At 39.6% G+C, this 288358-nt stretch overlaps 6 protein-coding genes, 1 long non-coding RNA gene and 2 pseudogenes across 8 annotated transcripts; 5 read left to right on the forward strand and 4 right to left on the reverse strand.

Annotated features, from left to right (window-relative positions):
* Positions 1-662: 662 nt before the first annotated feature.
* On the forward strand, positions 663-51610 carry LOC137284624 (phospholipid-transporting ATPase ABCA3-like). The gene is made up of 20 exons (XM_067816513.1): positions 663-736; positions 20217-20603; positions 21668-21976; positions 22647-22906; positions 24618-24858; positions 25213-25386; positions 25887-26068; positions 26869-27006; positions 27575-27704; positions 28209-28363; positions 29113-29268; positions 30390-30600; positions 31887-32136; positions 32789-32925; positions 35269-36297; positions 36885-37100; positions 41174-41694; positions 43752-43939; positions 44734-44904; positions 45487-51610. Exons 2-20 carry the CDS (start codon positions 20264-20266, stop codon positions 45908-45910), a joined length of 5232 nt encoding a protein of 1743 aa, XP_067672614.1. The 5' UTR covers positions 663-736; positions 20217-20263; the 3' UTR covers positions 45911-51610.
* Positions 51611-54568: 2958 nt separating this feature from the next.
* On the forward strand, positions 54569-85432 carry LOC137283508 (uncharacterized). Of its 2 annotated transcripts, none has more exons than XM_067815047.1 (25): positions 54569-54626; positions 61990-62211; positions 62698-62882; positions 63326-63490; positions 63847-64004; positions 64937-65129; positions 66598-66731; positions 67925-68060; positions 68194-68373; positions 68804-68845; positions 69019-69198; positions 69714-69872; positions 70539-70748; positions 71469-71584; positions 72459-72594; positions 72711-72910; positions 73829-73907; positions 74194-74410; positions 75882-76051; positions 76746-76898; positions 78064-78206; positions 81031-81173; positions 81824-81924; positions 84044-84206; positions 84771-85432. In XM_067815047.1, exons 1-25 carry the CDS (start codon positions 54581-54583, stop codon positions 84842-84844), a joined length of 3705 nt encoding a protein of 1234 aa, XP_067671148.1. In that variant the 5' UTR covers positions 54569-54580; the 3' UTR covers positions 84845-85432. The 2 variants fall into 2 exon arrangements, with proteins under 2 accessions (XP_067671148.1, XP_067671149.1); XM_067815048.1 differs by lacking the exon at positions 54569-54626 and adding an exon at positions 56528-56609.
* An 8299-nt stretch (positions 85433-93731) lies between these two features.
* On the reverse strand, positions 93732-103305 carry LOC137283882 (uncharacterized; annotated as a pseudogene).
* An 11138-nt stretch (positions 103306-114443) lies between these two features.
* Positions 114444-144717, forward strand: LOC137283883 (uncharacterized). Its single transcript, XM_067815558.1, has 26 exons — positions 114444-114480; positions 115802-116026; positions 116470-116654; positions 117231-117395; positions 120066-120229; positions 121594-121792; positions 125076-125209; positions 125352-125478; positions 125805-125984; positions 126495-126542; positions 127573-127758; positions 129493-129636; positions 130153-130261; positions 131178-131278; positions 131952-132070; positions 132789-132924; positions 133953-134155; positions 134853-134952; positions 135059-135254; positions 136002-136177; positions 137141-137290; positions 137743-137888; positions 138511-138653; positions 139867-139967; positions 141321-141483; positions 144296-144717. The coding sequence occupies exons 1-26, from the start codon at positions 114444-114446 to the stop codon at positions 144367-144369; spliced, it is 3711 nt and encodes a 1236-aa protein (XP_067671659.1). The 3' UTR covers positions 144370-144717.
* An 11390-nt stretch (positions 144718-156107) lies between these two features.
* On the forward strand, positions 156108-191528 carry LOC137284702 (otoancorin-like). Its single transcript, XM_067816615.1, has 25 exons — positions 156108-156246; positions 162773-163090; positions 164089-164285; positions 165380-165562; positions 166462-166625; positions 167081-167264; positions 167667-167800; positions 168090-168198; positions 168765-168956; positions 169403-169438; positions 169567-169731; positions 170120-170275; positions 170942-171130; positions 171662-171771; positions 172658-172814; positions 173339-173532; positions 173904-173991; positions 174431-174626; positions 175369-175544; positions 176214-176369; positions 176894-177039; positions 186927-187069; positions 187634-187731; positions 188646-188787; positions 189471-191528. The coding sequence occupies exons 1-25, from the start codon at positions 156195-156197 to the stop codon at positions 189545-189547; spliced, it is 3762 nt and encodes a 1253-aa protein (XP_067672716.1). The 5' UTR covers positions 156108-156194; the 3' UTR covers positions 189548-191528.
* A 950-nt stretch (positions 191529-192478) lies between these two features.
* On the reverse strand, positions 192479-197990 carry LOC137284195 (galactoside alpha-(1,2)-fucosyltransferase 1-like). Its single transcript, XM_067815919.1, has 3 exons — positions 197926-197990; positions 195800-195903; positions 192479-194515 (listed from the first exon to the last, which is right to left on the reverse strand). Exons 2-3 carry the CDS (start codon positions 195867-195869, stop codon positions 193566-193568), a joined length of 1020 nt encoding a protein of 339 aa, XP_067672020.1. The 5' UTR covers positions 195870-195903; positions 197926-197990; the 3' UTR covers positions 192479-193565.
* Positions 197991-204946: 6956 nt separating this feature from the next.
* On the reverse strand, positions 204947-210553 carry LOC137284548 (galactoside alpha-(1,2)-fucosyltransferase 2-like). Its single transcript, XM_067816391.1, has 3 exons — positions 210348-210553; positions 207008-207095; positions 204947-206190 (listed from the first exon to the last, which is right to left on the reverse strand). The coding sequence occupies exons 2-3, from the start codon at positions 207048-207050 to the stop codon at positions 205160-205162; spliced, it is 1074 nt and encodes a 357-aa protein (XP_067672492.1). The 5' UTR covers positions 207051-207095; positions 210348-210553; the 3' UTR covers positions 204947-205159.
* Positions 210554-225444: 14891 nt separating this feature from the next.
* LOC137283884 (uncharacterized) lies at positions 225445-229054 on the forward strand (annotated as a pseudogene).
* A 23751-nt stretch (positions 229055-252805) lies between these two features.
* LOC137284317 (uncharacterized) lies at positions 252806-260620 on the reverse strand. Its single transcript, XR_010956891.1, has 3 exons — positions 260375-260620; positions 260080-260184; positions 252806-253523 (listed from the first exon to the last, which is right to left on the reverse strand). It is a non-coding gene; the product is annotated as an uncharacterized lncRNA (long non-coding RNA).
* Positions 260621-288358: the final 27738 nt, after the last annotated feature.

Raw genomic sequence — 288358 nt, forward strand, 5'->3', positions numbered from 1 at the left:
GCATCTGCGCATGGTCAGGGTTTTCAGGGTCAAATCACACACTACTGACTAAAGATTGTACACCAGAAATTTCCATGTCATACTCAAGTCAGTCAGGGGGGATAACTGAACGAACAGCTTTGCTTCGAATGAAATCCATGTGGTGATGCATTCTCAAAACATCCATTATTATTGTATCAACATTGATTCAATCTCACATATCTCCCAATTTCGACAATCTTACATTGAAACTATACAGTACCCCTACTTTTTATGAAGAGTATAGTTTAATCATGTTGCCCAGCTTATGATATACATAAATGTCTCCACGCCGATTGTCATGTAATGGAATGTCGGAAGAAAATTGTATTATCTCCATCATTTCTATAACCAGCGGCCATATGTCACTCTATATGCCTTATGTAAGCAGTCTGTCATGTAGATCCTGAAGCAAATATGTCCAAGAAAGCCCACGCAAGTCTAGATAATGTGGCAAGTCTAGATTTCCACATGAAGAAAGTCTCAGAGCTACTTTTCAGTACATATTATTTTTTCACTATGAACTTTTTTATCTATAAAATATGATTGTTTCAGAGACTCGTTGTGTGCCTACTTACATAAGGTACAATGTTCGGAGCTCTTGCGTGGGGGTCATTGTGTCACGTGATCTGATCATGTGACGAAGATTCCGTACGCAATGTCATAAACACATGATCATCCCCTAATCTGAAGGAAAGTATACTTTCAGCGTTTCTCGGTATGTAGACAGACTGATAAACTATGATTACTCTTTAACATTGCAGTAATGTGTATGGTATTTATCATTCCTGTATTGGTGAGCTGTTGATCAATTTACTTGAAATGTCAGTGCATGTGTACTCGTAGTCGTAAAGGTGTTTGTGTTCTTGCTCGGAGTTTCCGGTGTTAGGTCTCACAAATACAGTGTATTATCTACCTGATCTGTACAAAACCTATATACACTTTGTTTCCATTAATTTCCTTTGTAGAATCATTGTAATCAGTGCACAAGGGCACGGACAATGTTTCCCCAATAATAAAGTAACTAGATATACGTTGGTAGGTAGATCATCTTTACATTAAGCATTGTATGATGTTTGGCCTGTGATGCATCACGAGACTGCCTAAATTATTAATGTAGTTATCCAGACTCTATGACAGTGAGCATTTCTTTATCAGATTATTTTAGGGATTTAATTCTGCATATGTTACTGTTAATCTAACGATCGCATCACACATCACATGCACTTTGTACCCAGAGGTAGTCATACTACAGTATTATAGTATGTTAATCAAAAGGAGTAATGGGTGGGTGGGTGACCTGAAAATTTAAAGGGATTTAACTGGTTCTACCCGACTAGGTCTATATATTTGAAATATGCCACTATTTACTAAGGGGTGGTGGGTTAAAGCATTTGCTTGTCATCATGAAGGCTTGGGTTCGATTCAGATGGGTACAATGTGTGAAGCCTGTTACAGGTGTCCCCGGCCGTGATGCTGCTCTAATATTGCTAAAGGCTGCTTCAAACCATACTCACTGTACACTAAGGTTGCTTGGGTTGTACACTCCCTGGGGAGCTGAGAATGTGACGTGTCTATTTAGTGGAGGTGACAAATATGTAGTGCTGTGAGTATATGTCAGCAGAGTGTCAACCCACTAGAGAGAATAAGTCTTGAGATGCTGGTGTCTAGCTGTCACAGGTCTTGGAGGGTCCTGGCTGTGAAACCAGATGGGGGATTGAGGCCAAAGTTTATTTGCAAGATCCTTTACTGAAAACAATATAATGAGACCTATTTGTGCTATTTTATGTTATTTCTCCTAGATTTATCAGTTTTGTCATGAGAGTGTGACATGAGTGTTAAAAGATGTGAGAGTTGGCAGGTAGGCATCAGTTGTAGGACTGAGCACATCACTAATGTAATCACTGTTGTTGGTACGCTACTGCTTTACAAGTATTAAATGTGCCAGCGTAGTGAATGTGTTTGTGACAAGCAGGTGGGGCAAGTTATCTGGATCCATACACTTGGTTGCTACAGGTAGAGTTTCAGTGAAGCACATGCAATACACGCTGACCGTGGCATGAAATCAATACCGCTACTGTTTAAAGGTCACGTGCAACTAAAAAATCAAACGATTAAAACACAATTATCACTTATTCATGACATATAATATGCTGTTTATGAAAAAACATATAAACAAAAATATAAGCGTACAATCGCAATTCAAAAGTGCAATATGGTTCAACTTGCTGATACACTGAGGGTTCATTGTGTGTCCAGAAAGATGATGTGTTGGGTGACCATTTTAGAAGTAAGGCGAGTCACAACAAAGTAAGATTCTTTATGGATAACAACTTTTTTTATCGTGCTTGATCTGTCGTTTCAGTAAGGATTCATATACCGTTGTCAAACAAAATCATATCTACTAGAAGAAGTAATTATCCATAAATAATGTCAATAGAGATGATGGGTTTTGTAAATACTTATTCTCAGAATTTACGTTCAATCCATTCAAAAATCATCTCAACAGAGATGGTGAACTACTGCGTGGCTGTCATTCGTCCAAGTACAAGGCAGGACTTGAAACTGACAAGAGTTTGCATCAGTTTCCGTCAGATCCAGTCATCCCAGAAAAACGCATGTAGTTTGTTTGCAACCCAGAGAGATAAAAACGTGTCATGTGTACAAGTATCACAGCTGCTTAATTACATAATGTGGCAGAGACAGGACTCTGCAGGAGTCATAAATCAATTTGTTTTATTTATGGCATATACCCTGAGAGGTGTTAAAGGGGCACTGATGCGGAGCGAATAATGTTTCTTGCCAACGGTCTAATTACGAAACCAAACCGCAATTTGGTCAGCGCCCGCTCCTTCGACCGTGACGGACAAAGGAACTGGGCTCCTGTCCATATTAGCAGATTTTTTTCACATAAACAGTCAGGAGGCCGGATGCCCATTATATGCCATTTGTTTAAAAATATCCATGGTATTCCTTGTCCGATCGTAACCAAATATCCCAGCAGTGTAGTACTTTTAGGATGCTTGGATGGTATAGTTACTGATCCAATTTGATCCTATTTCTGCGTTTTTAACCTCGATATTTAATCATGTTACATCAAAATATGATGTCTACGGGCACGCAGCAAGCCATTTGTTTCAGTACGGAAGATTGCAAAGTTTTATATTTCGGTAGTTTTGAGTGTTGGTTGAGCTGTGATAGCAAATATCATACGTAAATTTTGGTAGCTATGGTAGCTACAATGGTTTCTTATTTATGATAATAAAAACACACAGTTGATTTATTTGAATTCGTAAACAAAAAACGATGGCTTTGCCTTTGGTAGAGAAATCTGAAAATTTTCTTACGTAAAAAAACCCTTATTTCACCTATTTATCAAAGTACACAGCAAATGCCAGTGTGTATTCCTTATGTAACGAAATTCCGTTGGTATCCTCAAAACAGTTTCGGACATAAGTGTTTTCAGGCTGCATGCGACACAGAGATTACACCTTCCTTGCTGTAACCCGCGCTTGATGGTGTAAATACACATGTTATTTGTCATCATTCCCTGGATGGTCAATTAATGATTTTTTATCAGGTATAATTAGTAGTAACACCACTTCGGTTACTCAACAAAGGTTCCCATTTGGCATTTCTCCTGTCTGGAGTAAATACTCAACATTATAAATTAAGGTCTGTAATGGCAAATGTATTGTATGTTATGTAATGTGGGCATGTAAGTGATGCAAGAGGTTTTATCAGCTGAGTTACAAAAGCAAACATCGATCAAAGGATTAACCGATAACACACTGATTGATTAATTACTTTTATCTTCTAGCTGATTTGTCAAAAGGCAGAGTGTGTAGATGACTACACCCTGTCGTAAAGTGTGAGTGCAAAAACAACATCCTCCCTTCAAAGAATTAACCACCCTTGCGTTGATTGATTGATTGCTCATTATTGGTTAACTAAATTACTTAGAATAGTGGACATCATACAATTAGTTGCCAGGTGTTCTATCTTGGGAGACCAATGAGAGGTTTATCTGGTTTTCACCAACGAAAGACGTGATACGATGTGTTACTTTTACGCAAATGAGACAGTTGTAAGACACGCGACACAGAGCAGGATGATTTACCAGCTGCAGATGAATGGAATACGATTTCTTTTACGTGAATATTGATGGATGCACCCCAGAATAAGGTAGTAGCCTGACATTGTTGCTATAAAATTAGTCTTTTTTACATTCATTATTTGCATTTTGTTTTAATTTATTTATTGTAGCATTCAGCAGAAAATGTATGACAGAAAACACACACTAGATCGCGTATGTGTGTGAAATAGGATCCACCTTGGCAATCTATACAATGTATAAATGTTGCTGTTATGTTAGATATTTACTATGAGTATAAGCAGATCGTGTGTTCTTTTGTTAATTTTCAGAATCATACAAATATGACAATAAACTAATTAGGGTAATGAGGCAAAATATAGAGACGTACATTGGCTTCGTTATTTTTCCGTCCTAATAGTTTTTTACCATTTCTACCACTGGCAGATGATTAACCTTCAAAGTGTTTCATTTGTTTTCATAATACATTTGTAATGAAGTAAAAAATGACTTCACCTCAGTTGATCTGTCTATAATTAAACTATCAGTTGCTCCTACGGACTGCGCAGCAGAGGTCACGAACCAGTCACGAATTCTGGGATATCATCCGGGTACTCGCGGGAGAAAAACAATAACAAAAGTTTACACCAGTCCACGGAAATTGCTCCGCATTAGTGCCCCTTTAAGTTCAAATTGCATGTGGTCAATGATTGAAGCTGTGTATTGCATATTGTCTTTAGCAGACAGGCAGGCAGGCAGACATATAGGTGTCAATAAACCAGACATTGAGATTTCTCTGTGACAGAGGCTGCTTACCACAATCAACAAGTAGATTATTTACTTGTTTGTATACACAACCAAGATTAGACTACTGCTCACGACCTCATAATCTGGGCATGCATACTGTTCAAGCCTTGCAAACCTATTCATTGCGCTTTTTTTTTTCACATGCTTTTGTTTTCATAGCATTTTTATTTGTCAACTTTATAGGTTGAATTGGCATTTTGGATGATTTGTTTCGGTAAGTGCATACCAATAGGTATCAGAATCTGCAAAGTTGTGTTTTATGTTGCATGTGACCTTTAATGCGTGTCTCTTAGAACAATTTAGTTCAGCAAGACACCATCATGACATGATTCATATGAGGAAACTGAACTTTTCAGTTTTATCTGACAACCTGTTTCCCTTTTGTTTCAAATGGAATGTTCTGGAGGACATTCCCATATATGCAAATTAAGGTCATTTGATTGGCAGATGTTACTTGTCCTCATCCCCAGGTTGCTGACATCTTTGTCAACATTGCTCATGGTTCTGAGTCGTAGACCTTCCAATCAATGTTTGAAAAAACACACTTGACCGCTAGCCCATGGCATGTAAAAATCCATTTGGATCAGTAAATCTCCAGCACCTGAAACTATTCCTCACACTGCTTTCAAATTGTTTTGCATTCTTGTGTGTTTTGGTGACATATTTAAAGCTGTTTTTTGGTTTAGTCAAGTGTAGTATCTTCTACAAATCTGTTCTTTCAGTTTTGCAGTTAACTGATGCGGAATATCAATATTGAGGCACATGGTAGGCATTTGGCTTGTAAACACATAGAAGACACAACATTCCTTATACTTCAGTGGTGATATCAACAAAAACAACCCTCTTAATGTAATTGTGCAGGTATGGGGTGGGTTATCTAAAAAGTTGACATCCCACTGGCAGTGGGATACCTCTCACACCTATCTCTCAAGTGTTGAATTTTTGGATATGTGGAAAAATACTAGACTAACAGCTAGTCTCTGTAATGAACATATTTTACTGAAAAAAACGTTCATAGTGAAAAAAAATAATATAATGAAATGGAGCCCAGGGAATTTCTTCATTTTCCTGAAGCTATGGAAATCTAGACTTGCCACAGTTTCTAGACTTGCTTGGGCTATCTTGGATATATGTACTTCAGGGTCTGTACGACAGACTAGGAAAATACCAGCTTAACCAAGTAATAACAGTGTTTCCTCTGATAAGGGCAGAGTTCTTGGCTAAAGTTTGCACATAGGTCAGCAGGTTTGAGGACCTCAGCTATGTTTGGTCAATGATTGTTTTCTGTTATTTACCAGTAATGCTTCAGCTGTATTCATTCTGTCTGCTTACAGCCTGTAAATAATCAAAGCTGGACCAGACAAACCTGATCGATGTAATGAGCAGTATTCCCTGTTGTTTTTAGCAAGTATGAGTGTGATAGGGTTATATCATTGTCCTGCTGTTGTTAGACCATCAGCACTGCATGATGCTATCAATGCAGTGACATGTTAGTGCTGCGTATGTGAATGAGTGAGTGAGTTGAGTTTTATGCCACATTCAGCAATATTCCAGCTATATAGTTGGGGTCTGCAAATAGTTGAGTCAGGACCAGACATCAATCCAGTGACCATCACCATCATCATCATCATCATCATCATCATCAGCAGCAGCAGCAGCAGCAGCAGCAGCAGCAGCAGCATCATCACCATCATCATCACCATCATCATCAATAATATGCATACCACTGAATTCATTTTTTGTAACTAGAAGGTTTTTCATGTCAACTGACCCTTCTTTGAAAAACTTAAATACTCTGAATACAGATAAGTGGTCAGATTAAGAGGAAATATGGTACATGAGATTTGTGTGATGAGCATCTCAAGGGACTACGGTCACCCTGGACTTTTACTGAAAGAGGCATACAGGAATTTCCGATGGATGACTTTATGTAGTATTGAACTGAAATCTTAAAACATTGGAACAATTAGTTCATAGCTTATAACTGAGTGCTGAATATATATTTATGTACACATGCACTCATGCACACACACATGCACTCATTAAATTCCTTATGCACATAGGCCATGCTCTCAAGAAAATATTGATGTACAATTTAAACAGTCGAGAACCTACTGCATAATGTCTGTCAACGTCTGTTATACAAGCTTTTGTGCTGTGTGACCAATGAACATCTGGGCCTAAGATCAAAGAGATTTTCAAAGCTCTCTTAGAACTAAGATGGTCGTAAGTGCCATGCATAAACATTAATTTACAACTATCTTAGCGCTAAGAGAGCTTCGAAAATCTAGGCCCAGGATTAGAATTGGTCCATAGTAACCCACACTTGTAAGAGGCAACTAATGGGATTAGAGGATATGGCTAGTTGACTTGGTTGACACAAGTTATCGTACATCCTGTATCTCTGTGAGTTAGCATTCACCGCTCAAAGGGGCAAGGGAAAGCCCAGAAACAATGGGTATAGAATAAAGGAGTTGACATCCATGATATTTTGTCTTAAACAAGAAATTGTCATCCATAAAATGGAATGCCAGTCTAACAGTTAGACATAAACACTGTAAGCAAAGGCACATGGCCATCGTCTTGCATCTATGGCGTGTCAGTCCAACTACATCTGGAACTAGGATTACAATCTGCCAGCTATCAAATTTGTTGTTACATTTACAAGCACAACATTTTTTGTGTGGGAACATCTACCCAGCCCTTACTTGAGACTTGGGTTGCTTTTGGTTATGGGAGGGAATCTAACATTTTCAAATGTTAAGTGGGATTTCCAGAGTAAGTTTTAACCTCCAGTTCTTTATTGCTTGTCACAAGAAATGTCGGAATAGGTTTGTTCAGATCAGGCTTAGATGAGTTTGTATCATTATCTCTCAAGAGATATTGCTGGAATGTGGCTATAAGCAATATTAAATTATGGTCACTTACTCACTCCCTCACTCAGTTGTGGGTAATGATCCTGATGGACCAGTTTTATCAATCATTTCTCTGTCTGAGACTGGAATATAATAACTCACTCTGTTTTCACAAAGGCATGCACGCATCCAGTATCTTCGTCTGATGAGTACACTCTGTACGAAACGCATAACATGGATACACTTCAGCCGATCAGGGACAGTGTAGTGACACATTTTGTTTTAACTTCTCTACACATGAAGCCCATTTCTAGTATCCCTCTCTGTGATATTGCTGGCATATTGCCAAACTAAACTCACTCACATTCGAAGCTAATTAGAAAAACCCCAATCTTATAGTCCAGAATTTTCATGCTGAATGTAGAAATCATGTGTTTGCTATGGATGCTTTTTCAATTATCTTTATTTTTGCAATTTTTGCATATCAGGCGATGTATGTTGTAAAAGGTGATGTTAATATTTTAAGTATGTACATATATGTAGATGTTATGATCAGTCATATGAGAATCTACGTAAGTATTTATTAATATTAAATATGAAAACAAACTGGTGTTAAATTGACTATTCATGTTTCAATTTTGTTATGGCCATTCTCAGTTATTATGAAGTCAGCTGTTTCACTTCACAGTGTGAGTGCATCAATTAAGAATCAGAATAACTTTTCTCCTAGCACTTGCACCTCCTATGTTACAGTATAAGAGGTACGAATGCTACGAGAAAAGTTACGAGATCTTAGGCCTATGAGAGTTTTGTGAAACAGGGCCCAGTTCAATGAATGTCAGTTGCATACAGTAGTCGTGACGGTCAGCCTTGTTTTTAAATTTTTTAAACAAAAAGATTCATTCTATTTTAGTGAAACAATAAAATTGAGTTTAGTAAAATAGATATACAGTCAAGTCTCAATAATCTGACATTGTGCGTTGCACAGATTAACCAGAGTGTCAGACTATGTAAATGAGACTAAATTATGTTTATTCAGTCATTACCAACAAAAGCGTTGGATAAAGCTGATTGTCAGATAAATGGAGGTAGGATTAACAAGACTTGACTGTATAGAAAGAAAGGCTAACATTTTTGGATATTATATCCTTTGCTTTGCATGTTTAAGGAATCCAATTTCTTAATACAGTACAAATTCTGGTCGTTTAAACAGTGATGGAGTCTCATCTGGGATTCGAACCCACTCTGACTGAGTGAGACACCTCATCAGGAGCATACAGTCAGCAACCTTATCCATCCAGCCACGATGTCTTACATTCAGCCACTTTCTATAAAGCATAGTCTATTCATACTTTAACCATGTTCTCTATATACTTTCCATCCAGCTTTAGACTCACAAGCATAAATATACCCACTTACATCAGGCAACTAAATTTTGTTAAAATAGTGTTCAAAGGTACTGTTTACACATGAACTGATGTATTGTAAAACAAATTCGGACAGTTGAAATTATTATTATAAAATTATTGTCATGATTACAAGAAATGATAGAACTCAGTGAAAATTGATGTATTCTCAACAAAACTTTACACAAAAATGCTGCTGTTCACATGCACAATGTTTGCACTTGCTTTTCAGTCAGCAATTTGATGTATGATCCTCATGCAATTTATCTGAATAAGGTTTACAGTTGGTTACCTCAAGTCATTAGAAAAATCAATCTTCGATGTAACACAAGATATAGTGACTGTTTTTGTGAGTTTTAACTTTTCAGGGTAAAGAAGGCCTTAAGCAACCTATGCTTGCCATAAAAGGCTACTATGCTTGTCGTAAGAGGCGACTAATGGGATTGGATGGTCAGGCTCATGACTTGGTCAGCACATGTCAGAATGTCAACTGGGACATGTGTAAGCTTAGTAACAGACGGTGAGCGTCGTGTAAAATTAAAAGTCTTGCTGCGTTGCCTGTTGCGATGTCAACCATCAGCTGTTCGTGCTAATGAATGTCATGCAGTTGTCATGACTGGTTACTTATTATTTGGGGAAAGAAGAGAATAAACACACCCCTGCTCATAACTTGTATCATTCTCAGTTCAGTTATGAAAGCGTAGACACCTTTGGTCATGTGTCATTGGTGATGTGGGTGAGCATTGAGGAGAAGAGTAACAAAGGAACCTGTACATGTGATAATGAGGTACCAGTAACAAAGGAACCTGTAGGATCATTCTCAATTCAGTGCGGACAAGATACTGTAACCCAATAGAAGTTGTGAAAGCGTAGACACCTTGGTCATGTGTCACTGGTATTGTGGGTGAGCATTGAGGAGAAGCATGTTTCTCTTACCTGTATTTGATCAACTTCATCAACATACCAGCTGTTTTTGGAATGGAAGGTGTCTTCATTAATAAGATCACACTGTACATTTTGTAAAGATGCCTTGACCAGCACCTTCATGTACAAAATCATTTGTCTGAGTGGCATTCTGGAAGTTGCTGGTATAGAGATGACTCAACTTTATGGATGATCAACTTATTTATTTTAACAATGGTGACGTTTTGGTATAGGTTCTTATACTGTTTTCAAGCATATGGGAGTATGATGGGGTACACTAATTTATATACAAGATACTTGTATATGTGAAAATGAGGTACCAGTAACAAAGGAGTGAGTGGGTGAGTTAATATTTAACGTCACATTGGCAATATTTCAGCCATATCGGGACGGGAACATAACATTAAAATGGGATATATGAGTATTATAAAAACCTGTCGACGAAAGACAGTAAAACAACTAGAACATCACAGAAAAGAATGTAAAACTAGTAGCTATGCCTAAAACAATTTATCTCTAGAGGACAATACAATATAAAACTGGGCTATAGATTGCTAACAACTGAAGGTAGATCACCATACTAGGGACCATGGGGACTTATAGTACTTTTGCAACCTGCATGGACCCTAGCTGGATTTACATCATCCCCTCAGCCGTCAGCAATTTGGGAAATCTAGCCATACAATAAAACGACTTATTCTACAATTAAAAACCTGGAAATTTAGAATTTACTTTGAATGTTCGTGGACTTACGTACCCTATCAGGAGGACAATAATTTTACAATACTTCAACCCCCTTTGAGGGTACAGCCACTAACAAGTCCTAAGTCCTAAAATACATCTATTTATAGAAGATATTATTCAAAATACAATAAAAAATCAATTTCTTATAAAAAAACAATAATTAAATGAGAATTAACGTTTGTAAAAAGATCCTTAACAGTTTTCACATTGAAATATTTATCCCTTGTGATGGAGAATTCAACACAGTCAAGCAGAATATGCTTGACCATGGTTCTCTCATCACAAGGGATACAAAATGGAGGATCCCCACCTTTTAACAGGTACCCATGGGTTTATCTTGTGTGGCCAATACGGCATCAATGATGACCTCCTCAAATCTGGACTGACAACCCAAGTGGGTGTAACCAATATTCGGTTTTATTTCATGTAATTTATTGATACCTACTTGGGTGTCCCACTTCTTCTGCATCAGATCACGGATATACGTTCTAATGCAAGCGTTGTAATCTGAATATGGAAGAAGAAGTGGTGTCACAGATTTGTTGAGTGCTGCTTTTGCAGCAAGATCTCCCATCACATTCCCAGAAATATCTATGTGACTGGGTAACCAACAAAAGACGATGTCATATTGGCCAGAAGCAAGAGTATTATACAGTTCAATAATTTCAATTAAAAGTGGATGTTTACTAGAAATATTTTTAATAGCCTGAAGGCAAGAAAAGGGGTCAGAATATATTATATACTGTTTACGTTTAGAGTGTCATTGAATATATTTAAGAGCTGTTAATATGGCGTTAGCTTCTTTTGTAAAAATAGAACTATTGTCTGGTAATCTAGAAGATATTGTTCTGGATCCAATGACAGTAGCACAAGCAACTGCACCACCGTCCTTGCACCCATCTGTAAATAAGGATTTGTAATTATGATATGTATGTTTCAATTGATTATGTTCTTGTTTATACTGTAATTCATTCGTTTCTGAATTTTTAAATGTAGTAAATGTTAGGTCAACCTGTCGGTTAGGTCTAACCAACTCCCAAGGGGGTGAGGAAAGAAGACTGAAAGGAGCCAGATTGTCCAGCTCAATACCAGCAGCAGCAGTAAAGGGCTTTATCCTGAGCCCAAGAGGTGGAACAAGAGAGGACTTTTTGATATACAAATCCTCATAAAGAGGATTCAAGACACAGTTATATGCAGGGTTAGATTCGTTAGAGTATAGTTTTGTGATATATTGTAAAGATAATTTGATACAGCGCTGTGCAAAGAGATGGTTCATTGGCTTCAACGTAAAGACTGTCAATAGGTGAAGTTCGGAAAGACCCAAGACAAAGTCTTAAACCTTGGTGGTGGACAGAATCAAGAAGTCTAAGATTGCTTTTGCAGGCTCCACCATATACGATGGAGCCATAATCAAGTTTAGAACGTACGAGTGATCGATATAGATGGAGAATGGTAGCTTGATCCCCTCCCCATTTAGAATTTGACATCACTTTCAATAAGTCAAGTGCTTTCAGGAATTTAGTTTTAAGTGATTTAATATGCGGTAAAAACGTTAAGTGTGAATCAAAGATTAGACCCATGAACTTAGCTTCCTTCACAACTTTAATGGGCCCCATCTAGAGACAGTTCAGGGTCTTTATGTGGTTTGTATTTACGACAAAAATGTATGTAGTTAGTTTTTGATTTAGAAAATTTAAAGCTGTTTTCAAGACACCATTTATTTATCTTGTTTAAACACAACTGCAATTGCCGTTCAATGGTATTACCACGACAAGAAATATTAAAAGCATCCACAAATAACGATCCATCAATTGAATCGTTTAAAACTATTGATAAACTGTTGATCTTTGATGCTAAAAAGAGTGACAGACAAAATACTGCCTTGTGGAACACCCTGATCCTGATTGTAATGATCAGACAGGGTAGAACCCACATGGACCTGGAATTGTCTGTTATTTAAAAACTTGACTATAAATTCAGGCAAACGACCTCGCAATCCGAAGTCATATAAATCTCTTAAAATGCCATATTTGCAAGTAGTGTCATATGCTTTTTCAAGATCAAAAAAGATAGACACAGAGTGTTGTTTGTTAATTAGTGTGTTTTTAACAAATGATTCCAGTGGCACTAAGTGGTCGACAGTACTTCTGTTTTTACGGAAACCACATTGTATATCTGTTATGAGATTATTTGTTTCCAAGTACCAAACAAGTTGATTATTCATCATGCATTCCATGGTCTTGCAAACACAGCTAGTTAATGAAATCAGACGATAATTGGATGGATCCGTATGATCACGTCCAGGCTTAGGTATTGGTACTACTATGGCGTCATGCCATGAAGGACGAAAGTTACACGATGTCCAAATATCATCAAAAATATTTAGGAGAGTTTCTAGGCAGGATTCTGGTAAATGTTTCAGGAGTTGATAATGTATGTTATCAGCTCCTGTAGCAGTGTCATGAGCTTGATCAAGAGCAGTATGGAGTTCATGAATAGAAAACGTTTCATTATAATCTTCCCCATTATCAGAATTGAAATTAATAGTTTTCTTTTCTTGTTGTTTTTGATATTGCTGGAATTTTGGTACATAATTTGAAGAGGAAGAGAGTTTAGCAAGGGTTTCACCCAGTTTGTTAGCAATATCTGATTTATCAGTAAGCAATTTATCTCCATGTTTAAGATGATGGACAGTAGATTTAGTACCTTTACCTTTAATTTTCTGGACCATGTTCCATACCTTGGACATGGGTGTCCGAGAATTTATTTTGGATACATAATTTTGCCAAGATTGGCATTTGTTCTGTTTAAAAGTACGCCGTGCTTTAGCATTTAAATCTTAAATTTATTGAAATTATGCACCATGGGATGGCGACACAAATAATGTTCTGCTTTTTTCCTTGCCTTCCTAGCTTGTTTGCACTCATCGTTGAACCATGGTTTTCTTATGTGTGGAACTACAGAGGACTTTGGTATACACTCATCAGCTATGGAATTCAGTTCATCAGAAAAGCATTTAATAGCATCAGGAACGTCAATAAAACGTTCAGGTTTAAGTTTTTCAGCACACAGTGTCTCATATAAAGCCCAGTTAGCCTTTTTAAAATTTCATCTTGATGATGGAGGAACATCGGATGGAGTTACAGCTTTTAACATAGTAGGAAAATGGTCACTTCCACAGAGGTCATCATGGACTGACCATTTGAATTCATTTAGTAGTTCTGAAGTTGTCAATGACAAGTCGAGAACAGAATACGTCTCTGTACCAGGGTGTAAATATGTGTTGGAACCATCATTATAAATACATAAATCATTGTCAGAACAAAAGTCTTCCAACAATTTACCTTTAGTGTTTGTAGTTACACTACCCCAGAGTGGGTTGTGCCCATTTGAATCTCCCATTATAATACAGGGCTTTGGGAGTTGGTCATATAGAGCCTGAAGATCAGTTTTGGCAAACGTCGAAGATGGCGAAATACAGAGTGAGCATAGTGTAAACGCTACATGTAAAGTAATTCTCACAGTAACAGCCTGCATATTAGTACTAAGTGAAACAGGGCTTTGAATAACATTTTGTCTGACTAGAATGGATGATCCGCCAGTGGCTGTATCACCCGGAGGTGAAAAACAATGATATGCATTAAAATGACGAAGGTCAAATGTATCTGTTTGTTTTAAATATGTCTCTTGGAGACATAACACTGAAGGTGTAAAATCTTGGACTAATAGCTGTAATTCATGTAAATTAGTCCTTAATCCTCTGCAGTTCCACTGTACAATATTATTGGAATAAACTATCTTTTAGGGGGATTTATTGGGGATCTACCCCACACTCTTTTGGAGGGCGACAAGCTATGTGCCCTAGAATGGACGTTTTCAGAAACGTCCATGTCTTCAAGAGACCCATATTTATTAAACAATTGAATTTTGTTTTGTGACCCTTTAGGAGCTCTGCCACTTTGTCGTTTTGAAGCATCAGGCCTCGGCTTCAGTTTACTTTTATCAGGTGGCTGACTATCAGCTGTCGATTGAGACTTTGAGTGTGACTGAGATGGTGATGATGATGATTTGTGATCGGAAGAAGACTTTGATGAAGGAGATACAGTCTTTTGTGTAGACTGAGCTGTATCTGTCTGAGTAGACTGTTCTGAGATAGACTGTGGAAGATCAGGAGAGACAGACTGAGGAGTATCTGAATTTACCCATGTCAGGTCAGTCTGGCATGAGCTTGACGAAGTTAGTACTGGTGTAGTTGTTCCTTTTGGTAAGGTTTCAGATGTTTTTGTGACAGAGGCGTAAGTTTCAGTGTGCTCGGTAGATTGTACAATCTTTCTTGCTTCAGCAAAACTGACGTTCCTGGAAAATTTGATTTTGTTAATTTCCATTTGCCTTTTCCAAATGGGACATTCTTTCGAAAAGGATGAATGATTTCCTGAACAGTTTCCACATTTTTTTTGAATACTGTCACAATCTTCAGTTACATGTGTATTCTCAGCACAGTGAGCACATGTAACAGACAATGTGCAAGTATTAACACCATGCCCATACTTTTGACACTTAAAGCAGCGCAGAAGATTTGGAATATATAAGTCAACATTCAGATTGCAGTAACCTGCTTTGATTGACTTTGGAGGTGTTGGAGCTGAAAATGAAAACAGATATGTGTTGGTTTGGACAGTTTCATTATTTTTTCATGTTGTGAAACGTTTGACGAAAGATACTCCTTGATCTTTCATCTTGGACATAATATCAATCTCAGTCATGTCTGCTAGAAGACGTTCACGGTCTCGAACTATGCCGTTGCTTGTATTCAGTGTTCTGTGGGAAGAAACTAATACTGGGACTCCGACAAACATATCAGTTGATAACAGGTTGGTATCTTGTTGTTTTCTGCTACATTCAATCAGCAGTGAACCTGATCGCAAGCGTTTGATATCTTTTACCTCCCTGCAGTGCCAGAGATACCTTTTGAAATTGCAGAGGGATTTAATTTCAAAGGAGTCTTGTCAAGGGTCTCAATAATCAAAAACGTGGCCAGTGTTCAATTTGTATAGAGGGTGGATGTTGATCATCATTTTCCAGTTGACGTTTGGGTTTTTTGTTAGGGGTTTGGTAATGCATGATTATTGGTATCTTGGTTCGTCATCCGAGCTCCCCACCCACCACGGAGTATCACAAGGACAATGCTAAAGCAAGCGGGCCTCCAGCTTACAGCACCAAGGATACTCGGACTGATATACTCCAGCAGAAACATTAAAAATATTAACAGTTCCACCAGATTGGCCCATGAGCCACCGCCTTCTGGGCATAAGACTCAAGGCAAAGTAAATGTAATCAAAAATCAAGTCAAATAATATTCTATGAACAAAGGGAGCCAAGACTAAAGTGTAAACAATTCCAAATCAAATTCTGTGCAATGACATAAAATCCATGCACAGGGCTTGGCATGACCAGCCGATTGGTTGAACTGGACCCATTCAACCACCCATCTAGGTGAAGTCAGGGCCGAAGTGGTGTGTTGAGCAATAGGAACACTGGTCCTGCTCCCATTGCCCTCAACCACCAGGATCCCCTCCTCCACCGACACAGGGCCGCAACCCACGGCAAACGGGTTGGTGGACCAAATATCCCCTTGGGTCCACTACGGGGATGTCGGCGAGCTCTTAGCGTTACCCACCACCCACCATGAGGAGGAGGCTCGCCACGGGTGCCAGTAACAAAGGAACCTGTACATGTGATAATGAGGTACCAATAACAAAGGAACCTGTAATCCATCTTGGATTGAAAAGCAGTCCGTGGACTCTCAGGGCTATCATCAGTGATAATCATTCGTGTGTTCTCTACGCTCATGCTGATCATCGAACCACCAAAAAGCATTTAAGTTCATGTCATTTAAATTATTGATAAGTTTTCTGAGTTTCAAAAGAGCATGCTGTATTAAGACAGAGCCAGTGTTAGGCATGGATTTTTATAGTAAATTTGATCCAATGATTTCACAGAGAAATATATTTACATTCTAATAAATTTATAGATATAATAAATATTTTATGATTAGTTCAATGTATAGAGACTAAGGTCAACACATGCCTATATACATTATCAAAGTTTGTCCACAGCCTTTCTAGTCAAAGGTGATGGAGTAGTCTAGTGGTTAAGGTGTTTGCTCATCGAAGACCTTGGTTTGACTCCCAATATAGGTACTATGTCTGAAGCCCATTGCTAGTGTCCCTTACTGTTGTATTGTGTTAGGGAGCAGGGTATAGCCATGTGGTCAAAGAGTTCGCTCCTCATGCCGAAGATCCGGTTCGACTCCCAGTATGGGAACTATATGTGAAGCCCATTTCTACATGGTGTTCCCTACATGGTAATGCTGGAATATTGCTAACATGATGTAAAACCTCACTCACTCACTGATCAACTCACCCACACACACACTCATTCACTTACCAACCCACCCACCCACCCACTCACTCATCAACCCACTCACTCACTCGCTCATCAACCCACCCACCCACCCACTCAGGCACTCACGCACTCACCTTTCCAGTCAAGTCACATTCAGTACTCGCAGATGACTTATATGTTGTATATATACGCTTATCTTCCTGTGGTATTTTTGGTGGACTTTGTCCAACTGTGAGTCAATAGGGACACATAGCTGCGTGAACTGCTGATAGATATCTCATGTTGCCAGTAATTCAGCTGTCCTTGCCATTTTATTTCTTATACTGATCTGTAATGGATTTTTGTTCATGTTACTCCCATTGAAGAGAAATGTCTGTATAAGCAATTTCTGTTCTGTATGTTTTAATTTTCACTCATTTCTATGTGTCTATTCTATCAGATTTTACTATTTACAAATTTGTTGTGTTCATGATACTGTTGTCTTTTTCATTGTGATAGATTCTTACTAGCTCAACTGGGTCAATACATCACAAGGCATGATTGGGTGAAGGACAGTTTTTTCCGTTATTGAACATGATAGTAGAGAACTTTTGTTACTCAAAAACCATTTGGAATATCATGATTAATTTTTCAAGCAATTATTTAATCAACTGTTCTATGGCAGTGAAAATGTTTACATCAGTCTAACTAAGTGTCCCAATCACCCAGATAACTGTAATATAAGCTGCTCACCTTTCAGTGTGGTATTGTCTGAAAAAAATCTGAATAATTTTCTCAAGGCTCCCTACAACATTTTCTACCCATTCCTTTTTGCTGTGTACTATTTCCCTAACCCATGCACTAGACACCCATTATTATATGACCAATCTATATGTTGTTTAAACAGGGACAAGATTGATATACCATCTAATGCTAGTTATTTCACTGCATCGGTAACAAGATGTTTATTTAAAGTTTCAATGATGTGGTGTTACAGGTGTCCATTTAGATTGTGTTATGCAGTCTGTATCCATATAGCCAGAATCATGCAGTGTCCTTTTATCCAGAGTCATGCATTCAGTGTCCATTTAGCTTCAACCATGCATTCAGTGTCCATTTAGCCTGAAACAGTGAAAATAACTTATTTCAGCAGCTATCCACCTTGTTGTGGCAGGATAAAAGCTGTTTATTAGGCTCACTGCCTAGCTTTCCATACGTCCATATGTACATTCAAATTGTAATATCTTAAGAACCGTTTACTAGACTCATTTTATGTTTAGTACCTAGGTTCATCACATTTTAAGAAAGGGCCCTGTAGATTTTGGTGACCTTCACATAATTTTCAAGGTCACAGAGACGCTTCGAAGATTTCAGCTTGTTAAATTGCATGTTAGATTTTCAGTGAGATATCTCAAAATGGTTCAGTGAATTCCCTTCATAGTCTTTCAAGTCTTTTCTTGAATGTATTTTTGATAAGCACTTTCTTTATTACTATTTTGGCATATTTCCCATACCATGATGTTCAGTCATGTCAAAGTCAAAGTGTATCTTGAAAATATTTGTGTGTTTGAACACAAGAGCAAGATATCAAGAGAGGTTGACTGGTCATGTTTTTGTTGACACTTAACTACATCTTTAACTACGACCTTCACTTTCATTACTTTTAAATTTGCTTTGATAATTTGCAATAGGGGATTATGTCACCCTAGTGACAATGCTTGCTTACTTTTATTATTCAGTGTGTTGGGGATTTTTTCATAAAGATATTTCGGTATTGATAAAGCTTACACTGAAACAGTGACTAATACCACAGTGCTCAGTGCTTGTCCTTAGACTCCACCACTGAGTCTGACAAAACCTAGAGGGAAGTCGTGTCAGGTAACCTTGAGCGATCTATGATCAAATGTGAAAAGACAATGTGCTACCTAGTAGTGATCATATGGAAAATAGCATTCAGAATCGTTCAGGTGCAAATCTTTCTGAGGTGAAAGTTCAAAAGGTATGTGCGAATGTCCACTTTCGCAATTTGGTAAGCTGTGTTCTGATTTCTTCAATCTCGAAGGTTACCTGATGCGACCTCCTACTAGATTTTGTTAGACTCAGTAGTGGAATGTAACGGAAAATACTGAGACTAACTTTACTTAGACTGCCTATGATAATATGTTCAAACTTCAGATTCTAACTAATTACCACTGATCATTAACCTGTTATGCCATTATTCATGTTTTTTAACAAAGTGGTAAATACCTTGACAAGCATAAATAGCTGATTCTTTGATATGAACTAAGTTCAAAGCTGTCTTTAGCACATATATGATATAACTTTCACCCAGAACCTTCTGGCATTGTTGAGACAGTTTATGATTGTTAGTGTCAGTGTTTGTATTGAAACAAGAATTGCCAGTATTGTCATGTTTCATGCAACATATCTTTTGTTATTCTGTTTTCAAATATGTTTGTTTCTAGTAACCAGAACTTTTTCTGATGTCCTTCAATAATTTGATCTGTTCGATGACTTTGCCTTTGAATTCCTTTATCACAATTTTGTTGTGTCTATCAAAGTTTCTTTTGTGATTGTATGAAAAGATATCTTGCTAGTTTCAGTACTTATCGGTGATTATGAAAACAATTTAATTGATTTGATTTGGATGATGTTTAGGGTATGTGGATAAGGCTGACAGTGATTTTAGTGTAGGTGATGATGGTGACATAGATGATGATCATGATGATGATGATGATGATGAATTGTGGTGATGCTGATGATAGTAAATATGATGCTGCTAAATGATGTTGTTAATGTAGTGATGATGGTGATGCAGGCGATGATATTGTGACATTGATGATAATGCAGTTGTTGATATTTATGTTAATTTAGGTGATGATGGTGACACAGATGATGATGGTGATACGGATAATGATGATAGTATTTGGGAGATGATGATGATGATGATGATGATGATGATGATGATGATGTCTTTTCTTTCAGAATGTAAGCAGTCTTTAATGGTTTTACCTTGAACGTCAAAACTGACAATGCCTGCCATTGGTGAATATGAGCTAAAACCTGAAGAGCACAGGTCATCAGGAAAAGCATTACAGTTCCAACTGTTGCTGTGGAAGAACTACTTAATCCAAAAGCGATCTGTGATACGAACTTCACTGGAAATTGGACTTCCAACACTGTTTGCTATGATCCTGATTGGTATTCGACAAATAACAAATGGAACCCCTATCACAAACACCACAGCATGGCCGGATTGTGAGTTTGAGCGATTACCTGGCAATCTGACAAAGAGAATTGCATATAGTCCTAACAACACGATCATGGAGAGAATTATGACGTCGGTTGAACAGAGAATTGGAGTTCATGCAGGTGGGTATTCTTTCTCCAGATTAGCGGTGAGTGCGGAGACAAATGTTTTGAAGTTCTCAGTTAATGTACACATTGCCAAATGACTGCAAGTGTCAATGCAAACAAATTTGTTTATTGTAGTTTTGCTATTTTTGTTGTAAATACATAAGAAAACTCCTTCTTTGATTTGGATTTGTATGGTATCATTGAGTTACCTGACTGCTTTGTGCCTCATGATGAATAATTCCATGTATTAATTTGAGCAAACACATATGGATGTAGTGTAGCAGAGTGTGGAGTCATCACACAGATGACATTCTTGGCTTGTCAACTTGCTGATGAGGTTAACCTCTTTGATCATATGGACAAGGTGTCCAACTTCAGATCAGAATGTCTGTGATGCGAATCCCAGCACAGGAACTTGTACATTTTATGGTCTCTAAAGTAATACACTTACTCATCAAATGATGAAAGGAAACGTTGAATGTTTCATAAAATGTATTGAACAGCCCAAAAAACACATCCCTGTTTTTTGTCAAGTTTTTAATAGGAGACATAAACATGAATGCTTACTTTAATGCAATTTCATTGTACCGTTCAGTATATTTCTCAAGGAGTGTCAGTAGTACCACAGTCACAGGATGGTCAGACTGCGTAGTTTAGTTGATAGTGTGTCTTCATTCCTCAATTTTTATGAATTTATGTGTTCGTTTTGTTCTGAATCAGTTGTAGTCTTTAATTCATCAGTTAAAGAAAGATTTAGATGATAGTCTTCAAATCGTTAATTGTTCCATCTGGATTCCTAGTCCTGTTTTTAAATTGAAATTGAAGCTAATGAGAAATCATGGCAGCAAACAGGTATGCGGTTGTTTGTCAGGTAAACTGTAACTAAGGTTAAATAATTGCCATGCAGATTGTGTCCCTTTTTCTGCGAAGGATCCTATGATATTTGGTTCTTTGTACTCTGATTGGGATCTGCATCTTTTTACAACACTATACTAATGGATTCCACCAAAAACATTAATGCTTTGGAACAAACCTGATGTTAAGACTGCAATACTGTTTCATTTTGCCTAATGTTTCAGATGCAGCTTTTGCTACTGAAAGTGAGATGGTCACCTTCCTCATGTTTGAAAATGTGACTGTCAACAACACAAGAGATTATCTTGGCGGTGTTGTGTTCAGTAGGTTTCTTGATAACTCCGGAGTTCTGGAGCTCCCAAACAAGATAGAGTATACAATTCGTCTCAGTTCCTCCCCAAGGAATGCTGGGGAGCAGAAGTTCTCTTTTAACCCTGACAAGACTGACACGCGATGGAATACTCGGGCTAATTATCCGATGTTCCAGAGAGTTGGCCCACGTGAAAAAAAGGATGCGTGTGGTGGCTCCCCAGGTAGGCTCCGTCTTCAGAATTAAAGTTATTTCTGATTTGAAATACTGTAGGTAAGTACTTAAAGTAGTTTCTTCTTTAGGCTGTATTTTAAGCAAATATGTTGATGTTATCCAGTAAATCCTACTTGCAAATGTATTAGTTTATCTGTGGTAGACAGAATGCGAATGGAAGAATAAGATCATTTCAACAATGTAGCTTCAGCAAACAGTAACAGATGAAAACATATAAAGTAAGAAATTGAAATCTAGCATCCTAATTCACAAGGCGCTTCTAGTGGTATGGTATTCGTAAGACTTTGCTAAACTATGGTCATGACAGGTTGTAACAATACAAGTGTTTTGTGGATCGGGGACCCAGACTCTGATGTTATGTGTTAGAAGTCCCTAACTGTAACATCATTTTTATTCTTTCCGAGGGTTACCCGTGAAGATCCAGGTTAGAACTATCTTCAGTAACATATGCTTGTCGTGAGAGGTGACTAATGGGATTAGGTGGTCTGGTTCGCTGACTGGGTTGATGCATGTGATTGTATCCCTGCTGCATAGATCAGTGTTCATGCTGTCGACCCAGTGATGGTCTGATCCAGACTCGATTATTTGTGGACTGCCGTCATATAGCCAGAATGTTGCTGAGTGCGGTGTTTAAATTTACTCACTTACTCTTTTCCAAGGTTACCAAAGAGAGGGATTCCTGACACTGCAGAATGCCATTAACTATGCTGTGTTTGAGGAACTGGCTCCAAATGAAACTGCAGAGCTCACCCAGAAGACCAAAATGAGCATGCGTCGGTACCCCTACCCACCGTACAATGATGACCCCTTCGTCCTGGTGATACAGAAACAGTTCCCACTTGTCATCATGTTGAGCTTCATCATCATAGCTCTTAGTATTGTCAAGGACATCGTACACGAGAAAGAGAAAAAACTCAAGGCAAAGTTCATATATATATTTGTGGACTAAGATCTGTAAGAATGTGCTTAAGGCAACAGATGTATACTGTAAGTCATTAAGTTTTAGTGAGCATGATATATTTGTGAAAATTGCGAATGACTTGAGCTAGCAAAAATATCTTGACGCAATTTGCTGGTAGAATGCAGTGAATAATCAGCAAACAACCTGTCCTATCTTCTCTTTATTATTCACCAGTTCATATAATTAACAATAGATCTAGACAATACATATATTAAGCAGTGACAACATCATGAAGAATGACTAATTACTAGCATTACTCGTACTCACGTGTCACATATCAAACAATGGATACCTGAACAAACGTCACTCAGTCAGTACGTCCGATAGTCCAGACAGGCACCAACCATGCAACACACATTTCTTAGAGACTGTTTGAAAGGCCAAGACCATCCAGTGGGCATGGATAGCTTTCATGACACTTATCTGGAGATCAACAGCTTCGCCGACAATGACTAAACTGGTCCTTCATCAGTGCCAATTTATCAAAGTCATTCCATTTAATTTAATCCCTTTGAACTGTTTTAAGCTTATCTGGCCTAGGAAAACATCACTGATTGCATACATGCGGAAGTACTCCACTAATTTTTGAGAATTAGGCAAGTCGCTCATTGGTGCAGGATGCAGTTTGACCATTATAGTTTACATTCTGAGTTTGCTGCCTTTATGCAAACCTTCATTCAATGCCTGGGTTAGTGTTTTTATTAACAGGTACACTAATGCTTACTGTTATATAACACCTGTTCAGACTATCCACATTACATTGTTGGACTTGCACAGACTCTTACATAACACCTGTTCAGACCATCCAGACTACTATGTTGGACCTGCTAAAACTGTTTTATAACACCTGTTCAGACCATACAGACTACTTCATTGGACCAGCTCAAATGGTTATATAACACCTGTTCAGACCATCCACTACTTTGTTGTACCTGTAAAAAGCGTTGAAGAACACCTGTTCAGACCATGTAGACTACTTTGTTTGACCTGCTCTAACTGTTCTATAACACCTGTTCAGACCATCCAGACTATTGTTTTTGACCTGCTTGGACTGCTATATAACACCTGTTCAGACCATCCACTACTTTGTTGTACCTGTAAAAAGCGTTGAAGAACACCTGTTCAGACCATGTAGACTACTTTGTTTGACCTGCTCTAACTGTTCTATAACACCTGTTCAGACCATCCAGACTATTTTTTTTGACCTGCTTGGACTGCTATATAACACCTGTTCAGACCATCCACTACTTTGTTGTACCTGTAAAAAGCGTTGAAGAACACCTGTTCAGACCATGTAGACTACTTTGTTTGACCTGCTCTAACTGTTCTATAACACCTGTTCAGACCATCCAGACTATTTTGTTAGACCTGCTTGGACTGCTATATAACACCTGTTCAGACCACTCAGACTATTTTGTTAGACCTGCTTGGACTGCTATATAACACCTGTTCAGACCACTCAGACTATTTTGTTAGACCTGCTTGGACTGCTATATAACACCTGTTCAGACCACTCAGACTATTTTGTTAGACCTGCTGAGACTGCTATATGATACTTGGTCAGATCATCCAGTCTACTTTATTGGGCCTGCTTAGACACCTGTTCAGACCATCTAGATGACTTGCCAAGACATGTTCAGACTGTAATGTTTTCCTTTCGTGTGTTCAGGAGTCCATGAAGATGATGGGTTTGAGCAACTGGCTGCACTGGATGGCGTGGTTCATCAAATATTTCCTCTTCTCCCTTATCTCCATCATACTGATGACCATCTTCTTCTCTGTGCGTGTTGGACCCAAGCATGAAAATGTCATCGGCAACACAGACCCAATCATCCTTTTCCTCTTCCTCACAATTTACTGCATCTCAGCCATCTGCTTCTGTTTTGCAGTCAGTGTATTCTTCAAGAAAGGTGATATGACAGTGTTTAATCAGAAGCCCAGGGTTATATTGGTTTTTCTTCTTGTTACTCCTTTCTGACTGTTTGTTGAAAACCACAAGCCCTACAAATCTGAAAGTTTGAATGAATAATGACAGTTATCGTGTTTCTGATATTCCTAATGTTTCTGATGTTCCTGACCATAACCTTGTTTAATGTTTTTGATAGTTGCCATGTTCCCTGTTCCTGACATCAGCCTTGTTCCGTCTTCCTGACATCAGCCTTCTTCCATGCTCCTGAAATAAGCTTTATTCCATGTTCTTGTTTCATGCTTCTGCCCATGGCTATGTTCCATGTTCCTGACTGTAACCTTGTTCTGTATTCCAGCTAACTCAGGTGCGGCAGCAGGGGGAATCCTGTTCTTTTGCTCCTACATACCATACTTCTTCATCCAGAACCGGTACGACACCATGACTTGGGGGGAGAAGATAGCAGCCTGTATTGACTTCCAAGTCGCCATGGCGTTTGGCGGTCAGGTCATTGGCATGTTTGAAGGCATAGGTCAGTGTGATCTACGCTGCCGTTCCAGAGTATCATCTCGAGATGAACATGCATGATTTCTTTATTCTTCTTATTCTACAGAATCTTTATATCAGATTATTTATGCAGGGTTAGACACCACCATGAATCCATTTAATTTAGCACCAGAGAATACTTGTTTTATCCTCAAAAACAGCTAATGTTTCTGAACTATGAATCTGAATGGATTTGTATTTGTGAATATCTGTAACATTTGCCGTTCAATTATGGTACAAAGTGCATGATGAAATATCACCAATTATCAATGAAACTGAACACATTTACTTCAGGACTTCTGTATATCCCTTCCAATACTGCCACATGTTGGTAAAGTGTTTCTCCTGTTATATGAATGATAAATAACATGTTTCAAACCTTTACTAAAATTTTACTAAATTGAAATCAAAGACGTGAACAAATGAAGTGAGGGTAGGTTGACAAAAGAGTATTCTAAGAAGTTCCCACTAAATATTTCATGACAGGTTCAGGGGTCCAGTGGAGCAATCTGCCTCAGGGTGTGTCAGTAGATGACAACTTTGCGCTACTCCACATATTTCTGATGATGTTGTTCGACTCTGTCTTGTACTGTGCCATTGCCTGGTACGTGGAAGCCGTCTTCCCTGGAGAATTTGGTGTGCCACAGAAGTGGTATTTCTTCCTGACGGTGGGTGAACTTCTCAAACATAAACAGGGGTTCATTGTTAGTGTTTGCCATCCTCTTGTGTCTATGTTACTGCAGCTCAGTAAAACATGTAGATGTGTATGAGAGTGACATTCCACTAACTGGTCTTGTCAGCACGCCAGTCCTAAATGCATAAAGTCCTATTCTTAGCTTGATGTTACAATCAGCATACTGTCCCACAAATCAATTGCAGGTCAATCATAAAGTTAAGATCCAAAGTCTAAGTTGCTCATGACCACCATAGGATCACTAAAATCAGTCAGAGAAAAAACAAAATGGCGGCTTTCAGCATGAAAAAGAAGAGTGAGCATTACATTATTGGAACAGGGTAAGATGAATTATTACAACTCTTGAAACCTTGGATTGTGGTTTCGTAAGGTTTGCATAAGACTGATTTGTACTACCTATGAAACCTTTAGATATGTTTTCATATGCAATGGCTATTAACCAATCAAAAGTCTTCTAATTTATCAAAAGGGTAATCCAAGATATATCTGTATTGTATACGAAGTTATGCAGGCCCTGAAATAAATATATACCGGTAATTTTTTAATTATCTGATGTCACAGTGTGTTGAAAGTTTTGTCGTTTTCTGCTTTTTTTCTTTACGTGCGTAAGTAAACATGCTAAATCTTACAGATTTCCCATACAACAGACTCATCAGCTGGCATAAAGTCAACATCTCATGTGTGTTTGATTATGTGCATATGTCTACAGCAGTTGACATTTTTAAAGTTGATTCCCTAATGGAATTAATGGTGTGTTGAAATATCATTCCCCAGCGGTCTTACTGGTGTGGAACGAAACAGCGAGATGATGTTGATGACAGCAAAGATTTGAACCCTGAACAGGATGATGAATACTTCGAGAAGGACCCAGTGGGAATGAGGCCAGGCATCAGTATAAGGAACCTGAGCAAGGTCAGTGGAGACACACTTGTGTGTGGACAAAATTATAGCCAAAGTGAGGATGTCCAAATCAGGCACACATGAGTGACTTACAAAGACCTTCAAACTGATGTCTCTAGAGTCTTTAGCAGTGATACAAGAATTTGTGGATGTCAACTAGGAGTGTATTCTTTCTTCGTCATCAAATGAATGATGAAAGAGTAGGAATATGCCCTTAAACTTTGTTTCCACCAAACTGAGAAGTTCATATCTGTTAGTTCTTGGCTATTTTGGTGTTTCTAGTTTTGTGTGAACTACTGGATTGTCAAAAAGGGATGAAATGTATAAGGGAACAGAAAGGTTAGAAGAACTTATCATGATTAAACCTGAATAGAGAAGATAGAATCAGTATAGAGAAAACACATCAGTATTCAGAAGGATACAATTGTTATCATCAGGATGTGTTTTTTATGTCATGCATCGTACATATTCACTTTACACACGTTCCCATATTTCTTTTCCATCAATGCATTGTGTGGTTTGTAAAATTTTAACATTTCACACTACCCCATGTTTAAAACAACTCATGTTTCTGTCACAGGAGTTCGGCACAGGGGAAACTTGTAAGAAGGCTGTGTCTGGGATGACTCTTGACATGTATGAAGGGCAGATAACTGCACTTCTTGGCCATAATGGTGCGGGAAAGACAACTACAATGTCAATGCTGACAGGTAAGATGTCAACTGTATTCACCAAGTAGATTGTAGCAATCGTTCATATGAACCGCAGGTCAGACTGTGGTTGGGAGTCTGTAGTACACTGAACAGAGTTACCTTACTTTGTCATGCAGGATCCTATTATGCTTTGGGCTGTCCTCTCACACTGAAGTGAGATGGCATAAAATCCAGCTCATTCTCATAATAATGTGTTTTGTGTGTTTTTACATCCTACAGATTTGGATAGGAAATATATTTTTTCCACAAGAATGCTCTTTCTTTCACAGTGTGCTCCCTTATGACATGGTTTGTTGAGGTGATTTTGGTAGAAAGTATATTATGTTTAAATATACATGTTTTACTGAGGAGGTGATTTGATCTCTGAATCAAACTTGATTCTTAAAATTACAAGCTAACACAATCTCCAAATGAGCTCTTGCTCCATCCCTGACAACTAACATCATGACAAATCCATGTTTGACACAACTCCCTCATTGTGATCACATTCTTTCTGTGCAGGGTTCATCCCACCAACAGGTGGCACTGCACGTGTCAATGGCTACGACATCCGAGAGGACATTGTCAGTGTGAGAAGCAGTCTAGGTCTCTGTCCTCAACACGACATCCTGTTTGACAGTCTCACGGTGGAGGAACATCTTATCTTCTTTGCCAAGGTCACTGATCATTCTAAAGTTGAGCAACTACTGTGTCAATTATTTTTATCCTCTGTGCCATTTTCTTCAAATGCTTACATAATTCAAAGACATGTAGCAAACAGATAACAAACTCATCTCAGTGACAAAGCCTCTTTGCACTTTTTGAGGAGAAACTAGCATTTTGTATACTCCCACTAGATTAAAGAATTGAGTACTTTTCCACAGAGTTTCTTAACCTTATTGGTTAATTAGCACGCTTAAGTGCAAGTATATGAATATAAATGGTTCTCAATAGGCCTAAGTTTCTAGTAATTCTTATGTTGCCAAATAGTTGGCAGCCATTTTCAAATACTCAACATTGAAGTCATGTGACTACTATGGTAATCTCCGGACAGTGTCTGTGACTGTAACAGCATTTGTATAATTATATAGCTATGGCTTAACATTTGCTAACGCTTTTGTGGAGTTCAGGAGCCTGGATGAATTATCATGCACAAGTCAATTTAGTTAACTGAGTACAGTAAGCAAGGTATTATAGACCCATTGGGTTTTAAGTGATTCTTATATGTTTTTTGTACTCCCAGATTTGAAATTAACTGAGTTAATGTGATTTTTATTGAGTAATATCTGGAGCCCTGTTCATGTGTTTCTGTTGTGATAAGTGAACTTTTGCACTTCTTTTACCTCTACCAGAACATTGAATTTACACAGAATGTTTACATTATTGTGACAGTTTCCAAATGTCAGTACTTTCCGTGTTATCACAGCTTAAAGGTGTACCTTCAGCCGAGGTGGCATCTGAGGTGGACCAGATGTTGGACAGTGTTGGACTCCAGCCCAAGAGGAATGCCCAGTCACGAACTTTGTCTGGTGGCATGAAGAGGAAGCTGTCTGTTGGCATAGCACTCATAGGTGGATCTAAGGTAGCTCATATCATCTCTGTGTATAGAAGGTGGTTTTAGGTGCAGCTCATCTCATCTCTGAGCATAGCACTCATAGCTGGAACTCCGATATCTCAACTCATCTGTGGGCATAGCTCTCATAGCTGGAACTCCGATGTCTCAACTCATCTGTGGGCATAGCGCTCATAGGTGAACCTCAGATATCTCAACTCAACTGTGGGCAAAACACCCATAGATGGAACTCAGATTATCTCAACTCATCTGTTGGCATAGTGCTCATAGATGGAGCTCTGATATCTCAACTCATCTGTGGGCATAGCGCTCATAGATGGACCTCAGGTAGCTCGACGCATCTGTGGGCATAGCACTCATAGATGGACCTCAGGTAGCTCAACTCATTTGTGGGCATAGCGCTCATAGATGGACATCAGGTAGCACAACTCATCTGTGGGCATAGCGCTCATAGATGGAACTCCGATGTATCAACTCATCTGTGCTCATAGGCTGTCATAGGTGAACCTCAGATATCTCAACTCATCTGCAGGTATAACGCTCTGGATATAACTCCAGTATCTCAACTCATCTGTTGGCATAGATGGAACTCTGATATCTCAACTCTTTTGTGGGATTGTGGGATTGTCTCAGTTTATCAGTGGGCATAGCGCTCATAGATGGAGCTCTGATATTTCAACTCATCTGTGGGCATAGGTGGTCATAGCTCTCAATGGTGAATCTAGTGTATATCGTATGACTAGGAAACCCATCTGCTGATTTGTAGTGTTGATTCTATCAATGTGAAAACCTGGTGGTCACAGAAAGATGTTGGAATTACTCTATGTAGCTAAGCACTCATAGATGGAGCTCTGATTATCTCAACTCATCAGTGGTCATAGCGGTCATAGATGGAGCTCTACGGTAGCTCATCTCATCTCTGCTATAGCTCTCGATTGTGAATCTAGTGTATATCGTATGACTGGGAAACCCATCTGCTGATACAGTGATGATTCTATCAATGGGAAAACTTGGTGGTCACAGAAAGATGTTATATGTAATGCTGAGAAATATGAAAAAGTAATAGCCCAAACGTCTATTAAGTGAAAGAGCCATCAAGGTGAAAGCTGGATTATTTTACTGCTCTACAGGTGGTGATCTTGGATGAACCTTCTTCTGGCATGGACCCAGACGCTCGTCGGCACATCTGGACCGTGCTGCAGAACAACAGGGCAGGCAGGACAATGGTGCTGACCACCCACTTCATGGATGAGGCAGATCTCCTAGGTGACAGGATTGCTATCATGGCAGAAGGGGTTGTCAAATGTTGTGGTAGCTCCCTCTTCTTGAAGAATAAATACGGTAAGATGGAATTGGTGCATTATGTACACTTTTACTGAAATACTGTTTGCCTTGTGTCAAGGATGCATTCAATATGCTAGCATTGGTGATGATATAGACTGCCAAGAGCACATTGGAATGTGCATTTAGAGTTGTCTGCCCCTGTGTGCTGTGTGTTGTCTGCCCCTTTCATCTCAGGTGTTTGTGACCAGAGGCTCTTTTAACAAAGCAACATTGCACTAAGATTACCTTAGTGCCATTATATTGAGGTTACCTTAGTGCTTTCTGAAAGGAAGGCATGGCTACCACATAGAAGAGTGTACATCATTCCCTGTACTTGTCTACTTTCATAACATGTGTATAAGAGTTATTGGCCTTGTCCGTTCCAGCCTTCTCTCTTCCTGAAGGTGCTGGCTACCATGGTACAGTGTGTTTAGAGTTAACTGCCCTTGTCTGCCCCCTCTTGAAGGTGCTTGGTACCACAGTATAGGGTGTTTAGGGTGAACTACCCTTGCCTGCTTCCTCCTGAAGGTGCTTGCTACCTCAGTTTAGAGTTAGTTGCCCTTGTCTGCACCTTCTTGAAGGTGTCCTTGTCTGCCCCCTCTACTGGCTACCACAGTATAGGATGTTTAGAGTGAACTGCATTTGTCTACTTCCTTCTGAAGGTGCTGGCTACCACAGTATAGGATGTTTAGAGTTAACTGCCCTTGACTGCTTCCTCCTGAAGGTGCTGGCTACCACAGTGCAGAGTGTTCCTAGTTATCTGTCCTTGACTGTTTCCTCCACCTCATTTGTAACCACTTGTGCCATTCTGGCAAGCTGGATGGTGACTTGCACTCTTCTTATGGCCATGTTCATATCTTGTCTTAGCACAAACTGACTCAGAGATGAACAAAGTTAAGGACTATTTCCAAGAAAAGATAATTTCCAAATATGGCTACTCCAAGAAAACAACAGCAAATATATAATGCAACACAGAAGTCACTTTAAGTGCATTCTTTTGTCATTTACAAAATCAATAACAAGATAATTTTATAATCCAGGAAACAAATGATGGAAAAGAATAATCTCAAAGAAACTGTGACCTCATTTCACATTTTGATGAGTTTGATTTGATTGGTTTGCTATTATTTTTGGCAGTAGTGGCATACTATACAGGTATGAGTCTTCCTGTAGGTCACAGAAAGAGGTGAATAGTAACAATTGGCTACTATAACCAGAGACCATATAAATTATGGTCTCTGCTACAACACGGTGTGTTTAGAGTTATCTGCCCTTGTCTACACCGCCATCTCTTCCTCCTGTAGGCGCTGGTTACCACATGGTCATAGTGAAGGAACCTCAGTGTGTGGTGGAGAAAATCACGGCTCTTGTTGTTAAATATATCCCTGAAGCTGAGCTGGAGAGCAACATTGGAGCAGAGCTGTCTTACATCCTGCCTCAGGAGAGTGCCCACAACTTTGAAGAGCTGTTCAGCCAGCTGCAGAAGGAACAGAAACAACTGGGTATCTCCAGCTTTGGGGCTTCAGTCACCACCATGGAGGAGGTCTTCCTCAGGTAGGGACCATTACCAGACCAAAGAAAGCTCTCCCACTGTGCAGAAAAATGCAGTCCACATTAGTCATGGAAATAGCAAACATATTACCTCGCTACTGAAACAGTATAAAGGGCAACGAAAGACTATGAAACTGCAACTTTGACCTCTACTGCACATGCTTTACGATTTGGGCTTCTTTCAAGTTTCCAAGCAACTGTGAATTTGTTGGGAAATCAGTAGAATAAACTGATGTGAAATTTTGGTAGTTTCATATGCCACTAGGTCCTGATCATCTGATTATCTAGTTATTATGAAAGTAGGTTCCATTATGTGACAATACAATTTTTTGGCTCTCCACGTGATAGAAAAATTGATCTACCCCTCCCACAGATCTACCCTTGACTGAATTATAGTAATCAATGCCTTGCCATTAAGAGGGACTGAATTCAAATTGTTTCCAGTGTGGAGGGGTAGCTAAGTGGGTAAAGTGTTCACTTGTCACACCAAAAGCCCAGGTCTGATTCCCCTCATGGATACACGGTGTGAAGCCCATTTCTGGTGTCCCCTGCCATGATATTGCTGGAATGTTGCCAAAAGTAGTGTAGAACCCAAGTCCCTCACTCACTCAAATTGTTTCCAGCTTATTTTATTACTGTCTGTTTCACCTTACAGAGTTGGAGAGAGCAGTGACATCAATCTAAGAGGGAGGTTGCAGAAAGGAACAGTCATGAACAACTTTGAATTTGCAAACAGAGAAGATAACATTGTATTTGACATGTCTTCAAACAACTCTATCAACACACACCTAGGTACTTCATTAATTAGATTTACAAAGACTGTCTTTATTAGGAGAGTAGTATATGTTTTATGCTTGCTTATTCAACCAAAGAGGCTGAGCAATTACATCCTGATCTTACGTGTTGGTTTCAAGTTCCAGTTGTGCTTGAACATTAATAGAGTTTCTGAAAAAAGGTCACTATGCTTATTGTAAGAGACGACTAGCGGGAGCGGGTGGCCAGGCTCGCTGTCTTGGCTGACACATGTCATTGGTTCCCTCAGTTCAGCTGATTGATGCTCATGCTGTTTGTCACGGGATTGTCTGGTCCAGACTTGATTATTTACAGACCGCAGCTATATAGTTGGAATATTGCTGAGTGTGGCGTAAAACTAAACTCACTCACTCACTCTGATATTTTGTGTTTTTGCAGACATTTACCTCATTTTGTGATTTTTTTAATTTTAATTTTGAATATGTGGAATGAATTTGAAATGGATAACTTGACATTGATGTTTGTGACAATTAGATACAGTTACAAAAGTATGCTGTGTAAAAAGAAAGTATGTATGTAATGATATGGAGTAGTTATGACTGACTTATGCTATCACAGTCATTATAAAAACGCAGTATTTGTCTTCAGTGTTCTCGCTCAAGTGTCCCTGATATGAATGCTATGGGCTAGTAGAATTTAAATAGTATCTCGACTGGTCTTATAATGTTGTTATTATTCATACAAGGAGAGTTTCCAGGATATTTTGTATTGTTGTTGGGGGTACAGGGTAGCTTGATGGTCATGTAAAAATTGTGGGTTCCATACATTACATAGGTACAATGTGTGAAGCCCATTTCTGTGTTCACTTGGGCAATGTTAACAAAAAGATAGCCATGAAACAGAATAGCTGAACTAAAAGAATTATAAAACTGTTTCTGATAGATGGCTTGCAGGGTGTGGGACCTGCTTTTTTAATTCTAAGTAAGATTTTTTTGTTTGGTCAACATTGAACTTTAACAGTTTAAGTTATTGCTTAAGTGAAACATTGTTTATGGAAGTTGCTTCATTCCATGCACTGACACCTTGTGTAAATGTCTGCCTTCTTCCTATGTTGGGTAGGTCATAGAGGAACAATGATATCCATGGAAGTTGCTTCATTCCATGCACTGACACCTTGTGTAAATGTCTGCCTTCTTCCCATGTTGGGTAGGTCATAGAGGAACAATGATATCCATGGAAGTTGCTTCATTCCATGCACTGACACCTTGTGTAAATGTCTGCCTTCTTCCCATGTTGGGTAGGTCATAGAGGAACAATGATATCCATGGAAGTTGCTTCATTCCATGCACTGACACCTTGTGTAAATGTCTGCCTTCTTCCCATGTTGGGTAGGTCATAGAGGAACAATGATATCCATGGAAGTTACTTCATTCCATGCACTGACACCTTGTGTAAATGTCTGCCTTTTTCCCATGTTGGGTAGGTCATAGAGGAACAATGATATCCATGGAAGTTGCTTCATTCCATGCACTGACACCTTGTGTAAATGTCTACCTTCTTCCCATGTTGGGTAGGTCATAGAGGAACAATGATATCCATGGAAGTTGCTTCATTCCATGCACTGACACCTTGTGTAAATGTCTGCCTTCTTCCCATGTTGGGTAGGTCATAGAGGAACAATGATATCCATGGAAGTTGCTTCATTCCATGCACTGACACCTTGTGTAAATGTCTGCCTTCTTCCCATGTTGGGTAGGTCATAGAGGAACAATGATATCCATGGAAGTTGCTTCATTCCATGCACTGACACCTTGTGTAAATGTCTGCCTTCTTCCCATGTTGGGTAGGTCATAGAGGAACAATGATATCCATGGAAGTTACTTCATTCCATGCACTGACACCTTGTGTAAATGTCTGCCTTCTTCCCATGTTGGGTAGATCATGGAGGAACAATGATATCCATGGAAGTTACTTCATTCCACGCACTGACACCTTGTGTAAATGTCTGCCTTCTTCCCAATGATATCCATGGAAGTAATTACAACTTGACCTGGTCACACATCTGATTCAGTGAAAATGTATGAACACATAACTGGCTTGTGATGTTTTCTTTCTGTGCAGGACCCATGAGGGTAGAATAGGCCTTCTGCAACCCATGCTTGCCATAAAAGGCGACTGTGCTTGTCGTAAGAGGCGACTAACGGGAACGGGTGGTCCCGTTGACTAGTTTGACTTGGTTCCCAGTTAAGCAGATCGATGCTCATGCTGTTGATCACTGGATTGTCTGGTCCAGACTTAATTATTTCAGACCACCGCCATATAACTGGAATAGTGCAGAGTGTGGCATAAAACTGAACTTGCTGTCTCACTTTTTCTTTGCAGATCTAAGTAAGGAGTTGACACGCAACACTGGGATCTCACTCTACATCCAACAGTTCTGGGCCATGTTTGTCAAGCGCTCACTACACACATTCAGAAACAAACTTGTTACATCGTCACAGCTGATTGTGCCGTTATTTTTCACGGTTATGGCGCTCATCGTCATTAAAACCTTCCCAGGACCCACTGACTCACCAGCTCTCAAACTCTCCATTGACCAGTTCAAGAAAAACTATGTGCCCTACTCCACTGCACTGAATCCAAATGAATCTTTGAGTGAACTGGCTGAAGCTTATGTGAATCAGTTTGGAAATTCATCATCGATCTTGACCTACATAAACAACCTTCCAGGATTTAAAAATGACCCGGACATGATAAAATATCTGAGCAAGAAGGGGGGAGAAGGAATTGGGACTTATAACATTAAATATTTGATTGCTGCATCATTTGAAGAAGGTGCACAGACTGGCACCAGCAATGCAAGAGCATACTTCCAAAACCAAGCCTACCACAGCCCAGCCATTGCTCTGGCAACTGTTGCAAGTGCAATGCTCCAGTACATCACCAACAACTCCTCCTACTCCATGGAGGTGACGAACCATCCTCTCCCAAGAACAGACATGAATAGGATCAATGATGATCTCACCCAGGGTATGGAAGGATTTACCATTGCATTCAACGTCTGCTTCGGGATGGCATTTTTGGCCAGCAGTTTTGTCCTGTTCCTTGTCAAAGAGCGGAATGTCAAGGCCAAACACATACAGTTTGTTAGTGGGGTCCATGCCTTCAACTTCTGGGCTGCCACGTTCTGCTGGGACATGTTCAACTATCTAGTACCTTGTATTCTCCTCCTCATCAGTTTTGCAGCCTTCCAGGTTGATGCATACATTGTGGACTTCCACTGGGCCAGCATACTGCTCCTGTTTGTGATGTATGGATGGGCCATGCTGCCATTCATGTACCTTATTTCATTCATATTCTCGGTGCCAGCATCAGCCTATGTATGGATCAGCATGTTCAATATACTGTCAGGTAAGAATTGATGCATGTAGGTGACAGTAGAAAGTTAGCAAAACTAACAAAATCACCCTTCACAGCACATCTGTTTCTAAGACGTGTGTGGCTTTGTTAATAAAAACTTTCAGACCCCCATAAATATTAGATAATCATTCATTGTTTTCACTTCTTTGTTTAATTAATAGATTGGGTGTTTTCAAAGTTGTCTGCTTGAAATTCAACATGAACGATTATATTTCCCTCTTAATCATATGGTGTACTTTATTTGAATGAACCAAGTATGTTAAGAAAATTTACAAATGAGTGATGAAATTGAAATCAAGTTAATTTCCAAAGTTAAGGTCAAGCAGTAGAGATGGGGGAGTCTCTTTTACAGTCTTTTTAATGAATTTTTTTTTCTTCATCTTCTAAAATTTGGCAACATTAGTTTGTTGTAACACAGGGTGAATATGAAGATCATTTGCAAATTAGTCAGTAGACTTTAGTCTGGCACATCTGGTAAGTTCATATCAAGTTTAGAGGAGAGAAAGTGGATGATTCCTTGTAGTTTATTCTGAAAGTGTTGTCCTGATTAGAAGTGTTTATTATGTGTTCACCTTCAGGAGTTGCTACAGTTCTGACAGTGGGTATTCTGGCAATCCCCCAACTGGGGCTCGAGAACACGTCCCGGATACTTGAGTGGATCTTCATGTCTGTGCTGCCCAACTTTTGCCTCGGGCAGGGTCTGGAGGACTTTTACAACAACTACGAGTTCCTCAAAATATGCGAGAAGTTTAAGCCTCTTTGCACCATTATGCCTACGTTCTCATGTTGCTCAGGTACATACACACGCAGCTGTAGATTCTGTGAAGTCAGTCAGTGACCTGTGACATCAGTTCCCAAGAGATTCAGTCACACAATGTTCAGTCAATCATTTATACATCTAATAAATCTGATAAATCTGTCAGCTGCTGGGATTAAGTCAGTTATCAGCCTTAAAGACACTGAGCTGATAAGGCATTACCACACCTAGTGAATAACTCAGGTGTTAAGGCATTAAGACACTCAATATATCAGTCAGGTGTTAAGGCATGAAGACACTCAGTATATAACTCAGGTGTTAAGGCTTTAAGACACTCAATAGATAACTGAGCTGTTAAGGCATTAAGACAATATATAAGTCAGGTGTTAAGGCATTAACAGACAGACAGACAGACACAACATAATAAAGAGTGTTTGTGTTGGAATCTTTTAAAATGTTAGCAACAGACATAAGGTTGTGTGGTTTCTTTAGAGTATTATGAAGGTATTTCTTTCTAATAACTGCATATTGTGTGCAGTCCAGCAAAATACGATATTCATCCTCAATGGCATGTACATTATACTTTTTGCAGTAGCTACACAGCCTTAGATGTCTATCAGTATTAGTGTATCTTCCAGTTTCTATGGCAGTTTTAAAGTTTGAACATCTAAATCTGGAAATAGCAGTTCTTACATGAAGAGGTAAATCACATCATAAGTACTTTTAAACATCCAACAAAGATTTTGTATGATCAGTAGAGATAACATTTAGGTGTATACTCCAGAGAGGAGTACCATGCCTGCTGTAAATTATCACATAACCGCTGTTTGAACATAGATATAAAAGCCTTTGAATCTCCAACACTGGGTTAGCCAGGCGTAACCAAAACCAAAGTTAAACAGTAAGTGTTTAACCTTATTAGCCCATGTAATTCTCCCACACTCATCAAGTGCCTTAAGCATCATGTGGGACTGATATGGTAATCTATCTTTGGGTAGCTGCAATAAGTGACACCAGTACTTAATAACCTTTGTTATGTACACACACTGTAATGGATACCTACCACAATCTTCTAAAACCATATTTGAATGTAAATTTGTTATCCCCCTGGCATGTAATGCGGGGGGATATAGTCGACGCCTCGTCCATCCGTCCATATTAATTTTGTTTCCGGAGTATACTAGTAACTCAGAAATCGTGCAATAATTTTAGACAGTCGACTGTATCCCCCCGTATTACATGCTGGGGGGATATAGTTGATGCTTCATCCGTCCATCCGTACTCATTTTGTTTCCAGAGCATAACTCAGAAACTGTTCGTTATTTTCAGACCAAACTTTATACATATAATAATCTCAACGTATGGTTGCGCATTTTGCTATTTACAGATTTTTGGCTTGTTAATTTTTTTTTTTTGTCCACGGAACATTTTGGTGTTAGTCTACTGGAGGGGTGGGCTTTTTTTCTGGAACAGAACTGAAAAAATGTTCAGTATTTTTCAGCAAAACTTGGTAGATATTTCAATCAGAACCTAAATTGGTACCTTTTGCTATTTACAGGTTTTTGTGATTTATTTTTTTCTCAGTTTCCATGGAAATGTTTTGGACATAGTCTCAAAAGTGAGAGGTTGGTTTCGTTTCCGGAGCAGAATTCAAAAACTGTTTAACATTTTTCTGCAAAACTTGATAGATATTTCAATCAGAATCTGAAGCCCTTTGGTATTTACAGGTTTTTGTGATTTATTATTTTCTCGGTTTTCATGGAAACATTTCAGTCTTAGTCTCAAAATGGAGGGATTGACTTCATTTCTCGGGCATAAATCGAAAACTGTATTTTTCTGCATAGCTTGGTAGATATATCAATCAGAAACTAAAGTGGTGCATTTTGTTGTGTACAGGTGAAAGGTTTGTTTCGTTTCCGGAGCACATCTCAAAAACTTAATATCTAAATATCTGTCAGCAGAATTTGATTGATATGTGTGGCATATCCCAATGTGGTGCCTTTTGTTCTTTACAGGTTTTTGCGATTTATTATTTTCTCGGTTTCCATAAAAACATTTCGGACCTAATTTTAAACAAGAGGGATGGGCTTCGTTTCCAGAGCAGAATTTAAAAACCGTTCAATATTTTTCTGCAGAACTTGTTACATACATCAGTCAGAACCTAAAGCGGTGCCCTTTGGTATTTACAGGTTTTTGTGATATATTGTTTTCTTGGTTTCCATGGAAACTTTCGGACTTAGTCTCAAAATGGATTGATGGGCTTGTTTATGGAGCAGAGCTCAAAAGTCTTTATTTTTCTGCAAGACTTAATAGATAGATCAGTCAGAAGCTAAAATGGTGCCTTTTGCTGTTTACAGGTTTTTATGATTTCTTAGTTTCTCAGTTTCCATGGAAACAATTCGGACTTTGTCTCAAATGTGAAAGGTGTGTTTTGTTTCTGGAGAACATCTCAAAAAGTTCCTAATATCTGTCCGCAAAACTTCTTAGATATATGTGGCAGACCCCAATGTGGTGCCTTTTGCTATTTACAGGTTTTTGTGATTTATTATTTTCTGGGTTTCCATGGAAAAGTTTTGGATTTCATTTCCAGAGCACAACTCAAAAACTCCTAGATATCTTTCTGCAAAACTTGACAGATATGTAGGGGAGAGTGGTGTCTTTTGCTGTTTACAGATTTTTGTAATTTATCATTTTGCCACTTTCTATGGAAACGATTCTGATTTAGTCTCAAAGTGGATGGGTTCCATTTCCAGAGCACAACTCGAAAACTATTTAATATCTTACAACAGAACTTTGCAGATATTTAAGGCAGACCACAAAGTGGTGCCTTTTACTGTTTACAATGTTTTATTTTTCCCAGTTTCTTTTGAAACAATTCAGACTTAGTCTCAAGACGGAGGGATAGGCTTCATTTCCAGAGCACAACCCAAAAACCATTTCATATCTTGCAACAGATCTTGGCAGATATATTAGACAGATATTGAAGTGGTGCCTTTTGCTGTTTCCAGATATACGGCCTTTATATTTTTCATAACTTCCATGGAAACGATTCAAACTTAATCTAAGAAAACATCAAGTAACTGTCAGATGATTTGTCCTTTAAGATATGTGGGGGCCAGGGGGATATGTCATCTTCTGATGACTTTTGTTGACTTTAAGAAATACTTTACAGAAATCAAGATTAACAGATTCGATAGTTTTACAATAAGATATTCCCCAGACTTCTGAACCATAACATAGAATAGGAGTAACCATTGAATCAAATATCTGAACAGGAAATATTACCATTAATTGCTAGTATTGCCTTGTTTGCCTGAGATGAGTAATGTTTGCACCTTACTCCAGGCAAGTTTTGGAGTAAATGATAAACCTAAGTAACGATAGGACGAAACTACTTGAATAGGATCTCCCTTGTAGTAGTTAAGACATTAAGACACTCAATAGATAACTATGGTGTTAAGGCATCAGTTCCCAAGAGATTCAGTCACACAATGTTCAGTCAATCATTTATACATCTAATAAATCTGATAAATCTGTCAGCTGCTGGGATTAAGTCAGTTATCAGCCTTAAAGACACTGAGCTGATAAGGCATTACCACACCTAGTGAATAACTCAGGTGTTAAGGCATTAAGACACTCAATATATCAGTCAGGTGTTAAGGCATGAAGACACTCAGTATATAACTCAGGTGTAAGGCATTAAGACACTCAATAGATAGCTCAGCTGTTAAGGCATTAAACACTCAATACATAAGTCAGGTGTTAAGGCATTAAGACACTCAGTTGCTAACTCAGGTGTTAAGGCTTTAAGACACTCAACAGATAATTGAGCTGTTATGGCATTACGTCACTCAGTAGACTACTCCCTTGGTAAGGAAATATGTCAATCAGTAGTTAACTCACTCAGTTGTTAATTAAATAATTAAGTTGGTCAGTAGTTATTTGCATAGTTTGTCAGTTGTTTTGTCACATTGTTTATGTTATATGTAACATTGGTCCAGATCAATAATTACTTTTGATTTTTTTTACTATTTGTTTATGATGTGTCTGGTGTCATTAAAATAAAATGTTAATCTTGTTAGAGTATATTTCAACTTCTTGCCTCCCTAGGATGTGTGGACTCGTGCTTGTACAACAATGAGAACTACTTTGGCTGGGAACAGAATGGCATTGGACGAATGTTAGTCTTCCTCAGTATCCAAGGAGTGGTTTATTTCTCCCTTCTGTTTGCAATCGAGCTCAACCTATTCCAACAAATCTTCTATGCCATTAGTTCTATCGGCTCCGAAAGCAGACGCTCTTCAGTGCTTATGAGACAACTTAGCAACACTGACAGTCGTATACAGGAAGACTCGGATGTGGCTACAGAGCGTGCACGATTGGCTAATAATTCTCTGTATCAGCTGTTCCAGTCGGACAAGTTGCTCCTGAAGGAGGTCGTCAAGGACTATGACCACCTTTGTGCCGTGGATCACATCTCTGTTGGGATTCCTCAAGGCGAGTGTTTTGGCCTTCTTGGAGTGAATGGTGCTGGGAAGACCACAACGTTCAAGATGATGACAGGGGATGAGCTCATCACTAGTGGCAATGCTTTCCTTGATGGCTTCAGTGTCAAGACACATACCCAAGAGGTTTGTTTCTGATAGGCCAGAGTATGAATATGGTTATTAGCATCCTTGAATACACAGTGCCATTTAGAAAGTGGTCAGATGTAACGTACACTGACCAGCAAAAGAAAAACAACTCTAGCTTTTTGTCAAGGTTTTGAATAGAAGACATAAACATAAAATACTTACTTTCATGAAATTTCATTTTTTGAAACTTGCGTTTCTTTTGCTGTTGAGTATATTTGGGATAACACTTTCTTAGTAAAGTACAGATTCCATTACTTTTCGTTGGGTTGAGTCCCATCTGGTATTTTGAACCCTCTCCCGCAGAGTTTGCTGGCAGTTAGGTGCATGACGGTGTGGGTTCAAATCCGAAATGGGACTCAATCCAATGAAAGTACTAGAATCTGTACTTAATTAAGACAGAGTTTGTCCACCCATCTCTGGGACACATTTGTTGAAACTTTCTCAACTTAGTTTCTGGACTGAACTTTATTCACAGTGGATGGTATTAACCATGGCTATCTGAGTCATGTAATTAAACTGGATGGTATTAAACATGGCTATCTAACCCATCATTAAATTGGCCCTATTCAACTTGGCCATCTGACGCGTCATTAAATTGACACTGACCATTGTCATTAAAATGACAGGTATTAAACATTGTTATCTGACCCATGTCATTAAATTGGCTAGTATTAAATATTGCTATCTGATTCCATATTGGATATCTCCAGGGTATACATCCCGATAAATATCCACTATACCCTGGATGCATCTGTGACTCGACCCAACAATTTTATTACCTCCCTTTGCTGGCTCTGCATTCTTGCAGTAGCCATTCAGCTGAGCCATCATTACAACCAAGCTTGCCAGTTTTAACAAAGAGAGCAGTCGCAATCACAGGGGTTTGTTTGATTGAAGTGCAACTCAGATTTGAGGGGAAATCATACTGACAAATTGACAGGTTTGAAACTTTAATAAATATATTCAAGAACTCCTTCTACCTTTTTCAGAGTACCTCTATGTTTGTGTTGCCAAGTTTAATTGGTTAGACAATTTAAGACACAAAGAAAGAGTTGTGATTGTGTTACGGTTAATAATTTGCCATGACAAAAGGTATAAGAAATCCCCTATGAATCAGTAAGATATAACACGGACAAGTCTAAAATATTCAATATTATGTCCTGACCAAAGAGCAAGATACAAAGATTCACAACAGAAGTTTCTAGTACAATGCAAATGAGTCAAACCTAAACTAAAGGGTTACAAATATAATATCAGCTCACCAAAGCCTTGGCTTGAGAGTGAGAAACAGTTATACTGAATGTTAAACAGGAAGTGGTCAGTCTTGGATGTAGGTTGATGTTGACAATCAGACGAAGAGGCAGGCAGATGTAGATAGGCTGAATGATGACTCAGCTCCAAAATTACTCCGTAGGTCTGTGCATGTGTGTGGTCAACACTACGACCATCATCATTCTTATTTTGTCATCTTTTGTTAACACAACAACCAGCCTTATATATACCAGTCACTCATTCTTGAGCATTCAAGTGAACCTTTGCGATCAGCGTCATTTTGTCATCTTTTGTTAACACAACAACCAGCCTTATATATACCAGTCACTCATTCTTGAGCATTCAAGTGAACCTTCGCGATCGGCATCGTTTACCAACAGTCAAAACACACCAAAGGGTGGCAACTCTAAAGCTCTAACGTAAGGCGTGCCGCTAAAACGCTATTACCGATGATACGAAAAGTGAACCATTATAACTATCACTCAATCAATAACAATACAAATTACAGAAAATACACTCTCATAACAGTTGGTACACTCAACTTCCCAACGTAGACACTTGATTGGATAAAAATCCAGCCAAGAGAGGTAATAATGTTATCAGGTCGTAGATGCATCAAGGATATAGTGGACATGTATCGAGGGAGGACATGTATCGAGGATGACCTGATTCATGTTAGTGAATGGTCTAGCATTTGAATCATGTTTTCAGTTTGGCTGTTATACGAAGCTGTTGGCTGACTGGTCATTACATCCTCTAGAATCTGACTTCATCACTTTCAGGTGCAGCAACGACTGGGATACTGTCCACAGTTCGATGCACTGATTGGCCAACTAACTGGGAGAGAGACCTTGACCCTGTATGCTCGCCTCCGTGGTGTTGTTGAGAGAGAGATTCCTGGCTCTGTCAACAACCTCATCAGCTCTCTGCTTCTGACAGACCATGCTGATAAACAAGCTCGCACATACAGGTACTGCAGGATAGGAACATGATTGGTCTACTTGACAGCCAGGTTTTTTCTTGTATCATTGTGCATCAACCTAATTCTGGAGATTCCAAAATGATGCAGATTTTGAACATTTGCATTTGTGCACAAGTGCATTACTGTACTGACAAGGTACTATCTTTTAATGTATTGATATATGAATTGCACACAAAATCCTGATATGGTTGAATGAGGGTGTAGCTAATCATGACGACACAAATAAACTGAATGTCACACAGAAAATCCAGTAGGTTGCATCCATACCCAGTGACCACTGGCTGGTCAGTGTGTACCTGTCAGACATCGTCACTCACGTGGTGGGAACGAAGCGTGGGATGATGTTGAAAACATCCAATTTGTAGCCTCCATTGGTCGAATCAAGATACCCGTTTCTGCTGGAGTCTTGGTTATCCAGTTATAGGTTTCAAAGCTTTGTAGATGACAAAATCACATAAAGACACAGTGCCCATCAACATCAATCACAACCTTTCTGATAAGTTACTCAATAAAATAAGGCGAATTGTAGGGCAGATCTTTCATGATCAGCCCAGGCAGAATGAAAAAAAAAGGCTTGAGATGCGATGCTTCTGTAGTGTTTCTGAAGAATACACAAAGTCACCCCATACATTGAATCTATAAATTTGAAAATTTGAACTTATGTTAAATATGTAGTTAACTTAATCTTAAACACTAACATCACAAAATACATATGTGAGTTAAGTATCATGACGTTAATCAGTTTGAAGTAATTAAGTGATGTACTCATACTGTTATTTCAGCGGAGGGAACAAACGGAAGCTAAGCACTGCTATTGCTCTAGTGGGCAACCCACCAATCATATTTCTTGACGAGCCAACGACAGGTATGGACCCTGTTGCTAGGAGACTGTTGTGGGATGCCTTGGCAACAGTAAGGGACAGTGGCAGGACATTGGTTCTAACATCTCATAGGTAAGTTCTGAATGCCAAGAGCGACCTGCTAGATTGTGTTTTGTCACAGGGGTGATTACTCAGAATGTAAGCAAGTGCTTTCCCTTGGACCATAATGGAGTTGTTTTTTGCTTTTTCTCAAAATATGAGTTGCACATACGATGCTCTACGTGCCAGTACAAGCAACAAGTTTTTGACGGTAATATTTCTGGTTTTTACTGTAGACATGTACAAATTATTTAGGCTGTCACTACACATGTCATTGAAGTCAGTTTCTCTCAGTCACATCTTCAACTCAACTGAATGTGGAAATACAGTTACATTTAAAGACAACACTTTTTCTTTCTTATTAAGTTAGTTAGCAAAGTACAAGAAATTTGAACTTAAAAGGGAAGTAAGCTGTTGCTTGTCATCTAATGATGATTCCGAGGATAATGTTTCTGCTCTAACATTTCTTTAAAAGCACTTTTCAAAACATCCTTTTTATGATGTTGCATATATTTGTTGAATTTTGTGCCAGTTTTTATATTGACAATAGTTTAAAAGAGAAAAAGGAATCATTAATGCAAGAAATACAAACTTCTACATTTATTTTCATGGCAGCATGGAAGAATGTGAAGCCTTGTGTACCAGAATTGCCATCATGGTTAATGGCCAGTTCAAATGTCTGGGGAGCACACAGCATCTCAAGAACAAATTTGGTGAAGGTTATACCTTGATGGTCAAGGTCGCCTATCCTGAAGGTGACCTTGAACCTGACCTTGAGCCTTTAAGGGCTTTCATCGAGGGTCAATTCCCTGGAAGCATCCTCAAGGACATTCATCAGTGCATGTTGCATTATCACATAACTGACACGCGTTTCACGTGGTCCCAGCTCTTCGGGACAATGGAACGAGCCAAGGACACATACAACATTGAAGACTACCTGGTTGGGCAGACAACACTTGAACAAGTGTTTATCAACTTTGCCAGGTCACAAAGAGCACCAAACGATGAAGTGATAGGATGTTTGTCATGGTGTTGTTGATAACATGGACATAGATATCAGTAAAATATGTCACAAACTATTTTTCATTTTGAAACAAAGAATTGTTCAGGTTACCATGACTGCACAATTATTAATGTTTATGTCTGTTCTTCAGTCTGTGAGTAATGTGTATCAGGTAAGACAGTTGTTACTAATATATTTTAGATATAGATTTACATAGTTGTTTTCAATTGTTTGAAGAAGAAATGCATTGTAATAACTATTTTGTGGATGGTTTCTTAACATTCCAAGGCAAGATATGTTATATTTTTATATCTCAAAACCTTCAGTTACGAAAACAGTCTATTTGTCTTAGCTGTGTTGAGGATTTTTATATTTTATTGACTGAAAGTATAAAAACAAATTCTCAAAATTTTGTTTTTCAATTGGACCCTTCTGATTGGCACACACAAAGGAGAGCATAGTGCTTAAATCGGTGCAGTTCCACTTGGAGTTGCTTCCCTTCACTCCTGAAAATGTCTGCACTGTGCTGTTCTTTTCAGTTGTTGTAAATACTTGTCAGACATGGCCTTGTGTTCATTGTTGTTTTGAGGTTGATGATATTTGCAGTTATTCAAGATTTATCATGACTGCAAAATGATGAAAAATTCAGATTTATTCAGGGACCAAGCTTTTATTTTGAGACAATCACAAGTTCAACACCTCAAAGCGTAGACAACAGTTTTTCACTACATGTATATTGTGTTGTGTGATAGAATTGATAGCTGTGATATGGTCTTTTGTTACATTTTTAGAGCATAGGACATTTCCTCATCACAACATTTCCCCAAACCTGTTTTGTAACCAGTAGGACAATTCCCCACACCCAGTTTTTCATTCACCTGGAAAGACGAATCTTTTTCGCCAGTGACAACAGGAGGTTCTAACAGGAGCTTGTCAGTGCAAGCTAGACACAGGTTTTTCAACTGAGCTTGATGATAAGTCTCGTCTTATCTTGGCAAAAGTTAATTTTGGAGAATGTTAGTGTTTGTAGTGTGACCTTTGATGCATTGGCTGATGGACACAGGAAATCATTATTTCCAGTGAAATCTGCCACTTCCTCTGGAGTCACATTGAAAACCACAGGAAATCATCATAGAAATATTAAATGACCTTACTGACCAACATACCCCTAATGCACAGATTAGTTAATCTCATTGCCCCTGACAGGTGAATACACATATAATGGGCATAGGGAATTGCCCTACTGGTGACGGGGTCTTACCGAAACATCAACCACTAGGGCAGAGGGTGAAAATATTTTAATGTGAGATTGTTTGTTTTCAAGGGATCAAAGTCTTGGAGTCACCCAAAGTTGAATGCAGGTGCGAAAAGTGATAACGTATTTTAGTAGGAGATCTATTCACCTACTGGAATATGATTTAGTGAGTTGACTCAACGTGACTTATTTAGTGTGTTCAATCAATGCCACTAGGTAATCCAACCACATCACACATACCGCAGCATGACGTATATCTCCATCATAGTGAATGCACAGCTTAATCACTTTCTACCTTTTTGAGATGGCAAAGTTTCTTCTTGAAGAGCAGAAACTAAACGAAATATGGATGGTGCAGTACAAGGCAGGTCAGAGGCTCCCACTGAAAAAGACCATGTACCACAACATTGAGTCTCATCTCCAGCAGCTGAAGCACCGTCCGGCTACTGGTGACCTCCCTTGCATGCAGTTTACTAATGCGACATCGCGTTTATTAAAGTTAAATTAAAGTTAAAATAAAGTGTCCATGATGATCCTGTGCAAATCCGGTATTATTTATATTATCTTATTATCAGAGTTAAAATACAGTTTAGTGCTTTGTTATTCATAAATGACAAATGATGTTGATAATCTCGCTAAAATATGTACCTGAAGCTTATGGATACTGTTTGAATGTTTTAAGTCCATTTAAAATTTAGTGCTTTACCGTTAATATATGTTTGTATAATCAATCCGCTTTTTTGTCGTTTCTGGTTCCTTTTTTACACCGCATGACTGTAACAACCATTTATTTCCGTTGTAACCAGTCGGTGGTGCATGGGGACTGTCGGCACTTTCCTTGCCATTTTGTTTTGACACGCTGTACAAGGTTGACGGTAATGAACCCTGGTTACAAAACAGGTTTGGAGAAATGTCAAGATGGGGAAATGTCCTGATAGGGGAATGACTGGACTCCACCTTTTTAATAGCTGTGTAGGTGTGTTATTTCCTTGACTCTTTATATCATTGTAGGTATGTGATGTCTTACATTTTGTAATATCTGCGATGGTGTATGTACTATTGAACATTCACAGGATCAAGTGATCAGTTCACCCACCTCCTTCTTGTCAAAGTTCCAGGATTCTGCTTCACAAAGTGATTGTACGGCAAAAGTGATCACAACTCCCATACTTTAACATTGACTCACTACAGTCGTGACACGATGATCTTTTTGTGAAACTGGCCCCAGGTCCCCGTTTCACAAAACTCTCGTAAGCCTGAGGCCTCTTAACTTTTCTCATAACATTCCTACTTACAATACGAATGCTATGGGATCATAGATTTACAAGAGTTTTGTGAAACAAGGCCCAGGTTTGTGTGCAACGGGTATTCCATCAACCTGAGTTAATGCTTGTCATTGTAACCTGGTTGTGTAGATCAATTCTCATGATCACTGGATTGCCCAATCCATACTGTCATATAGCTGGAATATTGCTGAGGTCGGTGTTAAACAACAAACAAGCATATCAGTCATCAACCATGACAACATGCTGATGAACTGTCATTAAATATTGATGCAGTTTATTGTTTGTAAGCTTCTGAAAGACCATTTATAACTCAGGGATATCCTACTCCATACATGAATATGCATGAAAATGCATGAATATCCTATCACTGACTGATTTGAGTGCATAGAGCAGATTGATTTTATCACACTGCAGAGGTTCCATTAGTAATACCTGTGGTACATTGTAATCTGTACAATCTTTGGTGTGTATACACTCTGGCTTGATTCTCATTGGAAGCAATCCTTTGCTGGTTTCATTGATTGAATATGCCTCGTGAAATCACTAGTGATGGATAACAATGATGTGAATACTCTTGCCAGCCATTTAGGTCCATTTTTACTCTGCTGTAGGTGTTACTGTTTGTTACTGTTGGTGTTACTAGGTGAGACATGATATCAGTATTAGGGATGGTTAACATAATCAATAACTGGAAATATTTTTGATTGGGAAAATTATAAATGGTTACTGAGGTATTGTGATATGTATTGCAATATATTGCAAGAAGTTTTTTAAACAAAAAAAACCTACTCATAATTAATATATGGCTTTACCTATAAAGCATAAACACAACAAAATCATAATGCTTGATTGAGCTTTAATAAAAGAGCATCTTAACCATGACAAAGTAAAAAACATGAACATTTTCAACTCAAAATTCTGCCATACTAAAGCCTGTGCCATAGTATTGACAGGCACCACATTAAAGTTGCACTGATGCAGAACGATTAATATTTCTCTAATTATGAAACCAAGCTTCAAGTTGGTCAGCAACTGCTCCCTCGACCATGACAGACATAGGGGAGGGGCTACTGACCACATTGGCAGAATTTCTTCACCCAGATTGAGGGTGGATGCCCATCACATGCCATTATTTGAAAATATCCCTGGTATTCCTTGTCTGATTGTAATTAAGTATCCCAGCAGTGTAGGTTTTGTCTATTGTGTGGATGGTATAGTGACTGATCCAGTTTGATCCTAATTCTGTGTTTTTCTCTTTGATATTTAACCATTTCATGTAAAAATTATGTCTACAGGCACGTAGCATGCCATTTGTTTCGTATAAGTCTGACATTGCAAATCTGTACATTTAGATAGTATTGAGGGTTGGCTCAACTTTCATAGTGAAGATCCTGTGTAATTTTTGGTAGCTCCGCCCTTGGTCTATTACCTATGATAATAAAACACACACATTTGATTTATTTTATTCCATAAACTAATAACAATGACTTTGCCATTGGTAGAAAAAAACTGAAAATTTTCTTAGATAAAAAACTGATTGTACCTATTACCTATGTACACAGCAAATGGTTATATGTATTTCTTATGTAACAACAAAGTTCTGTTGGTATCCTCAAAGCAGTTACGGCCCATAAGTGTTTTCAGGCTGCTTGCAATACAGAGATTGCTTCTCCCTTGCTGTAACCTGTGTTTTGTAGTATAAGTCTACACAGGGTATTTGCTACCATTCACTTGATGGCCAGTTAATGAATTTATTACGGATATAATTAGTGGTAACACCCCTCAGATTTCTTGACAAAGGTTCCCACATTATAAATTAAGGTCTGAAGTGGCAAATGTTTTTTAAGCTATGTCATATGTGCATGTAGGTGATGCAAGAGGGTTTATCAACTGAGTTACAAAAACAAACATTGATCGAAGGATTAACTGATAGCAACTGATTGAGTATTTACTTTTATCTTTCACAGTCCAAAAGGCAGTGTTTATTAGTGTAGATTTACTAATCCACCCTGACTACGCCCTGTCGGAAAGTGCCAGTGTAGAAACAACATCCTTCCTTCAAGGAATTAACCGCCAATATGTTGATTAATTGATGGCTTATTATTGGCTAACTAAATAACTTAGAATGGCGGACATCACTGAGACTATACACCAATGTGAAAAACCTAAAACAGTGTTTCACTATCACATATTAGACTGCTCAAAGACACATGACACAGAGCAGGATTATTTACCAGCTGCAGATGAATGGTATATCCTTCTTTTATGTGGATACTGATGGATACATTCCTGAACAAGGTAATAGCCTGAAATTGTTGATATAACTTTAGTTTTTTTATATTTGATATTTGCGTTTTGTTTTAATTTATATGTTGTAGCATGCAGCAGAATCTGTATTACAGACAGCATAAACTAGGTATGGGTGTGTGAAATATCAGTCATGTTGGCAATCTATACAGTGGTTAGATACTAGTATTACAGTCATGTTATAAATTCACAAAAGTATGAGCAGACCGTGCACTTTTTTTTTATTAAAGGTCATATGCAACCAAAAATTCAAACATAACTAGAACATGGTAATCACTTGTTCATGATACATGAAATGCATGGGTGATTGTGAAAAATCAAATGAACAAAGGTATAAGCGTATAGTCACAAATCAAAGTGCAATATTTTGTACTCAGGTTTAAATCCTGAAAACGAAGCAGCTGCGATACCGAACCCAGTCAGGGCCGGTGGGTGTGCACTCATGTGTAACGCCGCCTTGTCATTGGTTCATTTGCTGATACGCTTAGCTGGCACTTTGTTTATAGCTTATAGTCAAGCCCGTTAGGTGTTAATTTCAAATTGCAAACGTTCAGTAACTGAAGTTGTTTCCTTGCATATTGTCATCAGCAGACAGGCAGGCAGACATATAGGCAGACATATAGGTATCAATAAACCACACATTTTGTTTTCTCTTTGACAGAGTCTGCTTATCACAATCAACATGTTTCATTTTTTGGTTGCATGTGACTTTTAGCTTTCAAAATGCATACTAACATGATAATAAACTAGTTAGGGTTATAAGGCAAAATATAAAGACATACATTGATTACCTTATTTTTCAGTACTAACAGTTTTTCAGCACTGGCAGATGATCAAACTTCAAAGTGTTTCATTTGTTTTCAAAATAATAAAGTAAAAATGACGTCATCTTTGTTGATTATTCTTTACGTAAACTATCATTTGCGCATATGGGTGGCGCAGCAGAGGTCATAATTCTGGGGTATCATCCGGGTACTCACGGGAGAAAAACAATAACAAAAGGAGCAACCAGTCCACGGAAATTGCTCTGCACTAGTGCCCCTTTAATGTGTTCATTATTTGGGGTTGAGATTTCTAAACAAACGCATACCTTACGGTGTGAAAAACGGAAGTAATTTAGTTAACAATTATCGATATCTGTGGCATCTATGCAAAGTCAGCCCTATTCAGCATAACCTTTAGAACTATGACAAATATCAGGATGCAGTGCTAATGCTTTTCTGGGAGGGCGAAATACTCGAATATGCGACACCATATCGTTACAAAGCCCGATGTATTGCCCAATGTTGCAGTTGCATACATACCATTTCACCTTCACATTCCATCCAAACTTGTTTATAGTTACGTGAGTGATTGTATCCATGTACGGAATTGAACCCTTGTCTTCAGCGCAACGACCACTAGACTCCCGCATTGCCCTTATAGTTAAGTAAAGACTGGATATTTTATCGCCATGAAGGGTCCGAAACTTCATGTTATTCACACTAAAGAAGTTGACATCCACGAATCTTGCTCTTCTTGGGAAGAATCAGTGATAATCTACAACATGGGTAGGCCACCAGCTTTCTTTCTTTACCATTTGTGACCCGTGAAGGTCCCTTGGTAGAATAGGCCTTCAGCAACCCATGCTTGCGATTAAAGGAAACTGTGCTTGTAAGAGGCGACTAACAGGATCGGCTGGTCAGACTCGCTGACTTGGTTGACACATGTCATCTGTTCCCAATTGCGCAGATCGATGCTCGTGTTGTTAAGCACTGGATTGTCTGTTGTCTGTTATTTACATACCACCGCCATATAGCTGGAATATTGCTGAGTGCGACGTAAAACTAAACTCGCTCACTCACTCACTCAGTCACTGAGGGATCGAAGTGACGAGGGCCTAGAATTTCGAAGTTCACAGTCGTAGGTTAATGTTAATGTATGGCACTTACGACTATCTAAGGCCTAAAATGTAGGTGCAGGTATACTCTGTTTATGCAAATGGACACACATGGTAACCGTCATGTTGTCAGGTGTCGCCAAGTGAAGGATCTACATGGGATAATGCTCCCACCTTTACAATAGTTTAAAGGCGAGAGTTTGAGAGAGAAAGGAGAGAAATGAAGGTGGTCGATCAGAAATAGCTTCAAAGGCCAATACTAAGGGAAATGGTGATTATAGAAGATCGCCACAAAGGCACATAGCCTGTCGAGTACTGAAACATCCTTTATAATCTCCCGAGCATGTACTGAAGGTATGTCATGAGAAAGTTGAGAAAATTCCAAAGAACGAATTGGGCATGGTATACCCATGTGTTAAGAGGGTAACCTTTAACTGATAATGGCTAATCAAGCCAGACAGGAAAAAACTATATTACGTTTAATTGAACCAATATTCAATACATATATAGAAACCATATCTAGAGTCATTGTAATATCAGCTTTCATTTTGTCACTGCACATAATGACGTGAGCTGTTAATAGCGTGGACCCCCACCTGCTTCTGTGACGTCGCCATTGTTTATATACTGAACAGCAGAAAAAATGCAACTGGGTGTTTTTGGTCTAGTTTCACTTTTTCTATAACTTGCCTTTATTTTGCTGTCCAGTTAGGTGCATTAACATCTTTAAAGTCATTTTTATATTTGTATGTAAATTTCATTTATATGTTCAAGTTTATCCCTTTTGTGCTTAATTTACTACTATTTACTAAATAACATTAAAGAACAGTTGTGTTTTCTCCATGTGCATAATCATTTTATGTCTCCCGTAAGTCTATCACGACTGACTTATTACATGTAAACGTATTGTCATTGTTTTGTGTATATATACCTTTAATAATTTCAAGTAATGTATTCAGTACTTTGGCCACATGAACCATTGTACAACAACATGACAGAATACAGTACTTTTTATTATGTAATGAAGTGAACTTTTTAAACAATCAGTATGTCTGTCTTTCTTCAAAAACAAACAAACAAACAAACACGACACACACACACAAACAAAAGGTCCCCAAACAAAGAAACAGATTCATGATATTGGCGCAGGATAAGCGCCTTATCGTAATGAGTATACTGTGGTGCATACCCAATTTGAGTGTGCTTGTTTTGCAAGATCACATTTGTCTAAATACTAATATTTCCAATCCTCAGGTAAAGATTTTTCATTTGGGGGCTGGGGTGACCCACTCATCCGAGACGCCGTACTTCACCTGCCGACCAGGGTCTTGATTTACGAAGCGCTCGTCAGCGCTAAGATAGTCTAACTTCCATACTTTAACATTAACTTAAGACTATCTTAGCGCCAAGAGACCTTCGAAAATCAAGCCCCAGGTGTTCCAGAAAACATGAATCATATGTTTCCAGCATTCGTTGTACTGTTTTCCTTGGTTTGTTGGTACCGCAGTATTGGTTTCGCAATCCTGTTTACCATCTAGCTGTGTGTGCGTCACTAGAAACGTTTTGAGTCCCTCTTACTTATTATAACCATGTACGTCCCCGCGTCCACCTAGCTCACTACAGGCATAACTATCCTCGTTGTTCAGTTTAAGCTACCATTCAGTCAATGAACCATAGCAATATAGCGTCAGTGGGCATCAAATAGCGTCTTTGTGTATTGAGCCGCTTAAATTCAGCTCAATATTCAGTTATGAAAGGTATATGTTTCGACTGAGTGGAAACAGAGCAGGGTCTTCACGCATTCCACGCTTGTCGTACACAACCACTGTGTCTTTTGTATTTCATTGTATATAAAACACCTATAAAACCCTCGTTGCGGACCCCTTCCGTTGTCAGCGTACAACTGCACTGTGACAATCGAAATTGTCTACCCTACCCTCTACCCTGTCTCTTGAGTCAGGAGTCACAAGTCAGGAGACATGGCGACCAGAAGGTTGATTCTGATGTCAGCGACTCTGTTGCAAGGTATGTCCATTAATTCCATCGTCTTCATGTTGATGATTCGACTAGTCAGTGGTGTGTTTATTTCGTTCAGCCATAGCAAGGGGTCGTTTGCGGCCATGAAGTTTACCAAATCGATCGTCAACCAGAGTTCATCGAGATGAGCACGTAGCACTGTTTCTAGGTCACCTATTCCGATCTACAAGCACTTATCTGTGTCCGAGAAAATTGACGGAAGAAGTGTGGATTGGCTACAAGTGAATAGACGAATATTGGGTTTAACACCATGGTACCATTTCACAAAGCTATCGTAGCGACTGTCGTAAGTCTGTGTTATGTTACGTACCTCCTATACAGGGCGTAGATTTTCGAAGCTCTCATTAAGTGCCATACATTAATATTAACTTACGACTATCTTAGCTGTAAGAGAGCTTCGAAAATCTACGCGCGCGTGTGTATCTGCTTCTCCGGATTACTGCCGGTGCTATAGTGCTAGCCCACTGAGAACATATGTACTCTGGCACATGATACGGACTCCGTGCCGACAGTCATTCACTTAGCCTGCCAGGGAAACAACAAGTTTCACAATATAACGCAGTTTGGTGTGATGCAGTCGGAGATCGAACCACCGACCTTCTGATATCCAGGTTAACGTTAAACTTCCTGGAATGTTAAAAACAGTATTCGCAAGTGGTGTAATTGTCAACGATATTTTAAGGGTTTCAACACATGTTTTCTGAACATACCTTTAATAAAATTTCCCGCATGATATCACAAATTGCTATCCCCCAGAATCTGTGTGTCCTACAGTCTGACACAGTATGATATCCCTCCGATGACAATCATGATAATGCGTGTGTGTGTGTGTGTGTGTGTGTGTGTGTGTGTGTGTGTGTGTGCAAGTGTGCGCAAGTGTGCGCAAGTGTGCAACCTAAGCCTCATTATGAAGCACAAGACGTTTAACTGTCACATTACAATCTGATCTGACTCTGCCCCATGGATCACTCTTGTGTCAGCATTACCTGATAACTCCTTCACCGTTTACCCTAAAACGATCACGAATCCTGAAAATGCCGCTTGATAGTTTGCATAGGGAATCCACAACAGCTGCACCGTGTGATATATACTGAACAGCAAAGGAAACGCTGTTTTGTGTGTGTCACCTTTATAAAAAGGAAACATAAACATGAACGCATACTTTTATAAGATTTCCCTTTTTTGATAATCGCGTTTCTTTTGCTGATCAGTGTATATTGGGATGTAAGTCGAGACATTATTATAGTTTAAGATCACTCAGCACTGTGTCCTCTTGATTGTCACTAACTGCCCCACAATAACATCACATTTAGACTCACCCTCGTTCTCCAAATATATATAATTGTGACAGAAACGAACAAATCCATTTAAACTGGAAAGGTGAGAAGGGAGAACCCCAAGAAATGTAGACTTGCTTCATTGCGGAAACGGTTAGACGAAAGGAAACTTCAAGAATTAGCTGCACACTCACCCACGAAGGATAGCGAACCGGATATTGGATTTTCGACTCCTTTGCCATTGAACCTCCTCTGATAAATTATTTGTTCTGACGTATATGCATGCGGCACATCGAGGTTTATATCGTTTAATAAAATTTGGTTAACTGATGTCGGGTGAAGAGCACTCACATATCTGCTACCACTACAGACCATTTAGACCTACTGTACAAGACGTTGTTAGACACTGGCGACATCCTATCCTGCTGTGGAAGTGTGCGAACCAATGCATATGTCATTATAGGTGATGGAGTAGACACGTATCCTGTAGAACACAGCTATTAGGCCTTTGTGTCCTTTGTATAATACTTATATAAACGTCCTTGAGGCCCCCACCCTCGTTAAGCGTACAGCTACAGTGTTACAACTGAAACCATCTCAGCTCTACCAAATCTCTGGATTACACGCTCAAGTCACAAGTCAGGAGACATGGCGACCAGAGGGTTGGTTCTGCTGTTAGTGACTCTGTTGCAAGGTATGTCCGTTAATTCCATCGTCTTCATGTTAATGATTCGACTAGTCAGTGGTGTATTTATTTCATTCAGCCATAGCACGGGTCGTTTGCGGCCATGAAGTTTACGAAATCGATTGTCAGCGAGAGTTCATCGAGATGAGGACGTATCATTGTTTCTTGGGTACTGCTATTCCGATCTATAAATAACCGTGTGTGTTGTAGAGATTTGACGGAAGACGTGTGGCTGTAGGTGAGAAGTGGTAAATTGGAGTGTAATCTCGCGTATGACGTTGTACAAAGCGAACTATAAGGCGATAACTCCCGTATCATAGTACAGACTTACGGCCGACGTTTTGTACAACATCACCCTGTTCGAGATCATTGCACTTAAATGGAGACGTGAAATAACGTTTAAACATGCGCGCGCGCGTGTGTGTTTGTGCGGATTTGTGTCGGTATGATTATTTCGTTAGCATATTGATACCGTCCCGGTTGACATGGAACTCAATTCAGACATGTGATACTCCGTGCCGACAGTCCTTGATTTAGCTCCTAAACGCCGAGTGCAAGACAGGGAAATAACAAGTGTGACAATATAACGCCATTTGATGTGATGCAGTCGGAGATCGAACCACCGACCTGCAGTTATCCGGGTTAAAATTATATTTGCCAATATATACTACAAACATAAAATATGAGAACACCCTAAAATGTGATAATCATATATCAACTAAAACGTGGTGTGGTCGTTTAATCTCTGAGGTAAATAATTTTGTGTGCTTAATGGGTCCGCTGTTTGGGACGTCGTTCTTCAAATACTTCTTGAAGTATACAGGCCACAGGCCACGTTGCACTGTTCTTATAATGCATGTGTTACAGACGTCATTTGCGTAACTGTATAGTTTTAGCATTACATTTTGATAGCTGCTTAAAGGCATTGTTACAAGAAGGAAACATCTGTTTCTGGTTTTGAATTGGAAATATTTCTTGACAATTTTAGGTTCTCATTCTTAGCTTCCCCGGAATTATAAGCTTCGTTATGAAGCACAAGACCATCTGATCGCGCCTGGAGAGCGGAAGGCCCCGGGTTCGATCTCCGTTGGCGTCATAACAAAAGACGTTAAGACATGGTACTTGTTGTACCCTGCCTGTCGCTGGGCATTATGGGTAAAACAAGGACTGGTCGTGTCATAATCAGTAATGTCTGAGTAGGGTATTCACGCTTGACTGTGGCATGGTATCTCAGTCATATGAGCGAAATGTTCTTAAATACTAAGGTATACCCCATTTCACCTCACCTCACCATAAGATCTGACTTAGCTTCAGTGGATCATTCACATGACAGCTGCATCTAATAACCTTTTCACCGTTTACCCTTATACAAAATTGTCGCTTCATGAATTATATATTCTGCACTGTTAATTCGAAGCAGTTGTGTGGTAACATGTATGATAGACATATATCGACATGGTATATGTGTAACGCATCATGCGGCTTGGTGTACGTTAGATCTGACCGAGTCAGTTCCACAATGTCACAGTTCAACTCGCACCTGGTTTCTTAATAGATGCAATGTGGTATAGAAACAAAATTGACAATTCCTTATAAACTGAGAAGGAGCGCCATAGAATGAGATGGGATGTTTGGAATCCTGAGGAAAAGTACACTTACTCCATTTAGACGTGCAGAAAGGGGAAGGCAAAAGGTAAAAAACTGCAGTGCAGGACTGTGAGACAAACTGTATATAGAACAGTGGGCACCAAGAATTGGATGCACGCTAAACCGTGAGGGATAGTGGAGTTCGGATATTCGACTCCTTTACCATTGAACCACCTCGGATAAATTATTGGTTCTGACGGATATTTTTGCGGTATATCGAGATAGATTTATATACCATTTAATACTACTAGTAGTCATTTATTATTTTGTCTCCAAAACACGCACATGCGTTTTGCCATTACACAGTATTTACCCCGCTGTACAAAACATTATTGGACACTGGCAACATCCTTTCAATACAATATATGGCAGTGCGAATCAATGCAAATCCCGTTATAGCAACCCTGTTGATTTGGAATATTGCGAAATACGGCCTCGGTGCCTTGACCTAGAATAAAAGACAAATACCCCACCAAGCTTTTAAGGCAGGGATTATTATCAACGAAGGTGGCTTGTTGTGATATGGACCGTGTATACACGCTCTGTGCTCTCTGTCCACGGATCGATTAGGACGCATTACGAAAATGTTAGACTGTTGCTTAGCGACAGAGTACAACAAGCACTTGAACTGTTGTTCTGACAGAAATAGTTCCTTGCACTTATATATATTACAAAACATAAACAACCAACCTAGGTTACTATGGACGTATGTGCTTTAATTATGACGAACTACAGAAGCGACTAGTGTGTATTACATTGACAACATTGCATTAACATTAAATCTGAGCTCAATTCGTGCTTGAAAACAAAAGCTTTTCACAACCCCGTAGGATGTGTTTGCTCTTGGGAAATAAAAGATCCATGCCCTTGTCACAGAATCCGTGAGGATTACGGCTAAATAAAAATACAGGTTTCCGACAACTAATGCTTGTTGTAAGAGGTGAGTATACTGATCGGATGGTTAAAGATCGATGAGTCGGATGATAACGGATATCGTGTCTCAGCTGGGTGCACTGATCCTCATTATTTGAATCTCAAGATTGTCTGGACAAGACTCGATTAGTTACAGGCCGCTATAATATAACGGGAATACTAAACTATACACATGCAATAAAGTGTCGCAACACAATAATTTTCAAAGCACTAATGTGTTACAATTAAGTTAGCATTAACTGTACCCATGTAACCTGTCCAAGCTATTAACTTATTATCTTGATACACTGACTCTCAAGGAATAATTTATTGACAAACTTTAAAGCAAAAAGAACAAAAAAAAACCCCAGTTTATTCAGAGAGACGCAAACATGTCAAAATTAAGCCATTTTATAGTGCTGATAACTATTGCTCTTTGGCGTCAACCAGTGCGATCATTTTCAAGATTCTGCCATCTGTCTTCAAGAAATCGCGTAAGTATCAAGAACTAAGCACAATGTCAGAATCGAGTGTGACCTCCGCCAACTACAACCGCCAACCGCTATCTCCTGATTACCCATATGAGACATTGTAATTGACGTTGAGGTATAGCGTTCTGTTCTTGGTGGAAGGCTTGTTCCAATACATCAAGATTTTGTACTGGAGGTTCTCTCTGGCGTTTTCTGCATATTTCCAGTAATGTCCCGCACATGCTCTACTTCATCGAGGCTGCTGGCGGGCCGAGGTAGAGTTGATAGCGCGTGATGTCGTCTAGCACTGTCGTCCATGAATGAAGGCCTTGTGTTCAGAGGATGGCCTTCAGAATGTGGTACAACAACCCTGTCTGAGCCTGATCTACTGTCATCCATTCAGGTTATGTCTGATTGCCACATGGTCATGTTTAACGTCATGAGAGAAGCTTAACGTCACGAGAGAAGCTTAACGTCTTGAAAGAAGTACCCCCACGCATCATTGAATCCCCTCCAAACGGTACGTCCTCAAAGACATACTGCTGAATGTTCATGTGCAGCGTTTTTGCGGTGTCAAACACTTGCTTGACCACCAGTCATGAACAAAAGAAATCGACGTTCGTCCGACAACTTTCCCATAGCGTCAAATTCCAGTGACGGGATGTGGGGATAGCACAGATAGGTAGTCTGTCTCTACAACCGAAGTGATTTTGGGCCGTTCTGCTTGACAAACAACTCGGTGAAACCGCTGTTAAAGCGTTAAACGCCAATTAACACGAACGGCTGAAGTTATGTGATTTTGAGAAGGGCTGTGACCTTCCTGGGAGCTGTCACTCGGATCAGTATGAACGCTAGCGACAATTGACATCATTTTCAAGCCAGTTTCGTGATGACAACTAGCATCTCTTAAAAGAGCCCTCAGAGGCATGCCGGGGGTAGCCTAGTGGTTAAGGAATTCGCTCGTAATGGAGCAGACCTGGGTTCGATTCCTTACATAGGCAAAATGTGTCAAGCCCATTTCTGGTGTCCCCTAACGTGATAATGCTAGAATATTGCTAAAGAGGTGTATAACCTTTCACACTCACTCACTCACTCAATGACGTGCATGGCAGTAATTTAAATTTTCTACAAGGTATCTGTTGAAAGTTACCATATGTACATATCCACGACCAAATCAATTGACTTTTCAAGGTATGGCGCTGTAAGAACAGTTCAGTGAATTTTGATAATAGATGGGTGCACGTAATGCACGTGATGCTTACCTGTGACCTTAGCATGTTCATATCTAAAATCAGTGGGTAAACATGTGTACTTTTGCCATGTATATAGCATAATTTACGACTTCACATTGTTCGAATGCCTTGAACGCACACAAAAAGAATGCCTGTAATACTATACGCTCAGATAGTTTAAAAGAGATATTCAGTTGTCACCACGTATAATCAATGTGTGTGTTTTATGTTACAAAACATACTGGTCCATATCAATCAACCGAACTGAACCAAACATGAAGATAATGATTGAACAGACAAGCATGTGTGAAACGCCCTTTAACACACAAAAGGTGAGCGATCAAAAGGTGTTGTGTATGGACGGTAAATAGAAAGAGTGTGGCTTCCAACCGTAACAAAGGTTTCCACAACAAATAAAGATGGTACAAACAAGGATTGTTTTGTGAGGTGAATCACAATCAACGCCCCAGACGTCGAACATCCTCAACTGGAACCAAAATCAATACCTGTTCATATCAATAATCCCGCTCTACCTTGATAATCACAGCAGGAAACATCAGGATCATATTTGGTGTAACGTTCAGTTGTCTTTGGACAGAATCGAGCCAGGGTGTTGAACCTCTGTGGTATTTGTAAGCCTGTGGTAAACTATAGAGTTCGGATCCCAGGACCGATAGTTGGAAATTAATGCACACTTTCAAAATGAATGAATGAATGAATGAATGAATGAATGAATTGGGCTCATAAGCCTGTTGTAACAATTTATTGCGCTAGTTTAGGAACAATTAATTCATGCAATGAAAAGGTGAAACTGAACACACACGTCCATAGACAAGGAGTTTGTTAACACAATAGTTTCCTTTATTCATCTATTTCTGTTTACTTGAAGTCGTACAAGTCACACCTGTGGAATTCTTCCCAACTCTTCCTGCAATGTGTGAAACCCATTTCTGGTGTGGTATTGCTGGAACATTGCATACTTTGATTCACTCACTCATGAACAAAAAATGGAGGAGGTTTCGATCTTTAGTAATTTAAATTCAGCAATCTATTAGTGTTATGACGGTGTGTTTTATATACAATAATTCGCCCCTTCTGTATGCTTATGAATATCATGTCACATTTCAGCATGCCAGGTGTACACTCAAAGGGATCAACAAGGCGTCGCAATAAGCACGCTGAGCGATTTCAGGGCGTTCCGGAACTTGCCATCCCTCCGCTGTCATGCGCAGATCGGCACCGGAGGCCGTCAGTCAGACCTTCTGAATACCGCCACAAAGCTGGATGAATTTGAACTGACTCTCGATGAATCTGAAAGACCATTCTTCCGGCAGATAAGGCAGAGCACCAGTGAGTTCCAATTCCCAAATATGTAATTAGATTCTGGAGGAATATTTGTTTGATATTTTCTTTAAAGAATGACAAGGGGAATAAAACGATTGTCACTAAATCAACCATATATGGTCATTATATGTGGGGAAGTGGGATAGCTTAGTGGTCAAAGCGCTCGCTCGTCACACCGAGGTCCCGGTTCGATTTCTCACATGGGTACAACTGTGAAGCCCATTTCTGTTATCATCCGTGGATATTGCTGAAAAGTTGCGTAAACCTCACTCACACATTACACGCGTAAACACTAAAAGCGAGCAATAAGATAAAACATAGATCATAATACACGACTGTGTATTAGATATGATACCAGTGCGGATAGTTCATACTTGCAGGTGTAAAAGTAGATACCAGCCTTTAGTATGCCACAGAGGAGGGGGGCAGAAAATCGCCAGTTATTAACAGAACATAACGACAGTAAACCAGTGTTGCTAATACCACTTACAGATCATGACTGGTCTCTTTTTACCGCTGATGAGGCCAGGGAGACGTTTATGTTCCTCAACTCCACCCTGGATTCAACCTATCAAAGCTTGTACATAAACATCGTGCAGCAGTGGGACCAGATTAGCTACGTTGACGTGCTTTCCGCTCTCCAAACATGGAACCCGTCTGTACATCTGGTGTTGACGGTAGGTGGCGCAGTGATAAGAATGTTTGGGGGTTGCAACATTGTGAAGTAGATCTAGCACATATTTTAGATACTTAATGACTGCTACAATGAACCAACAGTGGGTTATGTCCGCATATGAGGTTGGGGTCTAGCCTAGTGGGTAAAGCGTTCGGTCGTCACCTCGAAAGCACAGGTTCGATTCCTCACAAGGGTACAATGTGTGAAGCCCTTTCTGGTATCCCCTGCCGTGACATGGCGGGAATATTGTTGTTACGGCATAAAACCATACTCACTCACTCACTCACTCAGTCAACCTGACCAGGAACATGTTCATATCTCGATCTGTTGCCTTTGTCCGACATTTACAAGTGATACTCAAAAAGGGAGAACATCCTTGAATGAAGAAGTTTATATGCATATTAAGTACTGACGTTTGGTTATTTTCCCCTTTATTCGTTCCAGAAAGCCGCTCACTGTTTTGTGCTTGGCAAACTCAACGAGACGGCGCTGGGTACATACTGCGAAAGGTTTTTGGAAGATGAAGTGTCGACAGCCACGATGCTGGCCACTGTCAATCGGTGTGGAGACTGTGTTGCCCTCGGAATAAAGAACCGATTTGACGACGGGGTATGTCTGCATGTTTCTTGTTGTATTCATGCATGTTTCGTGAAAGTTGCGTTTTCTTAATGGGTTAGATGGCTTACCTTGTGTGCAGATGACTGGGGGTGACTTTTGCTATTGCTATATTGCTACAAACAGGTGCGACAAACCATTGAACTACTATTGCTTTATATTACCCTCTCTTCATGAATCGTCGCATTTGAAGTCACATCGTTGCATCAAAATGAAAAGTATTCTTGCGAGAGTTAATGAACACATGAACACAATGTGTGAAGTCCATTTCTGGTGTCCCTCCGCCGTGATATTGCTAGAATATTGCTAAAACCCGACTCACCCACTCTCTCATATGCTGCTGTTCCCAGTTCATCGGCAGGCTGTCGGACTCCAAGTGTCGGGCATACATGCAGAAGGTAGTGCAGTACCAACCCAGCGGCTGGGACGTCTACTACATGACGTGGTGTCCTCACGTCATAACTGTCAGGGACATCGACAGAATCTCCAACGACAACTTCTGTAATGTGTAAGTCCCGATAAGGAACAGTGGTACCTTTTTTCACATGACTCATTGTATTCAATAACTGAATTGGGTTTTCGCCTTAATATCATTTGGTACTTTATAGGACTTGTCGGACGGCCATCTTGTTTTCTACATCTGATTAGTCTGATACGTTTTCTTCTACAAGTGTAAATTTTAAAATTGAACATTTTATTGTCACCTAATTATGAATTTGACAAACTGATTCGGCCCCTTGGTACGATATACAAGGAGTGTTCACTAAAGTTCCATGCCTATTCGATATATCCAACTGTATTTTACTCAGGTAGCTTGAAGTATCTGTAGTGAAAAATGTATTACTCTCTGGTTTCCTTATATTCAACGTTACATATATCGTGAATTAGATTGCAATACTCGTTCCACTTTATTTCGATAAATCCGGAGTGAAATGTATTTTACTTTGTGACCGCAGTTCGATATCTGTATATAATGTCCGAGTAACTCTCCATTCCTTAAAAAATAATGGAACCGAGGAACCGGAGGCTCCGAGGCACATTATGTTTTAGGAATGGAGAATTTTGAGGATATTACCCTTCTTGAATTACATTCAAAGCATTGGAAATATTTTTGTTATCAAAAGTAAATGTCGAAATGACAAAATGAAGTCTTTATATTGAAACTGTTACACATAGCTCCATTTCGGAAAAGACATTGAGATGACGTCACAATTATAATTTAATAAAAGTTAACAATGCCTTTAAGTCAACTGCAGTTCAATAAACCCCGGAGTGAATGGTGTATTATTTCAACTTATGTATTTATTTCCTTTAAATACATGTATTTAGGTCAACTGCAGTCAGATATCACCGGTATGTTACTTTGTTCACTGCAGATCGATACATCCGAAGTTACAGGTGTTTTACTGTTTCACGCTATATGTTATGTCACGAATGCAGCACACAGCAGATGCGTCTAAAGGACATGAGGCTGTACAGTAAGCTGATGCCTGGGGTCCGGAGGAAGATAGGTCAGAGGCTCAAGACATGTTTCGGTCAACTGTCCGGGTGGACAAGTCAGCAGCTGACAGATTTCGCCAACTATGTGGTCAACATGCCCCGGGACGATATTGACACGATGACAGTTGCTCAGGTAGAAATTCTGAATTAGGAAATGTACCTCAGGCATGGATTATTTAAATATATTCTTTTTTTCCGAGAAACTTCTTTTGAAACAATATTTCAATCGTCATTTTAAATGTGAATAACAATGTATCATTTTCAGTCCTAGCTTACTCTGTCCTAAATACCCCACAGTTGACACAGTCCTAGTTCACCGTGTCCTAAATACACCACACTTGACACAGTCCTAGTTCACCCTGTCATATATACACCACAGTTGACACAGTCCTAGTTCACCCTGTTCTAGATACACCACAGTTGACAGTCCTAGTTCACCTTGTCACATATACACCACAGTTGACACAGTCCTAGTTCACATTGTCACATATACACCACAGTTGACACAGTCCTAGTTCACATTGTCACATATACACCACAGTTGACAGTCCTAGTTCACCTTGTCACATATACACCACAGTTGACACAGTCCTAGTTCACATTGTCACATATACACCACAGTTGACACAGTCCTAGTTCACATTGTCACATATACACCACAGTTGACAGTCCTAGTTCACCTTGTCACATATACACCACAGTTGACACAGTCCTAGTTCACATTGTCACATATACACCACAGTTGACACAGTCCTAGTTCACCCTGTTCTAGATACACCACAGTTGACAGTCCTAGTTCACCTTGTCACATATACACCACAGTTGACACAGTCCTAGTTCACATTGTCATATATACACCACAGTTGACACAGTCCTAGTTCACCCTGTTCTAGATACACCACAGGTGACACAGTCCTAGTTCACCCTGTTCTAGATACACCACAGTTGACAGTCCTAGTTCACCCTGTCACATATACACCACAGTTGACACAGTCCTAGTTCACCCTGTTCTAGATACACCACAGCTGACAGTCCTAGTTCACCCTGTTCTAGATACCCCACAGTTGGCACATTCCCAGTTCACCCTGTTCTAGATACCCCACAGGTGACATTCAGTCAAAGTTCACCTTGTCCTAAATACCCCACAGTTGACAGTCCTAGTTCACCCTGTCATATATACACCACAGTTGACACAGTCCTAGTTCACCCTGTTCTAGATACACCACAGTTGACAGTCCTAGTTCACCCTGTCACATATACACCACAGCTGACAGTCCTAGTTCACCCTGTCATATATACACCACAGTTGACACAGTCCTAGTTCACCCTGTTCTAGATACACCACAGTTGACAGTCCTAGTTCACCCTGTCACATATACACCACAGTTGACACAGTCCTAGTTCACCCTGTTCTAGATACACCACAGGTGACATTCAGTCAAAGTTCACCTTGTCCTAAATACCCCACAGTTGACACAGTCCTAATTCATCCTGTTCTAGATACACCACAGTTGACACAGTCCTAGTTCATCCTGTCCTACATACCCACAATGACCACGGTCAGCTACTTTCGCCATTCACACCAAATGGTCATCTTTCAGCTGTTGGCGAACCTTGACACGTTTATCGATGTCGACGATGTGAAAGAAACCAGGTTCCTGCGTCTCCTTGGTTTCAAGATCGGCGACTGGTGGGCGGCCAATTCGGGATCTCTGACACCAACACAGAAATCTAAGTAAGAAAAAAATATCAAGTGACGGGGTAAGAAAAAAATACGAGAAGGAAATCGATGCATGACACAACCATCGCTTTTCACCAAAGACCACCTTCTTGGGTCATCCGATCTCTATCTGATCTGGGAACGATAAGTTCCGCTCCTCGCTATTGCTCAGACTCTGATTGGATAATGGGGTCGGGATCCCAGAAGTCCTATGACGTTCTCGTCAGAGAAGGAGGACATAGTTCTTATTCACTCCATGTGTTTTCAATTGACTTTTTCGTATAAAAGGCGATGAGTGAGTATAGGTTCATGCTGAATTTATCATTATTCCACCAGTATGAGTTTGTATTGTATATAAATTCCGACTACTTGCGAAAATACTGAACGCCTCACCCACTGTCCTATCTGTGCCCGTTACGTCATCATCTGTGACCTGGGTTGCACCTTCAAAATATAATTGCATGTGTTTCTCAAGGTTTGTTGGTGTGATTCCATGTCAGTTCCATCAGTCATTTGTGTGTGTATTGAGTCAATCACTGGAATTGGTCTACAACAAGCCATGCTTGTCGTAAGAGGCGACTTACATGAACGGGTTGTCAGGCTCGCTGACTTGGTTGACACGTGAACAATTTATGCTTTTTCACATAATGGTTCGTATGTCAGCTGACCAATATGACCTTTCTACTACAGTCCATCATAGGATAACATACCACAACGAACCATTTCATCATTGTAATACGGTCGTGCCATTTCAAACATTTTCGTCAGCCAAGTTCTTACATATGGCTAATACTATCATTTTTACACCTAATAATGTATTGGCGTGTTGTACACCCGGGTTCGATTCCATACATGGGTACAATATATGAAGCCCATTTCTGGCGTTTGTCACGTGATATTGCAGGAATGGTTGTCAAAGTAGCATAAAACCAAACCCGCGTACTCATTTAACGGTATTTCAGTTACGGTTCGTGTATCTTGGTGTGCAAGGGAGAACTTGATGCAAAGGATCTCCTAGCTGGCTTGATGACATCTACCCACTCTGGTAATGTGCTGGCACCCCAAGAACCTTTACTGGGTGTCACGCGCATTCTTTGCAACCTGACCCACTGAAGGGACGCAACTCCGCACTGCGAATTGCCACGACAGGTGCTATATACTCCATGCTTTTCAGTCGTTAGTGACATATCGGTGTCCTCTCTCCCCAGGTTGATCTGTGTAGTAGTGAAGTTTGCCCCGTTCAGGAAACTGATCGACAAGACCTTGAGCGAAGCTGACATCAAGACCTTTGTGAAGAATAGCCAAACCAACTGTCCGTCAGATTTCGAGATTTCCCCCAAAGATGTAAGAAAATGCCATCATGTAACCACATTGAGTTGATTGTCGTGAACGTAATGATCTCTACATTCAACATGAAACTAACCTAACAATAAGATTACTCGAGTGCACTCATTTTTAAAGCAAATCTTACCAATAGGTCAAACGACTTCTAAAGCGCATCGTTAACGCTGTCGGCTTTACGTGGGATCAGCAAGCTATTATCGACTATGGGGGCTTCATTGGCGGTTTCCCCATCAGTGTCCTCAAGAACATTCCAAACAACACCCTCTGTAACAACTGGCAGACGATTAACAGAGCAGACGTACAAAGGGGAAAGGTAATGCACTGGCGATGTTAAAGAGTGACATCCCTCACCACGTTCCTTTCTTTAGCCAGTTATCATCGATCTGATCACCCGTGACGACCTAGGATATAAGTGATCTTCAGTGACCCATGCTTAAAAGAGGCGACTAACGGGATCGTGTGGTCAGACTCAGTGGCTTTGTTGTCAGCGTATCCCAATTCCGTTGATCGATGCTTATGCTATTGCTTTCTGGACTGTCTGGTCCAGACTTGGTTATTTAAAAGTATAGCTGGAATATTGCTGAATGTGGCGTTACACAAAACACTAACATTGTTTCAGTTATACAAAGAAGTGTCAGCCTGTCACCTGTCCGCTTCTTTAATGTTTTCTTATAATTTGAAAGTTATACGTTTATCCATCTCGAATAAGTTACAACTAATCCTTACATCTAATTATCTTTCAGCTGGCTTATATATGGGACAAGTGCAAATCAACATTCGTGAGCGTAAGTATTCTAAGATGAAAGCAACAGTTTAACATAAGAGCAAATTACGTCATAATGTCATAACGTCATAACGTCCTCTCACGTCATCGAATATAACCTTTTATGTCCATACTCGATCTACCTAATAGACCAATGAGACATGTTTTCAATGACATCACTTCCTCTTCCGGCAGCCCACCACCTACACTTGCCCTCAAATCGTAGAAGCCGGAGTCCTCGTTAAGGTCATTCCTAAATCCTACGTGGAACAAATACCAAACGCCGTCGTAGCAGAATGCATTCAGAACATGACAACTTACTTGGAGCCTGTTTGTGTCCGACGTCGAGGCCTCTGCCGACTGATCATGAAGAAGGTAGTTTTGTAGTTGAAATACATCAGCTGAGAGTGAGTGAGCAGGGTATGACGGAACGTTATTCTGGAAACGCCTCGATGTGTCAGCTAATTGTGGGGAGAAAATGAAGCATTTCGTAGATGTTTACGGGTAACTTACAAACACAGGCATGATGCTGAAGAAACCTAGACATATAATCTGATCGAACTGTGATTCGAACCTACATTCAGGGGTTTCCGGCGTGCCAAAAGGAAAAAAAAGCAAAAGATATGGCTGTCTCAGAGTTTGTATAAGTAACTGACAGTATTTTCCAGCTGTGGTGATGCAGGCACAGTACTTATACATTTCAAATATGTTTGGTAGCTCGATGACGTGGATCGCCAATGGAGCATAAATTATATAATCTTGTTGCTCTCTGCGAATGTTTGTGCATGAAATTTTGGGAACGATGTCTGTGTAGTTCTTGAACATTTGTTCCATTTTGAGCGGAAACACAATCTTATAATATATACGTCAGTCACTGTATGCTGTTGAAGGTGGTTGCCCACGCTGTTGCAAACAACGAGTCGATTGGAACGTACATCCGGCAGGTCGGACCGAACCTTGGAAGGAGCATAAGTGACCGTTCCAGTGTTGACATCACGTCTCTCGGTGGCGTTGGCAATCTTCAATCCCTCCAGTTCTCCAAAGAAACGGTAGGTACTGTGGTCTTGAGAGCTATATTTTCCCCTATTTCCTAGATATACGGCAATTACTCTGACCTTGGAAAAAAATCAGTCCACTCAAGTCTCTGCAGAAATGTACTGTGGCCTTGAATCTCCGAAGAAACGGTAAGTAGTGTGGTCGAGAGAACCTGAATCGCCGCTGTGGGCATAGTGTCATGGTTAACGCCTTGGTCACCTATACACAACTTTAAATATACACTGCATGACATTGTCGACCCAGAACATCTGATAGTTCTTTTGAAGACCTAAAAATGGTGAACCAGAAACAGGAGGATGAAAATTCGAATAACTTATTGAAAAAATACGTATTTCTCGAACATGTCTAAATAATCATGTAATGACAAATATAATCCCACCCAGCTTAATATACCGAACAGCAAAAGAAACGCAAGTTTCGAAAAAATGAAATCTCATAAAAGCAAGCGTTCATGTTTATGTCTTCTATTTAAAAACGGAGTTGCGTTTCTTTTGCTTTTCCGTATACAAGTTTTTGTTATGTCTTATTCGCTCTAAGCTAGAGTATGTATGACGCTTATATTTCCACCCCATTTCGTTCTCATGAACGCTGTTCCAGCAGCCACGGTTAATACCATTTCATGGTCTTAGGACTTGAGTGTTCTGTAACGACTCTTTCAGGCTAATGCTGTTTTGGAGAAGGTCAAGGATAGACTCGGAAACGTGAGTCGCACCAACATGAACTTTTGCGGAACGCAGTTTCAGAAGATTGCTGACCTGTTCGTCTCTGCAGCCAAGGATAAGGATTGGGAGAACCTTTGTGAGGATGAGAATCTCTTGGAGAATATCGCGTTGACAGTTAAACACATCAAGACGATGTCTGGTAGAGTGGTGAGTACAACTGGGAGAGAGCCGAAAACAAAAGTTAGACTGGTGAGGGCAACGGGCCCCTGTTTGAGTGGTGGGTAAAATAGAGAGAGAGAGAGCTATGTGTCCATCAGTTGGAGGTCAAGTACAAAAAGAGATAGAGAGGCGAGTACAACAGTTAGAGGTCAAGTACAACAGGATGAGTGGTGTGTACAACAGGGAGCGCCGTGTGTCCATCAGGTGGAATTTAAGTACAACAAGACGTAGAGTACAACATTTGAGTGGTGAGTAAAGCTGTGTGACCATTAAGTAGAGCTAAAGTACAACAAGTAGAGTGGTGAGTACAACAGAATGAGTGACGTGTACAACAAGTTGAGCTGTGTGTCCATAAGGGAGAGAGTGAGTAGAACAAGAGGTAGAGCGCTAGTACAAGAACACGTAGAGAGCTAGTGCGACGAGAGGTAGAGAGACAGTAAAACAACAGGTAGAGAGCCTGTACAACAAAAGGTAGACAGCCAGTACAAGAACAGGTAGAGAACAAGTACAAGGACAGGTAGAGAGCCAGCACAACGAGATGTAGAGAGCCAGTACAACAACAGGTAGAGAGTGCGTACAACAATAGGTAGAAAGCCTGTACAACAACAGGTAGAGAGGCAAATCAGAGCGTCCCGGTGCTAGGACTACAGTTGCCAGATTTTTTACCCGTTACCATTAAGGCATGTGATTGTGGAGCCTGTCTTCCAGATCCGGGCTATCGTGAAGAAGTTGCTCCGAGTCTTTGGCGTCACTGGGAATGTGAAGGACGTATGTATCGACGGCCCTCTTATCGACCAGGTCGGCATGTTCCTCGCACATGCAAGGTGAGTTAGACACCACCTGATGTAATAATTGATAATAAACCATTAATCAGATAGTACTGTCTTTGTTTCATTAAGTAAATTTAGTAAACCAAGGCATACTGGAACGGATACTAAGGCTCGACTTGGTCGACATATATCATTGTATCCCAGTTGCGTAGATCGATGCTCATACTGTTTGTCACTGGATTGCTTTGGTCTGGACTGGATTATTTACAGACCGCCGTGGCTGGAACAATGCTGGCGTTAAACAACAGACAGGCGTGTCCAAACCACAATATTGTACTGAGGTGCTGTTTTGTTTGCTGGCTTGTTATCTGCACTCCGGAACTTCAAACTGAGTGCCACCAGAGGGGCAGGAAACATTGCTGCTTCGCGAACACCCAGTGCCACTATTTCTTGTCTTAAATAACAGGTGTGGGTGATTTTTACACCTCTTTTAGCAATATGCCAGCGATATCACACCGGTGACACCGGTTCAACCAATTAGTCTTTCTTCATATTTGAAGGGACCGTGAAGGTCTTGGTTAGAATAGACCTTCTACAACCCATACTTGCTATAAAGGGCGACTGTGCTCGTCGCGACTAACAACATCAGGTGGTCAGGCTCGCTGACATGGTTTGCATATGTTATTTGTTCCCAGTTGTGCAGATCGATAAGCATGCTTCTGATCACAGGATTGTCTGGTCCAGACCCGTTTTTTTACAGACCGCCGCCATATAGCTGGAATATCGCTGTGTAAAATAAAAATCACTCATACCTGGCCACAGGCCCATAGTTACAGACATCAGTTATGGTACGGTATGAAGCACGCAACGCCGTGCTAATTCTTATGGCTTTGTCGCCTCTAGTTTGGTATTTGTATCTTTATCCCAGTGGAAAGGACTTAGTCAAGTTCAGCCGCAGGACTTTGCGATCTGTGATGCGGGTGGTTGGGATGAAGAAAGAATATATCGAGAAGTTCACCCGATCTCGGATGCAACTGTTGACCAAGATTGCACTCACTGTTCAGGTAAATATGCCAGACCAGTTCAGAAACGACCGAGCATCCCATGACATGTTAAAACCTTAACGTTCCTTCATTTAGACTTCTTTCGTTAAACCTAAGCTCTAAATTCCTTACCGCAGGAAATACAGAAGACTTCGTTTGCCCCCGACGACATCGACCTCATTGGCCCCTTCGCCATGTGCGGCATGAGCGCTAACGACGCCAACAAGATGACCACCCCAACGTTCAAGAAGTATGGAATGTACTTCCTTCAGTGCCCCCAGCTAGACGTCACCACGAAGAAGGCCATTGTAAAGAAGCTCCTGGCTGCAGTCTCGAGGTAAAGACCAGTGTGAATCCACAAGGAACCTACCACACACATGTGATAACTTGGAATAGTTGGCAGGATATGGGAACTACTTCATGGCGATGTCAGATATTGGCCAGTGATCTTTCACAAGGTTCCATGAAAATCCGGGATCTTCAGTAACCAATGCTAGTTATGATGGACGACTTACGGGATCGGGTGGTCGGACACCCTGAATTGGTTGGCAATGGTCACCGTATCGTAACTGCGTAGATCGATGCTGATGGTGTTGATCACTGGATTCTCTTGTCCAGACTCGATTATTTACAGACCGCAGCCATTTAGCTGGAATAGTGCTGAGTGCTGAAACTAAACTCAATCACTCTTTACCGAGGTTAATCATCCTTCACCTACATGTCTCAACAAGCCCGAAAGGGTCGTTGTTGGCACGGGTACTTCAGAAGTAAAGAATGTACGCCAGGCACGTTTTTACATTCAGAAACGTACCCGCAGTCAAAATATATAAACGCACGCGGTACCTTAAAAGTCAGACGAGTATTACCCAACCCCAAATCAAAGCTGGTACATGTTATAGTTCATTTTCGCCTGATAACGATTCTTTGCATCGAGAAATATTCGTCATTTTGAAAGCTCGTTTTCCTATATAACGAAACCGATTGTATGTCACACAACGTGACAGTTCGGACTTAGAATACGGTGCGGAATGGATTCGTTTTGCTCTAGGTTCTGTAGTCTGAGTTTGGCTTGGCTACGTTTCTGCGACAGAAAAATATGGCTGTGGTACCCCATCCCTTTTTGCAAAACATGAGATAACGCACACAAATTTAGAGAATGTGTTTACCGTATTTTGACAGAAAAGTGTGAAGATGCTCGGAGATGTTAATCTGGGAGGGTAAGCTGTTGTAGCATCATTCTGTCGTTTCTTTGCAGGATTGAAGCAAGTGACTTGAAAGACCTTGGGGCAGCTATAGTATTCGCTCTTGATGAGATTCCAGCGAGTGATCTGCCAGTAGGTGTACATTACTGAAAGATAACCAGCGTGCGAGGTATTATGTATCTGGAGATAGCCGCCATACCTAACCCTACTTAATCGAAACATGGATAACTGGCGATTAGATTACAGGAAATAGACAGTACATAAATGAACACATGTTTTAGCAGTTACATTTTGAGTTCCAATCCATGGGGACAATGTGTAAATCCATTTCTGGTGTCCTCCATCGCGATAGTGCTGGAATAGTGCTAAAGGCGGCGTAAAACCATACTAACTCGCTAACGTATTCCTCCCCCCCCAGGCTCTGAAGGAGGAATTGGTCTCCATCCTGCAAGTTGTGATGGAGAAGGTGTCTGAGTTCCGGGAGGAATTGGAGGGGAGAGACGTTAGGGACATCAGTGCGGGGGAAAAGGCAACGTATTTGGAAGCAGTGAAAAAGGCCTCCGGGCAACTGTGGAGCTTCGCCATCGAGGTGACTGCAGCCAACCAGCCTGCCACCAGGAGGAAGAGGTCTACAGGTGGGTGTCAGGTCAACATCACTTACTTAAGGCCTAGATCGAAGATCAGTAAAAGGGGAAAAGGAGGAATTGTGGGTGTTGGTGTGGATGTGGGTGTTGATGTGAGTGTGGGTGTTGATGTGGGTGTGGTGTCAGGTCAACCTCATTTACTGTAGGCCTAGATCGAACCTCAATAAGAGGGGAAAAGGAGGAACTGGTTGGTGTTGGTGTGCATGTGGATGGTGATGTGGGTGTGGTGTCAGGTCAACATCACTTACTTAGGGCCTAGATCGAAGATCAGTAAGAGGGGAAAAGGAGGAATTGGTTGGTTGTTGGTGTGGATGTGGGTGTTGATGTGGGTGTGGTGTCAGGTCAACCTCACTTCCTGTAGGCCTAGATCGAACCTTAGTAAGAGGGGAAAAGGAGGAATTGGTTGGTGTTGGTGTGCATGTGGGTGTTGATGTGAGTGTGGTGTCAGGTCAACCTCACTTCCTGTAGGCCTCGATTGAACCTCAGTAAGAGGGGAAAAGGAGGAATTGGTTGGTGTTGATGTGGGTGTTGATGTGCATGTGGGTGTTGATGTGGGTGTGATGTCAGGTCAACATCACTTACTTAGGGCCTAGATCGAAGATCAATAAGAAGGGAAAAGGAGGAATTGGTTGGTGTTGGTGTGGATGTGGGTGTTGATGTGGGTGTGGTGTCAGGTCAACATCACTTCCTGTAGGCCTAGATCGAACCTCAGTAAGAGGGGAAAAGGAGGAATTGGTTGGTGTTGGTGTGGATGTGGGTGTTGATGTGGGTGTGATGTCAGGTCAACCTCACTTTCTGTAGGCCTAGATCGAACCTTTGTAAGAGGGGAAAAGGAGGAATTGGTTGGTTGTTGGTGTGGATGTGGGTGTTGATGTGCATGTGGGTGTTGATGTGGGTGTGATGCCAGGTCAGCCTTAGTTATTATTGGCCCTGGGACAGTGGTCAATACAGAATCACGAAAACAGACAGTATAACCTTAACAGCAGATAACGACAGTTTCTTGAACTCTGCATCGCATACAGTCAGATTAGTTATATCTGACTCTATTTATTATTGGCATACAGGCATAAAGTTTACTTTATTTGCCAAGCATTGTGCTATTCATGAACTCGTTTGAACTTGAACTCCAATCAGATAAATTAAATATGATATTATAGAGTATTGGCTCGGTGCAAAAGCTACTCACTTTGCAAACATTATGCCTGGACCTTTATATTTCAAAGCAACATGCTCAGCATTAATCAGATATATTACATCTGGTTTTTTATTTCGGCAAGCCTTGGTGCTGCCATAGAGTTACTTCCCTTTGCTTTCATTGTACACCTCGTACAGGCTTCTTTAAACAACAAAGTTCACCATACCTGTTCATGCCAATGTGAATGTACCTATTGTGCTGGTGTAAAAACAGATGTTGAACCATTTTACCGCCACATACCTGGTACAAAATGAAACTGTGTTTCAGGTTCTGGCGACTGCTCGACTATTTCTGATTTCGGTAGCAACTTGGACTTCCTGACAGACACCCAGATCACCGGTGTGCCTCCAGCTGAGGTTGGAAATTGTCTTTCTCAGTTGTCTACGACGGCCTGGAACACGATTCAGTGTGCAGCACTCCGTGATCAACTACTACACGTCAGTATAACATTGCCTAACATCTGAGCATCACAGATGTTATCTTGCTAACGTACAGATAATGTGAGCTTGTGAATGAAGATTGATAGAATACGTAAAATGTACTATCAACGTTAAAGGAAGTTATGTCCGTTAAAAAGTATTGTGTCAAAACATTGCTTGCAATGCATTCAGACATATCTCAAGCGCAAGATACAAATATCAAATAGGTATCATTCATATTGAAATAGCTTCAAACACGCCTCATTCACAGTGGTAGAACATTCAATACCGCTCATTCAGCGGTAGTTCAAATATAGATCGTGCACATCGATAGAACACCAAATATAGCTCATGCACATCGATAGGTCATCACATATAGTTCATGCACATTGGGAGAAAATCAAATATAACTCATGCACATCGGTAAAACATCACATATAACTCATGCACATCGGGAGAAAATCAAATATAACTCATGCAGGTTGGGAGAACATCAAATATAACTCATGCAGATCGGTAGAACGTCAAATATAGCTCATGCACATCTGTAGAACGTCAAAGATAGCTCATGCACATCGGTAGAACCTCAAAGATAGCTCATGTAACAAAGTAAATCATCCAACACCCTTCGTGCACTTCTCTAGAAATAAGAAACGATGTTTTTCTGATCTGACTGAGTCAGGTTACCTTCAGGCACTGCTTTATCCTACAGGCGGACGCTCTCGGCGGCTCCGTCGACGCATGGGGCAAGTCAGACGTGCAGGCTCTTGGTACGATGGTGGACTGTCTGACGTCACAGGAGGTCCAGTCCCTGGACGTGGACGATGAGGTCATCCAAGCGTTGGGTGCCGTGGAACTTGCTAAGGTATGTCACGAGTCACTGGCTTGCCTGGTCATGGCTAATATAGTTACACGCCACCATGTAATCAGAATTACTATAACTTCGCTTTGGCTAATATTCAGGCATACACTGCTAGGAGAGTGGACACTCATACACTGCTAGGAGAGTGGACACTCATACACTGCTAGGAGAGTGGACACTCATACACTGCCAGGAGAGTGGACACTCATACACTGCTAGGAGAGTGGACACTCATACACTGCTAGGAGAGTGGACACTCATACACTGCCAGGAGAGTGGACACTCATACACTGCCAGGAGAGTGGACACTCATACACTGCTAGGAGAGTGGACACTCATACACTGCTAGGAGAGTGGACACTCATACACTGCTAGGAGAGTGGACACTCATACACTGCCAGGAGAGTGGACACTCATACACTGCCAGGAGAGTGGACACTCATACACTGCTAGGAGAGTGGACACTCATACACTGCTAGGAGAGTGGACACTCATACACTGCTAGGAGAGTGGACACTCATACACTGCTAGGAGAGTGGACACTCATACACTGCCAGGTTCGTTGGCACTGACATACTACCAGGAGTGTTGGAAAACACATGCAGGCTGTGTCGTCACCTGTAACACCAGTGCCACCTGGCATCTCCCAACATTTGTCAGCTTTCAACACAAAGTACTACCCATTAATCATTGCAGTCACAGTAACGACACCAGGTGCTGACCTACTTAAAGTCCGTGGTCAGTATCGTGGAGTTTTCAACCGTATTTATCACAGCGTGCGAGCTTTAATGATGGAGACACCAAGTTTACCACACAAAAACTACCGACATGTTACTATGTTACTAATAAACCCAGAACAACGACCAGAACAAAGCTGGGATTCGAACCCACGTTTGTAAATTTCTCGCATGCCGAACAGACATCACTCCACAGGAAACTGCAGCACTATATCGAGAGCCATCATTGTATGTCCCAATGTCCCCAAACTCTTTTATACTTAATTGATCTTACCTTTTTCTTTGAGTGGATGAGGATATATTCTGAAATACATGGTTGCGTTGGATCCTAGGAGTGTACAGTATTAGAATAAAATGTTTGTCCCGAATGGAATCTTTATGTATAATAATGTCAGGATAATTCGAATGAATCGTTGGTGTCTGTGTCTCAGTCAGCCGATGTGATGGTGGCTTACCTCAACAGGACGGCAGCGGATATTACAACGCTGAGTGATGAAACTCTGGGCGACATGGGCAGCATGATCTGTGGCTTCTCATCGTCTCAGATTGGGGAGATGCAACAGACAGCTGTGCAGTAAGTTTACGACATATACCTCAGCCAGTAAGGGAAGATCCACATTGCTACAATTGTCCTAAGCAGCATATATTTGCCAGAATGGGCGACTCAGGACTCAGGAGCGTGTGCTGCAATATGCGACTTGCTTAATCCGTGATTACTCAGGAGTGTTTGTTACACTAGGTAGCTTAATAGCTAGGGTGGTCAGGAGCGTCTTGCTACAGTAGGCAACATACCAATCGGATGTTCAGGAGTTCCTGACACAATAGTGAGTGAGTGAGTGAGTGAGCTTTACGCCGCTTTTAACAATATATATGCCAGCCACGTCAGGGCGGGGGACACCAGAAATTGGCTTTACACACTATGCTGATGTAGGGAATCGAATCCGGGTCTTCATTGTGACGAGCTGACGCTTTGACCACTAGGTTACCCCAACTCCCGGCATCTTAATACGAGGGGATGTAAAAAAGTAGTGAGCATTACTATATTCTCTATGTCCAGTGTTTGTAAAGTTGCCATGTTATTGTGAAGTATTCCTTAGCGCCCTTTCCAAATTTACACACATGTGGGTAATTTGGTTCCCGAGATATGAGTCATCACAGCACACTGGGGTATATTTGTAAAATAAGTGCAGAAAATGAAGCTGGCGCTTGTCTACAAAACATTGGGAGCTGACACTTGTGTGACCATTCAGTATGTAGCTTACACCCTTGGCATCATGTATGAATAGTGAAGACATTAGAATCAGTAATGTCCTAATGTGGGGGTGGTTAGTATTTCCAAAACTATATGTGATGGGAGCTGGAGGGCTGGCGGGGCGTACCAAGATATAATGTCATAACTACAGCTGCATTTATATCATTGTCGTGGTGAGGCTCAGTACTTTTTGACATCCCTTGTATAGCGGGCGTTTGAGAGTACCTGTCATATTAAACGAAATATCAAGCGTGTGAACTGACCAGGAGCGTTTGTGACAACAGGCGACTTAATAAATCAGGCAATCTGGAGTGCTAGCGGCAATATGCGAGATCATAAATTGGGTGATCACATGGCTAGAATATTACTTAAAAAGAAACTCAAAGAAAATGAATACAATCTGTCAGTGACACATGCCACATATGGTAGATCTGTGAAACGAATTCTGGACCAGATGCACAAATAATGGCGTACTGTTAATAACTCTTTACTATATCCATCAATGTGCCCCATTTGTGAATACTGAGTGAGTGGGTCAGTTTAGTTATGCGCTAAACTCAGAAACATTCATGCTATATGGCGGCGGTCTGCAAATAATCGAGTCTGGACCAGACACTCCAGTGATCAAGAGCATCAGTATCGATCAGCCCAGTTGGGATAAGTCAGCAAGCCTGACCACCCGATCCCGTTAGTCGCCTCTTACGACAAGCATAGGTTACTGAAGATCAGTTCTAACCCAGATCATCACGGGTCTTATGGCTATTGTGTCACGTACACTCAGGTGCCAAAATAAAGTTCACAAGATGGCCGCCACACCATTTCTAACCTGTATCTTGCACAACATTTTGAATCATTTTTTGTGAAAAAAATACAAACTGGCTTACCTTATATTGTCTCAGTATTTGGTAATGCATCCATTAGCTTGCATAACATGCCTCATTCTCTTTGGTAGACTGTTATACAGTGACTGTATGTAGGCTGGTGTCAGGGAGGTCCAAATGTTCAACACACAGTCAATTAAATCTTGCTTTGTTTTGATGAGATGCAAGTCTTTCTGAAGTTTGACTTTGATTGTTCTCCAAACGTTTTCTATAATATTACAGTCTGGTGATTGTGGTGGCCAACTCATGGTATTGATACCATTTCCCTGCTTCCAGTTTGTTGTCTGCTTTGACACATGGACTGGGCAATTGTCCTCTTGAAAAATATAACCTCTCTCTTGTGGTACTTTTGCAATAACTGGCCAAAGATTACTGTCTAATATTTCTATATATTTTGTAGAGTTTATGTGACCATCAACTGGCACCAGTGTCCCTACACCGTCAAAACAAATGCACCCCCAAAACATCACACTAATCTGAGGGGGTTTCCTGTCATTGTAGATTCCAAGACACCTAGGTTTCCATTTTTCCTGATTAGTGCGCCAGACAAAAACCTTTCGGTCCTTACCTATAATGACTTGTGTTTCATCTGAAAAAATTACTTTCCACCAGTCTTGATTCACTTTCCAGTGCAGATGAGAACGTGCAAAAGCTCGTCTTTTAAACCTGTTTACTGCAGACACTGTTGTTTTCTTCTTTACAACCCTCCTAAAATATCCATTTTCATGTAAACGACGCTGTATTGTTCTCTTGGATAGCTGAACAGTGGCATTTTCATTAAAAATTGCTGAAATGTCACTTAAAGATTTCCTTCTGTTAATTTTCACAATCCTCATCAGTGAGCGCACATGCCTTTCTGTTGACTTTCTCTTCCTTCCTCTTCTTTTAGGATTTTCCTTATCTTCTTGTCTCACTTTCCTCAAATATTTACAGATGGTGAACCTGTTTATCCCTGTTATCTGTCCTATTTTGCAGCCACTTTTTCCTTCTTTGGATAGTCTTGATATCAATTCTTTCTGATACTCTGTCAAACATTTGCCTCTGGCCCCCATCTTGTTCTGAGCAGACGACTTCCTGTGACAGTGAGAGTTATTCCCCTTTGTTTACATTTCCTGACAGGTGAACACCAAGACATGCACCCTGTGAAATTTGATCCCCCACTTTTGCCTATGAGTTAAGAAATCTTATTTTGAATCAAGAGGTATACTCCATGACGCAATACAGCAACCATTTTGTGAACTCTATTATGGCACGTATGTTACCAGCGCAGCAGCTAAGGACCTCAGCACGGTGAAGTGCATGGATACTGCTCAACTGACGGCCGTGGGAAACAAGATCGTGGCCGTGGAGGGGACAGACTGGAGCGGAAAGGATACTGCATTGGTTGGGGAGTTCGGTGTGTTTGCAGGTGAGTCTGTGAGGGAGGTCGACAGTGCGAACCAACATAGGGAGTCATGCTCTCTTGGAACTTGCCATGGAGGCTCTTGGGACCAGCATGGTTATTCCTGTGTTCTGTAGGCGAGTGTTTGGGAGGTCAATAGTGGTGTCTACTGGTGCACCAACATAGGAAGTTGTTCTTTCCAGCAACACGTCATGGAGGTTCTTGGGACCAGCATCGTTATCCCTGTGTTCTGTAGGCGAGTTTTTCGGAGGTCAATAGTGGTGTCTACTGGATCACCAACATAGGGAGTTGTTCTTTCCAGCAACACGTCATGGAGGTTCTGGGGACAAGCATGATAACCCCTAAAGTGCTGGAGGTGAGTGAGTGTGTGAGAGTGGTTTTTCGTCGCTTTTAGCAATATTCCTGCAATATCACGCCGGGGGACATCAGAAATGCTCTTCGAATACTAGGCTACCTCTACCCCTCTGTTCCATAGGTGAGTGTTTGGGAGGTCAGCAGTAGGGTCTGTTGGGAAAAATATCTAATGTTCTCTGAGTTTTGTCGGTTGATTAGTAAGCTGTGACGGTAAGAAGAGCCTTGAGTGGTCCTGGACATGTCTTCTTTCAGAAAGTAGCGAGAAGAAGCTCCCAGTTCTAGGTATCATGTTTGTATTGTAGGTGGACTTCCCCAGAACACTCTCGGCACATTCACCAATGAGCACATCCAGGAGATAGACCCACTGGCCATCGCTGCCATACCTCCAGCTACACTTGCCAACGTGAGTATACGAACACCGTTAGAAGAATCGATATTGTATTGCTCTCATCAATACTAACAGCCCCTAGCGACAGTGTTATATAATATCCGGAAGAAATTCCGTATTAAAATTACAGCATGAAGTTAAAAAGTTGAAATGAATTAATGCAACGTTGCATTAATTCTACTCCCGTGCCTTTTACCGACTGAACTTTATTTCTATCGAACCCCATAGAGGTATGTCCCGTGGAAGGCCCTGTACGAATATCCTGTAAAACAACAAAAGTCATGTGATTGGGGCCAGTTCAGCAAACACCCACAACACCGCGTGCGACAGTTTTCGATTTATCCATCGTTTACATTCCTTAGATAAGTGTTATCAGTTTGAAGCTGTTCTCATGGAAGTTTCAATCATCGATTTCAGGGATAACATGTATTTTATTGTATCAATAGAAAGGTAGAGTGAGTGCATATCTCCCAATGTATTCATTATAGACCAAAATATTGTCGAAAAAGCGTGACATTGTGCCTTTAAAATGTAAACAAGAAGACACAGTCATCAATATCCCCTGCAACGGTAAATTACTCCTCCTTATGAATATGTCTCCATAGTTATGATTATGCCAATGTTTTTGCAAAGTGGAAAGAGAGTATTGAACATATTTTATTCAGAATTGCAAAACTACCAAAAGGCACCAGTAAACCATCTGACCAATCTATGTGCAGGTTTGGTGAAGAAATATTGAAAGGTTTTACAGTTCTGCTTGAGATAAGACTGCTTCCACCAAATTCAGTCAATTCAGTCAAAGTCGAACTTGTTACTTGTTGCCATGGAAACACACACACACACATATATATATATAAAATATATATATGTATGTATGTATATATATACATATGTGTGTGTGTGTGTGTGTGTGTGTGTGTGTGTGTGTGTGTGTGTGTGTGTGTGTGTGTGTGTGTATAAAGGCACCAAGGTGCCAAGATTGGTGAAGAAATAGTGAACAGTTTTAAAGTTGACCTTAGGAAAAGGGCACACCCACCAATTTCAAGTCCAAGTCGAACTTGTTACCATGGAAACGCAAAAAAATATTTTATTAACAATTCCGAAACTACCAAAAGGCACCTACGTGTGTGCCAAGATTGGTGGAGAAATAGTGAGCGATTTTAAAGTTCTGGTCCGGAGAAGAGCACACCCACCAATTTCAGAGTCAAACTTGTTGCCATGGAAACGCCAAAAATATTTGATTAAGAATACCCAAACTACCAAAAGGCACTAATACACCACCAGATCTATCTATGTGCCAAGTTTGGTTAAGAAAATTATTGAATGGTTTTAAAGTTTTGCTCCGGAAAAAATAAATGTGCACGGACGGACGGGGTGCATTTTACGAGTACCCCAGCAAAACGCGTTGCGGAGGGAAAAAATATATTATGTCACCAAAATATTTAGAATGGTTAGAATTTTCTGTATGCTATACTTCGACGGCAGTGTACAAATGGCCAAGCCAGGGCCAGGCAAATCACTGACCGAAGCACTGAATTTGCCTTTTAATGCCTATGTGTTGGAGAATAAGCATTTTATATATCGCGCGAGGCTGTCGGTAACCCAAAATCTAGATGTAAGTTGAGTTACCGACATCCTCGCGCGATTTCAAGAATGCTTATTCTTAGACACATATACATTAATAAGCCAATTCAGTGCACAGAAATTTATTGGCACCATTAACGTTATTCAGAAGACTGCTTATTGAGGAAAATGATCGTCAAGCGACCTTCCTGCCTCCATGCATGTTTGGACGCTGGTAACGTACGTTGCTAGTATCACCTAAGGTGCAGCGAAGATATCATCTGTTATGTCCCCTTCACGTACATCATGTGTTGCTCTGAGCCATTTTTTGCGTCAAATCTGTATGGCCCAGCAAGAACACAAATTCCCTGTTTGTCAAGAACTAGCACAGGGCATGAATAGATATTACCTTAAATTTGCCTCCCCTGGAGAAGGGTTCTGTTATGTGACCTTTGTCGCGTATTTCACCTCGCCCAGTGAGATACTTGCTACGCTTTAGAGATGCTCTTCCTCCTCCCTTCAAAGGATGGATTGATGCGATGTATCTGTACAATGTTCCTGTGTGCTGTAGGCGTTCACGGCCGACGGGTTGGCGCAGTTGACGACCGAGCAGAGCAACGCTGTCTCGGATCTCCAAAAGCAGCAGCTGAGTGCCGCTCAGAAATCGTCCATCGACGCTTCCGCCTCCTTCAACGAGGTCCTCAGCATTGTGGACTCATTAAACCCAAATAACGGTAAGGCCATGTGATAGCTTCTTGGTGATAAACATAATGTAAGAGTATCCTCGGAACTCCAGTGAGTAAGTGAGTTTAGTTTTACGCCGCACTCAGCAATATTCCAGCTATATGGTGGCGGTCTGTTAATAATCGAGTCTGGACCAGACAATCTAGTGATCGACATCCTGAGCATCGATCTGCGCAAATGGGAACTGATGACATGAAAATCTTCATCACAATTCAGTCCTATGAAACAGCTATTTGGTGGATGATGATCTCGAGATTTATCTTTTAAAGTGGGACATTTTCGAGTTGAGAAGTGTGTTAAATCGGACTCAATTCCAAACCTTTATAGTTTGAAAGGGATATGAGTGACAAGTCTATGACGTAACACTATGATGAGTTGCATCACTTAAGTTCAGCTTGAGCGGCCATTATTAGGCCAGGATACATAGTAATGTGTTAATGTGCTGCATCAGCCATCCCGGGACATCTATCAGATTTCATTTTCTCTTTATGTTACAATCTAAACAAACCTACAGACATAACTGTATGATTATTGTTGCTTTTGCTTCTTTTCAGGGGCCAGTGTCCGCCATCTTAGCCTCGTTTTGGCTACGATCATGTCCGCAGGCGTGATTGCCTTCACATGGTAAACAGTTAGCTTCACATTGACGTCGTTGCTTTTAAGTGTCAACTGTTGGCCTCACCGAGGACGCACATCGTTATTAGTAGATAAACAATACAATATCCTGTGTCTAGTTTTTCATCTTTTTTGGCTAAGTTTTGTACGGCGTTTTTATCAACACTTTTTTTTCAAAACACAGATATTTTATTACCAAACCACGTGAAATACGTTATAATGTTCCGGTATATCGATTACCGACATTGTATGGGAATTGATGTCTGTAAATATGTTCAGGTAATTCCGTCCTATCAACATTCACATCTTCTGTGGTTGAGTATAGTATGAATTTTATTCTTCTCAACACAATGCAAAGGTATATCGAACCTCTCAGTAAGATGGTATTGACAATCACACAATTCTGAACTATATCCCAATTTTATTTAAAAGATATTTGTTTACATTGTTCACGATGTCCGTTCGTATTGTTGTATATATGAATACAGTAGAAATGGTTTCGGTGGATATGCCTTGCTCTGAGCAGCTTACGTTACATTTTCCCCCTGATCCGGTATTACATTTGACTATTTTGGTCTAATAAATGTTTATAACTCATTAATCTCTTGGTTTGTTTTTTGTCGTTAGTGGTCAAGTACCATTACTGAACATATCAAAACACATCAACAGACTCTGGTTTATGCTTCCGTTGAGATCCGGTATTGCCAGGTGTGTGAGTCAGTATCGTGTAAGTTATGCCCACATAGATTTTGAAGTTAAATGCTTTGTATTTAAGCCGAAGTTAATCGGGATGATTTTCTAAATGTTATTTCCCGGACGTAAATTGCATGTGTTACCGCGTTTGGGACTAGTAACAATTCATAAGAATACAGAATTATTAATCACAGAATAATACGTTAACACTGAATCAAATATTGAGCATTATATTTGGCCAAGAATTACATATGTAATGTTCAACTTATGGTGACAAAACTCAACATTCTGACGTAAACATTAACGTCGCTGTTTATACATATGCAATACGTATTTACATTATAGCATATGGGTGAGTGACAACGAGTTTTACGCCGCTTCTAGCAGCAACGTCGCGGCGGGGGGCAATAGACGTGGGCTCCACACAATGTGTCTATGTTGGGAGTCGAACCCAGGTCTTCGGCATGACGATGAGACACCTTAACTACATGTACTAGGGTACCCCACGGCCCTGTAGCAGATGGATGCGCATACACACGTAAATGCATGACAAAATTAGTGGAAGGACAAGTATAGGCAAATATAAAGCCCATATGTTTATGAAGTGTAAAATACAAAATGATAAATACAAAGGGTCTCCTTAAAAATGAAAACACCATGAAAAGTCAAATGCTTTCAACGTGTTTGACCAGAATACGCAGTGTGATGAAATATATGATTAGGAACATGGCAAGACTCCTCCCGATAATTGTTACTTGTTTGTAACAATTTAAACAAACTAATTCTCTTTAATGTACACATATGTAGGCGCACAAACTAAAGATAGATAACGATAATGTTTTCTGTCCTTTATAGCGAAATCTTTGTTAAGTCTGTGAAAACACTAAAGCTGAAATAAGCAGCTTGGAAACACGTTCTACACTATGGGAGTAACGCTTATCCGTGTGTGTGTGAGAGAGAGAGAGAGAGAAAGAGAGAGAGAGAGACAGTCAGAGTGTGAAATCAGTCATTTCGTCAAATGACTAAAATCTTCAGCCATTTCGTCATTTCATGAAATTTCATGTCATCTATATGTGGTGGACATGGGTTTGTGGGGTGTGGCTGCACTGGACGCAGCAAAAGGCTGATTTCACAATCTGACTGTAACATACCTACATGAAGTATACATTCATGGTAAGTGATCCAATATATAATCAACAGTTTAAACATGGCTGCATATAATATCTCTCACACACACTAACAAATACATCATCTGAAGATAAAATATCCGTTATACATACTATATATACAAATCACAAACAGCGTAGTAAAGTAAAACACAATTAAAGTAATATAATATAATATTGGAGTGAGTAATAGTTTTATGGAATCAATCTGGGTCTTCGATGCGCAAGGAGGATTCGTGGGAATGATACAAAAACAAAGCAAAATTGTATCTAAATGTAACGGTGTATCTCGTCAAATATGATTATCAAACGTACAAGTATAAATGGTATAAACTAAAAAAAATATTCATATATCTCCCCTCAAATTCAAACAAGGACAAATACTTGTGTATACAGTGAAAGTCACCTTCATTCTCATTCATCATTCGTGATGCCACAGTTGGAACTTCAAAGCAATTGAAGTGTTATATTTATTACACGTTGGAATTAGTCTGAAGTCATCAAACTGGTTTTAGAGTTCTGATTCGGCATCCCGCTGAAAAGGTAGGAGACAAAATAAACGCCCAAACCTGTCCCTTCATATGCATTACACAACTGTGACTTTTTAAAAAAAACATATATAATCTTAGTTTTGGCTGTTGAACATGGACTAAAAAATTGTTATCAGGCGACAGACTGAGAGACGTAGGGTTGAAAATGAACTTATAAAGAATATTCCACTGATCAAACAAAGATGACAGGTTTACTTGATTTATACATTAAAAAATATCATCTTAAAATTTTGCCACGTATAATACTGACATCATCATTTGAAATAAATGTAATTTCCTTTTGAAGTTCAGTATTCTTGCCAACGGAACAAGAGATCCCTCCCCCTTTCTCCTGCTATGAATATTCAAGAAACTAGGTACAATAGTTGTTTTGGGTTTTAAGCGTTAGTTTATATGTCTAGTAATATATTTAAAAAAATAATGATTAATGTAACAGAAGCTACCATTTCTCTACGGTTATGTGCAGGAAATGACAAAGCAATGATGATACATGTAACGACAACTACATCATTACAATTGTTGTCATAGTCAATAAAATTCTGTGTCTGAAAAGTCTCCACAACCTCGCTGCTACCAGTATGGCTCTAATCTACTCTGTCCATCAGGGAATAGAACACAGAAATGTAACCCTGGTGAGCTGCCATCATGACCGCTGCACTTCCGTATTGTCCTCTTGTTTCTTTACTAACAAGAATTCGATCTGTAGCTAACATAATTTCCAGCTTTGTTTACCGGGGTGAAATCGCCTTTACCTTTTACAAGAAGGTCATAGATATATTTTTTACATACTTATGAGGTAAGAAAGCCAAAATTGCCCACTTGAGTGGCGCTTAATCAATTACTCTCATAACACAGTCTACACAAAGTAGAGACGCGAGGTCAACATACGGGCGGTAGGTCACCCAGGTCACGAGATGACCTATGTCCGTCATTCCCTTACCCAGTGAGGCAGTTGATAAAACCCTCAGGAAGGGAGGCTGGGCGGGAATTCCCGATTGTTCGAAAAGGTGACTGGTCGGGGGAGGTGTCCTAAGGGGAACTCTTCTGAGGACGTTGTCGTCCACCTGCCACCACGCGAGGAAGTGTCTGAGGTGAGGTGGGAGAGTTATAGGGTGAAGACAGTGGGTTTCCTGACGTGCTCGTTGAGGAACACCTGAAGGGGTCTGAGCATCAGGAGGGAGGACGCGGCCGTATCACCGGAGTTGAGGAAGAAGAAGAGGAGGAAGGATAAAAAAGTGGAGAGTGATCAGTTCATATACTTAGTATTTTTCACAGTTTTTTTCCCTTTTTTACGGAATTTGTTCTTAAAACATTCTTCCGGTTAATCTTTTATATAGTGTGCTGGTTTTGAATATGTTTACTGTTTATTTACAAAAGTATCTGCAACCGAAATGTTCTTTATTTAAATGAACTGTTAAAGCTACCTCTATGATCTTTGAACCAGCTGCAAAGGCAGTTAGGGCAGTCACAAGTTCTCCAACGCTCGACCTTTAGTTCTGGAAGTAAACAGAATATATTTAAAGAACATAAAAGAAAACGGAAACAGAATTTGCCTATATACATGTAATCACAACTCGTAGTTAATGAGTCACCCAAAACAAAAGAAAATGGACATTGATCATATATAATGATATTCGTACGTCACTCTTTAGAGTGATGACAGTCTACTGAAAGTGCTAAATTATAATTGGTAAAATATGTAGAAAAAATCCCTTTCAAATGGCTTACCTGCTTCTAACCGCCTTACTTTACGTCTTAATTTCTTGAGCTGAAATATATTCCCGTAAACGTTGAGCTCATGTTTTTTTTTAATTTTTGATAATATTGTCAGTTTTCACAGTTATTCTTTATAGGCACATCTATCAAGTAATTTAAAAATAAACGTGCAGATGTCATATAAAACCAAAAGCAATATGTTAACCTGCTTAGGATCGTGAAATGAAATACTTACCCACTTTTCAAAACATATGTATTTTTGCACATTGGTTATAAACATTGATTCTTGTCTTGTGTTTTTGATTACTTTTGACAGTGCAACAAAGCACTTGGAACGACAATAATGAATGAACACCTTGAACCGCCATACCTATATGTGTATCAACACATACCTCGTCTTTGTGTCTATCGTCGTCTTCCGTAACAGCATCTTCATCTTCAAATGAAATTGACAAACACCCTTAACCTTACGTTACGATCTATATTAGTCTTCACTCGTAAGGTATTCGTGTATGCATTACTTATTTTCTGATCACTTTAGTTTATGTATATAGACTTAAAACAACATTCAAATGCTCAATCGCTATAAGAAGTTAATTTCACGGTATGTAATAATGCAGATGGAAAGGATGTAGACTGCTCTATGACCTACCCTCTTCAATGTCATCCAAAAAAGGAGAATCGTCATCCCTTGAAACATCCAGTTCTTCGGAGTCGATGTCTGTTTCGGTTATGTAAGTACCTTGAGTCATAAATGATAATATAGTTAAAGTTATAAAGGTTACACAACTAAAACAGTAAGCGTGGTGTAATATGTGTTTTCTTTGTATTATTATTGTAATATACCCGTGTACTTGTTATACCTTGTGTTTTTGTTCACTTAGAATGAAACTATGCCTCTTGGTTGATTATTATTGTATATTTGATTTGAATTCTTTTTCATTTCGAGGAGCGGCACTGGCACATGTTCCACAATCCCTTACATAGTGAGGTATTACCCACTTTTGTTCATTAACCGGTGATTAATTATGTAAGCTTATAAAATTAATGATTTATTTTTGGTTGGCTGCGATAGTCTTACATTGTTCAATAGTTTGTAAATAATCGTGTCTGGACCAGACGATCCTGTGAACAACAGCATGAACATCGACCTACGTAACTGGAATACGATGACATGACAACTAAGCTGACGAGCCTGACAACCCGATCCCTTTAGTCACCTCTCACGACAAGATCAATTCTAACCCTGATCATCACGGGTACATTTGCGCTACAGTTTGCCTGCGGTTAAGTATCAAGTCTGGACAAGACAATCCCGTGATCAGCACAAACATCTGGGACACAATGTCATGTGTCAACCAAGTCTGCAAACCTCGTCAATCGATACCGTTAGTCGCCTCTTACGACAAGCATGGGTTGCTGAAGATCAGTTCTAGCCTGGATTTTCATGTGTGGAGACAAGCATGGGTTGCTGAAGATCAATCGTAACCCGGGTCTTTAAGGGTCTGATGTGAAAGAGACGCACAAACCTCGATCTCTCCTTTTAAGCTTCGTCAAGAGTTTCTGATACTGAAAGAAATCAAATTCTTTATTTATTCGATGAAGTCATATTCATTTAATAATACTGTTCATGCTGAAAACGTATTCGTTGTTTTGTACTACATTTTGGTCTATGTTTTGAAAGATTAACAAACTTGTCAATATGGAATTGAGTTCCACGGTAATGATAATCTGTATTAATGAGATTTGAGATAGTTAATATAATTAGAGAAACTGGACATGAAGTACGTACCATGGCCCGATAGATGCAGATGTGGTGACGGCCACTTTCTGTTGATATAATTCACAGACTCATTAATGTAGTTAAGCAGTTTTAGTGTGCGTGGCAAAGTGATTGTGTGTTTATCTGTGTTTGTTTATGTGTATGCATGTGTGTTCTGACGAAGCTTCAATGCAACACACAACTTGACAAGAAATTGTAGAATACAATGGAACATAACACAATCTTCCAACACTAATGGAATAGAAACTACTACTATTACTACTACTACTACTGCTGCTGCTGCTGCTGCTGCTGCTACTACTACTATCGTTGCTACCGCCACTGCTGTTACTACTGCTACCACTTCTGCTACTACTACTACCAGCACTACTACTGCAGCTACTATCACCACTACTACTGCTACTGCAGCTACTACTACTGCTACGCGAACCACTACTACTATCGCTGCCGCTGGTACAGTTACTACCACTACAGCTGCCCCTGCTCCTCCTACTGCCACTACTACTACTACTGCTGATACTCCTCCTACTGCTGCTGCTGCTTCTGCCCTATGTACGTAACAGAGCTGCTGTGCCCTACCCTTTTGAGCTTGATCAGAAACGTCCTTCTCCGACTTGGTCCTGTCCTCAAGCTGCTTGGATCCTTCCTTTTCTTCAAATTGTGTCAGAAAGCTCTTCACTACTTTCCCGTGCAGACTCCTGTTCATTTGAAGAGAATGAGGGAGTGCAAAAACGGTGGTACTACTTTCCAACTGTTCAATCTTCTCAGTGAATACATCATCACTGGTGCAATCCCCTTCACGGAGAACACCATGGACCACACACAGATCCAGGTTTAAGTCTTCATTGATGCTCCTTGCGACAAACTTTGAAAGCCGAGCGTTATACATGGAAACACTCTCTTCTTTTGTTGTATCACTTACAAGTGTCAGTATCATAACTGGTTTTATTGTCCGGAAGACGCCGATGTCAAAGAGGACATGTTTCGGTGTACGAAGTCTTCCGTCCAAGTCAAGATGTTTCGTCAGTGAGAATGATGCAAACATGAACACTGATGGAGAGGCAAAAGAGTTCATTATTTTCTCATAAACATTCGGTAAATGTCGGCTGAGACACGAAGCCACATATCTTGGGTATATTTTGACCTCGCCTGAAGAAAAGATGTATTTAAATAAACATGAGAGGATAGCTCGATACTAACAGCAGTGAATTTCACTGTACTGTTACATGGAGAATCAGATGTGTGTATTTGGTTGGGTGGGGGTGTGCGGAGGAGGGGATAAGATGGTTCACTTACTATCTATTCATTGCAATATTCAGTAGTTTCCTCGTTGAAAATTACAGGGGAATATGATATTGACTGAGGTTGGATATATGTGTACAGACCTTATCAGTAATGTCGTTCTTTGAGACGTTCCAATGTATATGTACATGTATATAATATATACATCGGTTTGTAAATATTCTAAATCGTCCGAAGCTATGAGATCATTTATTAGAGTCTCGCCAATCAGGCGCCATATTATTACCATTTAAAATGCATACAAAAACATATATATGGGCAGCGCAATAAGAGGTTACGAGAGAATCCGGTTATTCATTATTAATAATACATAAAAACAAGTCAAAACTTGAGACTCATCTTTAAACAGTATTAACACTAAACAAAATCTGTCTGGCAGTTATATAAATCCTAATTCGTTTCTGTAAGATAATATCACAGGTTTGAAGAGGTAAAGGGAATGGAATAAAAATTGACAGATTGAAAGTCGTTTTACCACATTAGAAGGTAACATTTCAGTTCAACTCGTGACGTGGGTTTATAGGCTGACACAATCAACACGATATGCTAGATAATTCAACAGTACATGACACTACCACATTTATACAATTAGAACACGTTCTTCATTCGTATAGTACAATAGAAGTAGCGCCATGTTTCAACGTATATATGAGCAGAACCATTTTTGTCAAACTGACCAGACAGTTTCAGTGGACTCGGGGCACAGTGCCGGCAACCCACACATGAACTTAGTTCATGTGTAGCTATAGTCATAGCTAGTTACCTCCCCTGGCTTTACCCTTGTTTAACAGCACTGTTACATTCACTTTTATGATCGTCAGAAGCTATGCGTTTCACAGAGATTACAAAATGTTGTGTAAAACCATACTTTGGGAGATGAAACGTTCCAACTTTCTTACGAATACCGATGCATAAATTTCGTTTTCGTGTGGTTGCCCAGGGACTTCGCCTAAAAATCAGCAATCTCAGCAATATTCCAGCTATTTAGAGTGTGGCGGTCTGTCCATAATCGAGGACCATGTAGTCATGGTATGTAGCTCTTTCACTTGGAAATAGTTTGTTATGTTATTTTTAGTTTTCGAGCTTTTTATACCTTTGAAAACTTTTGAAATTATTTCTTCCACTTCCTTGCGCTCCTCATCACCAAAAACAGACAGTGGGAGAGTGTCCTTTTCACGCCCCGTGCATTCTGTTCTGTCCGATAATCGAGACTGGTCATTTATTTCTGGCGATGACCTTGCAAGTATTTCTAAACCAAACAAAATGTGAAATCTATGAATAAGAGTGAGTTTTACGTCGGACGCAGTGGTATTTCAGCTATATAGCATTTATAGTCACTTAATAATCGAGTCTTGACCAGACAATCCAGTGATCAATATCTACGTAGCTGGAATACGATGACATGGGTCAGAAGTCAGCGAGCCTGCCTACCCGATCCTGTTAGTCGCCTCTCACGACAAGCATGAGTAGCTCTAGTCTGATTCTTTTCAAAGTCATCTTAGATGATTTATTCACAAATTCAAAACACACTTGTAGATTACACGATACGGGAATGGTGGCCTCGTGGTTTATGTTCGTATTTCACTTATGTTCGTCTACTCTCAAATTCCCATGAACATATTAAGACATTTGTAACAATCTGTTGTAACCTATACGAGTGGTAACTGACTCATAAAACAAAATTATTTACCCTTAAAAGCAGCAACCCGTTCGTCAGACGAACTAGAAGTAAATTCATATTGTTTCGATGTTAAACACTGAATTTGTCCTTCATCTGACTCATATTTATATGAAGAGTCAGAAGTCTCCCTGGCAGACGAAGAAGACATAGTTACAAGTGTTCTTTTCACAATGGAGTTTTACATAATATGCAATGTTTTTTCAGCCTCTTAATCCAGTCTTCCACTGACATCCTTTCACAAACAGTTTCATCTGACAAGTCCTTCACGAAATACGTCCTTGGTCCTTTCTTGTCATAAAACAGAATCCCTTCAACATATCCAACAGCTACTTGTAGAACGTGTCGGTTTCTTCCTGAAACGGTGTGAAGTTTCAATTTGATTAAATCTGGAGGTATTTCTGTAGTAAACCGACCACTAGCATAAAGCATAGATGTGTTTTGTGCTATTTTATCATTCAGTTTTTTCAAAAAAGAGTTTTTGTCTGTTCCCACTTCGAAAACGTCTTTTGAAATTTGTTTGAGATGATAGTTGTCAGTATTGACAATGTCGAATCCGACGTCAGTAAAAACCTTCGAGCCTGTATCTCTTTTACGTTAAGCTGTTCCTATAAAAAAAGAACCACCTCCAATATATTTTGAAAACGATGAAATATTGTCCTTCAGTTTTAGACCGAACCAAATGTAGTCGAAAAGGCTGTCTTCATCACTTTTTAGTTGTAAAATCTCTTTTTGTGTAGGCTTAAATGCTTTATGTTCCACATGTCTAGATTCGTGAAATGTTCCTATATCACCAGGCAGTTCCAATAAATTTGCTTCGGAATGCCATTCGTCGACTTTATCTGATAGAAGAGAAACAATGTTCACTGTTGATGGATGTTCGTTTTCAATGTCATTCCGAACTTTTGTATTGAAGTCAACTGTCGATAAGGATTTGGTTTTACTTACTCTCAGGAGAACAAAGTCAGTATGGTCTTTGTAAGGTCTGGCAGCACTTAGCCATTCCCTCCTAAACACGTTCGCAAACAATGACCCGTCTTCGATGAGCGCTGTTAATCCTTTGCTGATAAATTCATCAAAATATTCTAAGCATCTGTCACTTTTGTCTTGACCTTCAAGGTGAACAAGAATAGATCCCCCTTTGCTGTTTCTCAGAGCAGCTCCGCGTTGCTTTATCTGATCGAGCACCTTACTTTTCGTCGGACAGTTCTTTGCTTTGTCTTTCACCACTAAACGTGTTGTATGTATTATGAATATATTCTCATCAGACGATTGTTGGCTGTATTTCCGGGACACCTTTTCACAGTCCGCACATGCTTCTCCCTGGGTCACGCCCTCACTGTCACCAGATGTGGCAGTACCTCGTACTTGAAAAACATAGATGATATTTATTCGTTTAATAAAGTTTTCATGTAAACAGTGGACATATTATGCAATTCATTTAATGCATAAATTTATTACTTCATGGTTGTCAATGGACGAAATGAGATGATCAAGTCGGGTTTATCAGGAATGTAAAGAAAACGTTATCCGAGGTACAAAGAGATAACAGTTGCTGAATGGCTGCATACTTTCTTAAGGTCATACTTGTTCATCCTCTGGGGAATACCTTGCACCGTCAGTATTTGCAAGTAACTTAAATAATGCGTACATTATCATCGGACTCGTAAATTAACATTCCTCACCTCTAGGAGTCTTATTTGATCATTGTCATTTGTCGTGAATTATGTCTCACCTTCACCAAGATCAGAGGCCATATGAAGTGCATCTCCGCTCCAATATGTTCACACTGAAATATAAACGTAAATTGTTATGTGTCTGTATTTAGACAAAATACACATCGCTGCTATGTGTTGCATGAATTTCAAATGGACTAAATAAGCGATGCATGAATCACAGATAAATAAGTATGTGTACATGTTGCCTGACTCAGCCATGAAATAAGTGAGTGTTGCCTGAATCCCAGATAAACTAGTTTTGCCTGAATCCCAGATGAAGTATGTGTTACCTGAATCTCAGATGAAATAAGTGTAGTCTGAATCAAACCCAGATGAAGTAAGAGTCAACTGAATCAAAGATGAGGTATGTGTTGCTTGAATCCCAGATGAAGTGTTGCCTGAATCCCAGATAAGTAAGTAAGTGCTGACTGACTCCCAGATAAATAAATAAGTGTTGCCTGAATCCCAGATGAAGTAAGTGTTTCCTGAATCCCAGATGAAGTAAGTGTTTCTTGACTCCTAGATGAAGTAAGTGTTAACTGAATCCCAGATGAAATATGTGTTGCATGAATCCTAGATGAAGTGTTACTTGAATCGCAGATAAATAAGTAAGCGTTGGACGAATCCCAGGTGAAGGAAGTGTTGCCTGAATCCCGAGATGAGGTATGATTTGCCCGATACTCAGACGTCCCAAGAAAAGTACTGGCTTCATACTATTTTGTATATCCAGTAATATATGGATGTAACGACAAGCAAAACGAATAGTATCACCACAATAGCACGACAATTCCACAAACGCAAACTGGTTTGGTAGAGATTTGGGATTGACGTGGACAAAATTAAAAAAACGTTTGCAGACTGGTACCAGTCAAGGTGATATCTTAATCTGGATCCCGAGGATCACGTGAAAGGATATATCAAAAGGTGGGCAAAAATGGAATCCGTGTACAATGCATCACTGGAAGCGCAGTCTGAACATGTTTCGATCACCATCGGAGCATGCATGTCATCAGTAGGGGGAAAAGTACCGTTTGTACACAGACAAAAGAATTCTATAACTTAACAATAGCATTCCAGAACCAAACAAAAGAAATTCGTAAAGGATCAGAAGACATTCCTACAGGATCAAAAGAAATTCCTACAGGATCAACCTTCAAAAATGTATGAATGGTTTAAGAATGCCATCATACATCCCTTCTATACAAAACTAAAGTCAAAAGTCATTCCTGCAGGCTCAACCTTAAAGAGTATAGGTTCATGACATTATGAATGACATTCCATAGGAAGCATACAGGTTCGCTAACTCACATTCCATAGTGGTCACATTTACACAATACACATTCCTGCTATACAATACTAAAATTGAAAAGATTCTATACAATTCCAAATTCTTATCTTAATATATTTAAAATACTATCAAAGAATTGTTTATAACGGAATAATGACATAGCTTTTTAAATTTGCATCTATTTCAATCACTTGAAGCAAATTCATATCATTCTTTATCTCTTATCCAATCAAACTAAATGTGTATTACTCAGCATCCAGTCAGACAAATCATTCTATACAATTGTGTCATACACCTCAAACGATTTAGTTATTTCAAATCAGTTTCATCAGTAGTAGCTTAGAGCAGGAAGGTGTTGAAAATCGTCCATCTCTTACATATTCACCATGACGCAGAAAAGTGTGGATGTGAAACATGTTGCTCTCTCCTCAGTTGAGAGATTTGACGACATGTGTCTGAAAGTGAAGGATATTCTGGATAGTGAAGTGTATCTGCATGAAATTATGATGAGATCGAGTGTGTTGTACAAAACCATATATACGGACAAACGTCATGATGGAGAAGACCAAAGCCTAGAAGGGAAGCTTCAACCAATGTCACCTCCTTTCTTGAAATGGTTGACGGATTAGACTGATCTCATAGGATCTTCTTTCTCCTCTGCTGCTGATCAGTTCAGGAAATACCCGTGCTTCAGAAAAAGAAGAGAAGCAGAAAAACAATGGAGCATGATCTGTTTCAACCAGTGTGAAGAAACCAAACGAAGATTTCAAAGAAGTAGAGTATCAAGAAAGCAAAGTAAGTGAATATTTGTGTTACATGAGACTGTGTTCTACCTATTTAATTTGTAACATCAATTTTGTTTTTATATTCATATTGTTTTCCTTTCTTTTTGTTGGTAGGGTAATGGACAACAACTCAACTCTACCATCACTTGATATAGATCCTATTACACCTCCAACTAAAGTTAACTTAGATGTCTCCTGTGAAGTCAACTTGCTAGTGATCAAAGACACCCTTCCTGACTGTCAACCTATTGAATCTAGCCTAAATGACTGGTGGCAGGATTACAATCAGCTCATGGAAGATATTGAGCAACAAGAGTTAAATGCAATAGAGGATGATCCTTATCAAGAACACAAACTGACTCCTCTTCAAAAGAATTGTAGTGTATGTCGACATAATGATATGTTACGATATATGAGTTATCATAGTGGTCAAGTTCAGTGTCATGTGTGTTGTATGGATCTGATGAACTGTATGTGTTATCATGATCCAGAGGGATTACAGTGGTGAAATCTTTTAAAGAAATACTCAAATCAAGACGACCAAAAAAAGTTCGTACTGATGCAGGATCTGAGTTTCGTGGAGAATTTGAATCATTTTTGAAAAAGGAAAACATAACCCACATCATCATACGTAATGAAAACATTAAAAGCAATTATGTGGAAAGATTCAACAGAACTTTAAAATCGCTCACCATGCGTTATATGGCTCACAACAACACCAAAGAATACATTTCTGTATTACCTCTACTGGTACAGAATTACAATCATACTTTACATTTCTCTCTGCCAGATTTATCACCAGCCCAAGTCAATAAAAGTAACGAATTGCAAGTGTGGCAACACCTATATGTCAAACCATTGAGGAAACAACTCAAGAGTAAATCTAAGTATGTTGTGAAGAAATTCAAATATAAGGTTGGAGATATTGTTCGCATTCCATATCTGAGGAGAGCTTTCAGTAAAGAACTTGATTTACGCTGGACTCAAGAATTGTTCAAAATAGCTCATCGCTACAAAAGGCAAGAAATACCTTTGTACCGAATTAGAGACTTTCATGATCAACCAATTAAAGGAACATTTTATACTCAAGAACTTCAAAAAGTAAACAAAGGTGAGGACATTGAGTTTCAGGTGGAAAAAATCCTGAAACGTCAACTTAGAGGAGGTAAAACTTATGTTCTTGTGCGATGGTTAGGATGATTCTTACGTGGAAGAAAGTCAGTTGAAAGATTTGTGATGGAGAAATATATTTTCCTCAAGTCTTCAGATTCAAAAGAAAAGTATTTTAAGGACAACAATCCCTATCATTTCCGTGTTAAACTGAATCAAAGACTGGTGTTTGATGGATTTTGGGTTGTTTCATTAACAGAGTTGAATTTGGGGAAACTGACTGATGTGGACACAATCCAAGACCCGTATGTAAACATACTGTGCAACTTGTATGATAGTTCACTGGTAGGAGATGCTAAGTTACCATTGTTGAGACGCATTGACTTGAGGTTGGGACCTAACTTCACCTTTGCAAACGAATATAATATTCATGTGGTATTGAAAGAATCACCTGTCATAGAATTTTTTATAAAACCCAGTAATGAAGTGACCTTGTCATTCTTGAGCGAGGAGACCAGTGGAACACTTCATTTACAGTGATATCCATTTGCAAGTTAAGATGGAAGACTATCCTGTCTATGTACCTCACTATGAAAATTGGAAACATTACTTCAAGAAACTGAGCACAAGTCACCAGCAATACCACAATGGAAAATTATCAGCTAAAGTAATACCATTTCATACACTGAAAAGAAAAGAAGAAGGACCTTCAGTTGAATTGCAAATGACATCAGAGACTCAGAGCACAGTAGAGAAAGCAGATGCCAAAGAGAGACGTCGCAAGTCTTTAAAAAGAGCTGCAGGAGAACAGATCATCACTTCCAAGAGGATACGTCAGACAGACAAAACTACTCCTTCTAAGACAGCTAAAGTTTTAAAGTACACGCATGTTGCAGGAAACGATATTTTCAGTTAACACAATGGCACTCTTATCCAGCAGTAACTTTTCGGAATATCACCCAGATTCCTACTCCATTTTTTCTCTTAGAAGTTACACAACAACCACAAAGATGTTCCATTTCAATGATGTACGTCCATTAAGCCAAATCAATGACTCGTCGCCACTGGAATTTGCTATCCCTAATCAGCGTAATGAGTACATTGATTTGAAGAGAACAAGACTACATGTGAAACTTAAAGTGGTACATGGTGATGCTACATCATCTTCACTGGCTGAGAATGAGAAGGTGGGACCTATCAACTTGTTCTTACAATCGCTGTTCTCCCAAGTTTCGGTTTCCCTGGGAAATCAATTGGTATCGAGTGCAAATAATCACTATCCCTATAAAAGCATTTTCAATACATTGTTGAATTATGGAGCAGATGCCAAGAGTTCTCAGTTAACATCACAGTTGTTCTATAAAGATACCGGTAATGACAATGACGACATTGAATCAACCGATGCTGTTGCTGGTGGTAATCAAGGATTGTTGAAACGTGGAGATTACATTGCCAAAAGTCAAAAGTTGACAATGGTTGGCAATTTGTTTGAAGATGTTTTTAATATGGATCGACATTTGATTAACGGAGTAAAATTGAATGTAACCTTGTATAGAACAGATCCTCCTTTTGTCTCATGAGTGGGCTTGCTAATACTAAATACAAAATAAACATTTTAGATACGACACTTAAAGTGTGTTATTTGAAAGTGAACCCAGCTTCAATTCTGGCTCATAACACATCGTTTGAAGAAAAGACGAACGGGAAACCAAACAATGCACTGTATCCTTATGTGAAGACAGAAGTCAAATCTACCACTATTCCTGTGTCTACTGAATCATTCACTATTGAGAATATCTCAAATCTTGTTGCCCTGAGATACACAGTTGCATTTGTTGAGAGCAGTAGTATGTCAGGTTCTTTAGAGAAGAACCCATACAACTTTCAGTCAAGTATGATCAAAAAGGTTACTCTGAATGTAAATGTTGTCAGTCTTCCCGGGAGAGCGTCCAATGCAGCTGATGCAGATACCTACCTGAATCTATTTGATGGGGTGAATGTAAAGAGAGAAAGTAAAGGGAACTTCATCAGGAGAAAAGATTTTTTACTTGTAAGCGCCCATTTTGTGTTCGAACTGAACGAAACTGGAACTGGACATCTCAGTCTAGTAAGACGGGGAAATGTATCACTAAAAATACAGTTCAATGCAGCCTTAACCAAAACACTAAGTTGCATTGTCATGACTGAAAGGACCTCGCTGATAGAAATTGATCAAGCCAGGAATGTGTATGTCAAGTGAAGAAGATGAAAGCCTCCCAATTGTCATGTGCTATTCAATGTGATCTTGTGCTTAAGAACCATGTTTTAGGTGTGTATGCTAGATACACTTTACCTGTGCTTACATCTTCAATGTTGATGAGAGGTGTTGGTTTAACTGTTAATACTGATGTGAGAAGTAAAGATGGTCGTCATTGGATTGTCATATATCTGAAAGGCAATGGAGCAGAACTGTTTGACAGTCTAGCCTGTCAGCAAAGAATTTGATGACTATTTAAAGTCATATGTTCAATTCTACACATACAGCAGCATACGTTTACAACCAGTAGATTCAAATGTGTGTGGATTGTATTGTCTGTATTATCTGTTGTGCACATTTAAAGCTAACTGGACTTTTCACCACTTGTATCATCAGTTTGATGTAGAAAACTTCAATTGGAATGATATGTTTGTATCTCATTATATTTGTCACTATTTTAAATATTGTAGTCCTTCCTGTTTTGGTTGCCAATGAATATTATGTATCATATTTGCATTGAAAGAAAACATTCAGTAAAATGTAGTTTAGTTTAAATCCTGTGGTTGTTATTTGTATAAAAAGACGTCATGTGATGTTTTAACTCACTAGTACAATACACTGGTGAAGTCAACAAGTCACCATGGCAGAATATCGTTGCCCTTTCATACACCTACTACAGTTTCTGTAGCTGGAGGATCCTCTAGTGGTAAAAGTGTTTGGACTGCACGTCTCATAAAACAAGCGAATACCATGTTTGATCCTCCACCTCACTTGATTATTTACTGTTATGTTGTGTGGCAAGACATTTATTCAGGGCTTGAAAAAAGTGTTTCCAATATTAGATTTCAGTATCACTGGCCTACTGAAGAGGAACTGAAATCTTATTCTCATGAATCGGATAAACAATGTTTACTTGTCCTGGATGATTACATGCAACAAATTTGTAAAAGTCCTTTGTTTTTAGATCTGTATACCACACTATTGCATCATTTAGGAATTACAGTTATCAAAATTATGCAAAGTGTGTACCCTAAAGGCGAATGCATGCAAGAACAATGTTACTGAACACGCATTACTTTGTCTTGTTGTCTAATTCACGTTCAGCACATGAATATAAGATTTTAGCGTCTCAGATATTTCTTGGTCAAATGAAATATTTCACTGAATCATTCCAAGATGCTGTAGGTGGGAAAATGTATGGCTATTTACTTATTGATGTTAGCCCATTTACTACGGAAGATTATGCTCGTTTGAGAACTTCAGTATTCAGTGATGTGTCATGTATAGTGTACTTGACTCAATAAAACCAAAGTTGAGGTCATACTTTTGATCATTTTTCAACTGGGGTTGGACTTGAAAACATCTACTAACATGGATGTGTGTGGCCATTTCCTTAATGATGAAGTGGTGGCTGACTGTGTTGAAATATATGTATATCTCCCTTCACCAAACAATTTGGACAAACGTTTACTGATAGACTGACTTCGTTCAAGACTTGGCCCATTCAGATGAAACAGTCACCTAAATCCATGATTGAAGCAGGATTTATTTACACAGGACAATCTGATAAAGTGTACTGCTTCAAATGTAAACTTCGTGCATCACAGTGGATACCAGAAGATGATCACATGAGTGAACATTTTAGGCTGTCTCCTCATTGTGATTACATTCAGACGGTTGGTGAACCTCAAGATAACAAAAGAAATTGAAATCAAGATGGAGTTTTATTAATGTTGTCGATTTTTATGTCATATCGTAATATATTTGTTGTTATTCTAAATACTGTTAGCCTTTGTGCATAGGTTGTGTATAATACTTAGTGTGTAACAATGTGACAACAAGTATTTATGTGTTTATGTATGTATCAATTATCATATACATATACAGAAAAGGTTTTTAAAAAAAAGAAATAAAAGATTAAAACAAGGAGAGCTTGCATTCAAACTTTATTGAAACCTCGACATAAGGCATATTTATAGATTTCCAAAGACACAAAATCATTGTGTTACATGAACATGTACAAGTAGCAATTGTGTCATAAAATCTTTCTTTGCGACAAATAAAATGAAAATGTCCAATTTTAAACAACCTGTCTGAATGACAAGAACACATCATTTCCTTGTGCAAAGTGTGTCATTTGCTATCAGAGATTTTTCGTAATGATGTCACTCCAGGAGGTCCCAGCTCCTCTCACATTGAGTGAAATCTTCTTTTTCCTTTGTCTAATATGACCCCGTTTCTGGCTATGAATATTTTTCAAAATATGAATCATTCTAGGTTTAGGTTGCATCTTCCTCCTTCAATGTCATGGATTCAAATGACAAAGAAAATAGCCTGAACACGTATACATTGGTCACTTTGGTCATCAGCACCGTCCTCCTGTTCTTCCTGTGTAACCATGTCAGATTCAGCATCACTCTCGATGTCCGGCATATCTGTATGAGTCATTATCTCTTTCGTTTCCGGTTTAAGAAAGAGTTTGATCTTACTTTGGATGATGGTTTGATATGTAGAGGGATTCATTTCTTCTAGGCTGTCTAGAAGCGTTTGAAACAGAGGTGCCTTTTTAAAGTATTGGGTGTATTCTATATCACTCTAGTCAGTTGACTTTCCCACAGTTTCATCTTTCTGATTGTTTTTCTACAAGTATATGTTTGTTCTTCCACGAAAAGGGATTTGATCTGCAGTGACTGGATTGATTGGATAAAGAGAATGAGATTTTTGGTATTGATGCTGGATTTGTCATACCTATGTATGCATTCAATGTGGGCAAATTTATAATATGTACACGCTTATAAAATAGTACCAATACCATCAGTGCTTAACTTGTCATAGAATTATTATTTCATCAGACGCCACTACATATATTATGATACTTACTACTTTATTGTTCAATTATTATCCAAACTAAACAGTTTCGTGCTCTGCCGAGAAAAATGATTTGAACAATGTTTAGATCCAGTCAAAGGAAAGATTTAAATAGCTGCAACGGCATATCCCCGATTGATTTGTACTGTTGGTTTTGGTTTAAACATATTTTTATTTCCAGAATGAAATGTGGATTGGCGAACAAGCCATATGGCTTATATTAACGCCGCTCCAAAACACCTTTTACAGAACAGAAGTGAAATATGACGTCGTGAACATTCTTAATCAGTAAACACCAATAAAGCGTTAAATGTTGTCTCAGTTTGGTGTGTCTTACGAGCCATAATAGATGTGGATCATTACTGCTAGACACATATTAGATGATCCTGCGCACGAAACGCATTTGTGACAAGAGAGGCGGTACAACGAATTGGGCGAGTACACTTGGCTGCTACAGGTAGCTTGACGATTATGCACGTGCAATACATGCTAACCGTGACATGAAATCAACACCGCTACTGATTAACACCTGTCTCGCTACTGTGTAACACCAGTCTCGCTACTGTTTTACACCTGTCTCAATACTGTTAAACAGATTTCAGTTGTAGTAAAAAATTGTCCAAGTTAGGAAAACATGGGCAAATAGTTCATTCTCAGGCAAGGGAGATAGCATACAATGTTATCATGTATATGGACAAAAATTGTGCAACCAAAGCAGATTCTCTTTTACAAAGTATCCTTGCTACTGGACTCTAAACGGCAACTTTAAAGCGCATTAATTCAGGAGGTGGTAGGAGTGCGAGTGGACCTACATTTATCAGTCCCATCAAGTTGCGCAAACCCAAAACTTGCAGTTACAAACTTGATGATTTCGACCGGTGTGCAGTCCGTCAATTTGTACAAAGTTTATATGGCGTAAAAAAACAACTACCCACTCTGGATACCATGTATGATATGGCAAAGTGCCAGTTGAACTACAAGGGTTCTAAGGAAAGTTTTCGAAAAAATCTCAAAGACATGGGGTTTAGGTGGCGAAAAACGCAGTCAAACCGTAAACTTTTAATGGAACGTAAAGACATTGTTTCCAAGCGTTTGCAATACTTGCGTGCAATAAAGAAATACAGAGAAGAAAATCGAACACTCATCTTTATCGATGAAACATGGTTGCATGTACACCACATTGTCCCAAAGTGTTGGCAACTTAGTGAAGTCGTAATAAATGGGGTTCAACTTCCGTCTGGCACCGGACCTCGGCTTATTGTGGTTCATGCAGGGGGTGAAAGCGGTTTTGTTCCAAATACTTTGCTTGTTTTTGATTCCAAACTCAAATCAGCAGACTATCATGACGAGATGGACTTTGATAATTTTTCCAAATGGCTCCAGGAAAAGTTGATCCCAAACTTTCCACTGCACTCTGTCATCGTTATGGATAACGCACCATACCATAGCAAGCAAGTGGACAGATGTCCGACAACCGCCAACAGAAAAGATGACATAAAAGCGTGGGTACAAAGGCACAATATCTCATTTGATGAGAAAATGCTTAAAGCCGAACGATTGTTTCTTGCAAAATCCAAAAAATCGGACCCTGTCTACAGAGTAGACACGATGTTGAAGCAACATGGTCATGATGTACTACGTCTCCCTCCATACCACGCAGAACTAAAGCCGATTGAGTTAATTTGGGCATGTCGCTTCACAAAACTTGCACTTCACAAAACGTTCCTTAAGAGTTGCCATAAATGAAAGGATGTCTGCAATCGGTGCAAAAGAATGGTCGGAATCTTGTAAACATGTTAAAACAATTGAAGATGGTTACTGGCAACGCGAAATCGCAGTAGAAAGGGAAATTGACAGACTAGTGATTGGCTTAGGACTTGCAAGTGATTCAGACACCGAGACTGATTCAGAGAGTGATAATTAAAGCATAAATCAATAAGACCGCCTAATTTTCCAACATTGTTGTGTCTTGTGTAATAATTGACACATACTATATCGGGTTTTTACTGTTCGAATACTTTGTCATAAAAAAAGAATAATCTTTGGTGAGTTTGGTCACTGATAAATCTACTGAGTCTGGTACTGAGTAATCCCCAAACCGACAAATTTGTGTACAAAGATATTTCTCACTGACTTATCAATGTCAAAAGGTATTTTCAGTTTTCTGTACACAATTTTGGTGACCATAATAAAAATATGACAGAAATTTGGAAATATTGTTTGAATACGAACCATTTCTCTGGAACCGGTTATATAAATTTCCAAGACATGTATTCCCGGTCGATCACCAGCGGAATTATGGACGAAAATCAGTCCGTACAGAGAAATAGGAACAAAATTATGGGATAAAAATATTTCCTCCTTGCTACTCTGATTTAGCCACCACCATTCAGTAACAGATAACTTTTAACATATTAAAAAGTTAAATGAAACACAATTAACTATATGTAGTTATTATCTATTTAATATTTAGCTGACGAAAACTCAACTTTACCCATTAAAACAACACCGTATATTCCTTCGAATGATAAGACTGCAATTTCAGGCATAGGCTACTGATATTTCATGCTAACCTTTAGTTAAGGCGAAGACAAATAGATGATTGGGGCATTGACAAGCATTTTAGATATTCAACAATTTTGTTAAAAAAAACACAGGAAAATGTCATTTGCTTCGTGAAATGGATCGGTGGTCCTAAACATATTTGCTCAGTATATTGTGTTGATTCAATTCGTTGGGATTGTACCTGTTCCCAAATCGAGTGTGCTATAGCAATTCATGCGTGAAACGTACGGGGAAAATGAACTTCTCGATATTTTTCAGACAAGCTGTCTCCCTTTTGTTTCAAGTGGATCGTTCTGTGGGGCGTTCCCAAGTATGCAAATTGGGGTCATTTGTCAGGTCGTGGATCATCTTATATGTGTTTACCAGTATGTATTCAGGGAAAGTTTGAAGCGTTGTGATGAGAAGATACAGATTCTAATATTTTTTTGTTTTCGAACGATGATAGTTCCTGCTTGCCATTCATAACGGCATCGATATTGTAGCTCGCCGAATAAAAGTACGTAATAGATCTTAACTGTGAATATTTGTCACAAACGAAAAAGAAGTGCAGAGCAGTTTCATGCCCGTATCCACATGAACAGTAAGGACTGTTGATTAAATGTCGACTGAACATGTCGGCGTTCAGATCACTACATCCGAGTCTGAGACGTGAGTGGATGATTTATGACAAGCGAGATCCGTAGCTGAGGTCAAGGTAAATATTATTTTCTCTTTTTGGGAGTAGTTTCTTAAATTCCGATAGACTGCATGCTTCTTTTGAGTTTGGCAAAGCGTTCCAAAGACTAATGGTGTCGGGTAGGAACGAATTGGCATAGGAATGAGTTCGACAGTAAATGCCTTGAATTTCAGAATTATTTCTTAGATCATACCGAGTGTTTCCAGAGACAGTTTGAGGGATTAATTCGCATAGATAGTCCGGTAAATGGTTATTGTACATTTTAGAGAAAAACGTTAGTTTTTTATAATGTCTTCTATCTTTCAGAGAGTGAAATTCAGTTTCATAATATAAATCTTACGGTGACTTGACCTGTTCCACGCACAGGATCACAGTTCGTTCTCAAGGCATCAAGATGTAAACTTTCTAATATCCGTGATTGTTCAGATGTACAATTGTCCCAGATATTCGAGCAGTAGTCAAATATGGGTAGAATGTAAGATTTGTACATAGTATCTAATGTCTTTCGGGATAAACGATATTTTACGGACAATATCTTTAATGTGATTATTCCTTGAATCCTCGCTTTGCAGTGTCATTCCTAAATGTTTGTGGCTTTTGACTTCTTTTGACTCCGTCCATAAGTAAATTTAATTTTATTGAGGGGTTTCTTTTATGAGAAAACTGAATAGATTCGGTTTTATTAGGGTTAAAAGTAACTTGCCATTCCTGAGCCCACCGGGAGATTTTATCTAGATCATTGTTAAGAGAAGAAGCTGAGACCAGCGGATCTTCAATAATTGCATGTAATGAGGTATCATCCGCAAAGAGGCGAATGCGACTATCAATATCACATACAATATCGTTGATGTATATTAAGAATAAGAGAGGTCTGAGGGCTAAACCCTGCGGTACTCCGGCCAAGACACCTTTCTTGTTAGAAATGTACCCGTTAATTGCAACTCGCTTTGTTCTATTATTGAGATAACTTTCAAACCATTGTAGTAATTCATCTTATATACCATAGCTTCTGAGTTTATAGATAATCCCTTTGTGCCATACTTTGTCAAAGGCTTTACTGATATCACAAAATACTGCCCTTACTTCTTTACCGTCATCGATGGCTTTAGCTATGAAATTATACAGATACGTTAATTGATGAGACGTTGAATCTCCGGGCATGAATCCTGACTGTAAATCCGTTAGAAAATTATTGTCTCTAAGGAAATTAAATATGTATTTAAATACACATATTTCAAAAACTTTAGATAAGCAAGGGGTTAATGCGACTGGACGGTAATTCGAGCATTCATGGACGCTATCGTTTTTGTGAATAGGGATAACAGAAGCTTCTTTCCACGTCAAGGGAAATGCTGACTGACACAACGATAGGTTAAACAATTTCGTGAGTATGGGACTTAGACTTTTGGCAGTATATTTCAATACTTTGTTGCCTATTCCGTCTGGACCAGTCGCTTTTGGTGTATCTAAATACAACATGATGTCTTTAACATCATTACAGGTTAGTGTAATTCTTGATAATGTCGAATTGCAAATGATTTGGGTATCAGGCAAATCTCGATGAGGGTCTTTAACAGTCGATTGAGAAGTAAAATAATCATTTAGGATATTAGCAATTTCTTCGGGATCGTTATATTCAATATCGTTTGATATAATTGTTGGAAATTGATTTTCTGTGCTTTGTGATTTCAAAAATTCTTTAGTCAGGCACAACCATGTCTTAGTACCGATTGAGCTATTTACGGAATCTTCGATTTTAGAGATGAATAGACGTTTGGCTGTTCTAATAGCGGAAGTAACCTTATTTCTAGCTGATCTGAAATTTGCCCAATTTGATGGGACGTCGGATTGTTTTGCAATTTTGTATAAACGGTTACGATTCCGAATCAATGCTCGTATTTCACTTGTGATCCAGGGCTGATCTAAAGGTCTGATTGTGACGATCTCGTTAGGTATATGTTCGTTGCAGATATTACCCATTACAGATGTTAGTTGCGTGGTGATGTCATCTACATTGTTGGAAGAAAATAAACCGTCACAATCAATGTTGTCTATGCATTTGTTCATACCCTCTGTATTGTCTAGTGAGTAGTTGTAAAACTCTTCTTTTGTAGGTCGTAATGGAAGGGATTGATTCTTTTATTGTTACATATATGGGACAGTGGTCGCTACAGATAGGATCCAGAACACCCGATTCCTTCACACTATCGACATTCGAATACCAAAATCATATCAATCAGGGTGCTTGAGTGAGGTGTTATCGTAGTAGGTTCAGAGATTATTTGTTCGAGTCCGTACAGCAATTCGAGATTTTCGATTTTGATTTTATTTTACCGAAGGACGTCAATGTTGAAATCGCCGGCAACGTCTTCGAGGAGCTTCCAATAAGCCGCACTGTTGTCTGCACGATAGATACAGTCGACGAGATAAGGACAGGTTTTGCATTTAATCGTCACCAACACCGCCTCAATCCCGGGGGTGTCAAGACTCGTCATATGTTGGAGGTATAGATTACGTTTGACGTAGATAGCGACACCACCACGACTCGGCCTGTCTTTCCGGATTGCAAGGTGATAACTTGGCATTTCTATATCAGTATTACGGATCTCGACATGTAACTGTTAAAGTGTCTGTTAAGCATATAACATCATATAAGCGAAATTCAGCGTCAATTAGATCAATTTTGTCTTTCAAGCTTCGTATGTTTAAATGTATAATTTTAAGATCACGGAAATGGCGCGGTCCTGGGTTAGAATGAACATTTCCACAACACAGAAGGATAAGAGCAGTTAATATAGAAACGTGATGATAATAGAGGCAAAGGAACTTACATCTGTATACGTATTTCAGAAGATAAGCCAGTGATTTGGAGTGTAAGCTCAAAGCAAAGGAACCCACTGCCTGTCTGTATTGTTCAATGTCAATCATTCAAGAACGGATAACACAAAAGTAGGGAGACAGTGGGTTCCAGTTGGTAATAGGTGGGAGGTAGACACACCCAAACTGGATTTATGTAGCTGATAAACGCCATGGAGTTTCTTGCAGATTGATAAGTACATGTTGAATGTTCATTTGGTACAATGAGGAATAATTTTATACAAAACGCAAACAACGAGAAAAGCAAAAGACAAATATGGGTAGCGTAGGTCAACGTCATGACCTACAACCGCGCAATAAAGAGGAAAAACAGATCACAAAATACACCATGTTCTATGTGAGGAAATATTAATGTTATTAGCACAAATTAACATCCACACGCATTCACGTACACGCGTACGCGCCCATGCACTGAACGACCATCACAAGGTGTAACTTGTTCTAAAAGAGGATATACTAAACGACATTAGCACATATTAGCGTCCAGATTCATCCATGCAGGCACGAAGTACAATTTGTTCTAAGGAGTGTGGGGGATACCAAGTGGATGTACAAATTTGCATTCACATACATTCTTACCACGCTTACATACACCTGCACGCAGCAATTATCACAAAGTGCCACTAGTTTTATAGTTGGTAAGACTTAATGACACTAACACAAATTAGTATCTACAGTCATTCATACAGGTACAAAGTTCGATTTGGTCTAAGGGGGAGAATACTATGTGGCATTCGCACAAGTTAACATCCACAAGCATTCATACCACACGTGCACGCACTGGCACTAAGCAACAGACTTAAAATACAACTTGTTCAAATTAAATCCACCTGCATTCGAATCACTTATGCTTAATTGCACTAGGCAACGAACACAAAGTACATACTGTTCCAAGGAGTAATACTAAATTATATTATTATGAGTCTATTACCAATCACATGCATCCGTGCCACGTGTGCTCGTACGTACACTAAGCAGCGAATGCAAAGTGTAACTTTTTCTAAAGGAGGAAATACTAAGTAGCAACAACGCAAATATACCTCCACATGCATACGCACCATGCACGTATGTTGTGCCCTTAAACGCACAAAGACCATTGTGCACTTAAGGGCACACACGTATACTTCAATTGCACAAGGCAACAGTCACAAAATACAGTGATGCTGTGAGAAGAAATACTACACGGTAGTCGCACAAATCAAAATCGTCATGCATTCGTGCATTAAGCAACAAACACAAAGAACAACTCATTCTATAGGAGGAAATAATAAATGTTAATAACACAAATTGAATGTACATGCATTCATACCACGTGTGCATCAATTGACCTGGGCAACAAACACAAAGTAGAGTTTATTCTGTGGGGGGATAATACTAAATGGTATTAGCATGAGGTTAATCCGCATGTATTCATACCACCAGTGCACGTACTTGCAATAAACAACAGATACTAAGTGCAACTTCCCTGATGAAGAAAATACTAGATGGCTATAGCACACGTTAACATCCGCATGCGATCCTACCATGTATGTTTCAGCTGCATAAGGCAACAAACACAAACTACAACTTGTTCTGTGGGAAGAGATACTAAAAAGTATTAGTACAGATTTAGATTAACACGCATTCGTATCACACGCGCACTTGCACTAGGCGCATGTACATATGATTGAGCAGATCAGTTGAACTAGTGCATTCATACGGCCAGTAGTAGGCAGAACCGTTACATAGCATGTAGAGCACACTCATGCTCGTGCTGTTGGTTTTTACATATACATTTTGACTGAATATCAAACCGGATTCAGAGCTGTTTATTCTATATTTGACCATATTTCCTCTTAAATGCTGTCATACAAAAAGATTTCTTTGTGTGGGTATTGATTTTACATACTTATTAGGCATTCATTTATTTGTCTGAGATGTGTCAGTCTGTAATTTTACTGTGTATAACACTTATTTAAACCTGCTATCTGTCGCGATGCAAGTTAAAAATAGCCTCCCACATGATCTAAGTCTAGTGATCCCGTCCGGCAGTTTACTTTCTGCAGCCGGTTCGACGCGATGTCATATGTTTTTAGGGCATTTAAAATTAGAAAAAAGAATATGCAACTGGAAAAACAGAAACTTTTTATCATCGATTTACGTTTTTCATCTAACTTACCATCTGAAGTTCCACACCGTTACATGATTACATCCGAGACAACCTGACAAATAGAAACCTGTGTTCCGCCTTCCATGTTTCATAAGTACACTTAAATGTTATGATGATTTGCTGTTGCTTTATTGATATACGTACATGAAAAGGTTTTGCTTTGACTTAATTTTCACGTTTTGCTTGTTTGATCTAGTTAACCGGACGTCTTGCTATCCTCTATTTTCGAGTGAAACCAAAACGTCCAGATAAACGGGGTTCGACTGCATGTATGTATGTATGTATGTATGTATGTATGTATGTATGTATGTGTGTATGTGTGTATGTGTGTATGTGTGCGTGCGTGCGTGCGTGTGTATGTGTGTATGTGTATGTGTGAGTGAATGTGTGTGTGTGCGCGCGCGCTTAAGTACACACGCATTCAACCTATTCCTATCAACCCTTCCTGTTTAATTCAATCTTTCCTGTATGCCCTACCCCAAACAGAAACGTCAGCCACACTGTATTTATATTAAAAGTAAGTGTTTATTTGTTGACAGCATCCCTGTAAACAACCCAATATAGATCAGACAAGCCTGAGCAATGAGTATATAAAACTTCTCGAAGGCCTCATAAAATAATATATTGTCTGTCAAAATTGACTGTGCAACCCTTCCTTCAGTCATTACGTTTTTCAGTTCATTTCTACAATGCCCAATGTCCTAATACTGTACAATTTACTAATCCAGATTTGAGTATTTTTCTTGTTAAATCAATTATTGGACAAAAAATAAGTTCCTCCTGAATGCCTGGTTCAAAATGGTCGTCATTAATCAGCCAGTAAGAACGATGAAAATATGTTCACACATACAATACCCCAAGTAGCTTTAAAAACCGCGAACATTCGAAAATATAATTACAAATTCAAATAACATGAGAATAAATGAATTTACAAGAACAGCCTCGAAATTTCGGGTTAAAGTAAACTTGGAATTAGAAGGGCTGCATTTTACACGCAGTTGTTAAGACTGCCGTGCACGTATTATTGTTACTGTTGTTATTTTCAATAATAATATCATTCATCGCCACTCTCCCCTTTCCTTAAACTCGAAGAACACTTAATTTGTCACCACTCACTCTTTTTTTTCGTAAATTTCAATAGACTCGACTCATCTCTCGATGCTTGTTAAGTGAAAATACGACAAACCAAAACAGTGTTTTGATAAAACTAGTGTATCTAGATTATATCATTGTTTAACAATTCATGAAAATGATATAACGTCATATTGGAAGCACAAAGAACACGGCTAACATAATTTGTGTTGCTTTATGTGAAGTTCTTAACTTGGGGCTTGGTTTAGAGATATTGTACGTGCGCTTTTAGGAATTATTATTTTACCTGTACCGTGTTTTCAAACCGTAAAACTGTAGGACTACTCAACGTTAACAGTTTACATTGGGCTTATATTGTATATCTCTGGGATATTTAAATATGCCATTTCTGGGGCCTTTCATATTTTAGGGTCTTCATTAATAAGGATCAGTTTGAGAACAAGTCAAAGCTATTTTTGAGTATCAGCTTTAGGTTTTAATGTAGCTAAATCTTGTTTTATGTATTTGCATAATCAACAAAACCAACCTCATACATCACTCCTAAATCCTATCTTAGACGAAAATACATGTGAAAAATAAGGCGAAGAGCAGGTAATAATTACATGAGAATAAGTGTTAAACAAATATTTTTCTCTCTTTCATTTAGTCGCATCAAAGATGTTTAATTCTTTAAATAAATGAATGAATGAATAAATGAAAGAAAGAATGGACGAACAAACGCACGAACGAATGAATAAAAAAACCCAATACAATATACGAGTGCTTCGGTGATATTAAGTACCACTTGCATCAAACACAGGAATAGAGTTATCGTTCTTGTTTAAAGTAGTTCTGATGTTCATGCGCCAAATATCCTTCCAGAAGGGCTCGAGTCGCTATTCAGCTTGTCAAGAATAGTGTAAATACATTCAAAACACATTATGCAAGTGTTCATTGGTTTTTATTTAGCACAACTTCGAACACAAATCTTAAGTTCGAACTTTAACCTTTTCCGACATGAGACACCTGTGATTTTTCAAGTTGCGTGTAGAAATACATTGCGGTGACTGTTGATCCTATCTTAAGCCTATCCTGAGATTTTGTCCCAATAGGCTCAATCCACACAGCTACAAAGAACACATACCTCTGAACAGTTTTAGGTAAAACCCCTATCTATATACTGCATTGTCCGTAGGAGAGGTTTGAAGATACGGATCAACGCTGTTGATAAAACAGTTGAAACGTGATAGCGGCCTCAGAATTATTCAACACGCCAACGGAATATGATCTTTTTGTATTGTGTATAGCAACGGTACTTGGCAGTGGTTCTTGTAAACTAGGATTTTGACTCTGCTCTGAGAGAAAGAGAGTTTCGGCAAGATGGCTCGCCTTCTCTTTGCAGTTGTGCTGGTCACAGGTACGTACAGACATTTTCAACTCGCATATGTACGTTTGAATATTCGGTAGCAACTTGTTAATCTCGACGGTAACTGTTTCTCATGTAACCTTCATCCCAAACGACGACGACGACAACAACAACAACAACAACAACAACAACAACAACAACAACAACAAACAACAAACCAAAACATACCAAGTTAATTATAACAGCGGCTAGTGTTAGTTTAATAGTAATTAATGAATATTTGCTAGATGTGACATTTATGGACTACGATATTGTTCTCTGGTATCCATTTATCAAACTGTCTGCAAGTGACGGGCCGTTACCTTGTCCTTAACTCGAAATAGATGCACCACAGCACACTCCTGGCCTGCGCCAAGGAGTTATGAGGTAGTAAAACCAAGAATACCCAGGAGCCTGACATCAGTGTACTTGGGATAAAGGGGAGACATTTTACAGGGAAGGTCCGCATATTAACCATGTTTTCCTGGAGGTTGTCAAATTACTCTCGGTGAACAAATAAAAACAAACAGTTCATGGTTGTTTGATGGCTTGGGTAAGTCTGAGTTTGTATGTAAGAGTGTTCCAAAAGATATTAAAATTGCTATTTTCTATGTCGCACTCACTGGTCAGGGTGTCTAAGTCAAAGGCTGGCGAAGACGGTAGTCAAGGGACGGAGCAATTATTTTTATGGTTAATATTATTATTATCAACGATGAGGATTTTGCCGTGTTCATACACCCACCACTTGTCCGCCAGCAATTGCTTTAGAATACTGATATAGTCTGAATATTGTGTTGCAAAATACTGGTATAATGCGCACTTCAAAAGAAGCAATATAAAGGTATAAATTGATACAGTAAGTATCAATAAGTACTATTAAAATTTAACATATAACTTATATTCCAATTGCATTTGGTGAATCAACTGTGTGTGCTTTCTTCTCTGTGTTTAAAGCAATGCTAAACAACTTTTCCACTGAATAGAGCGCATGACTGGATAACACAGGAAGCAAAATCACTATTTAAGGTGTATTGATTTGCAACTTTGCAAGTTTTTAAAACTAATCCAACGTTCAATACGTATAAACAAATTTGGGCAGCGACAGTTACATCAAAAATATGATTTCCCCATTTCATAACTATTTGTCTAAAAGATCTACATGCATTACACAGAATATAGGTCGATCTTAACAGATTTAACATACCATTAAGTGTTTGATATATTCTCGGTATTACCCCACACACATAAAAACAAAGATGAAGTTAATTTAGTAACAAAAACAAACTGACCTTACAAAAAATATATCAACTTAAATATGTCCCTCGTGTTCCAGCGGCAAGGCAGTGCGCAGGTGAAATGAAAGGAACACTGATCAGCGCCATTGACTTCTATGACCGGTTTGAGGTTCTGCCAACGCTGAGATGCAGTACAGCCTACGGGACGGGCACCCAGTCAGTCAAACTCCTCAAGAACAATCCAGATAACGTGAATACTGTTAGGAACTATCTTACTAACGAGGCACAGAGGCAATTCTTTGATCTGCTGATAGCAAGCCCAGGTAAGCTCAGCAATATCCCAGCAATATCAAAGCGGGATACACCTAAAATGAGCTTCACGCATTGTACCCATGTGGGGAATGGAACCCGGGTTTTCGGCGTGATCAGCGAACGCATTAACCACTTGACTACCCTGTGTGACTGACGGGAATCGTGTTTTATAATGCAGACATGCTGATTGCAGGAGCGGTGGTAGGATAGCCTAGTGGTTAAGCGTTCGCTTGTCACGCCGCGAGGTTCGATTCGCCATGTGGGTACAATTTATGAAGGTCTATCTTTAGCGACCCTTGCCGTGATATTTCTGAAATATTGCTAAACCCCAACCCACTCACTCACTGCATGTCACCGTTCCCCTACGGTGCATCAATCACAGGTTGTCTCCCGTTATTTAGGGGCCACTCACCAAAAATAATATTTTGAAGAAATAAAATTTCCTATGTTTTAGACCATAACGTCGGCATGTACACCGTGGAGGAAATTCATACCCTCATTGTCTACATCGGTGACCAGTTAGACGCCGCATCACGTGAAACATATCTGAATATCCGGAGATTGTGGGATGCCATTGAGTACTACACGTTGATGGGCGTTATCAACACATGGGAGCCCTCTATCCACCTCATTCTGAAGGTATCTAAACTGGATGCTTTTGTCACTTCGCGTATCAAACTTGATGATTTTAGCCCAACAGATGGTGGCCGAAACGCTGAGTACACGTGTACAGTATCCGGAACGTGTGCACATGCGCAGGGTTATTAGTTACGGGTGAAAATAGAAAAAAAAACCCCAAAAAAACCCAATGTATACAAGTCGAAAATCTGTTTTGGGCCACGAAACATTTAATATGCAGTTAGCGTGTCGTATGTTGCGAGGAATGTTTTTTCAGTAAATAAGAAGGACTGGATCCCTGGGTAACGATCCGACACTTGACAGTGGGGCCGGTAGCGCCGGTAGCGCCGGTAGCGCCGGTAGCACCGGCGCAACTGACCAAGGGAGCCAGTCAATTATGCACTGTCCTTAATGCTCAGTGTACAGTGTGATTGACACACACATCAAGTATGCTTTGTGATGTAAAGCGATGTACTGTATCCTGAAACTCGTATCGCGATATGATACTGCACCCCGTTTCACAAAGCTGTCGTATCCATACGATTGTTGGAAGTCAATGCTACAATGTAGGAGCTAACTAATGATTGTTGTGTATAGGGGGACCTGATGTGTAATCTGATGAGTCGCATGGACCAGGACATGCTGAGCGCCATTTGTGCGAGGTTGAAGGAACCAACAGTTACCGTGGAAGCCCTCTCAGAGTATCTGGACAGATGCGCGTACTGCGCTGGAGATGCTGCCAGGTCCAAAGCAGAAGTTTCGGTAAGGAACACCGGGTGTCTGTTTTGTAATGTTCTGTGTGTGTTTAATGTTTAACCCCACACTCAGCAATGTCCTAGCTGCATGACTGTGGACTCTAAATATATTGGTGTGAACGTATTCTAGATAGCACATTTCGGACGCAATTCTATATTCATAGAGATATCCTAGAGGTATTTAATAATAAGCATCATCTTGAAGTCCTTTGCAGTCCAGTGGTTCATGATTGTGGTTCTTATTGACAAACTTATGGATATGACAGGTGCTTGGATATGTATGGAAAAGTTGCACTGACGATGTTATCCATAAACAGCATTATTATCGTACTATACTCCCCAATTTCTAAAATGTCACTCAGAGAAGTTGACGTGAATCTTTGTATTGGTTGTTGGGGCTGATGCACTTCACCGATAAGTAAACACATCTCTAATTTACGGTACGATGCATTGTACAGATTCGGTTCCTACGTGAAAATTGAATCTGGTTTCAGTTAACTTGCCGCCTATTACGAAACAAACGTAAAATCTTATATGTGCAACCAGCAGAAAGAACCAATAGTAACTCGTCATGTGAGTGAAACAATTCCGGACTGAAAGAAGATAAAAAAACCCGACGTATCTTATTAGTATCTCTGTACCAGTAACTATGGTATGGTAAGTCATAAAAAAGAGGAAAAAAGTTTGCCACCTATCACAACAACAACAACAACAACAACAACAAATTCGTGGAGAGATAAAAAACAAACAGCATTACTTCAAAACAGGAACAAATGGTCTCAATATTATTTTGAGTTCATAGCCTTTTCCTTCCTAACATTAACAATATGAACACACACTAGCATAAGTCTTGCTTTCGACTAATGGTTAGTCTCTACAATATACAATTTTCATAGAAACAAATAGCTCCATTAATACTGTCAAGAAGCCCCACTCCGATCAGATATTCAGAACCTGGGGAAATCTAGACTTGTTTCGTAAAGGGTATTTGCGTTGCACAAAGGGTTCAAATGATGTGATTCAGGCACTTGTGAAACTTCAGCCATGGAGAACGTCGACTGTAATGGTCTCGCTACGCCTATCCGAGTCACATACCAGAAAACTCTCATATGTCATGGGCGGGTTTGGTATCAAAATCCCCGATAATGTCTATGCCCGCTCTCCGTGGTGTCTTCGTCGTTAAAGCCAGCAATTATAGGAGCACAGTTACCCGAACGGTGAGGTCGTTTCGTGTGCCATAATTTGAGCAGATGCGCTTGTTGCTATGGTTGTGCTTTGTACAAGGTATAGCACAGGGGGTACCCGAATAACGGAATGTGATATCTGATATCTTACTGGTGTCTTACGAAAGAGCATTGACTGCAACGGACAACGAACTATATTGTTTGCATGATGTTTAGTCATGTTCACTGATGCTTATCTGATATTGCCACAGTTGTTGCTTAGCGATGGATCAATCTGTGGGAAATCAAATATCTTCGTGGCGTAATGCTAACATACTGCAAATGATTTAAGTTGACAATCTTCAATTGCCCATAACGTCAGTGGTTTCCTTGCCTTTCCAACATGATATATACTAAGAGAAGAAGTTACTGAGCACAAGACCATTCAGTAGTGTGATAAGGTTCTTGAGAGACATTTATAAGTTGGTGAATATGTGGTCTGGATGGGTGTATAGCACAACGTTTCTGGATCACGTTTATCACCTGAAAAGGGACAAGAAGTGGCCCAGAAACGTCGTGGTATACAATAAATAAGTTTCCAGCCAAAGACTTATCTTACAGATTAACCATAGTAGCGTGAAAAAATCGTGTATCTCTTCAGTGGTATAGATAGAATTACAGAGCTGATTTCTCTAATTGGGATTGGAGAATACGTTGTCCGAGAAGGAAAACTATCGTCAACCGTTGCTTATAAATATTGTTAAAGGTTCCTCAGTTGAAGATCAGTCCACTTTGGTAATTCTTTGTATAAGGGGAAAACATAACAATCTGTGTATTTTCTCTTTGCAAGGCAACAAATTCAATTAGTGATTGTGAAAACATGTTGGGTTAAATGTAAAGGTTACCCGTAGTTTTCATATAATAACCCAGGTTTGCTTGTTTGAAATGCAAGTTCAGATCGGTCACTGATCATGGAACGCTGGTTCAGAATCACCACCGGTTTCAGAATTACTATTGGCAGCGTCAAACAATGTTTTAAATTTTGTTAATAAACGATTCTTCCGAAAGCAGTCTCCACTGTTATACAACAAACAATATGTGTAACTGCAGATTTTAATGTGCGTCTCTCCTTTGAAGTTGTCCGTGTCAGGAAAGTCATTATTCCGATTTAGAGGCGTCATTTAAAGACAATACAACTAAAACATGGTTTCAAATTTACGTTTCTGCTTCTGAAATGCCCCATAGTACTAATCCCCAATGACATGTTATTATTCTGGGTACACGTGAACATCCGGTTTAGAACTGATATTATCTTCAGTAACCCATGCATGTCGTCAGATGCGACTAACAAGATCGGGTGGCCAGACTAGTTTTTGTATACCAATTGCGCAGATCGATGCTGTTGATCAGTGGATCGCCTGCTCCTGACCCGATTATTTACAGACTGGCACCATATAGCTGTAATACTGTTGAACCCGCTGTAAAACTAGACTCATTCACCTTACTGTTTATAGAGTATCCGATGGATGCCAGGGTTCAAGGCCATTGCATTGCTGGACAAACTGAAACAGGTGTACCCATTGACGTCTGATTGGGACATCGCTCTGCTGACCTTGGTTCCAGACGCTCTAACAGAGACGGATGTAGATCTTGTTGAGTTCACAGTGTTTTGCGAAAGGTAATGGTCGATCCAAAAGGGCGATCTCTCCCATCACTTCCGCCCCGTTCGCTGCACAATGTGTTAGGAGTCAGTGAGTGATCATGAGTGAGCTCAACATGATATTCAGTTATATATATATATATATATATATATGCATATAATTATATATAAGGTGTGTGTGTATGTATGTATGTATGTATGTATGTATATATGTGTGTGTGTATATATATATGTGTGTGTGTGTATATATATGTGTGTGTGTATATAATTATGTGTGTGTATGTGTGTGTGTATGTATATATATATGTATATATGTGTGTGTACACACACACACACACACACACACACACACACACACACACATATATATATATATATATATATATATATATATATATATATATATATATATATATATATATATTGTGGAAACCTGATAAGTAAACTTTCAAGGGACTCGTCAAAATTGTTTACTTATCAGGTTTTTTACTTAAACAAACTTATCAATATCTGCAAATGACAGAGTAGCGGACAAGATTTGTGTAAATAATATAAGTAATATAACATGTTTTATTGCACCGGCCTACTGACTGATACTTCCAAGCTACATATAACAATGAACATTGAACATAATTATACGCCTTTTTAGCAATATGAGGAGTGGTCTTTTAGTCTCGCTGCCGCCTTGTGTGCTAAGACAAGTTCTGACATATCATATATAAGACTGAGCCAAAACATTACCTTTGACTGATGAAAGTTGATAGAAAACTCCTTTAGTTTCGTTCATGTCTCCTTCAACCTCTGCTTGGCAAAAGCACACCCGCGTTTGTGAAACTTCCGAATTATAACACAAGATACACAAGATATGACATTGCGGGGCATTTCACTGGCAACTTCTAGTAGGCAAAGGTGTGCGAATCACAATATCTCGCACTTTGTTATCCATAAATTTAGTCATTAATGTAGCACAAACACACGCAAAGGCAAGTGGATTGAGTAGACACAGGAACTCATGGTACAACTCAAACGGGTAATTGCATCAACGCTATTTATAACATGATATCGCACATTTAAAGCGTATACTGAACAGATTCAAACCTTGGCCCGAATCGACCTGATCATGACCTTTCTGTCACCCTTTCTGTATACGTACATATCCATGTCGCACACCACACACAGCCAACAAGCCATGACAGTTATGGCGTTAATTCAAACTCTGCCGCTCATAAACCCACTCTTTAAAACTTTCGTAATTTTATTCCTAAAGATATACCGAAGATCGTTTTTCTAATAGTGCTAATTCGTACTACTGAAATACTCTTTACGTCATTCAACAGTTGTAGTAGTTTATATTTAGTTTATTCATTATATTGATATTCCAGAAGCCAGATGGAACGTCTCGTACACGCGGAGTTCTACAACTACATAGCCAGAGGAGTAAAAATTCGAATTGCCGAACGGATTCGGAGCTGTATTGGTCAGATACTCTCTGCGTGGTCAGCCGACGACATAAGGATGTATGCTCCGTACATTATCTACCTGTCTGAGTATCAGCTGCTTGCCGAGATGCCGATGGCAACAGTACGTATTGCTCTCTATGAACGGGCAGGATTAACTCAGCTTCTTGTCAGCTATATTGTTCCTTAAACTCAGTGCACCTTAGATGGATCCAGTGGGGTTGTGAGTGGGGTGTAGGGGTGTGGGTTGTTAGTGAGTTTGTGTTAGGTTTATTAAATGACCATTGAAACTCTCGTGAAAACAGGTGAAAATGAAGTGTGCACAGCCCGTTCTCAAAAGTGTCAACCTTCTTTCTCAAAAGGCTGTATCCGCTTCCCTGCTGCATGAAAAAGCTGAATCCGCTCCCCTGCTGCATGAAAAAATTGTATCCGCTCCCCTGCTGCATGACAAAACTGTATCCGCTTCCCCGCTGCTCCCCCGCTCCATGAAAAAATTGTATCCTCTCCCCTGTTGCATGAAAAACTGTATCCGCTCCTCTGCTGCATGACAAAGCTGTATAAGCTCCCCTGCTGCATGACAAAGCTGTATCCACTCACCTGCTGCATGAACAAGCTGTATCCGCTCACCTGCGGTATGAAAAACTGTATCCGCTGACCTGCTGCTCCCCTGCTGTATGAAAAACTGTATCCGCTCCTCTGCTGCATGACAAAACTGTATCCGCTTCCCCGCTGCTCCCCTGCTGCATAAAAAAATTGTATCCGCTCCCCTGCTGCATGACAAAACTGTATCCGCTCCCCTGCTGCATGACAAAACTGTATCCGCTTCCCCGCTGCTCCCCTGCTGCATGAAAAAATTGTATCCGCTCCCCTGCTGCATGTCAAAACTGTATCCGCTTCCCCGCTGCTCCCCTGCTGCATGAAAAAATTGTATCCGCTCCCCTGCTGCATGACAAAGCTGTATCCGCTCCCCTGCTGCATAAAAAAACTGTATCCGCTCCCCTGCTGCATGAAAAACTGTATCCGCTCACCTGCTGTATGAAAAACTGTATCCGCTCCCCTGCTGCATGAACAAGCTGTATCCGCTCACCTGCTGTATGACAAGTACAGCTTGTTCCGCTTGACTTAAGCTACTCTACACATTTATGACCCGGGAGGTCAAGTGGCACAACCACTTCATTAAGCAGAGAATGTTATTCATGATGCGTTCGTGTGAAACATGTATTTAGCGGATACAGTGAACCACTTTTAAAGAACGTAAGGACATAACTGAAGATTTCTCGACACCGCGATGTCAAACGGCAGCCTTGCCTCGGCTGTTCGGACATGTTGACGATCACAATAAGACGCCCAGTCAGTTGTGGCAGGGTCACGCAATGCATTAGTGTTCACTTGATCAGGTCACGCTGAACAAACTGCACATTTAGGGTATCTTAACGACCCCCCTCTTTGCCTGATCACCTTCCGAATGACCTGTACCTAACTGTAGAATTATGTTTTCTGCCCCTGTACAGTTTCCTACAGGTTTAATATTTGATTATACTGATTTGCAAAATGGTTTTCATTTGCGTTTAAGCATAACAGAAAAGAAACTGTTCAAGCTCTCTCGTACAATATGAAACAAAGGCGGTTTACGGTTCGGATCATTTCATTATAAACCAATAAAGGGTTTAATGGTTAAAATGCCCGCTACTAACCCTTAAGACCCGGGTTCGATTCTACACATGGCTACAAGATGTGAAACCCATTTCGGGTGCTCCACGATGTGATATTGCTGGAATATTTCTATAGCTTGGCCAATCTGATAATGTTATATTTTGGGTCCGAAACCAGACGATATGTTGGTCCGTTGTCTTGCTGGAAAATCCAAAAGTGTCCATAGAGTATATGAGATGATGAAAGTAAATGTCCCAGCTGTTCATATTCCTTTCAAACACCCAGAGGGACGTTGTCCCTAACATAGATATGCCTCCCCACGAGTTACATTTCGATCTGTAGTGATATAAACATACAAATAAAAGTATTTTTCAGTTTGTTTGGTCCAGAATGTCAGTGTATTAGGAAACAGCCACACACAACTTTCATCTTAGAAAACCACACTGTCCCCGTTAAACTTCGAATGCCGTATGCACATGTTCAACCTTCGCTCCTTTTGTTCATAATCGGTGATGGAATGCCTCGACGTTTCTGCCAACCCACTGCATGTAGCTCGGTTCTAATTGTCCCTTTACAGACAGCCACAGTTCCTCTATCAATCTTATCGAGTCACAGGTTTTCGTTTGTTTTTAGAAACAATACTACCAAGCCGCCTCCTTTCACCGACAGTCACATTTTCGGCCTATCTGAGCCTCCCAGGTGCTCAATGCGATAAGCATTTGCTATATTTTCCAAAACATGATAAACCGCGGACATATGGATGCCTGTTCTACTTGATCACTTTAGCTGATCTGATGTCCTTGTTATAATACTCTAAAATCAACGCCCTCTTCTCTAAATCATCAATACTGAGGATCACATGAAAGCAAATAAACAAAGGGGGAAAACAACTTCTTCTTGTGTATATGATTTTGTTTGACAACAGTATATGAATCCATACTGAAAGGGCGCATCGAGTACAATAAAGTTGTTGTTGTCCATAAAGAATCTTACTTTCTTATGCTTCTAAAATCTAAAATGCCCATCAAACAGATCATCTTTCAGTGCACACAACGAGCCCTCAGCGTATCAGCAAATGAACCGGCCAATCGGAAGCCGTCGTTACACTTGAGTGCATACCCATACGCCATGACTGGGTTCGGTCTCCTATGGGCTTAGTTTCGAGGGAAGTAAGCCCAAGTACAGTATTGCACTTTTGAATGGCGAATGTACGCTTATAATTTTGTTTATTTGGGTTTTTTTTACAAGCAGCAATGTATATTATATTCCACAAATAAGTGATAATTGTGTTTTAATTATGTTTTATTTTTGGTGGTTGCATGTGACCTTTAAACTCCCCCAGTGTGTTAACACGGCATGAAGTTCGACTGATTAGCTCAGAACCACTCAAGCATGATACGGCGGATTGTCACCGTTGACTGTTCAAACATCGGCGGTTTGGGCCGTAATCCCAGAAAGATAGCTGCACACATTGTACCCTTGCGGGTACTCGAACCCGAGGCTTCGGCGTGACGAGCGAACGCTTTAACCACTTGGCTACCCCGCTGATCACCTGTTCCATTTGAGACAACTATGGACCTTGCGGTCAACCCCTTGTTTTTCAGCATCCGCTTGTCCAGTGTTTGAATCATTTTTTCCCGTGTAAAATTGTTATGACGTCGGTAACGTAACGGCGCATTTATGTCAGGGAAGAATCGGAGGACTAGAAAGTAAGCTCCTCCTTTCCCACTAACTGTTCTGAAGATTTTTTCTAGGTCGCCACCCACATCTCAACGTTCACCAATCAGACTGACATTCTGCAGACGAAGTTTTTCAATGTGGTGGCCTGGCTTGTTGAGACTTACTGGGCGGAGGCCTCAGCGAATCTGGACGACCAAACGAAGACCTTGTAAGTACTGCTTTAAACTTCAGTGATATATGAATTCCTTCGAGGTAGCTCCTGTTAGATACTTTTTCTTGAACAACACTGCCAGTTGATTTGGTAATTGCCTCAGAAAATGTGTTATGTATCGTATTCTTTTCATTATCAGACTCGTATGTGTAAATCTGAAATTTGCAATGGACGACAAATTCATCGCCAGTTTGAGCCAGGATGACAAAAAGACCCATTTCCAGCTGAGGGATGTGTGTCAGGGTCTTCACATAACTGAGGCAGAGGTTTGTATACACTACCCCAAAACAAGTCAATCGTGAAATATGAGTGAGTAAGCTTTGTGTGTGTTGTGCGTGCGTGTGTTTGTGTGTATGTATATAGATATATATATATATATATATGTGGATAGATAGAGAGAGAGAAAGAGAGAGTGAGAGAGAGAGGGTGGGTGGGGGGTGGGGTGGGGAGGACAATATTAATATCTTTTAGAAATTATCATTAAAACTATTTATTATTACCTAAGAGCCTTGTGAACGTCTGTCACGAGGATAGCGTTGTGGTTTTTTTAGTTGAGTATATTTTCATCTACATGTGTGACGTTTTACTCCAGGTAGCCCCTGCGATTGAGATGTATGTAGGAGCAGAGGACTTCGTGTGGGATGCGGAGCACATTGCTCTGTTCGGAAACATCATGGGAGGCGTTCGACTGTCCATTCTCGAGGCAATCCCAACAGATCTGTTCTGCGGAAACTGGGAATCTATCAAAGACACGATCCTCCCCTATTCAGTGGTAGGTGTACTTCAATACCTTCCCCAACACAAGAATCAAAGTATTCACGAGCCTGTCTCAGCTAATATTGCGTGTACACGAGGTCCGTAGTTAGCAAACACGCGGTTTTTCGATAAGAGTTGTGTCTCTTTGGTGTGCAAGAAGTCTGTTTGCTCGATTCTTAGATTATCCCTTGTTATGTCTTGTTTGGTCGGCATCATACCCATGTTTCTATTTTTTTTTTACCAAAGTAGTCACTTCGCCGCTCTAACCAGTGAAGCTGGCCCTCTGTGCTGTAACTGAGACACTGCTCAGAGCTGTTTAACCCCAAACTCACTTGCTGACTCCGAGCAATATTTCTGTTTCTGTTAAAGAAAATATATTTTCAAGTCACCTTTGAAACGTTCCCGTGAATCAACATGTAACTCGAACTGATAAACTGCATCTGCCATTCCCATGATGTCCAAAAATACAGAAATACAGAAAAACAGTTACATAATAGATATACAGTGTTCGCACTTCGTGTTTCAGATTTTGTCGTTATGGAGGAAGTGTAAAGACACCATAACTTTGGCACCTGTGAGTATTGTGGACCTGTAGATGTCAGTTTCTATGAGTGAGCGAATGAGTGAGTGAGTTTTACGCCGCACTCAGCAATATTCCAGCTACACGGCGGCGGTCTGTAAACAATCGAGCCTGGACCAGACAATCCAGTGATCAACAGCATGAGCATCGATCTGCGCAATTGGGAACCAAGTCAGCGAGTCTGACCACCCGATCCCGTTAGTCGCCTTTTATGACAAACATGGGTTGCTGAAGGCCTATTCTACCCCGGGATTCAGTTTCTATGAGAATACAAGGGATAACATACGTGCTTATGTATACTGACCAGCAAAAGTAACGTAGGTTAATCTCATAAATGAAATCTCATAAAAGTTAGCTTTCACGTTTACGAGTTCTGTTTAAAAACATGAAAAATATAATCATTTCCGTTTCTTTTGCTGTTCAGTATATGAAATGTTTTGTGTAATATCAACTGTCGTCATAGAAACTATACTGCCTTGCGAAAAAAAGTACCCATGTTTGATGGTGACTGTACATGAACCATCCAAAGCATGGTTGCTGGACGGTTGTGGATCATTGCAAACATACGAGTTAAATTTTCGATGACGCTTTCAGCCGTTCTGATCCGCAAGTATATTTGCTGATTCATTTGTATGCTGTAATTAGAAAGTATGGAGGTAAGCAATTTGTATAAAGATTGTCTTCTCGGCAAGAACTGAATATGCCAACCTTTTGTCTATTTAACCTGCATGCATGCCCAGAAACACTCGTATCTGTGTAGCGAAGTTCTAGAAACTCCACACTATATTGTCGCAAGAAGAGTCTATAAGTGAACAGCCTAGAAAGTCAGTAACAAGCACTGACATGTGCAGTCACGTTGATCTACGTACCTTTTGATAAGTGAGACACACGATATCCTCTCATTGAAAATATGATTCCTCTTGGACCCAATTTTTCATTGAAGTGAAATCTAATTATAAAATGTTTAAACCCCATATCAGCTACTACTTTGCTCCATACCAAATGATATAAATTTGTTGTCCAGTTTAATACCTGGGACTGTGCCAAAATTGAGTCTGTTGGGAGTTTTCTGGTGGTTCTGACGGAGACTGAAGCTGACACCGTCCCTGGAAGCGCCTTCCTGGATTGCTCTGCCTACCTCCAGGGGGTGGCTGCAAAAACAGGGATATGTCAGAAGAAGCCTGCATTGTGTGACGTCGTTGTGAGGAAGGTTAGTGAACAGCTTACTCTATGTGACATCGTTGTCGCGAAGGTTAGTGAACAGCTAACTCGTAAAGACGTCGTTGTGAGGAAGGATAGTAAACGGTTTGGTCTATGTGACGTCGTTGTCGCGAAGGTTAGTGAACAGCTTACTCGTAGTGACGTCGTTGTGAGGAAGGATAGTAAACGGTTTGGTCTATGTGACGTCGTTGTCGCGAAGGTCAGTAAACGTCTTGCTCCATGTGAAGTTGTTGTCAAGAATATTACTGAACAACTTGCTCAGGGTGACGTTGTCGGGAAGGATAGTTAACAACTTGCTCAGGGTGACGTTGTCGGGAAGGTTAGTTAACAACTTGCTCAGGGTGACGTTGTCGGGAAGGTTAGTTAACAACTTGCTCAGGGTGACGTTGTCGGGAAGGTAAGTTAACAACTTGCACAGAGTGACGTTGTCAAGAATGTTTGTTAACACCTTGCTCAGGGTGACGTTGTCGGGAAGGTTAGTGCAACAACTTGCTCAGGGTGACGTTGTCGGGAAGGTAAGTTAACAACTTGCACAGACTGACGTTGTCAAGAATGTTTGTTAACAACTTGCTCAGGGTGACGTTGTCGGGAAGGTACGTTAACAACTTGCTCAGGGTTACGTTGTCGGGAAGGTTAGTGCAACAACTTGCTCAGGGTGACGTTGTCGGGAAGGTAAGTTAACAACTTGCTCAGGGTGACGTTGTCGGGAAGGTTAGTGCAACAACTTGCTCAGGGTGACGTTGTCGGGAAGGTTAGTTAACAACTTGCGTCGTTTCTTCCCTGACGTGAATGTGTAGCTACGTTTGTGACGTCATAACAATTTGACTCTGGAAAAAATGATTCAAGGACTCGACAAGAGGGTCCTGAAAACTAAATGGCGTAATTTTGACCACAAGGTCCACAGCTGTCTCAAATAAAACGGGAAAGGGGGTAGCCTAGTGGTTAACGCGTCACGCCGATAAACCCACGTTCGATTCTCCACATGGGTACAATGTGTAAAACGCATTCCATGCTCACTAAGTAACCTTCACAGGACTGTTTAACTATCCAGGTAAATTACGCCATTTCTCAATAATATTTGAGTTTAATTCTTATGTACAGATACGCATGGCTGATGCCAAAAGCCAATGGTATTAAATGGAACCGAAGGAGCCTTTTTCAATATATACTGGACAAAATAGTTAGGGATATTGTCATTTTAGGATTGATGTTGTACCAGACCATGCATTAATCTATCGATATTCATGATTTCAAAATTTACATATGTCCCTAACTAATTTTTCCAGTATATTTGCCTATATGACTTTGCATAGTTGCATTTGCTGAATGAATGCAAGCATTTCATCACCATTAATCCTGCTACAGTGAATAATGTATTAATTGTCACCAGTGTCATTTATTATCAACCGTTATACAAAAATGTGTTGATAGTTGCATATTATTGGCTTATGTGTATCCAAGAGATTTGACCAAAGCGAGTAGAAATATATGAAACACACACCGAGACATTATTATTGCCAGCAATAATGATAACGTGTGAGTAAATACTCAACTGATGGAGAGGTCTCAGCCCAGTGGCCCACGCCGAGGCACACCTTGTTCGATTCCCCACATGAGTACAATGTGCGAAGCCCATTTGTGTAAAAGCGGCGTAAAACCGCGCTTACACTCGCACAAACTGCGATTATGGCCTTGAGCTCTGACAATAATCCTTGTTTTCTAGATTAGTGAAACGAGTGGCTCACTTAGCACGGCGATGACTCAATTCGACGCCACCTTCATGAAAGCAATGGATGACGTCAACCTGGATGACCTTGACCTCGCAGCGTTTCCGTCATTGACCTCTTTGTCTGTTGACACCGAAATGGTAATTACTGGAAAAAGACAAACGGGTATCTTTTGGGGCGTTAGTATACAGTAATATCTCAAACATATATTGTTATGGATGTGATGTGGTTATGATGAGTCGGGTGAACATTATATCCAATACTTTAAGTAAGCTAAATATTTAAATCGGTGGGATGTATACTTCCTATAAGAACAATTGCAAAATGATCCAGATTTAGAGGTATAAACGGGGCAGTTGAGTCATGCATTGTATTATTACGCGGTGGCTTAACGTTCTGTTTGCATTTAGATTTTGTTTTAAAGTTCGAATATTTTTAACAATGACGTGTTATGATGACAGATTCTTATGCTGGCGTATGTCTGTCTCGTAAATATATAATGAATAACATGATATTATTTGTATTGGTAATATATGATATTAACGATAAGGACACAGGCAATTTTTAAGTTTAGGGCATTGCTGAACTTTAAATGGACAATTGATGAATACCTTCAACAAAGAAGCTAATAATGTACGAATTATCTCCCTTTCCAGGCGGCCGTGCTATGGAAGAAAGTAACGCAAGCAAATGGCGCCGTCACCAGTGGGAACATCCAGTACAGCGCAGATAAAATCGCTACAATGCCATCTGTGTTTGCCCTCGGTATGTCATGGATAAGTATTATACAATACATGGAATACACAGCCAATCATTTGAACACAAACTGCAAGTGTGTCAACAGTTTCATGGTCATCTTCAGATTTGTGATAATCGGGATATTAGTTTTTGTACTCATGACACCTGCTCTTCCGCACATACCTTACTGGCAAACAAGGATAAGCTGAGCACTGACCTGACAATTGACCCGTATTGGCATGTATGAGTGCTGCCTACTGGCGCTTGATATTGTGAGGGAAGGGGCCCCGTTTTTGCAACGACTTGCTTCACCGGCCATATGAGAGTCCATTGAGATATGCGCCCAGTCAGTTTCACGGTCATGCACTAAGCGCACAAACCAAATGGGTTTGCTCTTTGCCATGCACCGCATTCTTCCCGTAAACGCGTTGCCCATTGATTGTTTAATGTACCCTTGTTTGCCAGTAGTATCGTAAACAGTGAAGATTTTACGAGCGTTTCTCAACATGACGACCCGTCAGACCATTTAGCGTTGATTCGAAAAAAGAGATCAAAAGAAGAATCAGCCACAGATTTGATTTGGTTTAGTTGTTGTTTACGGACGCACCTAGTAATGTCTCAGCTATATGGCGGCGATCTGTATGTAGTCGATCAAACAATCCAGTGATCAACAGCAAGAGCACTCGTCTTCGCAACTAGGATACGATGACATGTGTCAACCAAGTCATCGAGCCAGAATACTCTATCCCGTTAGTGGCCTCTTACGATAATCATGGGTTACTGAAGATCAATTCTAGCTCGGATCTTCAGTTCTAGCCCGGATCTTCACTGGTAGTCTGCCATTGATGGAAGGGGCGTCGTATTTGCATATTCCCATATTGAAGAATCGTTTGCTATTAAAACTTTATCCAGTTATAGTGACGCAGTATTGTTCTCACTGCAGGAGCATCAACCGAGGACTTCCTTAATATACCGGAAGGCGACGGGATGATGGGAGTTTTGAATCAGATGTCGGATTATATATCTTCTATGTCAGGAAGAAAGGTTCCAATAAGACTGCTTTCATCGGAAACTGTTGACAGTTTGTGTTCATAACAGCTTTTCTTCATCTCAGTCTAGAAACACGGACACTCACTCAGCTATTCTCAGCTAAAAATCAGTTTTGTTTAGCATCTCTTTGAAGAGTATTTCCGTTATGGCACAACGTGTTGGCATGTCAGAGGGTGAACTGGCGGAATGGTGCAGATCTTACCTATGCACACAGGCTGGTTATCGGTGGATGCATAGAGGTGTGTGTGCGTGCGTGCGTGCGTGCGTGTGTGCGTGTGTGCGTGTGTGCGTGTGTGTTTGCAGGGGTGCACACCCCCACCCCCTTTTGTCCTGAAAGGACAAATTGACACGCCCGTGAAAGTGACTTCAGGATCCGCCATTTTCAATAGTGCACATACGCACCCACCACACCCCACTCGTTTACTCAAACAGCCCCTGCTGGTGCTGGCAAACCTTGAAATCTTCAGGGTTTCTTACACATAAGATATGATAAAACTTCGTCCACATTGTGCTTAGACCAGTAATATATATTACATAAGCATAAGAGATTGACGTTTTTCCGGGACAGATACCTTTGTGACGATCGCAAATGTATGATTTTTGACTTCTTGAATCAATAATGTGTGACTTCTCATCTATCATCGAAATATACAACGCCTGTTGACAGATTGAGATCGTTCTTGCCAAGCTGAAGAAGGTGTTTGGTATTGACAACAGTGCCAATCAGAGAGTGTGCATAGAGCCGGCGCTTGCACGTGAAGTTGGGATGTATTTCGCTCGTGCAAAGTAAGTTTGTGTGGAAATTACCTGTTGGTAAACATTTGTTTCTATAGGTCATCGTTTTGACTTCTAAACAAATCATTTATACCACTGCCATACCTTGTTGAATTGGTTGACACGTGTCATCGTATCCCAACTACATAGACAGATGTTCATGTTGTTGATCATTTGATTGTCTGGTCCAGACTTGATTATTTACACACCGCCGCCATATAGGTGGAACAACTGATGGTAACCAAAGCAAACGAAATCCTTGGCAGACTCATCTTTTGATCTCGGCTTTAAACAACAAACCAACCAGCCAACTGAAACTTACGTAGCGCCCTAAAGCACCGCATCTGACTGAATACAGTTACTCCCAGACCACCAGGGAGAGTCTGCATTTGACATCGATTTAAAGAGGTGTAACTTTTCTTATTGTGTTGGTGCGGATCCTGTTATGTACGTGGGAATTTCCTGGTTTCCAAATGTGAACCGATGAAGAGTCTTGGTCTGAGATTGTAACAAAACTGGCATGAATAACAATCATGTTACTCTGCAGGCTGGAAAAATGGAAAGTTGCTTTCTTTTCCCTGATCTGCTTACCCCATTGGGTGTGGTTTATCTCATTAGTCCGTCCGAAACGAAAATTTTGAATTCAAAATGATTCAAAGACCGATTGTGCTGACATTTCCTTGTTTATGTTTCACACTTGACATTCATATATTCGCATGTTGTCTTCTAGAGTGGCCGATCTCAGCAAACTTACCTCTGTTTCCCTAAAAGCAGTCCTCAAGGTCATTGGTCAGAAGTATGAATACGTCATGTTCCTTAGTCCATCCAAAATGAGGTCACTCACCAAGGTCATGCTTAAAGTAGACGTACGTATTGAAACAAAGCTTTGTTACTTTTATCTCGAATTTCAGTTTCGGACACTGTAGCTCTAGATTATATATGCTGAACAGCAAATTAAACGCAAGTTTCGACAAAATGAAATCGAATGAAAGCAAGGGTTAATGGCTTATGTTATAAATTTGTTATTGACTTGATTCCTATCCTGGCAGACTGTGCCCTAAAACAAGAATACAGCATTTTCACTCCCTCCTCAAACAACCTGGCGGGTAGAATAGGCCTTCAGCAACCCATGCTTGCCATAAAAGGCGACTATGCTTGTCGTAAGAGGCGACTAACGGGATCGGATGGTCAGGCTTGCTGACTTGGTTGGGACATGTCATCGGTTCCCAATTGCGCAGATCGATGCTCATGTCGTTGATCACTGGATTGTCTGGTCCAGACTCGATTATTTACAAACCGCCGCCGTGTAGCTGAAATATTGCTGAGTGCGGCGTAAAACTAAACTCACTCACTCGCTCACTCAAACAAACTGGTGAATACACCAGGGACTCAGCGACCTAAGCGTTAAAACAATTGATTTATCGGGTACAGGCACAGGGAATTTGTTAACTGTCATTTGTTACTCATAATATAAATCACTATAGTGTTTGGTGCAGACTTGATTAGTTACAAGACCTTGTCATATTACTTGAAAAGCCTCTTGCTACATAAGAACCAAACCCGTGAAGATCCGAGTTAGCGCTGAACTTCATCAACTCATGCTTGCTATAAGAGACGGCTAACGTGATCGGATGGGCAAGCTTGCTGCCACATGTCACCGTCTCCCAACTGCGTAGATTGATACTAATGATATATGGTCATTGGTGAATACACCAGGGACTCAGCAACCTAAGCGTTAAAACAAGTTGATTTATCTGGTACAGGCACAGCGAATTTGTTAACTGTCATTTGTTGCTCATAATATAAATCACTATACTGTTTGGTGCCGACTCGATTATTTACAGACAGTCGCCATGTAGCTGGAACATTTGTGACATTCTGTGCTCATTTTCAGGGGATCAACACAGCGTTCATCTTCAAGAAAGAGGACCTGGACAGGTTCGGGCCGTACATGTGGTGTGGGATTGACGCGATCATGGCTGCCAAGGTGGACGCATCTGCTCTGAACAAGTACCTGACAGAGATCACGCGGTGCATTCACTTCGACAGTCTCACCAGGGCTGCCATTGTCAGGAGTGTCAAGAGGGACCTCCAAGTGTGAGTGTTCTCTGTCGCTATCATAGTGAAAACGAGGTAACCAAACTGTTAGATATTCAACGCAGCACTAAGCAATATCCCAGCTATATGGCGGCAGTCTGTAAATACTCGAGTCTGGACCAGATAAGTTAGTCGTCAACTACATGAGCATCGATCTACGAAGTTCCGATACGATGACATGTGCCTACCAAGTCAGCAAGCCTGACCACCCGATCCGATAGTCGGCCCTTACGACAAGCAATGGGTAGCTGAAGACCAATTGTAACCCGGATCTTCACAGGTCATGTAACAAACAGAATCTATTAGGACTTTAACATGCTGGTAACGAGATGGGTGTTTTGGTTTCCGAATGACTTTCCTGCCTTAGTCTAGTGATATCCCACTGATTATAGTGTCCACTCTGAAAACCAAGAGCGAGGTTCGAATCCCAGGGGAGTGAGATATGTGAAGTCCTGTTTTGGTCGGTTTTGGAGATTGGTATTGATACTGCTAAAATGCAGCGTGTACCATGCTCACCATGTCGAAGTGATTTGAATTTTTTGGGGGGGGGGAATCTAGTAAAACAAAAATAGTTACGCTTTGATCGACAGTGTAAATATAGGCATTAAGTATAACATTAGAAGAATTGTAATTAGTTCAGCCATGTGAATAAAACCTAAAACAGGCTCTGATAAAGACGACGATTGTATCTTTACAGCCACGGCTACAGTTTGTACGACAGGCCCGACATCCTGACCTCCTTGGGTCATTTCCTGCCAGATATTGCTGACGAGATCATCAACGACGTTTTTACAACGGTAAGTTATCATCGTCGTCGTCGTCATCATCATCATCATCATCATCATCATCATCTGCTTCTATTTGTACAATTGGAGTATATTCTGACTGGTTTTGTTCGTTTAGGACCAGACAGATAAGGTAATCCATACGATCTACAACATATTCTTCAAGATCACGAATTTCCTCGATGAAATGGCTACCGTTGACGAGAATGAGATAAGTATAACCCAGAGACAGGCGTATGCGGCCAACGTGGAGAAATTTGGAGCCTACCTGTTTAACATGGCTGTCAGTTCAGGGGCAAGGCGGAGGAGATCCGGTTAGTGTTGAATATCAGTGTTAGTTATATATCGTCTTAGACCGATGTGTGGGCATTGTGTGTTAGTTGTACATTTTCTTTAGACCCGTGGGCGGACGTTGTGTGTTATCTGTGCATGGTCTTTCGACCCATGGATGGACATTGTGTGTTTGTTATGCATGGTGTTTAGACCCGTGGATGAATGTTGTGTTTTACCTATGCATGGTCTTTATACCCGTGGGTGGACGTTTTGTGTTAGTTATGCATGGTCTTTAGACCCTTGGGTGAACATTGTGTGTTAGTTGTGCATGAGGTTTAGACCCGTGGATGAACGTTGTGTGTTACCTATGCATGACCTTAGATCCGTGGGTGTACGTTGTGTTATAGCTATGCATGATGTTTAGCGTCATCGTTGAAGGTTGTGTGTTAGCTATACATGTTTTTTAGACCCGTAGGTGGACGCTGTGTGTTAGTTATACTGTTATACATGGTCATTAGACCCGCGCGTGGACCTTGTGTGTTAGTTATGCATGGTCATTAGATCTGCGCGTGGACTTTGTGTGTGGGTTATGCACGGTCTTTAGACCCGTGTGCGGACGTTGTGTGTTAGTTATACATGGGTGGACGTTGTGTGATAGATATGCATGGTCTTCAGACCCGTGGGTGAACGTTTTGTGTTAGTTATGTATAGTGTTTAGATCGGTTGGTGGAGATTCTGTTTCAGTCATGGATATTCTTGGACTGGTGGACATACATGCTATATTCCAGCCACGAGTACCAACACATGTACAGTGTTAAAGGACTTCCATGGTCAGTTGAGATTCCTGACTGTTAGCATCGCCCAGGGCATGACCCCTTCTGACCTCGTAGACTGCTTGCCGGAATTCCAGAATGTATCTCTATCCACCGAGGTCCTTGACGTCCTGGCAGGAAAACTCACTGCGGTGAGTGAGTTTAGTTTTACACCGCACTCAGCAACATTCTAGCTCTATAGCGGCGACGGCGGTAAACAAAGCTTTCCGAAATGTGTAGATCTATAGGTTAACGGAATCGACTTGCACATTTACAATACCCTCCTGTTTCCAGCCGTCCCTTTATAATACAAGTCGTCACAGCCACCGCTGGTGGTACGTTGTTCAAGGTATTGTCCTCAGGTGTGACTGACAGGTTCATCTTTCAAGCCTGCTTTTCAAGCCTCCTATTTCTGGTGATACCTGGTACCAAGGTGTCTTCGTGTATTTTAATGGGATCATTCATAATTCTTTTTCACTGTTTTGCCTTTTTTAGTCAGCTGAATCGTTTCTGGTCGAGAACGGCGGTGTAGCCTAGTTAAAGCGTTCACACGTCTCGCCGAAGTCGTTCGATACCCCACATGAATACAGTGTGTGAAGCCCGTTTATGATGTCCCCTGCAGTGATATTGCGGGAATATTGCTGAAAGTGGCATATAACTATACTCACTCACTCTTTCGGGAGCTATTCCAGAATGATTGTTGTCTGCCGTTGATATAACCAATCTCTGCAGTAGTATCAGCAGCAATGTTCACCATCATTCATTGCCATCACACCTATCAGGGTGACCCGTGAAGATCCGGAGTAGAATAGGCCTTCAGCAACCCATGCTTGCCACAAAAGGTGACTATGCTTGTCGTATTAGGCGACTAACGGGATCGGGTTGCCAGACTCGCTGACTTGACACATGTCATCAGTTCCCAACTGCGCAGGTCGATGCTTATGCTGTTAATCACTGGATTGTCTGGTCTAGACTCGATTATATAAAAAAAGACCGCCGCCATACAGCTGGAATATTGTCGACTGCGGCGTAAAACTATGCTCACACACTCAAATAACTAATAAACAGCCGATACCATCATTCTGTCGTTGATGAGAACCGTATTCTGTATTCAGACTGATGGTCTAGGTGACCCAGCAACTTGGACAGACGGGGATATTGCTCGATGCGGGAAGCTCTTGGACGCCCTGCCGGCATCGGATATAGCTTCCATCAACTTCAACGACCAAGCCATGGCGTCCATAAATCACATCAACTTTTCCAAGGTAAAACTCTACACGATTTCATTCATTCTAGGAACACCTCACAAAACATGTCTGGTCTTTACGGATTATCAACTGTCTTTATTGATGACCATCCCGTGAAGGTCGGGGTTACAATATTGGCCTTCAGTAAGCCATACTTGTCGTAAGAGATGAATAATGGGATCGGGTGGTCAAGTTCGCTGACTAAACTGACACATGTCATTGTATCCCAGTGGTTTAGAGCCATGCTCATGCTGTTGATCGCTGGACTGTCTTGTCAAAACTTGATTATTTACAGACCGCCGCCATTTTGCTTGATATTGCTGACGGCGGCGAAAAACAACCTGCAAAGAAACGAAACTTCACAACATAAGACTACATAAGATTGCAAACATTTACAACATGCAGGTTCTTTGCAAATATACTGCAGCAAAGGAAACGCCTTAGTTTAATAAAGTCCTTTATCTGTTTAGGGGACGGAGATAGTCAGCTCTTACCTGGCCGACACCAGCGTCAGTGACACGTCAGCGTTGACAGCCAGCACACTGTCGAAGATGGGGAACCTGTTGTGTGGCTACACTGAGGCACAGATCAACGCTCTGAACCAGACTGAAGCATAGTAAGTCAATGCGTGGCTGTTGGGTTTGTTGAGAGATCGTGATGTGTATGTGTGCGTGCGTGCGTGCGTGCGTGCGTGTGTTTTAGGGTGGGTGAGGGGTCGGGGCGAGTGTTTTCGAGGTGGTGGACAACTATCCGGTTTAGAGGTCGGTGAAGATTTGTTAGTCTCAGTCACTTATAGGTACGAAAGTCTACTTTCTACAGTATGATACCAGCAATATCACGATTGGACAGAAACAAAGGCGGCAGATTGCATCAATATGGGGAATCGATCCGGGACCTTCAGCATGAAGAGCGAACACTTTAACCACTATGCTAACACACTAACTAGATCTGCTGCGAACCCAGAGAAAGGAAACATAGAAATGATAACCCCAAAAGGTAATGCAACGGAAATTGTCTTATTGCATTAACTACTTATTTTCAGTTTAATGTACTGAATCTTGGAGACTGTCGTGGAATATATATTATAAATCCATTAGTCTGTAATCTGTAGTGAGAAATATGCCGCTATCCCAGAAACCACTATGGAGAACTGACCATTATCATTGCTATACAAACAGTGGACACCGATGTTACCATGACAATGACAGTGTTTCTTATAGCTTGCATTTTCTTTTCAGCAAAGCTGCCAAAGATGTTTGTCACATTACGTGTCTAAGTCAAGAACAGCTTCAAGCATTTGGCACCAAGATCGCAGCACATGTTGGCAATGACTGGGGGACCGTTGATCCGTACGTCATAGATGCTTTGGGCGTCTGTATGGGTGAGTATACGTTCGGATTCCCTCGGCTTGACTGTATGTCGTAGATTCTATGGATGAGCATACCTTCGGATTCCCTCGGATTGATCCGTTCGTCGTAGATGCTATGGGTGTTTGTATGGGTCAGGATACCTTCGGATTCTTTCGGCTTGATCCAAACGTCAGAGATGCTATGGTAGTCTGTATGGGTGAGTGTACCTTGGGATTCGTTTGGCTTTTTTTTATCGGCGTAGAAAATTTAAATTCTTTTGGCATCAGTAGAGTTTTGATATATTTCTGTAAGGGCAAATCCCGCCGAAGTAGTCGTGCAGCATGACTGTACTTTTCAGATAAGGTTATTCTGTTCTTAAGAGATAATTAATGTAAAATCTGACTGGAAGAAGAAAGTTGATCTAACTAGATTTATGAATGAATGAGCATAAAAGTTAGAGCAGTTTCACATTTAACAACACGAGGGAAACACGATTTTTCTCAAAATTGTCTAATTTATCACACCCATATGGTTTTATATGTTCCCCGAGTGCTTAGCCTGACTGCACGAGTCTCGTCAAAGGTCAACATATTTGAACTTGTACAAAGAGCTTTAGAAGATGATTTCAAGCACACATGAATGACAATAATGGTTTTCCTCATTTCGCTTCATGTTGGCAAAAAAAAATCAACAAAACATTCACCTTAAATATTAACTGTTTCACGTATTTGAACTGTTCCTTCATCCGTTGTGCCTCCCCTGTTTAAGATATAAATTAGTACTCATGAAATCACGATAGTTCCTTAAACAATGATGGATAGAAAAATAACAAAGAGTAGATACTGCCGGGTACAGGGTATTCATCACCTCATGGGCATTTGCTTGACCATTCCTGAGTTTGAATCTTTCTTATCTGAAGACAAACGGATCGGCACTGTCAGTTGCATAATCTAACAGCTGTATATTCAACGATCTTCACTTATACACTTCAACTGACCGGTGGAGAAGGCATCGTCTCAGCTAAATCTAATATTATATCACCTACATTTAAAAAACATCACTTTCCCAGTAGTTTGACTTAAACCTCGCAGCAAGGGGTTACATTGGTTGACAACTTCCAGTTCCTTGGACAGTGGTGAGAAAAAACGGACTATTTATTTATTTTACAAAATTTGGACGTTTCATTAATTCGTATGAGAGATATTGAAGGTGTACACGTGGTGTAATATCAAGGGTTGATTCCAGGAGGGGTGCCGTCCACGTCCCTCAATACCTTGTCCTCGGAGCAAATCAGCAACTTAAAGCCAAGCGCCATCAGGAGTATGCCGCCCGCAGTTTTTGCAGAGGTAAGTCTCTTAAACCAGTGGGTACCATGAAAGTTGGTGATCCTTTAGTCCAAAGTTTATGTTTCAATAAATTATTGTGCTTTGTATAAGTTCAGTTTCAAAGTTCGACCGTGTCGCCATTTTCATGTTTCCGAATGCGTTTTACTACGCGCGATATGATTTGTGTGACACGATTCTTAGCAATAGTGGCTGGCGCACTATACTCATTCGTCACCACTCGCCCCTTTCCGTAAGCTCCAAGAAGACTTCCTTATCCCGATGAATGTTATGTGTGAAAATGCGAGAAAATCAGCATGGAAAGGATTGAAGTACTCACAAACTGGTACATGGAACTTTTGCCCGCGCGGATAACTTGTGTGGCCGACGAGTGGTTATATAGTAATGATACCCGGAGTCATAGTAACTCTGGCTGCTACCAGCAGGACGACAATGACGACTGTGCAGTGTATATCGTCGCATATCAAATTTATACGAATACCGCTCCGGATAAATCAGTTATAAACCGGTTAGCCCAGAACCTGTTATTCATGCAAAGATGGTGTATACCTCCGTGTACACAATGACACTGTGAATTATATAAACGTGCATAGTTGAAAACTCAGGCTTGACTGTCAGTTAGTTCCAGGATTACAATTACCACATACATGTACAGTTAGAGCTTTTAGACTTTTAATTTAGACTTTTTAAAGACACTATTTAGACTCTTTGCTGTCATTCTCGAGTAGTACTTTTATTATTTTTCTCTGTGGGAAGGTCAGATCTGGGGTTGATTAATTCGTGTAACTTGGATACAACATTTAGCTGCATGAACAGCTTGCATTCAGTATTGCAATGATGCTGTATAAATATCGGGTAGCGTTCTATTGTACGTCCTGTCGAAATTTAATCATTTCCACACCGCCTTAGATAAGTCCGAAATCGACTATAATACCTTACATTATACACCATTAAAATATGGGGATATTGGATTTACGAGATTCATAAAATGCAAATGATGAAGCCAAGGAGGAAAGAGGTGATGAAGAGAAATTAAGAGGAAAGGGGAAATCAATTTATTCCATTGCTCTTGAACTGCTGCCTCCCTCCCTCCCCCCCCCCTCTCTCTCTCTCTCTCTCTCTCTATATATATATATGTATATATGTGTGTGTGTCTATGTATGTATGTATGTATGTATGTATGTATGTATGTATGTATGTATGTATGTATGTATGTATGTATGTATGTATATGGAACATTTCCAAAGGAATCGAAGGACTATTTATATATTTTTTTCTCATATGCATTTATCTTGGTTAATGGAATATCCTTCTGTCCCCCCACTATGTTGTATTGGTATAATCTGTCTGTCCTAGGCCTTTGACGCGAGTGAGCTGCAGCTGTTCAGCAGCGACCAGGCCAATGTTGTAACTGATGAACAAAAGGGACAGTTGGACCCTACTCAGTTGTCTTCCTTGAACACCAGGTCGTCCCTACAAGAGGAGGACATCAGCGCCATCCCTAGTCCCTTTGATGGAGGTGGGGGCAGTTATAAAGGGCGCGTGTGTCGTCGTGCCTACCATAGCTCCTGTTTAAAGGGGCACTGATGCGGAGCATTTTCCGTGGACTGGTGTAAACTTTTGTTATTGTTTTTCTCCCGTGAGTACCCGGATGATATCCCAGAATTCGTGACTGGTTCGTGACCTCTGCTGCGCAGTCCGTAAGCGCAATTGATAGTTTAATTATAGACATATAAACTGAGGTGAAGTCAATTGTACTTCATTACAAATGTATTATGAAAACAAATGAAACACTTTGAAGGTTAATCATCTGCCAGTGGTAGAAATGGTAAAAAACTATTAGGACGGAAAAATAACGAAGCCAATGTACGTCTCTATATTTTGTCTCATAACCCTAATTAGTTTATTGTCATATTTGTATGATTCTGAAAATTAATAAAAGAACACACGATTTGCTTATACTCATAGTAAATTTCTAACATAACAGCAACATTTATACATTGTATAGATTGCCAATGTGGATCCTATTTCACACACATACGCGATCTAGTGTGTGTTTTCTGTCATACAGATTCTGCTGAATGCTACAACAAATAAATTAAAACAAAATGCAAATAATGAACAGACTAATTTTATAGCAACAGTGTCAGGCTACTACCTTGTTCAGAAATGTATCCATCAATATCCACGTAAAAGAAATCGTATTCCATTCATCTGCAGCTGGTAAACAATCCTGCTCTGTGTCGCGTGTCTTACAACTGTCTCATTTGCGAAAAAGTAACACATCGTTTCACGTCTTTCGTTGGTGAAAACTAGATAAACCTCTCATTGGTCTCCCAAGATAGCACACCTGGCAACTAATTGTATGATGTCCACTATTCTAAGTAATTTAGTTGACCAATATTGAGCAATCAATCAATCAACGCAAGGGTGGTTAATTCTTTGAAGGGAGGATGTTGTTTTTGCACTCACACTTTACGACAGGGTGTAGTCATCTACACACACTGCCTTTTGACAAATCCGCTAGAAGAACAAAAGTAATTAATCAATCAGTGTGTTATCGGTTAATCCTTTGATCGATGTTTGTTTTTGTAACTCAGGTGATAAACCCTCTTGCATCACTTACATGCACATATTACATAACATACAATACATTTGCCATTACAGACCTTAATTTATAATGTTGAGTATTTACTCCAGACAGGAGAAATGCCAAATGGGAACCTTTGTTGAGTAACCGATGTGGTGTTGCTACTAATTATACCTGTTATAAATTCATGAATTGACCATCAAGAGAATGATGACAAATAACACGTGTAGGTTTACACCATCAAACGCGAGTTACAGCAAGGAAGATGTAATCTCTGTGTCGCATGCAGCCTGAAAACACTTATGGGCCGAAACTGTTTTGAGGATACCAACGGAATTTCGTTACATAAGGAATACACACAGGCATTTGCTGTGTACTTTGGTAAATAAGTGAAATACGTTTTTTTTACGTAAGACAATTTTCAGATTTCTCTACCAAAGCCAAGGTCATCGTTTTTTTGTTTACGAATTCAAATAAATCAACTGTGTGTTTTATTATCATAAATAATAAACCATTGTAGCTACCATAGCTACCAAAATTTACGTATGCTATTTGCTATCACAGCTCAACCAACACTCAAAACTACCTAAATATACAGCTTTGCAATCTTCCGTACTGAAACAAATGGCTTGCTACGTGCCTGTAGACATCATATTTCCATGTAACATGATTAAATATCGAGGTTAAAAACACAGAAATAGGATCAAATTGGATCAGTAAGTATACCATCCAAGCATCTGAAAAGAACTACACTGCTGGGATATATGGTTACGATCAGACAAGGAATACCATGGATATTTTTAAACAAATGGCATGTGATGGGCATCCGGCCTCCTGACTGTTTAAGTGAAGAAATTTTGCTAATATGGACAGGAGCCCAGTTCCTTTGTCCGTCACGGTCGAAGGAGTGGGCGCTGACCAATTTGCGGTCTGCTTTCGTAATTAGACCGTTAGCGAGAAGCATTATTCGCTCCGCATCAGTGCCCCTTTAAGGAGAAAATATATATACTCATGGAAACAAATAAGGGAACATGTGATATTGCAAGTGTTCTTTTATCTATTTCCAAAGTTTCACTCACTTTGCAATGCATACCATGTAAAGAAACATATTAATGGATAAAGGAACACTTGTACTTTCATGTGTTCCCTTATTTGTTTCCATAAGTATATATATCTGACGATGTAACGGTTAGGTTTTTGCTTTGTATAATACAATTCAAGATAACTTTCAGCTCGGTATATTGAATCCAAATACCGTTTGCAACTCGAAATGTTTAGCATCGTCATTGAGAGCAATACAATTTAAATATTTCTGAGTTAATCCCTTGCTTTTTATGTAATCTAAATAACTTGAATCTTTCGATTTTGAACGAAACAATTCGAAATATATAATACAATCTGAGAACTCAAACTTACTGTTGCAATAAGATACGGAGATCGCGACAAACCCGCACTTTCGATAATTCTCCGGAGATCGAGTTTGTGAGATTGTGACGTTTGAGAAATTTGTGAATTAATGGTGATAAAACCTAAGAGACCGGAAGACATGACATATATAGTTAAGTCAATTATACAAGAAATACGTTTGTGCTATATATGTATTAATGCAACGCCAAACAGTTCCCACTATACACAGGGGTAGACTAAACACTGCTTAGAACTTGTTAAACCAAACTCAAAAACTCTCTTTGGAATGTGTTATGTTCTTTTCAAGGATGTTTGTTTGTTTTTGTTCTTGCAGGAACGTCCAGTCGATGCAACTACGTCCTCGTGGCGTTGGGGATGCTTCTTGTGACCTTGACGAGATTCATTTGAAATCACATATGTTCATAATGACATGTTGTATATGTGTATACAACATGTGAACAAAGTTGTCAGCAAGTAACGACAAGTCACATTTTTATCCAGATGTTTTAACCTACTGTACAGACATTTGTAATCTACTACTACGTCGTGACGTCACGCACCTAAACGGCATGATTTCAAACTCATGAAACGTGTTGTATGTTGTGCCTTCCTCATTTCTTCTTGATTACCGGTAATGCGCAATGCATAACTTTTCCGAAACAAGCACGCCTGTGATGACAATCAGTTGATTTTTTAAAAAGTATTTTGGTGTATTTTTTTACATTCTGACGAATAAATAATCTTTTGCACACGTCACATGTATTTTCTGTTGTATTGGACATTGGAGTAAGTCTTGATAACGTGAATCTCATGGTTGCCATGACAACATATGTTATGGGAATAGGTTGTTTATGATGAAAGCAGCACAAATGTACCATACCGTGGTCCTATATTTGACTACATGTGTTTTTGTTTAGCAGCTGGGATTGGTATGGTACGACCAGCTCAAATGCTTCTGGGAACGAATTTTCTCATCGCAGACAGGCACCTACGGGGAACCCCAATGAGGACCTACGCATCTACTTATATACACCAGCCCAGACCCCTTGGGAACCCAGCAATCTACATGTGTATGTTGAAAAGGGCGACATGTATTGATTTATCTGCTGTCCGGCAAGGTGACGTGGTTGACCTTGTGTCATCGTACGTGTCATGGCACTTTACTAATGATGTCAGTCACTAATTTGTTCAGCCTTGATGGGGTATCCTAGTGGTTAAAGCGTTCGTTCGTCACGCCGAAGACCGGGTTCGATTATTACAATATGTGAAGCTCATTTTTGGAGTCCCTCGCCGTGATGTTGCTGGAATATTGCTGAAAGACGGGTAAAACAATACAAACAGACTCCAGCCTTGATTCGATTATTTACAGACTGTCGTCGTATGAATGGAATAGTACGAGGGGAAAAAACAGTCAACTCCATCGCCGTGGAAATGATCACAAGTGTCGTCGAGGACTGATAACATCAAAATAATTGACGGAACATATCCTATCGCTTCGCATCAAGGGATATGTGTGTTCGATCCTCCCTAAATATTGCTGATAGATTTAAATCTCAATTTAAATAAATTTATACGAATAAAGGCAATATGAAAACCTCTATGGCATGAAGGCGATATTGATGAAAATGAAATGGTTCTTTCTGAATTTACTTAGGACAGTGTGAACCAGACAAACAACTCGGATAACTCTTCTGACAAACTGTCACAGGAAACAAGTTCATAAAAATACTCATCGCGTAGCAGTTTAATACTTTAACAGACAATACCACACACTAGCTATACTTTTAATTCTTCTTTCTACTCAGTGACGTCATATGTCTAAATAAAGACATTTTATAACCCGGCGCATGACTCGAAATGAACATTTGGCTATAAACAGTGTGTACCTGTCTATTTAAAGCCGCTACTGTCTGAGAATAAACCGGATCCTATTATTCATTCAGTTTGTACTGATGTCTGACTGGGACGTTCTCATAAATTATATATCCCACAAAAGTTTAAACCCACTGATGTTTTCAGAGCGATCTTTTGAATAAAAAAGCCTTTGGGTTTAAAAAATGAAACATATAGAATCGTACAGTGCTGTTAAACGTTTGCTTAAAAACTGTCTAGAATTACAGTTCCATGTTACAAACGCTTTTATCAAGTAATGTTTCCATTTATAACGTCTTTGGAGCGTCTAGTCTTTCAAGTGCAATGGAATCCGTTTCGGTGGATAATTGAAATCAGCTCACCTTTATATATTTTCAGGTATTTCATTTACCTTTTCTAAATCAAGATAATTTCATCACCAAATGAACCAGTTGCACAATATCGATTCGGATTTTCTACTTATTCTCTTAAAACTGTTCAAACAAAGAACTGAAAAACACAGTTAGCTCATTCTTACTAATGATTGTACTAGTTCCTAATGACTATACTTCGTATCATTTTTAGGGGACGGGATTGAGCAGAATTCGTTAAAAGCGATTTACATTCTTTAAAACACTAACGAGAGGAAACGATAAGAATGTGGATTTTGTTTATCATGAAACATTCAATGTAAATACAATATTTTAAATTGACCTTTTGCAGACAATTGATATTTACCTGGTGCAGTACACAGACAAAACCGTTTGAAACCTTTGTAGCTTTTTGTTGCATTTTTGTAAAAACATCTGCCATAGATGCCAAGCTAATTATAGCAGAATGTAGGTGTACGTTATGAGACATGTACACTGACAATGACTATACTTAGCTTTAATGTCAGACCTATTCTCCTCATACGGTTCTCCACATATTGGAGGTTATTAGATGACTGAGACTTGATGCTTCGAATTGCGACATCGCCTAGGACGCCTTAAAGCTAGAGAATCCCAGTCATGAGTAAAACGTAATCCATTTATGACAACCAAATTCCGAACATGGTCACAGAAATTTTATCATTAACTTCGTCTCACAATTAGCGATCACGCGCACGTCGACAAGGACACAAAGTCGTTGTTACTTCATTGACCTTAGCATGGCCTTAGTTACTCCAACCGAACGCGTCACGAGCAAGCAATTGCGATGTATCTATGTAATGGAACCATAGTTTGCGTTATGAGACGCGAAATGTTTTTGTGTTGACCTAGGTTACTCCAACCGAAATTGCCGTGAGAATGCTGTCACGATCAGCCTGCATGATGACGGCGAGAGACGTCACAACATGAAGGTACTGCATTCCTCCATGATGGGTGATCTGTCACAGCGGTGAATAGCAATCCCCAGTGGGAAAACTGGTCACGCGTGTTTGCTGACCTCAGCTGGACACGATGACGTCACACATATATGTCGGTCGGAACCCTATCTTCATTCACTCGTTCATAAATAGGATGAGTGAGTTTAGTTTTCAGTTTAGTTTTTTTACCAATATTCCAGAAATGTCACTCTGAGGGACACCAGAAATGGGCTTCAGAAATTGTACCCACGTGGGGAATCGAACCCGGATCTTCGGCGTGACGAACAAACGCTTTAACCACAAGACGAATCCACCGCCCGTTCATAAGTTGAAACGGTGCTGTTGTGTAAAGTTTCCTGGTGTTTTTATTTCTCGAATTTAATTTTCATCATTGTATCGGAAAATTTCGACTTCATAGAACAGTGAGTGATGTTATGTACTGACTTCACAACTAACAAACACAAAAACGCACGCACGGACGCACGTGCTGATGGCAAAAGAGTGAATGGGTATTATTGTACGCCACATATAGCTATATTTGCAGTAGGACGAGAAAAGAGATTCTCACTCACATTACGTTCATGTGTGGAATCGAAACTAGGTCTTCGACGTGACGAGTGAACGCTTTAACCACAAGGCTACATCGCAGACATGTTCACGTACTTTGAGTCATCAGCCTTCACACCTGTAATGTACACCTGTCTATAATGAATCATAGTAATGAAGTTCACCTGGGCCGCCTATGACGTACGTATATTGACGTCATAGCTTCCCGATATAGTACAATGGGAGCATCTCAAATGCAATCAAAACATTAGCCGACATTTGTGCAATTCCCGAGTGAGTGAGTGAGTGAGTTTAGTTTTTCGCCGCACTCAGTAATATCTCAGGTATATGAGGGCGGTCTGTAAATAATGGAGTCTGGACCAGACAATCCAGTGGTCAACATCATGAGCATCGTCTGCACAAATGGGATACGATGACATGTGTCAACGAAGTCAGCGAGCCGGACCACCCGATCTCTACACTGAATGCTCTTAATGTGATTTTTTTTCAAAAGATGAAAAGGTCTACGTTCCAGTCGTTATCACAGTCAAAATATATCTCACAAGGTTAGTTGTGTTTTGAAATGAACTTAAAGAGAATATTGAGTGAAACTCTCTCGAAGTTTTAACATTTAGGGGTATGGCGGTAGGCTCGTGGGGGAAGCGTTTGCTCGTTACGCCCAAGACCCCGGTTCGATAATATAGAAATGTTGAAAGTTGAAAGTTTCAGCCAAAATTATGATTCCGGGTTCATGTCTACAATATGACCAAAGTGCTTCCTCTGTCCTTAGTATGTTGTTAAGTGGTGGAGGTGGTGTAGCCTAGTGGTTAAAGCGTCCGCTCTTCACTTCAATGACTCAAGTTAGATTTCCCACATGGGTACATTATACATGCATTGAGCTCGAGTTATATTTCTATGGCGCCCTTGCAGTATTCCATACCGGCGTTACAGTTTTTGGTGTGACTTATGCTAGAAACCGGACGTATATTAGCACTGTGTTCTGAACTTGATGAATGTGTTTCTGGAGTCTCGCTGAACAAGCAGCGAGAGGATAATGGACACAACATGCAGTCAACACTGACGCCATATCTGGATATGATTTACTGTATTTACAACACGTATCTCCCTGGTTTGGGCTGGTATCCGGAATAGATAAATACAATGAATGTCACGACCTAAATATGAGCGAGCTAATAGCGAGTGCATTTATTAATGCGGAAACTGAGGCTGACACGTAATAACTGATACTTGTAAAAGTACATAGACGAATTGTACTGGATCCCAAACAAGATCTCACAAAGAGAATCGTCACAAAAAAACCAAACCAAAACAAAACAACCCAAAAAACCACACCAAAAAAACAAAAAAAACCCCCAAAACCCAAAACAAAACAAAAAACAACGAAACACATTCAAACAAAAAAAACCCCAAAATAACAATAAACAAAACCAGCCAACCGTAAATTAACATAGAAAACAAATAACAGCAACAAAATACACACAAACACACACACACACACACGCACACACACACACACACACACAGAGAGAGAGAGAGAGAGAGAGAGACCCAAGAAAACCCTCAATCATAGACCTTACGCGAAAAAGCACATAAATAAATATAAATTGAATAAACTAATGGAACGCTGTGTTTAATGTCGTCATATGTAAACAGTGTTTGAGCTTCTCGTGACCCGGACATCGAAGTTACTATCATGAACGATACCCGAAGCATTCAGCTCTACATTTTCATGCACACACACAAAATAGAATCTATTACAAACGCATTGTTGTAGATTATTTAATTTAGTGCTTGTGTATGTTTCATGTGAAATAGATCGAGGACGATCAACCGTTGTTGTCTGTATATTGGTGAAGTTTAAATAAGTTCTGGTGTTATTTACACCTTTAAGCTTTGAATACTTCAACCTAACCGCAATAATAACAGCCCTTGAACTTTCACCGTAAAGGTAAAACAAGTGAAAACAGATCGCTTGCCTCCAAGCAAATGCAAATTTGTTTCGATCAATTACAGGGATTAATCAGCCATATTTACACACCGTGGAAGTGAAAGCAAAGCTACACGCCACAAGTTGACCTCTTACAAGTCAAACATGCGTGCATTATGCTCCACGACAATGTAGCATGCTGAATGTGGTGTGCGATCCGTTAGTAGAATCGTGTCGTTGTCATTAAGGAGACATACCATGACGTCATCACAGTACATTATATATGTGACTATCGAGTATACTACTAATCATCGGGCGGTCCTCTGTCCGCAAGTACTGACGGTTACCTCATTTGTGTTACTAATCATTACATAGCAGTACACAGTACACACCGCATTTCCTCTATTAAACACCGGATCTTAATAAGCATCAGGGGTAAAGCATACGTTTAAGAAATAAGCGCCAGGAACGTTTTTCTTTTTCATAAATGTCGTTACAAATAAATCCTCCTTTGATCCCCAGAACGGAATACTAATCTTTATTCATCAGTACACATTATTACAGTATTTACCCTAATAAACACCGGATCTTTAACAGACCCTCTAATAAGCATCGGGGGTAAAGCAGTTGTTTAAGAAACAAGCGCAAAGTGCAGGGTGGGTGTGTATTTTTTTATTTCTGTAAATGTCGTTATAAATGAATCCTCCCTTGATCCAAACATGGATTTATTAAGGAATGGTCCTTTTGGTCATTACTTCCTGTCCCCCACATGGAATGGTCTGATGGTTATTATGTTATCCTCGAAGATCCAATCATGGCCTTTCATATATGAAACCCATATAGTGTAAATATGTATGGGATCCGATGCTAGAAAAATAAGCGCCGAGTCTTTAATAAGTTTATTGGAAGAAACAGGGTATGTAGAACTTGCGTAACTGTCTACTCCGTCTGAATACAATATCAATAACTCAGTAACTCGGGCCCCCTTAGTCTGCAGGGAACCTACTCACTAGGTGACTTGTTATAGTGACTAGTTCGGAAAGATAGTGTTTGTTACAGATGTTTGTTCCGGAATAAAGAGGTTCCACTATAGTGAACGTTCACAGCTTGTGAACGGGAATGTAATACAGTAGAATACTTTTATAACGAACACGGACATATCGAACTGACGGCTACAGCGAACTGTTTTTAAAGTCCCGAATAAACCACTATATGTTATCATATAAAAAAGTCGTGAATAACGAATTCTCTATAACGAACTTTCCCGCAACAACAAGTGCATCCCCTCGAAAGGCATGTGTATATGCCTTCCACACACATCGGAAATGTGGACAGAAGCTTTTGATACTCGTGAGACTTTTAAAAATACGATATATTCAATGACGAGTGCGTAGTGACGAGTGACCTGTGTACGATTACTGACTTTCTAGTGAAAAGAACGTAATCTGAATGAATGAATGTCTGTATGAATAAACTGAGTAGGAATGCGTTGTATTGTATAGTGTGTTTTACTGTTCTTTTAATGGATTTTCGTGATTAGCGAACTACGGATAAAACGAACTAAGTTCAGTGGCCACTTGTTCGTTATAAAAGTATTTTACTGTAGTATGACGTGGTAATATATCGCGACGTCATACGTCTGCGATCATCATATGTTTTAGATCGGCCATTACGATTCTCATTTATAGCGCGATAATGTGGGAAAATCAAAATCTACTTCCGCGGGTGTTTTGTTCCCGGCTACAGTTAAAATTGTTTTAGAGCAAGGGCCGTATTAACGATAGAAAATGCGGGATATGCGTCTGAATATAACAGTTTATGAAATAAACTTCATCTTGTCTGAAGGTAGGCCGTACAATATTAAATGATTGCATTTATTTTTCGTTCACGAAATATTTTATTGCTATCCGATCGAAAACCCATTAGACCAGGATACAAGATACTACTGACTGCGGCGATAATCAACAAACAACTTTAACGGCATCAGTTAGTTTAAATAAGGAATAAGTTATGTGTCACACTAAGCAATATTCTAGCAACATCATGGCAGGGGACAACAGAAATGGGCTTCTCGTTTTGACCCATGTGGGGAATCCAGCCCGGTTCTTCGGCGTGACGAGCGAACTCTTTACCCACTTGGCTACACCATCACCCCTCGTTTAAATAACTGTAAAATGGTAATTGTAAAGATAAAGAAATAACAGTTTGTAGAAACTGAAATAAAAGACTGTGTGTAGTGTCTTTATAGAAATTTTGAATAGAGAAATGAGAGCTGATCAAATGAAATCTCACAGAAGAATTAACAATTGCAACATCACAACTTGACCCTGTCGTAGGATTTATCACATGCAATACCCGTGAATAACCACACAGCATGCCCTCGTGGTGTTTCCAAGGGAGTTCCACAGTCACAAACACTGTCAACGTTGCCACGGTAATGCTGAATCCTAACATGACTTGACTTCAGTAGTGAAGAGGTCACAGACCCATAATACATACAGACATAGTATAGATGATATTTCCGCAGAAACTTCAGATGATGTTGTACTATCAGTTTATGATAAATTGTGCTGAACCCCCGAAAATATTGATGAAATTGTATCTGTGGTCACCATGTAAACAGATAACCCGTGGATCCGGACATTGTTCCCTATTTTTTTCTAGTTTTTTTCACAAGTTATGCGATACAAAGTTTGTCAAGAAACATGCCATTCAAAAATAAAATAAAGCAGCGCTTGTCCTTTCATGTGATCCCTTATGTGTTCCAACAGTATACGTATTTGACGGACTCATCAATAGATGTGGATTGTTAAGGATTTTCTTGAGGTTTAAAAGCTATACAAAAGTGGACTGAACATGTGACTTAGTTGACTGATTTTAGGAACCAGGTTTCTTCTACACCTAGCGTACTGACCTTACACGTTACATTTTATACTGGTCACTTTTACCATCTACTCTTGTCATTAACAGTTGATGTGAGTGAGTGAGTGAGTGAGTGAGTGTGGTTTACGCGGCATTCGCAACATCCCAGCAATATCACGGCTGGGGACACCAGAAATGGGCTTCACAAATTACACTCATATGGGAAATCGAACCCGAGTCTTCGGCGTGAATAGTGAGCGCTTTCACCACTAGGCTACTAAACTGCTCCTGAAGTTATGTAGAGTACATACTCTTTGATCGGCAGTATTTGATATTCTAGAGATGTTCACCTGCAACGGTTATCCCGTCTGAGGTCTTGCTAATGGAAGCATTGGCAAACGTTTCATGTCGGGCAGACGGTAATGATTCACTTCATTCTGTTTCAACTTTTTGTGCTTATGCATCAGTGATGCTGAAAGTCTAACCAACTATTGTGTGGAGTGTATATGCTTGTTTTGAAAACGGTTTCGCTGCACGACCCAAATGTTAATGATTGTTTTACCGATGTGCCATAAAGATTGCTGTTGGACGTACAGAACGTGATAGTGGAGCTGCAGGACTGACAGAATCGAACCCAGACTTTGATAGTGTGATGTTGAACCCCACAAAGACCAGCATTTCAGCCTTCAATCGCTGCATTGGCCAGGAACTTGCATTTGTAAGTTAGGCGTGGCTGTCAACGAAGTTGCTTTTTGCATACCAAATCTATGTGCTGTGTGGCTGGATTGAGAAGGTCTAACGTGTCCTGGGGAGGAGTGACTTCATTAGCCGTTGAATTTGACCGTCAAGCAGTTCATCATGGGTAGTCATAGTATGCAATGTGGTGTGCACATGTGTTCTAAAGTGTATATAAGTATTTGCATCGTGTTTGTAGTATTAGACAATCTATGACTTCTGAATCGTCTTGTGTCTAAATGTGTTAAAATATGTTTTTATACATAAAAAGTTAATATTAACACTTACTTGATTACTATTTTTATGTTTTCCATGGCAACCTATTGTCGCAATAAGGCTATTATCAGAAATCAGTTAATTTTGTTTCCATGGTAACTCAACACGCCTTGTGATGCTATATTCAGAGTCGGAAAACAAACTGTCATTCCCAATTCATGCTCAATGAAAGCACCACAGATACGTGCAAGATGTAACAGCTAGCAAAAGATCGGCACCAGCTATGCGATACAAAGATTGGAAAGAAAACTTGAAGAAAAATATAGGAACGCGTGTTCTTCATGTGATAACTTATTTTCCCCGCATTGCATATTCTTGATGGTAACAGTATGTTCTGTGGGTAGGCGCCATGTTTGTGACCATGTTGTACATTTAATAGTATGGTGTAATGTTGGTTTATAAGTTCGTTCCTTAAAATGGGGATATCTAAAAGTTGTTCTTCGGGTCTTATCTTATAATATGAACAACTGAGGCTTGTTCTTATGAGTCTTGTATCTGATAATAGGGATAGCCAAACATTGTTCTATAGGATCATATCTTACAATGGGAATAAACTTAACATGCATTTTAGGATCTCTTCATCTAATGGGGGAATACCGAACCTTGTTATTTAGGATCTTATCCCATAACGTTGATAACCGACGCTTGATCTTAGGGATAATTATTATTTTATGATGGGAAAGCCTATTGCCAGTTCTGTAGAATCACATCTTATAATAGGGACAACCCAAGCTTGTTCTTATGGTTCCTGTCTCTGATAATGGGGACAACCGAAGCTTGTTCTTATGGTTCCTGTCTCTGATAATGGGGACAAGCGAAGTTTGTTCTTTTGCTTGATATCTTACAAAAGGGAAAACCTTAGCCTGCATTTAGGATCTTTTCATGTAAGAGGATCTTTTTAGGATCTGATAACATTGATAACCGAAGCTTGATATCAAATTATTATCTGATAATAGGTATGCCTATTGCTAATTCTCTATGACCTTCTTTTTATAATAGGGATGCTTATTGCTAATTCTCTGTGATCTTCTTTTTATAATAGGGATGCCTATTATTAATTCTCTACGATCTTCTTTTTATAATAGGGATGCCTATTGCTAATTCTCTATGATCTTCTTTTTATAATAGGGATGCCTATTGCTAATTCTCTATGATCTTCTTTTTATAATAGGGATGCCTATTGCTAATTCTCGATGATCTTCTTTTTATAATAGGGATGCTTATTGATAGTTCTGTAAGGATCTTATCTTATAATACGGAATCATATTGCTACTTCCGTAAGATCTTATCTTACAATAAAGATATGAACTGCGAGGTGTTTAAGATCTTATTTTATAAAAGGGAAAACTGAAACTTGTTTAGGATCCTAACATTGAAAACCGAAGCTCGATGTTAAGAATATTATCTTATAATGGGGATCTCTATTGCTAGTTCTCTAGTATCTTAACTTATACAGGGGATGCTTACTGTCAGTTCTATAACGAACTTATCTTATCATAGGAAATCCTATTGCTAGTTCTCTAGTGTCTTATCTTATACAGGGGATGCTTACTGTCAGTTCTATAACGAACTTATCTTATCATAGGAAATCCTATTGCTAGTTCTCTAGTGTCTTATCTTATACAGGGTTGCTTACTGTCAGTTCTACAAAGAACTTATCTTATAATAGGAAATCCTATTGCTAGTTCGGTAGGATATCATCTTGTAATAGGGATGCATATTGCTAGTTCAAATAACATGATATTTTCTGGATCGTATCCTATATTATAATATAATATGTAATGGTATTGGTATGTTTCTAAGGTATTGTTCTACTGCGGAACGCGTAGATATTATAGGGCTCAAATGAAGGTCCTTTTTGCGATTAAGTTAGAACAAAGTTGCTCTCTGTTACACAGGTTTCACATTGACTGGCTCAATACCATTTTATCTGTATCAATATCTGGCTCAATACCTGTTTATCTTTATCATAGACAAACACTATTTAGAAGAGTAGCCTGTATTTCGGGTTAATAGTTTCCATTCCTTCGAGTGTATTTGCTATCAGTGGGGCAGGATACGCTTACCTCTTCGCGATCACCTTGGCGATCACTTTGTGTCATGACCCCAATGTATTTGATTGTCAGCCCAGGGCCTTACTGCCAGAGTACAGTCAGAATCGTACATCCGACCCTCCTTTTGGCAGTGATTTTTTTATGAATGGAGAAACCCTTTTCTCTTCTGTTTTAGTGTGAATACACTGATAACGTTGAAGATAACTAACTCTACCTGTTGTAGAAATTCCGGGTAAATAAAGAAATTGTTCATATTCGAAGTATGGTAATAATATGTGAAATAAAAGTTTAGCCAGTAGAAACGTATATAGAGTGAAAAGCTAATATATTATCTACAATTAAAGAGTTTAGCAGCTAGTGTAAGACAATAATCGCATATTGACAACGTAAACAATGAAAGAGACAACTGAATGAATGAAATAGACAACAAAGACGACGCCTCATCCATATGATTGATGAGAAGAGACATAAACTCGACTACCTGTCACGATGTCAGCGCTTCCTGAGTCATCGCGCTTGCGTAGAAAACCGGTCACGTGACCTGTAGGACGTGCGGGTCGTATATGAGTACAGGTCTGGGATCTTCACGTCACTTTACACAGTATTCTCAAGAATGAAGCATCTCAGGGTTTCGTTAATAGTGATATTATTAGTCGCCTGTAATGGTAAGTGATTTTTAAATATTTTCAGTCTTGAATGTTATACAGAGCAGTGCATCTCTTCCATCGTGTCATCATTTGTCATCCAGAACACGACTTTATAGCCCTACAGAAACCTAAAATGCTAATTGTGAATGCGATTGTGGCAAGTATTCACGGAAATAGGTATTTGAAACACTGGATGTCAATTCATTTCAAGTTATCTTGCGTCTTTCTTTTAAAGGTATGTAAATGTCATCTGTGTATTTGAACGTATTCAGCGTAACGGTGAGAAATACACTCTTGTGTTGATACACATGGTATAGATGGTATCGTCACAAATACAAATATGCTTCGATTATGTCATGTTTAGAAATTTGGAATACTTGCAACTGAAACAGATTCACAAGTCAGTTGCGGCCGAAATGTACAATCGTCTATTGTTGTTTTGTGGTTTGCCAATCAGCCTGTCACTCGAGAACGATTGACAGTCACTGTTGTGTAACAATCGGTTCGTGAAAAGAACATGTCAACGAGATAATTGCACGTCTACATTGTAAATAAGACTTTTAATCTTCATAACGTATATTTCAAATTAGTATTTACATTCCAGTTGATATTATGTGTACAATACACATCAAAAGCAATTTTGTAATTTCACTAAAATTCCAAATTTATTGCAAGAAATTACCAACATTGTCGTAATCTCCTAGAACGGTTATGATAATCATATCAATGTACTTATTAATATGTATTTTGAAAAAAGGTATTGAAGCAGGACCGTGTCTTGCAACATATGGACAAAAAACTTTTAACAAAGCATAGTTTTACAATTTTCCCGGTGATAGACATTTCATATCACTATCATGTCTGTTTCACAAATATATCATCCATGACTGACATCAGTCATGTCAATTTCAATGTAGTGTTTGCTGTCGAGCTGACTGGGTGCTTGGTTACTGACGTAAAGAGACGTTTATTGTAAAACGACTTCTAGAGTGGTGTGTGAGAGGGATTGCTGTCACGATCTGTCGTTTACGGACAAAATCCCGATCCACACGAAGGACATTATAGGCTGTATATATAATTAATCGTGGTGTAGAGTTTAGGTCTTTTGAAAAGGTCAAGTTTGTAATCAACAATATAGAGTTAGGTACATCATGGAGATGAATATACATGCGAGGCGTAATACGAATTCTTCGTAAGATACATTAGTACACCAGTACATTTATACATCATCTCTTGGTACGCATTTAGGTGCGATTCTAGAAGAACAAATTCTTCTTCTAGGCGTGATTGAGGTACGGGAAAAGTTCAGTATATAACTGATTTTATTTTTGATTTGTTTATATCTGGATGTGATAGCTGAAACATTCAGAAATATTGGCCGCATTTAAATCCTGCATTCAGACTATACTGAACAGCAAAAGAAACGCAACCGGCTTAAACAGAATATAAAAATATGCGTACATCCTTTTATGAGATTTCATTTTTAAAAATTTGCGTTTCTTTTGCTGTTAGGTATATATTCATTCAAGCAACCGTGGTGTAATAAAGAAGACATAAATTTCATTGTACAAAGAGGCATTAAACTCCAACCCAACATTCCGGTATTATTTCCCGTTCAACTATAACAACGTGAGTGAAGGTGGTTCATGTAAAGCATCCCGATGGTGCTTTAATTATGCTAATGTTAGACGCTGAGGAGCAACGTAGATCACTGAGGAAGTCGTTCACGCCCCTAGTCATTTAATGTTTACATGGTGCTTGCTACCTTATGTCATATTACTTCAACTCGTAAATTTAACGAAGAGTCTTCCTTCACAGCGCGCCATTAGTATCGCTCTGAAGTGGAAAACTTACTGGATTTTAACAGACGGAAACGTTTGTGTATTTATTCGTTTCAATTCAAAATATTACACTCAATAATTTGCTTATGAATTTGAGATGCCTTTGTACTGCTTTGTACAAGATACAGTAAAATTATTTATATGAATATATACGTGTACGATACACGATTTATAACATTTTATCTTTTGATATGTATCATTGATTATTGTTTCAGACCAAAATGTATTTACAAATACAACATTTCACTATTATACTGGGTTATATTTCACCAAGTAAAATTCTGTGGGTATTTTGTATCTGTTGATCATATTTCAGTCTTGTATATTTGAGTATCACGTTATTTTGTTTGCAGGAAAACTCGATTCTCATTTGAATATTTCAAACGTGAATGGTTGCATGCCAAACATAGTTGACATAGGACACAGTAATTAATCACCTGTCAATCACACATTCTCTTCGACTGACCCTATGATTGATGACTGCATTACGTGGACGTGCTTCAAGCAACGGTACATGAAATGTACAATGAAGACTTCTTTATGGTGTTGTATGTTTTGACAGTTGTGATAAACTGCAAGAAACAGAGATACACAACGATGTCAATGACGTCTTATAACCAAACTGGAGATGTTACGTCATGTGACATGCAGGAGGTTATTATTTTATTCTCAAAGAATGTTTATAGCATAAAAGAAATATAAAAACTGTGAATGAATGAGTGTGGAGCTACGCCGCTTTTAGCGATATCCAAGCAATATAAAGGAGAGGGACACCTAAAATAGAGCATATTGTTCCCAGGTGGGGAATCGTACCCGGATCTTCAGCGTGACGCGCGGACGCTTTAAACATTAGGCTACCCCATCACCCCTAGCCTTCCAATAATAGAGGCTAGTGTACGGAGATTTGTGTCTGTTTCCCCAACTGATTGAACAAAGACTGTACACAGAGATATCTAATATGATGATTGACATTGCTATGTATTATTGGTATAGACCACGCCTTGTTATGCGGTCGTTATACGTGCTGATATGTAAACCAGTTATTATCGATCATGTCATGAGAAACGTTACTCGCCTTGTCCGGAAACTACACGTGTTTCCGGGTTGTCCCAAATGAAATATACCATTAGATAAACGTTCGGCCATTGGATTTGCAAGATTGTTAAAATGCAAATGATGAAGGGAAGGAGGAAACCGATGATGAAGAGAAATTAAGGGAAAATATGAAATTCATTCCATTCCTTTGGAAATGTTTCGTCTGCATGGATATACATTTGTTTTTCTCACATAGCGTTGCCTAGTGGTATGCACGTAATGTGGAATATACCTTACTTCTGTAGAGTGGTATATTAGAGTTTGAAGATTTCATTAGTCGCAGTACCAAAACGATTGATGACAAAAAACTTGCATTCTGCTAAACATTCGAAAACAAAAGCATTTCATCTCAACGTGGTGTTTGGCAAATACCACAGTTTGAATGATATATTTTTGTACAAAACGAAATGTATAGGAGGTTTGTGGAAATTCGGATAGTTGAGCGCTTTACCACGCTTCACTACAACCATGCTTCAAAGTTTCAAAATAAGAACAATCAGCGTACGGGTCGTTCTTAGTGTGTTACCACAATTGCCTGTCACTTATGAAAAGCGTGATTGACGTTTCCCCTGGCAACCTAAAAGTTGTAAATGCGTTGACGAGGACAATGGCATGTGAGTCATACCTTCAGGCTAGGCCCGATTCTTCTGAAAGTGAAGTACCGAGAAAGATCATTTTACTTTTTATTGATTTTTACTGAAAGTAACTTGAATACTTTCCAGAGTACAGTATCTAATCACAAAGTAAGCGATCTAACCCACTCAGCCACCCAGACTTCCACAAAATAAACTGGTAGTTTATATCTAGTATATAAACGGTTCCAATTGCCGAATATATGAATACACACAGTAAACAATCAAACAAAGATGGTTTGGCTATAAAACAAGCGATTCAAACTAAAACTGATAACGATATAAGAATATACACGTCATTCTGTGGAATAAAAAAGAAGTAGTTTTCCATACAGTTTTATGCTTTATATAGGCGTGTATTCTTCGGTATGTAGAATTATATTCGCACAAGATTTAGGAGGAATGTCATGCTCAGACAGGTGCTTACAAAGGCATCTGTATGCTCATTATGCAACTGACCATAGCCTTACGTAATGGTTTAAGTCAGTGCACATGAGGTCCGCGGAGGTCAGTAGGGTCGCACTGTGAAATGAGCCTGCGGTATTTACGACGATCAGGTAAATAATGACTTCTGTACGCGACGCGGATAATTAGGCAATTAGCGTATGGTGTCAAGCCATGCTTGATTTACAGGTGTTCATTCCACTGCGACATTGATTAACACGTGATGACAACACTGTCCTGATGAGTTAATATCTACAGTCGAGCACCGCTGTGTCGAATTCTCATATCTCGATATCTCAGTTGTAACATCTAACATGTAACATGTAACATCTAACATGTAACATCTAAGTCCCGGCAAAATCCTTCATAATTTATTAGTTTTCAAGCTTTTCAACTCGATACGGATGTCTCGACTTTTCGGATATTTGGATATAATTTCATGGTCCCAACAAGATAAATTACACTTTTAATTCGTTATCCACCTACCTTTCATGGGTCATTATCCCAGTGAATTGAAGTTTCAACACGTTTAGACACATTTCGGCATGAATCAAAGAGATGCAGTAGTGTAAACTAATTTTACTATTCCTACTTTTACAGGATTTTTTCAAACCATTCAAAAGAGTGGGGTGGGTTGTTTTCATAGAGATGCATTTGTACATTAAACACAGATCTTTATCTTCAATAAAAAGTGTGAATGTTTTAAAAATATGTTTCACGAATAACACCAAAAGGTAAAATGCTAAATTTATATATTCGTAAAATAGACATTATTTTGACACAACTTGTCAAAGTATAAAATGTAGAATATACATTAAGTATGGGCAAAGAAACGAAATTTTAGATAGATATCCTTGTTTCGTTGTCAAGCAAGTTTGTTCTGTCACTAAGTACATTTTTTTTAAGCAAGTATATTCTGTCAGTGTTTGGAGAAGGAAATAACACAACTCTCCTCTAATCTGTAATTGTTGAAAAAAGCCCATGTGGCCTCGGGGCTCAACTGTTGCACATCCCGTGGCAATCAAACTGGATGTTTATTGCGAAGTCAACGCGTTGGCATGGAAACACAAAGGAACCTTACACACACGGACAAACACGATGCCTCTAATGTATGACTGTTTATAGCAAGTAACATATCTGATGACAGGTGTAGTTTTATGAGATGAGATCATGATGCCATCATGACGTTCGTATATGGCCTAAACGCCGGGCCGGACCGGGCCGGACCAAGCCGGGCCAAATATATGATGGCTAATAAATCCATTAACGAAAACCATGCCTAGAACTAATTAATGCAACATACACTCATGATCATAATTATCAGTCAGGAGCCACAAACCATAATAACTTCATTACGAGAGTATCACTTAAAATTCAGTAACACGAGAAGCCTGTGAACTGGCTGACCAAGGCTGTATCTAAAAGAGGAATCGTTAAACCCTATGATGTGGGTATTTGTGCAGGCGAGGTTCGACCGTTGGGTGGCCTTGCACATGTGACGCTGTCTCTTGTTTCTTGTTTTCAGCCATAATTACAGTTTGTGTGCCCATAATTCATTCTTGTATTCCCTTAATGTTTATAGCTTTTTGAAACTTTAGATAATATGTCACAAATTCAGGTTGTCGTAAGAGGCGACTAACGGGATCGGGTGGTCAGGTTCGCTTACTTGGCTGACACACGTCATAGGTTCCCAGTTGCGCAGATCGATGTTCATGTTGTTGGTCACTGGATTGTCTGGTCCAGACTCGATTATTTACAGACCGCCGCCATATAGCTGGAATATTGCTGAGTGCGGCGTAAACCTAAACTCACTCACTCGCTCACAAATTCAGGACACATAATTTACACCGCTTTTCCTTTCGGAGTTGGCACCTGCTATTTCTGTACATAACGCATGTCGAGGGGAAGTATTGTAGTAGTTTAAGTTGCTTATCAATAGAAGTATTTGTCTGGCCAATTAATCGGAAGAATGCTGTTATCAACATACATGTCGCTGTATGACAATCGCGCCTTTCTACATTGACGAGGTGACTTCTTGTGGATTAAAAGTTGAAGATATTATGTCTTCCCCAATGTCTTGATGCACTTATCGTTACCGGTGAAGGTCCGAGTTAGAACTGATTACGGTAACCCATGCTTGTCGTAAGAGGCGACGTACGGGATCGGGTGGTCGCTGACTTGACTGATAGATGTCATCGTATCCCAATTGCGTAGATCAATGTTCATGCTGTTGATCACTTGATTTTCTGGGCCAGACTAAATTATTTACAGACATCGGGCGCCGGATAGATAGAATATGAGTGAGGCGTAAAATTAAAGTCAATGACTACATTTGTGGTAAGACTTAACTAACGTATATAGGTACTCAGGTAATCTTGGTTAATTCAGGTCATCGTGGATCAGTGCTGAAACGTGTCACTGGATTGTCTGATACAGCCTAAATTAAACCCCTAATAAACAACAACATGTGCATATACGTTAGAAAAGTTTGTGCATTCAAATTCAGTTTGTAACTATTTTTGTTATCCTCAGTATTAGCAGATGACCATGATCCAAGCCATCCTCATGACAAGCCAGACGACCCACGGTTACCCAAACAAGATGACGACGACACCGGAAGTGATAACGGAAATGGAAACGATGCATCTTGGAATATCCCAGGGGGGAATTTCCCTCAAGGACCCGAAAATACCGGGAACGGTCTGGACAGATTAACCGACAGGTTTGAGGAGATGTTCGACGAAGATAACGGACAGCAGGGATCAGAATCAGCTGGGATTCAAAACATGTTCAGGAACCTTGGTCAAATGCTGGCCAACCTCAGACGATCCCAGAACGCCAATCCCAGAGGTGACGTCTGCTTCTGTTTTGATGAATATTTCTGCGGCAGTAATCACAATTCACAATTTCAGGTGTTTTAGGGGTGGTGGGACAACCCTCAAGGTACAACTTGTTCATCTTCACCTTGTCAAGTGAATATTAATGCATAGTCTGACCGTGACACATCTGGTTGGGTCTATTTACTGCGAAGGAGTCGAGACAAGGCTGCCGAGACAAGGCTGCCATTGACATCTCCGTGTCGAGAAATCGTCAGCAATGTCTTTAATGAAGACGCTACTGATGGTTTCATGTATTCGATGTCTGTACGTTTCGCACGAACGCAACATTAATGATATTCTCGAGCTCTGCTCCCCTGTTTAATGAAGTGAACTCGACCAGCAGTTTGTGCAATTTGACCTCCCAGGTTATACATATGTAGAGTAGCTGAGGTCAAGCTGAACAAGCTGTGCAATGTTTGAAACCCGCTTCTGTTGCCACTGCCATAAATATTACTGGAATATTGCCATATGCGGCGTTGGAATTTGTCCTCATCAACCAATGCTTGTCGTGGGAGGCGAGTAACGGGATCGGGTCGTTGCGCTCGTTGCCTTGATTGACACTTGACATAATATCCTTGTTGCGTAGATCGATGCTCATGCTGTTGATCACTCGATTATTTACAGAGCGCCGACATATAGTTGGAATACTACTGAGTGCGGCGTTGAGCAACAACCAAACAACGTATCTAACAACATTGTTGAAAACATGAGTCCCAGTAGTCTAACGCGACACAATGTGCCGTGCGGAGATGCATCCCAGTCTCACTAGGTACTTACAAACTGGAGTCCTCAATTCCCCTTTTTATCACTCAAATTATATTTCTAGGTTTGGAGCACCAATATGTTTTCGTGAGTTTCTCCTCGATGGTACACGTCCATGGTCAGAATCCATCCAGTCCTTGATTCCCCACGTACCTCACACGAACCGAAATAATCCCAATATACTCACTCCCTCAATCTTAATTTCAGATGAAGGTAGCCCTATTCCTCTTCCTCAGCCGTTCGCGAGCAACCCGTGCTTTCAGAGCCAGGAGAAGATCAAGGAATTCTCAGACGAGATGTCGGACCTTTTACCAGAGGCAGATATCACAGAGAACGTTGATGCGGGAGATGATTTCATGGATGGTCCGGATGATGAACCAAGTGAAATTATAGAGAAGATGTCGGTGAGACGCTCAGACCTGTAGAAATCTGTTTAGACAAACATATTACGGCTTCGTTACCTTTGTTAAGAAACACCCCGATCACACTGTTCCCTAAACAACAACAACCAATTACTTGTTTACCTATCAACTACCTTATCAGTCACATAGCTAATAGTAAAAATACAATAATAAAACCAACAGATTGTATCCCAGTTGCGTAGGTCGATGCTCATGATATCAATCACTAGATTGGGTGTTTCAAACTCAGTTGTTTACAGACCGCTGTCATATACCTAGAAGTTCTTGGGACTTAAAACAACAACAAACCAAAATCATAATGTACTCCTTTCAACGGTAGCATTGTCTCTTAACAAAACAGCTATGCGTATTCCTGTCAAATAACTCAGTCTTTGGTTCTAATGTGACATAAGATCAATATTTCACATCTTTACCTGATGACATCAATACGACATCATATTACTGACACTGCATGATCGACAATATCCCATCCATAAAGCGATTGTTTGTATTTTTTATTTTGGGGTTTTGTGCTGAAAAAGTCTTTTTAACGCGGACCTTTGTATATATGCAACAAGGTGTTTGATTAGCTTGGTGGTCCTAACTATCGATCGTTAAATGGGAACCCATGGTCGACACTCAAATGGGTGCAATGTATCGCTCCCAATACTGGCATGGGCGTCATCAGTATACTGAGGTGATGTAACCTTACTCACTCACTGATACAGACTTCAGCAAAAGTCTTCAGAAGAATTCGTATGTAGTAAAAACCCATTTCACTTCATCAAGTCAATTATAACTTCATCCCTTGTATGCAGATATTTCTGCATACAGAACCAAATATCTTTAATCCAAATGTTATTGACGCTGTTATTATGGACATGTATTACAAGTTCCCAATTATTTAGTCGTACAAAGCCTTTGATAAACCGGAAGTGACGTATGGAGAACATCCTATCCAGGACAGATGTGTCATCCCCTAATTCATAAATACATGTTTTCATGTTCAGTTGTGTACTCATGGATTTCATGAATTCATAACTCAAGTGCTTTGGCCACGATCATAGTGAAACAGAGCTATCTTATCCTCTGTGCAGGACTTTACTCTGGAATGTTTCGCCCCGATGCTGGATAACCACACCAAACACCAGATGTGCCGCCTGTTTTCCAAGAAGTCTCTACGTAGCTTCCAGAAACTTATGAGTGTTGGAATGGACTGTGTTGGGGCCCTGGATGACGTCAATGACGATGACGAGCATGACGACATTGACGATGATGATGTAAGTTTCTTTGAAACTTTATCTATAATTTTACTTATATGTCGGCCGGAGTTCTACCGCGTGGGGTCAATAAAGTAAAGCTATTGATATTTGTTGGGGATGTTACATTTAGTTATCATTCATTTAATATTCATAGCTATTTTACTTTGTTATGCCTTATGGTGTACGTGCTCGAGTTATATTTAAACAGAGCCTTGAAGATACTGATCCTCAGCAACTCATGCCTGTCGACAATGTGAAAAAGGTTCGCTGACGTGGTTGCCACATGTCATCGTATCCCAAATTTATTAATCGATGCTCATTATGTTGATCACTGGATAGTTCAGAGACCAACGCCATTTAACTGGAATATGGCTGAACAAACAAACAACATGACATCTGGCAGACAAAACAAATTATAGCTAGTTTATTTACATGCAACTTAAAGAAGATATTTGAAATCTAATCATTGGTTCCTGCAACACTTTGTAAAATGTCACTAACTGCTTGGAGATTTTGCGTAAATATGCATTATTGTAATGACGATAGGATTAAGAAACGTACCTGGCAATGTATAATCCTCAAACATAGCATAAATATTGTGATATGACCATGATATCCATCAGCAGTTGTGCTGTGTGAATATTAATACAGTTTTACTGAATTATATAATTTTATATGCATGAACATTACTGACATAATATGTTTTATATTATTATTTAATTACATACGCCATGCATAACAAAGACATTTTCAGCTGAAAGGTATAGGTTGTTTTGCTCTTCAGTATATCGTCTAAAACCACCTTGATGGGCTTTATGTTGTGCTCCTTAGTGTAATTCGAATACTAATGATTGATTAATTTATTTTATTTATTTTGAAAGGCCAAGAATATATGTTGTTGTTTTTTCTTTCCTCAGGACGACCTTGACCTTCCACATCAGATGTTACTGATGCAGCACATGAAGAAGCGTCCCTTTGCCCAGTGGTCCAAAAGTGACATTGACCGTGCGTTCAAACTTGCACCGGATACTTTCGACGATGACGTCATTGAGGGTCTATCGGATGACGTCTTTGAGTCTAGGTACGTAACAAACCTCAAACCTCGCCAACTTTGATTTGTGTCCAAGCTGTGTTCGTGAATGCAACATGGAGGACCCTTCACCTGCTTTTTATTCATGGTTATGTCGGTTTATTCTCCCGGAGTATTACTTTTATTATAACTTTGTGTTACCAAACAATAGAACAAATTCAAGCATCGGAATAGACAGTACGACACATCAAGTTCCATGAAATGATTCTACTCTACCTTTACCTTTGTCAGAGACCATATAATCTGTTATATGGTCTCTGCCTTTGATTGCCTACAAAATGCTTTTGCATTACTTAAAGTTAATCTGACTCCACTCCAAATTTAGGGGAAAATAATTTGCATGCTCATACTTTACTGTTCCATTAAAGCCCTGGTAAAATCCACTTTTATAAGGGATAAAAGATATTGTGAAGCAACAATGTAACAACTGCACTACTGATTTCCAGTCTTCAAGACCTTGGTCGCTTGGTCATGCGCAATAAAGGAAGTCCCGCCATGCAGGGGGCGCTGAGGCAGAGGATTGCAAAATGGCGGATGCCAAGTCGCATGAGTTCAGCGGACATTGTTCGAGTAGGTGCCGGCTTGGCGGCCTTTGACCCGGAGGACATCGATGACATCAAGCCTGAAAATGTAATTTCCTTAGCTGTATTAAATTAGTATTTATTCCCTTTGTTGTTTTTACTTACTACAGTGGGTGTTTTGTCTGTTATTTGTTCTTCTTTCTGTCTCTGTAAACATCCGTAAGGAGAATGTTTAATGGGCATTTAGATGTTTTTTTTAGATGTCAGGTGGCAGATTATTCAACATATCTTTCTTAGTATAATGGACATTTTTGCAGATAATTCTTTACTTCTGCATATGTGTGCGAAAGAAAAATGTTCTTTCTAGTCTTTTCTTCCTCTTTTAAAAAAATGATGAGGCAATAAATTCGATGCTGCGAATATTTTTTTTCAAGGTGCATTGATTGTGATATTACGAACGTTTCGTCCCGAGCCTCCGAGTTATGTTTTTCTGTCACATTTTATATTTCAGCTCGCTGATGCTGACTTGGCTGGTCTTGACCTTGACCTTGATGACGATGACCCACGAAGTCTGACTATTGGACGTTTGATGATGAAAGGCACACAGAAACAGCCATCAGAATACACACGGATGGACATCAGGAGGTACACCGAAGCACTTGTAACAATCTGAGAAAGACATTCGTTTATTCGTACATATGCACTGTTTGATTTTAAAGCAAAATTCAGGCGATATCCAGAGTTTCCTGAACGAGACGGACAATGGTCATTCATGGAAAAAAATCAAACACATTTTGTAATGTTGCACAACAGCGTTATAGCTCATGTGATAAGACTTAGCACAATAGATCCCATTGAGTCTCCTATCAACCCGATCCGGGTTCGAACCTTAACCCATGAAAGTTTGCGTGATTTATATTATCATATTTTACAGAATGCTTCCATTTATAAAGACTGACCAGAACCTGGTCCGCGGTCTGGACTCCAGCACCCTCTTGTTGGCCTTGCCGGACATTACCAAACTGACATTCGATGTAGATGAGGTGAGCTACATCAGTTAGTATGTTAAATATAGCCTTAACATTGCTCAGTCACATAGTTACTAGAACAGGTTATCTAGGTGAATTGGATATTGTCAATGCGTCATAGGTATATACATGTGAGCTACATAACTATAACGATGATCTGATGTCGTTACATAATTTTATCTGGCCAGTTCTCTGTTGACGTCTTGTGCCTTTGCTTGTAGAAGAAAGTACAATGGCAGTTATATCAAGTAATGGAACATTTGTTTAACTGCCGTGTAGCAATACTGAAATTGTTATGCTCTCCTTATGGCTGCCAGTTTGTATTAGGTCTAACCCTGCGGTTTGAGTTGATCTTGTCGCACGAGGCGATTAACGGCATCGGGTGGACAGACTCGCTCTCTTGACTGACACATGTCATTGTACCCCAACTGCATAGATCGATGCTCACTGTGTTGATCACTGGCTCATCTTCTCTAGACTTTGACAAAACTGTCCAGAATGGCATTAAACACCAAAACGGCAAAAAACAAAAACACACACACACACAAAAAAAAAAGACATTGCCGCACGGTATTTTCCAGGCTCACCCCATCTGCCGGAAGCTCCGAGAGTTGCCAGACTGGGATGAGGACCGTGACATCACCCAGGAGAAACTACTGAAGCTGGGGCCCATCCTGGGTGGCTGTGGAAACGACTTCTTCGATGATCTTCCCCCAACAGTGATACAGGGAGCACTGAATGCCATCAAGGATGTCGACTTTGATGACGCAGAGGTACAGATACAAACTGATAACATTTGGGGGCAAAAATGAGAAATTGACGTAGTCTTGCACGTTATTCATTCATACCTCATATTGTACGTTGTTGGCTTGCCGCAAAGCATCGAGTATCATACCTTACCGGGTCCTTAGGTGTTATCCTTTAAAATGACTCGAATGTGAAGTACATATAACTGGTCACATTTCATAGTAATGTTCTTACTGAACTGATATGACTTTTATGACTATCTCGGGTGGAGGAGTAGTTTAGGTTTTGTCACGCCGAAGGCCCGGGTTCGATTCCCCACTCGGACACAATACATGTATATGAAGCCCATTTCTGGTGTCCCCCCGCCATGATGTTGCTGGAATGTTGTTAAAATCAGCGTAAAACTAAACTCACTCACTAACTCTGATATCTTTACAGAATACAACCGATTTTCCATTTCTTTTTTTCACAGGCAGGACACCTCCTTGGAAAATTGAACATTCCCGAGGTGTGTATTTTTGTGTATTTGCGCATAAATAGATATTAACTAATTATATTCATTTAGTTTGTTTATTATCATGTGTCTTTACGACGCTAACAGTGACAAATTTTCATTTCAAACTTTCTTTGTTACAGTTTAAAGATTTCTCAACAGCCCAGTTCAGACAAATTGGCAAGCTGGCCAAGGGAATGAGAGCCGATGACATTGATGACCTCCCAGACAACGTTGTTGCCGAGACTCTAGAAGACCTCGACGACTTGGACATGGACGACTGGAAACGGAAGATGTATATCTACAAGGTAGGCCTACAGTCGTCATTGTTCAGTTGTTATAAAAGTATACTGAACAGCAAAAGAAACGCAACATACGCAATTTAAAAAAAAAAATAGAAGATACAAACATGAAGGCTTACTTTTATGAGATTTCACTTTTTAGAAACATGCGTTTCTTTTGCTGTTCAGTATATTAAACAGTCACGTGGTACTCCGAGTATAACTGGAGAGACCTTATTAGCCATTGGTGTCACCCCCAATTACATAACCCCAGATAGAATTACTCATGAGTGACGGACTGTGCTTGTCCTAAATAACATAAGGTGTCTTCCTTCCATTATGTTTTAATTCCTCCAGTCGTTAATTTGTTTTGCGTCAGACTGCCCTTCCTTTAAATTATATTTTCCAACTTCAGGCAATGGCCAGCAACAACAACAAGCTCCCCTCGAAACTCCTCGTCCTTCCTCATTTCGCTAAAGCCCTCAGCATGGACGACATTGAAACAGCCGACGCTCACGACATCAAAATGCACCTGGCGAACGCTGGCAACGTCAAATGGAGAAGGGGCTTGGTCGGTTCCAATGTTATACTGTACTGCTTTAACTGTCAGAACGTACTGACCATCCTAAACAACTCATTTTGAGGAGAAACGATCACAATTACGTGGAATATTATTTTGTAAATATTTTCACTAGGATGCTGATAAACAGGATAGGAAATTCCACTCTGGGGTATTGTCCTTCATTGTCCTGAATGGTTATGGCCTGATAAAACACGTTCATCATATAAGCAACGATATTAGCAATGATGAAATGCTCGTTTTCATTCAAATTTCGGGCTAGTGAAATATTTTGTGGGCTAGTAACTTTCAGGCATATGTAGCCCGACTGGCTGACAAAATTGGAAACTACTTCTCACTCTGCGTTTGTGGCAAATATTTTAGTTTATTCCGTTCCCGAATTATCTCTTTGTCTCAACTGCGTCAACAGTAAGGTCGTTCGAGTACTGGTTATCTCGAGGTGTCTCACAGTTCAGCAGTTGTTCTAGGTTCAATTCAATGACCGTTTCTTAACGTTGTCGTAATTCCTTGACACAGAAGAATTACGACCATCGTAATCCCGCAAAAGCGAGACCAATACAACTCTATTACCAGACCTCCGATAGTCGTAGTAGTGATGTCGTTTGTTGAACGAAGTAGGAGCAGTTTCCTTTACTCTCCGACATCTTCATTCCCCAGGCATCCGCTCTGTTCCACAAGATTCGCGAAGTCAAGCCAAGCCTGCACGTTGACGACCTGCATGAACTTGGCAGCATCGTCACAGGTATGTCAGAAGAAGACATCAGCAACATGCGTGATGACAAGATGAACGTCGTCAACCTGGCCGCTCAACTTGCTGACTACGACGACGACCTGACACTGTCACAGGTAGGTTTACACACACACACACACGCACGCACGCGCGCGCACGCACGCACGCACACACACACACACACACACACACACACACACACACACACACACATATATATATATATATATATATATATATATATATATATATATATATATATATATATATATATATATATATATATATATATATATATACACACACGCACGCACGCACGCACGCATGCCTGCACGCACACACACATATCACGATGTTTCTCCTTTAACACTCACGCTGTGTTAGGACAACATTACATCGTGTTATCTGCACAATCTTTCTTAAATTATAATGACAAACTTATTGGCTGACAGGTCACAGAACACGATATGGGGCCACCTGTGATGTTTGCCTTAAGGCTGAAATTCCCTTTGACGATTAATTTCCTATGTTTCACAAACATGTTTTTCTAAAGCTGAAAGTGCTAGAGATATTAGTCCTCCTCTATGTTTAACATTTATCTGAAAGTTGAAATTCCTTTGATTAACAAACTGTTTATTTCTCCTCAGTCTGAAGCAATGGCTGTAAAGATTAGAAACGTCTTTCACTTCGACAACCGCAACATTGTTGAGATGGACGAAACTGATGTGCTGCAAGTTGCACCATTTCTCCAGTACCTGTGAGTGAAATCCGCCATATCTCTATCCCGTAGCTGTAACAAAAACTATCAGATTACAAACATACACCTGAGTATGGCACAAAGTCTACATTAAAGTATGTTCCCGTATTGCTCAGTCGTGTTCTGCGCCCAAATCATTGTGGCCTTTGGGCATACCAGAATACTCCAGACACAGATTCACAATTTTATAGACATGTCACCTAAAACGGGTAGTCGCCAGTCGCCCCTTTCCAGCCTAACCTCGAAGAAAACTAGTCCCCTATTCGTCAGTACTCGCCCCTTTCCGTATCCTCGGAGAAAACTAGTCCCCTATTCGTCAGTACTCGCCCCATTCCGTAACCTCGAAGAAAACTAATCCCCTATTCGTCAGTACTCGCCCCATTCCGTAACCTCGACGAAAACTAGTCCCCTATTCGTCAGTACTCGGCCCTTTTCGTAACCTCGACGAAAACTGGTCCCCTTTTCGTCAGTACTCGGCCCTTTCCGTAACCTCGACGAAAACTAGTCCCCTGTTCGTCAGTACTCGACCCTTTCCGTACCCTCGAAGAAAACTAGTCCCCTGTTCGTCAGTACTCGCCCCTTTTCGTAACCTCGACGAAAACTGGTCCCCTGTTCGTCAGTACTCGGCCCTTTCCGTAACCTTGAAGAAAACTAGTCCCCATCCTTGGCCACTCGCCCCTCTACGTCCCCATTCTTGACCACTCGCCCCTTTACGTTACCTTCCGTAACAACTCGAGTTAGCCACGAATGGTACAATGTATGAAGCACACGTCTGGTGCTGCAACATCCCCATCCTCATCTCAAAGACCATATATCTCCAAGCTATTGCTGGACTGTGTCATTCACTCCTGTGCCTATTATATACTGACCGTGCCGCTCTGTACAGGCCAGAAGCCCAGTTCAACAAGATCAAGATGTCACAGCCTGCTAGGGAAGCCTTCCTGACAGCCATGAACAGAGGCGCTAAGTCCAAGATCAGCAGGGAGAAGCTCATGTACCTCATGGGACAGGGAGAGTCCATGCTAAACACGCAGGAATACCGAGTATGTGGCCACTCTTGTGTGCACGATTTCCTTGTAGGTCTGGTATTATATTTCATTTGCTCCTGAAAAACAGAAAACATGTCCCTCAAACTGAATTGTTCGCTAGGAATGCTGAATTCCCTGTTTGGTCTTCAAATAATGTTCGTCAAGGATCATTGGTTAAATATGCATACTAACAAATACTCTGTACACGTGTAGTAGTTGTATGCCAAAACATGTCTCCAAACAGAATGAAGTCGGAAAATGTATTGTGGAGAAATAGTTTTTGCACACTATCTTTGTTGGATATAATACCAAATAGAAAGTCCCGGCAATGTTTCAGTTGACCGAAACTTACAAAGAACTGTATGCATGGGTCTTCTGTTGAACGATGCTTATAATTTGAATGTATTTGTAACCTAACAGGTCATTGTTGTTCGAAGTTTTCTCCAGGTACATACATAGAAATGAAAATAGTTCCATATCAGCAAAGATGAAACTCACACCTGACTCCTTCAACTTCTTCGTGTGTTTTCCTCTGGCAGATGACTGATATGGGGACGGAATGGGACGACAGGAAGGTTGCCAAGCTGGGAGGTCTTCTTCAGGGCATGCCAGACAAGGTCATCAGGAGGCTGCCAGGCTCTGCCCTGATGAGGAACATCCGCAGTTTTTCTGGAGCAGCGTTGACCAAGGTCCAGGCTGAGGCCGTCATGAGCAAGGTCGAGGAGCATGACTCGTGAGTACTGACAAGACGCACACGTCGCCTTTGCTGCCTATGAAAACATTGATCAGAATTGGTCTTTAAAACCCCATGTTTGCCTAAAGTTTCGATTAACGGGAGGGTCAGGCTCGCTAACTTGGTAGACACATTTCATTCTATCCAAAATAAGTAGAGCGTTGTTGTTGGATTGTGTGGTAAAGACACAAGTTTTTACCGACCGGCGCCATATAGTTGGAATATTGCACGGTGCGGATTTAAACAGCAAACGAAGATTTGTTTGCCAGGGAGTTACAGTTGTTTTGGTGATGACTGGGAACAGCTGTGTGTGTTTGGAAGAACGTTTATAATCACCATGAGACAATGAAACAGTGCGTGTATAATCTCAGGTCCTGGCATTGCAAGCGAGAGCGTTTAGCACAGGTGGGACCATTCCTGAAACATCTGAGTGAAGACAAGCTGAAGACAATCTGTAAGGTGAGACAACCCCTTTGAATTAGTTCTATCAGCTCAGTCGAAACAATCTCCCTGGTATACAAGACAAGGGTGATAAACAGGGAGCAAGGACATCCCAGCAGCCAGCTGCACTGCGGGTGAATCTAGTAATGGGGCTTTTTGATGTGTGAGAAAACCACGACCCTGGTTCGAATCCCAAATTCTCCATGCCTGTGTTTGTATGTTTGTTACCGTCACACCTGTGGTGGAGAGTCAACGTCCAACGTCACTGCATATATTTTCCTACAGGGTTTGGAATAACCCGAAATCGAAGAGTATCTAAGTTTCTCACCCCAGACTGATATAAGACAAAAACAGCCATGCTTGATGTCAATATCCGGAACACAAACATGTAATAGTATTACATCCAGGGGTTGGTATAAACTTCCTAATGACCATCATCCATCTGGTTGTGTTCCAGTCTGAGATGGCCGCTGCAGCCTCTGCTGTAATCAAGGGCATGAACCGCGTCGACCAGGCCATGATGGAGAGAAGGAGGCAGGGCTTTATGAGGGAAGAGGCCATGACGTCACCAGATGGAGAGAAAAGAGTGGTACAACTCATCCAGGAGAGTCTGAGTTCCGACATCACGACCAGAAGAAGAAGAAGAGCAGTTGGTAAGTCAATGGCATGTACAGATTCATAAAGAACGTCGTGATTTGTAATTTGGGTACATAACGCCCATATCAATCGACCTTAAGTCCTCGTAAACTGCATTACTCTGGTTTGGGTTATAACATAGCCTCGTATGAATGGGCTAGGATAGTTTTAGTTACACAAGTTAGAACTGATCATCGGGAGATAGTCAGTTTAGTTTTACGCTGCACTCAGCAGTATTTCAGGTATATGGCTGCGGTCTGTAAATAATCGAGTCAAACCAGAGAGACAGGCAATCCACAGTAATCAACAGCAGGATCATCGATCTGCGCCATTGCATTGGTAACTGATTACATGTGTCAATCATGTCAGCGAGTCTGACCACCCGATCCCGTCAGTCGCCTCTTAGGACTAGCATGGGTTACTGAAGATCAGTTCTACCCCGGATCTTCACGGATGTGATGACCAGGAACCAATGTTTGTAGCGAGTCATGGGATCGGATGGTAAGGGCTTGTTGACACTATCATGCCATCGTATCTCAACTGCCTAGGTCATCGAGCCTCGAATATTCACAGTCATAGAGCAGAGATATTTTACTGAGTTACTACAAACAATCAAACCATGTAGATAACATCTGTATTCCATGTCTAGGAGCACATACTCAAATACTGAATTTTCTTAAGCCATGTAATTGGATCAAATGAGTTTGTGTTGAAGTTTTTTTTCCGTTAACATTTAGTGTAACCTTGTATGCCCTGCAGGTACTCCCACTTGCGCTCAGATGAAGATCCTAGGGGTGAAGGGCGCCTTCCTTGACGTGACGACTCTGTCAGCCATGGACAACACGGTTGAGTTCCCGAACTGTCTGCAGACTCTAGGATCTGTCAGTGACTGGGACAAAGATCAGCTCACCGCCTTGCTGAACAAGGCAAAGGATGTAAGCACCGCATCATCATTGTCTTAGCCTCACCGGTCTTTCTTTGTTTTCATATCCCAACAAACACAGACACATTCTGCTGTGAATATGTATCTCGGCAGCTCGCATCACTAAACATGTGCCCAACATATCTCACCAGTTTTACGAGCCTTACACAGGTTGTCCATAAGAACCAGAGTGGTGTAAAAATCCCGAGTCTAGCCCACAAATGCTGTCATGAAAGTGCTCTTCAGTGAGATGGTGATCAAAAGTGCTCCATCGAGAGCCTCATGATCAGCTGATCAACATCTGTTAGTCATCCCAAGGCGAAAACTAAAAGCCTAAAAGTTATGGAGCCTAACATTACGGAACCAGCTGCAACTCGAACGCAAACTAACACCACCCCTTGATTCCATCAAATGTGACTTAAAAACACTCCTCTTGAAAAAATACCACAGCGATTAACAAAAATCACTTTTATTTGCATTTGAACATACACTTTTGTCTGGAACAAAGCGCGTTATACATACACATACTATTATCATTGTTATCTAGTAGGGTGAGATTATTGTCCTCCTCCTTCTCCTCATTGTCATCACCATGTATTCATGGATAACCATTGAGGATAAACTGCACAGCATATGTTCGTCACCACTCTTGACATGTGTTGATGTTCATCTCTCAATCTAGGTTTATGGGCCTCCCAACACGTGGACCGTCGAGATCGTGAGACAGGCAGGAAGCATACTGGCCGCCCTCACACCCGCAGAGCTGAGTCAGATCAAACTGTTCACACTTGACGCCATAGCCTCCGCAGGAAAACATCACCTTTTCTCACAGGAACAGGTATATTTCATTCTGTACCAAGGAGATATGCTCGTCGCTGTCCAAGATGGTAGTGTGTGGGTGTGTGCGTGGGGGCGTGCGTGCGTGCGTACGTGCGTACGTGCGTACGTGCGTACGTGTATGTGTGCGTATATGTGTGCGTGCGTGCGTGTATGTGTGCGTGGGGGCGTGCGTGCGTGTACGTGTGCGTGCGTGCGTGCGAATATTATTATACAGAAATGATGTCAGGTGTTCATACCTTATTGAGCGTATCCTGTCATCCGTGGCACCTGTCACTAACACTTGCAAAGGCAAGGCAAACAGGACTGGCATCGGACCTACTTTTATCACTGCTGTGTCAAATTTGGAAATGTACACCACATATCTTTTTATAGCTTTATTGCTGCATGGTATATTGTGACCCTGATCAAACTGCTTTTGATACGAATCTTAAAGTCTTAAATCTGCATAGAAATAGCATGCTGGATTGTATTCCTATTCTAAAACACAGACTCAAACATAATCCTATAATTATGTTATTTCAGCTGAAAGCTGGCTTCTACAGATGGCTGAACAACTCCAAGGCTAATGATATCAGCCGAGTGTCAGCTGCTGAAATGTCATCCCTCGGTCACTTCATCTGTGCCCCAGAACCTTCAGAAATCCTCCTCTTCTCATCATCGGCCATCAGGTTAGCAATTGCAGTACCACTAAAACAACTAGCTACGAAATCAAGGTTTAAAGCAGATTAATGGTTTAGAAGCCAGAACCCCCAAGTGGTGAAATATGGCGGAGTTATGGCGACCGAATGGGATGTGATTTTTTACAATCAGGAATGAGTTTGCTTTGATTTCAAACCGGTTGTCATCAGCTACAGGGTGACTACCATGTAAGGGCCCTTTTAAGGTGCAACATGCCATGTCAGTCATGGCAACATCTTAATCGATAGCTAGATGGTATAAATTGGTTTGGATTGACCGATTTTCATCAATATATATAGTAGTTTTGGAGTGCTCAGACTTAAAATTGTAGACAATAATACTACATGTATGCTCATCGCAATAACATTTTGGTAAGGTCAAATGCAATTTAAATAGAAAGGGGAGCTTTACAAGTTAAAGGTATTTTTTTCCAAAATTATGTTTTTCTGATTCAGTTAAAGATGATATATACCTTTCTACGATATGCATGAAAGCTATTACAAGATCAGCAATATTACATAATGTCTGTTCAACAGTAAAAGTTCCATGCTCTACATAGTATCAACGATATCAAGTATGTCGAAGATACTGTTGGCCTATCATTAAAGTCACACAGCATAACAGAAATCTACTACATATATAATTTTGTTAGTATTCCAGATGTCTTTCCTTGCTCATCAAAGAATGATGAGTGAGTATTTTCATCATAACGCAAGCAACATTTCCTAACGCAAGCAATATTTCCTTCATATCAATTCGTATTTATTGTTTTAATAGGCATAGTGTATTCCCAGTTGACACGTTAGTCAAACTAAACAATGTACAGCCCACAGGAACATGTTGAAATACACAACAGGTGTTATCTCTTACAGCCACACCTTCTTGTACACCGACTATTACATGCACAGGTATCAAGTTGAAGAATGTCCACGGCACAATTTAGCCTTAACTTATTTGCATCATAGTCACAGACGTATATTTAATGAAGTTCTATTACGACAGAAACGTATCGCATTAAATTCAAATTAAGTGCCTACTTTTATGGGCAACTCAAAGATATTCCTCGATAATATTCATGTAACTATCTTGCTTACCTGCAAGATTCATAAAAATATACAGGCCTCAGTTTTAGTAGTATGTAATGACGTACACAAAAGAGTTACGTATATCATGTTCATGACACTATGATCATCGATCTTCACAAGTGGGATACAATGGAACACACCAGACAAGTAAGTGAGAACCACCACCTGAACACAGTTCCCTCTTGAGACAACATTGGGTGCTGTAGATCAATTTTGATCTAACATAATTGTGAAGCTGTTGGAATAATTAATGAATAAATGCCTGGTCAGTCTCATGATGTGGATTGTAGTAGGGCTAGGACAGGTAACCCTGATACTCGGGATGGTGGGTAATGAACTGGACACGAGTACCCGTCTCAACACCCGGACCCCTTATGCTAATGTGACTAATAAATTAAACAGTGAAATATGTTAAATGTTCTCTCATGAAAAAAAATGTTGCATTATCTTTGAAGATTTAGACATAATTTACACTTAATTTTTTAATACAATACATGGTTAAGATATTGAAAAACTCGAAATTTTAGTCTCAGAGCTGAAGAATATATTGGATGTCATCAATTAACATAACGTGGCTCCGAAGTAGGGTAGGGTAATAGGAGGTGGGGTACACGGGTTGAAAATTAGGACCCTTCCCTGCCCTAGATTGTAGATGATTCCAAAACTATTGCTGACAACACAATGTATGCCGCCAATATCAGCTGGTCTCTGCATAAGTCGTACCTCAGAGGGTCAATTGTCAAGTTGCAGTTGGCTAGCCAATACGCGCACAGAAGTTGATATCTACGTTGGCATATGCTTTAGAATTAGATTTTGCACGGAAAACCTTGATCGTCCATACATGTTGATAGTAGTGGGTGGTCCCGACTATATGGATACTAAAAGACCATCTGTTGTTCATTTTTCAGTTTTCAGTATGTCGGGTGACTATATTTGTCCTTCAGACAGAGAGTTAATGAATTATTGACAATAGTTATGACATCATGGAAACGGCTCAAAACCAAGTCGGCTGTAGCCAACTGCATTGTCCCAAAAGATCGACATTATGACGCAACAAGCTGTGATCAGCAGAGCGTGTTTTAAATGAAGGACACCTTCTGCTTGCTCAGATCTAAATTACATATATATATTGTATTTATTTTTTCCGAAATGCAAAATTAATGCTGACATAACTAGGTGATAAGTTTTTGTTTGTTTGTTTTTTAAAAAATGCGTTCACGTCCTTGAAAGAATCACATTCGCTCTGTATGGCTGGGACTTCCACATGCCCGTTGTCCGTCTCATATTCTGGTCAAACTTTTGGACCAACCCTTTCTGTAATATAGTAGTAGTAGTATAGACAATGGGGGTACAGGACCGCATAGCAAAATCGCCTGCAAATTTGCAGGGAAAACTAGAGGTACAGCCCTCTCTGAGACTCATTATGACTACTTTTCATCTGCAAAATCGTCTGCACATTTACATGGAAAACCAGATGTGTAGTGTAACTATGAGCCGTATTTTATCACCCAGCAAAAGTGCACCCCAGTTAGAGATATTGTAGGTATATGGAATAACCAAAATGCCAGGAACCAAACCATCGCGTGAAGCCTATGCCGTGATCCGATCGGGTCGTTTGTCCCTTGCAAGAAGCAAAGAGGAAATGTCACATATCGCAAGCCAGATATATGAGAAACCGGGGCACAAAGACAACTTCTGACTTTGAAAACCTACTAAATAATTCATATCTTTTCCTTTCCGACCGAGAAAAACAAATCCTGGAGCGATCGGGCTTCACCTCCTAAGACCGATACCAGATTCCTTGGCAATTTCTTGAAGTCTATATGTTGCTCTTTTGCGAGTTTGTAGAAGACGGCAAATTTTTTTATTTCGTGTACCTCTACCCAACACACCAAGTTCGACCTGCAGCAGGCAAACTATGAATTATACTCGCAGACTGCCTGGAACCCATGGACAGACACAAACAATGCACCGACTGTCTCGATGCCATACCAAAACTCCACACCATCTTAGACGGTGCGGTGACATCGACCACTGCATCAGCAGCAAGAAATGTATCCTATGGAGAAACAGACATTGACTACACACCTCAGGACCGCCTCCCACTCGAGGTTCCAGAAGAAATAGCAATTGATGACTGTTTTGTGAACATAGAGTACCTGTACGACCGCAGCTGCCTCCAGTGGGCTATTCGATACGCATTCCTCCATGATAAATTGGTGAGTAATTGTCCATGCAAGGAGAAAGATTCTTGTATATTCTGACAGCTAGCAGGGTAAAGAGCCATCACAAGGATATCGGGAAAATATTCGGCACACAACCATTACACAACTATGGAGATCCCAAGGGCATGAAAGTAGCAGCCCCTGCATGCAGTGAACATCGAAAAACTGCTGAAGTTCCGGAAGGAGTCTACACGTGCAAAAAGTTTGCCATAGCCAAATACAAAGGGAAGAATAGACTGTTGCTGCTCCTCGATTCACCGACTGGAGAAACGTTTCCAGTCTATGGCTACAAGATACGAGAAACAGTTCGAGACACCGGGGCGATAGAACCCCTATGGTTGATGGGGGAACAATTTCTGTGCAGACTCAGCAAAATCTGCCACTCACCCATACTGAAAAGGGAAAACAACAGAGAAGTTGAGTTGCTGCTTCCAGACCTTTGGCGAGAATAGATTCCGTGGAATAATACAAGACACTCCCTCCATATTCTTTTATTCTACATGGACTGGATGCAAACAAAAAATATACATCGTTTGAAATTTGGGGTGCAAGATGCATGCAGACAAAACAAAAAACTGAAAAAAACCCATACATTGTTCCCTAGAAATTGTAGTTTGAGATGCATACATTTTTTAGTTCATGTCGAAGGGGTCCCTGGAAGGCATTTTATTTTTCTCGTTGTCCTGTTTGTGTATGTGGTGCACGAATCTGTGAATCATCTTGTTTGGCTGATGTGCAGTGCTTCCTGGTTATCCACAAGACCCTCCACAGAGCAAAGGCAGTCATCGAAATATATACAGAATTCTTGGTTGATTCTACGATCCGCCCAACCTTCCGTATATCAAAATGGACCTCTTCTTGTTCCTCCTCGATGTCTTCTATATTCTCCTTGACTTCATCCATATCCTCTTGGAGTTCTTCCTTATCCTTGTCCAAGATGTCGACTAACATATTCTTTGTTTGCTCTGCCCGACAACATCAATGTGGTTTGCTCCACAAGAGCTGACACCGTCTTTGCGTTTTGCTCTGAATGAGTGTGAATCTTCCACAGACGATCATAGAAGTCCTGGATGATTGGATTTGGAGGTGTCTCAATAGTGGGTAAGAGGGTCGAGGGTTCTGCATCAGGCAATACTCCTGCGCTACAGGGTGCAGTCAGATTTGGAGCTTTCTTGTCAGCGGGCAAGACTACCCTCGCATTCCACGTTCAGCTCATGCATTGTAATCATGTTAGAGTGTTAATACTAACAATTGTCTAAATGTACATCAAGGAAGTGATATACCACCCTTGTCATAGAGCTATCATGTGATCACAGTGTTAATATCAGGATAGACCCGTTAAATTAAAGTTACAGCTCTCGGCCCTTCGTAGCTCAGTTGGTTGAGGCGCGGGATTATCCCGTGCAGCTGTGCATTGTGAGTTCGTATCCTGCCAGTTGTATAAACAATATGTGTTCACATTTCAACATTTATGTGTTTAATTATATAGGAGTTGGATTGTTGACAACCATCGTAGGGCTGCAAGTGAAGCCAACACGTTCCTGTATGAACACCGTTGCTATGCTGTTGTTTACTTAGGATACTGTGTTCACATATCAACGCACCGGCACAACCCACAGGTGGTGTTAGGTCTTGAATTAGCAGCTGTAGGGGCAGGAACAGTGGGTCGGTGTTTAAATTTGTATCCCACAAATTGAATAGTAAAGCACTGAAATCATTTTGTATGTGACTTCTCCTTAATGTTACATATTTAAACTTTTATGCTTTAATTAGTATACCATGACAACCCATATAGACGATTTTGTTACCGCTTGTGAAAAAGCAATCGAAAATGAAACTTTTCCTGATTTGATAACGTTCGATTGGGATAAAGCACCATGAACAAAACATACAACAAGTTATTGTAACAATTTATTTTAAAAAGAAACTACTTAGACTACTTCACAGATGAAATTCAAGCATATGGAATTATGCCAAAAGCTGACAGACCTTACGGGTTAACTATTTCAATAACAAAAACATATACAATTCCAGATTCAGATGAAAGCCCCTGAGAGTCTTCATTATTTAAAGCTATTTCATATCTATCTCAAGCAGTTGACAAAAAAATTGAAAAAAAATGTACACCATGGCATGGAATTTATAATATACCAGTTTTCACACAAATTCAAACCACTTTGAAAAATGGTACCCCTTCAGATAATCCTATTATCCGAATTAAAATACATGAGTTACCTAATTCTTCTCAGTTTGTTGATTGGGTAAAATTATATGATAAAAGTAAACCAATAATAATAAAGGGAAAAAACATCTGGTTATCAGCCATTAATGGAAAATGCTAAAGAACCTGATCAGAATAACATTCATAGATTTCTTGTAAGAGGGTCAAAATATTCATGGGCGGTTGATGTTAGTTCTTTATATCTTGGTAGTCTGTATACTTCACTTGGTGTTAAATTACAAACTGCGATTGTAGAAAAAAGTGAAATTAAATATAGATGCTTTAGATGAATTAATAAATGATGAAAAAGTTCCCTGTCTTATATAAATACGCCACAGTCTTCATCTCACTAGTTTATACAACATATGGGGAGAGCCAGAACCCCAACCTCAATAAGCTGACTACAGAGGAGATGAAAGTAGTCGAGGAGTATAGACAATGGGAGGGCGGGATCACCCCCATTAAGCCATGATATAAAAACTATTCTTCCTTCACTCATCTTAACTTATAAACCCCTCAATACGGCTTCTTTCATCTCCTCTGGAAAACAGTCTTTGCGTGTCATGTTTTTACAGGGGAGATAAAAATAGTCATTTTATGGGGTTTATAAATTAATATGGGTGAGGGAAACATAGTTTTTAATTTCATGACTTATATGGTTTGGTGCATTGTCTATACTACTATAGTCCAAAAGTGAGTCTAGACCCTCAGGGGCTCTGTATCTCAGAGCTCACTTGGGGCTAAATCAGTATATACAGAGCGATATATTTCTATCAAAATTTCCCATTTTCAGAGGCTTAAGCTTGACATATCGTGCCAGGATCGTGTAATTATGGATCCAAACATGCCCCTGATATGCTTATTGGTTTTTCAAGGCCATATTGATAGTCCTGAATTTCACATTAAACAACTATTGTTATATCCAATATTAAATTTGCAGCCGTGTAGCCTTTTGTGTTTTGTACCATTAGCTAGTGTTTTTTTCTGTATGCTGTGGAAGTACAACATCTGTCTTATTATTTACAACATGTTTCTGGGCTGATTCTTGTCCCTTCAACTGTTGGTACTCGATGGCAAGAAGTAACTCAGTGACATCGTGTTACTTATGATATTGAATTTCTCCTTGATTTTATGGAATATGAAAAGTTAATCCACGTCCATTGTATGTACAATGGCTTGTACGATCCTTTAATTTTCTCCAAGTAACCATGGGGAAGTATTAACAGAGGAAAGATGGGGTGTATCTGTTCAAGGCCTTAATGCGTTGATGTCTATGTCCAGGCCCCAATTTCTCGAAACAAACTAAAGTTTTTACTCAAATCTCAAACTGAGTTTCACAATTTGAAACGGCTGAATTTTAACTCAACTACATTTTTGACATATAAAACACAAACAAACTAAGTAATCTATTCACGAAACTCAAATTATTTCCTACAGTTTCAGTTTTGTGCCGACCCGTGAAGGTCCCGGGGTAGAATAGGCCTTCAGCAACCCATGCTTGCCATAAAAGGCGACTCAGCTTGTCGTAAGAGGCGACTAACGGGATCGGGTGGTCAGGCTCGCTGACTTGGTTGACACATGTCATCGGTTCCCAATTGAGCAGATCGATGCTCATGGTGTTGATCACTGGATTGTCTGGTCCAGACTCGATTATTTACAGACCGCCGCCATATAGCTGTAATATTGCTGAGTGCGGCGTAAAACTAAACTCACTCACTCACTCACTCAGTTTTGTGCCGATTTCAGTTCATTCTGAGAAATGCGTCTTCTAACATTTGAGTAAAATGTCAGACTTAAGTCAAAACTCAGACTTAAGTTTGTTTCGAGAAATCGCGGCCAGACCTCCTGATAGCCTGCTTGATATACTAAATTAATAATTTATAAACAAGCTTACGTCAAAGAACTTTGAAAAGTAAAACTACACGGTGTGGAAGTAGATGTGCGTAATGGAGGTTTAAGCAGGTTCCAATCACGAGAATTTTACAGATGTTTTGTTGAGCCAGCCACTCAGTGCGAACCTTTCAAAGGCTTCAGTATACTAGTATGTGAATAACACAATGTAAACCCAGTTTTGAGCTTTTTTGTGTTTGTAGTGGTAAAACTGGCTTATAAAATGTGTTCAAATACACACCCTTGATAAGCCATGAAAACATTTTAAAATTTACAAATGTTCCCCACCTATGGAAATATTCATATATCGAATCCAAGTAAACTTAAAAGAGAATCCGAAATTATATTACTTATACATAGGAATATATTGGAAATACTATGTATTTCCGAGGTATATGAGGGGCGTGTACGATACCAATACGCTACTTTTATGTAATTACCTGTGTGTCATATCTTTAACAATGTACTAATGATTGCCAGTGTAAAATATATCGGGAAATGTCGACATATTTAAAAACTGACAAAATGGCACACCATAATGTCATCTGGAATAATATAATGATACATTTGGTAGATTTTTGTTATATGGTGTGATTTTAATGACAATCCAACTCTATCTTCGACATATTTGATATCGTTGATACTATGTAAAGCATGGAGATTTTACTGTTGAGCAAACACTTTGTAATATAGCTGATATAAATAAGAGATACCAACCTTTTTTCCATGTAACGGGTTTTCATGCATATAGTTACCAAAGGTATATATGGTTTTCAAATGATATTGCTAACTCAGAAAAAACCCAACATAATTTGGAAAAGAATTACCTTTAATTTGTAAAGCTCAAATCATATTTCCTCATTAAATGCCCTTTCTTTTAAAACTGACCTTTGACCTTGCGACGAGCATATACAGACCCGTGTCAGCTATATTCGGACACTTGACATAGTTTCCATAGAGTTCCCATGGTATTTCAGTGTAGCATAAATAATTTTCACGAAGTGAGTTTGGGATGTCTAAAATTTAACAGGCACACGCAATTTCAGTTCATTTTTCCGACCACTAGTTAACTGATGACATCACATTTAGCCACTTAAGTATGGTTCCACAATACACGATTCCATAGTCCGCCAGGTTAAACTAGTTCTCGGCACTGTGCATATGTTGCTCAACCTGTTGCCATTCGATAAATAAGCAATGGAAAAATAAAAAGAAATTATGTAATTGTAGGTAAGGTGATTCCTCACAACCATGCAAAATCTGACTTGGACCTTACAAAAAATATATCCATGAAAATTATTTACGCTACCCTAAATTACCATGTAAGTCTATGCAGATTACATCAAGTGTCCGAATATAACTGGCACGGGTCTGTACGTAGTATTATTGTCCACAAATTTAAATCATGATCTGATCTGATCTATTTTGATGAAAATCGGTCAATCCAAACCAAAGTTATTAAATTAAACCATCCAGCTATCGATTAAAATGTTGACATGACTGACATGACATGTTGCACCTTAAAAAGGCCCCTGCACGATAGTCACGCGCGGTAGCTAATGACAACCGGCATGAAATCAAAGCAAACTCATTCCTGATTGTGAAAAATCACATCCCATTCCGTTATCAGAAATGCACCACTTTCACCATTTGGGGGTTCTGACTTCTAGACTTTAAGGCAAATTTTGAAAGTCCTATCGTTATGAAGACGTGGTAGTGTGTGGTCCTGTGCACAGAGCTCATGTTACGAATCATTTGAAGTGAAGCAAGGTTGAACTCGAACAGTCCTTGTATGGGTGACCGTATTTGACTCCTGGGAGTTTCTAGGATCTCCGTCCTGCCCCACAACGAAGCACATGTGATTCATGTGGTCGCACCTGCGAGCAATCACTTGGTGTTTGGAGAGTCAAACTATGAGCACTATTATTTAATGCTGGAGATATCTGAAACACGTGACGTCATAATCCTAGAGATGTTTGTAATGTTACGTAGTAATGCTGAAGATGTTTGAAAGTCATGCCGTAAAAATGTTAGATACATGAAAGTCGTTACGTTATAAATGCTAGAGATATCTGAAAGCCACAAGTGAGTGAGCGAATTAGTTTTACGCCGCACTCAGCAATATTCCAGCTACATAGCGGCCGTCTGTAAATAATCTGGACCAGACAATCAAGTGATCAACAGCATGAGCATCGATCTGCGTAACTGGGAACCGATGACATGTGTCAACCAAGTCAGCGAGCCTGACCATCCGATCCCGTTAGTCGCCTGTTACGACAAGCATGGGTAATTAAGGCCAATATTCTAATCCGGACCTTCACCGGTAGAAAGTCATGCCGTTATGCTAGAGATGTTTGGAAGTCATGACGTTATGCTGGAGATGTTTGGAAGTCATGACGTTGTGCTAGAGATGTTTTGTTATCAAATATACTCACACACGTGAATATTTTTTTCAGGGGTGCTCTAAATGTGATTGGTGGATTGAGGTCATGTGACATAAATCAGCTTCAAGCCTTTGCCGCGAAGACGATAGAGATATATGGTGGCAACGTGGGCAGCTGGAATGAACCCGTTGTCTCCGATATGGGAATAGTGATCGGTAGGTTGGAAAAGTATTCGTGTCAGGTCCTTTAGAAGTGATTCTTTGCGGATTTGAAATGACGTGTCCTGGTAATATCACAGCGGAAGACACCAGAAAATAGCTTCACGCGTTTTGATATCCTTACATTTTGACCTTAATGAGTATTCCATTGGTGATTAACTCGTGTCTTTCCGGGACAAGTCGAATGATGTTATCGAAAGGGACAAGTGGTGACGAATCTGAGAACACATGTAGATATCATACACACAGTGATGTTATACAGTACCAATCGATATCATAGCGATATACTATAAGTCACAGGTAACTAACAAATAGTTTGAATGCTGTATGGCCAAATGAAGGTAGTTTTCAAATCCCTGGATGAGTGTACGTCTGTTGTGCAAAAATGACATTTGCAACAGTTTTAATAGTTTCGGAAAATCAGAACATTTTATTAAACTTACTACTTCTTTCAAATCCATAGATTCTAAATTTATCGATATTTTATCAGAATGTGCTGAAGATGTTTGAAAGTCATGACGTTATGCTAGAGATGTTATAACATGTATTCTTTGACAACAGGTGGATTAAAGGCCAACCAGATAAGAATGCTGACAGCCAAACAGATTGCAGTCATAAACACAGAAGTGATTCCATATCTCTCAAACGATGTCATGCAGGTACAGACAACATTTAACCTGAAGTTCATTTTCAGATATAGCACACAATAACTATAAATGAAATACGAGTTCTGAAGGAAACATAGCCAGGTTGTGGTTTCTAGACTTACTATCACAAACAACTGAATATTAACTACAGAGAGTGAGTATGACTTAACGCTGCTTATAGCAATATTGCAGCAAAATCACGGCGAGGGACACTAGATTTGGGCGTCACATATTGCACCCATTTTAAACTACAGTGCAGACACCTGGTGGCTGCGAACGATGTGAAGTTGGTCCGTCTTGTCAGTGTTAACATCTTGTGCATGTTGACTTCTCTGGGTTTTCGCTTCTAGACAGCCCCGTGATTGTCGTATTTGATTTTACTGCCTATCAGGGTCTGAAGAAACGAGATTCGGTAAAATTGGTTTTTAGCGACCATGTTTGTCGTAAGAAGCGACTAATGGGGTCGGGTTGTTAGGTTCGCAGACTTCTTCGATGCATTTCATTGTGTCGGATTCCCAGATGCGTAGGTCGATGCGCATGGTGTCAGTTACCATATTGTCAGGTCCAGTCTCCGCTGTTTGCAGACCGCCATCATAGAGCTGCAATATTGCTGAGTGTAGCGTTAACCAACAATCAGAAAAGGTGACTTAATGGAGCTGGTGATCAGACGCGCTGATTCCTCCCCATCCTGTTGTTAATAACATCGATCACTGGATTGTTTAGTCCAGACCCTACTATTTACAGGCTAACGTCATGTAGCTGAAGTACTACGGAATGTGACTTTAAAAGTGAAAACAAAACAAAAACCAGCCAAACAAAAAAAAATCTATGTCCCTCGACAATGTAGTACCTTACTGTTGTTTTTCTTAAACAAAACCGTAATGTTTTTTAAACTAACCATCACATTCCTCTCTGTATTTGTTCAGTCGTTCACAGCAACCCAGATGAACAGGTTCAGCTCAAACCAGGCAAATGCTCTCACTGAGGAACAATATCGCCATCTCTCCGCAAGCAAAAAGGAGGTTATCTCTGGCAAAGTGACCACTCCATTCAGAGATTATCCCGCAGGTAAATATATACTGAACAGCAAAAAAACCCGCAAATCTGATATTTTTAATTATTTATATAGAAGATATAAACATAAACGCTAACTTTGTGAGATTTCGTTTTTTTAAAAAAATGCGTTTCTTTTGAAAAAGCTGTTAAGAGGGGAAGCTTCATTACCAACTTTGAATTTACATTACATTATGTTTGCTGCAGTAAAGGAAGTGAGGGTTGTGAAGTGTCAGGTGACGTAACTCAGTGTTGAGTCCCACAAACCCATGATCGTGGGTTCGAATCAGCGATTGGGCCTAGTAATGTTATGTTTGATGGACCATCTTTGGTGAGTTTTAAAGAAATCCGATCTATATTAATTCAGGCCTCGTTCCCACATCGGCTTCAGGTGTTGAGATATACATGCAATACTGTTCAAAGGATCTGCCTGTGAAAGTTGGCTGTGGCCTTCGGCAGCTTGTCGTAATAGGCGACTAACGGAATCGGGTGGTCTCTGACTTGGTCGACGCATGTTATAGTATCCCAGTCACGTAGACTGATAGTCACTGGATTGTCTGGTCCAGATGCAGTTGTTTACAGACCGCCGCCATATAGCTGGAAAACTGCTGAATGCGGCGTAAAACAACAAAAGTGTGATGAGTTATGAAATATACTACCGTTGTGGTGCGGTGTACTGAAATATAATATTTTTTCAGGTGCTGCTGGTCTTGCTCACTTGACAACGTTATCCGCACTGCCATGTTTGATCGGTGTCTTCCTGCGCTTTTACTAGTACGGTGTGTATCACAAGGGGCTAGTCGAGTATCTATGATACGGATACAAACACTCCAAGAAATCACAGGTCGAAAACTCATGGGTTGCCACTGTTAAACAATGAAACATCTGTGAAAACGTCTTGTGTTGAATTCCGTGAATTCCAGGCATCCAGACTCTCCAGAACTGAGTGAGAAATATTTAACTGCCGTGCGCAAACATCAAGGCAAGAGAATGCATACACGTGGAAATTTATTCAACCAAATTACTGAAGGTATCAAAACAATACTGGCTGTACACACTAAGAAATTAAGGGCCAAAAACTTATGCGACAGCCAAATAGGAAACCTAAGTGTTCCTTTAATGTTTTCAAGTTTTCATCACCAGCTTTGAATAGCGCTAGGAAATCTAATAAAAATTAGGAAGGCTGTCATGACGTTGTGTTCCATTATTTGTTTCTCTCAGTACAGGTCACCACCAAATAGCTATTTCATCCTTATTTCGTTTTGAGCGCCTAACAGGCTTGGGTGTATGCGTTCTATCACCCGGCGAACGATGGATGTATGGGAAAGTCTTAAACGTTTGTTCACGGGCACTCATTAGTGAAACATGACAGATCATGAAGTTATCAAAGACACACTGACTGTGATTAAAATCTTTGTTGTTTTTACATTTTGTGTGTTTGTACATTTTGTGTATATTGTGTGTTTTATGCGTCATTTATCTAATTTATGAAATATTGTGAACAATCGGTGTTATAAGCTGCCTAATAACTCCGTTGAATCGTTATTTGTTAATCACGGTTGTGAACTTCAGCATACATTTCAGACATGTGGTGTTAGAAATTAAAAAAAATGTTTTAGACCGCTATTTATCGAGATGAGCATAACCCATACTAACCGTAAATTTTTACTCAAATAATTCGATCTAACTTTGAATGCTCCTTTTACTCGTGAAGTAAACGTAAAAATGGCACTTTATTGCTCAAGTCATAGGTGATGAGCAAATATTTCTAAAGTTTGCAGCCATTTGCGGCGATCAAGGTAAAGCCTACAGTATTAACAGCTTGACATAGTGAAGATAGTTTCGAGTTTTGCTATATATACATTAGGTGGTTTTTATTTATTTGTATTTTAGAAACAGGAATAGTATACAGTTTAAACAAACAGTTAACAGAGAGAAACGAAAAAGTTATTTCTTTACTGGAACACTGAATATTTTTAAAGAAATACCAGCCCACCAGTGTATGTAAGTGCGAGTCCTAATATTTACTTTTAGAAGATAAAGCCCCTCCTATCTATTTGCAGTTCCTTTCTAATATAAATTACGACTGAAACGTTCTTAAGCAAGTTTCATTCATCCAGAAGAATTCACGCCTCGGTAAAAGTTTAACTTTATTTAATAAACTGACTTTATCCGATCAGCATTGTAAATCATAATCATTCAAACTGGTATATATCAGTATCCTCTTTTTTCGTTAAAGAGTTGCCGCTCTTACTTTAACCTTTACGCCCATATGGGTGCATTTTGACTTGAACCGTAGAACATTCAGGAATATAACGTGACTTATACACATGAAAGAACTTATTCCAAGAAATTCCAGTTTGAGGAATATGTAAATTGGAGCCTCACGTGGTGCTGTTGTGCAATTTCTTGACCAAGACAAATATTTTGACACATGGTGCATCAAACATATATTGCATTGTACGACTCATCCACACTTTAAACTCATATTTGATAAGTCAATAAATTTAAGATAGTCGTAAGAAGTTACTCCGGACAAAAGGTTGATATAGTTACATGTGTATATGTTAAACATAACTCTGTTTCAATTTCAATATTAATTTTGAGTACTTTAGTTTGCGAATACGATTGTTGGTGCTCGTTAGGAAACATGTTTGTGCATATACATTGTACTATGCAATTGTCATTAGAATCCAGTCATTTCCGATGTGCATGTCATTATTTCATTTCTTTAATAAATCATTGCCATTTGTCAAGAATTCTTTGTCGTTTCTGTGCAAAAAACATGAATGTATACTGAACAGCAAAAGAAACGCTAGTTTCGACAAAAACCAAATCTCATGAAAGTACGCTTTCATGTTCGCGTCTTCTGTATAAAAACTTCACAGAAAACCAGCGTTGCGTTTCTTTTGCTGTTCAGTATAATATGTATTCTGCCCAAAGTTAAAGTGCATTTATAGATTGTCCGTTATATAAACATTGTAAATTACTGAGGGTCCGTTCAACCCGAGCCAATTAATGGGTACTTCCTTAGAGGCATTGGGTGTGGCCAGAATGGATTTCGTGGGATGCCTTTACAATGCTCTGAATTGGAGCCAGGATGTTCTTGTTTGTCATTTGCCTGCTGAGTCTGAAGGATGGATACATTTATAGAACTGAAGATCTCACTTATTTTTTTTTCAGTTAAAATATCATCTCATTCAAATATTGTCTATCCAATGTCTTATTCCATTGCTGTACATTACTGCACGAAACAAACACCCAGTACATGATCATGATGACTAAGTGAGATATTTGTTTTCAGTCTAATGGCTGATATAACTGCACCAACCAATATCCGCGAGTATCCAGTGTGTATCTTTTATACCGATTAATACCCTTGTGCCTGATCGAAAACGGCGCCAAAGCTAACTGCAAATCGCGCTGATGAAGTTCAGTACTGGCGTATAAATCGGGCTAATAAGGTCGTGACGTCATGTTTACTTTCCAAAACGAGGCAGTGTGTGTATTATTGGAATATACAAATCCTATGGGGAGACCGTGAATCTGTGCATTTGAACGGATACGTCTTAATGCATTTACTGTTGTGTTAATTGGAGAAGACTTATTCTTTGGCAACGATGGTCTTTATTACACAGTGAGTATTCAAAATATATCATGAGGTCCGTGGTTCATCGTCTGTCTCATCACACTGTCAGACAGAATAAACAGACAAAATAAACACTCAGTTCACAATTCGTTCCTATTCAGAAGATAATGAGATCTTTTCCACTGAACCCTAAACGAGAAGGGGTTGTGATTGTGGAGCATAACAAACACAGCCCACTCGTGGAACAATTGCAGCGATATCGGTAGTTTAGCGGTAATAACATAAACAGCCTCCCAATCGGAAGCAATGTCATTAAAATGGAGCTAAAAACAAAACTCACCGAGACGGGTGCTCCTTCCAGTGACGCCGTGTTTTGAGTTTCCGGACGCGATCGACAAATCACGGAACGGAGCCGAGAAATCTCTGAAGATGGCCGAGCGTGTTTCGAGTATTACCGACATTGCTTAAGATAGGAGCGTTGTGTTTATGTTATTACCGATATCGCTGCAATTGTTCCGCGAGTGGGCTGCGTTGGTTTACATTTGAGATGCAATTCCTTCAAATTTGCTGTAATTCCTTCAGCTACTAAGGAGGCCTGGTGGTTGTGAGAGTTGCATAAGTATTTGGGGAATTGTTGTGGGGGTATGGGTGTGGTTGACCATCCAGTCTACTTAGTCGCATCCTTTGGAGTCAGTGAGTGAGCATGGATTTACCCCGCTTTTCAGCAATATTCCAGCAATGTCATGGCTGGGACACCAGAAATGGGTTTCACACACTGTACCCATATGGGGAATCAACCAAGGTCTTCAACGTGACGAGTGAGTTTAGTTTTACGCCGCACTCAGTAATATCCCAGCTATGTAGCGGCGGTCCGTAAATAATCGAGTCTGGACCAGACATTCCAGTGATCAACAGCATGAGCATCGATCTGCGCAACTGGGAACCGATAACGTATCAACCAAGTCAGCGAGCCTCACCACCCGATTCTGTTAGTCGCCTCTTAGGACAAGCATAGTCGCCTTTTATGGCAAGCATGGGTTGCTGAAGGCCTATTCTACCCCGGACCTTTACGGGTCTCAACGTGACGAGCGGATACTTTAAACATCAGGCTACCATGATGCCTCTCACATCCTCTGGAATGTATGTAGTACACCAAGAGTCAGCACAATTTAGTTCATAGACCTGATGAAAGCAATTCCATTGATCACTCCATTCCGATCCATTTCGGGTAGAAAAAATTGGAATAATCACCACCAAACATTTTTCGGAACTCCGATCCTTCCCTGGCTGGGTATTTGTAATACACGACACTGCCCCTGTTCAGAAATCCAGACCACCAGCCATACGTTCCAACAGTTTGAATCAAATGATCACATCTTGCCATAACGGCCATATCTACTATGGCACTTCCTCCAGTCACGTGTATCACATCCTTCTCCTTTAAAACATCCTTTATAAACTCAGCGGACGTAGAGGCGAGGACGAACGTCACGTGACTATACTTGTAGCGGAAGTAGTTCATTGCACGGTGAATATATTCCACAGGAGCAAGTGCATATCCAAAGTCTTTGAAATGTTTCACCACAAAGTCCCCTCTTCGGTAATGAATGCCCACTAAGGTGACGCTCGCGTTGACTGACCTTTCCTTACGAATCTTGTTAAGAATACCATCAGCTGATGCTTTCGTAGAATCTGTGAAATCAAACTGACTCCGAATTTTGTCCTCAACGTGAGAGAAATATCGCCAAGACTGCAAGTAACGCTCTATCCTCACATTTTTATTTGGGTCGAAATCCATCAATCTTTGATCGAAATCACATGACTTTTTTTCGACCAATGTCAGATAACCACTTAGTGACTGTATCTTCAAACGTTCAGCGTCCAATTTGAAATGTTTCACCAGCGGGTTTCCTTCATCGATGACAACAGTCATGTTCTTTTTGGAAGCAATTCCATAAATTGATGCATAGGTAAACATCGCGTTTCCAAGACGACCAGATTCCATACATATAATGAAATGTTTGGACAGGTTTGGGTTCGAAACTCCAAACTCCTTTAAAGAATACCCGCCACGTAGAACGTCATATTTCTGACTTAATACGATCAGCACAGTTGCCGCAATGCCAAATAAGGCAATATAATCCTGTTTTCGTCCTGAAAATATCATATGAAAAGTATATAAGTTTCATATTCATCCGTACCAGCAGTATATCGAACACCGAACAAGAGCATTCGACGTAAACATTGAAACAACTTCAAAACAGCAAATGAAAAGTTGACTCGATTTAATGAAATCTCATAAAAGTAAGCGTCAAAGTTCAGGTCTTCTTTTACAAAATTAATACACATTCCTTACTTTTTCAGTTCCATTCATCTCACCCTTGAAGATTGTTAACGGGCCGCCTCCATGAAGCTGGAATATTACGGCAAGGCACAATATACGTATTCCTTTCTACAGAAGATCGTGCACAGGTGCTCCAAAACACAACTTAAAGACAAAGTCATCAATATCTCCCGCGACGGCAAAATACTCTCCATAATTATGATTACAGTATGTCACTGTATTGGGTGTGCATATGAGTCAGTGAGAACAGCGTATTGTAAGGTTTATCGTTCTGCTTCGGAAAAGAACATTACCACCAAAATCAGTCGAGGTCGAATTTGTTGCCACGGAAACGCAATATTTTGTTCAGAAATCCAAACCTACCAAAAAGCACTATTATACCACCGCACTTATGTATGTGCCAAGTTTGATGAAGGAATAATGAATAAAGTTCCGCTATGGAAATTAAAAGATGACATCCTCACATTCCCAGCTTAAGTCATGTTTCCATGGGAACTACAAAAAAATAAATTCATGTCTGGGTCTACTCACCAAAAGGCACATCTAGGGATCATGTTTGATATATGTACCAAGTTTGATGAAGCCAGCACGTATGGTTTCCGAGATCTGCGCCGGACAAGATAACATTCTCATAGACACTGTCTAAGTCATGATTCCATGGAAACAGCTAAACTAAAGGTCATATCTGAGTCTAACCCCAAAAACGCACACCTAGGGATCATGATTGACATGTGTACCAAGTTTGGTCAAATTATAGTTTTGGATATATGCTTCGGACAAAGTATTGCGAACGCACGAACGAAAGGACGGACGGAATTCGTTTCTGTATTTGCGAAGAAATATATAACATCTTCTGAAAACATCTGTCACGGATTTTCTCCGCAAAGAGAGCAATCAAATCGCGTAAACAGGATGTACTCTCGGGGCGCGATTTCCTCGTCCATTGTGCTTAGTTAAAGGAAATATTTCAGCATATTTCGTCACATTTACAACATCATTCGACTGTGAAACAGTACCTAGAGTATTTCCTTTGGCTGCGAATAGTACAATATTTACAACGTCGAAAACAATTGCAAGCATAGAAAATATTTCACCTCTTCTAGAAAACAACTTCCAAAGGACATCTTGACAGAACATTTCGTACAGCCTCCTGACCCAGCACATCAACAGCAGCAGTCCAAGATCTTCACAGATACACCTGGTCATAGACAAGTTCACTCGGTTAGAAAAGGTGAATTGTCTCTGAAGTCTGCGGTCACGGAAATATGTGAGGTATTATGGTAGGGGTGGGTCTGGAATATAACATTTGAAATATTGAGTCATTTAAAGGGCTGGGGGGACCTGAAATAGACAGGATTATAGTGATATGTAGTTATCAATATCAAAACATGAAAACAGCTAAAACGTATAGCAGTTCAATAAACGCCCAAATAGAAATCAGTGGCAAGGCATTCTGTTTAACTAAAGTATCAAAGCCACCTCAGTTGTCCAATGCACTCAGCGTCTGACCATTGAGTGGGGTCAGTCCCCGGTCGCGACATACCAAGAGGCGTTAAAATACGGTATTTCCTGCTTTCCTGGTTGGCCGTCTAACCTCACGGTACTAAGTGAGTCAGAACGCTGTATGTGAGTGTGTGTGTAGGGGTGGGGATGTGTAGGGGGTTGATGTTGACTACCTGAGTGAAACCCAAACTACTTATGAGTATATACTCATATCATATTGGTTGTATTTACAATTTACTCCTTGGATGTATAAAGACTCAATGAGTTGCCTCCCTTTCACCGCGCATTTGTAACCTCATTCCACATGCTCTGAACTCCGTGAACAGAAAACTGGCCGGTCAAGTGGCACTACCGTTACTTTATAGGTCCAGACGGATCGGATGGTCAGGCTCGCTGACCGGGATTACAAATGTCATAGTATCCCTATTGCGTAGATTGATGCTCATGCTGTTGATTACGCGATTATTTACAGGCCGCCGTCATATAGCTGGAGTATTGCAGAGTGCGTCGTATAGCAAAAAACTAACCAACCAGCTCATAATGTCAATCACTGGTTTATCCAAACTCGCTTACAGACCACCGGCATATAGCTGCAATATTACTGAGTGTAGCGTTAAACAACAGCAGCAACAACAACAACAACAAACCTGTTTCTGACGCTGGTTGTTGCAGGTCAGGGACGGTGCTTTCAGGCTCGCTGCGTCATTGTGCCGTCGATACGGGTTGTTGCTCACAATGGCGGCGCAATACTTCGATTGTTTAGAGAAATATTCCTGAGTACCACGGTATCAAACCAACAAAGACACTTCGCATCTGTACACCACAGTACCCCATAAACAGCAGGAACCTGCACACACGTGCATTCTAGGGACTGATGCAGCTGAAGACGTTTGCAAATACCGAGGAATGGACCTCTCCAAATCGCCGTTGACTTGAGGGTAAGACTTGGCCGTGGACTTGATCAGTCATGCAAGACCCGAGGCTGTTGATACCGATACAAAGGGTCTGGAGAGCAGTAAAGTGGTTGGCAGAGCGATCTTGGCACAAAGCAGTATTTCAGTACAGTGTATCCTTGTTTTTTAGCTGCCCGATCTGAGGCAGATGGCATGCGTGACTGATCTGCCATGTGATTGATTCTATAAATGTTGTATGAAAGCCGGGATGTTGTGTATGTGTTGCCATGGCAACAATCGACCGTAACGCCTCAGTGTGTGCTCGCATTCACGGTGCAAATGAAAAGAGTCACTGTTCCCATCCAAAATCCATCCAACAGGGCCGTTTTGTTTAAAATCTTGAAAATATATATTTTAATACAGTCCAATAACTAAAACGATTTAACGAGAAATTGACCGAGTTTGGTAATATAAACTCATGGTGAAAAACAACACACTAGTTGCAGGACTAAACTATAATTTGAGCCAAATTGGGTTTTATGAAAATATAAAGCAAAATAAATAAATAAATAAAAACGATTAAAAATAATAATAATAATAAATATACGGAAGTTAAATGACGAGGGCTCTATGTCCGTATTACTTCCGCACCTAATACCGGGGAAGGAAAAGTCAACTGAAAGTACATGTACATCAATAAACGGTTTCGACTATCCGCCCAGCAGGCAGTCACGTCTCTGTGCCTCAGCTGATAACACTGTGCTTTGAGTGTGATTTACAAACTAGGAAATAAACTTCGTCACAAATATAAACATTTGCCTTACCGTACCCATGCGCTACCTGTCCTTTCAATTGCGAGCTGTCAATCAGTGACAAAGCAGGTTCGTCCATTGGTGTTCCTGTCTGCGCATGTTCAGTTGATAACAATTCTCGCCACAACCGGTGCTAATTACATTCCGGTCACCCAGTTTACCCTGACAAGTGCAGTTTGATCAATACGCTTGCTCTGTCTCTTTAATTAAAGAGTCAATAGACCAAATTAATCTGGCATTGATATTCCATGGAAATAGTGAATACAGTTTGTAATGACTTTTCTTTCTTCTTTTTAGGGGGTGGGTGGATGGTAAACACTATCTTCTTATATTCTTTGCGCATGTTTACTTTCCTCCGTACAATCCAGTGATCAACAGCATGAGCACAAAGATGATAAGACCCCTACAGTGTATGTGTAAAGTTTGTGACACCCCACCCTCACTCATTTATGCTTCAATTCTCGATTTATCCTTCAAACGAACCTTAAAAGAGGTGGAATTTGTTCACTACACTGTGTTTTACTACACTTCCTATCAGCGATCGCCAGTGTCATCACGGGACAAACCGAATGACTACGGAAAGGGGCGAGTGGTGATTGTCTTACGGGAACATGAAGTTAGAAACGGATTTTGTTTGTATGTGTGTGTGTGCGCGTGCGTGCGTGCGTGCGTGCGTGTGTATGTATGTATGAATAATTTTTTCAGACTCGGGTTTCAAATCTTAAAAACATGAACACCTAAACCAACATTTTTCCATATTTCAGCCTCAACTTTGACTTTTCTTCATATTCGGGTTTCGGCATTTGAATCCCGAATCTGAATAATATTTTTTGGATTCGGGATTCAAATCCCTAATCTGAATATTTTGTTCAGATTCGGAGTTATGACCAACAGTGTCAATATACATTATCTCACCCCTTCAAATGTACTAAGTGCTCCATTGAGCCTGGCCATCTTGAAAACATAAACAACAAATGTACAGTTTCCCATGTTTGAACCTCATTCAAATCCCGAATCTGAATACTTTTTTTCCAGATTCGGGATTCATTTTGTCACTGAAGTGAGTGAGTGAGTGAGTGAGTGAGTGAGTGAGTGAGTGAGTGTGTAAATTATGAAACTCCCTGAGCAAAGGTCAGTAAAATAACTAATTTAATTTAAAACTAGTATTGAACTCTAAAATATTTAACTATGTATAACAATTGAATATTAAGGCAGGCTATATACATGTATTGCCAGCAGCTGAAGGTAGATCACCACGCTTGGGACCATGGGGACTTAGAGTACTTTTGCATGTATGGACCCTAGCTGGATTTAACCCACCCCTTCAGCTATTAGCAATTTAGATAATCTAGCCACAAATTTAAAGAACATGTATACCACGATTAAAACTATTAGCAGGTTTAAATTTACCTTGAATGCTTTGGGACTTACGTACCCTCTCAGGAGGACAATAATTTTACAATACTTCAGCACGTTTTGATGTACAGCCACTAACCATTTCAGTTATTCATCTACACTGCCAATGATAAAATATTAATTAATTTTATCTTTTTACAAACCATATATGAAAATTAGCCAGTACTTCTATGTCTTTTAAAGGTCACGTGCAACCAAAAACTCTAACATAATTAAAACATAATTATCACTTGTTCATGACATTGCCGATTGTGAACAAAAAACAAATTATAACAAAATCATACGTGTACAATCGCGAATCAAATGTGCAATATTTTGTAATTGCTTTAACTTCCCTCGAAACGAAACATCTGTGAGAACGAACCCAGTCACAGCGGGTGGATGTGTACTCTATTGTATCGAAGTCTTTTCATTGCCTGGTTCATTTGCCGATACACTGGCGGTTCATTGCGTGTGTATATAAAGACGGACTGGTTGATTGGCACTTTAGAAGTATGGTGAGTTATAAGATAGTACGACTCCTTATGGGTGACAAATTGTTTTATCGCATACGATGCGTCGTTTCGATGTGGAATCTTGTACCGTTGTCGAGCAGGGGTTATGTTAGGATTTGTAAATACATGTTCTCTTCATTTGCGTTCAAACCAGTTAACAAATACCAAGATGGTGAACTACTGCGCGACTGGAAACTGTCGTTCGTCCAGGTACAAAGCAGGACTTAAAACGGACAATCTGAGTTTGCACCGTTTTCCACTTGATCCAGTCATCCGAGAAAAATGGATGCAGTTCGTTTGCAAACAAACATCATAACATATCATGTGTACAATTATCACACCTGCCTGTCTGTGTAACTGCATAGTGTGACAGAGACAAAAAGCAGTGTATTTTGTTCATGTTGTATAGCCTGATGGGTGTTAAGTTCAAATTGCATGGGGTCAGTGAGTGAAGTTCTGGACTCCATATTGTGTCATTAGCAGACAGACAGGCAAACACTTAGGCGTCAATAAAACAGATATTGAGTTTTGTCTGTGATAGAGACTTTCTATCACTATCAACATATTATCTATCTTATGCATTGAAACATTTTAGTTTTCACATATGTCATATTTGGGATTACACTCTCTTATTAAAGTACAAATTCCAGTACTTGTTTGGATTCGAATCCGCACCCTCAGAGTCAGGCACCTAATCGCCAGCACAAAAGGTCAGCCGCTTAACCCCAAATATGGCACATGTTGCATTTGACCACTTTCTAAAATGGCATTGTGTAATGTACATTTCTAGATTTCAATACTGATTTGGAAATCTAGAAAAATAAGATAAAGAAAAATAATAAGTGGCAAAAGACAAAACCAAAATCTTCAAAAGATCGTAACCAAAGCAAAATTTACATTTAAGAAGTTTACATTGAATTGTGTCCAAATGTAACAGAAATAACTGTGGAACATGGCAACATATTGTTGAAGGTCACTCTGTAACTTTCACGAGACACGGATATTTCTATGTAAACCAGAGCTCTGACTGTTCTTCGAAAAATATATTAATATACTCGCTCGAGGTCGCCCAATACGAGGAATGTTGCCGGCGATATCTCTCCCAGAGCTGTGAAACGGTGCTTTGGTGAACATTCATGCGTCGGGCAACTGCACGTTGAGACTGGCCAGCTTCAAGGAGACCAATGCGATATGACGGTTGGCTTCACGTAGACGTGGCATGTTGCGTTCGTCAACAATATTCCAAATACAGGATATAATCGACAGACTGCGATCAACCTTTTATACCCATCGTTGAGACTATTTGATCCCCAACGTTCACGTGCATTAAATGTTAACTGTGTATTTTGTGAAAGTACACGCCGAAAGTACATGCTGTTAAATACGCCGTCGAGTATTTTACGGATGGTGCGTTTTGTTGTGATGTTTCAAGACATAAACACCATATGACTCGCAAACAGAGCAAACCCTTTTGTAAAATGAATCACGTTTAATCCATTGCTACATGACAATGCAATTTTCATTATGCGTTTCTTTTTGGGAGAGTATATAAGTCATAACATGCACAGGATGTAATGAACGGTATATTGCTCAATCAGAAGATTTGAGAGCCCGGGTTCGTGTCCATAAACAACAAGTAACCCGAGACCTGAAACCCGATGTATCCCACTGAGTGAGCATCTAGATGCCTGTGCCAAAGGAAATGATATTACATTCATAGCATTTCCTTTTTACCCGTGAAGGTCCCGGGGTAGAATAGGCCTTCAGCAACCCATGCTTGCCATAAAAGGTGACTATGCTTGTCGTAAGAGGCGACTAACGGGATCGGGTGGTCAGACTAGCTGACTTGGTTGACACATGTCATCGGTTCCCCATTGCGCAGATCGATGCTCATGTTGTTGATCACTGGATTGTCTGGTCCAGACTCGATTATTTACAGACCGTCGCCATATAGCTGGAATATTGCTAAGTGCGACGTAAAACTAAACTCACTCACTCACTCATTTCCTTTTTTATCAAGTTCAAAATTCAGACAAACTAAAACGATTTTTAAAATAACACTACTTCTTAGATAAGTTCAAACAAAAGTTAAACCATTGTAAGCTTTGAACTTGTCACTCTAGAACTCAATTGTCCCTACTGTGACGTCATAATGTATATGTAAAATTTGACGTCATACTGTAACTGCTACAATCTCTCTGAAGATACATGTTGGAAATACAAGCATTCTATTTGCATTTACGACTTAACACCTGTTATGATTTTATTCACATTTTGTACGCACCTACTACCTACCTACTCGCACGAACGCACGCACACACACACACACACACACACACACAGACAATGCCGAATCCATTTCTAACTTCATGTTGCTGAGTCTTTCACTGTTACAACTCTAGCCAGCCTCTTGTGAAACTACAAACACACCGTGCACCACAGCAGACATTGTGTTCTCTTTTTAACAATGTCCCTGTTGCGATTACACTGTGGATTTTTTCATTTGGAATCAATTGTTACGTGTCGAATCACTTGAAAGAGTAGATAAATTATTCATAGATTTGTATGAGTAGTCACGCCTGATATAAACAGGCCATAACCTTCTATACGTGTTGCACTCGCACGTAAACGCAGCCAGCTGACCTAACCATGCCTCAACATTACTAGTCCACAAAATAATTCACTAGCCCCGAATTTTGACTGTAACTAAACCAAAAATAACATAGGTGAGATACTGTCGACAGGAGACTGGTTTCATCATTAATCTGCTAATTTATCGTTTTTATTTTACATTTGACAGGGTGCTTTTGTTACAAAATGACCTTATGAAAATTCTCTAGCCATTGACAGTGGAGATTTACTGAACCGACTGGACAGATGGGTCAGTGGCTATTTCGATCTTTTTCCTCCGGGGGGAGGGAAATTGATGTAAGCGACGGTCCAACTGCTTTATGCGTGTCTGATTCCTCACTCAATGTGCACCGCGACAACTTTCAACAAGTTACCCTGCTGTATCCTCATTGACAAACGGTCACAACAAAATACTGCAAAATACTTTGCGGTGATTGCTAGTTTAGAACAGCATTATTTGTGTAATCTCCAAATGCAACAGAAATTGACAAGACTGGCTATGACGGGATAAAACGCCGTGAAAAATGTTATATTATCACTGCATTTCCAACGTCGGAACACGAGGCACTGTAAGCCCCGGGCAATATAGCATTGATGAAATAATTAAACTCACTTGACATATCAGCCCTTGTTATTTCCATCGACTCAACTGTTGCCGCATTCCTCAACTAGTGCTGCATTCAAGAAATACGTATCCTTGTACCTTTGACCTTATAGTAATAAAACTAGGGTAAACCTGGCTCTCCATTCGCATTTTATCGCCAGTTTATAAAATTACATCCGTGACTTTATTGATACCTTAAAAATACCGTACAGAAATTAACAGTTAGCTATAAATATAAATGTTGCGTTTTGATAAGTAGTTCCCAACATATGGATTTCTTTTTATTCCCCTCAACGAGTTTTGCAGGGGTATTAAAATGCACCCCGTCCATCCGTCCGTGCACATTTGTCTTTTCCGGAGAAAACGCTAAAACCGTTCAATATTTCTCCACCAAACTTGACACACAGATTCGTCTAGTGGTGTACTGGTGTCTTTTGATAGTTTTGGAATTCTCAATAAAATATTTTTGGCGTTTCCATGGCAACAAGTTTGACTTCGACTGAGATTGGAGGTAATGCGGGGGATATTGACGACTGTGTCTTCTTCTTGTTTTGAAACGTTGACACTAAATTTTCAAAGTATACTCAATGTATCGTACATCTATCATCCACGTACTTAGTCCTCCGCAGCAGAGATACCAGTCATCATAGACTGGAACAGGATTTACCAATAATATGCTGTCATCGTATCCCAATTGCCTAGATCGATGCTCATGTTGCTGATCACTGGTTTGTCTGGTCCAGATTATTTACTGACCGGCGCCATGTAGCGGTAATGCTGCCGAGCAGCGTTAAACTAACCTCACTCGCTATCCCTTATCAATTGTGTCCATCGGACTGGGCTATATGTGTTGACATATTTCCAAAATGTTATACAATTTACAACTAGGGATCAAAATAGTGAGATTGCGTACCGTGGTGCGTTAAAGTGGGCGAATGAGTATTGTTTTATGCCGCTTTTAGCAATATTCCAGCAATGTCACTGATGGGGACACCAGAAATTTGTTTCACTCATTGTACCCATGTGGGGAATTGAACCCAGGTGTTCAGCGTGACGAGTGGTACGTTAAATATTCAAATGGCATAGGTAAAATATTTTCGACCACCCTAAATGACTACAAAGGCTGTTTTTTCTGCTTATATATTGCACTCTTTATCTCCCAACTTTAAACATGAGCCTGGCCATTTTCAATGCCAGTGTGCATAACAGGAAAGTCGTTTCGGATATTAACATAGGTAGTTTGTGGACAGGGATAAGTGCTAAAATTATTCTTGCAGTGTAATCTCATTTACACTGACACCTCCAGTGAAATGGAAAAATCTGAACCGGAGGGAATCCAGAGAGACCCAGATGATGTTTGCTGACTTAATAACAATACACTGAAATGGCATATCTGTGATGTTTAAAGCTTCAGCAAAGGGTATATGACCCGTGACGGTCCTGGGGTTGAATAGGCCTTCAGCAACCCATGCTTGCCATAAAAAGCGACTATGCTTGTCGTAAGAGGCGACTATCGGGATTGGGTAGTCAGGCTCGCTGACTTGGTTGACACATGTCATCGGTTCCCAATTGCGCAGATCGATGCTCATGTTGTTGATCACTGGATTGTCTGGTCCAGACTCGATTATTTAAAGACCGTCGCCATATAGCTGGAATATTGCTAAGTGCTGTGTAAAACTACACACACTCACTCAGCAAAAGGTATGACCATGCTTAGTTTCACAAAGGCAGGAATAAATTACCTGACAGGTGACCTATGATCCCTTTAGCATTTCTGTCTCAGCATTTCCAGTTCTTAAAATAAGTAGGGTAACCTTGTGGTTAAAGCGTTCTCTCTTCACGCCGCAAACCCGGATCTTCAAGGGTAAATTCAATATAATTTCCTGACTTAACTCGAACCTATCAAAATATATTTTAATATATGAACTAACAAACACATAAACTAACCTTTTCTTGTCAATAGCAACATTAAACATCGAGACTGACAAACAGATTACTTTACTATTGTCTTCCAACGAAATGCATAGAAAGGTGGGAACCCATTGCATGTGCATTGAATCCCCACTGGTTCAAACAGTTGACATCCATTGTGTCAACAATGTCACTCCATTCCGATCCATTTTGGGTAGAAAAAATTGGAATAATCACCACCAAACATTTTTCGGAACTCCGATCCTTCCCTGGCTGGGTACTTGTAATACACGACACTGCCCCTGTTCAGAAATCCAGACCACCAGCCATACGTTCCAACAGTTTGAATCAAATGGTCACATCTTGCCATAACGGCCATATCTACTATGGCACTTCCTCCAGTCACGTGTATCACATCCTTCTCCTTTAAAACATCCTTTACAAACTCAGCGGACGTGGAGGCGAGGACGAACGTCACGTGACTATACTTGTAGCGGAAGTAGTTCATTGCACGGTGAATATATTCCACAGGAGCAAGTGCATATCCAAAGTCTTTGAAATGTTTCACCACAAAGTCCCCTCTTCGGTAATGAATGCCCACTAAGGTGACGCTCGTGTTGGCTGACAAAGACTTTTCCTTACGAATTTTGTTAAGAATACCATCAGCTGATGCTTTCGTAGAATCTGTGAAATCAAACTGACTCCGAATTTTGTCCTCAACGTGAGAGAAATATCGCCAAGACTGCAAGTAACGCTCTATCCTCACATTTTTATTTGGGTCGAAATCCATCAATCTTTGATCGAAATCACATGACTTTTTTTCGACCAATGTCAGATAACCACTTAGTGACTGTATCTTCAAACGTTCAGCGTCCAATTTGAAATGTTTCACCAGCGGGTTTCCTTCATCGATGACAACAGTCATGTTCTTTTTGGAAGCAATTCCATAAATTGATGCATAGGTGAACATCGCGTTTCCAAGACGACCAGATTCCATACATATAATGAAATGTCTATTTCGCTTTGTCGATATAATGTTTGAGTGTTTTTTATTTCCAATTTGGGGTGCAGTTTCTGTAACTGTTGGCTGACTCGGCTCGCCGATATTTTTGACGTCATATTTTGAAAGTTCCGCTGATGCTGGGAGATGACTAGGCATGCGTAACACGCACAGAATAATGATGGCAATAGCAAGCACAACAATGTACCTCAGTTTGCGATCTGAAACAAACGCAGGATTCTGTGAGTGTGTCCGTCATTCCTCATCAATGTCAACAACATAATCTTTGGGAACGGCATGGATGGATGCCATATACTCGTTAAATTAACAGAAAACTGGGTCCTCAGAGTGAGAACTCGGAGCCAGCGCATCCTATGAAAAAAACAGCTTGATGTGGCCTCAGGAGGAAATAAGGACAATTAGCTTTTCACTGTGCCGTTTATTCTTTGTTCTTAAAAAATGCAGCGGAATAGGTCAGAATTCCACAAGGTCGAATTCAAAAGAGGGCGCACGGCAGTTTTGGGTGAGTGAGTGAGTTGAGTTTTACGCCGCGTTCAGCAACATTCCATTCTGTAAATAATCGAGTTCAACAGCATGAGCATCGGCCTGCGCAACTGGGAACCGATCCCAGAACCGATCCCGTTAGTCGCCTCTCATGACAAGCTTAGTCGCCTTTTATGCAGTTTTGGAGGTTCATAGTGGCCACAACAGAAACTGAAGACAAAGTCCAATTGGGGATGGCCGCTCCACCTATTGAACGCTTTAGAAGCTATACATGTTAGCAGGTATTTGATCTTTAATACTGTGAAATCTCGCTGCTATGGATAAAATGATACATCGTGTGTTTTCTCACTTTAAAGGTAACAGATCAAATTCGTGAAAATATACCTATTCGTTTCTTTTTGGGGGACAGTACATACATGTCCAGGTGAACAAGTGAGTGATCTCCATACCTCGCAGTGCAGGCAGGCATACCCTCATCCGAAAAACATAAAAATAGCTTGGCTTATTTTTGTTTTACAGCATACAGATTCATACCTCTTTTATTAGCATATTTCCAAAAGACATCTTGACAGTCCATCTCGTACAAAGTGTTCACTGTAACCCCGAATCTTAAAAGATGTACCTGAAGAACATCATAATGTACATTTAAAAAGTCGGAACCGAAAGGAAAGGTTGCAAAAGGCGATGACATGATAAAGTACTTACAAAGTAGACTCATGTGTAAATCAAACACACGCGCGCGCGCACACACACACACACACTATCCATACGTTTATAAAAAAACCCCACCAAACCATTATCCAAATTATCTAAGTAAATTGTTATGTACAACACTGCTGATCCCCCTCCATCCAGTACATGTATACAAAACTGGCACCCAACCCATCCCCATCCCCGATTATTAATAAAAAAATCATCGTCACCCCAAAGTCATAAATTAAGAACAGTCCCTAAGAATATCCGTACAAAAATCGTTCCTGTTCATCATACCAACTTCTAAATGCCAATCAAACACGTAATGCCATTCCAGTCTGCATGTAATGGCGTTAGCCTAGACAAACCAGTAATTGATATAACGATACTTACTTCGCTATGGATTATCCATCCAAAGAGGTAGCATGGGCAGTAAAATGCAATGGAAAACGGTGAAGTCTATGTACATGCATTTGGAAAATAAGCTTTTAGCACGATATACGCAAACAAGGCGTTTTCTCACTTGACCTACACAATGTAACGCTGATGGTCACACATCCGATTAATATTAAAGGGGCACAGATGCGGAGCAATTTCCGTGGACTGGTTTAAACTTTTGTTATTGTTTTTCTCCCGTGATTACCCGGATGATATCCCAGAATTCGTGACTGGTTCGTACCCTCCGTTGCGCAGTCCGTATGGGCAATTAAGAGTTTAATTATAGACGGATCAACTAAGGTGAAGTCATTTTACTTCATTACAAATGTATTATGAAAACAAATGAATCAATCAATCAACGCAATGATAGTTAACTCTTTGAAGGGAGGATGTTGTTTTTACACTCGCACTTTACGACAGGGTGTAGTCAGTATAGATTAGTACATCTACACACACTGCCTTTTGACAAATCCTGAGTAGAAGATAAAAGTACCTTAATTAATCAGTGTGTTATCGGTTAATCCTTTGATCGATGTTAGTTTTTGTAACTCAGCTGATAAACCCTCTTGCATCACTTACATGCACATATTACATAACATACAATACATTTGCCATTACAGACCTGAATTTATATTGTTGAGTATTTACTCCAGACAGGAGACATGCCAAATTGTTGAGTAACCTGAGTGTTGTTACCACTAATTATACCTGTTATAAATTCATTAACTGACCATCAAGAGAATGATGACAAAAATAACACATGTAGGTTTACACCATCAAATGCGAGTTACAGCAAAGAAGATGTAATCTCTGTGACGCATGCAGCCTGAAAACACTTATGGGCCGAAACTGTTTTGAGGATACGAACGGAACTTCGTTACATAAGGAATACATACAGGCATTTGCTGTGTACTTGGGTGAATAGGTGTAATCAGTTTTTTTCACGTAAGAAAATTTTCAGATTTCTCTACCAAAGGCAAAGTCATCGTTTTAAGTTTACGAATTCAAATAAATCAACTGTGTGTTTTTATTATCATAGATTATAAACCAGGGTAGCTACCCGAAATTTACGCATGATATTTGTTGTCACAGCTGGGACAACACTCAAAACTATCTAAATATAAAGCTTTTCAATCTTTCGGACTGAAACAAATGGCTTGCTACGTGTCTGTAGACATCATATTTTCACACAACATGATTAAATATCGAGGTAAAAAACACAGAAATAGGATCAAATTGGATCAGTCGCTATACCATCCAAGCATCCGAAAAACAAAACTACACTGCTGGGATATTTTGTTACGATCAGAAAAGGAATACCATGGATATTTTTATATAATGGCATATGATGGGCATCCGGCCTCCTGACTGTTTAGGTGAAGAAATTCTGCTAATGTGGACCGGAGCCCAGTCCGTTTGTCCGTCACGTTCGAGGAAGCGGGCGCTGTCCAATCTGCAGTTTGGTTTCGTAATTAGGCCGTTGGCGAGAAACATTATTCGCTCCGCATCAGTGCCCCTTCAAGTCCCTTGAAAACGCGAGGCTAATTCCACGATCGGGGCTGTATAGACTGAACATAATGCCCCGATCGATGATATGAATTCCAATGGGTCCAAGTATGTCCCCGAGCAGGGATAAGGCATACGGTCGTACTTCCACTTGGAATTGTGTCTCCTTTTTGTTGTTTCCTGTGTGACTGATACACAACATGGGGGATTTGTTTCAATAATCTACTGAGGGATTATATAATCTGCGCGTGGTCAAGAGAGTTTGTTGTTTAGGTATAGCCATGGCAACCACACAACATGTTCCATGACTGACAGTGGAAATGGAACATCAGCGACGGTTAAACGTTCTTGCGTGTTTGGGATCGACTATATATGATGATTGTTTTCTGCAATAAAAAAATGACCCCCATTCACACCCACACCCACACCCACACCCACACCCACACCCACACCCACACCCACACCCAAACACAACCCGCAAGGCAAGGTTAACGTCCTTTTACCTCGAGAGACGTATATCCTGGGGAATTCCGTGAGGAAAGAGTTCCGCCCACCCCGCTCTGTTTATTAATAAATGGAGTCCTTCCTCTCAGTAATAATCCAACACCGAAATAAGAATACTGATTTATTTTTATACCTATTCTAGTTTACTGAATGTATCTTTAGGGTGAGGCATGCATGTCAGCTTGTAATTTTGGTTTTCGATAGGCTTGAGGGGAACTCTTACCTAATACTAAAGACACCCCTGCCCCTAAACATCTCCACTCTAGATCGACGCTTATGTTTATCGCTGAATATTTATTTGACAAAACTCATATTAAACTGAAGAAAGACCCCAATTACACGGGAGGTTCGGAACCTTTGGACATCTAGATTTGCTTATTTTGAGCTTTGACATTAATACAGAGGGCTGAGCGGGTGGGAGAATAGGGAGGTTAAGAGGCTGTAAGATTGTCTTATCCCCACCCACTCAAAGGTCTGTTTTGGACATCCCATATGGAATTAAATTTGGAACCAGTGGGTATTTTGCGCTATCGGTATTTTGTTTTCACCACTGCTGGGTTGAGCATATATGTTAGCGACAGCGTACACTAAACCAATATATTCGCATCATAAATCGATTCTCGGCAACATGTAGGTAGCAACCTGGCTTCATACACAAGCAAATAAAGCTTGACACACAGCTCATGAATAAAATTGTTCCTCATATGATAAAAAAACACACAACTTGTCTTACCTTTCACGCTGTCTCTTGTATTCAACTGATGTCAATTGCAGAATGTCAATCAGTGACATTATGACCACAGGTTGACTTCTGTCCGTGTCTGCGCATGTCAGGTTTACAACAATCCGTGGTCGACATGGCGATGTATTGTTGTCGATACAAGAGTAAGCCTATTACACAGACAGTTGTTCCACAGACGGGCGCAACTTGATCCACGCCTGTCAAAAGCCAAATACCACTAATTAGACGATGCTGACAGCGGGAGAGAGTAGGCAAAAACTGACGAGACTGGAATTAATTCGAACACTATATGGGATAGTATGTACGTTACTCGTTACTACCGATGTTTGGTTTGTTTATTGAAAAATACTTCTCTCACTGTGTTTCCCGAAATTAAATTCCATAATGTGAAGTTTAGCATGTTTCGGAAAGACGAATATTTAAACGGGTATAATTTACGGCATTTGTGGTGAGTGAGTACTTGCAACAGAGGAGGATAGAGCTTGGAGGCTTGGGGGCGTACTATTGAGAAACGTGGCTAGGGGTGGGGGGTACACACTTCAATTTTATCACAGATTCAATGGTCATTTAACAAAATATGGGAGAGATAAAGAGACAGAGAGAGGGAGAGAGAAACAGAGCGGCGGGAGAGAGAAAGTATGTTTCCATCGATGTATGTTTAATGCAATGTAATTAAGTCACTGGTTTTGCACACTTTATTTATGAAAGTGTTCAACCTTTTGTGCTGTAATCTACACTTTCCTAGGTATATGATATGATGTGAAGATGCTGTAGCTGTGTGACTTTAGGGAAGGAACATAATAGCCATATACTTAATTATATTCTTTTTGGTTTGTTAGTCAGTCTAATGTTGAAACATAGACTCATTATCAAGGATAAAAGAAAAACAAGAATACTATTTTGTTATCAACAATATCAAACCAAGGAGATTGAAAGACACTAAAATGGAGGGTGACCTAAGAAGACGTGAAACAGATTCCCATCCAGTCTACTGGGATCAATGCTAGTTAATGAAATCTGGGGAGTATTTTATGTGTAAATTAGAATAGGTGTAGATTGAACAAATCGACACAGAGCGTCATTTTCACCCGAATTGCATAACAACTTCTCCAAGCCAGTCAATCTACGAGCAAACCAATTTGTCGATATATCAAATAACGCGCGGTCAACGGGGGCTTGTGTGATTACGTAACAAATCACAAAAAGTGTTTTCAAACATTCCCATTGACTATGCTGGCATGTTTAAAAGCTGTTGTGTCACAGCAGAGACCACATAATAAATATTATATGGTCTTTGGTCACAGGGGTGGGTACTTGGACTTTTCCTTTTTCTTGTGTGGTTCAATGATAAATCTAGTATAACGCAACCTCATACTACGTTTTGTTAGACCAGGGATAATCTACAACAGGGATAGATCATTCGCTTGCTTCTTTTACCATTTGTACTAATTAACGTGTGCCTCGTCACGCTTCAGCGCACAGAGTGACTTGGCTCGTTCCCAGCGCAACTTCCGCTGTGTTTTGCAGAACTTCATTCAGTTTATTGTATCAGTCGGAATTTTACAATGAATGAATGAATTATAGAAAGAATTAAGAGAGGGAATTATACGTGAATGAATGAAAGAAGTAAAGAAAAAGAATAAAAAAGAAATAAATATGTGAATAAATGGAAGAATAAATAATACACCGCGGTCTTCCCTCTCAAGAACGCAAAAGTATCGCGAGGACACATGTGTTAACATCACCTTTTTAAAAAGTCTACTTTGAGACATTTTTGTTTACATTAATAATTAATTCAGATATCTTATTGCATGTGGGGAATGGAATGAACATAAACAAAAATAACTGACACTGTCACACACCCCTAAAAACAGAAAATGTAAAACTATCATAAAGCGTTGTAAACACCTTTCCAGTTTTGTCAAAAAATACGATCAACAAGAAAGAAAGAAGTTATAGAACTCTAACCCTCAAACATCACAAGCATCAATGGCGGATCATAACAGATGAGCGATATCTCATATTTTTCACACACCTCAAATACACCCTAACATTTGTTTTAGATTATGAAACTATCACTATCACTTGCAAACGCATTTCACGTGATAGTATAATCACCTAATAAGAATTAAAGGTGTATGTGAAAGATGTTTTTGAAGAAATAACTAGAAATACTCGAACAACGGCGTGTAGTATTTCAATGGCGGATCTGAAGAGATCGGCGATATGTCATGTTTTTCACACACCTGAAACACACCCTAATATTTTTTTGTAAGTCATAAAACTATCACTATTACTTGCAAAGACATTTCATCTAAAGGCATGTTTCCCTTCTGAAAATTTAATGAATGTGTAAAAGAAGGTTTTACCGGCACAGTTTAGTCTATCGTCGCGGTGAATCGAGAATGGAAGCCAGTGAGCTATAACCTACCGACTTGAAACTTTACTACAAATATACTGTCCTAATACTGACACTAATACCAATTATTTGACTTTCACTGAAGTGACAAATGTTAACTTATCTTCTACATGTAGGATTCCAGTTGTCACAACACTCAGCGAATTTAATCAGCTGATGAAAATATACCGGGCTCAGTTTTAAATACTACGCTTCCGCCATATTAGCTACACAGGTTACGTAACGACCCGCGGCATACATGTAAAGGGGTAGACTAACAGCCAGTCTAACTTTTTGATGGGAAATACATAATTCATGTCAATACAGTCTCACATTAAACCACAACAAACTCCTCTGTAACAAAGTGTGACCAGTTCTAGGGTTTTCTGTTCATGATCCTCCTTTCGTTGTCTCGGAGTGTGGTTTCTGTAATTCCATGTGTTTCTATGCTAATCATGGCATGAAGCCTTGTATTTGTGGAATATGTTGCTATTTATGTTTAAAGAAATCAAGTTCACTACCAATCGTCCAAATCTCAGTGTTACCCATGATTCAACCATTGTCTGTCTGTCTGTGTTTCCATACAAGTAGCCTGTACCACTTATTTGATGCAAATATGTTTGAAAATCACACAACCACACTTTTTGTCAAATCTGCATATCACTATATACCCAAGATGTCATCATCCCTCTCCAAGATCATTTGCATCAAACTATTGTGTGAGATCCATCCATGAACGTTTTAGTTTTTTTATTTTACTGGGGCTTCTTTTCAATTTATGTGGGTTTGTTTGTTACTATTAAAATTATTTATATTCAGAGACTAAACATTCGTCTAATAGCTCCTCTGCAGACACTGCATTCATTGTGCGGAGTTATAGCCCTTGGGCACAAAGCTTGATATGCACAACTTCAGGCTGTCTTCTCACTTCTAACACACCAGGATATAGGTGAAATACTGTTCAGAGGGGTGTTCATCTAAATCACACATCTTCAAAAACACTAACTGAAATTTGAAATTAAGCATGAGCATGTAGTAAACCGTGTTCTAACACTAAAATTGTAAGACTGATGGTTGCATAGAGCACTCAAGCAAAAATCCTCATGGACCCTTCATTTACAAACACTGTTGACTGACAGGTGACCAAACCATACATCATGTCTGATGGTTTAACAGATTCTTGTCTTCAACAATACCTGCTGTTCTAGTACATGGGTAGACATTGCCACCAGTCATTTTGTCAGGTACTAGTGAAAACTTAAAGGGACAAATTGTTTTCATCAAATCGTCAGTCTCTTGCACTGTGAATGAGTTCGTTGCGAACCAACTGTGTCTGATGCGGTTACTGTCGGTATTACCCACTCATGGACTGCCATATTCTTTTTAGAAAAAGTGGCCAAAAGCCAGAAGTGTGATCACATTATGCTATTAAATCAACAATGGGTTTTACATGTTACAAGGGGATTAATATTGTCAGGACAATGTTTGATCTATGATGATGATCAAAGTGATTTTATACTTTGAGATGTATATTGCTCAACTAGTTTTATTTGCATTCTGACAGACTAACAGCTAGTCTCTGAAATGAACATATTTTACTGAAAAAAACGTTTATAGCGAAAAAATAAAAATATAATGAAATGGAGCCCTGAGACTTTCTTCATTTCCTGAAGCTTTGGAAATCTAGACTTGCCACATTTTCTAGACTTGCGTGGGCTTTCTTGGATATATATACTTCAGGGTCTGTATGACAGACTAGTAAAGGGGCTTTTCGGGGAGTTTTTCTCGATCTCTATATAGGTTCCCTGGTTAGACCCAGTGTAGGAGTGCAACGAATAAGACTGGGGCTAAGTTTACTTAGTCTGAACCTTCTTGGAGTTTACGGAAAAGGGCCAGCAGCGCCATCCGCAGTCAGGTTCAAGATTACCGAATGAGTGTAATTAATGACACCCTGACACTTGAATTTTGCCTCCGCACTGTAGTGCAATTCGACGTGGCAATACGTGTATTATATAGATGGTGTGCATGAAAACGTGAAGCCCAGTTTGCGCACTGTTCGCGTCCTTTTCACCCATAAGTTACGCACTTGGCACGCAATGCGTGACCGAAAATGGTAGGCACACTATCGTAAGACTTATTTACTGTCTAGGTCAAGTATTGTTGGCGAATTGTGAACGTCTAGTGTACGGCATGGTACGTACGACGCAGATTATTCTTCCAGCATGGACATGTATTGCCACATGCAGCCACTTCGCACATACGAGAAACCGTCGTGGTATTATTTGGTCCCGCTTTGTCACCACGTTATAAAAATAGCAGGCGCCAGCCCCAGCTTCACGCATTGCCATGTACATGCAAGATGTTGCACACTAGAGAACAAAACTCAGCAAAATGTACCTAAATTCAAATTTTATAAAATCCAGACAAAAAAAAAAAAAACCAAAACAAAACAAAATATGAGATGCACACCATTAGATTCCCAAGAAAGCACATCGGCTATATTTCAGCCATATCGTGTCGAGAACATTTCTGACATTAAATTGGAATAAGTGTATTGTATAAGAAACTGTCGTCAAAGGACAGTAAAACAACTAGAATATCACATTAAAACCAGCGTGGAAAGGTAAAACTAATAGCACTATTATCACAATACAATGTAAAATACGGGTTAGACATCGCCAACAACTGAAGGTAGATCACCAAACCAGGGTCAATGGGGACTTACAGTACTTTTACTACTTGCATAGACCCTATTGACAGCGTATTGACAGCGAGAAGATCACACCTAAAGTAGGGGAGAACACTGCATGGCACAGATATTGCCCCAAAGGTATTATGAACCCAGAGAACCAGTTGCGTTCGCTGGCTTTCAAAAGTTTCTATATACTTTGAAAAGAAACGTTCAGGCTCATATTTTCGTAAGCTTTGAAAAGTGAACGTTGTGCACGTATTGCGCTCGCGTGGTCCTTGATCTGCGTACGGCTATGAAATTACACAGACTTGTAGAATATTTAATTTCCTATCCGTTGGTATAAATGTAACTGCGACTACCTCGGGGGTTTGAGAAATAGACACTGCTGAATGTTGTCTAAAACGTTCGTGTGCGTTGAAAAACAGTAAATTTCTCCATTTCTTATCGTGTGAAAATAAAAGCACTCTGCTACGAAAACAGGACAATTACGCACTCTTCATTGAATATATCGTATTTAAAAGTCTCACGAGTATCAGAAGCTTAATTCTGTCCACATTTCCGATGTGTGTGGGAGGCATGTACACAGGCCTTTCGAGGGGATACAGTTGTTGTTTTTAATTAAATCGCCAAAGACCGAGTTGCTGTGCCGGAAGTATACAAACCTAGGTCGCTTGCAAAGAGAGCTTGATTTATCGCTCTTAGCCTATCGCTTTCCTGATGTGTCAATATGTCAAATACTACAAAAATACAAATCAAGCTGTCTTCTCAAGCGCTACAGCCAGGTGTTGGCGATAACTGGTCGCTAGCTAGTACAGTTTGAAAAATGACGACATTTACGATGAAGCCTATTTTAAAAGGCAATTTTAAGCACTTTTTAGCTTGGTCAGAGAAAATAGTGGATGGTATAAAGAAACAGGGAATTTTCCGCACAATTCAAAACCTATCATCAAGCAATTCAGTAAGCATGGCCTTTTCTTCAGTGTCTATTGTTTTCAATCAATAGCATAAAAAACCTATGTTGAAGTGAGATAGACTTGAACATGACACTCGTGAGATAGACTTGAACATGACACTCGTGAGATAGACTTGAACATGACACTCGTGAGATAGACTTGAACATGACACTCGTGAGATAGACTTGAACATGACACTCAGCAAGTATCAGAATGAGGTCAAAATTGTCGTAAGTCTGAATGTTCATGAACAACCGAAAAGGATACTCATAACACCTGTATGTGTGCGCAGTTTAGCCCAATCCACAGAAAGGTTTTGGCTAAACGTTTTAACGTATTCTACAATACCAGAAAACAAAAAGTATGGATTATTCAAACTTGCTTACATCCTTTTTCTGCGCCACTCTGTATGAAGAACTGTTTCACTGGAAATTCAAACTGGTTCCCCCACCTGGGATTCGAATCAGACCTCATGCTCGAACTTCAAATATTGTTTTGGCTATCATCTCATTATAACGGACTTTGTGTACATCATCCTGGTAAATGGTCTGACCAGAAGTATGCCTTGCCCTAACATGTTTAGAAAACTCTTGACTAACAACACAAACCAGCTGGTGCATTAACAGAAACACATTGCTTTGTTGGTGAATAAATCAAAACGTTTCAACATATTAGAATATTTTCCATTTTCAATATCCCCGAGTTTTGAGATCTGTTTATTATATGCAGGACGGACAACAGTGCTATCAATGATGACACATCAAGCAGACGACGCCAGATGTGAACAAAACGAAAGACAGAGAACCCGGTCACGACTACTTTACAGGTGAAAATAAACATGTATGATTCACACAGTTACGAAGTATATACAGCTCTCATCGCTGAGCAATGATATTCAAACTGGAAAACACGGCATTTTCTGTTGTTTGTGCTTGAGCTATTTTGGCTGGTTAGACTGTGATTCTCCCGCTAAGGCAACTCCCAAAACATCTGTTACATTTATGATTCATTGCGCTTAAATTTGTGCAAGTTAATTACATGCAATATAGGCCACACCTTTATGGACTGTCAGTTCAATTTAGAAGATGTCATATTCAGACGATGTTTTATTGACCATTCGAGATATACACATGGGTACCTGCTTGACGAATTTATTTGCTTGACAACGACAAAGGTATCTACGTAGAAACGTCGCCTTTCGCATATTAATGAAGTCACAGTTCATAAAATTATCATCAGTCCATATTGGTGCTAGTGGAAACGAAAGTATCCTTTGCTATCAACTGTTAAATTAAGTGGGGTGCGACTGGCATCAGACACTTTGTCACCGCTTGCCCGTTTCCTTTACCCCCCAAGAAGAAAATACGACAAACCAGTCAGGTGCGTAAAGGATGCAGTGTTTTGATAAAATCAATCCCGACTACTTAAATCGTTTAGGGCATGATGTTATGGTTTAAAAATCATGAAAAACATACACCGTCATATTGAAAGTACAAAGAACGTAGCTAACAGAACTGGGCTGTCAAATGTGAGGTTTTTGATAAGTATCACGCGATTGGTGATAGATTGATGGTGATGGTGAGAGATTCAAATACACACACGGTTGTTGTTTCCTGACATAACGGCTCTCACTGGTCCAACTGTGTGTATGTTCTTAAGATCTTGCGGGATTCTGGTGATTGTACGTGCGCTTCCAACAGTTTTATGAAACGTAATTATAACTCGCTAGGTGTTTCAAAAACAGTTGGATTGTATCTGTATAACTATCAGCTGTAATCTTCAACGCTGGGCATATATTTCACATCTCTGAAAATATTCTAGTCTGACTTTTTTGGTCATTTGTATAATTTTCAGCGAATTCAGTTACAATTCGACTTGCGGTATTACATCAAGGTTACACGAAGGTCTAGTTTGAGAAATATTTTAAAGTCATTTGGAGTTTCTGCTTTGGGAGGTAATGTAGCTTGGAGTTTTCATAACATAAATGTTAGTTAAATATTATTAAATATGTTTCTCTCCTTTTTTGCTGTATCATGGAGGTTTAATCTTTATATTAAACATGCAAAAACAAATAAAAACAGCAAGCTGCTATACAATGTTCAAGTACTCCGGTGACATTTAGTACCATTAGAATCGAAGAGGCATACAGTAGTTCTGTTGTTCCTGCTCCAATATGAAATCATTTGAGAGGGGCGACCATCAGGTTGGGAGGCGAAAGATTTCAGGTTGGAACCCACGCATCGGCACAATATATTGGAAGTCGTAGCAAGAATACACTATCAGTCTTGAAAACAAGTAAAATAAGAATTATTCAAAGTCAAGGGCTTCTCCTCAGAAAATGATGAGGGCAATTCTGTACAAAAAACGGGATTTCTCGGAGAATGCCTGCGAAACTGGAGGTTTATGGGACAATTACGTAAATTTCCTAAGATTCCGTGATGAACACATTTTTTGCCATCAACGAAGTCGGCGAGTATGACCACCGCGTTAGCCGCATTGATTGCAGTAGAAGAATTCGAACCTGAATTTTCACAACAACTGTGGATTGCTGAATAACACGCATGTTCTATTCTGAGTTGCAATAAAATGCACGTGATAGATCCATAACACGACCTAGTACTGTGCAGTAATAGATCTTTCTGACCCTCCACAGGAAAAGCCCGAGATGATGGGGGTCTCAGACCTTTACCTTGGCTGAAAACCTTTAGCACTGGTATGATGCTGACAAATCTACAAACATAATCGGGGTGAACCGAAATGTAAACCAACAACCATAAGTTTCAGCGTGCCCAAGACTCAGTACAGAGCCACCCGATCCGCACTGAAAGTGCTAAAATGTAAAGAATGGGTGACTTACCTCGAACGAGTCAAATCCCTTTTAGGTGACAACACAATAAACAATGACGCTGGTATGCAATCAGTAATGCTTCATGGATAATTAACACTACCTGTTTCTGTTTCCAAGCGTCACATAACCGTACGAGACAAGGTGACCTGTCCATGCACGATTACGCTCCATGTGACCTGTGACATAAATTGTATCTGACGGAAACTATATGTCTCGGCATTCGCTATTTCTAAGTCTATTTCTATGATTTGTTAAAAGTATTTAGATTGCAGTTTCATCAATCATGTGAATATCTAACCTAACAATTTTAGATATATGTCCTAAAAACGACAATACATCCCACACAAGTATATGAGTCCATACAACCATAACAGTTCAATGTAGAACATATGAAGAACACATTAATGAAGTTACTTACAGATTCTCGTGATCACGGTGAAGCGTTTCACACAGTAATATTCACAGGAAAATTATGAAAATATATATTTTCACAGAGGAATCACATCATACGCCAGATGGATTTGTCTGTAGCAGATGTTATTGATCGTGATTAAATTGGTTTATTCAACCATTATAGGCCAATGGCACAGCAGGTGTACAGCAACCACAATACGTTTTGCCTTCATATTCTCAGTACTGTCCTCAACTGTATAAACTTACACTGCCATCAAGGTATATTGCCATCTTTCTTTTTAGATCAGTTTTAACTGGACATTAAAAGGTCAGATTTACCTACTGTTAAATGCGTGACATTTCCTTGGTATAAACTGTTTAAATAAGTCGACTTACGCCTTGTAGACAAGCTGTAGTACTCATCTTCGACACACTTTGTTCTACAAACATCACAAAATCTTTCTTTTCTTGAGACATTTTAGTATCCAGTACTACCCATCTCAATTTTCAGTTGGTGAGAACTACGTCTACACGAATTTTCTGAATTGTTATATAATATTACCTAATGTAATACTCTTGATATGAGTTAGACCTATACGTAGAACACTACACTACACTACAGTACACTACAGTACACTACACTACACTACACTACACTACACGATATTTGTATTGAGCTGATATCCAGTTGGTTCAACTGCTCAAGGGCGCTATGTTTTAGGAACATGTAATAACAGGTCTCTCGCATAGCCAGTGGGATTTGGCTGACTAGAGTTAGTGTTTGATAAGACTTTGCCCAGATGAGTCAGTCTGTATCAGCAAAATGCACAATTAGTGAGATTTTTTTTTGTTTTGTTTGAACATATTTTATTCATACATGACAATTCAGGTTACATGCAAGTTACTACACCAAATTGTAATTCAGTATGAAAGGGCACATTTCATTTGTTTACAGCAGTTTCTGTTTACAACAGTTTCTGTTTACAGCAGTGACACGGTGTCATCACTTTTGTATTATCCAAAAAGATAATACCGAGATGTTTAATTTAGTTTTAACACCGCTTTAACCTTTATTTTCGCTGTGTTAATGTGTATCTACTGAATGTGGAGAAACACATAACCAAGGGTTACCTAAAACATATCGTGGCAAACAGGGATTCGAACCGGCTTATAATAGGTTCCCGTATGCCAAAGACCTCTGCACGGCAAACTGCCACCCGTCGCTTTGACAGGCATATAAGAATATACATGAACAAGATGTAAGAGGTCTTTCATTCGTTGTTGTTGTTGTTTGTGTTCAGTTTTGTCTTGTCTTGTTTGTTTGTCTCGGACATTGTTCTTTGGCCAGAAATGGACTTCCTGCTGTGTACCTATGTGAGAAAGCGCACCCAAGTGTTCAGTGACGACGAAGGCTTGACGAGTGAACGTGACCAGCGTAAGTCAGACCACAAGTAACACCCGAGAGTCTCACCAAAAGTGTAACATCAAAATCATGAAAAAAAATCATTGTCTCTAAACTGAACACCGTTTGGCACCGATTACTCATGCTCAAGCTGATGGTGGCCATGGGTAGATTGTTCCATTCTCCAGAGAGTTCCCGTGCAGTTGTTCTGGGTACTGGTCGTTATGAAGAGACTTTTCCCGTTGTTTGGTGGAACACTGTCGGTAGCTCATCCCAACATCTATTACCGAGTCCATGCTCTGCTGGTCAGACTTCGGATGGCGTCGCAGATAGTGCTGGTATTGACATACAATTTTAGTTACACGGTGTTTTGAAAGGGCGTACGGGAGTGTCAGACCCTTATGAATTCCGTATTTCCTGAGGCGCAGGAGGCGTTTGTTATGTGCCATGGGTAACGTGTTTTCGGGGTATTAACGCAAAAGATGATCAAATACATTATTGCATATCAGTAGATTATCAAAACTGTAATTCCGTTAATATATATCACACCTTTCATAAATTTACACCGCTGATTTCCAATGCAACGTACATTTGTCTTGTCCTCAAGCACGAGCGCTAGAAGTGACGTACCAAGTTTCCGGGTTGCTCGTTAATGCGCGGGGTCACGCCCTGGTGTTGGAGCGCATGTGATGCATTCTTCTCCATAGAAATCAACAAATACATCGTGTCACTTTAATTAAAAGTTAAGCAAACTGGTAATTTTTTACCTGTTTGTTTTAATGGGTTTTTTGGTGAAAATTGATAAAAAATAAACATATTTACAGGTAAGTTATTCAATCATTTGCTCATTGATTCTTCTTCTCTGAATGGCACGCCATGGCAGGGACAATAAAACGTGCAATATCTGCGCAGTACTGTAACATCACAGTAGTATTTTAAATGAACACAGGGGTCATAAGCCTGGTACGAATTCTGCAGCATGAAAACAAAAATATAAGAGATGACCAATTCGGTGTTCAATTGGGTTTTTTGTTACGTCGGCAACATTCCATTGAAGTCACTTGATACTTATGTTTGGCTTTTCACTCGATCAGACGATGGTCCGCTTGACAAGTTGCGAGTATTATTTCAAACGTTATGATCACATTTATGAATGTTCTCAAAGTGCATTACGTTCTAGGGTAGAATTTTAGAACTTGGACAGAAATTTAGGCCACAACATCCGTGAAAGCTGAACATTTCAAACATTTTGTGTTCCGATTGAGACGGAAGCTTCTGCACACGAGACGGTGTTGTACAGGTGGCGCTGTCATCTCACTGTAAACAAGAAATTACTGGGTAAAGAAACACCCCGAAAACATGGTACGTCACGGTAATGACAAACATAAGATTTATAAACAGCACATAACTGTTACATGCCACAAATAACAACTCCAGTCAAAGTGAAATGTTCGATCAGACACTGGGCTGGCGGGTTGGTCACTTCAATCTGACCGCTGGCGAATCTGACACACTATTTGCTCACCTCATCCGTGTAAAATGCTAACTTCCCGGTCTCGAAAGTTACGAAAAATATCGAATCGAAGAACATCAATGTGAGCCATCACTTTCTTGACTTATAACTATGATGCCTGATGCCTGTCACCGATCACAATACTGTGTTGATTGATGAAATGCAGAAATGCAGTATCAAAGCAGCCTGAGCATATACCACTATTCACATTTTACAGTCATCAACCGAAGCAGCACCCCTAAAAGTGAAATGTTTCTCGGGCATCGGTGTCACTTTCACTTATGCACGTAACATTTTTTATTGCCATGTAAAAAAATAATTTTGACTTTGCTGCGACTCGATCATCCATTTTGTCCACTATAAAAATGAGTGTCTGTAAGAAAGAGTGGGACTGAATCTGCAACTTAGTAACACGTGTTTTACTTCCTAACCTGTATCTCTGAGAAAAAAACATTGTGTTCCTCCCTCGTCACCTTTCTTCTATCAAAAATGTTAAAGACAAATTTCCTTCCGCCCTAGTCACTTTTGAAAGAAATATATGCCCGAGAAACATTTAATTTGTTTATGCAGCCTAACCAGCCAATAATGGCATACGACAATCATGGGCTGATGAAGACCATTTTGAGCCATATCTTAGCCTTATCACAGGCCCGTTGTTTATTTAAGCTACTGAATTAACTAGTGAGTGAGTGAGTGAGTCTGACGGTTAGTGTTACTGAGTCAATGAATGAGTGAGTGGGCGAGCGAGCGAGTGAGCGTCAGTAGCGTCAAGGAGTTGTGGTATTTGTATGTGATCGGGCAAGTGTGTGACAACAAGATATTTTGTTAACTGATAAACCAATTTTGTTTTAAATCTGCCTCAGACAAGTCTAGCTTCCCACCAATGACTACATAGTTCGTGGTGTTACTAGTACGGCGAGCATGATTCACAGTCACCAGAAGTTTAAACAATATGTATTGTCCCTACAACGACGATTTTGCCATGCGCTAGACAGACTTATCAAGAGTCGGGACATTAATAGCTAACTTGTTTGTTACAACTAGGAACTAAAGTCCAGGTTCATTCTGGCCACAAATACCAGTGTCCGAGGCCGGACGGACATTCCCAGCCCACTCAGGCCATAGGTTCTCTGGTGCACACTGGCAAAGTCTGAAGGTCAAAGATATTATAGTAGGGGTACCTAAAACTTGTCTCAGTTTACACACATTTAATATATTACTTTTCACCTATATTTTTTTATTTACAGAGTTTACAACTTTTTATTTATATAAATTAATTTATTCCTCTTTCTGTCTGTTGCTCCGTATCAATTCATACTGCTGCTATTTACGTATCGAATATAACTATACTCAAAGGTAACCGATAATCGTGTTAATTGCTAAACATATCCGATAATCGTGTTAATTGCTAAACATGTTCAGACTATTTTAAAAGATTGCAGGGGACTGATCTGATCTGTCTTTCTTCATGTAGTAGGTTAACTGAAGACAAAAAGGCTTTCTGAAGATGCTATTCCTTTTGTAAAGAAACGTTTCGGGTCTTTACAAAGTAAAGGTGGGGTTTTTATTATTTTGATTCCCTGTTTGGTGATACTCTGTTAGAAAGGGAGGGCGTTTCAAGTGTGTTAGGATAAATATGATAAATCTAGACCGACTGGGGTCCTGTTTGCATCAAAAAGTCTCGGACGTGGCCGTGGTTGGGATAAGTGAGGATAGGTTCCCCTTGCAGTGCTGCTGTTATGGTTTAGGGTGGGGGCAGTGCTATGTGTTGATCATTCAATTCATCGGTAATATCAGTGCATCATGCATGATTCAATGTTATTCGACCTAAAGAAGTACTACCACGAAGTACCGAATGAGTTGCCATTAGCAGCGGGGTACATTGAGATGCACCTTGCTTGTAAGTGGGGTACATTGTAAATAATGGAAGAGCGCTTAGCCAAATTCCGAAAGCGGGGTGTTTAAGTCTCTTTATCATCTTTTGCAACACACTTTTTAATTTTTCTTTATCCGCTTACGTTGTACGTAAACGTGATTAATCGGTCCGCACTGTGAGAATCAGAGAGACTGGCCTCAGCCACACAGACAAGCGAGAGTCTTTCAGTGATCTCAGGTTCCTTGATCAACCAATATTTGTCGGACAGATAGATGCAGTCACAGTAGTATGCAGCGACGTATCGATTACTAGATCTTCTTCAAAATTGTGGTGAGGCGGTGGGGTAGCCTAGTGATTAAAGCGTTCGCTCGTAACGCCCAACAACCGGGTTTGCCAAGGACTTTCTGATGACATTGTTACTATTAGCTAATATTTCCGCAAGATGACATCCTTGAATATAGACAAAAAGCGCTATTTACAGCGACTGTTTACTCACTGTTGACAGTATTGTAGCATGATCCATGTGCATCACCGCTACCGATCGTATGGGAAATAGCATTCGGAATCGTTCGTGTACAAAGCTTTTCGAGGTGAAAGTTCAAAAGGTATGTGCGAAATTCCACTTTTGCGATTTGGTAAGCTGTGTTTTGATTGGTCAATCTCAACGGTTACCCGACGCGACCTCCTACTAATTTTTGTTAGACTCATTATTGAAGTGTAACGAAAACTACCGAGACTATGCCTACTTAGACTGAATTTGACTGAAATCTGTAATGATGCCAGTGTGTGCTCATCATATCATATCATGTCATTTTCAGTATTTCTTACAGAATTATATTTAACAGTCTTTATATATAAGTTTATACACAGCGCCACCAAGTGGTGATAAAAATCCAAGATGGACACCAAAGTATCCTATTTTCAGAAACAGCCTTGTTGCTGCATATATTTGATATCAGTTTGTAAGTTATCATCTTTTAGCTTTAGATTGGTTGATTTAAATAAATCTAATTATGTGCGGAGCTCGAAGCAGTATGCGTGCCCAGAGTATGAGGTCGTGAGCAGTAATCTAATCTTGGTTGTGTACACAAACAAGTAAATAATCTCCTCGTTACATAAAAAATCCCTTGTTGATTGTGGTATACCGTAAGCAGTCTCTGTCACAGAAAGTTCAATGTCTGGTTTATTGACACCTATATGTCTGCCTGTCTGTTTGCTAAAGACCCAGCTTCAATCATTGACCACATGCAATTTAAACTTAATACCTATCAGGCTATACGCCATAAACTAACTAGATTGATTTATGACTAGTGCACCCGAGTCCTATCTCTGCCACATTATGTACTAATATTTAGACAGGTGTTACAATTGTACACATGACATGTTTTATGTCTGTGGGTTGCAAACAAACTGCAACTGTATCTGAAGGAAACTGGTGCAAACTCTTGTCAGTTTCAAGTAATGCTTGGATGAACGACAGTTTCCAGCAACGCAGTAGTTCACCATCTCTACTTAAATGTTTTTGACTGGATCGATAACATGTATTTACAAAACCCAAACATCACTATATACATTCTTTATGGACAACAACTTTTTCCAGTGTATATGTTTTTGTTTGACAACGGTATATGAATCCACACTGAAACGACACATCAAGTACAATAAAAGAAGTTGTTATCCATAAAGAATCTTACATTCTTGTGACTCGCCATACTTAACCAGCCAATGGGTAGCCGTCGTTACACTTGATTGCACACCCACCCGCTATGACTGTGTTCGGTCTCCCGAGCTCTTCGTTTCGAGGGCAGTGAGCCCAAGTACAAAATAATGCACTTTTGCATCGAGGTTGTACGCTTATAATTTTGTTTATTTGTTGTTGTTTTTTACATGCAGTAATGTATATTTTATGACTTTTGGGTTGCATGAGACCTTTAAATATATGTGTGCCAATAGTCGTTCTGCCTTTTTGGTTGTTGTAAGCGACATTTTAACCGGAAGTCGCCATTTTACCGGACAAGCGTCCCTAGCAACATGCTTTTGAAACACTGCTGTCACGGCCTCTGTCGGTCTGATTCGCGGTATTTGAACTCGTCAAGCAGTGGCATCTTTTTCATACCATTCCCTAAACCGAGGACGAATTTAGAAAAATGTTAAAAGTGGATTTCTCTTTGCGGACGGAAGAATTTTACCATCGAAAAAGTCAGGAAGGAGACTTATATTTGCAGCCTGCACTTCGTCGGAGGAAATGGACCAACTGAGGGTAATGATTCAAATGCACTTTCAAATATCGTATTTGCATTTTCAGATTAAATCTGACTCTATGTAATTCACGACGTGCTCATGTTTGGTTCATTGACGGAATATCCTGATCTTTTGTCAGCCTTGTCGCAAGATGTCCTACCACCGAAGGCACGAAATCCTAGGAAGAGACTGAGGCTTCAACCAGTAAATTATTACGCTATTTGCTCTCCAAAAACGTTCTCATCAATATTTATATAGTAACATCATCATTGATTACATTTTATTCACTGAATATTATCACACTGATACTCACTGAAGTGCAGTAGCTATTTTAAAATATGCTGCTGGGTTCAACCATTCATATAATTTTTGTAGAATATTCATGTATTGCCTGAGTATTCCATTTTGACAATTATCCAGCAATGTTAACTAGTAGAGGTCTAAATTATTTGAGTTTATCGTCTCTTCATTAAAAAGGGCCCACTGCATGAACTCCAACTAAATGTGCCTACCCTGACGAACAAGATGAACGGAACATAGTGCCAACATCACCATCTGAAAACTTCCATGACTACTTTGAAGTTTTCAGTGAAGATCATCAAGGTAAGTTGTCAAAGTAACTTGTCCTGATAAATCACAAAGCTAATTATCATTCTTTCATGAAGTATAATAATTTGATATTGGTTCAAATGTAATACTGTACTGACCAAATTGAAACAGATATTTGGTAATAGTGTATGTCTAATAGGTGATACACGTCTGCAGTTTTCCTTGTATGGAAAGCCAAGCTGCACTGATGAGTCCTGGCGGGACGAAACGTGGTAAAAAGAACAGAATGCAATTTGAAGTAACTGATTCATTGTAACATTGATGAAGCGTTGATATTAAATATTACAAGTTCACTTGTTTCAGATGCAAGCACCACAGTGGATGCATGCACACAGACAGAAATTAACATGGATGATATACTTAGGTACAGTGATGCAGAAATAAAAGAGCCCTGAATTCTGAAAAGGAATGATTTCATACGGACCATACAAAGTGATGATGACACCTGCACATTCTACACAGGTACTCATTACAATATTAAATTCAATATGTGTTACCTTTTATTGAAGTCTATCTTGTTAGTCCAAAATGGCGATCATAAATTTAACCAACATTTTTTAGACCTTTGGCATGGTAACCAAAAATCAACAGGGTCGTTGGTTGATGGTATTTGTTGAAAATGGTAATCAATGCTGTTATAAGTAATCATTTTGAAAATATATAAGAGAATAAATTATATATATTTACACAGGTCTGACTACATCTCTTTTTACCATCATCCTGAATCTGTTGATGCCGAAAGCCATGAAACTGAACTACTGGCGTGGATCAGGCACTGCTGGCTTAACAGTAATTACATTAAAATGTCCAATAGCTAAAATATCAGAAATGTAAGGCTGATGATGTTCATCAGTGAAGGTTATCATAAGAAAGAAGCTCATTAGCTTGAGTGACTTGTTACAGTAGAGTGAAAAAAACTGTATATCTAACATTCTAAAATGAATCACTTTGAAACCATTATTTCTGGTGAATGTTATTGAGTTTTAGACACATACTATGAATGATGTAACATCTGTTTCAGGAGGACCATGCTCAAACAACTGGGAGGAGAGGATGTCCTCGGGTCTTGACCCTTACAGAGGAGTTACTTCTCACCTTAGCGAGGCTCAGACGGGGATTTGACTCTGAAGTTTTAGCTTATCTATTTCAAATTGATAACTCGTCTGTCAGCAGAATTTTCACTACTTGGATTTCTTTTATGTACCATGTACTTAAATTCCTAGTATCTTGGCCAACTCGGTATCAAGTAAATTCATGCTTACCTAAATGCTTTAAATGTTTTCCTAAGACCAGAGTAATTATTGACTGCACAGAATTTTTCATTCAAAAAACCTTGCTTCCTCTCAGAGAGTCACATGGTCCCAATATAAGCACCACAACACTGTAAAGTCATTGGTTGCTGTATCCCCATCTGGTACATTTGTTTTTCTCTCAAATCTGTATACAGGTTCAATATCAGACAGGAAGATTGTCCAACCGTCTGGTTTCCTGGACAAACTTGAGTACGGAGATGACATCATGGCTGACAGAGGGTTTTTAATACGTTATTTACTTACTAAAAGATTTTCTATGGGTAAGCAGTTGAAATCAAAAGCAGTAGCTAAGACAAGGAGAATTGCCAGTTCATGCATTCACGTTGAACGTGCCATAGGAAGGCTTAAAAAGTTTCAGATCTTTCAAAGAGTTATTCCACTCAGACTTAAGAGTATTTTGGATCAAATGCAATTTGTATGTGCAGCACTGTGCAACCTCGACAAGAAACTTGTGAAATAATGTTAGGAAGCATTAAAAGAAACAAATCCCTTTAAGCAGATTATGTTTATGTAAACTGAATCCTATTATGTCAACTTTATGTAAGCTGTGTGAACAGATACTGTAAGACTTCTTTCTTTTGAAACAGGTTCAGCTTGTGAATCATCTGGCTAAAAAATGTTTCATCAAATTCAGTTTTGACAACAACAATGCCTTGATTAGTCATAATCACCAATTCACCATACTTAAAACCATAAAGACCAAGTTGGCCCTGAGTCTGATGATAATATGGGCAGTCACTGGTCATCACCCAATCTTCACTGTCATCAACCTGCTTACAATATTTCATCTTAGCAACCTCTTTAGGATGTTTATTCCTCAGTGAGTATGGACACTGTATTTCCAATACTCTGTCAGCATGACATTTACATGTAACAACACCATCAACACTGCATCCTAAAGCAGGATATGATGGGTAGCCGTCTGCTGTAAATGGGTCTGTCACCGAAGATGGAACTCCAAGGTTACGAAGCTTTTCGGTGAAATCATAGTGCGTGTGCAATAAGTCGGGATCTTCAGTTAAATTTAAGCATTTTGCAGCATTAGCTAACTGTAATAATCCTTCTCTATTGTAGCCAGTGACTGAAATTCCCCTTTCGCGTAGATATTTCTGTAATTGAGCAACTGTCAAACAAGCAAACGATCGGCTGCCATCCATGTTTGTTTACCTTGGATACCGTAGATGTCCGGTCAAAAGGGAGGTAACTCTAGTTCGATCATTTTGGCAGAAGGTCTATTACGTTTTGGTGAAATGAAGACCAAAACGTTTTATGTATCTACTTTGAGCAAAGAACATCTGAGACAGACGCTTAGTGAGTATATATTTCTACCAATGGCGTGTCATTTTATGTAAATGAGTCACCTGAGTCATGTCACGCCATTACCGAATTCTTACACCGAAAATGTTAATCGGTGGTAACAAAGATATCTGTTTCGATGAATTTGATTATGTTTAAAGAAAATATTGTTAACAGGGTATAGTATTTGTTGCTGAATTTAATTATAAGGATTGACTTTGTATTTCTTTCGTTGCATTGAAGTATGAAACTAAAAACCAATGTGCAAACTTTTGTAGCGGATTCATACAGTTTGCACATTGGTTTTTAGTTTCATACTTCAATGCAACGAAAGAAATACACAGTCAATCCTTAAATTAACATTTTTCGGCGGTTGACACTTTTGAGTTGATCCCTACATTTCCTGGTAATCCGGAAATGACTTAACCTCCTGGTTCCATAAATTGCTCATATCTCCAACAATATGGCAGATGTAGAGAAGATTTTTGTTGCTTTTTATAGGTGAAAAGTATATGCATGCAATGGATTGCATGAAGCAACTTGATTCTATTCTTATTTGAGACGGGCCGTTCCAAATGAGTTAGCTTTCCCTGACGTGCCGACGATAAATTACGTATAGGTATCCTCGTTACATGGCGCGCAAGTAAACCTCTGGTTCAGATCAAGTTAAACACAATATATCACCTTAAAGAGCACCTTAAAATGAGAGATTGAGTGAAGACATCCATCGAGATTTACAGTTTCAGTATGCGACAGTGATCCGGAATAGCCGTGATCCGGAATACCCTTACCCATTGTACTCGAAATATTATTCACAATACTGAAAGTGTTATGGGCAGGATCAGTTTAATGGTGTTTACGTTCATTCAACCGACCTTCACCTCAAAATACTTTCCAAATATGTCCAACAATGTTGACGTCTGACATCACACCTCATCTTTTAAAACTACAAAATGGCGGGTTCGCTGACATCGGTACGCAGGATTTTGCAATGACTCTTCCCTTTATTCAGTGATCGTTTGTCTGTAAACGATTAAATATCTGATTAAGTAATCAGAAAGATTCTGACGATGTTCCTAGGTTTACCGGCTACGTTTCAGAATTGTTATTAGTGATTTAATGAAAAGCTGGTGTCTGTGAACACTGATATACAATTTTTAAAATTTGGTAATGAGAGTAACTTTCCATTTTTTTTACATTTCAACACACACACTAAACAACAATGTGAATCGAGATTTCGTAACGAGTCAAAATGGCGACATTTGCTTTGTAGCCAAATTTGAAAGGTTATTGTAAACACTTGAGTCTTTTGTCTCAGATAAAGGTGGATGGTATCAAAACATAAGGAAATTTCCCGCTAAATACGAAGCTGTGGATTGTGTTTGTGTGCATGTGTGTGATTTATTTGGAATTTTACTGGGCTTCAAACTGATGGTTGCAAGGGAATCACAGATGATAAATAGGCATTGGATCTAGGAAGCAAATCATTACACACATTTCTACTTACGGTTTTGGCCGCCCCTTGGTTTAATTTTAATCAAGAACTGGTCGGCTCGGATTCTGTCGTGTACGTGAGTTTGGCTGCAGATACACGTTACTTATGTGTCAAATTGCCTGAGACGCAACGTTTCAACCCGATCTCTTTCCAGATAGATCTAGTAAGCATGTGATTTCCGGGCACGACCAGTCAGAGTGGGCGTTGTTATTTCTGGAGCTGGGTAATCGAGATAACATTATGCAGATCAAGACAGCTCTCTTTGAATGGATCGGGAGCAAACAAAGCTGTATTATGTATGCGATAAAATTATTTGGTATTTTTTCAGTTTAAACTGATTGGCCCTATCGTATCTGTTATAGATACAGGGAATTTATTCATTCATTTAGTTTCAGTTGTACCCACTGGTGGTGGCGAAGTGCGCATATCATAACTCATATGACTGCATGCGTATTACAATAACAGGCGGAAAACGAATCGCTACACCATCATTAAGAAAATATTTATTTCAGTCAACATGAGTGGGTCACAAAGTGCAAGACAAAACTGGATGATTTTTTCAAGTTCTTTCTTGACTGAATTGGAGGTGAATAATTATTTAACCTGAATGAACGCGTGGTACCTGCATGAGGAATATTTGAAACAACTGTTTCAAAATTTATTTCTTGTAGATCTAGTGTATTTATTATGTACCGCTATGACTGAAAACCGTTTTAAGGAGGACATATCATCAGATTAACATATCAGGATCCACACTACATCAAACACGTGACCAAATATATAAGGAACACTGGAGTGCAGTTAGATCTAATTCAACTTTATTTTGGATTTATGTCTTAAAAGTCTAATAACAATAGACACATTCACAATAGCTTCAAACTGTAATTCTGATGAATTAACAATACAATTTTGACAGGATGCAAATTACAAATATATTGGACAGTATTTATATTAATACATTTAAATACATTAGTCTGACATACTAACATGAATGGCAACAATGGTTGAATCAATTCATAATTTATCATAGGTTTTCTCCCAACCAACTATTTTCAAACTGGATGAAATAAATTCTTTTTCATCGGTTATTAATTAAACAGCAGTAAATTGTTAATTTGCAGCTAAATCCATCAATTTGTAATCTTTTTCATCCATCATTTACACAACTGAAACCAATTCATTTACATACACTACATCCATTTGTTGTGCTGACTGGGCGTGGTATTTCACAAAACCAAGGTGGAGAATATTCAACAAATAAAACAGTTCCAGCTAATCAGTACCAATGTCAAAAATGATGGAATACTGTAAAATGTCCAAGCAAGTTTTATCATCATACGTGAAGTTACAAACTCTAAACTTTTCAAGTTCAAGTTTTCTGTTCAGCTCTTCTGTATTGTCATTCTTTTCCTTGAGTTGCCTCCCCTGTTTATGTAATTTGTGATGGAGTTGTTCTATGTAAGACTGGGCTGTTGTGTCACTCTCTGCTTCACTGTAATATAAACGCTGTAAAGCGTCACTATTATTTCTCTGACCAAACAACAATAAACATATCTCTGGAATTACAAATGTATATGAATGAATATAGGCTACCATCATTTCATAGTTTTGACAGTATGGGCAATCAGTATTCTTATATGTAAACATAGCACATAAGTCAAAGTTCAGTTGCCGTAAATACTTTAAAACCAGGTCAGCTGGCAAAATGAACATAATATGATCTGTCATTCATACTTCTTTCTCTGTCAGTCTGAGTAAACGTATCCTCAGTACTTTTCGTTACACTCCATTACTGAGTCTAACAAAACCTTTTGGGAGGTCGCGTTAGGTAACCTTTGAGATTGACCAATCAGAAGACAGCTTACCAACCCGCGAAAGTGGTCATTCGCACATACCTTTTGAACTTTTTATCTCGAAAAGGTTCGTACCCGAACAATGCCGAATGTTATTTAGCGTACGATCGCTTCCGGGTGATGCACACGGCGTTCGTACAACCACGACAAAGGTGAGGAAACAGTTGCTGAAAATAGTGTTTTGGGCAAGATTCAAGGATGTCATCTTCCGGATATATTAGCTAATGGTAACCATGTCAACAGAAACCCCAAAGCGTATATACTGCAGGTCAAATAATTGTGTTTTATGCGGATTTTTGTTTGTGGAGAGATCGGTGTCAGTGACCTGAATATTTTGAAAGTCCCTCCGATCCCTAAATAGTAGTCGTCTGGTTAAATCTTTTTTACGTCTCGTGTTTAATTGGTCCGTCATTGGTCGCTCAAAAGTTGCCTGACGCGACCTTCTACTAGGTTTTGTAAGACTCAGTGATGGAGTGTAACGAAATACACTGAGACTAATTAAGTTTACTTATATTAGACTGCATTCTTAAGTACCTGATATGGTGACTGATATGGTGGATTGTGGGGGTTCCTCACCTGGTGACATGCTCTCTGACTCTTTATCGGCAGCATCTGAAATGAATGTTTAAACAATAAATATTGTCTAGTAGTGTTTCCTGCACATGAGCCCCTAATTAAACCCTTGAATAGTAAACAGTTTGTACATTTCACGTCGAGATCTGGACTATGCCACATGCCGTAATTCTTACGTACTTACTATGAACAATTTTCCAGGATCTCTCCGTATTTTCGTCAACCACTGCCTTCTTGTGATCTTATTCATGGGAATATGGTGAAATGATATCGGAAAATCATTACGGGCATCGCTCCGACACAAAGGCACAAAGCAGTAATCTTTCCTTTCCTTTCCTTTGTCGCCATTTCCAAGGTTGGGTCAACCTAGTTAAGCCTCGCTTTCGATTTGACCTCGAGGTCATGCATACTGGCTAAGAATGCTCTCTAGTAGGGATCATTGGCCATTGGCGGATCGAGAAGGGGTGGGGAAGCGAGAGGTGGGGATTTCAAGGGTGCACGCTCCCCTTTTGTTCTGAAAGCTGATTAAATGACCATTGAAAACGGGTGCAAATCACAGAGAGAGAGAGAGAGAGTGTGAGAGAGAGAGAGAAAGAGAGCGTGAGGGTCGTTGCAATATGGCTGTTGTAGGCGCCCATCCGCCTCAGACACACCCCCCCCCCCAACCACACACACACACACACCTCCCCTTTCTCTCTCTCTCACTCTCTCTTTTGCCCTGTTAGCCGTGGCATAATTTCGGTGGTTTGGGAAGTGTGCCCACCGATTCGTTGCCTGTTCATACCACTTCTCAACAAACAATTTGAAAAATCTCTGAGATGCACGTTTTGCCATTTTTCGCAAATTCACGTGCGCTTTTACACAACCAAAATGCTGCGTTTGAGTGCATGATTAGTGTGTGGGCGAATCCTTTCGCCCAAAAAAATTATAGTAAGTGAGTTTAGTTTTACGCCGCACTCAGCAATATTCCAGCTATATGGCGGCGGTCTGTGAATAAATTCTGGACCAGACAATCCAGTGATCAACAACATGAGCATCCATTTGCTCAATTGGGAACCGATGACATGTGTCAACCAAGTCAGCGAGCCTGACCACTCGATCCCGTTAGTCGCCTTTTACGACAGGCATACTCGCCTTTCATGGTGAGCATGGGTTGCTGAAGGCCTATTCTACCCCGGGACCTTCACGGGTCCAAAAGGAAACTTGTCCACTTTCTTTTGTCCACTAGTTTACATACTTTCTGGCTCATTAATGAGTAATAATGATGCATGTACACTGAGTAAACGCTTTGATATTAATAATATGCATATGTTTCCATAACTTACCATTCCCTGATGCCGAGGCTGGTTTTCTTATCGATCATTGGTTGGTTCGTTGCTTAACATCGCACACGGCCATACTTCAGCTAGCTTACAGCGGTGTGTAAATACTCGCGTCTGGGCCAGATAATTCAGTGATCAGTAGCATGAGATAGGCGTCGATCTATACACCTGGGACACCATGACTTGTGTCAACCAAATCAGCGATCCTGACTATCCGATCCCGCTAGTCGCCTTTTACGACAAACATGGCTTATTGAAGATCAATTTATACCCGGATCTTTATACAAGGCCACAGACACGTTAGTTTAAGTGGCTAATGCGTATCACAAAATGTCATATATGTCCCTTACCCAATATACCGGTTCTCAGAAAAAAATACTGCAATACGTATCTTTTAAAAAGCGTATTGCGATATACCGGTACACCGCTTATATCGAGCAGCCCTGGTCAGGGGTAGTTTCGCTGCTTCCTTTTCCAAAGAAAATTCAAGGGTTTGAGGTTTTAGGAATTTTTATACCAACTGAAGTGTACATGTGGCAGCACCTATACATATGTGAAACAGGCAGGCCTGTGTGTACTGGAATAAAGGAACACAAAGTATTGGTGAAGAACTCGGACATGAAACACTGGAAAAATAGCAAGGTTTCCAGATTTCCGGAAACCTACATGAAACTACGTAATGTCAGTATCATGTAGGTTTACGCTCAAGAAAACTATGAGTTTTGTTTTCGACAGTTACCAGTTGTTGAAAACTGTCGGAAACAAACATAGTTAGTTTCCGGAAGTGGAAACTGAGAGTAAAGTATCATTACTAGTTTCCATAAAGCAACTGGAAACCATCACTGATGGTTTCTATGAGTCAGAACCTCACGAAACGATCGTAGAAAAATAAATTTCACTCCATATGCATATATCCAGAAACCCACATTACCCTGCGTTAAACTGTCAGTGTATTATATGCTTGGTTTCAGCTTCCTGACCTCAGTGTTTCTGTACACCAGAATTCAAATAGAAGTTATTGTCACATAAACTAAAATTAAAACCTGATTGAAAGACTATGGAGACTTAGATTCATCACATTTGTTTGGTAAACCTACGGAAAACTTTAATTTATAAGAGATTTGGTGGTGAATTTGAAAACTATTCAAGCAGTATAAATCAAATATAGTTTGCAGTTACCACAAACATAGTGGATGATGTGGTCAATTTTCAGTGTACCGTGCGTTCCCTTCGTTATTTTTTTTTTCTGTGTGAACCATATGTTCTCGATTTTAGTCTTTCGATTAGAAATACCTGTGGTGAGGCAGACTTTTATCGCGTTTTCGCAATTTCGCAAACATCTGTTACCATGGCTATTTCACAGCAAGTGAAATAAGTTACATACAGTAATGGAAGACAACGTTAACCATGTCCACTCCGTTGGATCTTCATGGGAAAGCGAGAAGTTGATAGACTTTACTGGACAATGAACTAATTGCTTCAGCATGCACCAGAGCCACCCCCACCTCCACACAGACACACATACGTAATGATAAATAATGTACATATGTGTAAGTGGTTTGTGTGTTTTTAAGTGTGCAAGGAAGAGACGTCAACTGACGGGGTTTTCTGATTAGTGAGTGAGTTTGTTAGTGTGACTTTAAGCCGCTTTTAGCAATATCACGGCGGGGGACACCAGAATGGGCTTCACACATTGTATCCATGCGGGGAATCGAACCCAGGCCTTCGGCGTGACGAACGAATGCTTTACTGATAGGGGTACCCCACCGTGCGTGCGTGCGTGCGTGCGTGCGTGCGTGCGTGCGTGCGTGCGTGTGTTCCTACATGTTAGTGCTACTGGGCATATTTTGATCATACTTTTTAAACGTATCATTATGATGAATAAAGAGAAGTTTACTACACGACTGATTTTTGTTTAATATCCAGGTGGTGTTGAGACAGCTGTAGTGGAACTGTAGTTGGATGCATTATGTTATATAAATTATCTGGGTGACGGAAACGCAGTGGAGCCTTACGGGAATCTGGGTAACGGAAACGTGCACTGAACCCCTACCGGATTGTGTGTAACTTGTAAGTTTCCGTTTTCCGGAAACTTGAAGGAAATGTACAGAAACGATCATGAAACCTTACTGAAACTCAAAGGTCACATGCAACCAAAAAATCAAACATAATTAAAAGTTATCACTTATTCATGACATATAATATACATTGCTGCTTGTTAAAAACATAAACAAAATTGTAAGCGTACAATCTCGATTCAAAAGTGCAATATATTCTCTTGAAACGAAGAGCTCTGGAGACCGAACCCAGTCATAGCGGGTGGGTGTGCACGCAAGTGTAACGACGGCTACCGATTGGCTGGTTCATTTGCTGATACGCTGAGGGCTCATAGTGTGTTCAGAAAGATGATCAGTTTGATGGGCATTTTAGAAGTATGGCGAGTCACAAGAAAGTGAGATTCCTTATGGATAACAAATTCTTTCATGGATTCATATACCGTTGTCAAACAAATTTAAAACATTTACACTAGAAGAAACTGTTATCCGTAGAAATGTATTTAGAGATGTTGGGTTTTGTAAATACATGTTCTCGGAATTTGCGTTCGATCCAATCAAAAATCATCTCAGTAGAGATGGTGAACTACTGCGTGGTTGGAAATACCAGGGAGACTACAGTTGCAGATTATCCCTGGAATACAAAGTACAAAGTACAAAGCAGGACTTGAAATTGACAAGAGTTTGCACCAGTTTCCGTCAGATCTAGTCATCAGAGAAAAATAGATGTAGTTTGTTTGCAACCCATAAACATAAAAACATGTCATGTGTACAAGTATCACTTGCCTCTCACTTGCTTGACAACGATACAAGATGCTGTATCGAAACGTCCGGTTGATTAAAGAAGTTGCTTATCGATTAAGTTTTCTCCTTATCTATCACACCTGCCAAATTACATAATGTGACAGAGACAGGACTCGGGTCCCTGGGTCATAAATCAATATATTTTGTTTGTGGACTATAGCCTGATAGGTGTTAAGTTCAAAATGCATGTGGTCGATGATTGAAGCTGTGTAATGCATATTGTCTTTAGCAGAGAGGCAGGCAAACATATAGGTGTCAATAAAACAGACATTGAGTTTTCTTTAGTAACAGAGGCTGCTTACCACAATCAACTAGGTTTTCTTTATGTAATCAGAATCTGCAAAGCTGTATTTTACGTTGCATGTGACCTTTAAGTTTCCATTTTGTTTAAAGGTCACATGCAACCAAAAAATCAAACATAATTAAAACACATTTATCACTTATTCATGACGTATAATATACATTGCTTCTTTTAAAAAAACAAATAAACAAAATTATAAGCGTACAATCGCGATTCAAAAGTGCAATATTTTGTACTTGGGCTTACTTCCCCCGAAACGAAGCTCTCGGGAGACCGAACACAGTCGTAGCTTGTGGATGTGCACTCAAGTGTAACGACGGCCTCTGATTGGCTGTTTCATTTGCTGATATGCTGAGGGTTCATTGTGTGTACAGAAAGGTGATCTGTTTGATGGGCATTTTAGAAGTATGGTCAGTCACATGAAAGTAAGATTCTTTATGGATAACAACTTCTTTTTGTGTACTTGATGCGTCGTTTCAATATGGATTCATATACTGTTGTCAAACAAAATCATACACACTAAAAGAAGTCGTTATCCATGAAGAATGTATATAGAGTTGCTGGATTTTGAAACTACATGTTCTCTGAATTTGCGCTCGATCCGATCAAAAATCATGTCAGTAAAGATGGTAAACTACTGCGTGGCTGGAATCTGTCATTCGTCCAAGTGCAAAGCAGGACTTGAAACTGACAAGAGTTTGCACCAGTTTCCGTCAGATCCAGTCATCCGAAAAAAAGTGAATGTAGTTTGTTTGCAACTCAGACATAAAAACATGTCATGTGTATCACACGTGCTTAATTACATAATGTGGCAGAGACGGGGCTCGGGTACACGAGTCATAAATCAACTCATTTTCTTTATGTCGTATAGTCTGATAGGTGTTAAGTTCAAATTGCACGTGGTCAATGATTGAAGCTGTGTATTGCATGTTGTCTTTAGCAGACAGGCAGGCAGACATATAGGTGTGAATAAACCAGACAATAAGCTTTCTCTGTGACAGAGACTGCTTACCACAATCAACAAGTTGTTTTACGTAACGAGTAGATTATTTACTTGTTTGTGTACACAACCAAGATTAGACTACTGCTCACGACCTCAGATACTGGGCATGCATACTGTTTCAAGCTCCACGAACCTATTCACTGCGCATGCGTTATGGACGCAGCGCAGCACAGCTGTTGAAACCAGTTTTCCCCCCAGCGCTGGGGGGAATTTAGTGAAACGTTTGAACTCCGATTTCGCGGGCTTTTTTTTCATCGCGTTTTTTTCAACTTTATAGGTTGAATTGGCATTTTTTATGATTTGTTTCCGTAAGTGCATACCGAAAGGTACCAGAATCTGTAAAGTTGTATTTTACGTTGCATGTGACCTTTAAGTAAGGTTTCCATGAGTTTTGCTGTGAAACCAGCCTTATGTGAACACGTGTGTACGGCCCTTAAACCCCGACAGGTCTTAAGTCCCGACTGAACATGAATAATCATTAGTGGGCGGAGCTTATGTGACCAGGTCGTACGTCTTTCTTACGCACAACTTCTCAGTTGAACAGCATTCGGTATACTTCTGCTCAGTCGTGTTAAGTTGATAAGCGTGCAATGAGAGTGTATTTCAACCTAACTACCATTTCAATACTACGGAAAATAAAGACATGTCCCAATGTTTGTTAAGAAATCGATCGTAATTATGTAAGGTACCGTTGATAATTTACCGCTGGGGCGGGGTGATGATGTTCTTTGTGACACCAAAGTAAGTCTACCAAGTGACCCCCAGGCTTGGCATGGACAAAATCAATGAAAGCACTCCTTGTACATGTTTACCACTGTACATTCATGAAACTGTATCAGTTATGTATCGTTGTATGAAAGAGTTTGACATGGAAATTGAGTGTTGTTGTTGTCAAGTCATAATTACAGTTTATATAATCAGTCAGTGATTCCAGGAAATTCATAAAACCAAAGAATATATAAAGTATATACATTTTCCTCAGCACTGAGCCTGTTTTGTTTCCACTAAGCAGTATGGGTGAGCATGTACCTGAAGAAAATTTGAGAGCATGAATTCTACTCCTTTAGCATGGGTGGTTATAAAGTGTTTGATCAACATGAGACCCAAGTCCAGTGTCCCCCATCGTGATATTGCTGGAATATTGCTAAATGTGAAGTAAAACCATACACACACTTTCAGCAGTGTGGTGGGTTGTTTGCAGACTTTCCCAGTGTTGGAGCTGAATTTGGTGTTTGGTGATCAATGCTTGGGTTATGTGTCATGTTCTTTAATAATAAACTTGAAATATAGGTGTGCTTATACATCATGAGAAGCACGTTTTTAAGGACACCTTTAGTACATTTTACAAGAGGTACCACATGCACATGTGACTCTTAAGACATCAGAAGTTTACATGTTTGGGACAGCTTTTGAAAAGATGAATAAAGTGTAAAATGAGAGTTAGTTGTTTATGATGCCTCATATCATACCCGTCACATCACAATCAAGGATATCAACTGTACATATTTGCATTGAGGTAATATCTGTGGCATCCTATAAATGCAGCTGAACACTGACAGCTGAATCATGTTCTTGGTGAACATGTCACAGTGGACATTTTCTGTCCAAATCATGGTGTTACTTGTCTGTGTATTCAGAAATGTTGTAGAGCGTCAGCTGGCCAGGTAAAACATAACCATTGTCACATTTTCCCATAAAATGACAAAAGAAATCAATTTTGTTGAAGGTGTTTTATTACAAAACAAAACAGTGCTGCATATCTTCCCAAGTAGTAGACTTGAAGAATACCATGTTAAACATAATGATATGTAGTACTAAAGTCATTAAGTTGGTATAGACACATACCTGTCGAAAAGAATCCAACAAACAAGTAATGCCATTGGCTAACCAACAATGAATGTGTCAGTATATGGTATTTACAATTCTATGACACTGAACATTATACCCTTTGTATTTGCAAGAGCTTAGCTACCACTATAAAACAAGCCCCAGGGCTATAAAATAATCTGGTATTTTGTTATGAACTCATGATAGGAAGCTACCTGTCACAAAAAGGCCAACAGAAACAAAATATGTAGCACAATCTAATCCTGCTGATTTGATGACTGATTGTCAATATGAGGAGAAAACTGACAGAGGATGTCTGTACAAGGGGTGTTTACATTAGGTACTGATGTGGTAGCCACTGGTGGTTCATACAACTTCAGCAATCAGTACCTAAGAACTGTGACAGTGATACTGCATGTCATGGTGACATAAATAATCTGGTGAAATAAATAATACAAGTAACTGGAATTACTTGTAGTTTCTGGGATACCCATCCTTAATGATGCTGTACCTTTCTTTTTAATTGACTCTACATTATACATGAATCATTAGTCCCATGCACTTGGAATAAAGCATGCAAACCCTACAGTTTATGGAGTTTCAATATTTCCTTTGTACAGATGATAGTAAATTACATTCCAAACTTGTGGTCAATTTCTGAATGTACTGGGTCAAAAGTTCTTACTTTCCGAGGTTTTCAACTATTTCTATTTGTCATACACCCTTGACCAGAAATGGAACATTGCCCTTAACACCTACAGTTTATGGAATTTTGAAGATGTTCTCTAAGCTTATTACAGTAAAGAGCATTTCATACTTGTTAAGAAGTTGTGATTCTACCTAGTCAATAGTTCAAATTTTGAGAGATTATGAACAATCTTATTTGTCACATCACCTTAACAATATATTGAATTAACGCCTTTAAAATTTACAGATTACGGAATTTGGACATGTTCTCTGGGCTGATGATACCAAATTGCATTTCAAACTTGTCATTAACATCCCAGTGTACTTGCTCAAGACTTCTATTTTTGACAGATTTTTAACTTTTTTATTCGTCACATGACTGAGACCAAAAATGGAATAATGCCTTTAAAATCTACATTTTAGGGAATTTGGACATGTTCTCTGGGCTGATGATACCAAATTGCATTTCAAACTTGTCATTAACATCCCAGTGTACTTGCTCAAGACTTCTATTTTTGACAGATTTTTAACTTTTTTATTCGTCACATGACTGAGACCAAAAATGGAATAATGCCTTTAAAATCTACATTTTAGGGAATTTGGACATGTTCTCTGGGCTGATGATACCAAATTGCATTTCAAACTTGTCATTAACTTTTCAATGTACTTGCTCAAGACTTCTATTTTTGACAGATTTTTAACTTTTTTATTCGTCACATGACTGAGACCAAAAATGGAATAATGCCTTTAAAATCTACATTTTAGGGAATTTGGACATGTTCTCTAGGCTGATGATACCAAATTGCATTTCAAACTTGTCATTAACATCCCAGTGTACTTGCTCAAGACTTCTATTTTTGACAGATTTTTAACTTTTTTATTCGTCACATGACTGTCACCAAAAATGGAATAATGCCTTTAAAATCTAAAGTTTAGGGAATTTGGACATGTTCTCTGGGCTGATGATACCAAATTGCACTTCAAACTTGTCATTAACTTTTCAATGTACTTGCTCAAGACTTCTATTTTTGACAGATTTTTAACTTTTTTATTCGTCACATGACTGAGACCAAAAATGGAATAATGCCTTTAAAATCTACATTTTAGGGAATTTGGACATGTTCTCTAGGCTGATGATACCAAATTGCATTTCAAACTTGTCATTAACATCCCAGTGTACTTGCTCAAGACTTCTATTTTTGACAGATTTTTAACTTTTTTATTCGTCACATGACTGAGACCAAAAATGGAATAATGCCTTTAAAATCTACATTTTAGGGAATTTGGACATGTTCTCTAGGCTGATGATACCAAATTGCATTTCAAACTTGTCATTAACTTTTCAATGTACTTGCTCAAGACTTCTATTTTTGACAGATTTTTAACTTTTTTATTCGTCACATGACTGAGACCAAAAATGGAATAATGCCTTTAAAATCTACATTTTAGGGAATTTGGACATGTTCTCTAGGCTGATGATACCAAATTGCATTTCAAACTTGTCATTAACATCCCAGTGTACTTGCTCAAGACTTCTATTTTTTACAGATTTTTAACTTTTTTATTCGTCACATGACTGAGACCAAAAATGGAATAATGCCTTTAAAATCTACATTTTAGGGAATTTGGACATGTTCTCTGGGCTGATGATACCAAATTGCACTTCAAACTTGTCATTAACTTTTCAATGTACTTGCTCAAGACTTCTATTTTTGACAGATTTTTAACTTTTTTATTCGTCACATGACTGTCACCAAAAATGGATTAATGCCTTTAAAATCTAAAATTTAGGTTATTTGGACATGTTCTCTGGGCTGATGATACCAAATTGCATTTCAAACTTGTCATTAACATCCCAGTGTACTTGCTCAAGACTTCTATTTTTGACAGATTTTTAACTTTTTTATTCGTCACATGACTGAGACCAAAAATGGAATAATGCCTTTAAAATCTACATTTTAGGGAATTTGGACATGTTCTCTGGGCTGATGATACCAAATTGCATTTCAAACTTGTCATTAACTTTTCAATGTACTTGCTCAAGACTTCTATTTTTGACAGATTTTTAACTTTTTTATTCGTCACATGACTGAGACCAAAAATGGAATAATGCCTTTAAAATCTACATTTTAGGGAATTTGGACATGTTCTCTAAGCTGATGATACCAAATTGCATTTCAAACTTGTCATTAACTTTTCAATGTACTTGCTCAAGACTTCTATTTTTGACAGATTTTTAACTTTTTTATTCGTCACATGACTGTCATCAAAAATGGATTATTGCCTTTAAAATCTAAAGTTTAGGGAATTTGGACATGTTCTCTGGGCTGATGATACCAAATTGCACTTCAAACTTGTCATTAACTTTTCAATGTACTTGCTCAAGACTTCTATTTTTGACAGATTTTTAACATTTTTATTCGTCACATGACTGAGACCAAAAATGGAATAATGCCTTTAAAATCTACATTTTAGGGAATTTGGACATGTTCTCTAGGCTGATGATACCAAATTGCATTTCAAACTTGTCATTAACATCCCAGTGTACTTGCTCAAGACTTCTATTTTTGACAGATTTTTAACTTTTTTATTCGTCACATGACTGAGACCAAAAATGGAATAATGCCTTTAAAATCTACATTTTAGGGAATTTGGACATGTTCTCTAGGCTGATGATACCAAATTGCATTTCAAACGTGTCATTAACATCCCAGTGTACTTGCTCAAGACTTCTATTTTTGACAGATTTTTAACTTTTTTATTCGTCACATGACTGTCACCAAAAATGGATTAATGCCTTTAAAATCTAAAATTTAGGTTATTTGGACATGTTCTCTGGGCTGATGATACCAAATTGCATTTCAAACTTGTCATTAACATCCCAGTGTACTTGCTCAAGACTTCTATTTTTTACAGATTTTTAACTTTTTTATTCGTCACATGACTGAGACCAAAAATGGAATAATGCCTTTAAAATCTACATTTTAGGGAATTTGGACATGTTCTCTGGGCTGATGATACCAAATTGCATTTCAAGCTTGTCATTAACATCCCAGTGTACTTGCTCAAGACTTCTATTTTTGACAGATTTTTAACTTTTTTATTCGTCACATGACTGAGACCAAAAATGGAATAATGCCTTTAAAATCTACATTTTAGGGAATTTGGACATGTTCTCTAGGCTGATGATACCAAATTGCATTTCAAACGTGTCATTAACATCCCAGTGTACTTGCTCAAGACTTCTATTTTTGACAGATTTTTAACTTTTTTATTCGTCACATGACTGTCACCAAAAATGGATTAATGCCTTTAAAATCTAAAATTTAGGTTATTTGGACATGTTCTCTGGGCTGATGATACCAAATTGCATTTCAAACTTGTCATTAACATCCCAGTGTACTTGCTCAAGACTTCTATTTTTTACAGATTTTTAACTTTTTTATTCGTCACATGACTGAGACCAAAAATGGAATAATGCCTTTAAAATCTACATTTTAGGGAATTTGGACATGTTCTCTGGGCTGATGATACCAAATTGCATTTCAAGCTTGTCATTAACATCCCAGTGTACTTGCTCAAGACTTCTATTTTTGACAGATTTTTAACTTTTTTATTCGTCACATGACTGTCACCAAAAATGGATTAATGCCTTTAAAATCTACATTTTAGGGAATTTGGACATGTTCTCTAAGCTGATGATACCAAATTGCATTTCAAACTTGTCATTAACTTTTCAATGTACTTGCTCAAGACTTCTATTTTTGACAGATTTTTAACTTTTTTATTCGTCACATGACTGAGACCAAAAATGGAATAATGCCTTTAAAATCTACATTTTAGGGAATTTGGACATGTTCTCTAGGCTGATGATACCAAATTGCATTTCAAACTTGTCATTAACATCCCAGTGTACTTGCTCAAGACTTCTATTTTTGACAGATTTTTAACTTTTTTATTCGTCACATGACTGTCACCAAAAATGGATTAATGCCTTTAAAATCTACATTTTAGGGAATTTGGACATGTTCTCTAAGCTGATGATACCAAATTGCATTTCAAACTTGTCATTAACTTTTCAATGTACTTGCTCAAGACTTCTATTTTTGACAGATTTTTAACTTTTTTATTCGTCACATGACTGTCACCAAAAATGGAATAATGCCTTTAAAATCTAAAGTTTAGGGAATTTGGACATGTTCTCTGGGCTGATGATACCAAATTGCACTTCAAACTTGTCATTAACTTTTCAATGTACTTGCTCAAGACTTCTATTTTTGACAGATTTTTAACTTTTTTATTCGTCACATGACTGAGACCAAAAATGGAATAATGCCTTTAAAATCTACATTTTAGGGAATTTGGACATGTTCTCTAGGCTGATGATACCAAATTGCATTTCAAACTTGTCATTAACATCCCAGTGTACTTGCTCAAGACTTCTATTTTTGACAGATTTTTAACTTTTTTATTCGTCACATGACTGAGACCAAAAATGGAATAATGCCTTTAAAATCTACATTTTAGGGAATTTGGACATGTTCTCTAGGCTGATGATACCAAATTGCATTTCAAACTTGTCATTAACTTTTCAATGTACTTGCTCAAGACTTCTATTTTTGACAGATTTTTAACTTTTTTATTCGTCACATGACTGAGACCAAAAATGGAATAATGCCTTTAAAATCTACATTTTAGGGAATTTGGACATGTTCTCTAGGCTGATGATACCAAATTGCATTTCAAACTTGTCATTAACATCCCAGTGTACTTGCTCAAGACTTCTATTTTTTACAGATTTTTAACTTTTTTATTCGTCACATGACTGAGACCAAAAATGGAATAATGCCTTTAAAATCTACATTTTAGGGAATTTGGACATGTTCTCTGGGCTGATGATACCAAATTGCACTTCAAACTTGTCATTAACTTTTCAATGTACTTGCTCAAGACTTCTATTTTTGACAGATTTTTAACTTTTTTATTCGTCACATGACTGTCACCAAAAATGGATTAATGCCTTTAAAATCTACATTTTAGGGAATTTGGACATGTTCTCTGGGCTGATGATACCAAATTGCATTTCAAACTTGTCATTAACATCCCAGTGTACTTGCTCAAGACTTCTATTTTTGACAGATTTTTAACTTTTTTATTCGTCACATGACTGAGACCAAAAATGGAATAATGCCTTTAAAATCTACATTTTAGGGAATTTGGACATGTTCTCTGGGCTGATGATACCAAATTGCATTTCAAACTTGTCATTAACTTTTCAATGTACTTGCTCAAGACTTCTATTTTTGACAGATTTTTAACTTTTTTATTCGTCACATGACTGAGACCAAAAATGGAATAATGCCTTTAAAATCTACATTTTAGGGAATTTGGACATGTTCTCTAAGCTGATGATACCAAATTGCATTTCAAACTTGTCATTAACTTTTCAATGTACTTGCTCAAGACTTCTATTTTTGACAGATTTTTAACTTTTTTATTCGTCACATGACTGTCATCAAAAATGGATTAATGCCTTTAAAATCTAAAGTTTAGGGAATTTGGACATGTTCTCTGGGCTGATGATACCAAATTGCACTTCAAACTTGTCATTAACTTTTCAATGTACTTGCTCAAGACTTCTATTTTTGACAGATTTTTAACATTTTTATTCGTCACATGACTGAGACCAAAAATGGAATAATGCCTTTAAAATCTACATTTTAGGGAATTTGGACATGTTCTCTAGGCTGATGATACCAAATTGCATTTCAAACTTGTCATTAACATCCCAGTGTACTTGCTCAAGACTTCTATTTTTGACAGATTTTTAACTTTTTTATTCGTCACATGACTGAGACCAAAAATGGAATAATGCCTTTAAAATCTACATTTTAGGGAATTTGGACATGTTCTCTAGGCTGATGATACCAAATTGCATTTCAAACGTGTCATTAACATCCCAGTGTACTTGCTCAAGACTTCTATTTTTGACAGATTTTTAACTTTTTTATTCGTCACATGACTGTCACCAAAAATGGATTAATGCCTTTAAAATCTAAAATTTAGGTTATTTGGACATGTTCTCTGGGCTGATGATACCAAATTGCATTTCAAACTTGTCATTAACATCCCAGTGTACTTGCTCAAGACTTCTATTTTTTACAGATTTTTAACTTTTTTATTCGTCACATGACTGAGACCAAAAATGGAATAATGCCTTTAAAATCTACATTTTAGGGAATTTGGACATGTTCTCTGGGCTGATGATACCAAATTGCATTTCAAGCTTGTCATTAACATCCCAGTGTACTTGCTCAAGACTTCTATTTTTGACAGATTTTTAACTTTTTTATTCGTCACATGACTGAGACCAAAAATGGAATAATGCCTTTAAAATCTACATTTTAGGGAATTTGGACATGTTCTCTGGGCTGATGATACCAAATTGCATTTCAAACGTGTCATTAACATCCCAGTGTACTTGCTCAAGACTTCTATTTTTGACAGATTTTTAACTTTTTTATTCGTCACATGACTGTCACCAAAAATGGATTAATGCCTTTAAAATCTAAAATTTAGGTTATTTGGACATGTTCTCTGGGCTGATGATACCAAATTGCATTTCAAACTTGTCATTAACATCCCAGTGTACTTGCTCAAGACTTCTATTTTTTACAGATTTTTAACTTTTTTATTCGTCACATGACTGAGACCAAAAATGGAATAATGCCTTTAAAATCTACATTTTAGGGAATTTGGACATGTTCTCTGGGCTGATGATACCAAATTGCATTTCAAGCTTGTCATTAACATCCCAGTGTACTTGCTCAAGACTTCTATTTTTGACAGATTTTTAACTTTTTTATTCGTCACATGACTGTCACCAAAAATGGATTAATGCCTTTAAAATCTACATTTTAGGGAATTTGGACATGTTCTCTAAGCTGATGATACCAAATTGCATTTCAAACTTGTCATTAACTTTTCAATGTACTTGCTCAAGACTTCTATTTTTGACAGATTTTTAACTTTTTTATTCGTCACATGACTGTCATCAAAAATGGATTAATGCCTTTAAAATCTAAAGTTTAGGGAATTTGGACATGTTCTCTGGGCTGATGATACCAAATTGCACTTCAAACTTGTCATTAACTTTTCAATGTACTTGCTCAAGACTTCTATTTTTGACAGATTTTTAACATTTTTATTCGTCACATGACTGAGACCAAAAATGGAATAATGCCTTTAAAATCTACATTTTAGGGAATTTGGACATGTTCTCTGGGCTGATGATACCAAATTGCATTTCAAGCTTGTCATTAACATCCCAGTGTACTTGCTCAAGACTTCTATTTTTGACAGATTTTTAACTTTTTTATTCGTCACATGACTGAGACCAAAAATGGAATAATGCCTTTAAAATCTACATTTTAGGGAATTTGGACATGTTCTCTAAGCTGATGATACCAAATTGCATTTCAAACTTGTCATTAACTTTTCAATGTACTTGCTCAAGACTTCTATTTTTGACAGATTTTTAACTTTTTTATTCGTCACATGACTGTCATCAAAAATGGATTAATGCCTTTAAAATCTAAAGTTTAGGGAATTTGGACATGTTCTCTGGGCTGATGATACCAAATTGCACTTCAAACTTGTCATTAACTTTTCAATGTACTTGCTCAAGACTTCTATTTTTGACAGATTTTTAACATTTTTATTCGTCACATGACTGAGACCAAAAATGGAATAATGCCTTTAAAATCTACATTTTAGGGAATTTGGACATGTTCTCTAGGCTGATGATACCAAATTGCATTTCAAACTTGTCATTAACATCCCAGTGTACTTGCTCAAGACTTCTATTTTTGACAGATTTTTAACTTTTTTATTCGTCACATGACTGAGACCAAAAATGGAATAATGCCTTTAAAATCTACATTTTAGGGAATTTGGACATGTTCTCTAGGCTGATGATACCAAATTGCATTTCAAACGTGTCATTAACATCCCAGTGTACTTGCTCAAGACTTCTATTTTTGACAGATTTTTAACTTTTTTATTCGTCACATGACTGTCACCAAAAATGGATTAATGCCTTTAAAATCTAAAATTTAGGTTATTTGGACATGTTCTCTGGGCTGATGATACCAAATTGCATTTCAAACTTGTCATTAACATCCCAGTGTACTTGCTCAAGACTTCTATTTTTTACAGATTTTTAACTTTTTTATTCGTCACATGACTGAGACCAAAAATGGAATAATGCCTTTAAAATCTACATTTTAGGGAATTTGGACATGTTCTCTGGGCTGATGATACCAAATTGCATTTCAAGCTTGTCATTAACATCCCAGTGTACTTGCTCAAGACTTCTATTTTTGACAGATTTTTAACTTTTTTATTCGTCACATGACTGAGACCAAAAATGGAATAATGCCTTTAAAATCTACATTTTAGGGAATTTGGACATGTTCTCTGGGCTGATGATACCAAATTGCATTTCAAACGTGTCATTAACATCCCAGTGTACTTGCTCAAGACTTCTATTTTTGACAGATTTTTAACTTTTTTATTCGTCACATGACTGTCACCAAAAATGGATTAATGCCTTTAAAATCTAAAATTTAGGTTATTTGGACATGTTCTCTGGGCTGATGATACCAAATTGCATTTCAAACTTGTCATTAACATCCCAGTGTACTTGCTCAAGACTTCTATTTTTTACAGATTTTTAACTTTTTTATTCGTCACATGACTGAGACCAAAAATGGAATAATGCCTTTAAAATCTACATTTTAGGGAACTTGGACATGTTCTCTGGGCTGATGATACCAAATTGCATTTCAAGCTTGTCATTAACATCCCAGTGTACTTGCTCAAGACTTCTATTTTTGACAGATTTTTAACTTTTTTATTCGTCACATGACTGTCACCAAAAATGGATTAATGCCTTTAAAATCTACATTTTAGGGAATTTGGACATGTTCTCTAAGCTGATGATACCAAATTGCATTTCAAACTTGTCATTAACTTTTCAATGTACTTGCTCAAGACTTCTATTTTTGACAGATTTTTAACTTTTTTATTCGTCACATGACTGTCATCAAAAATGGATGAATGCCTTTAAAATCTAAAGTTTAGGGAATTTGGACATGTTCTCTGGGCTGATGATACCAAATTGCATTTCAAGCTTGTCATTAACATCCCAGTGTACTTGCTCAAGACTTCTATTTTTGACAGATTTTTAACTTTTTTATTCGTCACATGACTGTCACCAAAAATGGAATAATGCCTTTAAAATCTACAGTTTAGGGAATTTGGACATGTTCTCTGGGCTGATGATACCAAATTGCATTTCAAACTTGTCATTAACATCCCACTGTACTTGCACAAGACTTCTATTTTTTACAGATTTTTAACTTTTTCATTCGTCACATGCCTTTGAAATCAATGGCAAGTGGGTGCATGAATTACCCTAACTTAATGCTAAATCTAGAAATTCAACAGTGCCGCTGCACTCAGTTCACAATGCTTCACTTGAGAGGAAGAGTAGACATCAACTGAATTCCAAGCTGTCTGCAAATTGTTGATCTGGACTAGGCGATCAACCCAACATGGGATGAATGGTGAACAACCTGTGAACATATGAAGTTAATCATTAATAGAAACATTTGGTTTTAATGTCATGATAACCTGAAGGGAGGAAAATATGAGAAAAATATAATGAATTTAACATCAAACATAAAAATGTCTTATTGGACATTTACCGCTAAAATCTGTCAGAAGCCTTTGAACTGTCAAATACATTTATTCTCTGAATGGAAAAATGACAAATATGTCATTAGCCATGCCACTACAGAGCCGAGGGAATTTCTGATTGTTACTATGGCATATAGTATTGGCACTAAGGGTTCACAGAAAGCTGAGCATATACAGTGTTCCCAGAAATTATTGAGAAAATCTTTGTTTTTTTTCTAATGATGCTAAGATTGGAAAAAGGGCTTTCACTATGCACTAAGCATACTAAATAAGGGAAACAACTCTTGAAGGCTTAGAAGGCAGCTCATTACGTCAAGAGTTATCTCCCTTGTCTGAGCAGACGGCTTCCTGTGTTGACATGGCAGAATTTACAGCAAGAGAGAAAAGAAAGCTCATTCTAGATGATTTTGAAAGTGGCGAGGCTGATGCTAAAGTGTTAGCTTGTAGACATGGTATTCCTCTGTCTACAGTATACAGAACTTTGAAGAATATTCAAACAGGAACCGGGATAGAGCACAAAGCAGGGGCAGGTCGGCCTAGGAAATTCAGTGTTGTGGATTGCCGAAGACTTGGGCAGATTGAGAGTAGGGGCAAATTGAAAAGTGTTGAGAACATCAGAAATTAAATGATTAGCAGAGAAAGTCCTCAGGTATGCAATGAAACAGTTAGGCAGGAATTACAGAGACTTAATTTGGTGAAAAAACGTGGAATTCCCTCGCCGTTGATGAAAGATGCACAAAAGGAAAAACGTTTAAACTGGTGTCGGGCTCATGAAAATCAAGATTGGGATAATGTTTTCTTTTCGGATGAAAGTTCTGTTTGGCTTTTCCCTAACTGTGTGAAAATTTGGACCAAAGATACTGTCAAACCTATCTACCAGCGACCAAAACATAGCCCGAAGTTTCACATGTGGGGTGGCATATCGGCTCGCGGAGTGACGCCATTGTGTGTTTTTACGGGAAACTTGACAAAAGAAAGATACGTTGACATTCTAAATGGTCACCTTCTTCCGACAGCACAAACATTGTATGAAGATGATTGGATTTTCCAGCATGATAATGACCCAAAACACACTGCGCGCTACACAAAACAGTGGTTGTCGGGCGAAAATGTTCCAGTTTTAGACTTGCCCAGTTACAGCCCAGACCTAAACCCAATTGAGAATGTGTGAGGAGTCATGAAGGACAGAATAAACCAAAAGGGACTGAGAAATATTGAAGATATGAAGGCCGAGGTGGTCCAATATTGGGATACCCTGTCACACGATTACCTACAAACTTTGATGGGTAGTGTGCCTAGGCGTATTCAGGCATGCATTGCTGAGCGAGGAGGTCTAACAAAGTACTAAAACAAGACTGAGACTGTAAAAGGATGATGTTTTAACATGTTTATGTAAGTAAAACACCAGAAGTTAATAAACGTAATGAGTTACATGACGCAACATGATTCTCAATAATTTCTGGGAATACTATACTGCCTCACCAGTGGAAACGTGCAAGTCAAATACATCTTTTCTGTGTATCTGTCTCAGTAATAATTACATCAACAATAATTTCCTTTATATCAGGCATCAGGAAGATGCTTCTGCTTCTGTGACTAAAACTTTAGATATGACCATAAAAATCACATTTGATATCTCATATCAGATCACACATATTTTATTTGATATTTGTCAACTACCTTTCCCTGAGATAGGGAATATTGAGTTTGACTTATTGTTCCCATATCAAGGCATAACTGATTGTGATTACACTGCCATTTAGGAAGTGATCAGATGTAATGTATGTCATATTTGGGATTACACTTTCTTAGTAAAGTACAAATTCTACTACTTTTTTGGTTGAGTCCCACCTGGGACTTGAACCTGCACCCTAATCGCCAGCACACAAAGTCAGCTGTCTAGACGGATCAGCCACTGCGACTTCCTTACTTTTCTTTCTTGCAGGTTGTGCCTGAAATGTATCAATATCAATCATTAGGATCAATTGTATTTCACATGTTTTTGTTTATTTTTTGTTGTTGTTATCAAATGCCACACTCAACAATATCTAAGCTATATGGAGAGGTATAGTAATACATAATGTCATGTTTACCATTCTTTTTTTTATCTCACATTATGTGATTAATGTTAATAATGTTATAAAATTTACTGAAAATGAACAAGAGTAGAGAAACACATTCAGTGCTAAAGCCACAGATACTAATCCATATTTATTGACATGTTCATGTACCATGACTGGCTTAGCTATGGATGTGAAAAAATACATTTTAGGTACAAGGACATACTATTCAAAAACTGACTCTTCCTTAATTGTTTATTGTTCATTATATACAACAACAACAAAAAAAAAAAAAAGAAAGTGGGAACATCACAGAATTTGATAGTCATATATATACATAAACTGAATCATGGTTTTTGTGCACTTAATGGTCACTTTAAATATAATTCAATATTCGTTGAGTTTGAGTGAAAAGAAACATTGTCAAAAACAGCAAAAAACAAGGGTGTTGAAACACACCAGCACCAAGTTTGATTCAAACTCCCAAACACAACAGCCTAGTGCATGAAGAAGACAGACTTCCTTACAATGCACAGGTATTGGCAACAGGGCACTGGCAGTATATTTAGTGATAACATTTTTCTATCTCAACCTATATAATGTGTTGACTAAAGAAGAATGACTATTAATCATACATGTCCATGATAGTCCTGGCTGAAAAATGTGTTCCAAATAAAACATGATTTGTACATTCCAAACCTTAGTACAAAAATACATGAGCATGATGATTACTGTTGACTTCTGCACTCCAAATAAGTTTAGCAAGCCTTAACTTACATAGCATGTGCATGTTGATGCTGCTGCACAACTTACAGTGTTGGACACTGACCAAAATGTGTCTATGATCCAATGCACCAGCCTACAGAAAAAGTCCGTTTGTCCTGCTGGATTGCTGGATTCAAATATCATTGCTTCCAAAAAGGAGGACTCTAAAAATACTTTACATCTAACCTATACACTTGTTGTTCTTCCAAATTAATGATGTTTTATATCTTGGAAAAGTGGTAATCAGCATCATGTCACAACCACAATGAAACAAGGGTCATCAGAAGCTGACATATTCCCCTGGCCCCCAAATATTTAAAAGAATAGTTACAGGGGGTATGGTAGGTGAGCTGGCTAAGGTGCCAGGCTAGTGACCCAGCGAGGTTGAGGTGTCAGGATCGAGCCCAACTGTGATCGGGTGTAAAGAACCTTGAAGTCAACTTTGTGTGCAGACTATTTGTGTTGCAGACCTCTAATGTACAGTGCACAACCCACAAATCCGTTGGCATATGACCAGATGGTGGCCAAATGGATACTGGCAAACTCTAGTACAGCAACATGCAGTGAACTTGGACTAAGTACTGTGACAGTGTGCTGTTCAGATTGACATCCAGTGATCGAGGGAAACAATACCAGTGCCTTGAGCATGTACTAATGTGTGGATATGTGTGCTATATAAATATCCTATATCATGTCATGTCATGTCATATATCATATCATATCACATATCATATCATATATCGTATCGTATCGTATCGTATCATATCGTATCATACCGTATCGTACCGTATTGTATCATATCATATCATATCATATCATATCATATCATATCATATCATATCATATCATATCATATCATATCTCACTTAAGGTTAAAAGTATAAATTATATCTGTAATCAGCAAAGTCACCATTTCAAGATCTGTATCATATATGTGTCAAGATCTGTTGAAAGATATGAAATGGTTTTTGAGTTGTGCTGCCATGGTTTACTGACAGATATTTAGAAGTTTTTTGAGTTCTGCTCCGGAAACAAAACACACCTATAACTTTTGAGAAACTTTTTGTCCTAAATGTTTCCACGGAAACCGAGATAATAATAAATCACAAGAGTCATAAGAAGATGACATATCCCCCCAGCCCCCACATATTTGAAAGGACAAATCATCTGACAGTTACTTAATGACTTTTTAGACTACGTTTGAATTGTTTCCATGGAAATCAAGAAAAATATAAACGCCATATATCTGTAAACAGAGAGGCACCACTTCAAGGTCCTCCATTTGATAACTCACACAAACCTGTAAACAGCAAAAGGCACCACTTTACATTCTGACTGTCAAAAAAAAATTTTGCAGAAAAATACTCAACGGTTTTTGAGTTCTGCTCCAGGAACGAACCCACTGCACCATTTGACTAAGACCAAAACGTTTCATAGAAAACCAAAAAAAATGCCAAAAATCTGTCACTAGCAACAGGCACAACCATAGGTTGAGATTACTGTATCTATCAATTTTGGTCTAAAATTATGAAACGTTTTTTGATTTATGCTCCGGAAACGAACTCCACCCTTCCCTTTTGAGACAAAGTCTGAATTGTTTCCAGGAAAAAAAATGACAAAAATCTGTAAATAGGTAAAGGCACCACCAAAATGTATTTTTGGTATATCTACCACTTTTACTGTATAATATTGAACAGTTTTTGAGTTATGCTCTGGGAAGAAAATCATTATGGACAACCAGACGGACAGACAGATGAGATGTCGACTATAAAAGGCAACTGAATGATACTTCAATACTGTCTCCTGTCCAACATATCCATAAAGAGGAGATTTGTTGCATTGAAATAGCTGTTAGAGACAAATTAGGTCTGTTATAACCCTCAGGTAACATTATTTCAAAAATGCTTTGCAAAATGTATTTCTGCATTAATGAAGAATCTTTTATAATCAGATACCATGGGATTTCACTCATTTGTCACAAAAGAAGGGGGGCATGTGATAGTTCCAAGCAAAGGCATATTTCGAATATCGAATAATGTTTAAACCTAAAAACTGGTAACTACACAACTTCCTGTTCAGTAATGGTCAGTTGTTTGCCTTCCTATACTGACACATCAGAGTCTACTACATTAAAGGAATATGATTTTGATACTCATGACCTCATGTGATTGAGATTTAAAATTGCTTCAACAAACCCACATTTCACACATTAGTCAGTTTTTAAAAAAAATGAAGAAAACTTAAGGAGTTTATTGGTTACTCTTCTCAAAGTGAAAAAAAACCCCTCAGATATACAAATCTAATGAATAAGGGTAAGTGAGTCATTAAATTTGATATTGAGACACAGCCTGGACCAGAAGACTTACTAAACATGGTATGTACCTACATGTCCAGTTGTGACAGCATCTAAAAGGTGGTAGAGGATATCAGTGCAAAATGAGGGTGCTTGATTACATACTGCCAACATTAGCCTAACTTGGATGTGAAGGCTTCTGATTATGCTGATTGTGCAAAGATACACGTCCCCTGTCACAACAAGTCTTTCTACAAGTTGAAAATGGTGTCAATATCATGTTAAATGTCAAATAGGAAATTAACAGTCATGAGACTACATACTTGTTTGAAAGTCAAAAATGAAAAAAGTGTTTTTTAAAAAGAAAACCATGTCTATTCATATGCCAAAAGGGTCAAACAGAATGAATGAATCATATGCAACATTGTTTAGTTCAATCAAAAGGGTTTGTGGCATGTTGTGCCAACAACAGTGAACACATTTCATACTCACAATACTCACATCTTGTGACTTTACACTGAAAAGATTAACTCAGACACCCAAATAGTGGCAGAGGTGACTTTATCCTAATTTGTTGTCAAATTTATCGGTTCTATGAATTTAGAAACCAGGTAACAATGACTCGACAATGTGGGCTCTTGTCACTGATAGACCACAAAACAAAGCTGTGTTCAAATCTGGGCCACTAAACAATCCATTCCATTTAAAGTAACTATAGCTTCACGCCCAGTACTATGAAATCTGTCACTATTTGCCAACTGGTATCCATGGTAAAATATCAACACGAAAGCATAAAAGTATGAATTATTAAAGTGTGTACTTGCCTTTACAGGTTGCTTAAAACTGAAGTGTTTTCCCACTAACTTCCACAGCAACATTATGTTTCATTGAAAAATATCCTTTCTTAACAGGCTGTTAACATGTTGCTGAAAAGTTATCACCATATTTTAGCAGTATTTACGAAAATATTCTGTGCAATAAGATTTAGTCATGGTACTTACTGAGCTATTCACCAATATGGCCTGTCAGTTCACTGCTGCTGATCATGTTTTTATATAAGATGGCAGAAGAGAATCATGGCAGTACAAATAGGTGTTTCCTCACAATTTACTCTATCGCCATTTCAGAATTCCTTGTCTCATTTGTGAATTAATGTATGTTTGTATCATGATACAGTAACCTCTGATATTTGATTGTGTGACTAGTTGATTGACTTTTGTGGTAGACTGATAGGGAATGGAGCAATTAATCACTTTTGTTAACATGAACTATTATGTATGATATAGATTGTTATTATATTGATTGTGTGATGTTGCCCTGACTAAGGTGAAAACATTTATGCAGTTCATAACTTTTTCTTTAATTTTCCTCTTATGTTACATCGCACAAGATTCTTGAGCTGTCCTCTAGTGTTGTGAAAAAACACTGCAAACAAAACAGAAATTGTTAATTCAATGCCCCGAACTGTGCACACTGATACTGATATACTGGCGATAACTGTTAGGAAGCAGTTACTATTTGACAGCCATATCGGCATGGAATGACCATCTCAATTTTGCTGTGTCCACTGTCAACAATGGTCACCCGAAGTTTCAATCTGAAACACTCTAAACAACCTTGAACTTGGGGTCAAATCATGGATGGGTGGAGTCAATACAATGTGCAGATTGTGGACCAAAAGAAATGTCAGTAAAGTTCAGCGTCTTTCATCTGATCTTTAATGAAAGCTATCACAAGTCACCCTGAAGAAATTGAGCCCAGACAGAACAGCCCATTTACACAAAACACTGTATTCTCCTCTTCCATTATATGCCGGGAGGATAATAATGAATAATTTTTCTCTGATGATACATCTGTATATCCGAAATGGGATCCCAAATTTTCGACTCCAGAAAACCGTTAGCAAAACCCACTCAAAACCATCAATTCGTCGAGCAAATGACGTTAGTGCCACATCAGGTTTTGCATGTGCAATCGTTCATGTGATCTTTGCATCGAAGTTTTCCTCATTTGCACATGTTTGCATTGGCCTCAAGAAGTGAAACAAGACTCATCAGAAGATGACATATCCATCCGGCCCCCACATGTTTGAAAGGACAAATAATCTGAGAGTTACTCATTGTTTTTATAGACTAAGTTTGAATTGTTTCCATGGAAATCATGAAAATAATAAATGCCATAGATCTGTAACCAGCAAAGTCACAATTTCAAGACATGTCTGATATATCTCCCAAGATCTGTTGAAAGATATGAAATGGTTTTCGAGTTGAGCCCTGGTAACAAAGCCCACCCCTCCATTTTGAGAGAAGTTTGAGAGTTCTGCTCTGGAAATAAAACACACCTTTCACTTTTCAGGCAAGGTCCAAAGTGTTTCCATGATCACAAGATCCTATACATAGCAAAAGGTACCACTATAGGTTCTGATTGATATATCTACCAAGTTTTGCAGAAAAAACACTGAACGGTTTTTCAGTTCTGCTCCGGAAATGAATACCATCCCCCCATTTCGAGACTAAGTCTGAAATGTTTCCATGGAAACCGAGAAAATAATACATCACAAGATCCTGTACGTGGCAAAAGGCACCACTTCAGGCTCTGACTGATATATCTACCAAGTTTTGCAGAAAAATACCACATGTTTTTTGAGTTCTGCTCCGGAAACGAAGCCCACCCAATCATAAAACTAACACCAAAATGTTCCAAGTAAAAAAAAAAAAATATCTGTAAATAGCAAAAGGCACAACCATTGGCTGAGATTACCATATCTATCAAGTTTGGTCTAAAAATATTGAATGGTTTCTGAGTTATGTTTCGGAAACAAAATGATTACGGATGGACGGACAGACGAGGCGTCAACTATATCCCCCCACATTACATGACGGGGGGATAAAAAACACCTTTAAACCACAGTTCTAACGATATTTTAAATGGCACGACTGTGCAACATGAATGTGCCGTTGGCATGTGAAAAGCGAGAAGATCAGTTATTGACGTCGCAAGAGCAATGGGATGCAGATATCGTACTGTGTATGACTTGAGAGGTCATCTACAAAAAAAACTGGCACCACTTCTGATTGCAAAAGGTCAGGTTGTCCATGTGTGACGACACAAGCAGAAGACCGTCAGATCATCCTATGTCACCTACGTGACAGATTTCTGCTGGCTACACGAACCAGGGCTGGGATGTTAAGAGGTCGACTGTCCTCACGAACCATTTGAAATCATATGCAGGCAGCCAGTCTCCATTCTCAACCTCCATATTGTGACTTGACATTCTGTATACCCATGTTTTGGAAAGAAGGTGTAGCCTAATGGAACTGATTGTGGCACTGTCAGTGTATCGAGTACATCACTCAGTTCTCAGCGATGAAATAATAACAATTTAATCACCTTACCATCTCTTGTTCTTTCATAGTGCCCTAAAGAAAGAATATTTCTTTTTTGACTCAGCATGCTTAAAAACTTCTCTCCACACATTCTGCAGAAGTCATCAGACTAGAAAAGAAGCAACTAAATATTAGAAATTAGTTGTAATTACTGCATGGATACAAAATTTCAAGAACACAATATTCTTACACAAAATCATCAAATCACAAATGTCAGATGATTCGGTCAGCACTGAAGGCTGTAAACAATGCATTTCAAGAACAGGCCCAGCAAAAAGAAGATGCGTTTCATTTCCTACCAGTCCCAGAGTTGCTTAGGGCTGGATGAAGCTCTCCTGGGGCTGCTGGCTGCAGGTCCAAGGTACACTCTGACTGTCTGCCTGACATGCCAAGAAAGTGGCCAAAGTGGGCTGGGATGAGAGAGAAAATGAATGAAATGTTGAGTCAAGAGGGCATTGCACATGGTAAAAGGGATGCGGTGGGGTCTCTGCACAAGACAAAGCAACCAAGAGGGTACAGAGAGGGTCCTAAAGCGCCGAGAGTGCGGAAAGTGGTGAAAAGAGAGAGAGAGTGAATGAAATATTTGGTCTACAGAGGTCTGTACAGGCTCCAAATGATCAGGGGAATGGTCTGCACCAGCCACAATCAACCATGAGGGGCCAGGTAGGGGGCAAGACTTCAACCAGGACTGAAGACCTTTTCAGAGTTAAAATATTTAAATATTTAAACTCAAACAGGGTCTTAAGTTCCGACTGGTCCTTTTCTCAAATCGTAGGGGAAAATGAAGATGCTTTTCATGTCCTACCAGTCTCTTGGGGTGCCTGGGGCTGGATGGATCTCCCCTGAGCACCTGCCACCACCTGTCATCTGCCCGCTGACTGTTCGCCATGAAGCGCCGAAAGTGCGGAAAGTGGTGACTGAAAAGAGAGAGAGAGTGAATGAAATATTTGGTCTACAGAGGTCTGTACAGGCTCCAAGTGATCAGGGGAATGGTCTGCACCAGCCACAATCAACCATGAGGGGCCAGGTAGGGGGCAAGACTTCAACCAGGACTGAAGACCTTTTCAGAGTTAAAATATTTAAATATTTAAACTCAAACAGGGTCTTAAGTTCCGACTGGTCCTTTTCTCAAATCGTAGGGGAAAATGAAGATGCTTTTCATGTCCTACCAGTCTCTTGGGGTGCCTGGGGCTGGATGGATCTCCCCTGAGCACCTGCCACCACCTGTCATCTGCCCGCTGACTGTTCGCCATGAAGCGCCGAGAGTGCGGAAAGTGGTGACTGAAATGGGAGAGAGAGTGAATGAAATATTTGGTCTACAGAAGGCTGTATAGGCTCCAAGTGATCAGGGATTACCAAGATTGTCAAGAAGGGATAAAAATAATTCCATAAATACTACGAAATTGTTGATATTTAAGTGATTTCCAGTTATGAAAGAAATATAAATGACATTTAAGAGTGAATAGGTGTGCTGTCTTTAACAACAACCTCTACACAATGGTATTCTAGAGAGAACTGGCCTCTTGCACACATATTAACTGGTGAAGGTTTTGGTATAGTGGTTATTTTTTATGCTTTATATTTAATTTGGCTTCATACCAGAAACTATTACACTTTAAAAGAATTTATATGTCCACTTTACTTACAAGACCAAAATTGCAGAAGAATGAGTTGTCATTCTAGGAAATATTGGGGATATATATATTTCCTTTTATTTTTCAAAATGTGAACTAGCACATAGCGTGAGTAGCATTGCTTCGGCCTGGGTAACCTGCCTTACATCAGTGCACTATCAGAGTTGACCCACTTTTGACATGCGCGGAAATAGCCTAATTAGGTGTGGCAATATGCATCGCATAAGTATTACGTCGGCTGACAATATATTTTACTGTGTATGGAAGGATTGCAATGAAAAGTTAGGACTGGGCTGAGACATGGCATAGTCTAATGTCAGCCAGTGGATGTTTTCGAGATGGCTTTGGAAATCGCTTCAGCTCAGCCAATGCTACCTGTAGGAAGCTGCGTCTAAAAAAATCAAAAGCACATCATATTGAATAAACGGCACATATACTAAATACTTACACATATCTCGTATGCATCTTGTGGTTGAGACATTGCATAACGCAAAGAGGCCTGTCATTGAGACATGTATTCTATCCTTAGTTCAACAGAAACCATTGTCGCCCATATGTGACGTAGCACATAAGCCCCGCCCACTAATGATTATTCATGTTCAATCGGGACTTAAGACCTGTCGGGGTTTAAGGGCTCTACACACGTGATCAGAAATCCTAGCCATACTATCAATTACGATGGCACTGACATTTTGGCCATCCACATCGATATCAGCAATTGGTGGAAGAGAAATTGATGAAGGCCATCTGGATCTGAAATTAACAGGGATCAGGGTGTGTTCTTAGTAAATGCTTGGTGCATAGAAAAAACACTTTCAATGTACAACTTTTTCCATGTTCCCCCTTATCACTGTAATGCTTTGGTGTACGTTTTCCTATCATTGTTTTCATGAGCTTCCAATCAGTCCTATCATATATATCCTTTCCTTTTCGTTGTGTAAACACTCTGTTCATACCAGTCTAAACCATTGCATAAACATGTCTCTTAATCTCTTTGAGCTGTGTACATCTCATTTAATCTCCTTGATCTCTGTACATCACGTTGCGGGGCTTGGAGAGAGAGGATGCGGCCTCCTTTTACATTTCAACACTAACCACAGTTACCAGTTTTAACATATTCCTATTGCGTCGAGTGCCTATCGCTTAGCATACACTGACGTATTTGGGCTATTTTAAAGCGTTCATGTAGCTGAACCATCGACCTCCGTCTCTGGGTAGACGGTCTTCCCGCCACAGCAACGGTTGCAGCAATGAAGATGTTCGATGGAATGGCATGTGTGTTATTAAGAATAAGAAAAACTGAAATAGAAAATCAAATATGTATAATCTCCCCAGTGTCAGATAATTAGGTTTATAAAAACCGCATGACCGACTTGGTGATGAGGATCGATTGTAGGTACCATACCTACTCAAGCACACGCACATGCACAGACAATGAAAACCCACTCACTGACATTACTAACAATTGCCGATAAGTTACTTTATATTGCTGGAAATTTATAATGACATGTGTCATATAAAATATCTTGATTATTGATTTATTTATAAAATAAACATAATTTAGTAAATGACTTTGTGGTATCAACTACAGGCCTCTTAATGTATTATAGAAATGCATTGATGTAATATCTAAAATATGTGATATCGCTGAATGAAAACCTGGCAATAATGAAAATAAACGGTAAATGTAAACAGATCCACATATCTACAGCCTGTCAAATATGATAATTCTGCCAGTGAACGAAAACTATTAATGATACAATGGGTCGGTAGGACAATGTTTCATAGATCATTTCCCCTGAGATATATGCATGTCATGCAAAACGGATTTGTTGTTGTTGTTTTTTGGGTTTTTTTGCTGTTGTAAAAATAACGGGTGTTTATCTGGAGCCATGTACCAGGCGTATAGAGTTATCCGCTCTTTGTGACCTTGACCTTGTAACGAAAGAAGTTGTTTCGAAGTGGCAGATGTTATTTGTGTTTACAATAACGTCAGTTAATATTTTCTGTGGACGTATTTGCTCGTCCACGATATTGATTAAGCTTAGAATGACCATTATCCATATTTCACTTCCGCTATCATTTAATATTTCGCATCAACACGGAATCTATGCCGTTTTGTAAAGTTACTTTTCCAACGTTGATTATTGTGGCAGACTTCAGGTTAAAATGCCACTTTGGCCAAAGAAATAGAAACAGAAATTGTAATTCAAAAACCACAAGTGAAAATGTATCCAGGAAAATCATTTTAATGTAGCATGATTCCGAATATTTACACACAAAAATTAAACCCGATCTTACAATCATCAATATTAATAATTTATTTACATATTTATGACGTATGAAACAGTATACGTTTGCCTAGATGATTGTTAGAAACAGCGTTAAAGCATTGTATGAAAGTTATTCTTTAAACTTTATCGAGAAGAAGGGCAATAACCTTCTGAGAAACTGGAAATGTAATGAGACTGTCTTGAGTCCAGTAGATATATGGGTGAAAAAGTATCCGGTGTCGTAAGGTGGTCTGCCTCGGTTTTCACGCTCTGAGATAGTGGCCATACCTGCATGTACTTTTAGTCCCTGTGTGTGTGTGTGTCGTGAATATGGTAGGCTAAACATACACGTTCACACGGTGAAATGTCAACGGAAAAGTATGGGGGTCTTTGTCTCAAAGAATCAAAACTGGTTTTGCGATGTGAACATTTTCGTTCGTAAAATATTTTATCAAAAGTTGTAAATGCCGATTCTTTTCTAAATTTACTATGATTGGAAATATGAATACTTTCTCAGGCGGTGAACATTTTATTTTTTTTTTAATTTTCAAATATTTTCATGCCTTAGACGCTCTTGCATCTTTCCGGATATCAAGGGTGCGTATTTAAACCGTTTTTATATGTTCATATGGTTTAAAAAGAAGGCTCATATGTCCCCATAAGGAAGTACTATGGATTAATTAGCGCTGAATGGACGATACACACTCCGAATCGTTGTGTATATTCATAGTAAAGAAGTTGACATCCATTAAAAAACAAAGCAAAAAATAACAACTCCCATATGTATCACTGCTAAATAAGTCTCTAAGACCTCATTTGACCTGAGAGAGAGAGAGCGACAGAGAGACAGAGACAGAGAGCGACAGAGAAAGAGAGAGAGAGAGAGGAGAGAGAGAGAAAAGAGATATTTATTATTATTATTATTATTGTGTCACGTAGATCTTTACATAATATATAAAAACTTCTGGATGACATATGAAACATCTGCCTGGACCTTACGGGTACCTGTACTCATCGAACTTCCCTACATTTAGCGGGTACAACGTGTGAAGATTATTTCTGGTGTCCACCGCCGTAATATTGTTGGACTATTGTTAAGAGCCGGGAAGTTGGTTTGTAGTGGTTAAAGCGTTCGCTCGTCACGCTAAAGACCCGGGTTCGATTCCCCATATGTGAAGTCTATTTCTGGGCATGTGTCCGTAGTGTTATTGCTGGAATATTGCTACAAGCGGCGTGAAGCTATAATCACTCACTCACTCACAAAAAGCGTTGTAAAACCTGACTTAGTCATATCACACTCGTGTCGGTGCTGATGTGTAAATAATATTTTACTCCTGCTTCTGCGAATGAGCAGTGGCGTCGGACTCGGAATGTCAGGGACTGGCTCACTTGGGCGATAGTACCCTATAATACCGACTTTAGAAAGACGTAGAGGTAAGATGGACAAGTGAGCCATGGGCCGTCATTTAGCTGGGTTTCATCTGTGTTGGTTGTTTTGGTATTTGTTTCCTCGAAAGGCGTTTGAACATTATATCCATATATATGACCAAGCTGAATGGGAGGGTCATCGTTCCGTAAAGTTTAGCCTCTCTGATTTGCCGGTTACTTGTTATTTGAAAAAAAATGACCTTCAAAAAACCTATCCACTGAAAGAATCTGGGCGTAAAATGAATCTTTGGATGCTACAAGGAAACGTGTTATCAAAATTTACACCGTGTGTGCTTAGAGACTCAGTGATGTGTGGTTATGCGAGAACTTTTAGACGTAATGGACACGACTGTCTGGCCGCTACATTTTGGATTTTCTGGAGTTAGTCAAGTGTGCAGAGCTTAGTCCAAACAGAATGCTGTTTGAGTAGTCCAGTCTTGAACGAACAAGAGACCTAACGAGAATATGAGCTGCATCTGTTGTTAAATTCTGACGGATGTTACTAATCGCTTTAAGGTGGAAGAAGCAGATTCTGGAGAGATGGTTGATTTGAGCATCAAGTGATAAGTCCTGATCTATGAATACTCCGAGATCTCTCACAGATGGAGCTAGAGTAATTTCTGCATCAGCTATTTTGATTTTCTCAGTTGTGATTTTGTTCAGGCGGTGTTTACTGCCGACAAGCATAGCTTCTGTTTTGTCATCATTCATTTTGAGTATCATAGATGATATCCAGGATTTGATAGACTTGGTGCAAATAGTTGTCTTGTCCAGAGAATGTTGAATCTGATTCAATGCAAAAGAGTCAACCAGCTTAGTATCATCTGCGAACGAATGATGAGCAGTGTCATACTTGACCAGTATGTCACTCAAGGGTCTCATGTAGAGAAGAAAGAGGATGGGCCCCAGGACAGATCCCTGTGGAACTCCACATGTGAGATGCGCTTTTGTGGATGAGGGCTGATTTGTTAAGACTCTCTAAGTGCGTCCTGTCAGATATGATGAGAACCATCACACTGCCAAATCGGTGATGCCCATCTGGTGTTCAAGACGCTTGACGAGGATGCTGTGGTCGATGGTGTCGAATGCTGCACTCAAGTCAAGCAGTACAAGTGATGCAACATTTCCCCTCCCGAGCATCTGAGATCGTTGAGCACCCTCAGTAGAACTGTCCCCGTGCTGTGCCTGGGCCGGTAGGCAGATTGGAACTTGTCGAATAGTCGATTCTGCGTTACGTGTGATGATAGCCTGATATTCACTGTTTTTTCAATCAACTTGGAAATGAAGTTTAGGTTGGAAACGGGTCGGAATTTTTTCAGTATGTTAGGGTCAAGATTATCCTCCTCCTTTGGTTATTGTTATTCCTTGGAGTGACTTCAAGAAAGTATGCAAGTTTCTGCTGTTTCCGCTCCGTTCTTTAATCTTATCTTTTGAGTATGTACGTTTGGCATGTTTCATCAAGTAGGCTGTTTTATTTCGTGTTTGTTTGAAGATCTGTCTATGGATTTCAAGCCGGGACTTTCTCCATCGTCTTTCAGCTTGGCGTCGCTCTGACTTGGACTTTGTGATTTCTTCATTGTACCAAGGACTTCTTGGTCTTAAAACAGCATTCTCTCTATGCATGGTGCATGCTAGTCTAAAACTGACTTAAGGCCAACTACGAAAACGTTCACTCAAGATGTTGATATAAGAGGAATCAATGACAACTGTGTTACACAAGTCGGTTTTGAATTTGTCCATGTCCATGCCTTTGATGTTTCGACAGGGAATTGTCCTGGTCTGATTAGGAGGGTGTTCCATGTTTACTTGTACGCTAATGAAGTAGTGGTCTGACATTTGTCGGTCTTCCACTGTGACGACACTTACTAAGGTATCTAATTCAGGGGTGACAATCCAGTCAAGTATATGTCCTGACAAGTGAGTTGGTTCAGTGATATGTTGTCTGAGTGAATGTTGTTTCACGAGTCGAACAATTTTGTTTACTTCTGACTTTGAATTTTCAGCGATGTCAATACTGAAGTCACCAATAAAATTGTTTTAGGTTTGTCAAATTTGGAAAAGAGTGTGGACAGGTCGTGGACAGGAAAGTCATTGAGAGTTAGTTTGTTTTCCGAGATGGAGGAGATCGGTAAAGGCAGATTACTCTGAGGGAAGTTGAGAAACTTGTTATTAGAATATCGAAGTCTTCAACGGATTTGTATACTTCTTTTCGATTCAAAACTTGATCTGTCAGTGTGTTTCTGTGGACTATTTCCACTCCCAACGTGGGGGGCGTCAGTGGCTATGTGTGCTTATGTGTAAGGCTACACATAGTGTATTCTTAAATGTAAGGTTCGGGCACGTCAGTGATTGTGTGTGTCAGTATAAACTTAGGCTACCTCAGTGGTGACTTATGTGTAAAGTAAGCTTACCTCAATGGTGGAGTATGCACTGAAGCGTAAAGTAAGGTTCCCTCAATGGTAGTGTTTGTACGTCAATAAAGTCTAAGTAACCTCAGTGGTGATGTATATACATACGTGTAAGGCGAGGGTACCTAAGTGGTGATGTATGGACTTAAGTGTAAGTGTTCTGCTGCCCATTCCAGTCTCTGATCTTTTTCGCATTTTACTTACGCTTCTTTTCTTTTTCTTTTCCGTATGTTCATGTTTTGAAACTCTCCAGGTGAGAGATAAAAAGTGGTTGGCCAGACCGCATGATCTCATCGGGTTTCTGTTTGGGAGCCAATTCTCCCAAATGCATGTCCAAAATACGAAACTTATGGCTTGCATAGAGTAAGTAATGCATTCCAATGTCTATACTTATCTATCTTGATAATATATGAATTACAAGGTACAATTTACCCGTCCTAATATGCTCAATATCTGATTATTATTGTTTGACCATTACCGCCACTTTCACTGATTTTCGTATGCCTTTCAGTTCACAACAATTATGTAAACAAATGTATCAGATTGGTGCAAACAGCAGTAAACGCCGTGGTAACTAGGAACATAATATTGAGTACAGCTGGGTAATTTCTTAATTTGTATGCCCACCACACGCTCAGCATCCTGCGTTGAAGCGTCCATAAAAGAATGATGTACGCATTGTCTATTATTTCATATGGATTAAAGTGGTCAAAGGTAGTTTATATATCATTCCGTTCACGAGGAATATGTATGTCGCTATGTAGAAACTATTTACAGAACTTGTATTGTTTTGCAGTTTTTTACCTGCTACAAGGAATAAAGTCAAGATTCCATGGGTTAACTTACTTTTATACCATCTCGCATGAGATTGACACAACACAGTAGGATAAGGCTACTTCGATGGTGAAGTATGTACTTAAGTGTGAGGTAAGGTTACCTCTCTGGTGATCTCCCTATTTAAGTTTAAGCTGGGGACGTTAGTGGCTATGTGTACTTAAATATAAGGTAAGGCTACCTTAAGGGTAGTGTGTACTTAAGTGGACAGTTGGATCATATAAGTGGTTGTCAGTATAAGCCTAGGCTACTTCATTCCCGTTCTCACCAATGACGTGCAACTGAGGTCGTCAGCCATTAATTTTGTTCAAAATCCAACAAATATTGTGCCAAGTATTTGCATTAATCACAAAGTCATATATTCGCCCTACCCGTTTAACGCTGTTTCAGGTCTTCTGTCCTTATATTGGCGATGCAGGAAAAGTTGCCGGAGACAATTCACTTATGTTGATACGATCATTTTGAAATTGCAGTTTGGGTGTCAGATTAAGTTTTTGATAACAATATACCTCTTACTCAGCATTCAAGCGAGAATGAGAGACCAAACTATCCAAATCGGAATAGTTATAGAGTGTTGAAACGTCGCCACACTTTGGATACATACGTTGTGGCTTTCTAGATGACAGTGTAACAACGTCAATTTCTGGCTTCAGCTTAGACCAATATCAAAGACTTACACTCAAAACATTGACCAGTTTAATTACGACTGGTTTTCACTATAACTATAATTCAATACCGGAAAAATACTTTTCAACACCGTAAACAAGATGCGTAGATATCAAGCGATACATACGTTACGATGCTACCAACTGAGCGTTGGGTTACATTCGTTACTGTTTGTACTGACCCTGTTCTGCTTATACTCATTTTCATCAGTTTTATGTTCTTGCAACGGGCTATCGATTTATAATTTTGCTACTCACCGTTTGGTCTACTACGCCCACAGATCGTCGGCAAATCTTGTTATCGGGTTTGATTTGCGGCTGCTGTTGCAATTTGTTGGTATTTTTTTAAAAATCTGAATGATAATGATTATAAGTCTGTTAACATAGACACTTAAAGTTTTGAGACATGTTACTGAATCGCAAAAGTCTCGCTGAATACTTAGTATTTTATAGGTTACTCAAATAATTCATCGCCTTGTCACTTAATTCTTTAGTCAGAAAAAACAATCTGCGTATGTATCAGGTGATAATATTTTATAATTCAACGTGCCACATTTAAATAACAGCTGTATGGTTATCTCTAAATGATTCTGCCGAGATAGTGATATGTAATAGACCATGCGCCCAACGTTCTATGTAAAACGATTTTCTCAGATTTTGTGTAGCTGATTTTTGACTTACGATGCCTACACGCGTGTACTTCAGTGTAACATTGGAGTTCATCCATCGTCGTATGTGTATTGAGTGTAAGGTTTGGGAAGCTCAGGGGTTGTGTATGTACGTCAGTATAAAGTTTAGCAGTGTGCGTTTGTTAGTGTTTGGGCAATTGTAGTTTATTGCCGGTCAGGGTAACTCTGTGGATAGGCCTAGCTCTGTAAGAGTGCGGGGTAGATCAGTGGTTTTGGAAGTAAATCAAATGCGGGGTAGTTCCGTGGTTTGACACGTTATTTTTGTAACAGTGCAGGCTGGTCGGTGGTTTCTGAAGTAGTTTAATATCAGTACGGGTAACTTGGTGGTAGGTTGGGTTAGCTCTTTGTTAGTGCGGGGTAAGTGAACGGTTTGTAAAGTAGTTCATGGTCAATAACAGTGCGGGCAGGTTAGTGGTAGATTGTGTTAGGTGAGTAGGGGTAGCCGTTCTGGAACGTGTAACCCGTGAAGATCCCGGGTAGAACAGACCTCCAGCAACCCATGCTTGTCATAAAAGGCGAGTACTAAAAGACCACCGCCATATAGCTAGACTATTGCTGCTATAGTGGCATAAAACTAAACTCACTCACTCACTCTGGAACGTGTTTTCTGACACTGGCTTTACAGAGTCAGCCAAAAAAGGATAAAACAAAACTGACTGAAAAATATATGTCAAATACAACAGAAGATCAGTACTGCCAATGCTTGATGCCAGCCTACATCTCCCTCATAGCGGCCGGGACATCAGGAGGTATGTTTTTGTCCTATACGGCAATACCCGTACTTTTGTATAAAGTATGTTTATGACGTACTTTCAATCAGCGGGTTTCAGACAAAAGTCAGCCACTCCATAATCAACTCACGTTATCTATAACTGTGAAAATAAGATGTACTTTTATCCGTCAGGCATAACTCCTGGCGGGAGACGATCCAAATATAACATAACAACTTCCTTGACAGACTGTCCGTTCTACAAATAATGTGGAATAGCCTTTAAATGTAGCAACAGTTTGCGTTCAGGAAACACACCATGGGTTTGTCAAATCCGAAATGTTCAGCAACAGCGAAAGAAAACCTTTTGCAGTCGACTGAATCCTTTGGCTGCCAGCGAGACATACTTTATATGTGCATCATTACTTTTTGTCAAGTCTTTAGCCACTCATGCTTCTAGGAGTCTATTAACAGGACCAGGCTTGCGGACGTGGTTGAAACATGTCATCGTATCCCAATTGCACCGCACGGTGCTCATGGTGTTGATCACAGGATTGTCTGGTCCAGACTCGATTATATACAGACCCCCGCAATATAGCTGGAATATTGCTGAGTGCGGCTTTAAACAATGAACCATCGAACAACCATCCTTTAGGTTTAGTGTTTACTCTTAGTGTGATGTCGTTTTGTATTTTTAAAGAATTTAGAAAAAAATCAGTGTGATATCTGATGTATCTGAACCAGTGAATATGAATCCAGGGTCATAGAAATACCTGAAGATTTGTCTGGATAATGAAACAAAATACTTCGCAAGACTAATTAGTTGAGTGTAAGCCGTGGTGTGCTGTTGCCGTGGTTACTACTATATTAAAAGCAAAGTAACACTTTCACGTGTGTTGCCATTCTCAGTAAAATATCACGAACACTGTAGGAATTGTATTTGTTTATATTTACACTACAAACATAACAGTGTGTGTGTGTGTGTGCGTGCGTGTGCGCCTTTTCCTGCAGGTTCGTTTTGGTAAGCGAAATATTGCTACATTGAGAGTCAAGCCTCAAACGAATATAATGTTCTCCTGTTATCAAAGAAGGTCTACCTACTGACAACATCAGTCTGTGTTTTGGGGTTAACGATGTTGTGTTGCTTCATTTCAGTCCAAAATGACAGTAATCATTTCGGGTCCTTCCGGTTTTGCTCGGCTTTCATCTCTGACGTCACTGCCGTATGCAGCTGTATGGTTTCCGCTCCATGTTTGTAGTGGACTTAACCAGGTAATACCACTAATTGTTTGGTTTGGAAGCACAGTGCCCCATTTCGGTTGTGCTGCCTTACATAGATACAACTGGCTTTGATGTGGTATATTTACTGCCAAGAAAAAACACCACCTGTCTGGAAACCAAAATATCAGTGTATAGCGTTATAACGGAGCTAATTCTATTTTCTCACAGTAAACACCGGTTGTTATGCATAATTATACACACATGTGATTAGACGGATAGCTCACGCTCCTTTTACACTGACATGTGATTCGACACTTTGTTATATACTATCCATCTAAAGTTTAGACTCACTTAAAACACTCACTTAATGTTATGTACATAGATATGGTTTCATCAAAGATGAATGTCTCCAATACCGTTGGGGAACCAGCTGCAACTCTTATGTAGATAAGCGGCATGGGGATCATGCGTCAAATTGCCGAAAAGGATGTGCAAATGCCGGACATGTGAACAACTGCCTTTTGGTGCAAAGTTTTGTTAAGAATTCGCCAAGTTTTACGGAGTTTCATCATTTATTGAACTCGTTTTCAAACAGTATTGAATATTTTGCCAAATCTACTTTAGAACAGTTGACTGAAGTGAGTGGCTACATTTACACCAGTGAGTCTAAACCTTTGATGGGTAGTATATGTTCACTCACAAATGCAGGGAAATGATTTGCATGTATGACTATTCTGCGAACATGCATGTAACGCTGTGTTGCGAAGCAAGTGTCAGAAAGTTTGTAAATCACGATCTGTCACATGGTAAATATGGACCACAAATATGACAAAAACATGTAATAAATAGATGGCGTGTTACGAAAAAATTATATATCATATATTTTCGCCCTCAAAGGTAGGAAATATGCTTACTGAACATGTTGAAGATGTACATCTATATACCCAGTGTTACCCTATGTCATGTAAATCATTTCCTACTGCGGTCCCTGCTGTGTAATACTTAGTCCCACTGACCATTGGCTACTACCTATTCCCATTAAATTACATAGGCAACGGTTTAAAAAAGGCATGGGAAGACTGCAGCTAATTAGCATTTCAATCAAAGATTACCGTAGTCATTTCGGGTCTTCCGGCTTGGCTCGGCTTTCATATCTGACGTCACTGCCGTATGCAGCTGTATGGTTTCCGCTCCATGTTTGTGGTGGACATAACCAGGTAATAACACTAATTGTAAATACCACTGATTGTTTGGTTTGGAAGCACAGTGCCCGATTTCGGTTTACTGCCTCACATTATTACAGCAGGCCTTTGATGTGGTATATCTTTGGCAGAAATACATAGGTTCTGGGAACTGAATAAGAGTTAGAAACGTAATATAATCTATGTACACTCAGTGAGCAGTTTGGTATTGCGCGTATGCCACCATAACTTATTATGTCCATAGACCCGTGAAGGTCACGGGGTAGAATAGGCCTCCAGCAGCCCATGCTTGCCATATAAGGCGACTATGCTTGTCTTAAAGGCGACTAACGGGATCGGGTGGTCAGGCTCGCTGACTTGGTTGACACATGTCATCGGTTATCAATTGCACAGATCGATGCTCATGTTGTTGATCACTGGATTGTCTAGTCCAGACTCGATTATTTATAGACCATCATATGGCTGGAATATTGCTGAGTGTGGCGTAAAACTAAACTCACTCACTCACTACTTTGTCCTTAATCCGGACGCTGGTTTCCTCATTGATCATTGGTTGGTATGCTGTTTAACGCTGCTCTCGACAATATTCCAGCTATATGGTAGCGGCGTGTACATATTCGAGTCTGGACCAGAAAATCCGATGATCAATAGCATGAGATGAGCATCGATAAGAGCAACTGGGATACGATGACATGTGTCAAATAAATCAGCCTGACTACCCAATCCAGTTAGTAGCCTCACACGACAAGCATGGATTGTTGAAGATCAATCCTGACTCGGGAATTCACGGGACTTGGCTATCAGCTGCCCCTTGCAGGAAATCGCAGGAATGAAGCTACTTACTACTCACTCGTTTACTTCCAAGAGTAGCGAACGGGAACAGTTGATCGCTCAATATATCATCGACATTGTTAACAAGACAACGTAAAACGTGGCTTTCGTTCCCTTGAGTGAGGGAGGCTCACTCCTTTGTACATCAAGTATGCTCATGGAAAAGGTATCCCAACATCTATTATGTTTAAGACCAATATAACCATTGATATGTATGTCATGATAATGCTTGTTTTTATGAACATTTCGACTCTTTATACGTTAATTTCATACACAGCGCATACATCTGCATTGATTTCAGATGTACGACCAAAGACAAGGTTCACGTGCATCACGCGTATTTCAGATGTACGACCAAAGACAAGGTTCACGTGCATTACGCGTAATTCAGATCTACGATTTCAGACGTTGGTTGTCACCAATCGTATATCAGCCGACTGGCGTCTAATGACGTCAAGGACCGACAGCGTTTAGGTCGACCACGAGTGACAAGGGGCCGGGTCCACAAAAGGTTCTTAGCACTATGCCATGCGTAAACCTTATGATAGAGATTTGCGAGAGGCCGTAACGTTACGAACGCTTTGTGGATCGGGCCCCTGGTGTCAAACCTAACGTCACTTGATTTCAACCTCACCTGGAAGGATCCACCAGTCAGACGAAAACCTTTGTCTGTTACCGACACATCTGAGCGCAATGGAACCTCCGTTCACTGTCGGATGGGCAATAACTCTGCAATACTCTAACCCACTTTGATTCTACAGCCACTTTGATTCTACAGCCACAAACTACATTGATCTGCTTACAAAACATAGCAACAAGCAACAAGTCCACAATATTCTATGTCTTTTTTTTGTTTTTGTTGTTGTTGTTGTTGTTGTTAAAAAAATCAGGTATTAAATGAAAAGTAATATTACTAAAACAATCCATGATGAAAGTTAGAAATTGTTTTGCCTTGTGGAATAGTTTACCCCATCGACATCGACACCCATTCAACAATCAAGCAGGACACGCTAAATCACCAAAACACCTGCCCACAGATGTATTGCAAAAGAGCAAGATATATTTGGCCGATCGTAAATTGTATTTACTAGTCATAAGTCTTTATTTAATTCCGGCGTCTTGCACTGAACCGGGGAGAGGTTATCAATGATTTTTAGAAAGAAATTGTCGTCGCTATTTATCCAACTGCGTTACATATGGACAGGATTCCACGCCACGTGAACCGCGGCCACATGTTCATAACGAAACTACCACTCGCAATACTAAATGTAGTTTTTAAGTTTATGGAACCTTGGTCGCTTTACGCAGAAAATATTTCCCGATCAGGGCACGATATTGCGAGAAAGAGGCCCCAAATATGCGTTCAATATCCACGCTTTGAAAGTAATTTTCATTCACTTGACATATCTTGAAATATTGCCAACTCCTCGGCTGCTCGTCTCCTTATAAGGAAGTAAGAAGTGTGGAGATGTCGCACAAGACAGTAGTAATCTTGAACTTGAACTTGGGGAAAAACAGATCGAGATATGGCCTCTAGAAAGACACCCACGTGAACATCGTTGAGTGGGTTCTGGTGTAAGGGCACAGCTTACGCCATGGCTTCAAGGAGAGATACAAAACAAGATATGAATCATCTCGTTGGAAATAGATGGTGCCATTAATCCTTAAGCAACAGATCTATCAAAATAGCTTTTAGATTGGGAAGGTCAAGGTCAGGCGTGATGGATGACAACTTAATTTGTTTGAACAAGAGCTTGGTATCCACTCTTATGAGTGTAAAATACCACATTTTTACCAATTCTGAAGTCAAATCCCCTTCTTTCTTTTTGCTGGTGTTAACATCCTTATTTGTCCAGATTTTTTAGCACTGAACCACTGACGCTTTTACCACGTGAAGGTCAGAGTTAGAATTTGTCTCCAGTAAGCGAAGCTTATCGTAAGAGGCAACAAATGGGATCGGCAGTCAGGACCGCTGATTTGGCTGATATATACTAGCTGTCATAGTTTAGACTCACTATTGTAAATGTAGCCACTTATTTCAGCCAACTGCTCTTAACTAAATTTGGCAAATTATTCCATACTGTTTCAAGAAACTGTTTACACATGAACTGATGTATTGTGAAGCAAATTTGTGATGTTGAAAAGATTATTGTCATGAGTTCACATACACGATATCTTCACGTGCTTTTCAGCAAGTGGATGCAAGATCCTTGTGCAAGGATATGTATATATGTAACATATAGTGAATTCTAAACTGTTGATGGATAGTATATGACATAGTATCCCAACTGCGCGCATCAATGCTCATAATCTCAATCACAAGGATTGTCTGATCTAGACTCGATTATTTGCAGACCTGTAGCTGAAATATTACTGAGGGGGTCGTTAAAAAACAAAAGACCAAATCCATAATTATCCATAATGTCAGTTGACCACCACTGACTATACCTCTTGGTAACATTCGCATGTGTTGATTTGCCCTTCCAGGAAGGAATTCCGGATCATCCGCACAAAGGAACAGATTGACTAAGAGGGCAGCACAACTCTCGCCTATGGGGATACTTTCGTCTTTTCTCAATATCCAATCAACATATTTCAAATATTTCAGGAACCCATTCGTATACTGGAACGGAAAGGGAATTATTTGAAACACAATCATATGCTGCCAGGGAAGAGGAATCATGTGAATGGAAACACAGTCATATGCTATGAAGAAACAGGATCATTTGAAAGGAAACACAACCATGTGATGTCAGAAAACACGAACCGTTTGAAAGTGAAGATGTCATAAAGAAACAGGGTTCATTTGACAGGTAACAGTCATATGCCATACTAGGCACATAAAGGATCTGTGCATACAAAAAATTAAAATAAAAATTGATCTAACCTGTGTAGACACATAAGGATTTAAACTCAAAGATTAGTGATATGTATCCAACATGCATGCGCGTGCCACGTTCCGTGACGTCAGTGGTTTCGTCCTTGAGGAGTGCAATACGTTGTTGCAAGTGCATTCCGAGAGAGAGAAACAGAGCCAATGAATGCCACACAATACCGTCACTTTGGAAAGCTCAACCCCTAGCTGCCCTTGCGATCGTTCAAAAAATTAAACGGCAGATGACGTCATCGATCGGTCACGATCTGGACGTCCACGTGTAACAACGCCAAGACGGGACAGATGGATAAGGGTGGTCCATCTTCGCCACAGGTGTCAGACTACAGTGATGACTGCCCGGACCATCCCAGGACTTCGCCGTATTCAATCCAGCACAGTTCGACAACGTTTACGTAATCACGGGATCAGACCACGACTTCCCGCCATATGACCTATCCTGATACAACGTCATCGACAAGCTCGCCGAATGTAGTGCCGAAATCATGTCCGCAGACCCTTGTTTTGGTGGAAAAATTTTGTTTTTACAGATGAGTCCATGTTTAACATTTCCCATAGTGATGGACATCAACGTGCCTATAGACGCATGGGAGAACGTTATGCACGGGCCCGCGTCTTGGAGAGGAATCGCTTTGATGGTGGAGGTGGTGGTTCCCTTATGATTTGGGGTGGAATAACAGCACGCCAAAGAACTCCTTTGGTGATTGTTCAGGGCAACGTAACTGGTGTAGGGTACAGGGATCAGATTCTTCGAGCTGTGGCAATTCCTTTTCTGCAACGTCATGGCCCTGGGTTAACATTCCAACAGGACAAAGCCCGCCCTTATATATACAGAAAGGGTCGGTAAGGATTTCTTGCAACACCACAACGTTGATTTACTGCCTCGGCCTGCAAATTCACCGTAACTCTCCTAGATAGAGCATGTTTGGGACAAGAGGGATCGACGTTTACGCGTCTTCCTTATCCGCCAGATAATGTCCTTGACCTTGCAACAGAACTTTAGAGAATACGGCGTGACGTCCCACAATCCTTCCTTGCACGTTTGATAGGCTCTATGCGTCGTCGATGTACTGATGTTGCCAATGCTGATGGTGGACATACCCGTTATTGGGCTTGTGACATGGTCGTTTGTCTCCTGTCCCTCTTGTGCACTCGCGTCGTCATCGTGATTGAAATTTCAATTGAAATATTCCCGACTTGTTGTGGTGTCATGATCCCTCCATTAAAATTTACATGTACCTTTGACATTGTAGTCGTACTGACCAACGGAGATACTATTTTGACAATTCACATTTTCTTTATGTACCTGGTGTATAAAGAAACAGAGGAACATTATAACATTTCTTAGTATGTAGATACCAAACAACCACATGTCTAATCCGGCACTCACTGGGACTAAAGAAAGCATCCGTTTTAGACAATTTGATGATAAATGTACAAGTCACGGAAAGGACTTAGATTTTATGCCGGTGTAGGCAACTTAGTGGATTAGGCAGATGCCGGTTTTGACAGCTTCCACTTTTAGTCTTGGTGCTGAGACAGCATGTCAAACTTTAAGAGTGTTGCGACCACACACACTCTGACTGTGTTCCATCTATCATCCCAAAGGCTTGTACTCTTCCCAGGAAGCGGCTAATAAAAGTCAAGTTCATTCCGATCATATCACCAAGGTCAAAATGCAAGCTAATATAAACGATAGAATGACTGAATAAAACGCTTTTCTTTCCTTTTGATAGGTCCTACCTATATCAACCTTGAAAGATTCAGGGTCCTCTTGACATCAAATGAAATCTGTGTTTCCTTTCAGACAAACAACTTAATGAGTATCTTTGCTTTGTGAATGGCTGGAGGATTTCAAACAACGTGTACTTGGCAAGGGATACAGTACATGTCCTTGCCTTCGACATGACATATAAGGAGGATGTCGTGTCGCCAGGGAAACCCTTGAATTCAGCATTGAGAGTTAAACGTGTAGGTAGTCAGAAGTTCATGTACATCGCAGGTGTCAGTGGACACCGTTAAGAGATGCTTCCGATCCTTGTTGAAAGTGGCGGGAAAATGTGTCAAGGGTTGACTCTCAAGCTTGTGTAACAGTTATATTGTGTCAAGTGTTGAAACGTCACCTTGTCTTATATCGTGTCAGGTAATGAATTATACGTTTGTGTTACTTTGTGTCGCGTTCAAACATCACTTTGTCCTACATCGTGGCAGGTAATGATCGATACGTTTGTGTTACATTGTGTCGCGGTGAACTTTGTTTACAATCCTGACGCATTTACATCACAATGTACAACTGAAATACATGTATAAGACAAAGCGATAAATACTAGTATATACATCGCTTCATCGCAAGAAGAAACTGTTTGCACATACATTTAACGAGTTAAATGAGCAACGTTACCAATATTGCTGATTACCTAATTGTTCCTAGTTTCTTTCAGTCTGTTTACTACAAGTGTTTTAAGACTATTTTTATTAGGGCATTAGTGTGTAGCCCAAACATAACTCATAGCCAGATGTGTAACAAGTATCATTACAGAGAACATTATAACGTTTTTGACGTTGTGTCAAGTGATGAATCCCATTCTGTTTGACATTATGTCAAGTAATGAGTCCCAGAGTGTTCAACCTTGTGTCAGGTGATGAATCCCAATGTGTTTGGCATTGTGTCAAGTTATGAATCCCAGCCTGTTTGACATTATGTCAAGTGACGACTCGTAGTTTGTTTCACATATCATGTCAGCTGATTAATCGCAGCATGTTTGACACTGTGTCATGTGATGAACCTCAGTCTGTTTTACATTATGTCTTGTTATGAACCCCGGTCTGTTTTACATTGTGTCGTGTAATAGAAACCAATCTGTTTTACATTGTGGCGTGTGATGAACCCCGGTCTGTTTTATATTGTGTCATTGAATGAATCCCTGCCTATGTTACACCCAATCAACTCACCATGGTTGTCATTATATACACCAACCAGCAACATCCTCATCACGACTGATGTTATACCACTGGTGCTTAGCAGCTTATTCGCCAACCTTGTCTGACAAAAACAACAGTTGGCCTTTAAATAAGAATGGTCGAGTCGCCTCAACCTAGTCCGATATTCATCGAATTACAGGTAAAGACTGATTGCTTCTGAGCCTCAGCTGCCAGACCTGTTTCATGTATGATGTCCAATCAATCACCTCAGTATACCCGGGAAATTGATTGTGGCGCGAATACTTCACTGTGGACGAAGGCATCTCAAGTAACACCAGAGATGAATCACACCAAATGGAAGTTAACGCGAAGGTGTTTACACGAAAGAGACAGAATCTGTACGTAAACAGGAAGATAATAATCATACCATTTTTCAACCATTAATGAGTAAATAATATTGATAAATTATATCCAACGCAGCATTTTACGATATTCAGTCAAAATGCGCCCGCTTTATGTCAAGATGGACTTTGGTACATGTCAGCCGTAGGTCAAGATGGTCTAAGGTGCATGTGAACCTATGTCCCGATGGTCTATGGTACATGTCAGATTTATATGAAGATGGTTTATAGTAGATGTCAGCCTTATGTCAAGATAGTCTATGGTTCATGTCAGCCTTATGTCAGGATGGTCTATGGTTCATGTCAGCCTTATGTCAAGATGGTCTATGGCACATGTTAGCCTTATGTCATGATGGTTTATGGTGCATGTGAGCCTTAGGTCAAATGGACTATGGTGCATATGAGCCTTAGGTTAAGATGTTGTATGGTACATGTCAGCCTTATGTCAAGATGGTCTATGGCACATGTTAACCTCATATCATGATGGTTTATGGTGCATGTGAGCCTTACGTCAAATGGACTATGTACATGTGAGTCTTACGTCAAGATGCTGTATGGTACATGCCAGGTTAGGTCAAGATTGCCTATGTAACATGTGAGCCTAACGTCAAATGGTCTATGTAACATGTGAGCCTTAGGTCAAATGGACTATGTAACATGTGAGCCTTACGTCAAATGGACTATGTAACATGTGAGCCTTAGGTCAAATGGACTATGTAACATGTGAGCCTTACGTCAAATGGACTATGTAACATGTGAGCCTTAGGTCAAATGGACTATGTAACATGTGAGCCTTAGGTCAAATGGATTATGTAACATGTGAGACTTAGGTCAAAAGGACTATGTAACATGTGAGCCTACATTTACAACTTTACACAGCAACGTTAAAACTGTAGTGCACAAAGTAGAGATTCATGGCTTTCATAAATGTTCATTGCAGATTATTGTTTGAAGCAGAATGAGAAAGTAATTGCCTTCGTCAGTTTAGCCATTCTAACATCTGTATGAAGCTGCATCAGATTACAGCACTATAACTGTATGTATACCAAAGCAGATTATTTGAAGAACCGTTGAAGACAGTATAAAGCTTGATGGAATCACACAATAATTAACCAAAATTAACTGAAACAGCCGAATACCACTGTGTTCAAATTGAAGGAACACCTTAAGGTATCAGACTCAACAGAGCCGAAGATGGTGACTGAAGAAGGAAACTTAGAAACCAAACTTTCACTTCTGGACAACCAGAACTTCGACAAATCCATGTTCGACACAATGATGTTTGGTTGTATTTCATATCCAAAGAATGATGAACGAAATCGGACAAACATGATTTTCGTCATGGGCAGGATTGCAAATATGGTGATCTGAAACTCAAATCGTCTCCACTGCGGTTCAGCCAGCTTTTTAAAACATTGTTAGAGATGGTACATGAATCCTGATAAATACGGTTCGCCTGTCGCCGGTATATTATTTCTGGATTGGTATCCATGTTAAATTGCGGCATGGTATCAGTGGGATAGTATTGTGAAACTGACATTACTTGTAAGGACTGGTGCAAACGGACGCACATACACACGCGCACGCGCACGCGCTCGCACTCGTGAATGAACGAACACACACGTGTACGCGGTATAAAACACAATATCCTTGAACGCGATGTCTGTAACCAGATATGACGCCAGCGATTGTTTTACAAATCCGTCTCTGTCACCAGGCCATCTGAATGCATTACCGCCCTTTGGCTAAAACTGTGGCGTGTCATAGTTTTGTTGCAGTTCAAAGTCATGTAGAAAGCTGACTATTTTACAAGTATACACAATTTTGGATTGAGCATACACTTCTGATAGACAGAGGAAGCATCTTATTTTCGACTGGCGGTTATTGAGAGGAACAGTCTTCGAAGTAGATTCATGTTTAATTACACCTGTGTAATACTGTCCAGTAAGGCAATATGGCAGTGCTAGGAAAGCCAGGAAGGATGAGAGTCTCAGACGTACGTGTGTGTATGTGTGTGTATATGTGTCTCTGTGTGTCTGTGTGTCTGTGCGCGCGCACCACTTCTTACTAGTAATGCCAGTTTCACAGTACTATCGAACCCGTGAAGGTCCCGGGGTAGAATAGACAGGCCTTCAGCAACCCATGCTTGCCATAAAAGGCGACTATACTTGTCGTAAGAGGCGACTAACGGAATTGGGTAGTGAGGCTCGCGGACGTGGTTGACACATGTCATCGGTTCCCAATGGCGCAGATCGATACTTATGTCGTTGGTCACTGAATTGTCTGGTCCAGACTCGATTATTTACAGACCGCCGCCATATATATATATGGAGAGGGAATGTTGCTGAGTGTGGCGTGAAACTAAACTCACTCACTCACTCACTCACTCACAGTACTATGCAGCTGAGAAACCATGCCGCAATTTAACAACTTGTGCGCTTGGGAGTTATTTGATATGCTTCAGTCATCTAGCCCTCGGTGCCAAGGATGGCAGAATGTGGACACAATCTTTACTGAAAACGTCACTTTAAGCAGGATGCTAATCTTGCCAAATTAACTCGAGAATCGCCCCGAAAAGTCATCTGTTAAGACGAAAAGACATGTAAATACTCTTTTAACATGACTGAAATTACAGGCAGTATTTGTCGTAATTCCTGACACATTGTAGAAGCATTGTCATAAATATTCAAATTCATTCTTTTATTTGTCGTTATGTGTTTAATCCCCAGAATATATGGAAAAGATGAATTATGACATTACATGCATACATGTATTACGTGTTTAAAACGTACTGGTGATGATTCACTGGTTGAACACGTGCTTGTGCACCATGTGGTCTTATAAATATGTCGCTTACTGGTGTAATTAATATGGCGCACGTGACACTTCCTGCTCCTGCTCCTGGTGTTAGGGGAGAGAAGTGTTTGTGGGGGGTACTTGGTGTTAGGAGAGAGAAGTGTTTGTGGGGGGTAGTTGGTGTTAGGAGAGAGAAGTGTTTGTGGGGGGTAGTTGGTGTTAGGAGAACGTGTTATGACTGAGTGAATGAGTTTGTATGGTTTGTACCCATGTGGGGAATCGAACCCTGGTCTTCAGCGTGACGAGCGAACGCTTTAACCACCAAACCGTCATGGAAGCGTGATGAACATGGTAAGGTTGTCAAACAGCATATTTGCACTTTGCACGTGACAAATACGTCTCCATTAAATGACCTTTAGTATTGGTTCAACTTGAACTAGATTTGAGTGCACGCTAGTCCACTAACCTGGGTATGAATGTTAACGCTTTGAGCATACACCTTTATATATGTAAGCTATCAAACAGAAACATGACCATGTCTCATTCAGACAATGACCTACTTTTCAGCCGATCCGAATTTTTTCGTGTGAAAGTGAAAAGAAACATTACAAGCAACTCTGGTTACACTGAATTCCAATTCCTAATTTCAAAAGAAAAAAGGTATTTACAAATGGATTTTAATTTAAAACTTTATTAAAATCGCATTTCTATGTCGTATGTCTAGGTTTAAGTAGCATGTCGTTACTTAAGACGTCACAAAGCCCTTCTGGAAGAAATTGTACAGTGGTTCACAATTCATCTGACTATCTGGTTTCACCTATTATGTGATCTTTGCGCTTATTAAGTGTATTTTTGAAATGTACAATGTGATTGATGTAATGTCAAGTCTCTACCAGATCGCCAAACATTTCTAGCGGCCGAGCCTCGTTTTGAGATTTCCACGATTTCCTGAGCTCTGTTTGTCAGAACATGCTGCTCAACGTGTTTGCAAGGATTAAAAGGGGCGTACTTTTCAGTTTTAAAGTGCTTAGATTTACCAATTAATACTGATAAATATTCATACATGCATATTCAGTTTGAAAAAGTTGGTCTCAACCCAGAACCCAGTCTGCAGGAAACGAGACCAGTGTAGTCAATGTTTTGACTTGATACTAAGGACACCAAGGAACCGCCAAAAACGGTCATAAAACCATGCTCACAACTAAGTACACCGTGCATACAACTAGGTGTCAACTTTTAGTCTGCAGTTTCTGGGCCAGCCAAACTAATGATGGAACTATGTCATCCTACATTTGTACGTACTGCACACATGTCCCAGAACATCCGCATTCTAGGGGGCGGTTGTCAGCAACGTCCAACACTGAATACTCGCTGGTGGTTTCCGTCACGTAATCAAAACTTCTCTCTGTGTTTACGTACAATTATACAACCCCGGGGGAGTGTGATGAGCCCGTGGAGCAGGACGTAACCCAGTCTAGCTCTATTTGACCAAAGTTAGACCACTCCAGCTGATTTACGTCAGTAACGGCTAACAAGACCCCTTTGGAAACTTTAATTTTGACTACCCGTGAAGATCAACAACCCATGCTTACCACAAAAGGCGGCTATGCTTGTCGTAAGAGGCGACTGACAGGATCAAGTGCTCAGGCTCGCTGTCTTGGTTAGCACATGTCACGGATGGCAATTGCGCAGATCGATGCTCATGTTGTTGATTATTGGATTGTCTGGTCCAGACTCTGTTATTATAGACCACGACCGCACAACTGGAATATTGCTGGGTGCGGCGTAAAACTAAATTCACTCACTCGCTGATAAGAATCCGGGTGGATAAGCGTCCACGCGCCACGTCAGAGGCCAGGGATTGATTCTCCACATAGGTACAATGCCCATTTCTAGCGTCCGTAAAGGCCCACTCACTTGTTATTGCTGATATTGCTGGAATGTTGCTGAAAGCAGCGAAAAGATTAACTCTCAGGTTCATTGTCACCGTTCAAAATAATTAGACCCTTGAGGGTCCGGGGTAGAATAGGCCTTCAGCAACCCATGCTTGCCATAAAAGGCGATTATGCTTGTCTAAAAAGGAAAGGCATGGGTGATACTGACGTATGAAATTTCAAATATTTTCCAAAATTAGCTATTGATTGTTATAACGTAGCCATCACAATGCTGGGTTGTGTACATGGAAAGAATCTGAAACCAGGGATTTAACTTCCATTAAGAAAATAAGCCCGGGTTTACATATAATTGTTGCCAAACAGGTTGAACAAGTCCTCAATACTATCCAAATATACAAGTAGAAAAACAAGACAGAGAAGAAGAAAAGAAACTTGACTTAGGAACAATTTTAATGTTACCAAAATATCTGACACAAATCAACCCATGCTGAATCCCAACGGGTGGAGGAATGGTTACCTGCGACAAAACGTTTCAAAATAGAAACGTTTAACGAAAACGTAACGTTACTTTCACGTCCATAGTGAATGGCTAAAACGCATCCTACATGAAATGCACGTACATCATTAAATTGTGTATTACCCCGGGCTGACGCCTATGACAGAAGGCTTTAAAAAGTCAAATCAATGGTACTCCACATGCATTGTTTTAAGCCACCATGAACAAAAGAATGACAATGACACCTCAAAGACACAACGCCATCTGCCGTTTACAAGCACGGGCACAGCAGGAAGAAGTGACGAGGAACTTCAGCATGTCCAGACAGACCGTCTCAAACCTATAAACCGGATACAATATTGGAAGTGCTAATGACAGACCCAGGTCAGGTCGACCTGGAATTACCACCTTCGCCTAGGATCCCTATATCTGGTTCAGACATCTTCGTTCAAACACCACGGCCGCATCATCCACATCAATCCAAATCCCTGGGTTGCGCCGAATCTCCGACCAAACAGTACGCAGCTGGCTATGGGAAGCCAGACTTCATTCTAGAAGACAACTTCAACGTCACGTCGTTCCCTTCGTCAACCTCAACGGTTGATCTTTGGGGCATGACAATGCTCGTCCTCACGTTGCACTTGTTTGACACGAATTCCTCCAGCGAAATGATGTTCAGGTGTTATCCTAGCCCACTCAATCACCCGATCTGTCCCCCATTGAACATCTATGGGATACTCTCGATCGACGTTTGCCCCCAGCGTCATCCGCCAGCTCATGCACTACAAGAACTGCACACAACACTCCACCAAGAGTGAAATCATTCCCCAGGACAGCACTTTCTGGATAATCCTGTTTTGGAAACTTCATACGTGATGATTTTACTGTCATAGAACAATTATGTTATGTTTGAATCAATTATATCCACTCAGTAAGTAAACAGCATGTCAAACCCAGTTTTGCAACCTTTTTTCGGGCTTACACGAAAAAAACGGCTTATTACGTACCTGACAGCGTAAAAACGCAAAATCTGAAAATTTAATGAACGTTAGGGATATTACCTATATTATATTAGGTCGTTTTGCTTTTAGACGGTCATTGGTATTTTTAGCTAAATGCTGCTGACTGTCGAAACAACCACTGGACGTCTGGAGGTGTGGGGAGTCTCAGTCTACCGTTGCACGTCCAGAGTGCAATCAGTCCTTGATGGGTCGGAGATCAACAAACCAGTTTTACTCCAGATTGGTCTCGAAGTGAGAGACTCCGCATTACCACTACGGCGCAGAATATGTACAACCGGGTACTTCATTTGAACTGTCACAGAAACTGCAACTGCAGTGGAGTACCGACACTGGAGGAGAGTGCCGACAGTGAAAGAGAGAGCCCACACTGGAGGAGAGCGCCGACGCTGGAGGAGAGTGCCAACACTAGTTGAGAGAGCCGACACTGGTGGAGAGTGCCGACAGAGGATGAAACAGTCGACATTGGTGGAGAGTGCCCACACTGGAGGGGAGTGCCCACACTGGAGGGGAGCGCCCACAGAGGAGGGAGAGCCGAAGGAAGAAGAGGGAGTCGACATTGGTTGAGAGCGCCAACACTGGAGAACAGTGCCGACAGAGGAGGAGAGTGCCAACAGTTGGGATGAGCGCCGATGCTGGAAGAGAGCGTCGAAGCAAACCATTTCTAATCGTTTACGAGAGTTTTGACTTAGTTTAGAACACCACATTCTTGTCATGTGCTGCGACGAATGAAGCTTTCTGCCATGACGGAAGAGTAAGCGTCTGTCGACATCGAAATGAACATTTTAGCCGGAATTGCGTCTCCCTCTTGACCGATATGACGGCCACAGGGCAATTTCACTGTTTTCGGTACAGAGATTTAATCTTAGGCATTCACATGGTTCCGATCACTAACCGCCAGAACGAGTTGTTAAAGCAAGATAATGCCTGGTCTCACATAACCCATGCCACTCTTTAGAATGGGAACAATACAGTGTCGTTTCAAATCACCCAAAATTCAACCCCATCTAACCACTGTGGGATGACCTCGGCCGATGCGTACGGGGACGTCAAAATGTTTAATCAACCGCTGCAAGCATCGCAATTTCACACGGTCAAATTCATAGACCTATTAGAGTCTGAAGTCTACCCATATGCATTCCTTTTTTGGAAGCGGGTATGTGGGTATTCTGATATGCATGAAGGAAATTGAACTTTCGAGTATTGATATACATAACAATAAAATTGATGATGACTATTCTGTTTGACTTGTCATGTCGATATTTTGAACATTGGTTTGGCATCCACCATGTTTAAAAGGATACTGGACCATCTTCGTCAAGGCAGAAAGCACGTGTTAATCTTACATAGTGGTGTGTTATAGCAATGCATGAGACTGTATGTTCCATATCCATGGTTACGTTCCATTCCTCGTACTTCGAGTACCGCCTTCTGTATGTTTAATGAACTGAGAAATGCAGAAAGGAGGAATTATCGGCTGAACCGGGTCAAATAAATTCTAATGATCAAACGCAAGATGTGTTCAATCTATTTTGTCCACGCAGTCATGAATTAATTTAGTTGTCCATCACGGGGCATTAAACAGTACGGATATACTACACTCGTGAGTTAATTTAGCTGTCCATCACGGGGCATTAAGTAGTACGGATATACTACACTCGTGAGTTGATGTAGCTGTCCATCACGGGGCATTAAGTAGTACGGATATACTACACTCGTGAGTTGATGTAGCTGTCCATCACGGGGCATTAAGTAGTACGGATATACTACACTCGTGAGTTGATGTAGCTGTCCATCACGCGGCATTAAGTAGTACGAATATACTACTCTCGTGAGTTGATGTAGCTGTCCATCAGGGGGCATTAAGTAGTACGGATATACTACACTCGTGAGTTGTAGCTGTCCATCACGGGGCATTAAGTAGTACGGATATACTACACTCGTGAGTTGATGTAGGTGTCCATCAC

The sequence above is a fragment of the Haliotis asinina genome, chromosome 5 (assembly GCF_037392515.1).
Source record: "Haliotis asinina isolate JCU_RB_2024 chromosome 5, JCU_Hal_asi_v2, whole genome shotgun sequence".
Lineage (NCBI taxonomy): Eukaryota > Metazoa > Mollusca > Gastropoda > Lepetellida > Haliotidae > Haliotis > Haliotis asinina.

Coding starts and splice junctions, on each gene's coding strand:
- LOC137284624 (XM_067816513.1), top strand. CDS start 20,264: ATGCCTGCCATTGGTGAATATGAGCTAAAACCTGAAGAGCACAGGTCA. Junction 32,926..35,268: donor CTCTATCAACACACACCTAG/GTACTTCATTAA, acceptor TTTTCTTTGCAG/ATCTAAGTAAGGAGTTGACA. Junction 37,101..41,173: donor TACGTTCTCATGTTGCTCAG/GTACATACACAC, acceptor TTGCCTCCCTAG/GATGTGTGGACTCGTGCTTG.
- LOC137283508 (XM_067815047.1), top strand. CDS start 54,581: ATGGCGACCAGAAGGTTGATTCTGATGTCAGCGACTCTGTTGCAAG. Junction 68,061..68,193: donor TCGAGATTTCCCCCAAAGAT/GTAAGAAAATGC, acceptor TCTTACCAATAG/GTCAAACGACTTCTAAAGCG. Junction 68,846..69,018: donor GCAAATCAACATTCGTGAGC/GTAAGTATTCTA, acceptor CTCTTCCGGCAG/CCCACCACCTACACTTGCCC.
- LOC137283883 (XM_067815558.1), top strand. CDS start 114,444: ATGGCTCGCCTTCTCTTTGCAGTTGTGCTGGTCACAG. Junction 125,985..126,494: donor CGATCCTCCCCTATTCAGTG/GTAGGTGTACTT, acceptor TTCGTGTTTCAG/ATTTTGTCGTTATGGAGGAA. Junction 129,637..130,152: donor TGTCTGTTGACACCGAAATG/GTAATTACTGGA, acceptor CTCCCTTTCCAG/GCGGCCGTGCTATGGAAGAA.
- LOC137284702 (XM_067816615.1), top strand. CDS start 156,195: ATGAAGCATCTCAGGGTTTCGTTAATAGTGATATTATTAGTCGCCTGT. Junction 164,286..165,379: donor AAATTATAGAGAAGATGTCG/GTGAGACGCTCA, acceptor TCCTCTGTGCAG/GACTTTACTCTGGAATGTTT. Junction 169,439..169,566: donor GAAAATTGAACATTCCCGAG/GTGTGTATTTTT, acceptor TCTTTGTTACAG/TTTAAAGATTTCTCAACAGC.
- LOC137284195 (XM_067815919.1), bottom strand. CDS start 195,869: ATGTGCTGGGTCAGGAGGCTGTACGAAATGTTCTGTCAAGATGTCCTT. Junction 194,516..195,799: donor GAAGTTGTTTTCTAGAAGAG/GTGAAATATTTT, acceptor TGATATTTTCAG/GACGAAAACAGGATTATATT.
- LOC137284548 (XM_067816391.1), bottom strand. CDS start 207,050: ATGGACTGTCAAGATGTCTTTTGGAAATATGCTAATAAAAGAG. Junction 206,191..207,007: donor GAAATATGCTAATAAAAGAG/GTATGAATCTGT, acceptor CGTTTGTTTCAG/ATCGCAAACTGAGGTACATT.